Source organism: Petaurus breviceps, unplaced genomic scaffold (genome assembly GCF_028583685.1).
Source record: "Petaurus breviceps papuanus isolate PSGF00001 unplaced genomic scaffold, PetGlider_PUasm1.0 175, whole genome shotgun sequence".
NCBI lineage: Eukaryota > Metazoa > Chordata > Mammalia > Diprotodontia > Petauridae > Petaurus > Petaurus breviceps.
The window spans coordinates 61,087,569-61,300,437 of NW_027185764.1; the positions used below are offsets into that span (position 1 = coordinate 61,087,569).

The window sequence follows — 212,869 nt, forward strand, 5'->3', positions numbered from 1 at the left end:
CCCCCCCCCCCCCCCCCCCCCCCCCCCAGCCTGCCCTCCCTTCCATCATCCCCTCTCTCATCCCCTTCTCCCCTACTCTCCTGGAGGGTGAGATACCCTATTTAGTGTGTATGTCATTCTCTCCCTGAGCCAAATTCAATAAGAATAAGGTTGACCCATTCCCTTTTGCCTTCCTATTCTTCCCCTCCATTGTAACCATTTTCCCTTGCCTCTTCTATATGAGATAGTTTACTCCATTCTGCCTCTCTCCATCTCCTCTCATTATATTCCTCTCACACCTCTTAATTTCATCTTTTAAGTATCATCCCTTCCTATTAAATTGGTCCTGTGCCTTCTGTCTATGTATACCTGTAAACATATATATATACACACACACACATTCACATATGTATTCATACGCCCATATACCCTCCAATATAGACATAATATATTCCCTTCAACTATTTTCATACACTGAGAAAAGTTTCATCAGTTACAATTATCGTTTTTCCATGTAGGAATGTTAATAGTTCAACTTTGATAAGTTCCTTATGATTTCTTTTCCCTGTTTACCTTCTTGTGCTTCTCTTGCTTCTTGTATCTGAATGTCAAATTTTCTATTCAACTCTGGTTTTTTCATTAAGAATGCTTGAAAGTCCTCTTCCACTGAATGACCATAATTTCCCCTGAAACATGATATTTAGTTTTGCTGGGTAGGTGATTCTTGGTTTTAATCCCAGCTCCTCTGCCCTCCAGAATATCATATTCCAAGCCCTTCGATCCCTCAGTGTAGAAGCTTCCAGATCTTGTGTTATCCTGATTATGTTTCCACAATATTCAAGTTGTTTCTTCCTGGCTGCTTGTAATATCCTCTCTTGATCTGGGAATTCTGGAACCTGGCTATAATATTCCTAGGAGTTTTCTTTTTGGGATCTTTTTCAGGAGGTGATCGTGAATACTTTCAACCTCTGTTTTGCCTTCTGGTTCTAAAACAGGGCAATTTTCCTTGAGAATTTCTTGGAGGATGATTTCTAGGTTCTTTCTTTGATCATGGCTTTCAGGTAGTCCAATAATTTTTTTTTAATTATCTCTCCTGGATCTATTTTCCAGGTCAGTGGTTTTTCCAATGAGATATTTCACATTGCCTTCTATTCTTTCATTTGTTTGGATCTATTTAACATCATCTTGATTTCTCATAAAGTCACTAGCTTCCCTTTGCTTCATTCTAAATCTGAGGGAATGATTCTCCTCATTGACCTTTTGAGATTCTTTTTCTATCTGGCAAATTCGTTTTTTTAAGGCATTCTTCTCCTCATTGCCTTTTTGAGCCTCTTTTGCCAATTGAGTTAGTCTGTTTTTTAAGGTGTGATTTTCCTCAGTCAGACTTTCATTTCATAATTTTCTTGCATCGCTCTCATTTCTCTTCCCAATTTTTCCTCCACTTCTCTTATCTGCTTCTTAAGGTCCTCTATTTGGTGCAGGAGTTCTGACTTCACTGTCTTCCTCCTGTTCCATGCTTTGATCCTTTTTGTCTCCAAAATAGGAGTCTAATGTTGCATTCTTCTGTTTGCTTTGCTTCCTTTGCCTGGTCATGTTGCCACTCAATTACTTGTGTTTTGGGCTTTTTGCCACAGTAGGACTCTGCCACCAGACAGGGGAGCTTTCGTCCCAAACGCTGGGGTTTTCTCAGCTGCCAGAGGTATTAGATGGGTGCCCTCTCTGAGGTCTCCACATGCTCTGGCAAGCTGGACACACACCCCAGGACCTCCACCCTAGATTGCAATCCAGATCCAAGCAGGTTAAAGCAATAACGGTTACCCCTCAGACTGGTTGTTTCGTCCCCCTACACTCTGCAGGCCAGGAGCTGAAGCTGCCATGTGGCACCGGCTAGGCCAAGGCGGCTCAGCGGTTTCTTGCCCCAGGGGTAAAAGCCTATGCTCTCCCAACTACTGGTCCCAAAATCCACACTGCACTGACCTCTTACTTTGTTCTTCGCATCTATGTGTTGATAATTCTGGAAACGGCCACAGCTGCTCCTGAGCTGGAGTCCCTTTGGCCAGTGGCTGGTCAGGCCCACCCGGGGGCTAAAACCTCTGGCTCATGCTCAGCTCCAAGAGCGCTGCGCTGGCTGATTTCTGCCAGTCTGCCGGGTTGTCCTTAGCAGAAGGTTAGCTTCTCTCTGTTATTTTGTGCGTTCTGCAGCTCCAAAGTTTGTTCAGAGTCCCCTTTTACATGGATTGGGGAAGGTGGAAGCCAGAGCTGCAGAGGTCCTGCTTCTACTCTGCCATCTTGACTCCACCACCCCTTCCCTATTTTTCTTCTTCCCTCTCTCTCACACTCACAGGTCTTACAAAATACATTGGGATATTCCTTTCTTTTATCTGCCACTTCCAAACTTTTCTTTTGCCACTATCACTAGAACAAACCCTCTTCTTAAAAAAAAAAAAAGATAAGAACTTTCCTCTCTATTCAGATGACAGTTGTCTGCCAACCAGATCATTCTTTATACTTTCTCAAAGAGTTTAGCACCTAGCTCATGGTCTTTCTCTTTTCCCCAGATCCTGTCATTTGTTGGGGGACTTTAAAATTCATGTTGATGATCTCACAAACTCCCTGATGTCATAATTCTTTGATCTCCTTGAATCCCTTGGCTTATTCCTTTATTTTCACATAACTTACATGTGAGAATGGTCACATCCTAGATCTTCCTATTACCCACATGGGGTTTTACTTCTTAATCAAAAACTGACATTTTTCTATCTGACCATAATGCATCATTTCATCTCTCCCTTTGCCTTAATACTTCCTAAACTTATTCTTCATCTTTACCATGAACTCTCTCCAACCCTCAGTACTTTCACAGACCTTAACCTACTTCTCTGACTTGGTTTACCTTCCCAGGCTCATCCCTACAGTCAACCACCCAATGAATGTCTCACTTTCATAAATTGTCACACTCCTTTTCCCCTTGTCCTGTTGCCATTCATTCCTTGACAGATCCCCACTTTGGATTGCTCACATAATCTACCTCCACTTTTTTTATGCTATTAGAAGCTGGAGGAAGTCATAAAGCTGTGTTATAGGGTACGTGGTAAATTCGTTAGCTAACTTCTGTTGGCTTTTTGCTATACAAGCTTCTTCTCAAAAAGGAGATCACCATTTACGTTATTGGGAAAATTGTGACCATTCACCATGAGTTCCCTCTTCTCTTTATTTTCCTTGACATTTTTCACTCTCATCTTTTCCCCTAATTTCTGATAGTGACATGGTCCTTCTTGGCAAGAGCAGCCCTTCTACAACCCTTTAATCCCCTGCCTCCATTTTCTCCTGCAGATTGCCCTCTCAGTTATTTCTTCTTAACTTCTGCCCCTATCCCATGTGCATGCGTGCGTGCGTGACAGAGAGAGACAGAGTTCCTTCTCAAAAACCTTTAAATATGCCTAGGTTACCCTCATTCTGAGAAAATCATTAAACTCTGCCACCCCCATAACCTATCATCCTATATCTCTTTCCTCTCTCATCGAAACTTTTTTTTTAAAGTTGTCTACACTCATTGCTCACAGCTTCTCTCCTTTCACTTCAACCTTTGCTCACAAACTCTTCAGTCACTTGAAATTAGTCTCTTCAAAGTTCCAAATGAGAAGAGGACTTCTGGCTAAGGACTGCCTGAATAGAGGCAGATTGATCAGGTCCTCCACATCTATTCCAGCAAAAACCAAAATGTTGCAACAGGCCAAGGATTGATCAGGAAACCCAAGGGGAAATTAACACAGTAAGAGATTTCTTTCACCCCAGAAATGCTCAGAAAGTTAGCCAGAAGCCCATGGGCAATAGAAAAGGAGTTGCCAATATAGATAGCAAGCCAGCAGCTCCCACGTAATTAGTGATGGACCAAGGACACATGTGGTCTGCAGGCCTTTATCCAGGAGGTACCAAGAACAGGGAGCTCTGGTGAGAAAATCCCAGGGCGATTAGGACCCCATTACATGAGAACATTGGAAGCCCCTGGAGTGGCAGTGACTCATACCAGGACAATCCAGGGATCTGAAGTCCCTAGTACTTTGTCCTGAGATGTCATGACCTTGAAGACATAGCACTCTGGACCTCAGATTCAGGGGGCCTAATTCCAGGTCAGCACAGCAGCACAGGTTGATAGCCTCAATTCAGGAACTAAAGGTTACTTGGAGGTAAAAATGAATTTTCAACCTGGACTACATAGTTACTAAAAGAAATGAAGAGAGAAAGATGAAATTAAATTTTGGGGAAGAAAGAATTGAAAGGAGAATGGAAAGTGGTAAACCTTACCCAAATAATGGACTCCTTGAAAATTAGAATAGACTAAATGGAAGCCAAGGACTTCATGAGACAGCAAAAAATATTAAAACAAAGCCCAAAGATTGAAAAAAAGTAGAAGTAAATATAAGACCTGATGCCAAAAACAGTTGACCTGGAAAACCCGTCAAGGAGAGAGAATTTAAGAATCACTGGACTCCCTGAAAACTTTTATTAAAAAAAAACAACAACAACAACCTGGGTTCAAGAAATAGGTGAAAACTGCTAAGGTTTATTAAGGCAAAGTGAAGAGAGTCTTTACTGTTCATCTTCTCAAGTTAGCCTCCAAAGGAAAAACCCTAGGAATGAACCCCAAAACCTAGAGCTTTCATGTCAAAGAAAAGATACTGACAGTATACAAAAAGAAGCTGTATGTTTTAAAGTGGGGTGCCAGGGGGTAACATAGTGAAGCCAAAATGGGGGACCATCAAAACATTTTAAAATTCACAGAAGAAAGCACAGTCAAACTGGACAATTTTCAGATATACTTTTTTTTTTAAAGTCATATGAAATGGAAAGGAGGCAGAAGGAACCCAAAGTTACCTACCAGTAATCCCTTAAATTACATTTTTAAATACACATCCAAAGCTGAATTTAAAAGTTTTAAGTTTAATTGTTCAAATCTTGGAAATAATTTGAGCACTACCATCCACTTTTTGAAGTAAGAAATAAAACTTCTTTCTACTAGAAGTTTCTCTTATATTTGTTCTACTTCATTAGTTATGGGGTAAAATGATCCCTTATCTGAATGATCTATTTTTTTTTTTAACTTGTGGTTCTGCACCCTGTATAAGTCAAACGCAGTGTTTTCTGGATCTCAAAAGAAAATAAAATTTGTCTCCATGCTTTATTACTTTATACAAGGGAATGCAATGTGTCTTCAGTGATCCTGTTTATTTTCACTCTTTTACATTGTGAAACTTGTCATAGGATTAATTGATCCCCATTCCCATTTTCCCTCTGACCCCCAGAAAATAGTTGATAGGTTCCTGCAACACCAGGTGGCCCATATTGCATGGCTGTTTCTGTGCTTCTTCCTTCCACCCCCCATGAAAGCATGTGTCCTTATGTGATGGCCAAATTCCATCTCGTAAAAAGATGGATATTCTAGCTTCCTTCTTACCTCTAATTGATGCTTTAATTTCTCTTCCCCAAGTTGTCCATTGTGGTCATCTCTAAAATCTAATTCTTAGTCCTCCATTTTTTCTCCAGTGAACTTCAAGCAGAGGGAACAGTGATATGTAAATGTTTATGTAGGCACACCTCTGAAAGATAGAATTATGTGGTTATTTCAGTCACCATCTGAAAGGAAACCTCTAAGTTCTCTCTTCCCCCACCCCAAATTCCTTATTTTCCAAAAGAATTAATATTTCCAAGTGACTTCTTTGATAAATTGGGCACTTAGCTCATCCATTCTCCTTTGGGGATCTTTCCTCTGCTCCCCAATGACATATTCTGTCACATAGGAAGGATAAAGTTGCTTAATGTTACTTTTCATTGTTAATTAAGTATGTATAGCTATGCCAGCTTAGTCATTGTCATACTACTGCTAGTTGTCCTAACATCTGCCCTTTGCTCCAGCTCCTTCCTCTGTTTTCCTAAAAGTTTTTATGTTTTGTTTTGAAGTTAAGGCATTTCCAATAATTTTGTGGTTATTTTTATTTATAATCTATGTTCAGTCACTGTCACTTGTTATTCTTTGTATTATTATGGTATTTTCACATATATTTATAGAATATTAGAACTGTAAGGGCATCTTAAATCATTTAGTTGAACCTCCCTCCTTTTATGGATTAAGACATAACTGTCCAAAATGGTGACTTATCCATTTGGTAACATAGCTGGGCCTGAAATCCAGGTTTCCTAGCCAACTCTTCTTGTTGATACTCAAAAAAAAATCCAGTGAGGTAAGCAAGGAAAGCATTATTGTGTGCATGTGTGTACCCCAACCCCCCCCCCCCCCCCGCCTCTCCCTCCCCACTTTTGTTTACTGTGAGGAAATGGAGGCTTGAAGGAGTTGTGATTTTACCCAAAGTCACATGGCTAGTAAGTGACAGAACCAGAGTTAAATTCCAGGTCTTCCTGTTTCCAGTTCAATACTCCTTCTTAGTAATACCACAGTGCCTCTGGGAATTGGAAGGAATCTGTGGCCCCTATAATCCAGAAATTGTATTTGTCTTTTAAATTTATTTCTCCACTGATTTAAAATCTGGTCTGGGAAGTTAAAATATTATGACTATGAAAATTTGACTTGGATAACTTTTCTTTCCCGACCCCTTGCTCCCCTCCCAATTCAGCTTCCTGTTCCCTTTTACATAAAGTGAATGCTCACATTTAACCTGTAGCATGAACTCTGTGCTGTAAATTTTCAGATTGAGACAACAGATTTATCCAAAATGTGTCTGATTCTTCTGGGGATTGTCAAGTCAGGTTGTAGTTGTTTTAATTTAAGCTTTTTCTTGGTACCAAGACCTGGGTATAGGATGAAGAAACCATAAACCTCTTTCCTTTCTCATTCCTCCCTAACTCTAAGCAACAGTCATAGAACAAATAAATGGTATTAAGCAGAGTGGTTGTTAGAATAGATAATAAGAGACTGTCCCTAGCTAATGGCTAAAAAACATCCTTCGTATTTGTTATTTTTGAATAAAACTGTAAATAAACTAGTTACAAAGTTTCTACTCTTTTCCTTCTCCAAAGATGCTAATTCTCAGAAGCAAGAAGCAGAATGGAAAGAAAAGGCAATAAAAGAGTTGGAAGAATGGTATGCAAGGCAAGATGAACAGCTACAGAAAACAAAAGTAAATAACAGGTAAGTGAAAAGGGGATAAAAGAACAAAGCTTCCAACCTGAAGTAACGTTAAGTGTCACTTATTCAGTTTTCTCTTGAGCCTCGTACTTCTGGTGGCTATATTTTGATGTTCTTTCTTGCTTCCAACTTACCTTGTATATAAGATTATTGAAAGCTTAGGCTTGCATATTTTAATTTCATCATCAAACACACATAACTATTTTAGGGTATTTAGAGTCAGGACCTAAGTTTGAGTCCTAGATGTACTATTTATTTCTCTGTCAACTATGAGCTGAGCAAGTAATTTAACTTTGCCAGGCTACAATTCCTCACCTATTGGAGGGTCTTATACTAAATGGCCTCTGAGTTCTCTTCCATCTCTAAATCTGTGATCCTATGACAAGTACACAGAATAAAGACTTATAACTAAACTATAGTATGAGCGTTACCTCTGTTCCCTACCACTAGCCTTAAGGAGTTCCATGCTATAGAATTGTGTTTTGATTTGGTTACCATGACATTCACTACAATACATCTTAGGTCAGTACATTTTTCTCTAGTCCCTGTCTGGATCATCCTATTCATCTCTTCTGGGGAAATTTTGGCGATGTGGTTTGTGGCATCTTATTTTTTTAATTCCTTAAAAGGGAAGAACACATAGAAACTCTTGACATTTTTGTTCTTTGACTGTAAAAAAGCAGTGGTTATCTTTAATTTCTTCTTCTGTTTCTACCTCGGTTAATCTGACCTTCACCAGAAAATAAATTCTCAAACTGCTTAAACAATAAGACCTACGAAATTAAAAGGAGAGGAAGAAAAGGGAGTATTCTATCCCTTTCATGAAAATAACTTTTCTCCTTTTTCTTTCAAAACATTCATTGGCTAATTCACTTCCTCCTCTTGGGTGGCTTTAGTGGAAAGTTAGGCTGGAAATTTTAATAATTCACAAAATTTTAGGACACCAGCTGATTGAGTCAAATTTGCTTATAATTCAGGAATTTCTTCTATAAACCTGCTTGATAAATGGTCATTCAACTTCTACTGAAATATTTCTAATGAAAGAGGGAGCCCATTACTTGCCTCAGAGTTTCATTATTAGAAATCTTCAATTATCAGCATCCTTAATCATCTTCCTTGTATCTACTATCCATTGGTTCTGTTTCTGTCATCTAGAACAGAGGTGTCAAACTCTAGATGAGGTGACCTGACTAGATCAAAATGGAATTGGGAAATGTTTAACAAAATTAATAAAAAATACAGTGTAACATAGACAATATTACTTTATGGTTTTCTGAGTCACTGTGTTCCCTTCAGGGATTTGTTTCTGTTGGAGTTTGACACCACCGATCTTTTGCCTGTTCCATACAACCCTTAAAAAATTTCTCTTTTCCCTCTTTTATCTTCTCCCCACCCCTAGTCTCCTCTTCTCCAGACAAAAGATCCCCAGGCCTTTGAGTTGTTCTTCATATGGTATGGCTTCGAGGCACTTTGCCATTCCTTTGGGATCTCTGACCCTTTGCAGTATAGCTCCCAGAGTTAAACATGCTTGCACCAGTTAGTCCACATAGACACTAGAGTGCCATTATAAGCTTTTCTTGACCTTCCAGAAGGTTTTGATAGCAATAGCACCTTAGCTTATTTGAGCTAAACGCCCAGAACTTTCATGAGCACTTATGCCTATGTCTTGCCCATTATATGCCTAGGCCATTCATTTTTTTCTTGCAGGCAGTGGGAAAGGGATCTTAAAAAGCAGGTTCAAATCTGTCAAAAAATATTTCAGTACGGACTTGCATTACAGTATAAACTTTTGTTTTATACTGGAACTCTTCTGTGGCTAAGAAAAATATGAATACCCCACGGACATTGAATTAACAAAATTTGAAATTATGCCTATGAGTTTCTCATTCTAAATAAGTGATATGAAGTATTTCAAATTACAGAGATTGGGAACTAACTCATCTTCTGTAATCACGTCACCAAGTTGGCTACAGAGTTAGAAATTTTTCCAACACAGTAACTCTTGAGGACCATCCACTAAGTTATAGTGGGATTGTGATGTGTGTTAGTAGAGGATGGATACGCATGAATGAAATCACATTTCCTTGGAATATTGAGAAACCAACCGCATTGATATAATTTGTGACAGCAGATTTTTTTTTTAACTCAAGGGCTACATGTAGCACTCTGAAGAGTTGAAGGTGGTGTGGGTTTTGTATTGGCTCTCCTTGAACTAAACCAGTTGTTTAATTGACTCTACACCAAGTCTGACTCTTCACTTAGTGTCTTACTCTTAGTATTCCTCTTCTGCAGTCATTCCTTATTGTTCCTTCTCTGGGCTCTGACCTGAGTTGGAAGAGAACTGAGCTGAGTGTCTTGAAGAAAGTTGCTTCTCCAGGGAAACTCTGGGGGAGGCTGGCGGGGGGGTGGGGGTGGGCCTGAAAGGTTTAAACATAAGTAAATACTTTAAAAGCAGGGACTATTTCCCTCTTGTCTTTCTATCTCCATTGCATGTTAAAATAGTAAGAGAGTTTAGTAAATGTTTAGTGTGACTAATCCATGACTAAACTCCCTGTGAAGATGATATGGTAGCCCTCCTCAATTTTAGAATGTCTGGTCATTCTGTAAATACTGAGGCTTTCATTTTTGAATTTATTCATAATGGAGTTCAGAAAAGAGTAAAAGCTTTTTTGTGCGTGCACATAAATACATACACATATATCCTTTGCTTGTCTGTATAATGCGGGTGGTTAGATCTCTAACATTGAGTCTGTGAGATTAGATAACAGGATTTACCTGTTTGAGTAGAAATAACAAATTTTGGTTGAAATGAGCCCATTGATGTTCTTTTCTCTAAAGTTAAAGAGTGGCAGTTTAAATATAGTGGTTTTGTTCTCCACTTGAAAACTCCTTCCTGAAAAATTATCATGTATTTTGCTACCAAGCTGCTGCTTTCACCAAATTACATTTTATTTCTCACTTGTGTTTTTGTTTAAATCTTGATAAAACTTGCCTATTTAAGGCAAAGCAAGAAGGAAGGATTATTTTAATAGCTTCAGTGGCTTTTTAAGAAAATTAAATCATATATATGGATTATGGAAACGAGAGAATTTAAGGATACCAATCCAATTATTACTGTCATTTGAGAGTTATTCTTCATTTTAGCTGGGTAATGATATGTAAGCCTTGTTAAGATGTTTGGGTAGTAAGCATTTTAAAAAGACTATAATGTAGACCCCTGAATATATTATATTGACTAGACCTAGATATTTTAATTTTAAGTTAAAAGATATTTGACCTAAGGAGGTTCCTTTATGGGGACTATATTACATTTAACTCAAAACCGAATGATTGGCAAACTTTTTTGGTATAGGGAGGGGGTGATAGATTAGTTAGCAATAGTATAATTCTAGTCCATGTTATCTTTGAAATAAGAGGTTCGATAACATTTGGGTCTCTTCCCCTCTCATCCCACTTCTTTTCAAGACACTTTTTCTTTTTTGTAACTAGGTGACAGCTAACTTTGTAACCAGGTGACAGTTTACATAGCCATTTACTCTTATAGCTAAGTCAGTTAGTTTAGTGCCCATATTTTTCTTTATATAGCGTATGTAGATCCTCTAACTGACTATTTGAGTGAACTGGTATATTGAAGCATGATAAAATCAGCTATATTATTTGGAAAGGTATGGTAATATGGATAATTTTAAAAGGGACAAAGGTGGAGAGCTGTTTTGTAATACGTTATCAAAAGATATACTGCATTGGGAGTCAGGAAGCAGGATACAAGTTTCTGCTCTGACATTTAATCCTACTGCCCTTTGACAAGTCTTTTAACCTCCAGCCCTTGGTTTACCCATTTGTAAAATAAGAATGATAGTTACTTCTGTCCCTACTTCACAGGGTTGTTGTGAAGTACTTTGCAAATTGTAAAATCATTAATATATAAGCCACTATAAATTTGGCTTTTAATATTTACTTAAGATGTTGCCAAAAGTTTGATTCCCTTAGTCATTTTTAGTGACTAATCAGAATAATCTAGTTGATTAACATAATTCACCATTCACCAATTCCAGTTGGAAGATTTGATCAAAACTTGGGGCACTATTCCACCAAAACCTAAATAGGGTTAGAACAGAGTGGCAAGCTCGATAATTTGTGTGAGGTCTTAATGTAATGCCATTGTCACTAGGCTGATACTGATAATTAGATTTTTCTGCTTTTCAATGTTCTCTCTTTTCTCCTGCCTGCTTGCCTGCCTTTTGGACTTCTTGCTGTCTAGGGTGGCAGATGAAGCTTTCTACAAACAACCCTTCGCTGACGTGATTGGTTATGTGTATGTTGCAAAACTAATTCTTTTGATCTTCTTAACTTTTTTGTCTGTTAGTATTTCTTTTGTGTAAAAATAGTTGTCTTGCTTTTAAGCTATTTCAGATTGATCCTGTCAGTTGCCTTTTAGCAGTTTTGGTAAAAGGCAATATAAATTATGAATATTTTTTATAACTTGGATTTAATCTATAAACTATTGTCTAATTTCTATATCTTTTGAGCTACGAGACAAGGTATTGAAGGAAAATGTTTTTCCTTTCAAAGGTTCTTTGGGGATGGGAGTGGAGGCTAAGATCACCTGGGGTATGTGGCCCTAACACCTGCTTCTGCCTTTTTCCCCCACTTATCCCTCACCCTTGGGAAGGGAGAAAGGTATTTCAGCCTGGGGATGGAGTGGAATTGGGAATGGAAGAAAAGACATGGTCATTCACCGGGAGGGAAAAGAGCCCTGAATTTGGAGCCAGCCTGAACATGGCGATTCAGTTCTGCCACCTGATGATTCTTGTCTCGGTGACTTTGGATGAGTCACTGAAGCTTGTTAAGTTTTGCTCTCTTCATTTATAAAATGGCAATGGTTCTTACACTACTTACTTCCCAGGGTGGTTTTAATTTATCAACTTGGATACTATTTGTAGAGGATCACGGCATTATGAGTTGCTGTTAGTATTGCTTCTGCCTCTTCCTCAAGGAAGAAGATAATTGAATTTGAGAAGTTTCTCAGATAAATGTCATTGTTTTCTATGATCTTACATGAATGAATGTGCTTCCACTTGGTTGTTGCTGAGCTTCCTTTCTCCCGTAGATGATCTCCATTCTCTTGTCCCTACCCTTGCCCAACTCAAAGGATGAGATGGTCACAACTATAAGCAGCAGGCTAATTTTAGGTATTTTTTTTTTTCACCAAAGAAAATCGAGTCTTATGGTTTGTTTGGCTTTAATTGTTGGGCTTTTTCGTTGTGTTTTAAGACTATAAATTTCCCCTTGGTTATCTTAGCATTTTGGGACAACAGTAGAAACAAATAATTGAATTTCTCCCTTCCCCCCATTCTGGAACTTTAAAGAATGGTAATTTTCTATATAATGAGCTTCCTAGATCGATTTGAAACAAGACTTGTGAAATGCTGGATTTACAGGTGGTGTTTGATTTGCCTTTGAAAATATTTCTGACATTGGAAAAAAAAAAAAGGAATGGCAAGGATGGGTTTTGGTTTACTGTGTCCATTATGTAGATAATACAGAACAACTGTGCAGTAAAATGGCACAGTGAAATTAGCAGCATGTTTCCTGAATGTAGCCTGAGTGGTGAGGGCATGTCTAGCTTACTTGTCATCTGCATTAAGCTCATTTTCATTTCCTATATCTGACTTAAACTTTCTCTCCTTGTTTCTTTTCTTCTCTTCACCTTTAAGCACAAACATAAATCATCCTTGCTACAGCCTAGAACAGTTAAGTAAAATTTTCTCACTGCCCCTCAGTGTCTGTCCCATGAAGTAGCAGTGTTGTAGTGAGCTTGGTCTGCAGTGGTGTCTCACATAGTCATTCCTGTGAATAGTGCAAACCTTTCCATGGAATCTCCATCTCCATTGCTTTGGCTTTTCCTTTACTGCTTGTTGGAGTAGATGAATTTGGTTTTCTCTTCTAGATTGTGTCCTGTCTCTTTCCCCACCACTGCTTCCTGGGCTGGAATGAGTACCCCCCCACACCAATCAATTCCTGATTGAAGTAACAGGGGACATTTGCCTAATTTGAAAGAATGCTTCAGGCAGCATCTTGCAGAAAGATAACATTTTCCCTTCTAGGTTGGTTTGCCTTGTGAAGCAAAGACCATTACAGAAGAGCCAGTGTTATCTCTTTTGCTTGCCTTAAAACAGCCTGGTATCAACAGGAGAATGGCTTAAGTCTACAGCTTTTCCAGGCATGGAGGCTCTGACTTAAGTTCCCATTCATACTGGCCTTGTTTGCTACAGTCTTAGGATTTAGTTTGTTATTTTTACAATGGCCTATCAGGTCTGCAGATGTTCTTAAAATTTCCTTGAATTCAGTACAGGTAAGCCCAACCAAATAGACTAAATACCTGCTTGAATACACAAGTGTCAGTCTTTGACTCTCAGTCACAAAATCAGTCCATAGCTGTGACAGTGTAGGACAGGTCAAGATTGAAAGAGAGCAATCCTAAACCAAACACCTGTATTCCAACATTTTACACAGCAGTTCTTGCACTCCATGTGCACAGGGGGTTGATGTGATGTGGCACATCTGTCTTCTGCCATAGGAAAGTACTTCTTACTCTTGGGGGGGAAACAGAATGCCGTTTGACAGGCCTGGCAGATGAGGTGCTTTTGTGGTAAGGCAGAGCTGGCTCACTGGCTGTGTGTCTTACAGTGCAATAACTCGTGTCTCTTTGTTTGCAGGGCAGCTGAAGAAGCTTTTGTAAATGATGTTGAAGAAACTTCTCCTGGCACAGAGTGGGAACGTGTGGCTCGGCTGTGTGACTTTAACCCCAAGTCTAGCAAGCAGGCCAAGGATGTGTCCCGAATGCGCTCGGTCCTCATCTCCCTCAAGCAGGCCCCCCTGGTTCACTGAAGGGAAGCCCAATGAAACACTACGATTGCAATATCTTCATCTTACTCAGCGAAGCTGTTCACAGTCATTGGATTAATTACGTTGGGTTCTTTTGGACCAAACCTCTTGTCTTTAGAGTTGATCATTGTTTGTGATTGCATGTTTTCTTCAACTGTTTTCTCCCTGGCATTTTGAGTGGGAGGGAAGTGAGAACCTCCGGGACAATAGTCTCTTGTGCTTCTTTTGTGCATTGTCATTTTCAACTGTACTGATAATAAAATTCTCTTTGAAATAGCACATGGTATTTTGTTTCCTTTTTCTTTGGGACTTGGTGACCATTTTCGGTATGTTTGTAGAGTGGACTTGTGTTTTGAGTAGAAGTTGGGTTGAAAGCCCTCTGAAATTTCATTTCCCTCCTACCCACTCCAAACCACCTTAAAAGATAGGTTTATATTATAAATATAGGTGTACAAAAGGAGGATTGGATCATGTAGCACCTTCATAACCTCCCCGTGAGCAAGATAGTCCAAGTGCCCTTCTCACTTTACAGCCCAGGCAGCTGAGACTCCGAGAAAGTGGACTTGCCCAGGTTCCTATAACATAACTGGGATTCAAGGCCAAGTGTCTATCTCATACTCTTCCTCTGTAATATATTGCTTCTGTGCCTTGAGCATCATGTATAACTTCAGTTCACAAAAACACCTGAGCAGTTTCTTAAAAAACAAAATTGACTTTCAATAGGCTCCCAGCTCGCTAGGAGGAAGCATAGGAAAGGTGGGATTCTCACTCCTGGAACACACTGAGATTGGTCCTTTTTTATTTAAAGGGCCCTGGATGGATCACATTGATGGGATAACTGGGGTCCCTTGCTTATGCAGAGGCGTTGGTCAGCTAGATGGAAAGGATTTGCTGATTGTTATTGGAAAACTCAACCTTGAATCAATGAAAGTGAAATTAAACGAGGCTGAGTTGATTAGAGGAGCACAGAAGGCCACTTTGGGGTAGTTCTATTAAAGGTGGGAGGAGTTCTATCAAATGACGTTTGTATAGTGCTTAGCATTGCATGATACCCAGCACATAGTAGGCACTAGATATGTGTTTGTTGCTATTCCTTCTGTGTCCTAGCCTTTGCATTGATCTTGACTGTTACCTGTTTGCTCTAGGATATTCGTTATTAGAAATTCTGAAGAAGAATGCACACTGGAGTGAGGAAGATTCCTCCAGCTCATCTTGGCCCTAGCCTCAGGCTTCCCAAAGATTAGAATTTAGAAGGTATATCCAGTTACCACTCCACGGTATGGTAGATCATTAAGAATGGTGAATTCAGGGAAGAAAATAAGCCCTTTTTGGGCTATTTTCTAGAAAAAAGCTGGGCAATTGCATTTATGGGCAACGAGCAAATACTGATTTACTGAGACTGGATCTCACAAGTTGGAGGACTCCCTATAGTAAGGTGGGTTTGGGACCCTATACAGTTGGGATAGAAACTTGTCTTTTTTCCTTTGGGAATCAAGCAGGTTTGGCCTGCCAAGAATTCCTTGCCTGTCCTGATCTGGGGAGAGGGGGAGTGGTCATACTTTCTGAAGGAGCTGACAGTTCTTGATTGGTCGTATAATACTGAGAAGTTGATCAAACCTCAGGTTTCTTATACTTACTATAGATGATGTAGAACTAAGCTCTTGGAAGGAATGCCTGTCTAGAAACACCAATTTATTTGTTACTGTTTAGGCTAGTTTGAATAAAGGGTGAATTACCTTGATGTTAAGCAGATTCCTGGCTTGCTCTAATAGAGATGATGGGGAAAAAAAAAAAGATTGATAGCCAGGCCTTTAGTAATCTGGTTAGGAAATATCAGAATAAGGAAGAGGTTTTAGAGCCTTCAGCTGCTCCGCCTTGGCCCTCATGAATCCCTTTGTACCCTTATTATATAGAATTTAGATTGCCAAGGGCGGGACCAAGCTCCTCAGACTCATTCAGTTTTTAGCATTGGACTAAATGAATGTCAGTGACCTTTTAAAGCTCAGTGACAAGTCTATTGTGTGGAAGGCAAGGTTTGCTAGATAACTCAAAGGAAGTCAACCATCATCCCTAGAGATCCCACTCTGGATGTAGAATCGCTGTGGAAGTGGAAAGTTTGGATGGAGTCACCATGTGGAGGACAGAGACTGCTGTCCAGATAAAATGGAACACTGCCAGTAAGTAGTTTGTGTCCCTTATAAATTAGTCAAAGATATAGTAGGTATGGATTTTGTTGGGTTTATAGAGACTGATAGCAGTTCAGGCAGTTGTTTCATTAGCTTGAGCCCATTCCAGTAGGAAAGGTTCATTGAAAATCCCTTGATTTGCCCAAACCACGAGTGGGAAACCTTTGTCCTCAAGGTCACATATGGCCCTCTAGGTAAGTGGAGCCCTTTGACTGTATCCATTTGTTTTGTGAAATTTGGATTAAGTCAAAGGACCGCAGTTGAGGTCCTAGAGGACCTCATGTGGCCTCGAGGCCACAGGTTCCCTCCCCATCCCTGGCCCAAACCAGTCCCACACTATTAAGATCAGGCAGTGATGCATGCCTGGGCTGATGGTGAGTTTTGTATTCTCACAGCAGCCATAGATTTTGATAGGAAGATTAAGGCCCAGGAATTTGTTATAAATATTTTCCCTAATTTCCTTGTTTTTTTTTTCAATTGTTACTTTTATTATGCAGAAATTATTGGTTTTAATGTAGTCAGGCATATTTGTCATGTCCACGTGTTTCCTTCAAATTAATTGAATCAAAAAATGCTATTTCTTGGCTACAATTGCGAAAACGTTCCATTTTCTTTTTTTTTTTTTTTGGGTAATTTCTTTTGTTTGTCATCCAGCTGTAATTCACTGGGGTGTATAGTTTTGTTCAGTTCTGCAAAGAAGCTTGTTGGCATTTTGTTTCGTATTGCAGTAAATGTGTAAGTTAATTTGAGGAGTTGTCATCTTTATTAATTAGACCCATCCATGAACCTCGATCGTTCTGTTGTTTCACTCCTTTTATATTTAGGTCATTATAGTTTATATATAAATATACAGGTTATAGATTTATAACCCTTATACAGGGTTGGAGGTAGGTTAATTCTCAGATAAGGGAATTGGGTTTTGTTGTAAATGGAGTTTATTTTTATTGTATTATGTTGATCATTATTAACTAATAAATGCAGGTTTAGTGGGGAAGGCCAGATCAATTACTTTTGCTCTAGACCAGGCCTACACAACTTGCAGCCCACCAAAGAATTTGGGGCAGCCCATGAAGAATGTAGAGGACATCTTTGCGGGCCACCTGAAATCCCTTGGCATGCTGCAAAAGACTCACAGGCTGTAAGCTGGAGGTTATGCAGACCTGCTCTAGACCTATGTTCTTCCACTTTTACCATCTTTTGCCACTGATTTGTCTTTTGTTAGATGGCACAGTAGTTAGAGAACTAAATCTGGAGTCAGGAGGATCTGTGTTCAAATCCAACCTCAGTCTTTTATTAGCTTTTGGGACGCTGAACAAGTCACTTAAACTTTGCCTCGGTTTCCTTATGCACAAAGCGGGGATTAACAATGCTGCCTACTTAATAGGGTTACTTAAAGGATAAAATGATGTCATATTTGTAAACTTTGTAAGCCTTAAAGAGCTATATAAATGCTAGTTATTATTGAATTTTTGAATTCCATCTCCTTAATTTCCTTTTTCAGTGTGTTCAGACTCTTCTTCCAAGTATTTTAGTAAGAGCTCTGATTTCACTCCTTTTTTATTTCGATTCTGTTGGACCTTCCTTCCACTCTAGTCAAGAGTTATTGCAGAGGTAGTCTTTTCTTCAGGAGTCGTCTGGCACTCTCGTTGAACCATTTCAGTTGTGTCTGACTCTTCATGACTCCATTTGGGATTTTCTTGGCAAAGACACTGGAGTGGTCACTCTGTTATTCTCATTTTACAGATGAGGAAACTGAAGCAAATAGGATTAAGTGACTTGCTCAGGGTCACACAGCTAATCAGTGTCAGTAAGTAAGGTGAATTTTATGGTAAGATGGATTTTAGTGTGTGAAGTGAATTCTTGTTATTATTTCTTAGAGTTCAGTTTCCCAGGTTCCATAGTCATAACAATCTGTTGTTCCCAGGTATTAGATAGGAGTTATTGCAGTTATGGTTCAAAACTTCTCTACCGCACTTGCACAGCATTTTATAATGATAAATAATATAAATATCTGGGGCGGGTAGGTGGCGCAGTGAATAGAGCACCAGCCCTGGAAGTGATTTCAGTGGGTGACAAGTGACTTTGGGGATATGATTCCAAATTGGTTTCCACAATGATTGGATCAACTTGCAGGTCCAATGTTGGTGCCATAGGCTGTTTTCCACAGCTGCTCTAGCAATTCTTACTTTCTGTTGTAATCATCTTACAAAGCTGCGATATTTCTTCCACAACTCTACCCTTCCTCTTAAACTTCTCTCTCTTCTTTCCTTGTCCCTGCTTGTTTCTCTGTGGAATTTAATGTATTTTTGTGCCAGTTGTGATATGTGTCTGTCTCTGTGACATAGAACCTCAGAGTTCTTTTGATTTGCAGTACTATTCAGTGATTTGGAACATTTTTTACATTGGTTGTTGACAGCTTGGTATTTTTTTTTCTTTTCAGAACTCCTTGTTCATGTGCTTTGATGATTTATCTATTGGAAAATGGCTCTTATTCTTGCATATTTATTTTAATTTTAATTAATTAATTAATTTAGCCTTTTTGGAGGGCAATTGGGGTTAAGTAACTTGCCCAAGGTTACTTGGCTAGTTGTTTTTGTGTGTGTGTGTTAAGTGTCTGAGGCCGGAACTGAACTCGGGTCCTCCTGACTCCGGGGCCGGCGCTTTACTAACTGTGCCACCTAGCTGCCCCTTTTCTTACATATTTGTAACAATTGCCATGTGGAGGCCCGGATGAGGCCTGATCAACATGGCAGCAAGTTGATCCACCAACCTCAAGGGCCATTCCCAGGCCTATCACTGTAGGGCTGAGATCTGACAGACCTGGGTAAGAGACAAATGCAGGTCCCACGGCAGTGGCAGCAGCCACTCCTGTGACTACCAACCCACAGCCTAGAAATTTAAAAAGACTATCTGAACTTCCAGGGACCAGGATGGCAGAGCGAACCCTGGCTGCTCCAATTCCCCCCCTCTGACCCTGAAAACACAGTAATTATTGTCCTAGAGCAAAATTTTAAACAGTGAAGGCTTGGGAACCATAGAGGAAGGGCGTGGCTAAGGCCCCGCCTCAAAATGGGAAAAAAAAACAGACTGCAAAGACAAAGACTCTAGAATCCTATTACAGTGAAATTCAGAAGGAGACAGTATTGACTCCACACCCACAGCTGAAGCCTCAACAGGGAATATGAACTGGTCTCAAGCACATAAAGCTTTCTTAGATGAGCTCAAAAAGAACTTTGAAAACCAAATTAGAGAGGTAGAAGGTAAAATGAATGATTCTTTTAAAACCAAAATTGCAAAAATAGAAAAGCATTACAATGAAGAAAGCTCCTTAAAAAGAAAAATGTGTGAACTTAAAACGAAATCTGAACATAAGGTAAAGGAGCTTCAAAAACTAAATGAGGAAAATAATTTGCTAAAAATTAGAATCAGCCAAATTGAAGCTAATGACTCTATGAGGCACCAAGAATCAGTCAAACAAAACATCAAGAATGAAAAATTAGAAAAAAATGTAAAATATCTCGATAGAAAAATAACTGACCTGGAAAACAGATCCAGGAGAGAGAATCTGAGAATCATAGGCCTCCCAGAAAATCATGATGAAAAAATAAGCCTGGACAATATCTTCCAAGGGCTCATCGAGGAAAACTGCCCTTAGATCCTAGAACCAGAGGGTAAAATAGAAATCGAGAGAATTCACCAGACACCTCCTGAAAGAGATCCTAAATTGAAAAGTCCATGAAATGTCCAAATTCCAGAACTATCAGGTAAAGTAGAAAATACTACAAGCAGCTAGAAAGAAACAATTCAAATATCGTGGAACCACAGTGAGGATCACACAGGATCTGGCAGCACTGAAAGATTGGAGCAACTGGAATATGATTTTTCACAAGGCAAAAGAGCTCAGGTTACAACCAAGGATCACCTATCCAGCAAAACTGAGCATAATCTTCCAGGCAAGAAGATGGTCATTCAATGATATAATGGACTTCCAGACCTTCCTGATAAAAAAGCTAGAGCTCAATGGAAAATTCAACCTCCAATTACAAGACTCAAGAGAGACATAGAAAGGTAAATAGGGAAACACACACACACACACACACACACACACACACACACACACACACATAACTTGTTATTTAATAAGAGCAAACAGTTTACATCCCTAAGTGGGAAGCTGATACCTGTTAATATTGAGAATTCTATACTTATGGCAACATCTAAAAAGGAATATAGATAAATAGAGAATGTAGGTTTAAATTACACAAAATGATTATCAAAAACCTTATTAAGGACTGCAAAGGGACTGCAGTGGAAGAAGAGGAAAGAATGAAGCAGGAAACGGCAAATTATGCCACACAAAGAGGCATAAAAACATTCTAGTAGAGGAAAAGAAGGGAGGGAGATGAATATTATATGAGCTTCTCCCTCATTAGTTCTGATGTAAGGAGGGAATAGCATAATCAGTTAAGTACAGGACACGTGAGAAGAGACATAAAACATCATAATAGAGGGAAAGAGGGGAGGGAGAGGAGCATTGCATGAGACCTATTCTTGTCAATTTTGGTTCGAGGAAGAAATAACATACTATATTAAGTATAAAAATCTATTGTATCCTACAGGCAGTAGGAAGGGGGAAGGGTTAAAAAAGGGAGGGGGGCTGATAAGGAGGGAATGCTGAGGGAGGAGCAGTCAAAAGGAAAACTCCATTTGGGTCTTGAGGTTTCCAAATGTCTCCTCTCTGGTTATGGTCTTGGTTCTGCTCACTTTGCAGAGGGGAAAGGAGAAGGGGAAAAAATAAAAGAATAAACAGGGGAGGGAATAAGATGGAGGGAAAGATACAGATAGTAATTATAACTGTGAATTTGAATGGGATGAACTCTCCCATAAAACAGGATAATAGAATGGATTAAAAACAATAATCCTACAATATGCTGTTAACACAAGAAACATTTAAACGGGGGGAGGGGGCGGGATACACACAGGGTAAAGGTAAAAGGCTGGAGTAAAATATACATGCTTCAGCTAAAGTAAAAAAATGTTCCCCTTATTCTAATATTCTAAATTCTAATGACTTTGTATAAAAAACCTTTTCAAACTTACATAATCAAAGTTGATCTTTTTATCTCCTCCAATCCCTTGTTTGGTCTGTACTCTTTTTCTGTCCATAGTTTTGAAAGGTATCTCCATCCTAAACTTTTAATTTTTAAAAATTATATGGATCTGTGAATGTGTGTGTGTGTGTGTGTGTGTGTGTGTGGTGTGCGCATGCATGCATTGAATCCATTTGGAGCTTATTGTGGTATATGGTATGAGATGTTAGTCTAACTCTTAATTCCTCCAGACTTTTTTTTCAGTTTCCCTAGTAGTTTTTGTTGAATCTTTACCCCAGTAGTTGGAGTCCATCATTTTTTTTAACTATATGATACTGTTCAACCACTAATGGAACCTCTGTACTTACCTGAGGTTTTCTGCCTAGCAACTTTTATGTTTTTCAGCCAGTAGCAGATAGTTTGAACAATTACTACTTTGTAGTATGGTTTAAGATCTGCTACTGTTAGGGTCATTCTTTTGCCCTCTTTTTTTACACAATTTCTCTTGAGATCTTGACTTTTTTTCCCCTCTGGATTGTTATTATTCTGTCTAGGGGGAAAGGAAGGAAATAAGGGCCTACTGTGTGTGAGGCCTTGTGTTAAGCACTTTATAAATCTCTTATTTGATCCTCACAACCACCCTATGAGCTAGGTGCTATTATTATCACCGTTTTACAATGGAGGAAACTGAGTGAGACAACAACTAAGTGATTTGTACAAGGCCACACAACTAGGAAGTGTATGAAGCAGGATTTAAATTCAGATTATCTGATTCCAGTTTTAGTACTTTATATGCTGTACCACTTAGCTGCCCAAAAATCTAAGGGAGGGGAAGAGAACAAACATTTATTCAGCACCTACTGTGTGCCAAGCATTGTGCTGACACTGTGCAAATAAAGTACCCTTTTGTTAGTTTGGTAGATGTGGCACCAAATCTGTTCATTTAAGTAGTATTGGTCATTTTTATTATATTGCCATGGCCAAGCCATAAGAAACCCATGTCTCTCCAATTAATTAATCTGTTTTTGTAAAAAGTGTTTTGTGGTCATGTTCATACACTTATTGCATGTCTTGGTAGTTTATACGTTTGTAATGGGAATGCAAATTTGGAAGATCTTCCCTGCCCCTAGGCTAAAGTGCACCTGAAGCCTAGGGTGGGAGGCTTGTTTTTCAGTAGATACTTTTTGATTGGCCAGTGGGTCAATAAGGTTGTTACATTTTCTGAGCCAGGAGAAGGCTATATAAGCCCTGATGTGTAGCTTTGTTTTGGGGGCTCACTTTGAGAAGTGTTCTGTGATTTGATCTGTATTCTGGGAAGCCATTGTCCAGGGCCCCCCTCGGCTTTGAAAAACCCAGATGTTGATTTGGTATGGATGTAATGGTTGGACAGTTTGGAAATCTGTCTACTTGATCTGTTTCTGTCTTGATAATTCTTCCTGTATGCTTTGAAGTTCGGGGTGCTGACTTTTTTCCCCTGAACAAGGTAAACGATATATGTCTGACTGATTAAAGTAAGCTTGTTAACCCATTTTGAGTTGCTTTCCTTTAACAAAGCAGATCCAAGAACCTGTGGTGGCGGCAAACCCTGAGGACGCTTGGGGTGCTTGCTGCTACAACGTTCTATAGGTATTTTGGGCCAGGTGGCACAATACTAGAGCACAGGGCCGGGAGGCAGGAAAAAGAGTCTTCCTGAGTTCAAATGCAGCCTGAGACCCTTGCTAGCTGTGTGACCCTGGGTAAGTCACTTAACCCCATTGGCCTCAGTTTCCTCATGTGTAAAATGAGCTGGAGAAGGAAATGGCAAACCCCTGCAGGATCTATGCCAAGAAAACCCCAAATGGGGCCACAAAGACCTGGACACAATTAAAACAACTGAACAACAATAAATCTTTTAAACGAAATTTCTTTTTCTGTCTCTTCCTATTGGGTTTTGTTAAGAATATGCAGAGAAGCCTTTTTTCCCCTAGTGCTGGGAGGCCTGCAGGTCTGTGCCAAGGGCGCGGTTCTTGTTCAGCAGGATGGGGTTTGTTAAAGTTGTAAAGAATAAGGCCTACTTCAAGGGGTACCAAGTGAAGTTCCAGAGAAGGCCAGAGGGGAAAACGGATTATTATGCACGGAAACGCCTAGTGATCCAGGATAAGAACAAGTATAACACCCCGAAATACTGCATGATCGTCCGGGTCACCAACAGAGACATCATCTGCCAGATTGCTTATGCCCATATAGAAGGGGATATGATTGTCTGTGCAGCTTACACCCATGAATTACCAAAGTATGGTATGAAGGTTGGCCTGACAAATTATGCTGCCACTTACTGCACAGGCCTGCTGCTGGCCCGCAGGCTTCTTAACAGATTTGGCATGGACAAGATCTATGAAGGTCAGGTGGAAGTGACTGGAGATGAGTACAATGTGGAAAGCATCGATGGTCAGCCCGGTGCTTTTACATGCTACCTGGATGCAGGTCTTGCCAGAACTACCACAGGAAACAAAGTCTTTGGGGCCCTTAAGGGAGCTGTGGATGGTCTATTCCTCACAGTACCAAATGCTTCCCTGGGTATGATTCGGAAAACAAAGGAATTCAATGCTGAAGTACATCATAAACACATCATGGGCCAAAATGTTGCAGATTATATGTTATCTCATGGAAGAAGATGAAGATGCAATTCTCACAGTACATAAAGAACAACATAACTCCTGACATGATGGAGGAAATGTACAAGAAGGCTCATGCTGGTATACGGGAAAATCCAGTGTATGAAAAGAAACCCAAGAGAGAAGTGAAAAAGAAAAGATGGAACCGCCCCAAAATGTCCCTTGCCCAGAAGAAAGATCGGGTTGCTCAGAAGGCGAGTTTCCTCAGAGCTAAGGAGCGGGCAGCTGATAGTTAAAATATCAAAATCTGTAATTTTCTATGAAGATTTTCAGATTAAGACAATAAACTTATTGAACATCAAAAAAAAAAAAGAATATGCAGAGAAGGGCTTTTTGTGGGTTTATCTTACATCCTGTTGCTTTACTGCAGTTTTTATTTATTTATTGTTTCCTTCCATCACATCCTCATACTTTTTTCTGTCTTTACCTCATACCTCCATCTTTACAAAGGAGTTGAAGGAAAAGGAACATGATCAGTGCTGCTAATCAATAACTGAAGTAATCGGCTTCTAGTCTTCTGTTTCTTCTCTCTCCAATGGGCATTACCTCGCTCTAAGTGAGCACTTGAAAAGGCCTTAGCCTAAAAGGGCCGGAGTCTCCCATTGAACCCTGGGCCATCCTACAATCATCCTGATGAATATGTGGTCACTGGACCCAGATGGCTCTGGAGGAGGGAGTGAGACTGGTGACCTTGCCCAGCCCTACCTCACTCAAATCCAAGTCAACTGCCAGTCATGTCATCATTTCCCTGATGCCAGGATCCTCTTTGAAAACGAAGGACAAAAAAACCACAACTCTCCTCTGTCCTCATTTAACTTAGTGATCAGTCACTGGTTGTTACCTTTTCTTTCTCTTCCTATTAATACTCTATTTTCTGATTTACCCTCCAAAGGTGAAATATTTTACTTCTACTCTTTTTATTTTTTTGCCTTTTGTAGGGAAATTGGGGTTAAGTAACTTGCCCAAGGTCACATGGCTAGTTTTGTGTGTGTGTGTGTGTGTGTGTGTGTGTGTGTGTGTAAGTGTCTGAGGCGGGAACTGAACTCGGGTCCTCCTGACTCCAGGGCCAGCGCTTTACTCACTGCGCCACCTAGCTGCCCCTCCTTCTACTCTTCTTCTTGTTTCCCTGTTGAGTTTAGCGTATGTCTGTACCAGATGTATTGGGGGAGGGAGCATTGACCCACCTTCCTTTTTCTGGTTCAGGTAAGAGTAAAGTATCTTAAAATATCCTCTGCCCCAACACTTCCATGTATCTTAAACCACATGCAAACCTGTGCTTGTCTTTCTTAACTTCTTTGACTCTTGAAAACCATGAGATTCTGAAGGGACACTTGCCTCTCTCTTCCTCCCCCTTAATGTAAGCATTTTGTACTTATTTATTCCAGTTGCTCAAATAGATTTAACTTTTTAAGTTCTCTTGTGTTTGTTGATGATAGATTCTCCCCAGACCTGGTCTTCTCATCAGGAATGCTTGAAATTCCTCCCTTTTATTAAAGGCTCATTTTTTCCGCTGTAGAATTTTATATTTAGCTTTTCAGGGAAAGTTCTTTAATTGCAAGCCTCTATCTTTTAGATTTTGGAATTTTGTATTCTAAGATTTTCTCTCTTTTATGAGGGTTGCTTTTATGTGATTCTAACTCTGGTACTTGAACTTGCTTTCCAGAATTCTGAAGGGTTTTCTTTTTTTGGTCTATATTTGTTTTTTTAACTAAGAAGCTTCAGATTTGGGCTTTGATATTCCTGGATGTTTTCGGTTTGGGGTTTTAAAAGATGGAGTGTGGATTCCTTTCTACTTGGGCAGTTTGCTTTTATGAATTCTTAAAATATGGTATTTAAGATTTTTTTTTTGGTCATGATTTTCTTCTTAAATATTGTCTCCTTGATCTATTATCCAGGTTTTCTATTTGTTTTTGATGCTGATACTTTCCATGTTCTAATTTTTCTGTCTTTTGACTTTGTTATATTTCTTGTTATCTCATGGAATCATTGAATTCTATCTCTTCCATTCTGTTTTTAGGGAGTCTACTACTTGGGTAAGCATTTCCACTCTTTGTTCTAAGTAATAATAATGACAATTATTACTATTTTTATTATTACCATTTCAGTGGTGTCTACAATGTACCAGGCCCTGTGCTAAGCAAACACTTTACAAATATTATCTCATTTGGTCCTCACAACATCTCTGCCAGGTAGGTACTATTATCACCAACCTACAGTTGAGGAAACAAACTAAGAGCAGATAAGTGACTTGCTCAGGGTCATACAGTTAGTAAGTGTCTGAGACTGGATTTGAACTCAAGTCTTCTTGACTCCAGGCCCAGCCCTCCATCCACTGTACCACCCAACTTCCCTCAAACTAAGCTCTTTTTCTCCCAATTTTTTTTTTCTCCAGAGCCCTTCTTTTCATTTTATTTTTATTTTAGAAAATCTTTTGCTTTATGTCTTCCAGCCATTCTTACGTCCTTGTGGCCAAACCATTATTTTCTATGATTATTATTAACATGTATTTGTTGAGGGGTTACTCCCTTTTTCTGGGTTTGCCCATCAGGCTTTTCTTAATCCATAACATTTCTTTGTTGTGTTTCCTTCTCTTTACTCTCTAGTCCGTTTCTGGACAGGGGCTTTGTGGCAGGACCTTGTTCTGCACTGTTGCCTTCCTGGATGGAAAGGGTAGGCTCTACTTGGTCCTGCCCACTCTGGGCTCTGACCAAGTCAGCCTCCGCTATTCTGGAAGACTGAGCTGAGGCTTCACCTTCTGCCACATTCCTTGTTTCTTCCTCATCTTTTTGTGTACAGTCTTTAACTCCTTGCACAGTCCCCAGCTGGGAGTTGCTTTTGTCCTCTCCTAGTTCCCTGATAAGCCTTAATTAGCTGTGAGAGGCTGCACTGGTCTCAGGCCTTGGCCTCTGTCCTGTCATTGAGTTAGCCCTGTCTCTTGCTGTGGCTGCCATTGCTCAGAGGCATAAACTGCCCCTTTCTCTGTGCAGTGACCCATGGGGGATGACTTTGTAATGGTCATGTAATTTTGCATTTGAAGATCCCTTTTGTGTTGGCAAAAGTAGCAGGTACTTAACATTTAGTAACTGATCAAGCCTCTGATTGGGGGAACAGAAGCTATGAACTCCTGTCCCCTTGTTACTGATGTAACAGGAAGTTGGTTGAAGGAAGTGAAGTAAGTAATACTGTGTGTATAAGAAAAGCCCCAGAGAGGCACAGTCAGAATTTCCTTGAGACTGAGATCTGGTGGCAGAAAAGCTACAGAAGAATGGAGAACTGAGTCCTGAAAACTTGTGGTGGTGGAGCTTCTTCTGAACAGGAGCCCAGGAGCCCAGGAGCCCAGGTGACTGAAGCATGACTGGGATGCTGAGACTTTGTTTGCTGCTTGGTTGAGCCTTTAATTCCTTGGAGCAGAAATGGTGAAGGAGCTGACATGGACCAGACCCTGTGAACTTCAGTGTGGAGCAGGACCTCCCCAGAGAGCTGGTCAAGGAACAGAGAGCTGTCTGCCATTGAACCCAGGTGACAGTCTGGTGAATCCTGGTAGAATCTGGGACCGTGGAAGGGGATCCAGGGAATCTAGGGAATGTGAGAACAGGCCCCAAGTCAAGATGAAAAGACCTTTCCTTGGGTACTGAGTAATTATGGAATTATAGTTTATTAGTGACCTAAGGGGTGGAGGGTTTTGTGTATGATACTTAGTAATTGATTGCTGAATAAGTGACTGTACTTTGAGTACTTTGACTATTGTTACTGATTAGTGACTGATTGAGTTAATTAAAGACTTTGCCCCAAGAGTGGAAGACTTTGACTGTGTACTTTGATACTACTGATAAGTGACTGATTGAGTTAACTTGAGTGACTATTTTACTTTGAGATTATGTTGTGAATATTATATTGTGATTTTCTGTGACAAATTGTAATATGGTGAATGCTGTATTTTGAATTATAATGTACCTTGATTTTCCATGGATGTTTTGCTTTTGTTATGGAATAAATAGAGTGATCACTATATTGAGTAATCAGAACCTTAAAAAAGCTGTTCACAGTAGCAGTTCTTCTGGAAAGCTTCTGTGCATGGCATTACACTTTGACCCACAGGCTAAGGTTAAGATAGTCTTGCTTCAGGCCATGATTACTGGGAACTTGTGCTTGCACTGAATGCAATACCCTCCTTAGAGACCTTAAGGTCACGGAAGACCTTCCTTCTGTTTTCTCTTTGGCAATCTTGATTGTTTTTCCATCTGGTGCTCTTTTTAGATCTTTATTTGTGTCTGTATGGGAGATCTGGGCCCCTCGGTGATGTTTCATATACTCACCTTATCTGTTTTCATAACATCTTTGTATATGAATATATTCATTCCCAACCAGAAAGCCCTAACTTATGACAAAGATTTTTTTTTAAAATGGAGGGAAAGTAGGTCCACAAAGCTAACTGCCACATCACCCAGATTAAGCAGTGTGTGCTGTGTTCTACACCCATATTCCCCCACTTTAAAAAAGTGGAGGGAAGGAGATGTTTTTTTCATCTCTTCTCGGGGCTAATTCAGTAAAACCATTTTGACACTGCAAGAAGAAATAAGCAGTGAACGGCAGAGGTCAAATAGCATCAGAAAAGCAGGAGGAGTAAGAAAAAAATTATTTTTTGAGGAGGGAAATGGAATGATCAGACGGATGTAAGCTATTATTATAGATACAAACACATTAGCAAGGCCTCTTCCTCCTCATGATCCTTGTTGGGAACACCAGCCTCTCCTTTCTGGGTTTTTGTGATAGCCTCAGACCTCTCCTCATCCTCTGGACCGGCCCATTCATCTCCTGTCCCCTGCAGGTATGCCCTGAGGCTCTCTCCTGGGCCCTGTTCTGTTGGGGACACCATCATGTGGAGGACACCTAGACTTGTTTCCAGTCCCAGTCTCTCTCTCTTGAGCTCCTGTACCAGATCACCAACTGCATACTGGGAATTCTGAGCTGGATGTCCTACAGATCTCCCCAGTGCAACTTATTCAAAAAAAGAACTTGTCTTTCCTTCCAAATCCGACCCTTTTCTGAGCTCTCCCTATGTCTGTTCTGCTCACCCAGATTTACAGCCCTGGGATTACTCCTCACTCTTCCTTACCCTACATATCTAATCATTTGCCAAATCCTGTCAATTTTACCTCCATCTTTTTTCTTCATCTTTTCATCACTCAGCCTCCTCACTTCAGGTCCTAATCAAGTTGTTGATTGTTATTTTTCAGTCATTTTTCATTTGTTTCTTTGTGACCTTTTCGAAAGATTTGTCATAGACTTTTTTGTCTAGAGTCACACAAGTAGCAGATGCCTGAGGCCTGCTCTCAGTTCACTGTGCCATAAGCTGTAGAGACTGGATCTTTGCTGATTCATTTCAGGTATGGATTGGACCAAATGGCCAATAAACTTAAAACTTTTCAGCTCAAAAATTCTAGACAAGTCACAACCTCTATTTGCCTCAGTTAAATGGGCATGATAACAGCATCTACACCACAAAATGGCTGTGAGGATCACAAGACTACATTTGTAAAAGCCTTAGCGTGGTTCCTGATGTTACAGTATCATAGAAGTATCATATAAATGCTTGAATCCCTTCCTTTTCCCCTTTTAGTCCTACAGGGAGGGAGAAAACCTACCATTTTCTGAAACAGCCTCTTCAATTAGAGAGAAAAAGAGTTCTGATTGTGTTGGCCTTCTGGTCCCCACCTAGATGACAAAGTCTAGGAGACAGGGACTTTATTATCTGCATTTACTATCTTCCCCAGGACTAAGCAAAGTGCTCTACACAATAATAAGTGCTGGACTAATTAAGTGAGTGGTATGTATGTTGAATAATCAAAAAAAACCCAGCAAAGGCAAGCAAATTGACATAATACATGAGCCCCTTCAGTTTCACAGTATTGAATACTATTATAATAGTAGTATTGAATAATAATAGTAATTCAATAATACTGAATAATAAAATGATGTAGTTTCAAAATAAATATTTCTGGCCTACTTTATGGTGTTAGGATTTTTAAAATTGATCTTAGACAAAATATCAGAACAAAAATGATGCCTTCGCTTTGACACTTTAAAAAAAACAATATATCAAGAAATACTTCAAAAAATAATTTAGAGAAATAACATTCAAAGAGTACTATATGACACATGTAAAATATGAATCACTATTATACTGGGTTGGAAGACTTTTTGCTTGAGGGAAAAAAAATGAACAAGGAAACAGGAATGAGGCAAGAACTACACATAAAGAACATCATTTATTTAGAATTTTGGTCAGCCCATTAAAACAAAACCGGTCATTTTAAAATAAATTAAATGCATTGTACAGATATTTTTAAATAATGATTTAAGAATAAATTAAAATGATTAGAATTAATGTACATATATGCATGTCAGCACTACTCAGAATCACTTTTGAATTAAGTGTTTCTCATCTGTCAATTATATTTGGCACATAATAAGCATTTAATAAATGCTTGATTGACTAAAAAAGACCTAATCATTTAGTGTGTGCAGCAGCTATAGATTGCTCATGTTTTGCACAAATGGTGTCACTGTTGGGTCTTCATTCCCAGGACAGTCACCATGGAATGTCAAAAAAATGAGACCTAAATGATTTCTCAAGGTACCACTTTGCTAAGATCACCTAAATATATGTTATATTAAATACAAAAAAGCAAGAAGTTTAAAGGTGAGAGATTATCTTCATTTAGTACAGAAAACTTAGAATTGATAGGTTTAGACACATTAAGGTTTTCCTAAACTTGAAATAAACATAATTTGACAAAAGTTTTCACTTACAAAAAATAAGAGAACTTATAAAATGCAAATCCCTCTTTTCATGTATATGTTATACTTAAAAACTGGCCAATTTCCACAAGAGGAAAACATGACAGGATTCATGAATCACAGGTAGGTTTCTGCCCTTCAAATCAATCATTTGTTTCAATCCATATGTTCTGTTTTGATGAAAAACCATCAATAGCCTTAAGTCAAATGCTTCGATTTCACTTAAGTTCATCAGCCTGCATTCCCATCACCCTTCGTTTTGTAATTCTCTAATACATTTATTATTGTGAATGTGTTTGTTCTATTCCCCTATGAGACAGAATTGTGTTTGACCTGAACTTTCTATCTTCCTTGTGCCTTTCGCCAGGCTTTCTGCACACAGGCACTTAGTAATAAATGCTCTATCAACAGAACTCAGAGATTAAACTAATCCAAATTCATGAACCTGCTAATTAAATTTAGTTGTAACATATACACATTGACCTATTTAATTTTTTTAAAGAAAATGTTACTAATCTTTCTGCCTCAAAAGACAGACAGTACTGGAATATTACCTATTTGATATGCTTATTTTCTTAGGCTTTGGAAGAGAGAGCATGAAAAGCCATTTCAAGCCAAGTTGCAAACAACTCTTGCTATGCAGTCCTGGCCCCTGATAAGTAGGCATTCTCAAGCTCTGGGTCCCAGTGGCTATTATTACGATTATTTTTGGCCATTCAAAAAGAAATGAAGACATGGTTGCCACAGCTCTTATTTAACATAGTCATCTAAAATCCCTGACTGAAGTTTCTCAAAGACACTCTCTGTGTATGTAAGTATATATAGGGCTAAGAAAGCAAAATGGTTTCTTAGGCAGCTTTCACAGTTAACTGAGATAGTTAATTCTCAATTATCTGTAGTCACGATTACTTCGACTTGACATTCGGAATGCTTGTGGCCCTGTCTCCTTACTGCCCAGCCAGTGAATACTCAGGGAACGCTGATCAAATAAAATATGATTAGGAAGGTAGATCTACCACACAACAATCATGATGCATTTTAAAACCTTGCCACCGATGTGTGGATTATCTAGTTCACTAAATTATTTACCTCTTGTATAAATATATCTCTGATGTTAATGTGAGATAATGATGTTATCGAAGTAAAGATACCATCATATTCCAAGTGCTACAAAAGTGAGGAGCCCCCAAGCTGACTATTCAGCTTCTCAATAGAAGCAATCTAGTGCGTGGGGGAAGTTATACAAAGGAGTTTGTTTAACAGAATTTTTCATTGATATCTATCCATTTCAACCAATTTCAATGCACAAATCTAAAACCATGGGATAAGACTGATTCTTACTCATATTTAAATCTGGTTTCCAAGTGCTGTGGAAATGTAAATACAATCACACAGATGGATTTAGATCTGATTTTTTTTTTGCCTTTTTTTTTTTTTTTGAGGGGGAGAAGGCAGGGCAATTGGCGTTAAGTGATTTGCCTAAGGTCACAGGGCTAGTAAGTGTTAAGTTTCTGAGGCCGCATTTGAACTCAGGTCCTCCTGACTCCTGGGCAGGGCTCTATTCACTGCACCACCTAGCCGCCAGATCTGATTTCTTTTGTTGCTTTGTTACACTTCAAGTTTCAACTCCTAAAATTGCAGCTTAAATGAGTCATTGAGGGTCATGTTCTCACAAAATTATATAATCTAATGGCTGCATTTCCATTTACTTGCCATAACCCTACCCTGACACAGAGGTAAAGAAGTCCAAAAACTGGGACAGATTAGGCCTGAATCCTCAGGCTCTCTAAGCAGCACCTCTCCTGGTCATGCTCTTCACATAAATAACTCTCACAATCCACAAATCAGCATTTGCCATGTTCCTTACAACTTCATTTCATTTAAAAATACAAATAAACCATTAATAATTGATGGTTTTAAAAACTAGCAAAAGGAAAGTTATTCAAAATAAATTTGTTCTGCTTGACTACACATATTTCTTACAAGAATTTTGTTTTTTCTTTTTTCCTTTTACATGAAGGCAAAGGAGAGAAAATAAATGCCTGTAGTTGAAAAACAAAATGAAAAAATATTAAAAGGCAGATCATGTAGATCTATTTTTTGTTTGTTTTTGTTTTGTTTTGCTTTTTGGAAGGCAGTTGGGGTTAAGTGACTTGCCCAAGGTCACATGGCTGGTAAGTGTGTCCAGTCTGAGGCTGGATTTGAAGTCAAGTCCTCCTGACTCCAGACCCAGTACCACTCACTGCACCACCTAGCCGCCCCCAGATCACGTAGATCTTAAAGAAAAAATTTGTTGATTCAGAATTGCTTAAGACTTAAGCAAGACTGTATTCTGCTAAAGGGTTTGAGGATAGCAGTCCTGAAAAGCAGTGGGTTATCTACATCTGTGCTACAATATCAAGATACGGAACTTTTTCTTAAAAAGACATATTATGGACTATGATGTAAAAATAAGTCCAAACCTATTATGTTGTTTTCTTTGGCACAGAGAGAGGTGACTGGTTTCTAAATATTCTGAGGTCTAGCTCTATAAATAAATGGACAGTAAATGTAGACAAGAAACAAAAGGCTAAACAAAGAAACAAAAGTGCACATTTATATGTCAAAAGTACTTGTAGCTAAAATTATGCATTTAAAATTTTACTTTAAAAAGACAAACAACAGACTAGTACATCTTAAGAACTTTCTTCAATTACATATCTCTAAGTCCATCACTGTACTCGACGTGTAGTATAATCTAACACCATACTTGCAGCACCAAGCAAGGCAGGATCCACCAAGTCTGAAACAACAACGTCTACGGTTTGAACTGAGAACAAGGCTTGTTGTCGGATCACGTCTTTAACAATGTTAATGTAATGACTTGCTAGGACTCCAGAAAGGATCACAAGTGAAGGATTCATTGTGTGAAGGATATTCACAACACCAAGGCCCAAAGCTGTCCCTGCTATAAGAAAACAAAAATAGCAGAGCTAAGGACCATGCAAAGGTAAAATTACAAGTTAATTTGAGAAATAAAGATAAATCTGTCAAGAAACAGTAAAAAAATATGTGAGAAATCCAACTAAGTTGGTCAAAGAACCAAAATTGGCTATTTCTTAAAGACAATACTTGAATTTCATTCCAAAAATATTAATTTATGGGGCATTATTTTGTAGATCTGTCCCAAAAAGATGAATAACCTCTTACCTGTTCTAAGAATACTAGCAGCTTTTGCATTGCCAAGCTTTGCTGCCTGAATGAGATGAAGAGCACCGACAGTTTCTTCTTTTTTCATTGACATTCCTTCCACTAACAGAAGGTCTTCTGTTTTGGGAGAGATGAAAAAGAGGGAGGGAGGGAAGAGAGAGAGAGAATCAAACATATATAGCATTAATAAATCCATATTAATGCTTAAGACTGAACTTGTCATTTTCCCACTTAAACTTTTTTCTCCCTCTATTGACGGCACCACCATCCTCTCAAGTATCACATTCATTTCTGGATCTATCCTTTTCCTCTCCCGTATAATCAGAAGGCAAATAAAGATGAAAAAGGGGGGGGGAGCAGTTCAGTAAAACCAACCAATACATCAACTACATCTGTCAGTTTAGGCAATATTACACACCCACAGTTTCCTACCTCTGTCCTGAAGGGAGAGGAGATGCATTTTCTTAGCTTTTCTCTAAGTCTTAAGTTTGATCATTATAATTATTTATCATTTGGTTTCAATTTATTATTCTTTCTGTTTACATAGTATATATTGGTTTTTACATTTTTATTTATTTTTTAACATTATTGAAATTTTGAGCTCCAAATTCTCTCTCTCACTAGCCCACCCTTTGATAAAGCAAGTAATATGATAACCATTAAACATATGAAGTCAGGTAAAACTGTCTTGATCAGAGTAGCTAAGTCTTTCACAATTGATCACCCTTACAATATTACTGTTACTGTGTACAATGTTCTCCGGGTTTTGCTCACTTTACTTTGTATCAGTTCATATATGTCTTCCCATGTTTTCCTGAAAACATCCCCCTCATCATTTCTTCAAGCACAATAATACTCCATCACATGGTGTATATTGTTGTGTTGCATCTGCTTTTTTTTTTTTTTGCTTTTTGGAGGGCAGTTGGGGTTAAGTGACTTGCCCAAGGTCACACGGCTAGTTTTGTGTTAAGTGTCTGAGGCCGGATTTGAACTCAGGTCCTCCTGACTCCAGGGCTGGTGCTATATTCACTGCGCCACCTAGCTGCCCCTTGCATCTGCTTACTGTAATCTGCATCAATTCATATAAATCTTTCTAGGCTTTTCTGAATTTTTCATATTCATCATTCACATCACAGAATTTATTACAACATTTCACATACCTCAGTTTATTTAGCTGTCTTCCAAATGATGGGCACCTTTATTTCTAATTCTTTGCTAACACAAAAATATGCTGCTACGGATATTTTATTGCATATGGAAACTTTCTGTTTCAGGGATATATATGGCTTATACTTGTAACATTCATCTTTCACTTTTCCCTCTCCCTTACCCCACATACACAGTAAACGGAAAAATCCTGTCATTTCTACTTCCACAATATCTCTTGCATTTGACCTACTCTATTCTATTCCTATTGCAACCATCCCAATCCTGGTAAAACTCTCTCCTGCTCTCAACCAAGTAGAATTTAAGTTCCTTAAGGACAGAGGCTACTGGGTTTTAATCCTAGTGTCTTGAGCACTTAGCAAATACTCAATAAATGCTCGTTCAATTAAACCGATTTGTTGACTAGTTTAGGCCCTGATCTCTTGCCTAGTCTACTACAATAGCTTCCTAACTCATCCCCTTTCCTCTTCTTCCTCAAATTTTTCCCCAGCTTATTGTCTGGCTCTTCTATACCTCTATCATTGATTTCATTGGCATAGGGAATTCCTGGTAAAGAAATTCTCTCTACTATGCAGATCATCATTTGTTTTACTACTTATAATTTAAGAGATTTGCTAGAGGGCACTGAGATGTTGGTTAAGTGACTTGCCCAGGGTCACAGAGGCAGTATGGATTAGAAGCCTGACTTGAACCTGAATCTTGTGGGCTTTCTGTCCACTATACCATACTGCCTCATTCCTTATTGTTACCATGGGGAAAATATGTCCTGCTTTATGAAGCTCTATTTAAAAAACACAGAATTGAGCAGGGAAAGACTTGGATGAATTGATGACGAATAAAGTTAGCAGTGCCAGGAAGATAACATATGCCATGACTACAATGATGTACATTAAAAAACCCATTCTGTAATTATAATGACTAAGCTAGACCTTAGAGACATTGAGGAAATACAACTCTCTTTGAAAAGGTGTGGTACTATGGACATGGAATATTACGTGTACAATAAAACAACTGATCTATGTGTTGATTGATTTTGTTGAATTGGCTTTTTTTCTTTCTTTTCTAATATTTGTTACAAGGGATGGCTTGTTGGATAGAGGGAGGCAGAAGGAGAATATTAAAAAATGAAGGTGATAGAAAAATAAAAGACAGCAATAAAACAAGATTAAAAATACTAAAATATGGTTTCTGAGAAGACAATGTGGCGAAAATCAAGGATTGCCCAGATAACTAGCTATCACATACTCGCTTTTTAAAGTATAGCTTTGGAAATGATTCTAAAAACTGTATCAGTACAAATATAGGTTGGACTTTGTCCCAGATCTGACTTGTATAAAGCCTGAATGCAATCCATAATTATGCTCTTAAGACACAGGTTAGATAGCACTGGTATATCTAGTATCATCTGAAGCAGTAGAAACAACTTCTCTATCAATCTGCATTCATTCTCAGCGGCGTCTAGGTCAGCCTACATCTCTGCTGCTGTTACTGTAGATAAGGGAGACAGATGCCTTCCACTTATGGCTCCTCTATATCCCTGCCCAAAGTTGCTTAGAGGTGGGGAATCTCACTGTAAAACCTGTCACCTTTCCCTCCCACATCTCAGCGGCTTGAGATGGGCATTGAAGTGAGTAGCAGGAAGGGATCCCATGGCATTTCCTCTCTGGGGTGATACTCCAGTTCACAATAGTTAACAAAGATGACCCAGGGGCTTCTAAGTTCACAGGCAACTAGGAAGTCTCAAGTCAAAGAGCAGAAAAGTAGGCAGAAGAATAACAGAGCCTTAGCCAAGGAAGAGTGGAGGAGCGTGCAAGGACCAAGAATGCAGATGAGTATTCAGGGGAAATGTATGAAAATGATATCTAACGTACTGAAATGATTTTTAAGTAGTGACTAGTTAAGTTTAGTTGGTTATACTGATGTTCACAACTGGTGTCTTAATGAAACATTTTCAAAGAAAAATCAAAGGGACAGGTGGAAGTAGTAAATCATGGAACAGAGTGGGCTTCAAACTTGACAACAAAGTGAGCGGCTCCCCCAGTGGAACAAGACAAAGACAAGTGAAATGAGCTTTGTGTGCTGGCTGCGGAAGTCCAGGGAAGCAGAGAGAAGTTCTGGAGGGCACGTACTCTGTCTCTCCAATTCAGTAGTATGGGGGAGGGGGGCTTTTCATCACTCCTAGTGTGGGGGAAAGTTGCCCTAACCTCCAAAGAGTCCAAGATTGGGGCAGGGTGAGACAGGGGCAGCATGAGGGGAGAAAGAAGTTTCTACAAATTTGCACTGTTAAAATATTTTGCCAAGTGTGGTGGAAATCATGTGGCAAGAATTTGCAAACCAGGGTGACAAAATGCTGTAGACTCATAGAAAAGGTGGGAGAGAAGGGCGTGGTGAATGAATATTATTTATTTCACTACTGTCAGGTGTGAAGGCTATTAGAGGGAAGGGAGAGCTGTCAAAACATTTCTCTCACAAAGTATAAATCCTTAGCATTTCAGGGCTCTTGATAAAATGTAGTTTTTTATATTGAATCTGGATGGGATGATCCTGTGGTAGAGTGAGAGAGGTGGGAGAAGGGGCAAATGAGAGTGACCCATCTGTACTGGCCTCCTTGAAGAAAGCCCACAACTAGTTGGTACAGTGGATAGATCACTGGGCCTGGAGTCAGGAAGACCTAAATTCAAATGTGGCCTCAGACACTCCCTAGCTGTGTGACTCTGGGCATGTCACTTAACCTCTGTTTACCTCAGTTTCCTCAACTGTAAAATAAGGATAATAACAGCATTCACCTCCCAGGATTGTTGGGAGGATCAAATGAAATAATATTTGTAAAGACTTAGCATAGTCCCTGGCATACAGAAGGCACTATATAAATGCTAGAAATTATTATTGTTTTGTAATTCTGGGGGCAAAGACGTCAGGAATTATGGGATTGTGGCGGATGTGGCCAGAAAATATGAAGTACTAGGTTCCGCTCCACAAATATGAAACATTTACTTTTAGAAAAAATAAGATTTCTCCCAAATTGGTGTTTTTATGTGGAGTATGTTTTTCATTATATGCCTATTTTTTTCCCTAGAGAGAACATATTTTTAGGGCAAGGTCTATATTGAGGGTGGGCTGTATTAGGACCAATGTGGTAAATCTTATATATAAATTAATGCTAAAGAAAAGAAAATAACAATGTTGTATCTTCCTATTTGACTTATATAATTTGAACAACTTCTCTTTGTACACAAAAGCCTTTATGCTCCTATTCAGCAGAAGCCACCATACCGTCATGCAGTTTCTTGGCTTCTCTCTGTAAGGCCATCCCAGAGGCGTAGGCCTCAATGCACCCGTGATTCCCACATGAACAGTCTGGTCCATCCAAAGACACCACGAGGTGTCCAAGCTCAGCAGCACAAAAAGAACTGCCATGTATCAGCTCATGCTGATGAATGATGCCACCACCGATTCCTACGGAGAGAGACAAAAGCATTCAGACATCAGTGTCATCCTCGGTCCCAGAGATCCTGGAGGGACTTCGGGGGCTCTGGAGCTGTGGCGCTCTCTAGAGCTGATGCTTCTCCAGTCTCTGGGTCTCTGTGTCCTTCCTCACAGGAGGCCATCAGCTATGGGAGACTAGCTGGCAGATCCCTTTTCATCCCTCTAATTTCCTGCTTCTATTCTGCAATGGGGCAGAGAAACTGAATTTGGATTGTGGCTAAAGTAAATAATCTCTAAGCAAAAGGCTGACATTTCCTCCTGTGACTAAAGTGTGTGAACTTTACCACAGAGGTTTTGTAACAACTTCTCTGACTATTCAGAAGCCTTCCTGGTTTTTGCCTAAACCCCCAAAGAGTTAAGACTGCTAGCTGGAGCATAAGTCTCTGTCCAAAAAGAATTGACTTCTGAAGGAATACTCGAAATTTGGTTACTAAATTAGGCTAAGGTCAAACTGTCATTGAAATAAACACATGCACAGGATCCCCGTGCTAGAGTCAGAAGGAACCTCAGAAGATAGCTAATTCAAACTCTTCATTTTGCAGACAGGCAAAAAACATGCATGAAGACAAATCAAGTAACAAACTGAAAAGGCAAAAGAAGTGAGTGAGTAGAGGCATTTATTGTACTAGAAGTGGAGGAACTAGGGAAAACAAAAGGTTCATTGAAATGAAGCAAAGGAAGGAAATGAGAACTTGTGCTGGGAACATGAACCTCAGAAAACTGTTTCAGGGCAAGTGAAGCAGCCTCAGGTATGTGGGAACCACAGGAGACTGAATAAAACTGACTAATGGTAGTAAGAGATGCTTACAAACCACTAACATCAGAAGTGCTTTTGGAGGAAACATGAACATTATAATTTTTTTTTTTTTTTTGCTTTTTGGAGGGGGGAAGGCAGGGCAATTGGGATTAAGTGACTTACCCAAGGTCACACAGCTAGTTTTTGTGTTAAGTGTCTGAGGTCGGATTTGAACTCAGGTCCTCCTGACTCCAAGGCCAGTGCTCTATTCACTGCGCCACCTAGCTACCCCACATTCTAATTTTCTATACAGATATCACGCCCATTGAAAATTAACAAGCTGGCCCTGAGTTGGGAGGACCCGAGTTTGGTTCCAGCCTCAGAACTTAACACCCACACAAAAAAACTAGCCATATAAACTTGGGCAAGTTACTTAACCCCAACTGCCCTCCAAAAGGCCAAAAAAAAAGAAAGAAAAAAAAAGAAAATTAACAAGCTGCCAAATTACTTATAAATCAGAATTTTGTTAGGTAGTATGTCAAGACATTTTATTATTCTTAGATGGACCAAATTTTCATTATTCTATTAAACTGAATGGCTAGACAGATGATGCACTATAAGTAATCACTCAATAAACAAACATTTATTAAGTACCTGCTCTCTGCTAGGCACCGGGGATACAAACACCAAAGTGAGAAAGCTCTCTGCCTTTAAGGAGCTTATTATCTTCTGAGAGAATACAACGTGTTCACAGGTAAGTAAATATGGGATACACAGTAATCTCTTCCACATTGTGACTTTCCCCATTGTGGTTTTCAATATATCAAGAGTCAGCATAAGAAGTTAAATGGAGATTTTGAGGGAGTTTTATGGAAGGCCAGCAGATGACACAGAAAAAGTTTAGAAATTCATAAAATGTTTGTATAGTATTATATAATATCAACATATTTTATCTTTTAATACCATAGTAATTCAGACTTCTCTGGCACAAAGGGAGGCCCAAAATATTTTATGCAGATTTTCCAGATCATGGGGGTGCCACACCCTAACCCCCAGGATGTGGAAGAAATAACTGTATAATACATAATATAATAAAATACACAGTAATAGAGAGAGAATCCTCTGTGGGGAAGTGACCTGGGCCTTGAAGAGGGGCAAGATGAAGAGGAAGGGCACACACAGCAAGAGGGACAGCTGTAAAGGCGAGGTAGAAAACTGGGTATAGGGAAAAGCAGACAGGGGTGTTTGGGTGGAAAGGAAGTCATGTATAATCACTGGAATGACAATCTGGAATCCAATTGTGAAAGACTTTAAATGTTAAAGGAGTTTGTATTTTTTTCTAATAACAACTGGGGTTTAGGACAAAATCAGTTAGGAATCCTGATAAACAGAATGAACTGCATAATATTTTAATATGCATAGTTTTAATGGACATACAAAAATCATCTGGATTGAGTATCCATCTAACTTCTTGTGGGGATTGTGCTGGGGAGTCAAATGAATAGACCAATGACTATTCCTTGAAATGAATGTTAGAATTAAGTGCTATTTTTATAACATTTAGGACAAAACAATTTCTGTAGCAATTCTCTATTCTTTTGATGAAAAACATTCACGGGAAAATACTACTGGATACATATTCACTTTATACTCTTATTTTTCTGGAATATACTTAATGGAGAAAGTGTATCACCAAGAAATGTATTGTAGAAATGGAAAGTAAGTCAGAAAACAAGTTCGACACCACAAAGTGCTCTGCAAGGATTAGCCAGGATTATGTTGGAGGGTGCTGATGATGACGATATAAATAGCACTTAATACTTCAGTATTAGTCAGTGACAGGAGGACCTGGGAACAGCAGTCTGGGCACCCTGTGTGTACCAGGCAGCACCCTAAGAGTTGGGATGCAAAGAAAGGCAGCTCCTGCTTCCACGGAACTAATGATGTAAGAAAACAAGCTATCTTTGGGGTGGATTATGGAGAATCGACAGAGGGAAGACACTGGCATCAAGAAGGCTTGGGAATCAGCCTAAGATGACAAACAGGAGAGACTGTGTTCACTGAGCCACACTCCTCAAGGGACCAAGCTCACTTCTGCTGTCAGACTTCCTGAATAAACTGCTGCACTCACCTCCTACTCTCTTCTCTCACCTGTGCCTGTGATGAGTGTCACAAAGTTCTCCAGTCCTTTCCCTTGACCAAATTTTCTTTCTGCCAAGGCAGCACAATTGCCATCATTGTCTACCCAGACAGGGAGATGCAGAGTATCAGAGATAGGGGTCCTCAGATCCACAGAACTCCATTCCTGAATAAGTTTGGTAGAATGTAGCACAATTCCTTCACGAGGATTCACACGTCCACCTGTGGAAATACCTGACCACAACCAAAAATCAGATAACATTTCTAAGACAAAAGAAAGAATGTTGTTTTCTTAGTGGGAAAATAACTTAACTCACTTAAGCTTCAGTATGGTTAGTACCCACACAGGATTGGCAGTGAAATATGAAGTGGCTATAAAAGTTGTGGATGCTAAACATAGAAATAATGTTGGGTTGTTGGGGAATCATTTAGAGAACCAATCTGGTTTTCCAGTAAGGTAATTGAGGGAATTAGAACAGTGAGTGGTAGTGGGAATTGAATGACCCACACAGACTCCATCTTGTGGCTCAATTTGGCATCTAGCTCAGTTCCCCTTCTATTCAATTAGGGGTCTAGTCCAATTTCTGCCTTGTGAGTAAACTTTATTCAAATGTGGGAACTGCAAGAAAATCTTATTGCATTGTTTGAACCTATCCCTGTGTGACTGCAACGTTGAATCAAGTCTACCTATTACTTAGAGACTCTTAACTAGGTTAGGCTGACCAGAATCCCAGTCAGACCCAAAGACTGATGCAAGAGTTTTCTCACAATCATACATTTCAAGAAATCCTTATGTCTTATCTGAAAACTGGCCTCATACTGGTCAATCAGTTATTGTTTCTATGTTCCTCTGATTGAATACAGACACTTGGAGGAGAGGGACACCTCTTTTTCTGATTTTAAGGAATTTTACATGTTTACTTTTCCCCTCTCAACTTGAAAAGTCCCTAATCTTTCCTTCAATTAGAAATCAGATTACCTAATGTATCTTGGTTAATTGTTTTCTTTTAAGTAACTAGTCTTATTTGATTGTTTCTAAGGCATAAAAATCTCTCTTCCCCACCCCTCCCCCAGTATTTGGGGTCCAGTGCCAAATTTGAAAAGGCTTATTTCAAGTTTGTTGAGCGATTAGCATGTTTACTTAATAAATTTATATGCTCAGAAGCTTGAATCTTTGTTTCCTCAGACACTTCATCTTTCACCCACCATACCAATTCTAGTTTCTATTATTGACAGTTCACAACTTCTACAAACTATTCCCAGAAATAGTTTGCAAGTTTGAAATTTGGAATGTATTTCTCTAAAGAAACATAAATGGTAATTAAGTTCCCAACTAGCCAGCAAAGTCAATTAACCCATATTTGTATTTCCCTTCAAGTTGCATAATACAGTGAAATGAACGCTGAATTTGGAGTCAGACAACATAGACTCGATCCTGTCTGGGTTTCAGAGTCTTCATCTGTAAAATGAGGAGATGGGAGAAGATAGTCTCTAAGGTTCTTTCTAAAGCTACGATGCTGTGATAGACTCCCTCATACTGGTATTGTCCTGTGAAATGTGCCTCTTCCTCTTCCTCTCAAGGTTTCAGATACATTAGGGGTTAGAATGAGTTTTTCTGGGAAGCCTGCAACCTAACTAGTAGCTATAAAAAACTTTTTTTTTTTTTTGCCTTTTGGAGGGCAATTGGGGTTAAGTAACTTGCCCAAGGTTACATGGCTAGTTTTTTTGTGTTAAGTGTTTAAGGCCAAACCTAGCCACCCCTTATAAAAAACATTTTTATGGGGAAAAAATGCATTCCACAGAGTAGCCTCTTTGGTCACATTTGCCTAATATCAGACAAGAAGAAAAACAGTGATCCCTTTCCTTTCTCATTTCTCCCTCCCCTCTCACCTACCCCCCAGTATGAAGGGAGAGAAGTAATTCAAAGAACAGATCTCCTTGCCTGGAATTTTATAGAACTTGGACTGAGGGGAAATCCCATCTGATCTCTAGGCACAATGAAGGCCAATCATTTTTAAGAGGGGTATTCATAAATTGAATATGTAGAATCTAGAGAGTGTCTGTAAATACTGCTGGGAGGGGAATCCCAACATCATGGTGTAGAACAGAGCAAAGTAACTTAACAACAGGTACAGATAGGTGGCAGATACACCCCCCCCACACACACACACACAGTCTTTTCTCTAACAAAGACAACAAAAAACACAGACTGTTCTTTATGTGAAAAAAAAAAAACTAAGACACTGGAAGCAGGCTATTTTGGTACAAAACAGGAGACACTGGAAAGTAATTTAGCATTATTTTTTAAAAATTTTAATGCATTGATACAACAAAACATATTAGAAATTCATAACTATTCATGTATAAACTCATCCTGTTCATAACACTTTATTACCCCCTATGTAATCATTTGATTCTTCATATCTATGTACATATTTTTATTTTTGTCATTGGCAGTGTGTAGCTTTTAAATATTTTGCTTTTGCTTCCTTTGTTTCAAATATTATACATTCACACATATATATGTATCCATATCCAAATTTTTTTATATTATTTTACAAAAGTCCTAGTTCAGTTTTAAGTTTTAATAAGTATGTTTGTCATATATTAAATATAGTTATATTTAATAAGCATTATTACATTCTATCACATTGATATAACAGTTTTAGTCATTCGTGAACTGTTGGGCATTTATTGCATACAATTTTTTTGCAAATGTAAAAGAAGTGCTGATTATATGTAATGCATATTTATGTGTACACACACACCCACACATATATTTATATATATATATATATATATATATATATATATATATGTTAACAGATATCCTTTGTCTTTTTAACACTCGGTGTATATCCTAATACATGGTAGGATCATAACTATGACTTTTGATAAATTCTGCTAGATGGCCTTTTAAAAAGTTTAAATCAACTTGCAATTCTGCCACCTATGTATTTCCCCACAGTATTACCAGTATATACCAAAAATAAAATGTTTGCCATTATCATAGGTATAAGTCAATAACCTGAAGCTGTTTTAATTTGCATTTCTGACCATCAGTGAGGTTGAACATTTTTTGAAATGACTGTTTATAATGGACATCTGCTTATATTTCTAAAAACATGGGTTTTTTCCTTCTCTATTGTGTTAGTGGAGGGAGGCACCTTTCACTCACTACTTCAGTTCTACTAACTTCTTCTTCCAATTCCATGTTGAGTATATATCGATGTCCTGTGGTTCCAGAAATAGATATTAGATGGCTCAAGTGACGTTGGTGGTAGAATAGCAGTTGCTGAGTCCTGTTTGTAAGGTTTTAAGGTTTTTCTCTTTCTTTTTTCTTTTTAACTTCTTTTCCCATTTAGAATCATCTCTACCTTTTTTTGAGGAGGGTAGAAAGGTAAAACTACATCACCACTAGGGTGGCCAGGTAGCACAGTGAGTAAGAGCACCAGCTCCAGTGTCGGGATGACCTGGGGATCAAATCTGGGCTCAGATACTCACCACTACACCCAGAAATAGCTGGCCGTGTAACCTTGAGCAAGTTACTTAACCCTGATTGATTTAAAAAAAAAACTACATCACCATTTCCCATAAAGTTTGGGACATTACTTTTTATAGTATCTATATTCTTAAACAACAATGCCAAAACTGAACATTTCTGTACCACATTCTCCCTACCATGGTTCTACTTCCCAAATTTCTTTAACAGATTGAAAATGAAAAAAACTGTAGTAATTTCTACAATACTGCTGACAAAGCAACACTGATCTAGTTTAAAGATATCCTTACAAGAAACTAAAATCAGTGATCCATTATTTAGTTAAAGGCCCTGACCACTGTGAACCCTTCAAGAACAGGGGGTATGTATATCTGAGCATACAGCACATGCTATGCAAAGAGCTGATATTCGGGAGATTTTTATTTTTTATTATTACAACATGATCTTCAGCAAGTATTGGCTAATGGTGTCTCTTAACATACCAGAAAGAAAAAAGGACTTTGAATGAAAACTTCTAGGTTTGAACCTCAGCTTTCACATTTGTTAGCCATGTAACTGTTGGCAAGTCACAAAATCTTTCTAGGCCTTAGTTTTATCATCTACAAAATAGGCATAATAACAAAGATAGCCTATCTCATAGGATTAATGCAAAGAAAGCACTCTACTAACTATAAGAGATTACATAAATATGAGCTATTTTTCTTTCATATGTTACTTACTTCTGAGAAAAGACACTGTAATAAATGAGGATTAAGGTCCTTGAAATGCAAGATTAAATGGATCATTTAAAGAACTAGGGAAACTAGAGTAAAACATTCCTTGAAGGTCTTAAAATTGAGCAAACCAACCCTCTCTTTTATGTGAATAAGACCTTAAATAATCTGCCTGTTCACAGAGAGCATAAAAGGCTAACAAATCCTCCTTCAGCAAAGTCAGTCCTTTTTCTGCCTTCTATGTACAACATTTTCATCTCCTCAGTCTGTGCCTTCACCATTTTTCTCTAGCCTGAAATGCCCTACTTTTCTCTTCTCTGCTTATTCTTATCCAAATCCTAGTCTATCCTTCAAGGACATCTCCCTTTGTGAGCCATTCTAAGATGACAGCAGACTACCCTAAGTTGCTCCTTTTCTGAATTCCTATTTCATATGCTGTTACAAAGGCAGAGACAGCTCATGGTAGAGAAGACAGAGTTCTGGGCTTGGAGTCAGGAAGACTTGATTTCAAATCTGGCCTCAGACACTTACTAAGAGTGTGAACCTGGGAAAGTCACTTAACTTCTGTTTGCCTCAGTTTCTTCATCTGTAAAATAGGGATAATAACAGCACTTACCTAACAGGCTTGTTGTGAGACTCAAATGAGATAATATTTGTAAAAGTTCTTAGCACAGCAGTGCTATACTATGTTGGGACATAATACATACTATAAAAATGCTTATTCTCATTATGGAACACTTGTCACTTAACACTGCTGATTAACTGAAAAATAAACATCAGAACACAGCATATTGTACAATCTAATAGATTTACTCTGCACTGGTATTGAGGTATTTCAAATTAAAAATATATATTAAACTCACCCACTCCCAAAATTCTGCAATTTAGTTTCACAGCTTCTGCTGCGGCCTCCACACACATCTGCAGAATTAATTTAATTCTTTCTTCATAGGTTTTAGGATTGGACTGAGTATACTTCTTAACTACTTCACCCTAAAAGGGAGAACAAAAGCAGTAAGAAGGGGAACATATTAAAATTATCATAGACCAAGAATGAAAATTGACTACTGATTCAGATGGCTAATCCAAAGATTCAGCATGGGATATAGTGAGGATAGCTCCACAGTAAACAGCACTATATAATCAGTGAGCCCAGTTAAACCTCCTTGTTAAGTCACAATAGTTTATCCAAAATTTTACATAATTTGAAGCAAGTCAACCAGATGCCCCTTCTCATCTTTTCATCTAAATGACAGGCCACCGAGTGCAGTCACCTTCATTCAGTCTTCATCCTCTTTGACAACTCTGAAGCTTGTGATAGTGCAGACTACTCACCCCTGGAATTCTCTCTCTTCTCTTCATTCCACAGAAACATGGCCCTACTGTGTTCTTCCTCCTGTGTCTACTGCTCCTCTTTCTTCTTTCTTCCTTCTTCAAGGCCTTGTCCTTGGCTCTGGTCTATTTTCCCTCTATATTCCTGCCCTCAGCAATTCAATCCTTTGGCTTGCAGTCCCTAGTTCCAATCTGTCTCTTGAGCTCTAGACCTTTATTTCCAGCTGTGTATGCGACATTTCCACCTAGCTGACCCAATGACACTGTGAACACTTTAAAAGATGCCTGCTTTCATTGTTGCGGCAATTCCCTTCAACAGTACAGACTGCAGCCTATCCAGGCCCGCTTTTCCTGTGGGATTCTTGTATGTGTATTTCTGTAAACCTTCCATAGAAGATTTACCAATGATGGAGGCCTTCCTTTTTGTTTTTAAAAATTTTTGACTATCACTGCTATTCACAGTTATCCCATAATTTCACTAGATAAAGGTCAATCTCCTTAAATCACTTCCCATGTGCAAAATAATCATTGCTATTATGCTGCAACCTGCTTATTCAATTTGTTAAACATTTTTTAAGGGCCAATGTGCCAGACACTATGCTTGGCAGTTGGGATTCAAAGACAAAAATGCCTATATTCCTACAGGACTTAATATTCCCTTAAACATGTACAAAGAGAAGCAAACACAAAATTTATACAAAGAAATTTCTTGGGGAAGGAAAGAGCACTAATAACTAGAGAGATCTGGAAAAGCTGTGTATGTAGGAGGCTGTACTTGAGCTGAACCTTAAAGGAAGCTTGCAAGTCCAGAACTTGAGGTGTGGAGATGATCCATCCCAGGGATTGCAGGGCAACAGCAAGGAGGGAGGGCATGGAACACCATGGACTAGAAATGACCGGTTTGACTGGAACACTGACTGTCTGCTTTCCATTGTCTTTAGGTCACCCACAATTTCAGTTCTGAGATTTTGGTCTACCATAGTTCACAGCTATATACCATCACTGGGAGAATGCATTTGTTTTTTAAAGGTTGTTTTTGGCAGCAGTGGGCATATAAATTGTCAATTTCCCAATTCAATCCAACCTATTCTCTTCTCAATTAGAGTCCCCACTCACTGTCGTGAGGGGTGGGGGGGAATGGAATGGAAAATCACTTATTAAGCACTCACCATGTGCCAAGCACTTTGGATACAAACAGAAAAGGAAAAAAGACCTTGCTCTCAATGAGCTCACACTAATTGGAGGAGACATTTAATTAAAGGAGGGTTTCATTCAGGGAAGACAGAAAAGCCAAGTGGTATTTTCTTTCTGCTGTATATATCTGTACTGATTAAATACTTCAGTCAGATATGCATCCAACTATATGTTATGGCCTTTATACATTTTGTTTTTCCAAAAACCAATCTTTTTTTGAATGACCATGGAGCTCACTAAGGAATAGTGTTCCTGTAATATTTGGGGAGTTGGTATGATCAGCATAATGCCATGTGTAAATAGAAGCATCTTTAAAATCCCGCCCCCCCCAGAGAGAATTTCTCTTCTATTTGGACTTTGTACAGGGCATCCTCCATGACAATGGTGAATACTTTTAATCAATATACACATTTCTTTGTTTTATGCCTCAACTGATGTTGATATTCAGTGAGGCAATAAGTAAAAATTGTTTCTAGGGTTATACCTGTCATGATTTCTTGTATAAAGAAGTACTTTTAAAATTTCTTCAATTTATTTTTTTAATGAACAAAAATCTATTTCTTTTCTTCCTATTTAATTCACAACCATACCATTGAAAAATAAAGATAAAAAACAAAACCTTTGCGAAATGTATGCATACTTCCATTCAAGTCAAAGAAATGTCCATGTTGGCCATGTCAAAAAAATACAGGTCTCATTCTGTACCCTGAATCCATCAATTCTCTTTCAGGACTTGGGCAGACTGAGAGAGCATCTGAGTCAATAAATCAGCATTTATTAAGTACCTAGCATATGCTAGGGACTGTGCAGGGCAATGGGGATACAAACATAAAAATTAAACAGTACCTTCCCTGAAGGAGTTTACATTCTATCAGGAAAAATAATACATCTATAAATATATATAAAATAAATGCAAGGTAATTTGGGGGAGAGGCACCAGCATCCGGAGGGATCAAGAAAGGCTTCATGCAGAAAGTGGAGCTTAAGCTAAGGTTTGAAGGAAACTAAGGGACAAAGGTGAGGAAGAGGTACATGACAGAGACATGAAGGGACAGCCTGTGCAAAGCATGGAGCTGAAAGACTAAATGTCACATGAGATGAATAGCAGAAACACTAGTGAACCAGATCATAGAGTGAGGTATAGGAAGTATTGAAAGCATGGTTGGAACAGGTTAAATGTCTTAAGCAAGTCCAGTTGTTTTGTTTTGTTTTTTAAACAGGAACAATTTAATTATTTGCCTTTACATCCAGAACCTGTAAGAAACTTCTACAAACTTGTAAGAGCAAACAATATCCAGAACTGTAAAAGTAAGGCACATTTTACAAAAAAAGGATGAACAAATTTTAAAAGTCAAACATTCAACCTCGTTACTAATCACAATATTACTGAACACCCATTTGGGGCCTCTTCCCAGAGCCCTTCCTTGGTGCTTATTTTTTTCTACCTTTGCCAAATCCTTAAGATTTTTCTTAAATGGAAAAAGAGGTGTTTTGTTTCATAAAGATGGCACTTATGAGAAGGGTCAGGGCAGCCATAAACCAGACATTATCAATGAGTGAAAAAGCCTTTTTTGAACTATTCCTACTAAGTGTCAAGTGCCATGCTCAGCACTGGGGATAACAACTAGAGAAAGACTGGTTCGTGGTCAGGTTCACACCCGGGGGGAAGACAACATATTAGAGAGTTTGGCTGCTGGGCAAAGGGAAAGACTTGGAAGTCCTAAAAGACATAAGAATGCTCCAGAGGGGCAGACTGTGTGGCCCAGCCAGGCATCTTCAGATTGTCAGTAGCTAGGATGACAGTAGGGCATACAAGCAAGGCCAGTGGTCAAGCCAGGAAGTCCTTAGAAAGAAGCATCAGGGCTGATGGTGAGGTTTATTTTAGCAGTGCTTCTTACCTGAAGGAAAAGTTGAGACTCCAATTAACCCAAATCATGTGAGCAGTCAAGCTGTCTGGATTGGTTCTAGGTGATCTGGGGCAAGAGTTGAGCAAATCAAAATTCAGTTGTACCTGACTGAGATGAGGATATCTGCCTTTCTCTTAGTATTAGTATATGTGAACAATTTCTACAGTTGCTGATAGTATGCATTTCTTTTCTGTTTGTATTATTTTAAAAGAAATTTAAAATAGCACACAGAAAAACTGAGAAAGTATATGAAGAAAATGGCCAAAGATAGCCATGGAATACTGCTGCAAGACAAGGAGGGGGAAAGGTAAAGAGAAAATGATTTAAACTAAATTCAATATCTGCAATTGTTAACCGAATCTTCTCACTTTTTTCTAGTTACTTCTCTGGCTAATCTTTCAACTTCAGCACTGCCTTCAATTTTTAAATGACCAGAAACATACTTCCATTCAACGTCCATGTCCACAGTCATATTATCCAGATTAGTGAATTGGTCTTTGTGGACAATATCCTTATTCTAACTTGTTTTCCAGTCATGTTCTCTCCAGTTGTTAATCCATTCATTTATACTTTTGGTGACAAGTTGGTTATCTGTGTACACAATGAATTTCTCTCTCTCTTTTTTTTTTCTTTTTGGAGGGAAATTGGGGTTAAGTAACTTGCCCAAGGTTACATGGCTAGTTTTTTTGGGTGGATGATAAGTGTCCGAGGCCGGAACCGAACTCGGGTCCTCCTAACTCCGGCGCCTGCATTTTACTCACTGTACCACTAGCCGCCCCTACAATGAATTTCTCAATATTTTGGCACTGCCTTCAACTTTTAAATGAGCAGAAACATACTTCCATTCAACGTCCATGTCCAAGTAATATTATCCAGGTTAGTGAATTGGTCTTTGTGAACAACATTCTTATTCTAACTTGTTTTCCAGTCACATTCTCTCCAGTTGTTAATTCATTCATTCATATTTTTGGTGACAAGTTAGTTATCTGTGTACACAATGAGTTTCTGAATATTTTGGGCCTTTGCTTTTTCAACAGCTTTGGCAGCTGCTTCTAATGATACTCTTTGGATGGTCTGTCAGCTACAATGTGTACCAATTATGTTTAGATCATGGGCTGGTCCCCAGTAGATACCAACTTCTTTGTGCCCCTTCTTTCCCATTATTTTTGCAGGGTACCCTTGACATACACAGTGTTAGGGTCTGATCCCTGGTGCAGTCACCCACATCGATTTCCAGAGCCTCTAGTCTGCCAACCACAGTCATAACTCTATGAGTCCTCAGATTTTGTTTCCAAATCATCTTCAGTCTCTCCAAAGGTTTGATGGGGAAAGAAAATGACTCTGACCTTCAGAGAATGTCAGTCCAAGTTTTTATCAACAAACAACAGACACATATCTTGTTCCACTGTAAAACAGTGAAGACAAAGTATACAAGAGTATCCTGTGAAAGCTTGCCTATTCCCTTTTCACATTTCCATTATGGTCCACAGATTTACAGATAGAAGGGACCCTAGTAATCATCCAATTCCAAATGTGCTGATTTTACATATGAAAAAACAGAATCCTGAAGAAGTTAAGTGATTTGACCAAAGTACCATGGATAGTAAATGTCAGAGCTGAGATGTAAATCCAGCTCTCCTTGTTTTCTAATCCAGTAGACTCTCCACTGCATCCTTGATGCATGCATAGTCCATTCTCATAAAGATTTTACAAAGATAAGAAAACAGAGATGTGGGGAAGTTTTTGCTGTTATCTTCTCAGTTATGTTTTGTCTAAAAATACATTCCATGATCTTTTCCATTTTTTTTTTTTTGGAAGAGGGAAGGGAGGGCAATTGGGGTTAAGCGACTTGCCCAAGGTCACACAGCTAGTAAGTGTTAAGTGTCTGAGGCTAGATTTGAATTCAGGTTCTCCTGACTCCAGGGCCAGTGCTCTTTTCACTGTGTCAGCTAGCTGCCCTGATCTTTTCCATTCTTTTGGAAACTTGCCATCTTTTAAGATAGCTCTAGAATCCAAAGCTGAGAGCCTTTAAATTTTATCACTTCTAACATAGATTTGTTCTCTGAATCTTGTCAGGTCTAGTAATCCTTCCCAACTTCATTTTTTTTAAAGCACTATTGTCCCTTTATGATACTGTGCACTGAAGGTCAAATACATTATGATTACTAATGAGTATAGATGACCACAGGAGGGAAAGAAGGAAAAAAGCATTTATTAAATGCTTACAGTATGCAGATACTGTTTGTTCTAAGTTATAAAAAGGCTAGCATATCTGTTCCATATAACATCAATTTATCTTTCCAGATTCATCTAACAAGTACTCTCAGAATGATCTTGTCCAGAAGGTTCTCATTCTAAATTCTCTGCAGGCATATTTTCCCTTAATCACCTAATTAAAATAATAATTATACTATTTTGTGAGACAGTACTGCTTTCAATTTTCCATAATCCTCCTCTCTAATATATTGGAAATGAATTTCTACTCTAAATCAGTGCTGCCCTTCGGAGCTATGTCTCTCTTCACTTCGGCAAGAACAGCAAGTGTTTGCTTTATGAAAAGATGTTTATGCTCTTTTTGTCTTCATTGTGGCAAATGTTTTGCATTTGACTATTATTAAGAAATGGTGATAAAAGTCAGTTTTTACTTTTGTCTCCCTGCTTTTTTTCCAGAGGTGCCAACTTGTTTGAAAAGGTCAGGTTGGAGGTGTCAAAATTGGGTACTGTCTTCTCATCTTTATAATTTCTTCTAATTTGATACTGATTTTGATCAATGCTCTAACCAGATCTGATTATAACTAATTTTGAAATGCTTTCCACATAGGTAATCAATCATTAACTGTGTGATAAGGTAAATAGGAAAATTTAGTTTTATGATGTTGCCCCATGCTTGTCACATCCATTTCCTCCTCATTTGATTTTTGAAGTATTCCTCATTAGGAGACACAAGGCTTCTGGGCATTCTATAACTTTTGGATTCTTTTATTTATCTATCCTGGATATTTCTGGACATAGTTTTTCATCACTTACCTTGATAATTATCTTGACATTGTAGTCAACAAACAGTAAGATAAATGTTGACTTGGCTTGCAAGATCTTAAGTTATTCATAGATTTTTTTTTCTACTTTTTCATCCTCTTTAACCGATACTGATACATAAGGTTTGATTATCTTCATGGTGGTCTGTTAGCTTTTGAACATTTCAAGGTGAAATGACCTAGCATGGGTTCCCTTTCACTTGAGGTCTTCAAGGCTGGATGGCTACATATCAAGAACATTGTAGAAAGGATCTTCTTTCCAGCTACAGGTTGGACTAACTGGCTACTTAAGTCTCTTCCAACTCTGAAATCTGCGATTCTGACTTCCATGAAATGATGATTCTCGTTTCCTCCATGTGAAGGATGAAATAAATTCTTCCAATTCTTTTATTTGCCTAAGGAGAAACCATGAGTCCCGTTTTCACCTAGATGCAAGTTCTTTATGTTTTGGTTTCATTTGCAGGAAAAATACCAAACAGAACATAAGCTATTTGTTGGTTACTTGGCAAATATGATAATTTAAAACACCAAATTTAATTAATGGTTATGGACCATCTTAAAATGGTATGATTCATACCTCATGAGCATCTGCCCCCTCACACTGCAGAAGGAGGAGGAACTGAGGACTGTTTTATATTTTAATCTGTTCGATGGACCATTTTGTTGAGGGAAAAAAATGTTACTTAAGCAACCAACACTGTAGTGATGAAGCTCTACACTTAGTTAGGCTGTCCCTTAGCCAGTAGACATAGGATACAGTCAGGAGAATATCTGGAAAATGTAATTTGACTGAACCAACTAGAACTTGCACTCTGCTGACACAGCCTTTCAGAAGGCAGCTTGCCTCTAAATAAAAATGGGGCATTAGAGTAGAACTTTTGTAGAGGACAACAGGTTGCCATAGTGCAAGTGAAAGATGTTTCTTAATCATCGACTTTAGATAAGAAACTGGAAAACTGCCTCTGAGTCAGGCTAGAGAATAAGAGAGCTAAGAAGTATAGAAGCTCAGGATGAAGATCATATGTATGGACAATAGAGATCAGGCACTGCTGTTACCAAGCAGAAGAATTTGTAACTTATTCATTTGTCATTCCTCTCTAATTCTTAAACTTTCTACCTCTTGTGCTTACAACCTACAAAAACTGTAATTTGGATCTGAGAGGGAAAAAGCAATCCATCTAGTGTCAAGTTAATGATACAAAAAGCAATATCAGATTTGTGGTTTTGTCCTTATTTATTATTTTAAAAACTATACCTATTATTAGTAATTTTTATTAATATTATTACATTAATTCTTACTAATATCTTTAAACTGGTGTTGAATAGTTCTGCTTTATACTTGCCTATTACTGTATTATAAATTAACTTGAAACTTATATTATCTTTGTTTAGATAATATTAAGCTTAAGTCACAAAAAAAAATTTTTTTTATTTTTTTTGGAGGGGAGAAGGCAGGGCAATTGGGGTCAAGTGACTTGCCCAAGGTCACATGGCTAGTTTTGTGTGTGTATGTTAAGTGTCTGAGGCTGGATTTGAACTCAGGTCCTCCTGACTCCAGGACCAGTGCTCCAGGATTCACTGCACCACCTAGCCACCCCAGTGTTCACAAAAAATTCTTAAGCATAGGACTGAACCTGTGATTTCATTGACATAGATAATTCCTGGGTGAGGAAATCATGTCTACCAATGCAGCAGTTAGCCCTTTCTCTGCACCTAGTAGTATTAGAGCTGCCTAGAGCACTGAGAATTTTAGGTGACTCACAGAGGGGTTTGACAGACAGCATATGTCACAGGTAGGACTTGAACTCAAGGTTTTGTGGCTTCTTGAGGCTGACTCTATATACACTATGCCAAAGTGCCTCTAAAAAATCCTTATGCGGGGGTGGCTAGGTGGCACAGTGAATAAAGCCCCAGCCCTGGAGTCAGGAGGACCTGAGTTCAAATCCGGCCTCAGACACTTAACACAAAAAACTAGCTGTGTGACCTTGGGCAAGTCACTTAACCCCACTTGTCCTACCTTTTCCCCTCCAAAAAAAAGCAAAAAAAAAATATCCTTATGCCCTTTATAAGCCAAGTAAAGGCTGACTGTCTGTTCTCATTCTTTTTTGCTAAACTCAATAATTTAATTTATGTGTTAAAAACTGGGACACCCTAGCTGTTTATTGCTCTGAAACATTAAACACTAGCAAAAGGTATAGAGGATATAATTTTCAACCTTAACAACCTAACATTATTTGCTAAGATTATTATTTTGAAATCAAGTATGAATAAGAACATGGACGAGAACATCACACAGGTCAAGACATCACAGATTGGTTGCAATCTACTCTGATGCAGTAGCCACGATGATGAAATTACAGATGTACTGAAGTACTGAAGAATTAATTCTGACCACTTCAAGATTAAATTACCTTCATACTGACTATTGCAACTCGAAGGTTTGTTCCACCTAGATCAACAGCCAAGGCACTCTGGGTTTCAAGTATGTGATCAATGTCTTTAGAGATGTTCTCCTTCACTGGGGGGAAGCAGAACTTCTTTTGTAGTGGTTCTTGGAGATCAATTGATTTGAGAAACTTCAAAATCCTCGGAACAGCATTCCCATCCCCATATATCTTTGAACTGCAACATCCAAACATATTAAATGAAATCAAGCATAGTGCACTACAATGACCATAATTTTTGTGATACAAAATTTATTGTCATATTATATTTTAAAATAATTATGACATCCAAATTTCTATGCTGAATACCTATATATAGCACAGTTCAGTTTTTGGAGAGAAAGCCTAGATTCAATTTAATACTTAGGGGAAAAATAAATACAGAAATGGTCCCATATAAAAATTATCATAAAACAATATTAACAAAATATTAATTTAACATAGACATTTTTCTCACCACAACATAGGAATGCAATATAATCTGTCTTCAGATAGGAAAATAATGATGCTCTCCTATGACTACCCATACTCTGTATAATAAAAGAATGAATAAAAAAATAATCTTTACACACTTGAGAAGGGAACTACATTGGAATAGCTGGGGAAAAAAAACTAACAAATTGGTAAAAATTCTGAATTTTAGAATATTTTTCAGGAGATAAAGTTTCCTTACTACCTTTTAGTACTTATACACTGGCCAGGATGTAGGGTTACATTTTGTGAGCTTTGGGGTCACAGGCTTCAGGCCTTGTTTTGCCCACTTACTCTGTGATATAATCATCGGCAAGCTGTTGAAGTCAGCTCTATCAAACTCAAATAGAAATGGGATCCCTTGGGTAGCATATTGACTCAGAAAACAACAAATTAACTTTTTTGTCAAAAATTTCCTAATTTGATTTTTATCTGATCTGGCAGCACTCCAGAGTTGTTCAGTCTACTTGCCTCTGACACCTCTGACTTAATCAAAGGCTCAGTTTTCTAAGGCATAATGACGTTTGCACTACCTATTGTGTAAGGCTTTTATGAGGATCAAATGAGGCAATCTTTATGAAACTCTTTGGAAACCTTAAAAGCAATGAGCTAAGTACTTCTTAGGATCTCAGGCAAGTTTACAGAACAAATACTTTTATTAAAGGAATTTGTTCTGTGAAGTTTGGATTCAGTCAAATGGCTGCACTTAAGGACCTAGAGGACCACCCCAGGTAGACTCTCTCTACATACCAACTTAAATACTATTTAGCAAGCTCTTTTGTTAAAAAAGCAAAACAAGACAAAATCCAAACTGCTGGAGGATAAAGGTAAACTTTGGCCTGACTCCTATTTAGTCAACTGGAAGTGACTTTAATTGAAGTCAATTGACCTTAATTTGAAATTAAAATTTGAATGACTTTGGGGGAGGGGGGGGGTTAGGTGGTGAAGTGAACAGAGCACTACCCTGGAGTCAGGAGGACCTGAGTTCAAATCTTGCCTCAGACACTTAACACTTACCAGCTGTGTGACCTTGGGCAAGTCACTTAACCCCAACTGCCCTGCCATCCCCTCTCCAAAACAAAAAAAAGGAAAATTTGAATTACTTTAATCAAATTAATTGGATTTAATTTAACTAATATGAATTAGTCAAATTAAAATGAATGCATTTTTATGGAATTAGAACTACAGACAATCTTCCCCTATCCCCAAATGATAAAAATCCAGGTTAAACAATCTGAGACATAAGAAAGAAAGGTTTATTTTTTGGTTTTTTGTTGTTGTTGTTTGTTTTGGTTTTGGGGTTTTTTTCAGATTCACAGATACTTTTTTCATAGAAGAGATACAGTAAATTTGAATTTCGCAAGGTATTTGACAAAAATCTCTTCAAAGGAAGATTTCTGATTAATATAGAAACATGAAATATCTTAAAGGAGCTCAACTTTCGCAACAAACACTCCATGAAAAATTTAAAAGAATATCAAATAGAACAATGATCAAGAAAACTAAAGAAAAACACCAGTAAACTCCTCCATCTAGTCTTGACATGAAGATGGTTGGAAGCTGTAGTGGCAAGCACCCCAGCGTCCCCAGGGTAGCTGCCAACACAGGTTCTTGGATCTACTTTGTCAAAGCAAAGCAACTCAGAACGGGTTAACAAGCTTACTTTAATCAGTCAAATATGTATCATTTACCTAGTTCAGGGGAAAAAGGTCAGCACCCGGAACTTCAGAGTATACAGACAGAATTATCAAGACAGAGAAACAGATCAAGTAGATAGGTTTCCAAAACTGTCCAACCATTACATCCACACCAAATCAACATCTGGGTTTTTCAAAGCGGGGGAGGGGGGACTCTCAACAACCAACGGCTTGCCAGAGTTTCATCTGATCAAATCACAGAACACTTCTCAAAGTGAGCCCCAAAACAAAGCTACACATCAGGGCTTATATAGCCTTCTCCTGGCTCAGAGAATGTAACAACCTTTTGGACTCACTGGCCAATCAAAAAGTATCTACTGAAAAACAAGCCTCCCACCCCAGGCTCTAGGTGCACTTTAGCCTAGGGGCAGGGAAGATCTTTAAATTTACATTCCCATTACAGAAGCCTGTTGGGTACTTGGAGCAAAGATGTACCAAAGGGAAAGAACCTGGTGCAAACTCTTGTAAAGAGAGCTTAAAGCCAGCTGGCTCTATCTACTAGACCATTTAAAACTTAGGTGGGAAACAGAGCCAACCCTCTATCAGACACTGTGCAAAGAGATAAGGGCTATCTATGTGTACATACCTTGTGGCCCACAAAGACAGACTGCAAGAGATGGGGCCCATACAGCACCCATTCAACTCATACCAGGTAGAACTCAAGAACGCCTGAGATAAGCACAATTCCAAAAGCCCAGTTATGGTTTCTTAGGGCTACAATGAGGATGATGGCGACTGCTGGTTGGGAAATTTACAACAAGAAGGAGATAGGAGTTAAAGATGAGACCAGCATCCACACTGGATCATATGGACATAAGGCTGCCAGAGGCTGCAGCACAGGGTGGGAAATATTCCCAGCCATTCCACCAACAATAGTAGTGACAATAGTAGTGGTATGCATACTAGAGAGGGGAAAATGCCAAACAAGGTTGACCATGCTTCCAAGAGTATTGGAGGGAATGGATCCTAGCCCTATAACAAAGCCCCAATCCAGGAACTGAACTTGAAGACATAAGCAAACAGAAGAAACCTTAAGAATAAATAAGAATAAAGGGCAGCTAGGTGGAGCAGTGAATAGAGCACCAGCCCTGGAGTCAGGAGGACCTAAGTTCAAATCCAGCATCAGACACTTAATATGTACTAGCCATGTGACGTTGGCCAAGTCACTTACTCCCAACTACCCCTATTAAAAGCAAAAAAAAAAAAAAAATCTTAAAAAAAAGAATAAGTAAGAATAAGTAAAGAAACCCATGAAGTAGTTCCAGAAAAGAGAGTAACTCCATAACATGTACAAACAGAGCCATAAGGGGGAAAATGGTTTAATCACAAGGACTATAGGAGCATGTGGAAGAAATATAAAGAGATATAAAATTAAATGAAAGTTCTTGAGGAAAGAATAAATTGATTAGAATAGAAGAGAGAAGAGGGTAACCTTATCCAAGCAGTGGATGTCTAAAACATAAAATGGAGCAATAGAACACAATGATTCCATGAGACAATAAGAAATATTAAACAAAGTCAGAAGACTGAAAAGTTAGAAAAAATGTTGTCTGCTATCAAAAGCAACTGATGTGGAAAACGGGTTGAAAAGAAATAATTTAAGAAATTTCACCATCCCCATTGAAAAATAAAACCAAACCAAAAAACCTCAATATCATATTTTAAGAAGTAATAAAAGAAAAATATCCAGATCTATTAGAATCAGGAAGCAAAAGAAAATAGAATACAACATTCACTTTCTGAAAGAAACTGTGAATTAAAAACACCAAAGAATGACGTAGATGAAACCTCAAATTTCTAAGTCAAAAGGGGAAAAAATACCCCAAACAGACAGAAAGAATTCCAGTACTGAAGGACCATAGGCTCCTAAGATCATACAAGACTACACTACAACTATCTGGTAAGGAAAAAATGGAATACAATTTACTAAAAGGTAAAGGAAAAAACCTTAGAACCAAGAACAGTTTATCTTGCAAAAATGAGTATGGTTTAATTTAATATAATATATACTATATTTAACATCAATGAATAGCATAGCATCTATGTGCCTAAAACAAAAGAATCAAGTTACAAGAAGAATTGATAGTAAAGCTACTAAACAGTTAATGGCTTCAACATATCCTTTACAAAACCAATTAAAACTAATAACAAAAACAAAAAAAAGAAGCTAAAGGCCTGATTGGACATAATAGCTCTCTGGCAATTAATTGACTGGTAATTTAAAGGACCATACACATTTCTTAGCTTTGAATGACATATTTACAAAAATTGAATATGTGTAAGGGAATAAAAACCTCATAAATATAGAAAATCAGGAAATAGTAAACATATTCTTCACTAAATACAATACAATAAAAATTATAGTTAATTATTATATTCTTGAAGAAAGATTTCAAACTTAGAAACCAAATCACTTCATCCTAAAGAATATAAGAACTGGCCATTCTAGAAAGCAATTTGGAACTACACCTAGAAAATTCCTAGCAGGAGTGTTGGTCCCTACAACCACAAGATGGAATAATCCTGTCTGGCCAGTAAGAAAATCAGATGGGACATGGAGAATGACTGTGGATTATAGACAGTTGAATAAGGTGACTCCTTCTTTGTATGCTGCTGTTCCAGATACCATCACCTTAATAGAAAGGATCCAGAAATATGATGGGACTTGGTATGCAGTTATTGACTTGGCAAATGCCTTCTTCACCATCCCAATAGACCCTAAACAATGGGACCACTTCGCTTTCACTTGGCAGGGTAGACAATATACTTTCACCCGCTTGCCACAAGGGTACATACATAGCCCCACTATTTGTCACAGGATTGTGGCTGAACAGTTGGATGAAGGTATAGCCTAGGGGTGGAGTAGTATTTAGAACAGAGACTTTGTAATTGATTGAATGATTGGAAAGTCCTGGGGTGGGGTAGGCCTTGGAGATGATTTAATCACACTTAGTAAATGCTGTATTTTGAATGATGTCATGTTTTGATCTTCTCTGTTCTGGGTTTGTTACTGAATAAAATAGAGAGCACCTATGCTGGTATTTTGAACCTGGGAAGTTGCCTTTGCTTGGTATTACATTACAACTATCTATACCCTTTGACCTAGTGACACTATTAAGTAGATAATGGAAAGGTTTTTATGTACAAAAAAATATTTACAGCAACACTTTCTATTAGAGCAAAGAACTGGAAACAAAGTGGGTACCTGTCAATTTGGGGGGAATGGCTGAACAAATTATGGCATATGAATGGAATGAGATATTATTGTGCCATAATAAATGATAAAATGAGAGGGTGGCTAGGTGGTGCAGTGAGTAAAGTGCTGGCCCCAGAGTCAGAAGGACCCGAGTTCGGTTCCGGCCTAACACACTTAACACCCACACAAAAAAACTAGCCGTGGAACCTTGGGCAAGTTACTTAACACCAATTGCCCTCAAAAAGGCAAAAAAAAATCCAATAATAAAATGAGGGATTTAGAGAAACCTGGAGGTCTAATATGATTTGGAGTGAAGAGAAATAAGTAAAACCAGAAGAACAACTTATACAAAGAATATAATAATGTAAATGAAAGCAATTTCAAAATACCTGATAACTCTGATCAGATCAATGACTAATTATGACTGATGATGAAGCATGCATCCCACCTCTTAGCAGAGAAGTGGCAGACTGCAAGTGTAGAATGATACATCTGCCTTCCAGAATGGTCAATATGTGAGTTTGTTTTGCTTGACTACACTTGTTATGAGGAAGGTCTGTAAATTGAAGTGTAAGGAAGAAGACTTCCTGGGGAAGTTGGTGGATAGTAATTATAACCCTTAATTGTATTTATTAATTTCTTGCCTTTTTGTTTTCATTTTTATCTTTCAGTTTCACGATTTCTATTCTTGAGTTTAACAATGAGGGCTGGGGGTTCTTTGTAGCTTTTCCGATGGGTAGTCAATTCTTTTATTGATCAAAGTGTATAGTGATCTCAGTTTCTGCATAAGGGCTACTTTGATTGGCTGCATGTCAAAAGTTTTAGATTTTGTTTTTGTCGTTATCACTTTTTAAAATTAAATTATCTGTTGTTTCTATTATTTGTTCTTTGACCAATCACATTTTATGATGAAATAAGTCATGTTTGAATCTTTTGTCCAATGGCCCTTTATTGATTCTATGACTTTGCTCTGTTGGAGTCAGTAGAGGATGTATTTACTAATTCTGTTCTTCTGTAGGAAATCTGTACCCCAAAGAGATCAAAGGAAAAAAAAGGATCTACATCTGTACAAAAATATTTACAGCAGCTCTTTATGTAGTGGGGCAAAGAACTGGAAATTGAGGAGACACTCATCAATTGCAGAATGTTGCATATGACTACAGTGGAGTATTATTGTGCTACAAGATATGAGGAGAGGGGTGGTTTCAGAAAAATATGTCAACTCCTATAGAAACTGATGCAAAGTGAAGTGATAAGAATCAGATCATTGTGCACTGTAAGAGCGATGTTGCAATGATGTACAGCTGTGAAAGCCTTGGCTACTTTGATCAATACAATGATTCAAGACAATTCCAAAGGACTCATAATGAAAAAATGATATCCACTTGTAGAGAGAGAACTGATGAACTCTGAGTGCAAACTGAAGTATAATTTTCTCACTTTTTTTTTTTTGCTTTGTGATATGGCTAACAGAGAAATATGTTTTGCATGATTTACATGTATAATTGATAACATTTGTTTGTCTTCTCAAGTCAGTGGGATAGAGGGGGTAGAAGTGATAGGAAGGGAGAGAATCTGGAACTCAAAATTTAGAATGAAAAGAATTTTTTAAATATATAGTAATTTTTAAATGAGGTTTTAAAAATCATGCAATATTCCTGACAGACACAACAGAAAAAACTTTGAGGTGTTTATCACTGTAACATATGTCAAACAGAACCCAAATGGAAAAAGTGTATTCTGTGAGATCCTAGGATCCTCCAGATATCATTATGTGCAAATAACATTGTGATGACTTCATCAACTCTTTTAATATTGCAGAGCTTTCTATGTTTTCATAATAATTAGAAAGATTTTGGTTTGACTATCCACAAAAGAAAATTCCTATTTCCTATCCACATAGGAAAATGTCACACAAGAAGAATGCCTATTGTCTTCAATGGCCAACAATAACTTCAGAGGTCTGATGGTGAAACCTGTCTCTCATTAGAGAGGTTCAGAAATGAGGCATACATTTTTACAAATAGCTGGGTTGATTTGTTTTGCTTAACCATATTTATTTGTTATAAAGGAAGGTTCTATTGTTGGATAAAATAGTTGTTGCAAAGTAACAGTGATATAAAAAAGGGCATTGATAAAACTTATTTTAAAAGAATGCCGGGGTGGCTAGGTGTCACAGTGAATAGAGGACCGGCCCTGGAGTCAGGGGGACCTGAGTTCAAATCCAGCCTCAGACACTTAACACAAAAACTACCCGTGTGACCTTGGGCAAGTCACTTAACCCTAATTGCCCTCCAAAAAAAAAAGAATGCCTATTTGTCTAAATTATAGTTGGTTGGCTGGTTGGTTGGTTGATCTTGAAGAGGACCAAAATGACATCACTATATTGAGGTCAAGGTACAGTGTGTCTGACTATGGCTGATTAGACTAATACAAGCTTGGAAGACTCTACAACAGGTCAGGCATAAATAGTCCTTAAGGACATTCATAGTGGAGATGACTCTGAATTTGTGCATCTCACATTTCTTTGGAGCTACTGCAATTCTGCTCAGCACAATGCCTGTCTACACTATAACACACAATTGAATGAAGTCCATCAGTTCATACAGATGTATGGTAAACTAGGCCTAGAACTGAATGGAATAAGAACAGGCTAGATTGATTACACATAGGAAACTAAACAGAACTTTTAATGGCCTTAAGTTTCTCCCTGCAATGAAGGCCCATTTTTCTAAACTCCCATATTCTTCTAATTATACTCTATATGACTCTGAATCCTAGAATATCCAAGTCTCTGATGAACTAAAGTTGCATGTGTCACCCAAAGGTCAATAAGGACATGTTCAGTAGGTGTTCGTAGATGGAATATAACCAGTGAAGAACTGTACAGCAAAAGCAGCATAAGATACAATCAAAAGGATATAGAGCCCAAAGAAGTATACAGGCAGCAATAGCAACAACAGAAAGGAGGTAAGGGTGCTGCAGCTGATGGCTGAGGTGGGGTTAGGGGTCATGGTTGAAGTCAACAAAGCATGTAATGTAAAGTATTCTGAGGAGGTGATCATTGCCAAAACAATTACCAGGCATAATAAAGAAGGGCATGGAGAAAACAGGGGCAGATGCTACAGCAGCTTATCTTGCATGATGACGACGTTGAATGGAGAGTGGTCTTCTATTGACCTGAGATGACTATTTTGTAAGACTTTTAGTGTACATGACACAACTGTGTCCACCTGTGTATAGTAGCCGATTTACTTTTCTTGTTTTTGCTTTGTCCTTTGCCATCTGAGTTATGAGAAATGTGGATTTGTGTTTATACAAATTTTATTTGTATAATTTCACGTTAACTGATTCTCAAAAATAAATTACTTGTGATTATTAAAAAAAAAAAAGGTATAGGACCTAAAAAGGAGGTAGGCTGATCATGTAGCAATAGTGAAGAACAGCAAATGGAAAGAACATTGTGCTCCACTGTTACTCATACATAAAGGTTCCAGGGAAAGCCCCCAGAATGTTGGGTGAACTCAGTATAGGATTTATGGAAAGATAATGACAGGAAGGAAAGGAATCACATAGGATTAAGGCATGGCTGGATTCTGATCTTCATGGTTCGAGCAAATACCCACACTGATAGGACCATAGCTTCACTAAAGTATTGAAGGCTCTTTGGCCTATTATCCTAACCTGTTGAGAGCTTTTTGAATACTGATTCTATCATGTTAACTATTCTTTCAGATCTGAGCCACCTACAAGGGTCACAAGAATGTGCTTTCATCCAAGTCATGGCTAAATGTTGAATAGTATTGAAGATTGGCGCAGTTAGGTGGTACAGTGGATAGAATGCCAGACTGGGAGTCAAGGAGAGTCATCTTCCTGAGTTCAAATCTGGCCTCAGAAAAATAGTAGTTATGGGATCCTGGGCAAATCACTTAATCCTGCTTGCATCAGTTCCTCATTTGTAAAATGAGCTGGAGAAGGAAATGGCAAACCACTCCAGTATTTTTCCCAAGAATACCCCAAATACAAAGAGTCAGACACAAGTGAAAAACAACTGAACAACAACAGTGAAGATCAAAGACCTTCCTTCAAGAGGGTATCTATCCATTAATAATAATTCTTTGGGCCCAGTCACTCAACTAATGCAAATATACCTTGTACATTTGTACATCCACCCATATCTCTACATCTTGCCCAGATGAAAAGCATAATAGACTTTGTGAAGTCCTTAAATACCTGGCTGAAATACAGGTATGCTATTATAGTAATAAGTCTAGTAATCCAATCTGATATGGCCTATTATTTATGAGGTCAAGCTGATTCTTAGCACTTACATTTTAAAAATTCTCACAAACTATTCTTTTAGTTATAAGTTGCAGAATTTCATCAGGAACCAAAATTAAGCTCAGCTCTATTCCATTTTTTTTAAACTGAGGCCTTTATCCATCTTCAATCATGAAGCTCCTTTCCTACCATCCCCAATTTTTCAAAGGTCACCAACAATAGCTCAGTAATCACATCTCTTAATTATTTCAGTACTCTTGGATTCAGTTTGTCTGGACATAATTACTTTAATTCATTGAGGACAACTAGGTGTTCTCTTACTACCTCTCCTTTTTCTAATGTATCTCTTTCTCCTTATCATTCTCATAAGCTTTTCTTTTTCAGCCTTATTCCATGCTACACTAACCCTACCCCAGCTTACTCTTACTGACTAGGGTTAATGCTTGTTATTTCAGTGCGTAGTCTTCTGGAGCAGGTGAACTGAAACTACTTTCTCCAAAGTTAGTAATGATCTCTTAATTATCAAACCTGATGGCCTTTTCCCAGTCTTAATTGTTCTTAATCTCTCTGAAGTCTTTGATTTAATTTACTTTCTTTTACTTTAATTACTCTCTTCTCCTTGATACTCTCTAAGTTTTCATGACGTTGCTCTCTCCTGGTTCTCCCTTTTACCTGTCTGGACCACTCATTCTCGGTTTCCTTTGCTGGACTTTTATCAAGGTCATACCTATTAACTGTGGGTATCCCTCAAGTCTCTATACTAAGCTGTCTTCTCTTTTACCTCTATATTATGTCACTCGGTGATTTTAGCAGCTCCTATGGTTTCAATTATTATCTCTATATAGACGATTCTTTATTTCTCTAGCCTTAACTTTTCTCCTGATTCCCAGTCTCTCTTGTCTCCAACTGCCTGCTGGAAATCTTAAACTGTACGTCCTGTAGACATCCTCTCAAATTTCTCCCTCTTCTTAACTTCTAACATTTCAGAATACCACCATCCTCCCAGCCTCCAGGATTGCAACCTAGGTGTCCTCCTTGACTCCTCACTCTCTCTCACCTCCATATCCAATCTGTTGCCAAATCTTGTCAGTTTTACCTTTGGAACATCTCTTGTACATGCCTGCTTCTTTCCTCTGACAATGCCCCCATTCTTATATAGTTCTTTATCACTTCACACCTGGATTACTGCAATAGTTTTTGGACTGGTTTCCCTGACTCAAGACTGTCCCCACTGTAGTCCATCCTTTACTAAACAGTCAAAAAGATCTTCTAAAAGCACAGATCTGACAATGTTACTCCCTATTCAACAGACTTCAATGTCTCCTTATTATTCCCAGGATCAAATAAAATCCTCTGTCAAGCTTTTAAAGTCCTTCATAATCTGGCCCCTTCCTACCTTCCCAGTCTCCTTACATTACTCCCCTCCTTCTACTCTGTGATCTAGTGACACTGGCTTTCTTGCTGTCCCTCCCACAAGATGTTCCATCTCCCAAATCTACACAATTTCACTTGGCTGTCCCCTCATGCCTCGAACTCTGTCCTTCCTTATCTCTATCCTTCACTTCTTTTAAAGTCTCAGTTAAATGGCCGCCTCCTGACACAAGCCTCTTCCATTATTTCTTAATCTAAGTGTTTTTCCTCTGCTAATTATCTCCAATTTATCCCGTATATATCCTGTTTGCACATAGTTGGCTACATGTGGTCTCCTCCATTAGATTAAGCACTCATTAAAAGCAGGGATTTTCTATTGCCTTTCTTTGTGTCCCCACTGCTTAACATAGTGCCTGGCACATAGTTGGTAAATGCATGCTGAATTGACTAGAAAGGTTTTATTAATAATATATAATACTATATAATGAGACACTCAAGTGTCTTAGGATAGGGCCAAAAACGCCTTGCTCCCTATTTCTCTGGGGAATCCAGGGTGTCAGGCTTAAATTATTTCATTAAAATCTTTTAAATTTGTTATTCTTATGACCAGTGATGATTATTTGTCATAGGTGCCAACAATTCCTGGGCCACTGAATCATCACATAAAAAGTAATATGATCTCTCTTTCCAAAGACATTGCTTCTTTCTGCCACCCAAAACATGGTCTGCTACTTACCAAGGATACTGTTTGCCAAACTGGAGGTGCAGAGCTTGCAGTATTTTATCTTGAGTATCAGCATCCCGAACATGAAGAACATTTTCACCTACATAATAAATAAAGTGACTATATTACAGTGACAGAAAGGAGATAAAATGAATACAATAAAGTAGTTTTATACTGGGCTCCTAATAAACATTAAAGACTCAAACGAACTTAAACTGAAAACTTCTACTAGCAGTGGCAAAGTTTCTAGCTTATATTTTAAAGGAACTCTCAGACTAAGACTTCTAAATATTAAATTATAGAGAGTAGATTGGTTTATCTTCTTCTTTTTTTTTTTTTTTGCTTTTTGGACGGCAGTTGGGGTTAAGTGTCTTGCCCAAAGTCACACGGCTAGTATGTGTTAAGTGTCTGAGGCCGAATTTGAACTCAGGTCCTTCTGACTCTAGGGCCTGTGCTCTATTCACTGCACCACCTAGCCGCCCCTAGATAGTCACCCCTAGATTGGTTTATTATCAAAGAGAAAGCAAACTTTTTTTCCTTTATGTCAAATAAATCTGTAAAAAACCTTTTCATATTTACCTATATTGATGCTTTTTCACTTTTTCACCCACCCACCAAACCATTCATTTGTATTTTATTATAATAAAAGTTTTATCTTTAGAAGATCCTTTTAAAAATGCACGTGTTACCAAGTAGGGGTACTTGAGCACACATCTGTGCAGATCGGTTTATTAGGTGATCATCACCTATCACAAAGTACACTTGTAAAGAATAGGATAAAGGACAGGAAATTTCTGAAGAGTGTGTATGTGTGTTGGGGGAGGTATATAACAGGTATATAGCACAAGCAGAATTTAGTATTGTAATAAAATAAAACATACAAATTAGCTGGACATTGCCTGAGAAGGCACTGATGAGGCACCATAGTAGCTGGGTAGCTAACAGGTACCATGAAGAGACTGAAAGTGGGAATGGTCGAGATAAACTCTACCTACTTAATAATTTTAGTTTTTAAATTTTTATTGCTAGTTTGTTTTGACACATCATATAATACCACCACCAACCCCCTCTCCCCTCAGTTTACTCCTACTGAATGATCTGCAATGTATAAACCTTGAAAATAATAGAGTAAGATAACATAAAGCACTGATTGCAACTGCAAGGTCATGCAACCTGACACTCACAATTTTCCATTTGTTAAAAGAAAGGATGTGTACATGTTTTATGGTAGTATCACTGTTGTCTGCTATTCTTCATCTGACTTTTGTTGTCATTTAAAGCTGTCGTTATTGGAAGACTTAAAGTAATTGTGTATTGTTCTTCTGATTTTGCTTTGTTCACTATTCATCACTTCAGGTGAATCTTCCCATAGTTCTTTGAAGTATTTATATTTTTCATTCCTCATAATATAATAATATTCCATTTCATTCAAATACCACAATTTGTTCAGTCATTCTCAAATCTCTTTAGCCATTCTTCCAACCACTGAGCACTCAGTCTGTTCAAAACTTTTTGCCATTACAAACAGTGTTGCTCTGGATGTTTTCATTAAAACAGATTTCTTCTTATCCTTAACCTCCCTGTTTAAATCTAATAGTGACATCACTGTTTTGTGACCTTTCTTGCATGATTTCAAATTGTTTTACAAAATATTTGGATAATCTACAGCTTAACTAGCAATGAATTAAAATACCTGTTTGTTTCCTCACACTACTGAAATTTTCCATCTTTGCCAATTTGATAAGTATGATGTGATAACATATATCTTTTTATTTTAATATCTCTTGTTATCAGCAATTTCAAACACTTTTGTGATTGATGATAGTATGTATTTCTTCTTGAACAGAGGAAAAAGATCCTTCCATTTTTTAATAAAAGTTTTCTAAAAAATCAATCAGCAAAAATCTCTCCTTCCCATCCACCCCCACCCCACCTAGAAAAAAGGATAAACAAATCCCTGCTGAAAACACATATAATCCAGTAAAACAAGTATCTGCACTGGCCATATCAAAAAAGCTATGTCTCATTTGGCACTCTCTTTCACCTCTCTATCAGGAGCTGGGCAGTATGCTTCTTCATTAGTCCTCTGGAATCATGATTGGTCACTATACTGATCAGAGTTTCTAAATCTTTCAAAGTTGTTTGTCTTTGCAATATTGTCATATAAATTGTTCTCTTCTTGTTCTACTCACTTTACTCTGAATCAGTTCATACAAGTCTTCCTAGTTTCTCTGAAACCATCTCCTTTACAATTTCTTAAAGAAAAATAGTATTCCATCACATTTATATACTGCTATCTTGTTTAGCCATTCCCCAAAATATGGGTTACCCCCTCAGTTTCTAATTCTTTGTCACTGCAAAAAGTTTTCAATACTTTTGTATATCCTTACTGTTGGCTTTATTTAGAATGAATCCAACCCTTAATCTACCTTCTCTCTAAATCTCCCTCTTCCAATTTTTCCCTGTTTTCCCACTGAGTGAAATAGTACCCAACTGCATATGTGGGTGTATACTTACTCCCTTTGACAAATTCGGAAGAGTAAGGTTCAAGTGTCAGCCACTCCCCTCCTTCTTCCTTGTTTTATAGAATTCTATTTGTACACTTCAATTATGAGATAATTAGAGTTTCTCTAACCTTCCTCTTCCTCTCCTTCCCTGGCACATTCTTCTTCCCTTCCCTTTACATTCTTCTTTTAGACATAACAGAAACGCTCACAGGTCTTCTGTCTAATAAGATTTCCTCTATAACTCCTGATGATAGGGTTCAAAAGGGACACATGTATCATCTACCCACATTATAATGTAAGCAATTTCTTGTTTCTTAGTCCCTTATGATTGTTTGGTCATATTTACTTTTTAAGTTTTTCTTGACTCCTATGTTTGAACTTCAAAGTTTCTATGCAACTCTGCTCTTTCCATCAGGAATGCTGGAAGTTTTGGATTTCATTAAAGGTTCATTTCCACCCTGTAGGATCATATTCTGTTTTGCTGGGCAAGTAAGCATATATCCTTTGCCTTCTGGACCTACAGAAGCTTTCCACTCCTTTAAAGTGGTGTCTGCTAAATTTTGTGACCCCCCTCCCCCCAGCTCAATGATAAAATATTAAAAGCAACAAAAATAAAACAATTTAAATAGGATGGTGCCACAATTAAAATTACACAAGACCTAGCGGTGGAGACATTAAAGGACAGCAAATCTTGGAACGCTATATATCAAAGAGCCAAAGAACTGGGACTCCGGCCAAAAATATCATACCCAGCAAAATTAAGCATAGTCCTGAATTTTTAAAAAAATGGACATTTGATCAACTCTCAGACTTTCAAGACTTTGTTAAAAAAAAAACAAACCTGAACTTAATAGAAGATTTGACATACAAGAGCCAAATGAAATATAAGGTACATACCAAAAATTGATTATAAGGGATTCAGTAAGAACAGACCATTTACATTTTATATATGTAAAAAGTATATCTAGGATTCTTATTAATAATTAGGTAGCTTGTAAGAAAGATGGGGTAAATCTGAGTATGATATGAATTTAAAAATTAAAAACATTTAGCAACAGCTGAAAAAGGAATTATTTTGTACAAATGAGATGTAAAAGGAAAAATCAATACAGGGGAATTAGATGGGGGATGAGGGTTGGTAGTTCTGGTAACCTATTTTCACTGGGAACAGATTTAAGAGGGAACAATACATATATATTTAGAAGAGTATAAAAGTCTTCTAAATTCAGAAGAAACAAAATGGTAGGGGGATAGGGAGTGGGGAGAGGACAAGGGAGGGATCTTTAGAGGGGAGGGTTAGGGAATAGGTAAAAGTGGGGTATAGAAGGGTGTTTAGATCTATGGCAATGGGAGGACAGGGGAGGGACCCTTGGAGTGGGATAGGCAAGTAACAGAAGGGCAAGGTAGTGGGTGGAAGTAAAATAGATGAGGCAGGAGGGATAGGAAACAAGAGGTATGCACAAACATAAAAACTAAGATCAGGAGTAGAATTTGTTTGGGAAAGTATATGCTTATATATGTATATGCTTATGTATGTCTCTATAGCTATAGAGAAACATATCAAAACATAATTGTGGCCTTTTAGGGGAGATGGGGAAGGGAAAAAAGAACAAAAAAATACACAGCAGAGAACAAAAGAAAATTTACAAGGAAGCAAAGAAAAGTTGGACATAATATGTATCGTTTATCATAAAAGATTTCTTGAAATGAAAATTTATTGTTACATAGTTTGAATCCTCTCTGATGTTCTGCTATGCACATGACATGCTTTTTTTTCTTTCTTACTTTGTATTTAAGTTCCAATATTTAAGTTTATGTTATATTTTTGTTTCTTTTTTCTATTCTGTATTTGTGTTCTGGTGTTCAAGTCTAAAATAAATTAAAAAAAATTGTTTTATCCTGACTGTGTCTCTTTCTTACTTAAATTCTTTCTTTTTTTTTCCTGGATGCTTGAAGAATTTTTTTCTTGGCTCTGGAAACTCTAGATTTAGGCTATACTGTTCCCAGAAATTTTCATTTGGGAGTTTCTTTCAGGAGTTGACTGGTAGATTTTATTTCTGCTTTGCCCTTTGGTTCTAAGAGATCTGGGCAGTTTTCTTTTAAGAGTGCTTGAAATTTGATTTCTAGGTTCTTTTTTAAAAAAAATAGCTTTCGAGGCAGCTAGGTGGTGCAGTGAGTAAAGCACTGGCCCCAGAGTCAGGAGGTCCTGAGTTTGGTTCCGGCCTCAGACACTTAACACCCACACAAAAAAACTAGCCATGTAACCTTGGGCAAGTTACTTAACCCCAACTGCCCTCCAAAAAATGCAAAAAAAAAATAGCTTTGAAGTAGTATAATTATTCTTAAATTATCTCTCCTTGACATGTTTTCCAGGTTTCTGCTATAAGATATCTTACAATTTTTTTTTCTATTTTTCAATCTTTTGACTTTAATTTTTTTATTGTGATGTCATTAGCTTCTACAATTTGGCTCATTTTAATTTTCAGGGAGTTTGTTTCTTGGGCAAGGTTTTATACTTTTTGGGTCATGTTGTTAATTCCCTTATTAATTCTTTCTTCTATAGCTCTCATTTCTTTTCCAATTCTTTCCTCCTAGAATTCTCATTTCATTTACAAAAAAATACTTTAATTCTTTAAAAAAAAAACCTCTTGCTTCATCTCTTCCAGAGATTATAGTTGAATTTGTACAGGAGCTATATTTTCCTTTGAGGTTTTGCCTTTAGATGTTTTGGAGACATTCTCCTCTTCTAGATTTGTCTTGAGTCTCCCTGTCATCATAACAAATTTTTAGTGATGGGATTCTCTTTATTGTTGTTTGCTGATTCTTCTAGCCTACTTCCTGACTTCAGATTTTATGTTAGAGCCAGGGTCTGCATACTTCTGGAGGAAGTGTCTGGGCTGATCCTGCTGTTGCTTTCTTGGGGTACTGGATGTTATGTTATTCTAGGATCTCAGAGACAGCTCTGGCTGGGGACTTGCCTCATTCCCTGTCTGAGCTCTGGAAGCTCCTGATCTAGTTTGGGGTTTAAACAAACTCTTTGGTCTTTCAGTAGATTTCTGCTGGACTTAGATACTATTGGTCATTTGAAGAGCTCTGCTGGTTGAGTGACAAAGCTGTCACTTTCCTTTGGCCTGGCATTCCTGCCCTGGTTATTCTTCTATTGGCTTCAGAGTAGACTAGAAGTTAGAACTGAGACCCTGCTCCATTCCTGAGGTCCCAGCCATAAAACTATTCCTTGCTTCTGAATTTGCTCCTTACTGGGTACACAGAATAGGTTCTACCACTAATCCTTACCCAGGAACACCACACCTAGGTTCTGGTTCCCTCCTCAGTCTACTTTGAATGTATGATCCAGAACTGAGTTGTGAAAAACAGGGCTGCCAACTGGAACCTGTTTCTACACCCTACTTAACCATAGGCCCCTCTATACAGAATCTGAGGCATCCTCTTGCCCTGGTACGTAGCCTCTCTATGCACTGGAATGCTTATGTCTCATTCCTAGCCAGGCCCTGCCCCCAGTGTTTGAAGACCTCGCTATCTGTCTCCCTATGTCAACCTGGGCTGGGAAAAATGATTCAATGTGATTTTTTCCCTTGAATTTCCTAATCAGGATTTTGTCTACTATATTTTCTAAATCTACTTAAAGAAACTGGAAGGCAAGAGTGGAGTTTACTGCTCTTCCTGCTAGTTCTTGGCTCCTAGACTTTGATCCACAGTGTTTGACATATAGTTGCTGCTTAATAAGTGCTGTTAATTTACTGACAGTTATTCATATTCTTTGAATATTCATTTATTTCATAATGGCTCTTAACAACTTGGAACTTTTAGATTTCATCATCCTTTTTGGATATTAGACTTCAGAACAGATTTTGTACAGAGATTCCTCCCTACCCCTAATCTGTATCTTTCCTTCTTTCCTCCTTCCTTCAAGAAGCATGTATTAAGTCCCTACTATGTATCAGAAACTGTGCTAAATTCTGGGAATATAAAGATAATAACAAAACAGTTTCTACCCTAAGGAAACTTACATTTATCGGGGGAAACAATGAGTACATAGAAATACAAAATGTATATAAAGTAATTTCAGGTGGGGGGGTGGGCAATAGCAACTGTGAGTAGGGGGAAATTCAGGACAGACTTCCTACAGGAGGAAGCACTTGAGTACACTCCAAGAATGAAAGAACAGCTGATGGAAAAGCACAGAGAGAGACATAGTGTTGTATAGAGACAAGAGCAGGCAGGCCAGTTTAGCTACAACACAGAGCATGTGAAGGAAGGTACTCGCTCTGTATCATCCCTCTCCTCCCTCAGGCTGCTGCTCAAGCACCATCTTTCATTTGAAGCCTTTTCTGATTCCCTCAATTGCTAGTGCCCTCCTTCTCAAACTATCTTGAATTTAATTAGTGTATATTTATTTTATATAGCACATGTATGTGCATATACATATGTGTAGGTATATATACATACATAACACATATACATGTATAATACATATACATGTATGTGTATCCTTGTTGTCTCCACCATTAGAAATTAGACTCCTTGAAAGTAGGTATTATTTCATTGTTTTTGTATCCCCAGTGCACAGCATTTGGTCCTCAGCAGGAACTTAATAAATATTTAAAATAAGCCTGAAAAGGTAGGCTGCAGTCAGATGAGAAAGGCTTTAAAAGTCTGAGAAATGTGTACTGTATCCTAGAGGTAAGATTTACTCAATAAATTCTTGAGCAGTAGTAATGTGGTGACACTTACGCTTTAAGAATACCACCTGGGGGGGTGGCTAGGTGGTGCAGTGAATAGAGCACCCACCCTGGAGTCAGGAGGACCTGAGTTCAAATCTGGCCTCAGACACTTGACACACTAGCCATGTGACTTTGGCAAGTCACTTAACCCCAATTGCCCTCCAAAAAGAAAAAAAAGAAGACCACCTTGGCAGCTATGTGCAGAATGCATGGGAAAGAGGAGAAATGGTAAGCAGGTATCCTAATTAGAAGGTTACCATAATAGTCCAAGAAAAGGTAAAAATGGCCTGAATTAGGGTGGTGGTTATGTGGTGAGGTGGTGTATTAGCAAGCACCCTAGCACACCCAGGATGAACTGCTAGCACAGGTTCTTTGATCTGCTTTTCTAAAGGAAAGACACCTTTAAAGGGGTCAACAATCTTATTTTAATTACACATAAGTAGAAAGAGGTGAGTATCTAAGAAAGAATTAGAGTTCCAACTGTCTAAACAGAATAATACAACCACCTACATATACCCCCAGACTAAGAGAGAACCAACATCTGAGTAAGTCAGGGGCTCTTAATGAATGGCTACTCAGAGTCCTGTCCAGGGAATCAAAAGGCCCTTCTCACCAGCAAGCCCCCAAAGCAAAATGCCACCCTCCCAAAATATATAACAAAGACAGCCCCTGACTGGCTCAATGCCAGAAGGCACAATGCCCACATGACTCAGCACAGTTGTAAATTATCAGGGTTCAAAGGAGATCAATCCTTCAGAGTTTACAATTTAGCCTGAGCCTGGGAAACTGAACTCCAAAAAGAAAACAAAGATCCCACCTTGCCTCCACTTACAGGGGGGGATGGAGTGGAGGAGGGTGAAGGATCAAGGAGAGAAAAGGGAAGACAAAGCTCTGGACTATACCCGCACATAAAGATTAGGGAAAGAATAATTATCCTTTTCCTTTTTTCCTTTTTCAGTTGTTGTGCTTTTACTTGGCACATCTATTGTTTTGAGGTGGTACAGGGAGTTGGACTTAATCATGATCATTCACTCTATCATCTTACTCAAAGTACTGACTAAACCATTTTGCTTAGGGAAGAAAGCCTATAAATAAAACAAGTTACTATAAAAAGAGAGCTATAGATATATATCATATTATACATTTTATATATGTAGTGTTACTGAGACTTTGGCTAATATCTATGAACTGGGAACAGAATATACTAAATGTGTCAAGCATCTTATCTCTTGTTTCATTATGAAATTCAGATCTGCCATTGATATTTATAATTGTGGGTAATCTCTATTACTCCTGGGAAATGAAGGACTGAAATTCAAACATACTTTTGCAATTTAATTTCATTCAAGTCTATTGGTATTAAAAATTATAATAAACTGAAATCTCAATTTAAAAATTGACAACACACAGACAAGAAATTAACTTATGAATTTGCTAATAGCCAAATACTAATCATAGACTTTAGGAAATTTTTACTTCACCATGGTATGGATATACTCTAAAATGGAGAAATAATCGACCAACATTTTAAATTACTTCTGTATATACATGGCATTAGACAGTACAACACTGCAAAAAGCAGTTCCATGAAAACTATGTTCCTGGGAGGTCAAAATTCAGAATATAAAAGGCTTAAAATGTTCTTCATGGAGCCCTGAAATGATAATAGATAAAGTAGAGCTAAAGAGTAGAGTGTGGGGCAATGGGGGGCGGGGAGGCTGAAGAGAGAGGAGATGGAGAGAACTAGGTTGCTAAAACTTGATTTTGAAATACTATGATAAGAGTTTAGTTATTCTACACTAATTAGATCATTATGAAATGCTACTGGAAAGGCCAAAGCTATTGAGGATAGATGTAGGAGAAGAGGAGAAGGAGGGTACCCTCATCTCAATCTAATTTACATATAAAGTTCTGTATGGGGTGACTAGGTGGCGCAGTGAATAGAGCACCAGCCCTGGAGTCAGGAGAATCTGAGTTCAAATCCGGCCTCACACACTTAACACAGAAACTAGCCGTGTGACCTTGGGCAAGTCACTTAACCCCAATTGCCCTCCAAAAAAAAAAAAAGCACACACACAAAAAATAAAGTTCTGTATAAAACTGATTTTATAAAAAAGTTAAAGTCGGGATGATTACCTGTTTCTCTTCCAATCTGTCGTGTTCCTAGATTGATTACAGGAGTACCAAATGCTCCCACTTCTCGTACCCCACAACTGCTATTGCCAATCATACATCCTGCATGAGCTACAAGTTGTATGAACTGGTCAAATGGTACATGTTTAACTGCTCGGAAATTGGGGTGATGCTCAACACCCTTCTTCCTCATCACTCGAACCATCTCTTTGCTTCCTATGAAAAACAGTTTCTATTAAAAACTAAACATTCATTCATGAGCTATTTTCATTTACAAGTGTTTTTTACTTAATCCAATCTTACCATGCGAAAGCTACATTTTGTAAATAATAAACTGAGTTATTGATCCTTTCAAGAAAATCAATGCCTTAATAATAATTTTGGGTAACTAACTAATCTAGATCATGTAAGAGTTTAAATGAAAGAAACCTGGATTTTTCAAACAGAAAACAATATAGCAAATACTCTTTTCTAATAACACCTTATATAAGTCCTTAGATTAGTTAAAAATTAATAATGAGAAAGCATGCATTTAATAGCTTCTGGCCCCTAAATTTAGGGTTCATTCTCTGAGGCAATTCTTGAACTCCATGGAAAAAGAGCTTCTCTATCTACTGTGTACCTCCATATTTAAAGATTCAATTCAAGAAAGTGAGTGCCTCTAGATCTGTAGCACACTACCGTATCATAGAATTTCAGAGCTAAAAATGACAGCAGAAATCACCTTGGTTCAACACCCTCATTTTTACAAATGAACTGATGACTAGAATGTAAGTGTCATATTTCATTCTTTCCACTACTCACTACTCTGTCCTTATTTTGATAAGTAATGTTAATGCATGTATTAGAAAATTATGTCATATTTTAAAAGTGATTTGAATTTTTTCATTTTTTTGTACTAAACATATTACTACTGTATAATGTATTAAACATTGGTATAGATACCTCCCAGTGATGAAATATTCAATATAGCTTGGCAACTATTCTACAGTTTATAGTGTTAAGAGAGTTTTCCAGGGTGGCCAGGTGGTGCAGTGATTAAGAGTGCCGGCCCTAGAGTTGGGAGACCTGGGATTGAATCCAGGCTCAGATACTTAGCACCCACCCAGAAACACCTGGCTGTGTAACCTTGAGCAAGTTACTTAACCCCCAATTGCTTAGGGGTGGCCAGGTGGCACAGTGAATAAGAGCACCAGCCCCAGATTGCTTAACCCCTAATTGCTTATAAAAAAAAAGTTTTCCAACACGCTGAGAAGTTGAGTGACTTGTCTAGGGTCACAAAATCAATACATGTCAGAGATTCAACTCAAACCCAGATCTTCCTGACTATAAAGACAGCTGTTTATTCATTATGCCTCACTCAATTCATTCTTGGGGTGGGGGTGGGGTCAACATTTTTCCAATGGAAACATCTCCAATTCAGAATGTCAGTTTAAAATATCAATGAACAAAACATTGAATAGCCAAGGTATGCCTATCTCTATAAGTGAAATACAATTGTATCTTTAAAAGTGTACATAAATAACGAAAAGAAAATAGTTAAAGTACTTTTAAAAATGTTAATAATCTGCATACTTGTCTCACACTAAAATCCAGTGTGAGAAGGGGGGTCTCTAATTTTGTTGTTATTGTTTTTTTTAACAACAAATAATCTACTTTTAATTTCATTTTAACAGTAAAAAAATGATTAAAGGGAAAGGAAGGAGTGTTTAATTGATACTGTGATACCATACATGCCATGTTTCCCAGAGTCTATGAGACTTGAGGGCAATATCAGACTATTCAACTAAACTCAAGAGTAACTTAGAGGTATAGCTGTGTTGCAAAACTCAGATGAGATAATGCATTTAAAACCCTCTGCAAACTTTAAAGGTTAAATGAATGCCAGCTATTCGTATAATAATTATAATTAGTCTATGGTCACCAGGCTCTAGCTTGGTGATGACTTCACCCCCTGAACATTCTATGGCACTCTTGCTGAGCTCAGACAGTGTTTATAGAGCAATACAAAGAGCATGCTGGTAAATTTTTAACAACATGTTCTCTGGGGGGAAATATATATTTCTATGCACACATGCCTAGGTTCGCATAAAAAGTTTATGAATAGCTCTTGTAAGCTCTTTAGAGCTGCCTCCAGCACAACCCTGGGTTTAGCTGACATCAATCTTTAAGAGAATAATTAGATAAATTACAAACCAGAAGGATTTCTCCTTTTTTCCAAGAAAGACAGGATGGATGCTTCTTTGGTTTTATTGGCAAATTAAACAATTACCAATTGCTGTATTTCTTGCATTTTTTCCCTTACTATTTGGCAGGAGACTTTAGTATAATGTGGCTTCTGGTAATAGGAAAGGTAGGAACCAAAGGGTAATGTTTCTTAGTGTTCTCTTTCCTCTTAAACTTAGTTTTCATGAAGTCCTGAAAATACCATGTACCTGGGAATATAATATACAATCCCTATTCTCAATGACTTCAAATAATAAAAGATTATATGAGAAAGAAAATAATGTAGACTAAGCAAGAAGACAGAATTTGGCTATAATATTGCATTTAGAAATTCAATTACCTGCATCAATATTTGGAAACAGAATTAGCGTCCTTTTGTTAAATGAGATAAGTGCATCCAATGTCAATTCAAACATTTTTATAGAATGTTTAATATCAGTAGTCACAGGATGCTGTAATGCTACTATGTAATCTTTTGGTTTCACATCATCACCTGTGTAGAGAGAATCAAATCACAGTATTTTATTCATTGAAAGGTTAGATAAAAAAAAGTTTCTAAAGCAAAAATCAGAATATTTATGCCTTAAAAGTCTAGACTGCCCAATTGCCCTCCAAAAGGCAAAAAAAAAAAAAGTCTAGACTGAAAATTTTCACCTTGATACTTCACGAGCTCCAGTAAGGTACTAAAATTAGAAAAATTAAAATCAAATTGGAAAAAACTGATAAAAATCCAATCACACCAAACCTAAAAATTAATGGCTTCACAGTTTTAAAAAATTCTTTGTACTAGAGTCACAAAAATATAGGTTTAAAAAAGTTGTGTTGTATATCTATTATGATTTCAAACACTACAAAAGTCCTTTGGGATTACAATGGGGGAAAACTTTCATTTCTTATTATACTTGAATACAGTTAATATTCTCAATAAACATAAAAATTATGATAATTATCTTTAGAAAAGTTGGGAAAGCAATCATTAAAAATATCAAACAAATCTTTAATATACTGGAGTTTCATCATAAGGCAAACTGATAGTAATATAAAATTCAAAGTATGATGGGGCTTTTTTAGACCCTACTCAAGGAAATTTATTGTTTGAAATGCCAGAAATATCTTATTCTCTCTGTTTTCTTTCTTTGGTTTTTGTTTGTTTGTTTGCTTTTTTGGAGGGGGGAAGGCAAGGTAATTGGGGTTAAGAGACTTGCCCAAGGTCACACAGCTAATAAGTGTCAAGTGTCAGGCCAAATTTGAACTCAAGTCCTCCTGACTCCAGGGCTCTATTCACTGCATCACCTAGCTGCCCCTTTCTGTTTTCCTTCTAATAAATTCTCTAAATGAGCAATATTATGCCCCAAGGACAATAAGGCTTTAGAGTTCTTTCTTAAAATATTTGTGTTATATTAACCCACTTGAAATAAAATGGGATATTTATAGTATAATTTTGCATTATATTGGTAAATACTGAAAATGAATGATAATGTTACAGAATAAAATATCTTGTTGAATAAACCACTAATTCGTTGCAAATACTGTCAAATTCCAAAGGACAATTAGAAGTTTATAAATTATATAAATAATTTATCTTTATTAAATAATGAGACTTACGCTCATTGTGAGTAGTGATTGTTTCATTCTTTGTACTAGTATCTCTAGTGCCTAGCAGAGGGTCTGATATATAGTAGGTCCTTTTTTTTTTTTTAAAGCAATCAGGGTTAAGTAACTTGCTCAAGGTTACACGGCTAGTTATTTCTGGGTGTGGTGCCAAGTATCTGAGCCCAGACTTGATCCCCAGGTCATCCCGACACTGGAGCCGGTGCTCTTACTCGCTGAGCCACCTAGCCACCCCTATATATAGTAGGTTCTTAATAAATACTTTGTGATTAAGAGTAACCAATATTATTTACATTACATTTAGCTGAAGATCAAATACTGACTTTAGATTGGTACTCTATTAATTTCTAAAGTGGAAAAGACAGGACAAATATATTTGGTGTCTTTTAATCCTTTCTGTAATATATTCTTATATATTTATAATACACTCATATATTACAGAAAGGATTAAAAGACACCAAATAAATTTTATATTAGGAACTAAGTGAAAAGTAAGAAAGACAAAGGTTCAAAGCATAATACCTTCTTTAGTTGAAATTAAGAGCAATCAATTTAATATAGATTAAATAAAAACAATAGTCTACTTGGAATCATTAAGATAGGATGAAACTATTTAAATGAATACTGAAAAACAATGATGAAAAAGATAAAGTAGTATCTTAACTATAATGAAAATGGAATCATAATATGTCTGCTACAATCTGATGTACAAGAATGCTCAAAATGGAATATGAAAAATAGAAAAACCATCTTGAGAATCTGAAATTTATGATTATATTTCCAACACCATGCAAAAGCAGAAAGCTATGCTAAGTTATACTTATCTATCGCTGGGGTTAGTTATCTTATAAAATAGGAAAACTGAAGTCCTTCAGACATTATGGCATGAGTAAAAATATCTCTTTTCTTTAGCACAACCTTTTCTTTGATTGCACAGTCACCCAATGTTTTTCTCATAGTTAATTTCACTTCTTGATTAGATCTGCCCATCAGGAAAGGAATATACTGAACAGATAACCATTGCTGATTATCTTCCCTAGATATGCAGATAACCAGAACAGATAACCATTGCTGATTATCTTCCCTAGATATATTGCAGTAACTTGGTAAATTAGCATTCTGCTTTCTAAGTTATGAAATGGAATTTATAAGTTAACTGCATAATGAAAACCAAACTCAGTTTATTTCAAAGTTTTCCAAAATTTGAAAGTAACTTAAATTATGTTCCTCACATCAAGTTATTTTTCAAAGTAAAAAATAAATATCTGGGAGTGGCCAGGTGGCTCAGTGAATAGGGCACTGGCCCTGGAGTCAGGAGGATCTGAGTTCAAATCTAGCCTCAGACACTTAACACTTACTAGCAGCGTGACCCTGGGCAAGTCACTTAACCCCAACTGCCCTGCCTTCCTCCTCCAAAAAGCAAAAACTAAAACTAACTAAATAAATAAATATCTGAAAAACTTAGGAATCAGGCAGACTATGAGATGAATATTTTTTGTGAGTTGAACTAAAGTTAGGGCCTTTGATGATCTGGCAAATTGTGTTACCATGTAAGGCTTATACTTGAACCAAGAAACCAACCCCAAAACCAAAACTTACCTCCGTATCTTTCACAAATATCGACACAGTTCAGCCACTAAATAAAATCAAAGATACCCAACATTTTCTAATAGAACAAAAACAATCATTATATTGATATTTTGTGTAATACATACCTAACCACATACGAATGATACTCATGTAGTCTTTATTCTTGGCTGAAAGGAGTTTATCATATGAAGGGCAGCCTGCCAAAAGGATGCGATCGTGGTCTTCACACATAGATATCAGATGTTGTTCTGCATTTCTGGTGCAGCACACATGATAATGAGCCAATTTGGTTATAGCATGTCTAATAGAGTCATCTATGGTCCCACTTACTTCTCCACCTTCAATATGAAGAATACGAATATTCATCAAGGCAGCAGAGGTAGCCACAGCCAGTGCATCAAATCTATCACCATGAACAATCATTATGTCAGGTTTCAGACGATTAAGGACATCTGGAAGCTTTACTAATGCAAGACCTACTGACTCCACCATGGCTGCCTCATCTTCACCCCTAACTATGGTGTGTAGCCTTGTATTAATGTCAAAATCATCTTGTTCAATCATACGATATGTGTTTCTAGGTAGGAAAGAAAGAAAGAATACATCAGAATATTTATTTGAATTAAAGCAATAAATACATGAGAAAAGCAATATAATGAAAATCTCCGAGCGGGATAAACACTTATTAAGAAAGCACAATCTCCGAAAATATAGATTTGAACCAAGGAATCAAGAAACAGGATTCCCAAGTCCTACTTGTCTGTAAAAATGCAAATTTCTAGCTGATAGCACTAACATGATTCTCAATGCATAATAGAAATATTTCATCTGGAAAGGATACCATTTTAATAAAAATTTTGGTTTTAAGAAAGAAAAGTGACTATGTAACTCAGGATTTCAATTCAGTGCCATTCAATTCTGTCAGTAGTAGAAATGCTGTTAATTTTCTATCTAATAACTACATCAATTTAATAATTTTTTCAATCCTCCATTATTGAGGCAGGTGGCTAAAAAAATTAGATTACTTAGATTACTCTCTCTGGATGTCTCTTTTCCACCAAATTTCTTCTCTATCCTACCTCAAAGATAGGTAGGAATCTGCTCAGATTTCCTTATTTTATCGTCATTTACCTTGTCCTTCATGCTACCTCATTTCAAAGCTGATTTTTCTCCCTGGGCAAACAGAACTTACTTCACATGAAAAAATTTAACCATTCTCAAATTTCTTCTTGGTTCCAGAAGTATTTTCTCATATAAAAATGTCAATGTTGTGCTTTTGTTAAAATCATTTAAAACAAAATCCTTTGAAAAAGAATTATTGCTATAACCTGTATCTTGCTTTTTAACAATGATGGGAGTGTTTGGAAATTGAGTAACACTAGTTTAATCCCCTAGGGAACATTAAATGACACATCTATGTTATTCAAAGACCATTTAATTTCAAGTATATTTGGCAAAGGACAACTGTACATTTCTGTTTTCAAAGATTTTTCCTAAACTTCTTTCTCCCTTTGTATTTTTTTCAAATTTAGGTCAAAATATGAACCATATCTAATTAATTACTAATTGACATAATTAATAAATGTTAATAAAACTGAATTTTGTTTTATCTAATATATGAATTGGATTAAAAAGCAACTTGCCATATATGTGACATCACCAATTATCATCATTATACAATATTAAGTTAATATTATACCCTGTATTCAAAATAATTCTCACAATACAATTTTCATAAAGATATTAGTATTATTAATAAATGTAACAGTTTTAAAATGTTATTTAATATCCCTGGCTTCAATTTCCTTATCTGTAAAATGAGAGGCTTGGATTTGATGACCTTGGAGGTCCCTCTCAGTTCTATGCATTTGTCACACATCATTAAGTAAACATTGTACCCTGTATTCAAAGCTGAATAATACTTAATTTTCACAATCCAGTTATCATAAGAGACTGTGTCATTAGTAAGTGTGGCACAGTTTTAAGATGTAGTTTAAAACACACTTCCCTCTAATTACATAAAATAACAAGGTATAGTTTCTACCTTACCCATAGTCATCTATTAGGTGAGATCCGAGTACTACCACATCAAGTTCAAAGAATTGAGGCTCTGCCTTAATGCCAAACATGATAGGGGCAAGTTTTGAGTAATCAGCTCGGTTACAAGTGGCAACACAGACCCGGAGCTTTCGGTTGTTCCCATTCTTCTCCATGATTTTTTTTCTTTTTGAGAGATTCTCAAAATAGAGTTCCTAAATTTGCAGAAAATAAACATTAACATTATCTTTCATACATACCAATTTGTTCAATATTTCAACAGAAATATGCTTATCATAAACTTTTTACAAACCTGACAAAGCTTAAATACTGCCTAGAATAATGACTGCCTTGTGGTTTCACAAGCTGCCTTTTTAGGTTACAGAGACAAATAATAAATGTGCTAGCATAATTCACCATTGAAAAAAGAATTACGTCTAAATTGTACTTTAGGGAATAAAGACAAGGTTAAACATTTAGGCTTAGGTTTTTTTTTTTTTAGTTTTTAATATGCCAAAGGAGTATGAGATGGGACCCACAATGTGGGGAGCAGAGACTAAACATAACATATACTGGCAACCCTGGTGCCAGTGATAGAATGGAGAGGCACCTCACTTACCATCCCCAAGATCTACGTACTCACCCTTGCTTGCTGTTCATCCACCCAAAAAAGAATAATGAAAGTCAACATTTACACAGCACTTTAAAGTTTGCAGAAAATGTTATCCACATTATCTCATTTGTTTCTCACAAATATTTTAAGCATAATCATGTTGTTAAAGCTCTTCCAGTAGATAGTTCCAAGTAACTTCTTCCCGTATTTCAAGTCTTCTATCCTGGAATTAACTTCTACCTCCATAAATATATGTAAATACAATCCAATAAGATTAAACACAACTGGCTAAGTGTTCTCTTACACATGTGTGCTCATACATGCATGTAAAAACACACAGTCTCCTAGAGCTTTTTCCCTGCATGTGGTTATGCATCTATTAATATTTAGTCTGAAAAGAAGATTCAACAACGTTCCTCATCATCTTTTACACTAGTCAAGTCTTCACTACATGAAATTCCCACTCTACAGGTGTATCATTTTGGGGATCACTATTTTGGGAGGCAATTTGGTGTGTGGAGCATGATAAACCTGGATTCTAGGACCTTAGTTCAAATCCCATTTCTACAACTAACTATAAAACTTTGGGCATATAACCGAATATCTCTGGGGATCAGTTTTCTAAACTGTAAAATGAAGGGCTGGACTAGATGACCTCTAAGATATGTTACAACTCTAAATCTATGATTTTATGATCCCCATTTTACAGATGAGGAAAATAAGGCTGAGAGATGTCAAGCGTCTTGCCTCTGCTAGTTAAGGTCCGAGGTAGGTTTTGAAGCCAATCCTACCAGGTCCATTATGCTGTCTATTCTACCATACTGCCTCTTATCACATGGTCTTTCCTTTCATTTCTCTCTTCTTTTACTTTGCCTACTATTGCCTATTATTCTTCCTCAAAATGAAAGTTGGATTTTTTATGGTACTATTTACATCCTCCACAATATTTCACATATGGCTCTGGCAAGGCTGACCAAACTGCGGTAGAACAGGCTACCAACTGTGTCTGTCATCCAAGCATCTGTCTAGCTAAGGTCAATAAGTCTTAATACTAAAAGGATTGCTAATAAGAAATTAATTTTTTGTAACCACAATAATTTACAAAGACATAGGTACTAAGGCAAAGAGGGGTACCTGTTAGAAACCTGGAGCAAAGAAATTACAAATCTGTGATTTATGTAATATTTTGAACTTTTTAAAGGAAATGTTATATACAAATATAAATTCTACTTCTATTTCGTTAGCTTTATATTTTTAAGTGTTCCAAGTATAAAATAGATGTGACCTGAATTTTTTTAAACTGCTAGAAGAAAATAAGATCGTGTACTTTTTTTTATAAATATGGGTAAAAGGAGATTTCTTCTCTTTTAATTAATTTACTTTTAGTTTACAACATTCTTCTACAAGCTTTTAAGTTTCAAATTTTCTCCCCCTTCCTCTGTTTACCCCTCCCCTCCACGGCAGCATGCAATCTGATATAGGTTCTACAATACCTTCACATTAAACATTAGTCAAGTCATAAAGAAGGATTATAACCAATGGAATGGACAACTAGAAAGAAGGAACAAAAAACAAAAGAGAGAGAGAGCAAGTAGTTTGCTTCAATCTGCATTCAGACTCCATAATTCTTTCTCTGGATATGGATAGCCCTTTCCATCATGAGTCTAAAGGGAGAATTCTTAACCAAAAAGTGCACAGAGATAATAAAAGATAAAACAGATAATTTTGACTATGTAAAATTAAAAAGTTTTCATTCAAATAAAATCAATGAAGACAGAAAAGAAAAAGAGTGGAATGGGAAAATATTTGCATTAAAATCATCAATAAAAGTCTAATCTTCAAAATATATGTGGTACTGACAAATATACAATACCAAGAACCATTCCTCCAATATATTCCAAATCACTAAATAATATGAGAAATTTAAATTAAAAACAACTCTGAGATTTCACTTCAGGACATGCTGTGGGTCAAAGATACACACAAAACATACCATTAGCAGAGCTGTAAATTACTTCAATTATTCCACAAAACAATTTGCAATTATAAGAAAGTCACTAAAATGTCCACGTCTTTTGATCCAGAAATCTCAGTACTCAGTATACTCCAAGTACATTAAAGACAAAAAGAAATCTATCATTTACACTAGAATATTTATAGAACCCTTTTTATGGTAGCAAAAAACTAGAAACTAATTATCCACTGAGGAATAGTCAAACAAATAGTGGACATGGATGTCATGGCATTTTAATATTCTATAAACAGTTATGAATATAAAACATACAAAGGAAAAACCTGGATGATGAAAAGTAAGCAAAGATGGGAAAACAGGGTATACAACTACACAAACGACATAACCCCACAAAATTGAGTGCTGTATAACAAATGAGTCAGGCAGTGAAGAAAAGATGAGGAAATGTCCCTTCTTCCCTCTTTGCAGAGGTGGGCACCAGGGGTGGTCATTGTGTACACTGGAACAATACCTAAGCTGTTACTTGGTTGATGTGCTGGCTAGTTTTGCTGAAGTAGTTTTTTCCCCTTTTTTTTGTTATTTGTTACAAGGGCTGATTTTCTGGGTAGGGGAAAGTCAGGGTATAAATGTGTAAAAGCTAAAGTAAAAACAAAGATCTTAATAAACTTTTTTTAAAAATATGTCAACAATCAGTATTAGAATGGAATATTACTAAGCAGGAAGAAAAGACGTGATAAATTCAGAGGAACACAGGAAGATCACATGAACTAATGCAAAGTGAAATAAAAGTAACCAACAGAACCACATACATGATGCCTGTAAAGATGCAAATGAAGAAATCACTAAAAGCATTAGGGTTCAAAGCGTGTGTGTGTGTGTGTGTGTGTGTCTCATGGTGTCATCTCAGAAGAATTCAATCAGGCTGTCTCCAAGTTAAGTAAAGGTTGTTCTGCAGCAGCCCTCTAAGGGAAGCGGGAGCAGCAGCAGCTGCATCCTTACTGGGCAAAGCCGGGGCTTCTATACAGGCAAAGTGCCTTCTTAACAGGAAGATGAGGTGGGGGGGGAGAGGAGAATATGCACAAGGGGTGACGACATCAATGTCCTGTGCATGCTATTTCCCATCCTAAAGTCTGATCCCCCTCAAAGGGGGGCTATATTACTATGCATATGAGATGTTAATTAGCCCTAAGATTACTGTCAGACAAGCACGGTGGGCACTGAGCTTGCTCAGAGCATATAATGTCTTGGGAAAGCCCCTTGGTCAGTTATCAGCTAAGTGCTAGAATGTGATTGATTAGTTCAGGTCTTCGGGGGTCTTATCTGGACACAAGTTATTGTCAAAGGCACTAGTTCAGGGGGTCTGGATACAAGTTTGTTGTCAAGGATACCAGTTGTTCAAGGGCATTCCTCATCAAAAGGAAGCTGAATTCTACTTAGATAACAGAAAAACCAATGAAGGTCCCAGGGAAGAAATAATGAAATTACAGAGCAAAGAGGCCATATTTCCTTGCATTCCTCAGACTTAGTTATAGGAACAACATTTACCACACACAAACTAAGCTAAAAGCTGGCCCATGAGGTACTCCTCCCTCTGACTTGGCACCCACTTCTACGCACAAGCATGGCCGACACAGAGACGAAGAAACAGTTCCCAAATGAATCAATGCTATACCCTGCTGAATATCTTTTCCATGTTAAAGTTAATAACTTTTTTGTTGATTGTAAACCTTTTTGTTTACTGTTAGGTGGCTTATAATTTCTTATTTCATTCCAATCTTGAACCTGAACCACCAAACTGGTCTGAGTCAAGCTCAATTACAACACTTGGCAATAGTTAGCATGAATGGATTGGAATGACCTAAATGAAGTAAGGAAAGATGATGTAGAAGAAGAGGAATCCAGAGTGATTAGACATTCTGATAAGGAGCCTTGAATCCTTAGACCTCTGTGATTCTGGAGGTGGTACTTTTGATTATAGCAGCCAGAGGAGGTAGCTATGGCAGAATAAGGTGAAAAGTCCTCCATGGACCTGGATTAGAGAGCAAAGTATTTGCAGACATTCAGCAGCTAGAGAGAAAAGAGTGTGTGCTCTGCATCTTTAAGAACTGTGCCACAGGGGCAGTTAAATGGTATGGTGGAAAAGAATACTAGCCCTGGAATCAGGAGGACTTGAGTTCAAATCTGGCCTTACTAGCTGTATAACCCTGGGTAAGTTACTTAACCCTGATTGCCTCCAAAATTTTTTTAAAAAGAACCATGCCAATACATATAATAAATTCTACAATATGTTTTTTGTTGAACGTGCACAAATTTTGAATGGGGGTTTATGTAATTGTGATCTCTAGGACCAAAAGCTTTGGTAGGCCTGGACCCTCCCTGGAGACTGCAACTTAGGGATTATCTAAGAATTGTGATGAATGAACTACTTAGCACTTTTTATATGGCATTTGGGAGGCAATTAGGAATTGTGCCATATGGACTTCATTGGAAATGTGGTGCAAGACACAGTGTCCTTCCCAATCCTTGAAAGGATTGATGCTCCCCAGGAATCCAGAAACCCTTTTAGAACCAGGGATATGGACAAAAGGAGGAGAGACTGCTTCCTCATTTGCTCCTTTGAACTGTCCCTCTCATTCTCACTGAGACTCCCAAGGGTAGATGAGGGCCTGTGCTGGGGCCCACTCTGCAGGAGCCCTTGGCAGAAATGCCAACTATTCACATCTGGCATCTAGAGCACACATATTGGTCAGAAGAATCTTTACCATCTATTTTGCTTTCTGTTTTTATCTCCTAAGAATAGATGAATGAATGCTCAATGAACATTCCTAGCCTTGATGGCAGCTATGTAAGTTCAAGACACCAATAGGAGTCTGTGGATGTGGAATCTGTAGCATGAGTTAAAATAACTACTTATGAGAAGAAGGCCAGCCTTGGCCTGGCCAGAATCCCTTGTAGTTGCTTGAGCCATACTTGCGGCTGTTCCTTAGCTCATCAATGCAGTAGACTAGCCAGGGACAGTGGAGTCCCAGAACAGGGATGCAGCACTTGCCTAGGAAAGAACTGCCTTCTATTACCCTGGTCCTAGAACCTGGGGGAAGGAGGGTTGCTGGGGGGGGGGGGGGATGGAGAAGGGTGGTCACAGCAGGACAGAGGAGTGCTCGATATCAACAGCTCCCATGGGCCCAACCAGCAGAGCAGCAACAGGGCTGGCACTAATGTGGACATCAGCACAGGGAGGCCCATCTTATCGTTCTGCTTACTATAATCTGGAACTGATAATAGCCCTGGGAATTCCTATCAGGTTGGTACCCAGGAACTGACAACACTTCAAGAAGGGCTTTGAGGACCAAAGGTAGAACTGTTTGGAGATGTCTTGCTTTCTGAAGACAGGAGGAACATCAAACAGTCTGTCCATTCACTGCAGAATGAGATTGCCTGAGCAGAAGCCTCTAAAGAAGAAAATATTTGTTATCTCCTTCCTATCCGTTGTGCTTCCAGGGAAAAGGTCCTAGCTGATGGGCCAGGGAACATTAAGTACTATGTAGGCAGCAGTGTGGAGGGGCCTTATCAGGTCCTGATTATAAAAAGTTAAGGGCTACACTGGATTTTCCGCGTTCTGTTATCCACTGGGACCCAAATCCTCTGTTGCCCACTGTTGCCCATTCTGCTGATGTTCAGGAAACTGCTTGCTGCCACTGGGTCAAACCACTGATATAATTCCCTGTTCACATAAATGCAAAAATCAGCCCATGAAGAATCAAGAGCTTTTTCCTCTGACTTGTCACATGCTTCTGACAACTGAACCAGCATGGTTAACACAGAAGTGGGTAAGCTGTATCCAACTGAATCAATGCTATAATCTTTTCTATGCTGTGGTTAAGTTTCTATATGTGGCTTCTATAATCTTTTCTGTGCTTTTTTTTGACTGTTTGATGGCTTAAATTCGAGCAACCAGAGTAACTCAAATCAGATCTGGTCCTATGCCATTTGCCAACCGTAATCACATTATGGTATTATGATATTACCATACCTAAATTTACCTTAAAATTCCCTTAATGTTCATCATTAAGCTGCTTTCAATTTTTTGCAACTACAAATAATGTTTCTGTGAACATCTCTGATGAATTTATTGATTTTAAATAAAATTTTCAGGATATAGTTTTAGCAATGGAATCAATGGGTCAAAGGGTATAGTTTGGGGTTTTTTTTTTTTTTTTTTTTTGGTAATGTTCAGTACATATTGCCAGATTGCTCCAAAAAATATTACATGGATTTGCAATTCTACTACCAGTGAATAAGGTGTACCTGATTCTCTGTAGCAGCTTGTACCTAATTCTCTGAAACCCTGCCAGCACTCAGTTTCCTTGCTTTTAAAATTATCTTGGGAAATTTGATAGGTATGAAGTGGTACTTCAATGTTGTTTCAATTTGTATTTCATTGATTGTCAAGCATTTTTTCAAACAATTATTACCACTGTTTCCTCCTTTGAAAATTGTTTCTATCCTTTGATTCTGTTATTTTTATTTATATGTATCGAGTTTATTTCAGGTTTTTTATCTGTCATACTTTACCAATCTGTTTGTAAATATCTTACTTGGCTATACTCCTTTGGAAACCTTGTCATCCTATAAGATTTCATCAGCTCTGGAATTCTACCTCATCACCACCTTCTGCCATCCCGATTGGAGAGTAGAGTTGTGAACTCTAATCCATTAAAGAAGACAGCTCAGTTCAGAGATCTTGTTTCTCACCTGGCTGCACCCCTTTGGGGCTATTCTGACTGACTTCTCTGTTAGCAACCAAGGCCTTAGGGCCAAGTACCCTTCCCCCTGCAGGAAGGCCACCCCCCCCTCCCGCCCAGTACCATGCCGCATGAATCTGCTGACCACAGAGTGTTTCGGCAGCAGGTGTTCTAACCACAAAATGTTTCAACAGTTGTTTACAAGAATCCCTCTCCCCGCCCACTTCTTCAAAGAGTATATAAGCCTTGTTTACCAGCAATAAAGAGCTCTCTCTCTTCTTCATCAGACCTTAAAACAAACTCGCATGGTCTCTCTCCTTCTTTCCCACCCATTCCTTTGCAGGCTGGGTCCTCCTCGGCCCCACGATTAACTTGGTCCTGCAGGACGGGACAAGTGGCGCGCAACAGGCACGGACCCTTGCCAGATGGACCAGTGCCTAGCACAACCCCTTCTTTTGCGGTGAGAAAGCCCCCCCCGGCTGTGAGAAGCCTCCATCCTCGGTAAGTTGAATTCGTCCGTCTCATACTCATGGGTAAGAAATTATCTAAGGAACAGGTCTTTATAAAGGACCTTAAATCATTACTCAGGGAAAGGGGAGTAAAAGTTAAGAAAAAAGATTTAGTTAAGTTTTTTTTATTTGTGGATGATGTTTCCCTTGGTTCATTGTAAATGGGCCAGAGATTCACCCTGGCAAGTGGCAGAAAGTTGGCAGGGATCTAAATAGAAAATTGCAAACAGAAGGTCCGGAGGCGATCCCTGTGACTGTCTTCTCTTATTGGGGCCTCATTAGGGATACTGTAGAAGCAGCCCACAGGGACCCAAATAACCAACAATTACTGTCAGTCGGGAGTTCTGCCTCCGCCCCCTGTCCCGAGCAGCCTCCTTGGCCTCCTTGCCCCCCGCCAGTAAAGAGCCCTCTTGGCCCCCGTCGGTGGTAACAGACATGCCCGTAGCCCCGAGACAACCCCTCTATCCCCCCCTTCCCAAGGAGGAGCCACCTACGGCCGACTCCCTTAACTTTCCAATATTTACAAAAAATCCAGCAGTGATATTTTAGACCCTGGGAATGCGGCAACCTTGGAGGATGAGGCAGCTCGTTATAATGACCCTGATGGGCCCCTTGGACCTCTCCTCAACACAAGCCCCCATCGAATTTCTCCTCCTTATGTGGTTCAGACTTGTGCACCTGCCCTTCTTTCGCCTGGCTTATCCCCTGCCACCCTCACAGAAGCTAGAAATCAGCTTTCCACCCAGGTTAATGAACTTCGGGATGTCCTTGACCTCCAGAAGCAGTTTTTTCAGCTTTCTACTAAGCTCTCCTCCTTACAGAAAACGCTGCATAATTCTGTTCTCCTCCCGGCTTCAGGCCCCTCAGTTGCTCCTCCCCCGCCTTCCCGCCAGAAGGGACCCTCTCGTAAAACCAAAGATGTAAGGTTAACCTTTCCTGTAGTAACCCACTCCGATAAGTCCTCCCCCCCTTCCGATGGCCCCTCCACTTCTGCCGTAAAGCCCCCCGCTACTGATGACTCGCAGGGGGAATCGGATAGTGAGGGGGAGAATGAGAATGAAAACAAAAGTGACGATGAGACTCATGCGGCACAAGGCACTCCCCCTGCAGGGTTCTGTAAATTAAATTTTAAGACCTTAAAGGATCTGAACACCGCAGTCAAATCTTACGGACCTAATGCGCCTTTCACACTCAGCCCTTGAGGCCATGTCCTGTGGAGGCCATATGCTCCCCGGAGAATGGGTCCCTGTAGTTCAAGCAGTCCTTTCACGCGGGCAATTCCTAACCTGGAAGGCAGATTTTTTCGATCGCTGCCAGTCCGCTGCCGCTGCTAACTTGAAATCTCCACGTTCGCCTTCTGCGAACTGGACTTATGAGAAACTTAGTGGACAAGGGAAATATGCGGTAGAAGACCTACAGCGGTGTTTCCCTGTGGGGCTTTTGCCCAGACCACCAACGCAGCCCTTGCCGCGTGGCGATCCCTGCCCAACACTGGCTCCCCCTTTGCCCCCCCTTAATAAAATCGTTCAGGGAGGGCAGGAAGATTTTTCTGAATATGTCAGCCACCTATTAGAAGCCACTGAGAGGACCCTGGGGCAGGAGGCTGCTAATGACCAACTTGTTAAGCGCTTAGCTTATGAGAATGCTAATAATGCCTGCTGAGCTGTACTAAGCAGCAAATGGAGAGATAAATCCCTTGATGAGATGGTTCTTGTGCCGCGATATAGACCCCCTTGCTTCCAAAATGTCACATGCCGTGCATTTAGCTATAGGAGTGGCATTCCAAGTAGGCGGGCCTCCTAGACATTGTTTCCGGTGCGGCCAGCCCGGTCATTTTGCTCGCCAATGCCCTGGGGACACCCCACCCTCTGCAGGCCCTCCAAAACAGCTAAATCAACCCTCCACTGTTTGCCCTCGTTGTTGTAAGGGGAAACATTGGGCCAATACCTGTCAGTCCGTCACTGATATGGACGGCCAACCCTTACCCTCCCATCTGGGAAACAGCCGGAGGGGCCTGGGCCCCTCAACCCATTCCCTTTGTACGAGCCTCGGGGAACAGCCCGTCTGCCCAGTACCCCCCCTTTGCCAAGCAACAACAGGGAGCGCAGGGTTGGACCTATGTGCCGCCTCCCCCACAATATTGAATCCAGAAGATGGGGTACAGACCATTCCTACGGGTGTCTTTGGCCCTCCCCCACCGAATTCTTATTTCTTTATTATGGGCCCCTCGTCCTCCACCCTTGCTGGCCTGATGATTCACCCCTCCCTGGTTGATAATGACTATACCGGGGAGATTCAGCTGCTTGCTACCGCCCCCTATGGCCCCGTCTCAATTGATAAGGGACAACGCTTGGCTCAGGCTTTGCCGCTCCCCCTGGATACTGCTTACCCTGCCCTTGCCAAAAGGCACGGAGTATCCCGGCCCGGATCATCCGACCTGTACTGGGTCCAGTCCATCTCTCAGGAACGCCCTACTCTTAAACTCACAATACAGGGTAGGATTTTTGAAGGTATTTTAGATTCTGGGGCCGACTCTACCGTTTTGTCACAAGAAGCCTGGCCCACTGCTTGGCCCTTGCAGACCTCCATAACCTACTTACAAGGCATTGGTCAGTCCAGGAACACCCTCCAAAGCTCCCAATGGTTACCCTGGAAAGATGATGAAGGAAATGCTGGTACTGTCCAGCCGTTTGTGGTCCCTGGACTGCCTGTTAATCTCTGGGGTAGGGACATCCTTTCTCAGATGGGAGTCATTATGTGCAGCCCCAATGTGATTGTGGCTCAGCAGATGCTCTCCCAGGGATTCCTCCCAGGACAAGGTCTTGGAAAAAACAAACAGGGACGTTTGACCCCCGTATGGACTGCCCCTAAGGTGGGTCGTGCAGGCTTGGGCTTCCACAACCATTTTTCGTAAGGGCCACTGGTCCCCCTGCACACCAGGCAGACAAAATCACCTGGAAGGATGACCTTCCCGTCTGGATCGACCAGTGGCCCTTATCCATAACAAAGCTAGCTGCAGCTGTAGAATTAGTGCAGGAACAACTGGCTGCAGGGCACATTGAGCCCTCCACATCACCTTGGAATACCCCCATTTTTGTTATACAAAAGCATTCATGAAGGTAGTGCTTACTGCATCATCTTAGGGCAGTTAATAAAACCATGATCCCTATGGGAGCACTTCAACCGGGGCTCCCCTCCCCTGTAGCCATTCCGAAAGGATTTTCTAAGATCATTATTGATTTAAAGGATTGATTCTTTTCCATCCCCTTACATCCTGATGATTGCAAACATTTTGCCTTTAGCCTCCCTATAGTTAATTGTGTGGGCCCTTCTCCCCATTTCCAATGGAGGGTCCTCCCCCAAGGCATGGCCAACAGCCCTACTCTTTGCCAGAAGTTTGTGGCCCAGACTATAGATCCATTCCGGTTGCGCCACCCGGAGATTTATATTATCCACTATATGGATGACATCCTCCTAGCAGGACCTGATGAGCCGTACCTGTCCAAAATCTGTCAATCGCTCGTTGCGGCTCTACAGTCCCGCGGGCTCTTTATTTCCCCTGAAAAGATCCAAACCCAGCCTCCCCAGTTGTTTTTGGGTTTTGAGCTCCTCACTAATCATGTCTTCTCACAAAAACTCCAATTAAGGGTAGACTGCCTTCACACACTTAATGACTTCCAGAGGCTCCTTGGAGATATCAACTGGCTGAGACCTTATTTGAAACTCACTACAGGAGAGTTAAGGCCCCTGTTTGACATTTTGAAAGGGGATTCTGACCCATCCTCCCCCCGCCACCTTACTCCTGAGGCGCGCAAAGCTCTTATTACGGTTGAGCGCGCCATTTGTGATCAGCACATAGGGTATTATGCACCCCTTCAACCCCTTTGGCTCCTCATATTTCCCACCCCCTTTGCGCCCACGGGATTGCTTTGGCAACGAGAGCCGCTTTTTTGGATCCATTTGCCCGCATCCCCCTCTAAGATTTTACCCACCTATCCCCATTTGGTTGCTACCCTCTTGCGCCTTGGCAGGGGGGCTGCCTTAAAACTTTTTGGTAAAGACCCCGATCATATTGTATCCCCCTATACTGCTGCACAAGTACAGTGGCTCGTTCAGAATGATGATGATTGGGCAATTAGTTCTATTTCCTTTCATGGTACTATTGATAATCATTTTCCTTCAAATAGACTGATTCATTTTCTGCAAAGGACGCCTGTGGTTTTCCCCAAAGGAACAAAAACAACACCAATTCAAGGAGCCCGCTTGGTTTTCACCGACGGCTCTTCCACGGGTGTTGCTGCATTTAGCATTGATGGTCAGGTATCCCGCTTTGATACCCATTTTTTATCTGCACAATTAGTTGAGCTTGTAGCCATTATTAAGGTCTTTGAGCTCTTGCAAGAGCCTTTTAATTTGTATACTGATAGTGCTTATTATATAGCACACTCTGTCCCCCTTCTGGAAACAGTTCCTTTCATTCGCCCTTCGACTAATGCCTCTCCCTTATTTGCAGAACTTCAACGCCTTATTCTTGCCCGAATTGCCCCTTTTTTCATTGGTCACGTCCGGGCCCATTCAGGCCTGCCGGGTCCATTGGCAGAAGGAAATGATAAAGTCGATCAAGCCACTCAACTGGTGTCCATTGCTCTCACCGACTCCCCTCTTTCTGCTGCACAAAAAGCCCATGCCTTGCACCACCTTAATGCACAAACCCTTAGGTTGTGATACTCCATCACTCGTGAACAAGCACGACAAATAGTGCGTCAGTGCAAGGGCTGCCTGACCCTCCTACCTGAACCTCATTTGGGAGTAAATCCCCGGGGGTTAATGCCCGGGGGAATATGGCAAATGGATGTTACCCATTATCCACCTTTTGGTAAATTGAAATATGTTCATGTCTCCATTGACACCTTTAGCGGCTTCCTCTTTGCATCCCTCCAAACAGGCGAAGCTTCTAAACATGTGATTTATCACATTCTTGCCTCCCTAGCGGTCCTCCCACAGCCCCAAACTATCAAAACTGATAATGGACCTGGTTACACTAGCATTGCTTTCCGACAGTTCTGCGCCCAACTGGGGATTAAGCACATCACAGGCATCCCATATAACCCTCAAGGCCAAGGCATAGTTGAAAGAGCTCATCAAACATTAAAAAATATGATCTTAAAATTACAATCAGGGGGGGGATATGTTATACCCCAGAGCAGGGAATTTCAAATTCACCCTCCTAAACCATGCAATGTTTGTTTTGAATTTCCTCACTTATGACGCTAATGGCAAAACCGCTGCCGACCGCCTCTGGCATTCATCCACGGCAAGCACTTATGCACAGGCCATGTGGAAAGATCCACTGTCCAATAAATGGCAAGGCCCTGACCCAGTCCTTATCTGGGGCAAAGGACATGCCTGCGTCTATGATACACAAGCACAAAACGCCAGATGGCTTCCAGAGCGCCTGATAAAACTTCACAACTCGCCCAGGGATCTCCCTGAGAAGTCTTCTAACTGTGCTTTGTTTCAGGAGACGTCATGAACCAGACGAGCCTGCCGGACATCACAATGATCCTTTGCCTGTTTGTCATCTTCGGGGCCATCCCTGGCACTTCGTACCAGCTTCTCAACCATACCTGGCTGGTAATAAATGGGGCAGGTGATACAGTGTGGAGTGAGTCAAAAATAAGTCAAAAAATGAGTCAAAAATAATATCTGAAGACTGGTGGCCTACCCTATACCCTGATCTTTGCAAATTAGCTTTAGGGGCACCAGCCAACTGGGATTTGGAAGGGTATGGCGACCAACAGCAAGCCCCCTTGTCTCCCTCCCCTCCTGGGAGGTGGGGCCTTGACTCATGGGGGGGCTGTGGCTCAGTTAGCCAAAGGAGTATGTTAAGAGCACTTCCCTTTTATGTCTGTCCCGGTTATCATAGAAATCGCGCCCTGAACTACAAGTGCAGAGGCTTGGCAGATTACTATTGCCACAGTTGGGGCTGAGAAACCACTGGGGACACCTACTGGCATCCCTCCTCCTCCTGGGATTTTATTACGGTCAAAGCCAATTATACACATCAGGGCACCGGGACTCCGGGTTGGACAAACATACAAGAGTGCTCAGGGTGGTGCCATCCCCTGCGCATCCAATTTACAGAACCCGGTAAAAAATATACTAACTGGGACCGGGGTGTGTCTTGGGGACTTCGGCTTTACAAAGAACGATATGATGATGGTTTGACTTTTACCATCAAGCTCCGTAAGAGCATCCCTAACCAAAATAAGCCTGTGGTTGTTGGTCCCAATACTGAGCTTCACTCAGGAATTTCTCAGGGGCGCAGAATTAAGCCTAATCCCCTGCCCATTTCCCCTACACCTAGAGCACCAGTAAGTGAACCCTTTCGGCCCACACTTCCCAATGGACCCCCTTCCTCCGCTGAACTTATTCTTTCTTTGGTTAACGCCTCTGTATATGCAATTAGCAAAATGACTAATCATTCCTTAGAAGATTGTTGGGTTTGTTATTCCTCAGCTCCCCCCTTTTATGAAGGAGTTGCCCATTTTGGGAACCTTACCTTTACTAATGACACCTCTTCCCTGCGCTGGGGAACAAAGGATAAACATGGCCTTACCCTCAGTCGCATTTCTGGCCTCAGCCTGTGTCTTTTGGGACCGCTTATGCTCCCTCCCAGGCAACTTGAACAGGTTTGCAATTGTTCCCTTATAGTTAATGCCTCATTTCAATATATTGCAGCACCAAATAATTCCTATCTTGTCTGTTCCTCTGGACTTACCACCTTTGTGATTACGACCTCCTTTTTGAAAAATAAAGATTACTGTGTGGAGGTTTCCCTTCTTACTCACCTCACTGTCCACTACCCAGACGAATTCCTCCGGTTCTGGGAACAAGGCTCCAATTCACATAGTAGAACTAAAAGAGAACCCCTGACCGCACTTACTTTGGCTGTCCTCATAGGTCTTGGGTCCATTGGCACTGGAACTGGGATTGCCTCTTTGGTCAATTCAAATATGCAATATGCTCAACTTAGTGCAACTATTGATAGGGACCTCCAGGAACTCCAAGCAGGCCTTGAAAATCTTAAAGACTCTGTGGCCTCCTTGGCCGAGGTGGTCTTGCAAAATAGGCGAGGCCTAGATCTCCTTTTTTTACAGCAAGGCGGCCTTTGCGCTGCTCTAAAAGAAGAATGCTGTTTCTATACTAACAAGCTTGGCCTTGTAGAAGATAGTTTAAAAAGGGTTAAAGAAAGTTTAGAGAACAGAAAGAAGGAAAGAGATCAGAAGGAATCCTGGTATCAAAACTGGTTCTCTACATCCCCCTGGCTGACTACCTTGCTCCCCACTCTTTTGGGACCCCTCGTGGGGATTCTGTTGCTCCTCTCCTTTGGGCCATGGGCCTTCAACAAACTAACCACTTTTGTTAAATCACAGATTGACTCGGCTCTTAGGAAACCCATTGCTGTTCACTATCATCGGCTTAACTCCGGTGGGTCTTGTGACGACCTTCCTTCTACGACCATCCTCGAAGGCCTTCAATTTTCTACTCTTGCTGGTGCAGATGCTGATCTGTGGTACTCAAGGGTGTGGAAATGTTTTCATAGATCATAAGGTTTTGACCAACGCCGTGAAAGAGCTCATGATGGGAATACAGGGGCCCACGAGCCAGCAACATCAGACCTTGCTGCAGATGCACCCAAAGAAGACAGGGGCTCTGCCATTATAGGTCTTGGCCGGGGACATCAGCCCCATAGCCTAAGATGGGCCTTTCACTGGTCTTTTGTTTAAGTGTTTCCTACCTTTTTAAAAGAAAAAAGGGGGACATGTTAGCAACCAAGGCCTTAGGGCCAAGTACCCTTCCCCCTGCAGGAAGGCCACACCCCTGAGTACCATGCCACTGTGAATCTGCTGACCACAGAGTGTTTCGGCAGCAGGTGTTCTAACCACAAAATGTTTCAACAGTTGTTTACAAGAATCCCTCTCCCTGCCCACTTCTTCAAAGAGTATATAAGCCTTGTTTACCAGCAATAAAGAGCTCTCTCTCTCTTCTTCATCAGACCTTAAAACAAACTCGCTTGGTCTCTCTCCTTCTTTCCCACCCATTCCTTTGCAGGCTGGGTCCTCCTCGGCCCCACAAATAACTTGGTCCCACAGGACGGGACACTTCTCCACCAGTCCACAAGTTGTGTACCTTCTCTTGCCTTCCTCCCTCAACCCCTTTTCGGGGGCCTTTTGTATTGTCTCCTCCATTAAACTGTAAACTCATTGAGGGCAGTGGCTGTCTTTCTCTTTAAGTATTTGTATCCTCAGGGCTTAGCATAGTGCCCAGCACATAGCAGACACTTAATAAATGTTAATTTATTATTATAATTTTTCTTTTAATTATGTTGTTTTTGTTGTACAGAAATTTATCTTAATGTAAGTACATCTAGTCCTTCTTTAATTATTCCCTCCTATTTATTAAATACAAAAAAATTACCTCCCTTACACAAGTGAAATAAGTGCTTCATGGGTTTTTTCCCCATTTTTTTCTGCTAGTTTAAAAAAAAAATGTCTATCATCCAGCTGGAATTCACTGGGGCATAGATATGGTGGGATATGTGAGTCTAAATCCATTCCCTGCTAAACTGCTAACCAATTTTCCCAGTTACATTTATTAAAATAATGGCTTCTTTTTCAATGAGTTTATCAAACACTAATAATCTCCTGCATATTGAATGTCTTTATATTCCACAAGTCTAAATGTCTATTTTTTCTTTTACCCAGTAACACATAATCCTAATGATAATTACTTCGTTATGTATTCTAATGTAAATGTTTGTCAAATAAAGAAAGGATTATCATGGTCTTATATATAACATCATAGTAGACAAATATTTTTACTATGGAAACCTCTATCATGAAGAACTAGAAATAAAATGAATGAAATTCATCTCTCCTTTGGTACTCATTATAGTCTTAGAGAATTGCATAGGGATGCTAAGAGGTTACATGTCTTGCTCATGTCTCATGTCTTGCTCATGGTCTCCTCTCTGCTTGCTCAATATGAACTATTATGTTCTTTTTGAGTTAATAGTAACTGAAGAATGGATTATGGTGACAGATATGACTGTCAGTCTCCATCTATTTATAAAATGAACCAAAAATGGACATTAATTTCAAAGGGTGGGATTTCAATTAGATAACAAAAGAAATGGTAAATTCATTCATTCATCTATTCGTTCAACAAAAATCTGTAAAGGCACTACTATACGGCAAGCATTGTGTTAGCCTCTTGCCCCTTCCTCCAAGGACCTTATAGTTAGTAAAAGATAAAAGATATGCATTCAATTAACTATAGCACAATATTTGTGAAATGTAAAAAGTACAGGAGTGATACAAAGTTCTACAGGCATTCAAATAAAGGAAAAATCAACTTTATTATGTTATTACCAACAAAACTAGAACATCATATAATGATTGTAAAATCCTGCCAATGTAAGCTTAAGCACTGTGGGAGGTTGGGAAATTTTCTTCCCTGGGCATATTTATCTTACAGATAATATTCTAGAGAAAATACAGTCTCACTGAAGACAGAATGATACAGTGAGTAAAGAATTATACTTTTAACCTTAAATCTCCTGGTTACTTGGACCACAGGATTAAGCAGTGTTATAAGGGCTCTTAGAGATCATCTAGAAGAGTTCTTTCATTTTGCAGATAAAAAAAAATTGAAGCCCATAGTAATAAAGTTTGATTTTTTCAAAGATCACATAGGTATGTTCTTTTTACTACCAGCAACAAGGATGGACACAGCAGGTCACTGACACCATCCATTTATGCCAGTGGCTAGAGGCACCCCTCCCCCCATCAACATATGGTAGTGACTAAAGGTGCCACCATTAACTCTAATCATACAACTCTACACCATTAACTCTACTAACAGTCAGTCCCATTACAAATATGAACCAAATATAAAACTCATTCAACAACCAAAGTTTTTTCTACCTACACACTAAGCAGCACAGTGGATAAAGTGCTAGACTTGGCCTGCTTCAGACACTTTCTAGTAGTGTGACCTTGAGCAAGTCACTGGACAGCTCTCTGCCTCAGTTTCCTCAGAAGTAAAATAAGGGCAATAAAAGCACCTATTTCACAGGGTTGCTTTAAGAATCAACTGAGATAAGATATTAAAGTGGTTCTGCAAACCTTAAAGAGCTATATAATTGCTAGTTATTTATTATTATTACACACTTTCTCTTCCAAGGGATCACAAAACCGGGAGTGAAGGTATCAATGTGAAGGATTAACACTTCACTCATAGTCCTTGATGAAGGGAAAAAAACACCACCCTGTCACTTTTTCCTAAGCCACATGTCAGGTCCGGTATGAACCACCTCCCTAGGGTGTTACCTAATCAGAGGCTAACCAGTTCCAAAAAGTCCTTTTCAGCCTCTTCATTATTTCCTTTTCTACCTGGCACCTTTCCCCAGCAGGCCAGGAGGAAAGGACTATCTTTTGTTTGCAGCTGCTGCGCAGTCAACAAACACCTCAGGCCTTGACTACGTTTTCCCAGGTACTCCACCCCCTGGATTGGCAGGTGCTGAAGCAGGGAACCAGGGGCTGGCTGACACGGTGGGCGGGCGAGCAGGAGACCGTTAACTGCACCCCTTCTCTCTTGCCCGCTCTGTCGGGCCGGAAGGAGCCAAGGCTAGACAGGGGCCGGGCCGAGGCCGACGCCACCAGCGGGACAAAGCGAGGGGATGCTGCTTCCCACTCAGTACGCCCCGCTCCTGGATGCCCCGCCCCCCCCCCGGGGGCTCTCACCTCAGCAGCAGACCTGCTCTCTTCCTCTTTGCCCACGGCAGCTTCCCGTTTCGGTGGGCCCCGGATGAGGCCGGGGTTAAACAGCTAGCCCCTGGCGACTGAGACAAAGAAAGACAACCAGGCAGCGACAGAGGCGGGTCAGGCGGCCCCTCGGTTGGCCCTGACAGCTCCGGCCGCCGCTCCCGGCTCTACTAGAAAGGAAAGGAGAATCCCACGCAGGCGCTGACGTCAGCGTAGCGGGGAGGGGAGGGGGGGGAGGAGCTGAAGGAGTAAGGAGGGGCGGGCTGGAGCCGGGCGAGGAGGGAGAAGGTGGAGGGCCACCTTGAGCACGGTGATTGGTGATCTCTCCCGTCAGGCACCGCCTTTCCCCGCCCCTTCCCAACGGTTCTTGGTGAAGGGGTGGCCTTGAGCTTTGTCTTCTCAGCCAGCGTAGTGTTTCCAACTCGGGGGGGTGGGTGTGTGGCAGGAGGCTCGCCCTCCTTCCGACCACAGTGTGACCCAGGACCAGGTTTAAGGAAAGGAGATTATCTTCCACCAAACCAGGCCTTCGTATTTCTATTGGGCTGGAAGCAATTACCATATTTTACAATTTACGTATATTACAACTATATTTGCATATTCAAATAGTGAGACACTGAGGTCCGCTCTTCCTACTAATCCGGATCTCCCCTGCCCCCAGCCTCGACTCGGTTTCGAACCAGGTTCTGGGAACTCTAGCTCTGGCCACGCCCCCGCCCTCTTAGAGACGACTGCCTGCCAGGTTGTCAGGTCGGTCGGTGCCAAATTCCCAAGACAAAAATGACTTTGATACATGGAATAATAGGATGATAACAACCTTCATTTAAAAAATAGTTTCCGTAGCAAAAACACGAGAGTTTTTAAGTAGTGGCCGCAATTAAATGCAATTAATTAATACGATGAAATTAATTGTGATTAAATTCTGACTATTCCAAGAATTTAAAAGTTCCTACTAAAGGAAAAACTTTCAAGATGATATAGTCACTTCTTGTGCATAGATAAGGGGTTGGGTTTTTGTTTGTTTCTTTTAAGTTTCTCTTGTAAACATTGAAATAAAATTTAAAAACTTATACATTTATAGAAAAGCTTTTAAAACAGACTAAATGGTCATTTGTTAAATGAGAGGCCAAAAAAGAGCAAATTTGTATGTTGAAGTTCTGGAATGCAGCACCTCAGGTTTACAACAGCCCATTGAGATTATGAAATTCTACAATAATCAAATCACACTCTATTTCCAAAGTCTGATTCCTGCAGGGAACCCAAACTTGATTCCTTTAAAATATTGGCAAGCTAGCCCCTGGGTCACCTAATCTTCCAGACAGCAGGTCAGGTAAAAACTATCGAGCTGCAGTCTACTTTGTGGTTCAATATTTAGTAAGTACATCCACAATGTACTTAAATTTTAATCAAATATTCATTTAGGTTCTGCTAAATGTCAATTCCATCTCTGAATAATAATGATAAACAGTAAATAACATTTTAAAGTTTGCAGTGCTTTATATGATATCACAACACATAATAGCTGTGTGACCCTAGATCTAACCTCTCAATGCTGCCGGCAACTTTCTAAGCCTCTAAGTTATAGCTGATGATAACAGAATTTGAATTCAGGTATTCCAGACTCAAGTTTGGCACTCTATCCAATATTCCAACTACCTACTTTAATGGATAGAGAACTAGACTCAGAGCCAAGATGTCCGTTCACATCTTGCCTCTCACACACATATCCCAACGTCTTTTGACCTCACTTAATATCTAAATGCTTTGGGCAACTTTCTAGATTGTATTTTTTTTTCTTTTGGAGAGGGGAAGGTGGGGGAAATTGGGGTTAAGTGACTTGCCCAAGGTCACACGGCTAGTGTTAATCGTCTGAGGCCGCATTTGAACTAAGGTCCTCCTGACTGCAGGGCCGGTGGTCTATTCACTGCGCCACCTAGCCGCCCTTTTAATTTTGTTTGTTTGTTTTTTTAATTTTTTTACTTTCTAGAGTGTAAACAGAAGTTGGAGAAACAACCTTCCTCCTCCTCAGCATCGTCTGGCCCTGAGACCCCTCCCTCTGATTGGAGGGGGAAGATGGATACCAGGGAGGGGTCCTCCTAGATTCTCCACTTAGGGAGGGGCCTCTCAGTGCAGCTCCCCTATTTTTCTCACTCCAGCCCCCATTTCAGCTTCTTTTGATGTGGTCTAGCTCTTTAGATTGTGAGTTCCTTGAGGGCAGAGACTATCTTTTGTCTTTCCTTGTATCCCCAACACTTAGCACAGAGTTTAATAAATGCTAATTGACTGACAAACTGAAGCTGCATTGGTAAAGGACTTTTAATCATGGAGTAATTCCCTGTACTAAGGAAATCAGGTTTAGTCTCTATCTCTTATATATGTAAATGTTGTCTCCCTTAATGGAAAGTAAACTCCTGGAGGGGTAGAGAAAATTTTTTGTCTCTATCCCCAGATACAATGCTTCTAAGGTAGTAGGAACTCAATAAGTGCTTGTTGAATTTGGCTTGCAGATAGAAAAATGAAACCGTTATACATTCCCTCCCAGGCCTGAACTCAAGGCAGCAAACATTTATTACCTAAGAGTTAAGGAACTAGGTGACAAAGTGGAGAGAGCACTGACCCTGGAGTCTGGAGGACCTGAGTTTAGCTCCAGCCTCAGACGCTTACTGTGTGACCCTAGGCAAGTCACTTACCTCGATTGCCTCAAAAAAAAAAAAAAGCTAGGAGCTGGGATACAAAAAAAGGAAATGGCCCTTTGCCCTCCAGAAGTTGGAGCTTACAGAGGCAGGCAAAGAGCCAGAAGGAGTATTAGAGAATAATAGCAAAGGAGAACCCCAAATTGTGCTTGGAAAATCACTCTCTCTACATAATTCATATGTAAAAAAGATGACCTTTAAAGATAATACAATTATTATAGCTAAAGGGTGGCAAATGAGTGCTATGTACCTTAGGAAATGAGAAATTAAAAGAAGTTAGGTAAGACTTATATATGCTGACTGATACAGAGTGGTAAGCAAAACCAGAAATACAGGCAATAACTTCAACAATGTAAATGGAAAAAACAAAACAGGACTATGCAATTAGAATGGCCAAGCTTGATCTCAGAGAAGAAATGGGTGAGAAAAAGTGTCTTCCTCTCTTCCTTCTTTGCTGGTGTCAGGAATGATGGTTGTAGAATATTACATATATTGTCAGACACAGTTGATGCATTGGCTGATTTTGCTGAACTGCTGTTTTTCTCTTTTTAATCTCTTTTACAAAGACAGCTTGCTAAGCAGGGTAGAAATGTAATTAGAAAACATGCTATAAAAAGAAAACATAGCAATAAAAATAAGATTTTAAAGTTTGAAAGAAAAAATGCTATCTTTTCTACATTGCCTGTGAAGTTTATCCTTTGATTAAATAGGTTTGTTAGCCTGAGAAATAAATAAGGATGAGTCTAGTAAGGAATAGTTTCAGTTATCAATAATATTATCTAAAGACACAGAAGCCAAGTTCTACACATGGCAATGGGCCATTAACATTTATGCCTATGTTTGCAACAATTCGGTGTGCATTTTATGTTCTTTAGCAATAATACCTTAAAAAAAATAAATGAAGAACCTTACAAGAATCCTGCAAAATAAGCAAGGATTGCAGCTCCCTTCCCTCCAAAACCCCCAAATAAACAAGGAAAAAAAAAAACAAAGGAAGCAAAATCTGCAATGACCAGAAGAGGAAAATGAAAAGAAATCAACACTTAAGTGATTCTCAGAATAAAAAAATATAGCAAAGACTTGTTCACAGGCCCATTGCTCCTATCACCCCCATCCTTTCTTGCAACCCATGGCTGTCCCAGCCAATGGCAGCCCTTTATCCCTGAGATAGCAATTTTTAAGCAACGATTTTTAAAGATGATTCCTTGGCAATGCCCCAGGCTCCTCACAGAGTGAAGGTCTATAAATTAGACTAGCCATAAGGTTCAAGAAGAAGCAAAGGAAAACTGAGGAGGAATTTGGCTCCTCAAGGTGAAGATTAGGGGTGTGAGAAGAGACCAGAAATGTATCTAGAGCCAACTATTGAATGTTGTATAGTAGAACTCAGGTGGCCAGCAGAAGGAATGAGGGGGAAAATGGAGAAAGACCCAAATGCAAAGCCTCCTTGGAAATTCACCTCAGTAGTGTCCTAGGGGTCACACCCCCAACCCTTTCCTGACCATCCCCCCAGGAAAAGGGGACACAGAACTGGAGTGGGAAAGGTGGTAAATAGGCCCAACAATAACAGTGTCTCAAAATTTCAGTGAAGCAGTGTCCAAACTAGTCACTCTCACTTCTTGAGGGAAGTAGATTTCACACAACCCCAGTGGTCTGAGAGAAGAAAAAACAGTCAGCAAGGACTGGGGTCAAGGCACAAACAGTACCAATTCTGAGAAAGGGAAAGACCTGGCAAAAATTTAGAGCAAGGATGCCATAGAAAAATCATGGAGTGATTGTTAAAGATAGATAGGAAATGACTGAGGAGAAATGAATAAACCTTTGAAAAAAGAGCCATCTCAATGAACAAATAATTATTATCAACATAGGAAATTAAATCATTAAGATTAATTCGGGAAGTTACCCTGAAATAACAATGGAGTTACTCCAAGAACCTTCGGAATAGTAAACAAAAAATTGATTGAAAATATAAAAGAAATAAGGACAGAAATTATTAGAAATCAGCAAATTTAATGTTAAAAAAGTAGGGAACCTAGAACAAGACAGTTACTTTTTCTCTGAAAAAGAACATAATTGAAGTGTAAAAATAAAGAATTAAGGAAAATAAATAAAACCATTTTTAAGGAAACTAAAAGAGCATGTGAGCTCCAGAAAATCAGAATATTGAACTTGAAGATAGAATACAAAGATATAATCTAATGAATATTTTTTTCCTGAAGGAAAACACAATGAAAAAGAAAACCTAAATACCATACTTCAAGAAATCATGTGGGAAAATTACCAAGAATTACAGATAAAAAAAATATTACTAACCAGAAAGAAATGTCAAATTAACTTTCAAAGAAACGTCATAGTCAAACCTCTGAATTACAACATTAAACAACTTTTTCAGGCTTTTTATTTAAAGAAAAAAATCTTTCACATTTCTAGGGTGGTGAATCAGAATAGGAAAGTGTTATTCTGTGTTCCTGTGAAATCTAAAGAAAAACTGGAATATAATCACCTGAAAAGCAAATAAGATTGTTTGGTACTCCCAAAATAATGTCCTGCAGAGCTGAAACAAAGAAAATAATTGAATGTTCAGAAAAAGGGAGGAATTTTAATCTTTCTTTAAATGGAAGATATTAGGGTTTTAACATGCAAAATGATCAAACCAAAAAAATCAAAGTCAAATATTTTCAGGTATGAAGGATTAAAATGTTTGTTTTTGTGTAGCTAGGGCTCAGCAAAACTATGAATTTGTGGTGGGGGGAATGTTTTTATTTGTTGTTGGATTAAAATAACCAAATTTTGAGCACTGCCTGAGACATTGAAGAGCATCAGTGGACTAGAGAATCTAAGGAGAAAATATATGAGGAAAATCAGGAGAAAAGTAGGTCGAAGAAGTAAATTAATATTTTAAAGAAAAATAATTTCATTTCATTATTAGTAAATCAATATTATAAGTGGCAGGATGGTATATTATAATGTATGGAGTCTCAACCCACAGTTTAAGAAGTGCTGAAGTGGGGGAGGCCAGGTAGCACCAGCTCCAGTGTCGGGATGACCTGGGGATCGAATCTGGGCTCAGATACTTAGCACCACACCCAGAAATAATAACTGGCTGTGTAACCTTGAGCAAGTTACTTAACCCTGATTGCTTAAAAAAAAAGAAAAGAAGTGCGGAAGGAGTCAAGAGTGGAATAAGTTTTAAGACACTGGTTTAGAGGATGAGGGGTGGAGAGGGTAGAAGAAGGCTGTGTAAGACTGATGAGAAGAGGCATATTTAAAAGGTTTTTAGTTTTCTTCTCTGTGTTTGGAGTGACTTGGGAGACTAAGGAGAGTACATTAATCAATCAAACATTTATTAATCACCTACTATGTACCAGGCACTATGCTAAATGCTGGAGGTACAGAAAGAGGCAAAGTACAGTCTCTACCCTCAAGGAGTTTAAAATCTAATGAGGAAGATAACATGTAAACCAATATATACAAAGCAAGTTATGTACATGACAAATAGGAAATACTCTAAAAAGAGAAAGTACTGGAACTAGGAGGGATTAGGGAAGGCTTCCTAGAAGGTGGGATTTTAGTTGGGACTTGAAGGAAGTCTTGGGAGATGAGTAGTTACAGTGGAGGAGAAAGTGCATTCCATGCATGGGGAATGGCCAGAGAAAATGCCAAGGAAGTTAGATGGAGTATCTTGTTCATGGAATAGCCAGGTGGCCAGTGAGGGCAGATATAAGAGGGAAGAGTAGGGTGTGGGAAAGGACCACTCTGGTGGTATCACAAAGTGACTAACTCAGGAGTGGGGAACCTGTGGCCTCCAGGCCACATGTGGCCCTAGGTTTTGGGTTGGGAAGTGGGATGTGACACTTTAGAAAATCAAAGAGGCATATGGGGCATATTAGGCAATGGACTTGTAGTGAGGAAGACCTGTGTTCAAATTCCACCTTTAATACTAACTGAATAACTATTTTTTCCCCTTTTTTTGCTTTTTGGAGGGCAATTGGGGTTAAGTGACTTGCCCAAGGTCACACAGCTAGTAAGTGTGTCAAGTGTCTGAGGCCAAATTTTAACTCAGGTCCTCCTGATTCCAAGGCTGGTGCTCTATTTACTGTGCCACCTAGTCATCCCCTAACTGAGTAACTCTGAACAAGTTATTTAACCACTCTGTTCCTCAGTTTCCTCATCTGTAAAATAAGAGGGTTGGATCTGATGGCCTTTAAAATCCCTTTCTAGCTTAGAACCTATGATGCTACTATCTTGGTATTAACTCCCATTTGATGGAGAAGGTGACAGAGAGGAAGTAGTTGGACCCTTGTGCAGACATGGCTCAAAAAGAGTTTAATGGGTTCATAAGTTCAAGAGAAGAGTAGCATAACATCAGAAGTGATACTCAATTAGAGAAAAAGTAAATAAAAGGTATGGACCTCCCAGACTCTGGTTACAGACCACTGGACTGCCTCCTTCAATAATTAACATTCCTGGAATTCTAGGAGGGGAAAGGAGTAAGAAAGGAAGTGGAACAAAAACAACTTTTCTTGCAAAGGAACATTACAAATTACTGTCACTGAAATAGTTTAAAAATAGAAGATATAGGGGACCAGGACAGGGAAAATTAGCTTTTTTTTTTTTTAGATCTGGGAAAGAGAAGATTAAAAGAAACAAGAGAGAAAAGGGGTAGAGAATACTAGTAAAAATAAACTCTAGGAATTTGAGATTAAGCAGGGTTATAGGAAGGATGAAGAGTTGAGGTATAGGGAAGAGAGACCAGGATTTGATTTGTGTAAGCAAAAGAAACCAAAGAGACTAAATAACTTACTGGAAAAAGGTTGGAGAAGGAAAAAAAAATTAAGCATGTATGTATGTTTGTGTAATGTAATGGAAGAAAACACAAATTTAATAATTATAAACTCTAAATGGATTAACTCTTCCAAGAAAATGAAAATAATGGATTAAAACAAACAAAATTCAATTAATACTTGTTTTATTCAAGAAATACATTTAAAACATACAAATACATTCAGAATAAAAATGGAGACTTGAGACAAAATATCAGGAGTGAAAAAAGGCAGAAATTGCAATTGTGGTTTCAGAAAAGACAACAATAAAAATCCATAATGTCAACAGAGATAAACTAGAGACTATGTTATGCTTAAAGGTCATAGGATCATGGGCTTAAAGTTGAAAGGGACCTTAAAGGACATTGAATCCAACCTCCTCATTTTACAAATGAGGAAATTGAAGCTGAGAGGTTAAATGATTTGCCCACCACAGACAATAGAAAACATACTTAATATATATGCATCAAATGATAGAGACCTTATAAGGTCTAAATTATTAAAATCTAGAAAAAGTGCAAAAAGACATTAGTCATAATATAATAATATTAGGAGATTCTACTAGTCCTTTCTCAGTACTGGATAAATCTGAAAGACATACATACAAGAAGAGTTGAATAGATTTGTTTGAAAAAATAATTTGACTGACATGGTGATATTTGAATGGAATTATTAAAAATCATACATGTTCTCAGGATACTATAATACTTTTGCAAAAAATTAATCATGTGATAAGGCATAAAGGAAACATAAACCAATGTGAAAAGGCAGAAATAATGATAGCAGAAATATCATATACCATTATTTAATAATTAAATTAATTGTAATTCAATCCATTATTAAATTATTAATTACCTTGTTAGTAATGAATAAAAGATCAAAGTCTAAATGAAGACAAGTAACGGCATCCTGAATGATGAGTGGTCCAAAGAACAAATCATAGGAATTTATAATTGTGTTGAAAATAATGAGGAAACATACCCAAACCTCTAAGGCATAGTTAAAAAGTCCTTAGAGGAACATTTATACCTCAGGAAATATTTGTCTATGTATATATTTGTATGCAAGGCAGAAAAAAAGGATAAATTTACTGAGAATTAAAAAGACTTATAAAATAAAAAAGCTATTAATTAACCTGATCAAGAAGCAAAATTACCAAGATAAAAACTGAACAAAGTGAAATCACAACAAACGAGAAATAAAGAGAATTGTTACTATACAAAACTACATAGTTCAGAAAAACTGAGAATTTAAGTTAATGAGTATTAAAATATAAAATATTCAAATTAATTAGAGATATTAAAAACCCTTCAATTTCAAAGAAAAAAAAGATCAAAGAGATCATAAATGAACTGCCAAAAATGAGAGGGTATGGAGGAGTGAGCTTGGGCAAGAGACACTTACAAGTTAATTCTATCAAACATTTAAAGTGTAATTAATACTACTACAATGTAAAATGTCATTAAATATTACTAAAATAATTTTTAAAAACATTGATAATCCTAGAGAATAAATAATGAAACATATCATCCTCTTCATAAAAGAGCCAAATGTTATACATATTTCTTTGTTACAAGAGAAGATTTACTTTACAGGAGAAAGAAGGCGTTTCCCCCCCTCAGAATGACTGTGATATAAGGCAAAAGACATCTATAAAATATATATCCAAAAAAACATGATATACTATCCACTTTCTTGAGCAGAAAGTCAATTTTCTCTGTTGAAAATTGGAAAAAGAAACTTAAAAAAAACTTCATCCTTATGAGTTGGGATAGGAACTGAAGAAATTTTGTAACATTTAAAAACTCTTTTCCTGCTTCTTTTGAAATAATTTCTTACTTCTTTATTAATTCCATAGAATTTGTAGTTTTTCCAAAAAAATATGTATAAGGGAGTTTTTGCTTTGAAATTGCCTGTTTGTAAGAGAAGTCTGGAGAGACTACATGCTTTCCTGGTATTCACAGGATCTCCATCATATGTGGTAATAATAATACAAACAAATATTTGTATAGAGACTTATACTTTGCCAAAAATATATAACCTCATTTGATAATGCTAGTTAACCTGAAAAATGAGACTTTTCAAGGTATTTATCTCAAGCCCCAGAAGCAGCATGATATTATAAAAGGAGCAATGGACTTGTTGATGGAAGCTCAGCCATTATTCTAGCTCTGTGACCTTGGTCAAGTTCCTTCACTTATTTTGGATCTCATTTTTCTGCATTTATAAAATGAAGGATTTGGTCTGCATGATTTCTAGATCTAATATAATGTTAGGGACCTAAGAACTGAATGGGAGACATTTTCTCTCAGCTTTCTGGATTTTTTCTTAGAGTTTTTTTTTTCTTAAAAAAATTGTTTCAGGATGCTTCTTAGCTATGAACAGCTGTGAATAAAGAATAAAAAAATTTCCAAAGCTATTTCCTTTGCTATATTTTGGAGAAGCCATTTTGCCTAAATGCTGTATTGTAATATTTTTTTAAATAAGAAAATGATACTCATTAAATTTACCTAAAAATGAGAAAAGTGCCATTCTGAAACTAAACTTCTTTAGTAAAAATATTATTTCAGTGTTTTGGGGGCACTATCAGAATCTCAAGGGTTTAAAGAGACTTTAGAGGTGATATTATTTTGTAATCTCTTTTATATCATCTTTGGCATAATCTAGCCTTTGCTTTAGGAAGTCACTCCTTCAAGTTTTCATTGTAGAAACTTATATTGAGCTGAAATAAGTTTCTTAATAACATACTGATGAGGGAGTAATAAGTATTACAGGGGCTCCAATGACCAGAGTCCCTTGTGGGCAGTCTGGAATGAATTCACAGGACCCAAGCAATCTTTCAAGTCAGGATTGTAAAAGTTTATTGCTATGCTTTACAGCGGGCAAGAGTTCTTAGAGAACCTGCAGCCTTAAAGAAGTCATAGGAACAGTTTATAAAGAGTTACAATAGTAAATCATATGTCAATTACGTTAACTAGGTGAGCAAGGGTGGGATTAGGGAGGAGTTAAGGAGTGGTCAGCGCTTAAAGGAATATGCACTTTTATTATCTATTTCGAAGGCATATTGCCCATAATTCACTGGGAAATAGCCCAAGGTGGGGCTGTGTGGAGGTGTAGTTTTAGGCTTGAAACTAAGTCAGCTAGTGTTCAGGGCTGACTGAGAAGTGCCTAGTCTGCCACCCATCAGTGTCATGTTTGACAAGATGGATGTTGGGAACCTAGGCTAACAAGGGATTCAGGATGTGTATAATTGTCTGAGGAGTTAACTTACAGATAGTGAATTGAAGGATTTATAGATGCAGCTGACCATTATACTAGGGGGAGATAACATTTGCCTAAACTAAAAAGTTTATAGATGGTTTAGTGAAGGATTCATAGGTGTAGCTGGTTATTGTACCAAGCAGAGATAAACAGTTCATGAATTGTTGCTGGGCAGAGCGCTGGCAGGGGGAAGGGACAGAGTTAATGCTCTGAGGCTGGGGGTGTGTGGCGATATGTGATTTTACAAACTGGTTTTACAAACTGATGTTATAAACATAGACATCCCAAGCACCCCATTAATACCTCCTTAGGCATGCCCCTTGGGGAAAAAAAAAACAAAATTTTTACTCTCCACATGACAACCTTTCAAATATTACGGATTGTTTTCCTGCCTTCCTTCAGTCATTTTTTTCTGCTTAAAAATCCCTACACTAAGCAGTTTCTACTAAATACCACTGATCTTTTTCCATATGTTTAAAACAAGCTTTTGTTTAGCCACATCTCCCCCATTCCGTACTTGGATAATTTTTTAAACTTAATTATAAGACTTAAAATTCATCTTTACTTAATTTAATAGATTTAGTTTTTGTTTAGCTCAAGGTTTCCCCAACTACCATCACTTTCAGTCTATTTCTCTCTATTGGGATTGGTATAAAATGGGAGAAAGGCATATTTCTACATTTCTTGTAAGATCTGTTCTCACAACTGGATTAGAAGCCCTTTTTCATTTTATGTTTTAGTATTGTTCACCATTCTGAATAGTTCTAGGTGCCTGGTCAATTTATCATCACTGAAGAAAATGCTTGGAACAACTATTCTTGAACTGTGTTAAGACCCTCCCAAATATATAACAAAGTTCTTAAGAGAAATGCATTCGCCTTAATATAAAAATTAAAAAAAAATTTTTACAAATAGTAAGCACTTAATAAGTGTTTCTTGAATTGTTGAGTGAAGCATTGTCTTTTCTATATATGAAATGCCTAGTTAGAATTTTAATTTGTATTTTTATTGCTGATTGAGGAACTATGTTATATTAAAAGAAAGAGAAGTCTTCATATATCTTCTTTTTCTGCTAAGTAAATCTGAAAAATTAGTGCTTAGTCATTTCTGTCTTTTTGGTTTTTTTTAGTAGATTAATTGTCATGGTTATTCCAGAAAAAAAAAAACCCTAGAAAACTCATTTTTCTTTAACAGGCAATAAATAAGTTGGGTCTATTAAATATTATTGTTTTAAGAAAACTACCCATTGAAAGAATTCCAGATATTTGTGGTGAGCCCTTTTGCCATTAAAGAGTGACCTGAGATAAACAGTATTCAAAAGGTACTAACACAAGCCTTAAAGGAAGCTTCCATGATTACTCAATATGGGCAGATCATCCTGTTCTGCCAACTCCAAGGTTTGCCGGAGGTCAATATTGGGTAGATAGCATGGTAAACAAAGGTTATCTCAGTCAGAACTGACAAGCCCTAGCTGATTGACAGCAGTACTTAGGTAAAGAACTAAAAAGCGAACCCCTTATCAGGTGTATGTTTAATTTCCCTACCAGATTTTACCTATGTTAAATCTTTGTTGAAGCCCACTTCTTCTTTGCCTTTCTGATAATATAAAACCATCCTAACTCTTCTCTCTCTCTAACCAATGATATCTCACAAAAACATGGATTTTTAGATTTGGAAGGGACCTTAGCAGCTGTCTGATCCAATCCATAACCAGAACAGAATCTTCACTAAAACAATAGCTTGCAAATAATCATCCAGTCTGTTCCTAAAGATCTCCAATGATAGGGCATTCAACTTTTTGGCAGATCTAATTGTTAGGAAAGTGTTTCCTGACATCAAGCTGAAATTTGCTTTTGGGCAACTTCCAAGCCATTGCTTCTGGTTTTGCCCTCTGGGGTCAAATATGACATGTCTAATATTTATTCCACATGAATATTCCACTTGAAATACTTAAACATGCCTTATCATGTCTATTCTGAGATATCTCTCCTTCTTATCCCCATTTTCTTCAATTAGTTGTCATAGGACATGGGTTTAAGACCCTTTACCAGCTTGGTTACTCTCCTTTGGCCATCCTTAATGTTTTCCAACTTGATAAGTCAAGGTCTTTCCTCAATTGTGACATCCAGAACCAAACATAGTACTCAAGATGTAGTCTGACCAGAAAATAGATAATATCTTCTCCTTGTTCCTGGAGACTATGACTCTCCCAATGCCACCAAGTTCTCAATTGTTTTTATGGCTACTATATACATATTAACATATTGACATATTGAGTTTAGAATCCATGAAAGCTCTCAGATCTTAGCCTAGCTACACATCCCCTATCTTAAACATAAAAACTCAATTTATTGAATTCAAATTCAAGACTTAGATTTTCCCCTAACTTTAATAACCCACTGATGGATTCAGGAGGTTGGGGCACTTTACCTTCTCCCTCTCCACTAATGTGTATGTGTATACATATATACATACATATATATACACACACATATATGCAATATAGTATATTCAGGGAATTTCAGCAGTGGGGAAGGCACTAGCAACTCCTTCATTAGTTTTTACCCTGCTCTAAAATATAAACATTCCCCAAGGTTCAGTTCTTTGCTCCAACATCTAGAAATTTCTGTGAAGGAACCTTATCAATTCCAATGGCTTAGATGATATCTTCACTTGTTAAATTAACTCCATGTCTTTCTCAAGTTCTAGTCCTACATTCTTTAAGTGCCTGCTTGAACATAACCACTTTTAACAATCCTACCTTCAACTGACAGATCCAAAATTGAATTCATCATCTTTCCCTTCTTACTTTCCTATTTTTGTTAATGGTACCATCATTCCACAAGTTAATCACACTTCAAACCCTAAAGCCATTTTTGGCTCCTCCTCCTCCCAAATTCAAGTAGTCACTGAGGTCTATTGACTATTTAAAACATCTCTCTAATCCTCCCTTCTTTCTACTATGCTTGTCATACCAGAATTCAGGGCATTATCATAATATACTGCAATAGTCTCCTAACCCCTTTTGATCCTCCAATTTATTTTGTACAGCAGTGATACTAATTTTCCTAAAACTTTTTTTTAATCTGTTACTTCCCTACTTTAAAACCTCCCATGACCCCTGTTGCCTTTAAGTACAAAATATAAATACCTTAGTTTACCATTCAAAGTGCTACCTAGTCTATTTAATTTCTCTGAATTTTTTGAAATCTCCATTTTTAAAATCCTAAAGGAATTTTACAACATTTATTTGAATTCAGTAAAGCTAATAAAATTCCCGGATTAACAGCATAACCGTTTGGACCACTATTTCCACTCTGACCCCAATGGAAATATTCCAGGACTCTGCACCCAAGAGCCCCAGGAACAGGAGTACCTCTAGACCACTGGCTCTGCTTCCAACCTGCCCTAACGGTTCTTCTCTAGGGGAATGAATCTTACAGGTGTGGTAGCCCCTGCTTCCTCAGAATTCACAACTTCTGAAGACCCCCTAAAGAAAGTTCTCACCAAATTGCCAGGCACCATCAGCTGGTTCAATTTAGAAGCAGATATGCCTTTATTAATAGAAATGACATTGCAGAAGATGCATTGCCATCTCATTGCTGAGGTACCCTAAGGAGTATGGGACCTTTCCATCTGACTTGCAGCTGAAGCCTCCAGTACGTGTTTTCTCCTCCTATTAGAATGAAGACTGTTTTTTTTTCTATAAATTTTCTATTTGTATTTCCAATGCCTTGCGCATAGCAAGCACTTAGTAAGTACCTTTTTATTATTGTTATTATTCCATCAGGCAAGAATGATAAAGGAAATGAGGATGATTAGCTTGGGAAAAGGAAGGCTTCGGGGATGTGATAGATGTGGTCAACTTTCAGAATCTCCTGAAAGGCTTGGTTCAGGAGACATTTCTTTCAGGACCCTGGTCCTCTCACCTGGAATTGTTCTTTCACATCTCAAATATTCCCAGAGCCCTTTATCTGATAGCTCCTTTGGCCTCATCACTTTCTACCATGTAATCTATAAATCTGTGTACACGTTGTATCCCTTACAACAGGGTATTATAAGCTCCTTGAATGGAAGAGCTATGTCATTTTTATGTTACTTACACGTATTCAAACTAAGCACTTAATACGTGTCAAGTTGTTGGATTGAATTATCTTTGACTATTTAAAGAGGGATTAGGTTTATTCTCTGTAGTTCCATAAAACAAAAGTAGGACCAATAGTGGGACAGTACTGGGAGAGAGATTTCAGCTCAGTAGAAGGGAGAGTTTTCTTAGTGATTAGATCTCTCTAAAAGTGAAGAGAAATGAAGTGACATGCCCGGGATAAAACAGTGTAATAATAACTAATATTACTGTTATCCAAGCTTTCACAACTGTAGAGTTGTGTATTCGAGTGAAGGTGTATGTGCAAGAGAATATCTAAGGGGGGCAGCTGGGTGGTTCAGTGAATAGAGCACTGGCACTAGAGTCAGGAGGACCTGAGCTCAAATCCAGCCTCAGACACTTGACACACTTACTAGCTGTATGACCTTGGGCAAGTCACTTAACCCAAATTGCCTTGCCTTCCCCCCTCAAAAAAAAAAAAGAGAGAGAGAATATCTAAGTAGGTCAATTGAGTGCCATTCTACTTACGAACCCACTGTTTCAGATTTGTGTGTAGGGTAGGGGTATGTGGAGGAGGGGTGTGTGGGGGTGTTTTACATTTCACAACCAAAAGTTGAAAGTAAATTCCCCTGATTTCATGGATAATAGTATATTTGCTAGAAATGAGAGATGAATTGTGGAATGTTGGAGAAGGAAGGAAGAAAGTATTTAGCAAAAGCCTACTATGTGCTACCATGATAAGCACTATACCAATAATGTCTCATTTGAGCCTCATGACAACTTGTGAGGCAGGTGCTACTATTATCCCCATTTTACAGTTGAGGAAAATGAGACAAAGAGATGTTAAGTGACTTGTCCAGGGTCACTCAGCTAACAAGTGTCTGAATGCAGGTCTTTCTGACTCTAGGCCTAATACTCTATCAACTGTACTACCTAGCTGTCTCTGAAGGGGAGCTAATCCAACCCCTTCATTTTACAGATGAGGAAAATAAGACTCAGATTTGTCCAAGGTCATACAATTAATATGTAGCAGAGACAGAACTTGAACCAGGGTCTTCTGACTCGAAAATTGGTGTTCTTTCTATTAAGAATGTAGTATTGGGTAGCTAGATGGCACAGTGAATAGAGCACCAGCCCTGAAGTCAGGAGGACCTGAGTTCAAATCTGGCCTCAGACACTTAACACTTACTAGCTGTGTGACCTTGAGCAAGTCACTTAACCCCAATTGCCCTGCCCTCCCCCATTCAAAAAGCAAAAAAAAAAAAAAAAAGAATGTAGTATTGGCTAACTATAGAGACAGCTAGGTAGCACAATGGATAAAGTACTAGATCTTGAGTCAGGAAGACTTGCATACAAATCTGAGCTCTGACACTTGCTAGCTGAGTAACCCTGTCACTTAATATCTGCCTCAGTTTCCTCAATTATAAAATGGTGAAAATAACAGCACTCACCTCCCAGAGTTGCTGTAAGGATCAAATGAGATAATATTTGTAAAACACAGTGCCTGGCATGCAGTAGGCACTTCACTTCACTATACATAAAACTCCATTAATAAATAATTTATGATGTCAAACCAGGGCTATGATGAAGCTTACCTTTGCATTATCTGTGATGATTTTGTTTGCTAAGCAAATGAATACAACTAGCCTGGAAGGAAAACAAATGAATTTTAGAACTCTCCAGATCTATTAAAAAAAAAAGCATATCCCCAAAATTTGATTACATATCACCAGCATATAATTATATAATTTTTTCACAATTTGCCTAAAATTAGTCATTTTCCTTTTGTGCTTTATTACAAGTATCTTTTAATTTTATACCCCATGCCTGTATCATTTCTGTCACTATCACTCTCTTTGAAATGTGGTTGCTTTCACTATATTTCCAGAGAGAATTTAGAGTTCAGAAAGAGAGGTAGGATTTCACAGCCTAAAATTCTACAGGGAAAGTTGACCCCCAAATGGGTGGAACATTCTTGGGTATAAAATTCCAGTAAGGAAGACTGATGTTGTTATGTTAGTATTTAATTTTTTCCAGTTATATGTAAAGACAATTTTTAGCATTCATATTTTCAAGGTTTTGAGTTACAAATTTTTCTCCCTTCCTCTCTCTCCCCCTCCCCTTCCCTCTTCTTAATTTAGGCTGTATATTTGCAATCATGCAAACTGTATTTCCATATTAGTCACAGTTCTGAAAGAAGAAACATACCAAAAGGAAAAAAAAATCACAAAAAATAAAGCAAGTGAAAATAGTATACTTCAATCTCACAGTACAGTATGCTTCAATTTCTAAGATCTCACATAGTACCTAGATAGGATAAACTTTATTGAGGGAAACATCCTGAGTCAATCTATCCTTGACTAGGCTCAGGTGAGACAATTTTTGAGAATCTTGGGACTTATGCCTCCAGAAAGTCCCCTATGATCTCCATGGGAAATCCATTATATAGTGAATGCTCTTCCTTGGGAATTAGCTTTTGAAAACCAATTCTTTTTTCCTGTTGCTTTGAAAGATTATTTTAATCCTCTGTTGTGATTATGATTTTTAGTGATGGTTTTTAATCACTGAATGACAGAATTTGAAAGTTGCAAGGGATCTTGGCAGTAATCTAATATAACCTATAAACCAAAGGAATCCCCACTATATACGTACACATCCAGTGGTCATTCAGCCTCAGTCTGAAGACCTCCCAAGAGCCCCTCCCCTGCCTTGAGGTAATACATTTTAGTTTTGGAAAGCTCTAATTATTAGGAAGTTTCTCCAGATACCAAGTCAAAATTCGACTCAGAGTAAATCCCTACCCTGGCTTTTGTTGATGTAGGTGGTAAGAAATTTTGCCTCATTCTTTTTTGGAGGGGATATCTATGTGTTTCAATTGTTTAATTTTAAATATCTTGGAATACATTTTCCATTTTTTCCTTTTTCTATTTCATGCACATGTTTTCTTGAAATTTATAATAATCCACTATAATGTTTACAGTTTTGATTCCAGGAAAGTCTTTTCTTCCAAATTTATTTTTCAGCTTTGTTTTATGGTATTCTCAGCCCCATAGGGACAATCCTTTCTCTCAATCAGTTCACTGATAACATGGGAATACTAACTATTATGCAAAATGTTTTATGAATGCTATTAGTTGATACATTATAGTAATGTGGTTGTGAGCATGAGCAAGTATTTTTCCCCCCTTTTTTTTGGAGGGCAATGGGGGTTAAGTGACTTGCCTAAGGTCACACAGCTAGTAAGTGCTAAGTGTCTGAGGCTGAATTTGAACTCAGGTCCTCCTGACTCCAGGGCTGGTGCTCTATTTGTTATGCCAACTAGCTGCCCCTGAGCAAGTGTTTTTTACTTACTCATGTGCTTTACATAGTCATTTACAATATGGTATCATGTGAAAATAATCAATATTTTTTCATGTTCTTGAATTTATTTATGTTGCATTGGTATAAATTTGCATATCTGTTTATTATTTATTTATTTACCATGCATTAATTGAATGCAACCTTTATTATTATGCTTTATTGTAGAATAATATTGTGTACCTGCTGACTGAGATATCATCACTGGTTTTGTTGTATATCCTAAATGGAGACTAACCTCTTTAAAAAGATGGGTGCTGAAATGGTTTAAATATTTCATAGTGCTGTTGACATGGAAATTCAGACAGGCCTTCTAATATTAAGAGTGGATGTAGAATAAAAATACAAAGTATTATAAAAAACATTGAAAAGGAATGTGAAGGACTTGGGAGATTGCAGGGTAATGCATAGTAACATAAAGCCAGGTGAGGTTACTCAATGAATGCTGTATGAATGACAAGACCTATGTGACCATTCAAACAATCCCAATATACAGACAGTAGGAAATAGCACTTAAGAGCCAATAGGTAGGCCACCCACTGAGGAAGAAAAGTAACATTAAAAATAAGAGCTCTCTTCTCACAGAGAAAATGAGAGCCAATATTTATGTCTGAAAATGACAATTACCTTGTAGATAATGCTGAACACAGACCTGATATACCAGAGATATTAGAGACTGATTTAGGGATCTTTTTGGAACCTAATCCATACTAGCTCAGAGAATGATCATGAGAAGCTTGGATTAACCAGATGTCACATACATTGTAGCTCTGGCAGACACCAGAATCAGAAAAGAGAAGTAAAATGGTGGAAAGTCTTAAAGGAATACCTCTTGGATGTGAGCAGGATTTAAAGGTCACAATCAGTCAATAAATATTCACTACATGCTAGGCACTGTACTGAGTATGGGTATACAAAGATGAAAGCAATATGCAAAAAGCTATGTACAAACAAGATATATCTATATCTACACAGATATAGATATATCGATAGATGCATATTTATATATATATACACATATAAATATATATATATATATTTATATATGATAAAATGGAGCTAACCAATGAGGGAAAGGCACTAGAATTAAGGGAGATTGGCAAAGTCTTTCTGTAGAAGGCAGAATTTTAGCTGGGACTTGAAGGAGCCTAAGGAAGCCAGGAGGTGAAGATGAGGAGAGAGAAAATTCCAGTTCTATAGAGAAGCCAGTGAAAAAACCATAGAGTATCTTGTGAGAGGAACAGAAAGGAGGATGGTAACACTGGATCACAGAGTAGGTGGAGGGGAGTAATGTGTAAGACAATTGGAAAGGTGGGTATGGGATGGCCAATTATGAAGGACTTTGAATGCCAGCAGCAAGAGACAGAAAGAGGAATTCTATTTAAAATAACTATAAACAATATAAAATATGTGGAAGTCTACCTGCCAAGACAAACCCAGGTACTATATGTACACAATTATAAAACACTTTTCATATAAAGTCAGATCTAAACAATTAGAAAAATATCAGTTGTTCATGGATAGGCCAAGTCAATACAATTAAAATCACAATTGTGCCTAAACTAATTTACTTATTTAGTGCCATACCAATCAAACTGCCAAACATTATTTGATAGAGCTAGAAAAAAAATGACCACAAAATTCATCTGGAAGAACAAAAGGTTAAAAATTTCAAGAGAACTAATGAAAAAAAAAATGCAAAGGAAGGAGGTCAGATCTCGAACTGTATTATAAAGCAGTAATCATGAAAACTATCTGGTATTGGCTAAGAAATAGAGTGGTGGATCAGTGGTATTGATTAGGCACACAAAACTAGTACTTGATAAACCCAAAGCCCCCAGCCTCTGGGATAAAAACTCACTATTTGTCACAAACTGCTGGGAAAACTGGAAAACTATACGGCGCAAACTAGATATAGATCAACATCTTATACTAAATAACAAGATGAGATCAAAATGGTACATGATTTAGACATAAAGGGTGATACCAAGAGCAAATTAGAAGAGCAAGAAAGGGTCTACCTGTCAGATCTATGGAGAAGGGAAAATTTATGGCAAAACAAGAGATAGAGAGAAAATATGAAATAGATAATTTTGATGATATTAAATTTAAAAGTTTTTGTACAAACAAAACCAATGCAACCAAGATTAGAAGGAAAGCAGAAAGCTAGGAAACAATCTTCACAGCAAGTGTCTCTGATAAAGGCCTTATTTCTCAAATATATAGAGAACTGAGTCAAATTTATAAGAATATAATCCATTCCCCAATTGATAAATGGTCAAAGGATAAAAGCCAGTTTTCAGATGAAGAAATTGAAGTTATTTTTAATCATGTGAAGAACTACTTTAAATCACTTTTAATTAGAGAAATGCAAATTCAAACAACTCAGGTACTACTTCACACTTCTCAGATTGGCTAATGTGACAAAAAAAGGAAAATGATGAATGTTGGATAGAATGTGGGAAAATCAGCATACTAATAATCTGTTGGTGGAATTGTGAACTGACCCAACTGTTCTGGAGAGCAATTTGGAACTATGCCCAAAGGGCAACCAAACTGTACATAATTTTTTATCCAGCAATACCATTGCCAGTTCTGTATCCCAAAGAGATGAACTGATGCTGAGTGAAGTGAGCAGAACCAGGAGAACATTGTACACAGCAACAGCAGCATTGTGCGATGATTAACTATGATAGACTTAGCTCTTCTCAGCAATGAAATGATCTAAGATGATTCCAAAAGACTCATGATAGAAAATGTTAACCATATCCAGAGAAAGAACTATGGAGTCTGGATGCAGATCAAAGTATACTATTTTTCACTTTTGTTGTTGTTTTCTTTCTTGTGGTTTTTCCCTTTTGTTCTGATTCTTCTTTCACAACATGACTAATGTGGAAGTACGTTCAACATGATGGTACATATATAACCTATAGCAGATTGCTTGCTGTCTTTGGGAGGGGGAAGGGGAGAGGAGGGAGAAAAATTTGGAACTCAAAACTTAATAAAAATGAATGTTGAAAACTATCTTTACATGTAATTGGGGAAAAAAAAGGAAAAAATCAAGACAGTTGAGGAAACTAGGTAACTTGTCCAAGGTGACACAAGTAGTAATTTGCCTTAATTTTCAACCGTACTCTTCAGACCTCAAAGTGTTCTTTCCTATACTCAAACTACCTTAGAATGCATAGGAGGCAGCAAGGTGGTGGTCTGATGGATAGAACATGTCAATTTAGAGGCAAGAAGGCCAAGATTTGAATCCTGTCTTCTGTATGATACTGAATAGGTCAATTCAATTCAATTTCCTCATCTGGTAAAATGGGGGTAATGAAATTCCCATAAGAGTTGTTGTGGGAATCAAATAAAGAAAAAACAACTAAACTAAAACAAAGCAATCACCTTATTGAAACTTGAGAAGGAAAAGCTGATTATACAAAAGACTTCCTAGTTCACCACCAAGTATGGAATAGATTTGAGAGAGGAAGACCCTTAGAGTTTCTGGCCAGAGCAGAAGACAGTGACTATTTGTATTCAATCTAAGCCATTAAAACCCTAACCAGAGCAACAAAGGCTTGGGTTGGGGCATATTATTGACTATTCCATGAAAGCCAGAGTGATTGGGTTTAAAGGCATAGTCAAGTAGCTCCATTTGAATCAAAATGGACTTTTTAAAAGTCTGTTTTTTCAGAGCTAAACTTCAAGAAACCATAAATGAAAACTGCACAGGACAAAGGGTAAATTGTCCCAGATTTTTGGAAAGTAATAATAAATAAATAGAAAATTTTTTAAAAATCTAGCTTCCAAACCACAAGACATCTTACAAAATTTAAATCATCGGAAGTTATATTCCTTTGAACAGAGCACCCCACCTGTAAAGGTATGACAACTCAAGTGGAGAGAGTGGCCACATGTGGCAAGGGAAAGAGAAGGAGAAGGAGACAAGAATCAAGAAGGAGACAAAGAAAGAGACAAAGACAAATCAAAGAAGGAGACAACATCAAGAGTTGTCATTGGTCTTCTTTAAGAACAAAGAATGAACAACAAACAGGAAAAGCTGATGATTCAGTTCTATTTTTCTTCCTGGTTATAAAGCATGTGAATGTCCTTCAAGACTCTTGCTGAAGGGATGGGGAAAGCAATGATTGCCCTTTACCCACCTTAACCTAGGTCCAGTGGTTCTGCAATAGATTTTTTTTTATTTTTAAGCAACTGGGGTTAAGTAACTTGCTCAAGGTTACACGGCCAGGTGTTTCTGGGTGGGTGCTAAGTGTCTGAGCCCAGATTCGATTCCCAGGTCATCTTGACTCTGGGACCGGTGCTCTTACTCGCTGTGCTACCTGGCCTCCCCTTTCAATAGATTCTTATTGTTAGAATAACATGCATATAGCATTAGGATGTGTTTTAAATTTATGTGATATTTTATCCTCATAAAGGATAACTTTTAAGTTTTGAGAAGGCTTATAAAACTGCTGAAAATTACAGAATTTCCAGAAGTACATCAAATCATCCAAGTTAAAAAAAAATGTTAGAAAAATAGCATTGGGGCAGCTGGGTAGCACAGCAGATAGAGCATCTGCCCCAGGGTCAAGAGGACCTGAATTCATATCCGGCTTCAGACACTTAACACACACTAGCTGTGTAACCTTGGGCAAGTCACTTAACCCTGACTGCCTCAAAAGAAAAAAAAAGAAAAATAACATCAATCAAATATTATTCTCATAGTCACCTGCCTTTGGGTTAGAAAAATTTATCAACCTGCAATTATGCTCTATTGCCACTAGATGGCATTTATCTAAATGTGGAATCATCCTCTAACTTGATTTAAAAAAAGAGCAACCTTTCTTTTAGTAGTAAATAGTAGTATTAACAAAATTTCAGGTAGAGCATTTAGAGGATAGTCTTTACCTATATTTCTAATTACAAAACAAACTTTGTTTGTTTATCAAGAGAAGTCCACTAAGGATTCTACTTTACAATGCCTTGATTGTTGGCCTTTTTTGAGTTACAATATTTTAAGACTTTTAAGAGTATGTTGTTTCATACTCTATGATAGAGACTTTTTATGTACTTAACTGATCATCCAATTAACCTGAATTAGGTTTAGGAGTTTTATTTATCTAAAATAATGATATACATATAGTTCCATGAGAGAAATCAGTCCCAGTCAACTGGTCACTATTTTTTTTTTTTATCACAAGGAGTTTTCCTTTGAGTTTTGTTCAGTCACTAGTCTTATATGAACTTGCTCATCTGGTCATATCTGATTCTAGTTAAAGGTGTGACTGACTGAAAAACAGTAACAAAGAATTAGAGCAGCATTTCCTATGAACCAATGTATTTGGTTGCCTGACCCCATTTCATCCTGCTTTTCTCTTTCTTGTTTGTTTGTTTTTTGTTTTTGCTTTTTGTAGGGCAGTTGAGGTTAAGTGACTTGCCCAAGGTCACATGGCTAGTTTTTTGTGTTAAGTGTCTGAGGCCAGATTTGAACTCAGGTCCTCCTGAGTCCAGGACCAGTGCTCTATTCACTATACTACCTAGCTGCCCCCATCCTGCTTTTCTTACTCTAATTCTGTATTGGGTATTCTGAAGAAATTTTCATTAAGCAGGCTCAAGAGCTGGAAGGAGAAATGTTTAATCTACAATAGAACTACATACATGGAAGATATGTCATAGTTATTAACTGTGTTGTCACCCTTTTGAAACTAAAAATCATTAGGACAATTAGTTGTGTTTGCCATAAACAATTCAATTAATTAGTAAGTAATAAAACTAGCTAGCATTTATGCAGTTTAAGGTTTGCAAAATGCTTTATAAGTATTATCTCATTTTATCCTCATGACAACCTTAGGACGTAGGTACTATTATTATCTTCATTTACAGAGGAGGAAACTGAGGCACAGAGAGGATGTGACTTGTCCAGTTATCAAAGGGGTCAGATATGAATTTAAGTCTTCTTGAATTCAGGTCCAGCATCTTTCCATTGCCATTTAGCCACCTTCAGAATGTGTCCATGTTGTGCTAGGTGGTAGGAAAGATCATCTGTCTCTCATGGAGTCCATTGGCATGTAAACTTTTGAAAGTAGTGATTGTTACATTTTTTGCCTTTGTATCTGCAGTGACCAGCACAGTACCTGGCACACAGTAATGCACTTAATAAATGCATATTAATTGTTTGATTAGTTTTACTGATTAACTAATCGATTAGATTAGTTGAGGTGATAAGAGAAAAAGACATTCAACAATATATAACAAGTTGGTATTTAATATTGTATAGTTTGGTGCTGATTATAAATCCTTAGGAATAGGGATGTTTATGTGGCACAGTGAACAGAGCACTGGCTCTGAAGTCAAGAGGACCTGACTTTAAATCCTGCCTCAGACACTTAACACTTACTAGATGTGTGACCTTGGGCAAGTCACCTAACCCCAATTGTCCTCCCCCCCCCAAAAAAGCAAAATAAATAAATAAATCCTTAGGAGTTCAGAGATAAAAAAAATAACGATATATCATGAAATAGGGAGCATTTTAAAAAGAAAATGAAGTTGAGCAGGTTTCAAATTATCAATAGGATTTAGACAGGTGGAGAGGAAAAGGAAATTTCAAGAAGAGGGAACCAATAAAGTCAAAGACGCAGGTCAGAAGAGCTTAGCTTATAAGAGGAGGGTTTATGCTGAGAAAAAGTGAAACATAGAAATAGGATAGGTAGCATGGGGTGTAGCTATGAAAAGTTTTGAAAGGTGGGGAAGGGATAACATTAGGAGTCCCAGCTGGAGGTTCAGAAACCCTTACCCTGAGTGAAAATTTTAAGTGCTAGTGTTGCTATGACATAAAACCCCAAATGTCATTGAAGAAGATAAATGTGCAAATATGGGGAGACATCTGTGTGTGTGTGGGGGGGCAGGTAATGTGGTTTCTCAGAGACTATCTGCTAAAGTATATAAAACCTTTGGCCTCAGCTAGGTGATCTTGGGGGTAAAAAAAAAACTCTGGAAATCCCCTTGTCATCCCACCTGCCAAATAAGGGAATGTTAATAGAACAGCCAATCAATTTAAAATATTACATGAGGAAGGGGAGGGTTGTGGTTTTCGAGCAGTTTTCAGCTATATAACCCATCTTTGGCAGCCTCCTCTCCCTGGATTTCCCAGTGACTGGACTGCCTGCTTCTCGTGAGATTCTAATAAAACTTTCCACCTTCACTTTGAGAGGTCTCCGAGTAGTCAATTTGGGTTAGGGTCTCTGTATCCCACACAGTTTTGGGGGCTTGTGTCCTGGGATCACATGACTTGGTGGGGAACGACCACCACCCCTATTTGGAGGCAGACACCCGTGGGACACTTTGTTCCTGTGGTCTCCAGAGCAGGGTGGTGTTTCTCCTCTCTGCCGAGCAAAGTGCCCAAAGTGGAGAGACTCAGTGAAGGAGAAAGTGAAAGTGATGGATCCAAAGCTCTGTGTGCAGATGTTGGATTGATTGAGCTCGAAGTCAGGAGAACCTACATGCATGTAGCCCAAAAGTAAGTACTCGGGAATCTGGGGGTCAATTGGTTGGGTCGAGGGAGATCCTCGAGGAAGAGCCTCTCATGTAAATTGTGTGGTGAAATCGACTGCAAACGACCCCAGGGGAAAGGACTCTCCGAGAACGCTATCAGGTGACTGCTGGCAGGAGGGTGACCCCTATTGAGATAATTTGGAATATAGAGGAGGCTAAGGGCGGTCCTCATCAAATTATGGGGAAAACAGAGTCCAAACCCCAAAATCAGGAGCAATGTCAGGAAGTGCCAGCTAATAGTCCTTTGGGAGATAGGTTACAGAATTGGGATGAACTGCCAAAATATAAAGGGAAGGATAAAAAAAATATGATCAAGTGAAACTGGCTTGTATATTTGTTCTTTGTGTTTCTGTGTAAAGTGTCTGTCTGTGTAACTAACAGCCTCTGTGTGTTCTTGGAATGGAGCTTTCTCTTTGTCTCCCCCTCCTTCTTCCATCAAGTGGATTTAAAAAAAAAGAGAAATCCTTGTTTAGGTTATTTGATGGTAAATGCAGGTCTAAGAGTGTAGGAGAACTATCAGGTCAGAATTAGAAAGAAATAAGGTATGTGTGGTTTTAAAGGGGCTTTAATCAAAGTCCAACAGAAGGATGAGTACACAGTAGGAAAAGCAAGAAAGTTTAAGCATGTAGCAAAGAAAGGAACATGAGTAGGAAGTTAAGATAGATATAAGTTATTTGCTATTGAAAAGTGTTAAGATTTTTTTAAAAGTTTGAAAATCTCCTCCTCTTCACTCCACCCTGGCCAAGTGGAGTGAGGAGAAGGAGATAAGAAAGGGACGGAATCTTCTCCCCTCAGATCAAAAAAGCAGGCAGATGAACATTTAACTATTTCCTGCCTCACCTAAAAAAGGAAAGTTTTGTGTATCAGAATGCAACTGAAAGGCAACTGAATACATTCTGGTCATTTTTGAAGAGTGTCACTCCTAATTCAATGCTAAAGATAAAAAGTATTTGGCATTGAGGCAAATTAGAAAAATACATAGATCTGTAAAAGAGACACCTCAGAGGTGAAGCTTTGAGCTCTCCAGTACAGAAGGGGACACCAGGGTCCCGCTCACTCGACTGTCAGAATCAAAGCTCTCACTTTCAAAGATGTTTCTAAGGAGTGGACACATAAGTGAAATTTATGGGAGTAAAAGTTAGAACAGCTAAAAACATTTGAGCAGATTTTGTTAAAGCCTCTCCCACCATATCAGATTAAGGAAAGAGAGTGCTGAAGAATAGTAGGGAATTTGAGCTACCCTCCCCCACTTGAAAAAAGAGGGGGATGCATAGCAGCTATATCGAGGGCCCCACTGGCAACAGCCCTGGGCCCCTGGGTGAAGCCCACACCTCTAGGAATGCAGGTGACCCTCTCTCCTTTCAAACGCCCAGGTCCACAACCAGGCTCTGCAGCTGTGGGGAGAGGAGAAAAGCCTCTGTGCTTGGTTTATGAATCACCACATTCACCATCTATGTGAGATTCCAGAGTGTAACTGATTTCTAGTGATAAAGTTGATCAGTTGTGTGGCACCAAGAAAACTTTAGTTCTGTGTAACTTCAAAAAATTGGAGTTTTAAGGTCACCAGATTGGTAATTCATTTGTTTTTATTTCACAGTTCAAATTTAAGAACATAATAATTGTTATGATATTGTTACTGATAAACAGTTGTATTATCTATGTTGTATGAGAAGCAGTTTCTCTTAAAATCTTGGAGTATTGTAATTTAGGAAATCATAAGCGTCCAAGTCTGTCTTTGTTTAAAAGGAAGTTTCAGTTAAGATTGTTTAAACTTGTAAGATTGTTAACTAAGTTATTTGGCTACTGTTTTAATGCTAAAACCTAAAATTGTTAATTGATTACTATATGTGGAAAGGGGGAGACTGGATGAAAACTTTTTTTTTACTAGTTCTGCTCGTTCAGAACAGTCCTCCTGCATGATGTTGTAAAACTATCAAAGTCCCTAGAAATTATCTCTATTAGGCAAGGTCATTCAGCCTGGAACGGAGTAGTTATGAAGCTCCTAAACAATAGACTTGACCTGCTTAGAAGTAGCAAGTCTATATACAAAAGAGTAAAAAGGATCTCTAACAATTGGCTTTACCAGGACGAGTTCAAAAATTGTGAAAGGAAAGATGTTAAAGGGAATCCTTTATGTATGTGAGTAAAGGTAAATCTTTGTGGTATATTGCAACTCAATGAGAGTAAATTGATGTTAAGGTAAAAAGGTTTTGGGACTATAGTGCATGTGGATGCTTTGTCCAATTAGGTCCCTATTTTTCATCTTTATGGCAATGGAAAGTTAGGCGTAAGGTAAATTATGAAATTTTGCTGTTTTAAGGACACTCTTCCAGAATATTTTTGAGAATAATTGGATACATAATGAATTAGCTTGTGAGGTAGACATTAACTTCTTTGTTTATTTACTCTAGGATTCTAGTACAGAACAATTAGTAATAGAGATCAGAGGGTTGAGAAAATAAATGAAGATTTGGTTAGAAATAGGGATTACAGTGTGAGTTCAGATTAAGCATAGTCCCAGGAAGATAGGGAAGCTTGGGAAGTAGATGCAAATCTATTAGAGCAATAATTTATAATCCTGATGGGAGATTTGATTTTTATGAACAAGAATAAACATAGAAATGAATACATGTTATTTGAGGCTCACTTTAGAGATGTTCCTTAACCAATGTGAGGTTATAATCATATTTTAAACTGATTGTTGGAGCTTGTTATTTGAGATTTGATGGGACTGTTAACTGACTATTCCTCTGAGTCTAACTCCAGGTATGGATATTAAGAAAGGCTATGCAAGCTATCTGAGCTACTGATCCATGATGCCAGACCCTATGAGATACAGGTATGGAAGGCCCATGAAGTATGGGTATGGAAGGTCAGGAGAGCGACTGTTCCTCGTGAGCTGAGGTAGGATTCTCCTGACTCGACCCTCCCAGTGATACCTGACAGACTCTGAGCTTGGCTCAATGCGGATTGCGGCCTGGTATACATTTTGCCTGGAATTGACATTCTGAAGTTGGGGAAAATGGTTCCCTCATTACAGTTTTGTCCCTATTCTTGGTGGAAAGTTTCAATAATCAAAAGTTTTGAAAACACAACAACAAATCTATTAAATACTTGATTCTGGGACATCTCAAGTTACTAGATAGATAAAGCTATTAGGCTTAGGATTTAGTATAGTTATTCTTGCATAAATCAAGGTCCTTTAGTTCTTTGTAATAGTATAAGGACAAATAGATCAAGGGTTTGTGGGAATATTATTCTGTTATTTAGTTAGTATCACACTTGTCTCAGCTTTCTCATCATTAGTCAATGTTTAAAGGAGGATAGTTTTTGTACTTGGTAAAAATTTTAATTGTTTGAATTGTGAGCTTAATGGGAATCCCTTAGTGAAATCCCATCCTCCTAGTGGAGGACTTAATAATGGATTAATGCGAAATATAAAACAAGCATTGATTTTATGTGTGATCATGACAAGTGACCAAGACTCCAATTTTAATTTTGTAAGAATGGTAAGGGTTCTAGAGTGATCATTTAGATTGGTTCCAAGGTTCCTTTTATAGGTAAATGAATGAAAGAAGGTGGAAGAAAGAGAGGCTGGGATGCAGAACTGAAGATGGATGACCCTAAGCAAGGACTTCCATCAGATGGTATACCCCTGCCAGACAACAGTGTGTAAAGAGACTTTTGGACTTTGGAAGGGACAATTGTTTGTTATTGTTTTCTTTTGTATCTCTGTATCTACACTCATAAAGGGAACTGCCACCTTGTCTGTTGTCAGTGCAACAATGGGAATTAGAATTAAGAAAAGTGGAGAAACTTCAAAGGCATTAGACTATCTTTTAGCTGAAGAAGGAGGGGCATGTGGGATGCTCAACTTATCCAATTGTTGCATGAGAATTGACAATAACGGGGCTGTAGTCACATGTCCCTGTACAGATATGGCAGTCACCTTTTAATACATCTTGGTGGTCCTGGTTTGGAGGAAGTTGGTGGAAACAATCCTTGTGGTTTCTGCTTATATCTATCAGTGGGATTATATTGATTCCTGTATGCCTCCCATGTACGATCAAGTTGATCACAAATTTGGTGCAAACTGCCTTTGCCAAAATGATCAGATTGGAGACAAAGACTACTGAGGGAATTAGACTGATGGCTTTAAAAGGGTAAGGTTGGGAACCAATACCTACCACCACAAGGGATGAACCAGAAGGAACCAATGACTTAGAGAAACATTGTGAAAATATGCTCTGATTATTCAAGGAGAAGGAATGTGAAAGAATGCTGAGAAATTTCTAATGAGAAACCACAGTAGGGTATAGAAGAGGAGGGATTGTGTGTATGGGGGGGCAGGTAATGTGGTTTCTCAGAGACTATCTGCTAAAGCATGTGAAGCCTTAGGCCTCATCTAGGTGATCTTGGGGGAAAAAAATTGGAACTCTGAAAATCCCCTTGTCACCCCACCTGCCAAATAAGGGAATGTTAACAGAACAGCCAATCAGTTTTAAAAGATTACATGAGGAAGGGGAGGGTTGCGGTTTTGGAGTGGTTTTCGGCTATATAACCCAGCTTTGGCTTCTATATGGCAGCCTCCTCTCCCTGGATTTTCCAGTGACTGGACTGCCTGCTTCTCGCAAGATTCTAATAAAACTTTCTACCTTCACTTTGAGAGGTCTCCGAGTAGTCAATTTGGGTTAGGGTCTCTGCACCCCACACACATCTGAACTTCCATGACATGAAGTAACTAAAAGTAGAAAAAAGTAACTATTGGACATCATCTATATGTCATTCGTTAACTGTGGATAATCGCATGCAATTCTTTCTATAGGAACTCATTAGTCATTTCCTAAAACATACCATAAACAGATATATAGATATATGTATATCTATACACATATACTTCACACCATGCATAAATTCACTGCTGAAAACTATAGCTCTAAAATGCAGTAACTTCAGTAATGCTTATTTCTGTGTAATATTTACTTCAGTTTGTAATAGTATATCAGTCTATTGAGGGAAAAAACCCCAAAAAATCATACCATAAGTATGTGGTTCATTAACACCCCAAAAGAATACAGTTTACTCAAGAATAATACATTTACCAACAGAACAGCTCTTGTCTTTCTCTGTTAACAGTAAGCTAGGTGTTTACTCTTATTTGATCAAGCAGAATTCTGATTGCAGGTGGGGGTGGTATTAAGAGAGATTGCAATTCAGGAACTTAAAAAACAAATCTGAAAAGATTAAATATCAGAAACAAAGCCGAGGGGGAAAACTGAGAAAAAAAATGAAAAGAAGCCCTGATAAACATTCTGCCATTTGGGAACAAACTCCATTCCTTTAGTTTTTGTTGTATGAAGGAAGAAGGTAAACAAAATTAAGCCACATTGCATAGTGTCTTTAAACCTTTTCTGCAGGGTTTGCAAGGAAACAGGAAAGAGTTCATTTTAAGCACTTATTCTAGGCATGCTGAGTGACAATTAGTTTCAGCACAGTAGTTTAGTAAAGAACAGTGTGTAGAATGCCTACCCTTCCTCCCATTTTAGCCATTAAAAAAAACTCTTGGAGAAGATGGCAGATTTAAAACAAAAGCTTGCCTCCTCCTCTTTATAGTGTCACCTTTTTTTTTTCTGCTTCAGTTTCAGAAACAAAGACTCTAGTGAATCACAGGCTCACTTACATGAGGTCCCCGATAGCCCTTCTCCTTGTAACGATGTACATGAGTTTCCATCCTGTAGCCCCGTCTTTGTGCTCTAAGGTGATCTTTGAATTAATCAGCAGAGCAGTTCTTTGGGTTTAGCTGTCACAGAAGAATAGTCATTGATAGGCACCTGAATGTCATTCTAATCCTTAGGCTCCACCCCTCTGAAAAGAAAGGGGAAAAAAAAAATCTGAATTTGAGCCGTTCCTGAATTCGTGGACTGGAGCTTTAAGCTGGGAGGATACTGCCTGATTGGTGATAGTGACTTTTCTTTCTGCTGTACTTCCTTATTGACATGGTTTTATTCTTCCACTATGAAAACGTGACTCTTCTCCTGAATCACATGAAACAATCCAAAATCAAACCCTCAAATGTCTTTCCCACCGAAGCTCCATATACCAGATAGTTACTACAAGCACAACAAAGTACTAGACACTATGAAAGATGGAACCAACTCAATTCGGTTAAAAAAAACTGTTTATATTTATAGAGTCTATCAGAGAGGCTCTAGATATATGTATATTAGTCTATAGTAAAATATCTGCACACAGAATAGACTGTGTGCAGAGAGACTAGGAAGGGTGCTGGGAGAGATACAAAGGTGTTTTTTTTTTAGGGCAATTGGGGTAAAGTGACCTGCCCAAGGTCACACAGCTAGTTTTTGTGTTAAGTGTCTGAGACCCAGTCTGAACCCAGGTCCTCCTGACTCCAGGGCCGGTGCTCTATTCACTGCACCACCTAGCTGCCCCAGACTTAGATAAGCAGAGATTTCTGAGTCTTTTTTTTTGGAGGACAATTAAGGTTAAGTGACTTGGCCAAGGTCACACGACTAGTTTTTGTGTTAAGTATCTGAGGCCCGATCTGAACCCAGGTCCTCGACTCCAGGGCTGGTGCTGTATTCACTGCGCCACCTAGCCACCCCTGAGATAACAAAGTTTAAATAAGATATAGTCCATACCATCATTCAGATTATAGGATACCACATATAAACAATTAACTGTAATGGATCTAGTTTTGTTCATTTGTGTCTGACTCTCCATGACCCAATTTGGGGTTTTCTTGGCAAAAATACTGGAGTGGTTTGCCATTTCCTTCTCCAGTTCATTTTACAGATGAAAAAACTGAGGCAATCAGGGTGAAGTGACTTGCCCAGGGTCACATAGCTAATAAGTATCTGAGGTTAGATTTGAACTCATCTTAGATGCAGTCCTTCTGACTGCAGACCCAGCACTCTAACCACTGTTCCACCTAGCTGAAATCCTGCTTATAATTAAACCTCTACTCTCCAGAGAATCACAAAGATACCAGTAACCCTGAACAAAGCACAGGAAAGAGACAGTGAAGATTAAGACTTGTAAATCATTTCCCTTTCTTCTGTATGTGAATACTTGGGCACCTCACCAGTCTGAATTGGCCTTATCTATCATACATACACCTTAGTGTCCTCTCAGGGAATAGTGTAGCAAAAAGGATTTTATCTCTGTGTAGAAAGAATTGTCTGTATTCTTCCTTACAACATTATAGTGTTCTGTTTAAATGTGCTTTAGAAATTAAATTCTGGTATAGACTGAGATTATGGTAATTACAAACTCATTTAATTGAAAATTGACAGTCAGTCCAGATTGTAAAAATGTCAGAGAGACAATAGGGATTAGTAATTTGTTGTCATACATTCATGCCAGATTCTTTTTTTTTTTTTTTACTTTTTTTTGCTTTTTAGAAGGGGGAAGGCAGGGCAATTGGGGTTAAATGACTTGCCAAAGGTCACATGGCTAGTATGTGTCAAGTGCCTGAGGCCGAATTTGAACTCAGATGCTCCCGACTCCAGGTCTGTACTCTATTCACTGTGCCACTTAGCCACCCCATCTTGCCAGATTCTTTATGACCCTGTTTGGAGTTTTCTTGGCAGAGATGCTGGAGTGGTTTACCATTTCCTTCTTCTTCTCCTTTTATAGATGAGAAACTGAGGCAAACAGAGTTAAGTGATTTGCCCAGGGTCACACAGCTAGTAAGTGTCTCAGGCCAGATTTGAACTCAGGAAGATGAGTCTTTCTGAGCTCTATACACTGCACCACCTACCTGCCCTATTTAGGCATCCAACTAATCTAAGATTCCTACTGCTCTAACATTCTATGATCTATAATAATCTAGTTATTTTAGAGGGTTGGGGAGAAACTGAATCAGGTTACCAAGAGCATGAACCATAGGAAAATCTAGAAATATCCAAACCAGGGAACTTTTAGCCAATGAAGAAGTAAATCAGTAAAGTAAGGACTCCACAAAATAACTGGGGGGAGGGGGGGAGGGAGGCGGGGAAGAGGTGAAATAGGAAGCATTCTGAACCTCACTCTTAACTGGAATAAGGAGGTTAAAAGAGGAAAATAAAATAAAGAGAGACAGAGAGACATATGTACAGAGAGAGACAGAGACAGAATACTAAATTAAATTCAAGAAACATGAGTTAGGGCAGGATATAGGGGGGAAAGTTTTTAGAAGATTAGGAGGAAACCAATGAATTGCAAGGACCAAATGCTGACTTCAGAGAAGATAAAAAAATTGGCATTTCTCATGTTTAGGAAGTTAGTTAGTCCTTATGGTGGACTCAAAATTTTCTCCCTTTAACTTTTACTCACTGAGTCTAATACCTTCTGCAGTGAAGCAAAACAAGTATGTATAATATTTCTTTCACATGACAACCCATCAAATAATTGAAGACAAAGATCAAGTTCTCCTCTCCCCATTGCAATCCCAAGTATCCTCTTTTCCAGGCTAAACACTTCAAATTCCTCCAACTATCTCTTGTATATTTAATTTCCTGCTCACTCACCATTTAGATCTGTTCATTACTCTAGCCTGTGTGGATTTTTTTTTTAAATAGTACCTCATGAGAAGGATTTTCAAAAAACAAAAACCAAAAAGGTTGGGGAAAAGGAAAGATCTATAATCACAATTCTAAATGTTCTGGACAAAAAGGAAAGCAAGATTTTTGTCTTCTAGTAACCCTAACCTTATATTTGTTTTGGGTGGTTTTTTTGGAGGTGGGGAAGGCAAGCTAATTAGGATTAAGTGACTTGCCCAAAGTCACACAACTAATAATTGTCAAGTGTCTGAGGCCAAATTCGAACTCAGGTCTTCCTGACTCCAGGGCTGGTGTTCTATTCAATGTGCCACCTAACTGCCCCCCTAATCTTATATTTGATTCAATTCAACAAACATGCATTAAGCACAAAGCACAGTATTGGTAATACAAAGATGGAAATGAAAGAGTTTCTGTCCTCAAGAAATTTTTTACTCTGGGCAGAGGGAGGATACAACATGTATGCATGTATGTATGTATGTAAACATATATGACATATTTCCAAACACTTGGAGGGAGTGGTGGTGGTTTGAAAAGGCCTCAAGTAAGAAATGGTATCTGAGCTGTGCTTGAAGGTGAGGAGAAGGGTGATAGAATAAATAAGACTGATAGATAGAATAAGGAAACAAGACACTTATGAATGAGAGTTTAGATTTTAGGTTAGTTTAGCAGAAGAAAGGAGCAAGAAGGGAGAATGAAGTAAATTAACTCTTCTTTGAAAAGGAATCCATAAATGAACTTTTACTCTTTAAGAGAATGGATGGGCTAGAATGGGGTGGGGCAAGGGAAGAATTAATAGACAAAAATAAATAATAGGAAAGAGAATAAGAAAGTAAATTCAATCAACGTGGGATTGAACAGGGTAAGAGTATAAGAGAAGGAAAGTGTGAGAGGACACTGCGACTAAATAAACATAAATAAAATTATTTGCAGGGACAAAGTACTGACTTAAAAAAAGAGGGGAAAAAGGATGAATCCGTACAGAAGAATTATGTGCAAGAAAGCACAGACTTAACAATTATAGCCCTAATATGTGAATGAATTAAATTTTTCACAAAAATGAAAAACTTTCAGAGCTGACAAAAAAAACAAATTTTCTTCATGCAAGAAAAATATCAAAAATAGAAACAATAGAGTGAGAATGAGAATATTTGGAAATGTACTCTGTTTTAGACAATTCCAAAAAAAGCAGGACTTGTAAAAAATTATTTCAATTAAGGCAACAGCAAAAATTCTCATTGTCAAGAAAGAGAAACAAAATAGTTGTATTATTCTTAAGGACTCCACAAACCAAAATCAGGGAAGGATAAAGCATAGGAAGAAAAATAAAAACCAATTTTATTAATGCATATTGAAGCAAATTTTTAAAATTAAAAAGTCAGCAAAGATACCATACATATCTTTGATACTCACTTTGATAGTCACTTTGACCAAGTTGAATTTATACTGGGGATGCAAAGTTAGTTCAACATAAATAAAACAATTAGCTTAATTAATTACATAAGCAATAAAAATCATATAATTATATCAGCAGATGGAGAAAACATTTTCATCAAAATCTAGACCTTATTTATATTTTTAAAAATCTAAAGAGTACCAGCACAGAAAAGTTCTTCTTGAATATGATTAAAATTTTATATCTAATATCAAGATCTAATATTATTTGCAATGGAGAAACACTGAAAGCTTTCCCAATAAGAACTGGGATAAAGCAAGGATAGCCCCTCTATTATTTCACATTGTTCTAGTGAAATATCGAGAGAAAAATTAAATGTATAAACATAACAAAAACAGCAACACTAATACCTAGTATTTATGTAGTGTTTTAAAGTTTTCAAAATTTTGCGTATATATATATAAATGTGCTTGTGTGTATGCACACACATGCTCACACACACACATACACATACATACACATTACTAAAGAATTATCTGGCTCTAACCTTGAGGGAGCTTACTAGTTTATTCTCTGGATTTCTGGAGTGGAGTCTTTTACTGTGATCAAGCTTTTTCACTGAAAGAAAATTGAGTTTTTTCTCACCTCTAAATTTCTCACCAATTTCTGGAACACATCAATCATCTCCCTATTCCTACTCATAGAGGTTGGGTGACATGGCACACAATACCTCCAGGAAATTTACTATTATATTAGCATAAAAATATCTCAACTGAATAATGTACTGGGGGGCCTTCTCTGCAGGGCCCAAAAGGTGTAAACTCCTTCTAACTCCTCTCCCTGTTCTTTCTTCATATCTAAGCTCTCTAGTTTCTTTAAATACACCAAACTTGTTTTCACTACAATAGCCCAGGGCAGAAATACCTAGGCAATCTGGCAGCTTTGTGACAAGTAGGGGTGGAGGAAAGAAGAGAGGATAAAGCTTAATCTTTCTGAACAAACACCTGGAGCTTCCCCATCTTCAAAATCAAATGAACATAGCTACTTTGAATAACTATTCTTACTTTATGATTCTTGTAGCACTATCTTTCACCTGCAGGTCTTTTCCTATTAATCTTTAATATAGGTAATGAAGTGTGGAGTGGCAGAAGGGACACCAGTTGTGGGTCTTGGAAGCAGCAGCAGGAGTGGTCCTGGGAGTGCTCAGTGCCCAGAGAGGGTAAAGGGACTGAACACTTGGTCAGAAGAGATTACAGGACAGCCCCATGCAAGCACTGGGAGAAGGAGTGGGTGCCATATGGCAACTCTATTGCCCATTATCCAGTTCTGAGCCACAGTTCTAGGACAGAGAGGAGTTGTATGCCCAAGGGAGCAGGGGCCCTCCTTGGGAAATGACCATAGCACAGGCCAGGAAGACAGTGACCAGATCTTTCCCCATATCACACCACCTTGGAAGCACCAAAACCTTAGAGGCCCCCAGATCCAGCTGTGAAAAGAGCAGAACATAAAATTCAAATGCTCAGGACAGTCATCTCAATCTCCCCCAGAGCTAAGCAAAGCCTAACTCTAACATAAAGGTCAAAGTCAAGAAATGGGCTGGGGAAATGAGCAAATAACAACAATAAAAAAAAGAGCCTGACTATAAAAAAATTACTATGGTGACAAGGAAGCAATAAAGCCAACTATTCTAACTTTTTTTTGCCTAAGAGGTACTGTGAGTTATCTTTCCATAAAGCAGGAAATTTTTTCTTTGCTTTACTTTATAGTAAGAATGTCAAGGGGTGGCCAGGTGGCTCAGTGAGTAAGAACACCGGCCCCAGAGTTGGGAGACCTGGGATCAAATCCGGGCTCTGATACTTAGCACCACACCCGGAAATAACTGGCCATGTAACCTTGAGCAAGTTACTTAACCCCCATTGCTTTAATTAAAAAAAAGAATGTCAAGATAAAATTCATTTTTTTTTCCAATAGTATGCTCATTCATTACTCCTTGGACCAGGATTTCACATTTAAGTACCAATTGCCAAGTTAAAGTTTATAGGCAATCTAAAAATTGTGTGATTCTTAGCACTATCTGCTCATCTGCATGGGATTATAAATGATCTTAAAATTTTTCTTTGTTTCATAGGTTTTTAGAGACAAAGAATTCCTCACCAAAAGGCCAGTCAACTAGTGATGATCCTCTTTGTACTTAACTAGATTGGTCTTTGGTTCCAGGACTATTACCAAAGCCTTTTTAGTATGGTAGAACCTGTCAGGGTTTATACTTTGCTGGTACAATGTAAAGGATATTTCTTGTTACCTTTGAGTATACAATAAAACAAATCTTCAAATTCCTTTCTTTCCCTTGAGAATCCAGAGTCAATTCTATGTAAAAATGAGGCATTGAAACAAGACTTGAGGGGTAGCTAGGTGAGTAGAGCACCGGCCCTGGAGTCAGGAGAACCTGAGTTCAAATCTGGATTCATGTACTTAGCACAAAAACTAGCCTTGTGACCTTGGGCAAGTCACTTAACTCCAATTGCCCTCCAAAAAAGCAAAAAAAAAAAAAAAGAAACAAGACTTGATGGAGAATCACTTTCACATCAGCTTTTTAAATGTCCCCTCTACCTTCCAGGCATAAACAGAACCAGGGAGATTCATTCTTTAGCACAATTTTCCATAATAAGGATTTCTTCACTGACATAAGATGTTAAAGTTCAGCATTGGAAATTGAACTCTAGAGAGTGATTTGATCACCAAGACCTCAGGATTGCATGCTCTCAAATACCTTTGGGCCATTATAAATATGAGGTACTACATTCCAGAATTTCAATATGTAACTTGCTCTTGGTCTTTTTCTGTCCCTTCCATCCCACTCCCATTAAAAAAAATACAAAGAAAAGAAAAAGAAAGCCCATGTAACAAACATGTATGGTCGAGCAAAACAAATTCCTACCTTGTCCATGTACAAAAATGTATGTCTCATTTTACATCTTGGTTCTTTCTTCTATCAGGATATTAGTCAAAACTCATTAAGTGCCTACCGAGTTCCAGGTACTGTGCTAAGTGCTAGGGATACAGGGAAAAGCAAAAGACAGTCCCTGCTCTTGGGGAGCTCACAGTCTAATGGAGGAGACGACATGCAAATAAGCATGTACAAACAAGACATATTAAAGAGGATACTGAAATGCTCCTTTCAGAAGGCGGGATTTTAGACAGAACTTCAAGGAAGCCAGGAGGCAGAGATGAGGAGAGAGAGAACTCTAAGCATGGCGGACAGCCAGTGAAAATGCCCAGAGCTGGGAGATGGAGCATCTTGTGCTTGTGCAAGGAACCATAAGGAATCACAGAGTCTGTGGAGAAGAGTAAGATATGAAGAATACTGGAAAAGTAGGAAGGGCCAAGATAGGAAGGGCTTCAAAAGTCAGAGTATTTCCATCTGATCCTGAAGGCAACAGGGAGCCCATGGGGAACAATGGGTGATACAGTCTGACCTGTCCTTTAGGAAAATCACTTGAACAGTTGAATGGAGGATGAACTGCAGTGGGGAAAGACTTATGGCAGGAAGGCCAACCTATTGACTATTGTAATAGTCCAGATATAAAGTGGTAAGGGCCTGCACCAGAATGGTAGCAGTGTCAGAGGAGAGAAGGGGGAGAATGTGAGAGATATTACATTATGAATGGTAGTACTTGGCAACAGATTGGATATGGGGATGTGAGAGGGAGTGAGGAGTCAAAGATGACACCTTGGCTGAGAGCTTTGGTGGCTGGGAGGATGGCAGTGCCTCAGTAGTAGGAAGTAGGTAGAATAATCAGCAGTCCTTTGCAACCATGGCTGGTCATTGCATTGATCAGAATTCTTAGAATTCTAAAATTTGTTTGTCTTTGCAATGTTGCCCTTACAAAAACCGTTCTGATTCTGTTCACTTCCCTTTGCATCGGTCCATACTAATCTTCCCAGGTTTCACTGAACCCATCCTTTTTGTCATTTCTTATGGCACCAGATCATTCCACTACATTCACATGCCATAATTTGTTTAGTCATTTTCCAACTGATGGTCAATCCCTTAGTTTTCAGTCCTTTATACATATATAGCAGACTCTATTCTATATATAGTACATATATAGCAGACTCTAGATTTTTAACTAACTCCGCTGATTTCTAGCTTAGTGCTCTTTCTATTGCACCTACGTTGTCTTTTTTTAAAAATGATGCCAAGCACTCAGACAGCCCTGCAAAAATTAAAGCAATTGCCCAATATTGAGAAAGGATTGTACATTTCAGGACTCTCCTCCTTGCATGCACTACTACCTTCTTGTGTCCAGAAATAAGAAGCAAAATTGGAAAGAGTATTGGATTGACTGTCTAAGGCAATACTGCCTACTGTTATTAGGAGACTGGAGAAGATCAAGATTAGGACAAACACCAAAGGATGTAAATTTTTTTTTTAAGCAATTGGGGTTAAGTAACTTGCTCAAGTTTACACGGCCAGTTATTTCTGGGTGTGGTGCTAAGTATTGGAGCCCGGATTCGATCCCCAGGTCATCCTGACACTGGGGCCGGTGCTCTTACTCACTGAGCAACCTGGCCGCCCCTAAGCAATTGGGGTTAAGTAACTTGCTCAAGGTTACATGGCCAGGTGTTTCTGGGTGGGTGCTAAGTGTCTGAGCCCGGATTTGATCCCAGGTCATCCCGACTCTGGGGCCGAGCTTACTTGCTGTGCTATCTGGCTGCCCTTGTAAAATGTTCTTAAAGACATGTTTATCACAAAGTTCCATTTGTTCTAATGAAGGTGCTAAGTGCTATAGTAATTTTGGACATAATTGAAATCTCCTACAGCTTCAGTTGTAGTTTTGAAGGAATGCTTCACAAAGTCCCAAGCAAAATAAGTCCCCATCAGAACAATTCTAAAATGTAGCTATTGTTGCTAGGCAGATCAAGAAATTGAATCATGGGATTGGAGGATGGTGAGACTAATGATTATTATATGGGTAATGTGGGTTAAATGGATGCCATTACTGACAGACTATTGACCTTTGCCTTGGTCTAATCTTTCCTATATAGCTTCTTTCCACCAGAGGCTTCTGATGGTATAGCTAGATAGAGCCCTGGACCCAGAGAAAGGAAGACTAGAGTTCAAATCTGACCCCAGATACTTACCAGCTCTGTGATTCTGGGCAAAGGAGAGGCCCATCAAGTGCAGAATGGCCGAGCAAGTTATGGGATATGAATGTGATGGAATACTATTGTGCTATAGGAAATGATGAAGGGAACAATTTCAGAGAAACCTGAGAAAATTTATATGAATTGATGCAGAGTTAAGTCAGAAGATCCAAGAGATCAATTTATACAATAAAGACAATATTGTAAACATTATTAACTTTGAAAGACTTAGCAAATGTTAACACCATGACCAGCTACAAGTCTCAAAGGACTCATGAAGAAACATGCTGGCCACCTCTAAATAGAGAGCTAATGTACTCAGAGTGGAAAACGAAATATATTTTCTTCTCTCCCTCTCCCCCCCTCTCTCTCTCTCTCTCTCTCTCTCTCTCTCTCTCTCTCTCTCTCTCTTTCTCTCTCTCTGACTAATGCAGGAATTTGTTTCACATGGCTATACATATTTGTAATGGGTTTTATTTTCCTTTTCTTCTCAATAAGTGAGGAAAGGACAATACTGCAAAGGAAGAGAATTCAGAACTGAAAATAAACTAAAATTAGTTTGTTTGTTTGTTTGTTTTTTTAAGTGGTCAGAATAGCATTCTGTGCTCCAGGTCTAAGGTTCCCACTCCCCCTCTCTGCTACTGGACACTGACCTTGTAGGAAACATTGAGTAGAAATATAGAGTTGGGGGAGGTGGAGTAGCAGGAAATGCTTTCTAACTCCAGTATCAAGGATGTATCATCTAGCACCAACTCTGAGGACATTTTGCTAGCTCCTGGGGTAACTGAGGAGGAAGCCTGGTGGGAAGGTTTTGAACCTCAATGCCCAAACTATATAATTTCTTAAACTCCTTAGTTTGGAACATGCCTATAGACTGATTACTGGCTGCTTAGGTTTGGGAGGTGCTTAAGGTATATAGTCTATGAGGTAACTATCTTAAAATATTTTATTTTATTTCTTTTGCTTCTTCAGTCATGAGTAAAACTGTACATAGTCGGGGCATCTAGGCAGCACATTGGATAGAGCACAGTCCCTAGAGTCAGGAGAACCTGAGTTCAAATACAACCTTAGACTGTGTAACCCTGGACAAGTCACTTAATCCCAATTACTTCAACAAAACAAAACTGTATACAGTTCAACCATGCTTGGCTCTATCATGCAATGTTTAAATGATTGGAGTCTAGTGGAATATAAACTAAAGGAAATTTTCCCATGTAGACCACACCACTAAAATAATCAGACACGTCCCGCCACAATGCAAAAGGTACCAAACTAAGGAGAGAGAGGTCACTAACCTGAGAGCCAAAGAACATATAACCTCCAGAGTGATCACAGGACTGCCCAGAACTTGTTCCAGCTGCTGAGTTCAGTATATTGATGCTAGCCTGTGCTGTGTTGGTACAAGCTCATCCTGGAACCCTTAATGAACTCCAACATTTTGATGGACATTCTTATTGTTCAAATGTAGCACCCGGAACTGAGCAGATTTCTCCAGGTATAGTCTGCCCAGCACTGAATAGACGTTTGTTCTGAACACTGTCTATTAATTCAGTTTAGGATCACATTAACATTTTCTGTAGCCATAGCGCACTTTTGATTCTTCATGCACTCACAGTTAACTACAATCTCAAAAGTTTAACCACACTTCTTCCATACAGTTTGTGCACATGGCATTTTGAACCTAAATGCAGGAGTTTACATTAATCCTTGTTCAATTTAATTTTGCTACAACCATTTTATTGGTCTTCCTCAAGGTATTTCTGGATTCCATGACAATGAAAATTTAAAAACCCATCACTGTACATTAAGTGCTATGTTAATTAAAAAAATCCAGAGTTCATGAACCAGTCTGTGACCACGGAGCTTACTCACAGCAAACTACTTCTGATCTGAAAAATGAGCATGCTTCCCTCTCTTCCTACTTAACACCTCCACTTAAGTCATTTTTCTCAAAACCTGCCTTTCCCCCATTTGTACTCTCTATTTGCTTGAATTAGCCAATGCCCAGCATTACCTTGATTGTGTGGTTTCAGAATGGAAATCCAACTTGATGTGCCTTAGTAAAGATCCACTACTCCCTCCTTAAAAAATCCATGACCTTTGGCAGATCTGATGAGCTACCTGGAGAGGAAGGCAATTACAATGCAGGCATTCTAAACTCGGACTAGGAGTGCCGAGGGCAAATGCCCAACAAAGGCTTCTCTCATGAAAGATCCACCCCCTTCCTCCTCTTTCGTGGACAGATGAGTCACACCTAAAACTCTTGTAGCCAAGGCCCAGACAAATATCCTCCTCTCGCCTTACTGCTTCTGTTCTCCCATGCTCCAAGTCCAGAGGTATTTTGTGGTAGGCCCTGAACTTTGCCTCGTGTGAGTTAAAGCACTCAATAATGAATAGCCAATCGATTTCCTTCTAGATTGCAAGATTAGACTAGTATTCTTTTATTATTCCTTTGTCAAGTTCCATAACAGTTATGAAGAACAAGTGTCTACTGGTGATGAAATGGACAGTATCAGGCTGGTAGTCAGGAAGACCCAAGTTTAAATCCAGCCTGAGATATTGACTAGATGTGTGATCCTGGATAAGTCACTTAACCTCTTCCTGCCTCAGTTTCCTCAACTCTAAAATGGGGTTAATAGCAGCACCTCCTTCCCATGGTTGTTGTAAGGATGAAATGAGATAATATTTATAAAGTGCTTAGAACAGTGTCTGATACATAGTAAGCACACTTCTGAATACTAAATAAAATAAATGATAAATTTTAATTAATTAATGTTATATTTATATATTATATAAAATATATTTATATAACTATATATAAAATTATATATTATAAATTAATAAATAAAAATAAATATTTATTTCCTTCCTATATTCAAAGCAGTGTTGGGTGTTGAGGTTGGGGAGACAAGGTTTAGGTAAGATCTGATCCATGTCCCCAAGAAACTTGAAATCTCACTTTAATTGTTCAGTGAATGAGTTATCTTTCCGCCTGATTTATCATCCATAGATTTGATAAGAAGCATCTAAGTTTTCATAAACAGAAACAGAGGCTTATCCCACTCCATTAGAGACCTCCCAGGTATAAAGAATTGTAGGTATCTAATAGAGAACGTTTTGTATTAACTGTCCTTACCATGTTATTTGAGAGTAATAGTAGCTGCCCTCTGGGGACTGTTAACATATGATCTCCAGGTCCATTGAAGGAACCTGAAATAAAACATAGTCCAATATGCCAATTAAATGCATTTATTGTCTGAGAAAAGGCTTGTACAGGAGAGATCCTAAAGGGAGCAGAGAGGTAGAGATTCTTCAGTTGCACAAAGGAGAGAGAAAAGGGAGGGAGATAATAGTTTCTAGAAGCTTTTGGAGGAGGAGTGGGGGTTTAAGGGATAAGACATCTATAAATAGATGAGCCAGGGAGTAAGGTGTTTGGAAGGTCCCAAATCTTTAGCTGCTGCTCAAGGCTGCCTTGAGTTGTTTAAGGCTGGTCCAACCTCCATAGCCATGTCCAAATTTATCTAAAGTTCATTTCTCAAAGGATCACTGGTATGTCAAGCAGCTCTGAGCTTCAGAAATCCTCCTAATTGGATGGTGGTTGTGTAACTCCATTGTCCTGCTCTGGTATAGGTCAGGCATTACAGAGCTCACGTGCACAGAACCCAACCTGCCATTTTGAGCAGAAATTTGGAATGCTGTTATTTCTTCTCTTTCTCCTTTCTTCTTTCTTTTTTGAAAAACTGGGACAATTTACTTTTGTTCCAGGAAGTTTTCATTTTTAATTTCTTGAAATATAGCTCTAAAAAAAATTCTTTTTAAATGCTCATTGTGTTTTAAATGGGACTACATGACTATGCTTTAAAATACAAACCAAATCTCTGTGGCTCACTGTTTAGGTTTTGATGGCTTAGAATAAGTGTAAATAGAAATTGTTTTGACCAGAAACTCTGAAGGTCTTCTCCTCCCTCTTCCTTTCCCCATTTTTGTGGTGACAAATTGAGCCATCTTATCCAGCCCTAAGTCACTGAATAGGCATAGCCTCAGATAAACTGAGACCTGGGAAAGACTTTAATTTAGAAAGGCCAAGGTCACCTACTGCATCTTGGGTCATTAATGTTGTCTTGACTTTTGTCTTGCTGTTGTATTTCTATGCCTCTGGAGGAGAGAGTAAGGCCTACAACTTTAGGCAGCTCTGCCTCACTTAAATCCAATTCACCCACAAGTAAAGACATCACCTTCATGATGTCATTGGTCCTCTTGAAGAATGACCAACAAACAACAGATGAACTATAAGGTCCGTTCTAATTCTTAAAATTCTATGATCTTCAAAGAAAGAAGAAAAGAACCCATATGTACAAAAATATTTATAGAAACCCTTTTAAAAGTGACAAAAAAGTAGACTCTATTGCAGAAGGCTACCAAATTATGGTATATGAATGGAATAGAAGAGTGTTGTGCTATAAGTAATGATGAAATAGATAGTTTCAGAGAAACCTGGAAAGACTGTGAAGTGATACAAATGAAAGAGAGCAGAACTAGAACAATCTATACAATGACAACAGCATTATAAAGAAAAACAACTTGGAAAAACTTTGGAACTCTGATCAGTACAATGATAATCATGGTTCCAGGAGAATCAAAGATAAAGCACACAATTCACCTCTTGCCAGAGAGGTAATGACGTTAAGTGCAGAATGAGACCTCCCTTTTTGGATATGGCCAATGTGGGAATTTGTCATATTTATTTTGAGTTTTTTCTTTTTCTTTTATTATTGTTTAGTTGGGGACAGGGAGAGTGAGAGCAGGAGGGAGAAATAATAAGTTTTTATAATAAAAAAGAAGACAAAAAATATATGATTTTATTAGTCCAGACTTGACACATGATAATTCATGTACAGTTAATATAAAGGTTTCCCAAACATGTCTAACAGTTGTTAAAGTTCTGAAAATAAGCTATCAGAGCCTGATATAGTGATACTTAGTTTTAATATGGAAGAAAATGTTGAATAGGAATACAGAGATCAAATTAGGTCCTGAGAACAGGGGGCAACATACAATTTCTAAAGTTTTTTTTAAATTACAAAATAGAAAATTATCAGCAAACAAACTTTCCAATATATAGAGGTCAGAAAAAAAGGATTCTATATGACATTGTGAATTTATTACATATGACTTTTTACAAAATATATATTAAATGTAGGATGGTCATACAAATATCACTCTTCTTGTCTGTGTCTACTTCTCAATTTTCCTCTGTATTTTTCAAATGTTCCCCCGATGCTTTTTTCTCCTTTTTTAAAAAATTACCATCACTACACCCTAATCTTTTTATCCAACATTTCCTGGTCACCTCCCTCTACCCGCACCTTCCTAATAAAAGTTTTCCTTTGTAACAAATCAGTTCACTCAAGTAAAGCAAATTTGTAGAACACACAATTTCCTAGCAAAGATTCTTTGTGTCCACCCTGTAGAAGTAACATGACCTCTGTTTTGTTTTTGTTTTTGTTTTTTTGCCTTTTGGAGAGGGAAGGCCAGGGGAATTGGGGTTAAGTGACTTGCCCAAGTCACACAAAGTGTTAAGTGTGTGAAGTTGAATTTGAGCTCAGGTCCTCCTGATTCCAGGGCAGGTGCTCTATTCATTGCGCCACTTAGCTGCCCCATGACCTCTGTTTTTTTGACTAGCCACTCAGACAAGTTGAATCTTACCTGAACTCCCCTGTTTCAGATAATAACTAGAAATGTGTTCCAACTAGCATCCTAGACTGAAATGATGAACAGTTCACTTACGTAGATATGCACATGTCTACATCTTTATGTAGATAAAGTCTTCCTGAGTTCTACAACCCATCCTACCTCTCCTTTGTCTAAGATCTGAGGCAATGATTGTCTTTATCACTCACTTTAGCACTTAATTATCTCCTGTTGTGGTTTAACTATTCTGTGTGTGTGGTTCTTGTCTTCCCAACTGGATTATAATCTTCTTAAGGACAGGAACCATGTTTTGGACATCTTTATATCATCAATACCTGGCATAGTTTGGAAAACACAGTAGATGCTCAATGAACGTTGAAAAGGACACTTTCAAATTTCTCTGTGGTTGGAGGGAAGTTGTAAATTTATACAGTTCTGGAAGCCGCTAGACTATCCATCACTGTCACTGTCAGTGGAGAGGATAAGCTTAACATTATTTCAGGAGAAAATAAAGGGTATATTGACAGGCTGCCATTTTGATTGTAAGTGGTGTGGAAAGAAAAATTTCCACACTGACTGAATCCTAACAAATTTGTTCCATGAAGTTTGGATTTAGCCAGATGGTCACATTTGAGGACCTAGAGGGCCACATGTGGTCTCTAGGCCAGACGTTCCCCACCCCTGATCTACACTAACTACTAGGAATACAAATACAAGCAGAAACAAAGTCTCTGCCCTCAAGGAGCTTACAATCTGATGAGGAAGATAGCATATAAAAGGAAGATGAAAAGGGAAAGGAGGGAGACTAAGGTACCAAGGTAGAGTATGGTAGAAATCAAGAGTACAGCTTAGAGAAGGACTGACCTGGGTACGCCCCTTAAATGGAAGTTCTGGGGCAATCCATTCAATCAGAGGGAGAGGCAAGAAGACAGGAAAATACTTCTAATATGTGAATTCTGAAAATGGAGTGAGGAATTTTCATGATGAAGAGGCATGATTGAGGAGATCCAGGGCATTACCTAGAAAGAAGAGTTTCCAGCCAAAATCCTGATAGCTGCTCAAAATCTCCTTTACCAGCTAGTGCTTAATCTCAGATATTTTAGTTTAAGATTTGGAACCCAACTAAAATGCAGATCCCTCATCACTTAGGGCAAGTACCCTAAGCTGTTATCACCATTCATTTATATCTTAATGTAATAAAGAGAAGGTTTTGATATAGAAGAAGAGGGGGAAAGAACAAGTTTTCTCATCTGGAACTGTCCAGAGTTTCAGTGGACTGGAAGAGAATTGAGGTCATAGGGTCCAAAGACAAGGACCCATCCCACCTTGACACAATGGATAAGGGCTGTACCATATTTTGAATCACTGAGGATAGATAATAGGAGAACCTCAGGAGAATTCTACTGCTCTATGACCATGGGTAGATCCTACATACATATCACCAGTACTTCCCAAGAATGGGCTTTAGGCCAATAACTCCAAGAGTGTGAAATTACAAACTGAATAAAATGTGGACAGATGAAGCCCAAATGACTTTAACGACTGATTTCCAAAAGTAGACCTATGTACTAATTAGGTTAGCATTTAACCTGGAGGAGAACCTGGAGATTTAATCACAAAACTTTTGTCCTGTCTATGGATGTATAATCCAATCTATCTGTGAGAACCACTGTGATAACCTGAGTAGAACAGCCTGTCCAGAAACTTAGATATTTGGAAATCACCTCATTCTTTCCAATGCACAAGTGAAGAAGGCAACCCTGTCTTTCTCAACCCCAAGACTTACAAAGGAAAAGTCAGAAATTCTTTTTTTCAAAGGATGCTGTCTCCTCCCCACCCTCACTTGCCCCCCCCCACTTCCTTTCTTCCCCTAGTATCATTTTACTCTTATCTGACATGGATATGACTGTAGTCAAGACAGATTGTGAAGGACAAACCAAGAAGTTGCTATAATGAATGAAAAAAAAATGCCCTTTCAGACTACACATTTTCACCAATATCAATCAGCCTTAATCTTAGGACTTGTAGTCAAGTTAAGAAGTGAAAGTAATGTATACATCTGTGTTCTGACTAGTGATTTGCCATTTCCTTCTTCATTCAATTTACAGATGAGGAAACTGAGGCAAGAAAAGCTAAGTAATTTGCCCAGGGTCACAGAGTCTGAGGTCAGATTTGAACTCAGGAAGATGAGTCTTCCTGACTTTGGGCTGGGTACTCTACTCACTGTACCACCCCACTGCCCCTGCCTATTAGAATGGCCTAATCTAATAAGTTTCTGTGCCTCAAGTGAATTTTTTAAGACAGGTCTTACTATATCATCCTTCTACTCAATATCTGGTCACTGGACCCAAACTCCAGAGGAGAAAGTGAGGCTGGTGACCTCACACGGTCCATCCTCACTTAAATCCAATTCACTTGCAAGTCATGGCATCACCTTCCTGATGCCGTGATCCTCTTACAGAACAAAGGACAAACAACAATAACCTGGTCTGTAAACTCCGATGTCCCTGTTACTTCCAAGATGAAATGAAGTGATTTGGCCAATAAAATCCTTCACATCCTGACCCCTTGCTACATTTCCAATCTCTTTACTCTTTGTTCTTTCCCGTCTATTCTACAATTGAACTATCCTGGTTAACTTGCCAGTAATTTTTGCCCTTTTCTGGATTTTAAAAGTGTCATCAAAAGACAGCCACATCAAAGGTCTCTGGTTTAAACCGTGACTCTTTGTGACCTTGGCCGGTTTATTTAACCTCAATTAGCCTCACTCACTTGAAACTTATGATCCTGTGATCCTAGAAATTGTTGGCATTTCTCATTCCCCTTCTACCATTGGCAGGTCTATGGTTAAGGTCACCTCTCTAAGGCCTGAGGTTCTCTGTATCTGAGTAAGGCAAAGATAAAGGGAAGCAGAGGGTTTAGGTAGATACACGGTAGCCTCGGCAGTCTAGTGCTAACCACTACCCACTTCCACCAAGCTCCCTTCTCCCTTACAAATGTTGCTTATTATCTGGGAAATTATCATATGTATCATATACATCAATATATCATATATATCAAAATATCAAATATTATCATGGCAAAAATCTGTTTTAAACAGGGATGGATCCTGATAGACCTGGAAGACAGCATTACGTTGCCATTGGGGAAAGTGAAGTCTAGAGTAGGGTCTGAAAACTATATGGCCTGCCTGAAATGCCAAATCCTGCCAAGCTTGTTTTTGTACCACCAGGTAAAAATAAAGTTTTACTGTATTTAAAAATGCAAAATTGTATTTAAAAATACAAAAATCATTCTTGGTTGTCTCACTATACAAAAAGAAATGGCTAGGTGGGTGTGGCCCTCTAGTTGTAATTTACCTACCCCTGGTCTGGAGAAAGGGAGTTTTCTCAGAGTTCCACTGGTGCGTAATAATAATGAGATACTGAACTCCCAATTCACCAGACTGGTTTTCTGGGGTTAGTTCTTCCACCCAAACTGGCCAATTTGGGGAAAGAGTCAACAGACTGATCACTGTTCCATGAAGCCTACCAGACTTTCAGGTTTTCAGGGCATGTAGGTCTTATGACATGTGGGGACCTGTACAACCCAAGAAAAATGGAAAGAACCTCAATTCTAGGGAAAAGGTATTATTAAGCACCTCATATGGGCAAGGCACTGTTTTGGGCTTGAGGGGGGAGCCGGTTATGACAAAGTGTAAGACATGATTGAGTATGAATGGGAAGTCTGTTATCAACTGAGGTAAAATTTTTAAAATGAGAATAAATCAGTTTTTAAAGGTGTGACTATGTAATTAATAGCCCCTATTTGTCCGGTGATACCACTCTGTCTTGTTTTTGAATTCAGTCTTTCTGGTTTTCCTTTGATTCATTTTATAGTATTTTCTTTTCTTTTTTCTTTCTCTTTTTTTCTGCAAGGTAATCAGGGTTAAGTGATTTGCCCAGGGTCACACAGCTATTACGTGTCAAGGGTCTGAAGCCAGATTTGGTCAGGTCCTCCCGACTCCAGGGCCAGTACTCTATCTGCTTGATAGAATTTTGCACTCTACATTTTTACTTTTATGTACAGAGGCCTTTTTGACATCAGGAGTTCAGAAGTTCAGTAGACAGTACTGTAATTTTCCACTTTGATGACTTGAACTTGAGATAGATAGGGTTGTCATATTTATTGAAACGGCGGCTAGCTAGATGGTACAGTGTACTAAAGTACCCTGCCTGAAGTCAAATTCAATCTCTGACACATACTAGCTGAGCAAGTCACTTAATCCTATTTGCCTCAGTTTCCTCATTTGTAAAATTAGCTGGAGAAGGAAATGGCAAACCACTTCACTGTTTTTGCCGAGAAAACCCCAGATGGTTTTACAAAGAGTCAGATGGAAGTAAAAAATGACTCAACAACAACTGAACATTTATTGAAATATTGCCTCCCATGTCTCCAAACTGATTATGAAAAAAATCAAATAAAAAATAGTGCTTCACAGGCATCCTCTCCCCAATTCTCATTAACAATTAAAAAAAACCCTCTCAGAACAACTTTGGGTCTCCTCATATAGGTCCAGTGATGAAATGTGTGTCTGTTACTCAAGGACCAGTCTAACTAATCATGGAGAACATCAGAACATAGATTTAGGACTGGAAAAATTCTTATTGGTCATTTAATCCAGACTCCTCATTTTACAGATGATGAAACAAAGGCCCAGAGTTGTAAGGGGATTTACTCACAGTCATACAGGTAGTTAGCATCAGAAATGAGATCCTAACCCAGGTCCCCCAATTCTCTTTCCATGTACTATCCTGTTCATCATCACAAGAGTACATATTAGATGACAAATATTTTTGGCCATAACAACTAGGAAAAAAAAAAAGCTTATCCACTAAAGGGATCAGGAGCACTGATTTGTATCAGTCATAGGAGTACCCACAAAAATGAAATAATTATTCCTTAAATATTGAATTAAGAAAATTGGAAACATCAAATACTTTACCAATGGAGGTTTTTTCCTCATGCTTTCCATATGCTTTACCTTCACTATGGCAAACAAGGGGTTAAATTAAAAGCACAGTGTTTACATCTGATTAAGGTAGATGGAAGGTGATGGAAGAGTTAGTAACCATTCCTTTACCTTGACTCAATTTTCTTTTGTCTCATTTTTTATTCCTTTATCTTTACTTCCTTTCCTAGTCTGGGAATATAGATGTCAGCCCCCAAAAGCATACACCCCCAGAGTGTGATGGAACCAGCTTGCACAGGCTCTTGAGGACCATTGTTCAATTTTTGGTGTGAGCATTTGCAACTTAGAAAGCAGAAAATACTACAAATCGGGGCTTGATTTATTACTTTGTTAATTGTCCAGACTTTAAAAAGTAATGGGAGGGGCAGCCAGGTAGCACAGCGAGTAAGAGCACCGGCCCCAGTGTCAGGATGACCTGGGGGATCAAATCTGGGCTCAAACACTTAGCACCCACCCGGAAACGCCTGGCCGTGTAACCTTGAGCAAGTTACTTAACCCCAATTGCTTAGGGGCAGCCAGGTGGCTCAGTGAGTAAGAGCACCAGCTCTTGTGTTGGGATGACCTGGGGATCAAATCTGGGCTCAGATACTTAGCACCACACCCAGAAATAACTGGCCATGTAACCTTGAGCAAGTTACTTAACCCCGATTGTAATGGGAAAAATGTCAATTACACAGATTTAACCAAAAAGTGTATTGAGAGTATTTTTTCCCCAAAAAGCTAATTGTTGAACATTTACCAATATATCCATGTGTAACTAAGATCTTCTGTATTCATTAATATTACTCATATGGAGCCCATTAAGGGAAGTTTGCTTAGTGGAGGATTGCTTGTAGGAAGGCTTTCACATCTTTTGTTAATTTCTAATTAGGCACTGAATAAAGAGGGTTATGATGCCCTCTCGCTCTAAAAAGGGTATATATACTCTGAGGTTAGAATTTTGCTTTGGGGCTCACTCATTGGAAGAGTGTTCTTGTGATTTAACCAGATGAGACTCTGGGTAGCCATTAAGGAGCCTCCTCCACCCCTTTGAAAAACTCAGATGTTGGTGCTTCCCTCTCTCTGGTAACTATGTATATATTGCCTTGGTCAATTGTATGTATCGCCTTAGTTGGATTTGTCTGTTGATCTGTACTAATTTCTCCGATGGTTAAGAAGTCCTGTCTGTTGGTCTTTATTTCTCTGCTTGTATTTTCTCTCAAGTTCAGGGTGCTGACTTTTCCCCTGAATAGTGAATATAATTAAAAAAGATTGTTGACCTTAAACAGCTATCTGTCCTAGTGAAGCAGACCTAAGAGCCTGTGCTAGCAGCCATCCTGGGGATGCCAGTGTGGTTGCTGCCACACCATGCCACACTTTCAGTCTTTTGAGACACCAGCAGTGATCTCTGGCTACAGCAGCTGCCTGGCCCTTTTCTCTTTCTAGATCAAAGATGCCGTGGTTTTTCAGTCCTTCATTTTTGAAGAGGCCCAATGACATCATGAATGATGTCTTATCTTGCTGTGAATTGGATTTAATTGAGGCAGAGTTGTGTAAAGTCATCAACCTCGCTCTCTCTTTCTGAGTCATTAAAGTCCAGTGACAGGACAACAGTCAGGATGATCAATGATAGCCCAGAATGCAGTGGGTGACCTGGGTGTCTTAGATGTCTGACCGAGCTCTAAGCACTCCACAGCACCGGCTTTAGTGCCCTTCATGACCATTAGAACAAACTGTTCTCATCTTCCCATTCTGCTGGAGAGTCTTTACATCCCCCTAACTCACCAACAGGTCTGAGCTTCCTGTTGCTTCCCCTCAGCCTAGTTTAGCCTGTTGGCCCAGATGGTTTTGTCAGGGTGTGGCCACTGCACTTGCTACAGCTTCTTGGAGCTGATGGGGTACCTGGGGTCTAAATCAATTTGTAACATCAATTGGCAGTCATGAAAGGAGGATGAGCAGCCCTGAAAAGGCTCAGTCAGCTCTCACATCAGAGCTGCTGTCCTCCTTGAACACCCCATACACCAAAGATTAGAGATGGCCAAGTCCTCAACCTCAAACTTGAGTAAAAAGAAAATCCAATGTGTAAACCATACCTTCTCATCAATTCTCTTGAGCTTTGTCCTGTGAATGCTGAAAATTTGTCCGTAAATGATTTAGTTTTCTCCTCTAAACCAGGAAAAGTTGTTAAAGAAAAGGAGACATTAGAGACCTAATTGCCAATTAGTTTTTGCTAAAGATTGCTTCATAATTTTCTTTAATAAGTATGGGCAAGAATCTCAAAGATCAACGAGAGTTGTGAAAAATGATGAATGACCTTATGGGCCTCATGTGCTCATATAATGACCCCTTTCCCACCCTAGTTTAGAGTAAGAAAAAAACCTGGAGGAAAATGATGGGGGAAAGGGAGGAGGAATTCTGGGAGTCCCATTATGCATCAATGCTGTGCATGTAGTAAGTGCTTAGCAAGTGTTTCAAATGCTCAAAGTGCTTTACAACAATTTTCACATTAATTCAAATAAACTATATGTAAGGAAATGCTCCTAGTTATTTGCTCTAGGCAGTGTGGAAACATAGGCACTAAAAAATGTAGATCTAGCCTAATGAGGAATCCATGGGCTCCTCATCTGTGGTCTCTTCATAGATCTCTGACCTACTAATGGTAAAGCAAGGACTCCCCAATGCTCCTGTCCCAACAGTGGGGAGGTGGATGGGTTGTATACTACAAACTGGCTATTACCATCATAAGTGCTTGGTGGTTTAATTTCCTCATTTAGGTATTTTTTTAAAGCAATTGGGGTTAAGTAACTTGCTCAAGGTTACACTGCTAGGTGTTTCTGGGTGGGTAGTAGGTGTCTGAGCCTAGATTCGATCCACAGGTCATCCCAACACTGGAGCTGGTGCTCCCACTTGCTGTGCTACCTGGCCGCCCCTTTTTAGGTATTTTCAAAGTCATAGAAGAACTTTAAAGCAGCCACTGACTCTCCCACCCTTATCTGGCAATTTTTCTAGGGAGACTCTCTCCCTAGTAACAGGTTAAGCTATAGCAGTTGTAGCCAGTGGTGTGTTGGCAAATGTTTAACAACCAGCTCCCTGAAAAAAAAAGTAAGACTTTTTGGTTTAGCCTGCATTGCTGACTTTTTCTCCAACCCTTTCTTTAGTCTAGAGTCTAGACAGTCAACCAAGGGGCAGCTAAGTGGCACAGTGGGTAAAGCATCAGCCCTGGAGTCAGGAGAACCTAAGTTCAAATTCAGCTTCCTGTACTTACTAGCTGTGTGACCCTGTATAAGTCACCTAACCCTGTAGCCTCCAAAAAAAAAAAAGGCAATCAACCAGACAGTATAGCAAGGCCTCATTTGTTGTTCACCAGTTTCTGAAGTGCAAATGTTCATATTGAAATTTTAACAAGGTTTGTTCTGGCTCCAGCACAACCTTGGTCCTAGCCCATTTGGGAAATATATGCAGCTCAATGGTTACTAGGTCTGCCCCACCTCCTGCACCTGGTCCTTGAGCACCACCCAGGTATGAGACCAGGCCCAGACCAGTCTAACTACCTTTCTAAGTAAGGGAAAGTCACAAGAACAACAAGTTTTCATTTATCTCTAAGTCAACCAATTCTTACAGCCTGTTTTGCATAGCCTGCCTGTTCTTCAGTCCCCAAATGTAACGTAGATGTCTTCATGTATTTCCAGGACCCCAAATTGACACAAACTATCCTTCAGAACCCACTGAGCACCAGCTTTTAGTTACATTGGGGAAGTCATGACACCCTTTTACAGAAGGGGAAACTGAGGCACCAAATGTTTCAGTGACTCATCCAAGATCAAACAATCACAAATTTCAAATTCAGGACTTCTGAGTTTGTAAGTGCAAAGCTTTCTACTACATCCCGCTGTGGCAAAGGTTAAAATTATTTTGCTTCTGTGTCTCAGCTTTAAGGAAAGTATTTTCAAAGGAAAAGTCATTGTCATGAGATCAGCAAGCTTACAATGCGTAGTTCCCAACTTTAATTGTAGCCTTTCAAATATGACCTTTGACACAGAGCCAGGCTCCAAGACGGTCCAAGGTTTTGTTCTCCAGGCACAGAACCCCAAGTTACACGTGGGCTCAAAGCAGGTACATCATTGCCTTTTAGGAAGTTACAGTGTTCAGGGATTTAATATTGAGGAGAAATGAGAGCTGTTCTTCCAAGTGCCTTCTGCAGTCTGCTCTGTCTGCCAGCTACAGGAGTCATGGAAAAGAAAACGCCTTATTATTTTCTTCCCAGAAATCTGAATCTATAATAGGAAACCATAGCTGAGACAGCTAGTTGGCACAGTGGGTAGAAGGATGGGCTCAGAATCAGGAAGACCTAAGTTCAAATCCAGCCTTATACACTTGATAGCTGTGTTATCCTGGACAAGTCACTTCACCTCCGTCTGCCTCAGTTTCATCATCTGTAAAATGGGGATAATTATATCACCTACCTCCCAGGATTGTTATGAGAATAAAATAAGATTTGTGAAGCACTTCACAAACCCTAAAGCACTATATAAATGATAATTAGTATTACCATCATCATTTGAAAAGCCAGTCATTTAAATCATTTAATGAGTACCTGTAATGGAACCTTTGTAACTCCTTGTACTTGCCTGCCGGTCCTGTTCACAGATGCCAGATACTCCAGTATTTATAGTACTGAAGAAAAGCCCTGATTTAATGTTAACCCATTTATTGAATCTGCTTAACGTGTTTTAAAACTCGGAGACTGGATATGGGAATCAATACTTTAGTTAAGTATTTAGGCTGCACACCGACCTAATGGCACTTTGGTTTTGTTTGTTTCTATTTGCTACCCACAAGATTCTAAGCCATGAGTTCCTTGTACAAATACTGAGAATCTGTAGCCCCAAATGATAGTATCCTATGATACTATATGCACTAGAGGAAAAAAGAGGAAAGGAAAGAGACAGGGATGGGAGGAAGGAAGGAAAGGAGGGAGGAAAGAAGAGAGGGAGAGGAAGGAAAGAAGAAAGGAAGAAAAGAAAGAGGAGAGAAAGGAAAGAATTGAGAAAGGAGAGAGGAAAAGAAGAAAAGAAGGAAATGGAGGAGAAAGGGAGGAGAGGAGAGAGCAAGGACAGACGGAGGAAAGAATGGAGAGAAGAGGGAAGAAAGGAAAGGAAAGAGGGGAAAAAGGAAGAAAGGAAGGGAGGGAAGAAGAGAGGGAGAGGAGGGAAAGAAGGGAAGGAGGAAGGGAGGGAGGATGGAAAAGAGGAAGGGAAAAGGGAGGGAGAAAGGGAAGAATGGAAGGAAAGGAGGGAGGAAAGAATTTACTGAATATCTACCATGTGCTAAATACTTTACAAATATGTCATTTGATGTTCACGACAATCCTGAGAGGTAGGTGCTATTATTATCACTATTTTCAGATAAGGAAACTGAGGCAGACAAAAGTTAAATGATTTGTGTAGAGTCACATAACTAGTGTGAGGCTGGATCTGAACTCGGGTTTTACTTCAGAGCTCTACCCACTGCACCACCTGGCCTTTATGTAGACAATTCATGTGATAGTTAACTGGGTCTTTTGACAACTCTTGTACTGTTGCACTATTATTTACTGTTTGTATTATTATTTAACATTTTGTGTATTTATGTCTCATCTCTCCCAACTAGGATTCAAACCAGGAGCTGGGACAACATGATATAGTCAAATGAGCACTGTACATAGAGGCAGAAAGGCCTGGGTTCAAATTCTGCCTTAGCCACTAGCTGTCTGCCTCTGGGCAAGTCACAACTGCTGTCAGATTGTTTCATCATCTGAAAAATGAGAGGGTGGTCTCTGTGACTACTAAGATTCCTTCCCGTTCTAAATCAATGATTCTGTAACTTTAATATTTCTTTGTACCCTTCACATATCAAGTGCTCGATAAATATTTCTTTGTCCATTGGCAGGGGGCGGGGGCAGGATAGATAGTCTCAAGTGCCGGGGTCCTCAGGAGAGAAAAGATTCTGACTGGGAGTCAACTATTTTATCAGAACCTCTTAGCAGAAGGGTTTTTTAAGCACAAAAGCTTCATAGTGTCCTTCACTGTTGGTATTCAACTCCCTTGGTTTCTGGGCAAACCTAATTTAATGTTTAATTGGCATGAGCAATGGTACCACACCTCTGGCACACACAGGATGTGAACACTGTAAATGATTTTAAGCATATTTGTCTTCCGGGCAGAAGTCAGAGCAGGTGATGTGAGTTAAATTGCCTTGTTTGTCCTCGGAAATTCTTAAGCAAATTTATTTCCCAAAATTAAAAATTAAAGCTGGTAGATGAAAGGAGCTGGAGGACAGAACTAATTAATTACCTTTGGCAAAAAAAGAAACATGTGAGAGGCAGGAGTGTTTTGAGCAGTCTTATGAAAGACATCAGTGAAATGCAGGAGAGTTCAGGGTAATTGGGGGAAGAGGGGATAGGAGGAAGGGGAAAGAATAAACATTTACTAAGTACCCAAGAGTGGCAGCAAGGTGGTACAATGGATAGAACGTAGGGCCTGGAGTCAGAAAGACCTGAGTTCAAATCCAGCCTCAGACACTTACTAACTGTGTGACCCTGACCAAGAGGTTTGCCTTGATTTACTGGAGAAGGAGATGGCAAATTGCTCCTGCATCTTTTCGAAGAAAATCCCATGGTCATTATGGTCCATGGGGTCCCTAAGAGTCAGAGATGACTGAATGAGAAGTACCTAATACGTACCAGGCATTGTGCTAAACACTTTACAATTATTACCTAATTTAATCACAAAAACCCTGAGAAAGAGGTGCTGTCATGACCCTTATTTTGTAGTTGAAAAATTGAGGCAGATAGACATAGATGTTTAGTGACTTGCCTAGGGTCACACAGAGAGGAAGTGAATCTGCAGTAAGCACTAAATCTGAAGAAGGATTTAAATTCATATCTTCCTAACTTCAGACACTGCCTCTGGTTAAAAACCTGGTTACTGACCGAACAAGTTCCTTTTCATAAGTATTTTGCATGACTATTCTTTCTAAGCATTTACTAGGGATGTATAGTAACTGACACCCATGGGTCAGTATGTCCCCTCCCATCTTTCCCATTTCTGTCTCTTTCCCCATCTTTTACCTCTTTAAAGAAATTTCTCATCAGCCCCTTCCCCTCCCTACACACATACACATATATACATATGCATTAGGACTAACACAATCCTGCCATGTAGCAGGTTCTCAATAAATATTTCTTGCTTGATTAATTTTTCTGTCTGCCTACCTCAGTCTGTGATCCCTTTTCTCTTCCTCCTTTCTTTGCATCCCCCATACTAAGGAAGGACTGATGCTAGCTTCTTCTGAATGACTAAATGAACTGGATTCCCATAGTTTCTCAAAGGGTCCCACTGACCCCTAGTCAGATACCTTCCTGACCCTAAATATCTGAAATGCCTGAGTGAGGAAATTCCTCCACTGTTTTCCCTAGGACTCTCTGAAAATACAAATTTTCCTGGAAAATATTATATTACATTATACAGGGTGTCTCTAAAGTCTGGACACATAGGAAATCTCATTAACTATGCATATTTTTAAGAAATAAAATGAATGAAATTTTCAACAACATTTTATTTAATTAGCATAAATTTTAGCCATATCAATTTCATATGGAATAAAAGCTTTCATTAGCTATTGGGGACTATTTTCCATATTAATGAGTTTGATTTAGTTAAATTCATTAATGAGATGTCCTATGTGTCTCATGTCTTCCTATGAAATCTCATTCATGCTAATTAAATAAAATGTTGAAAATTTCATTCTTTTCATTTCTTAAAAATATGCATAGTTAATGAGATTTCCTATGTGTCTAGACTTTAGCAATACCCTGTATAATGTTATGTGATGTGATGTGATGTGACGTAATGTTATATTATCTATATCACCTTGAAGCTTGGGATTTCTTTTGGTTCTTAAGAAATAAACTTTTTGGAGGATTTTGTTGTGGAATAATTTCTTTTGCTATATTCTATGTCATGAACCCAGCTTATTAGAACCAGAAAGGATTAGAGAGCTCATCTATCTAGACCAGTACCTTTCTTTTGTAGACAAGAAGATAGGTGTATTCAGAGGGAGGTGAAGTAACATACCTGAGGGCTAGAGCCCTACATTCTGACCCAAAGTCTCTCTATGATTTACTACCCGTTACATGTGCAGAAATAAACAATTTTTGTCACAATGTCTGATCACTAACTATTGCATTAAAACAAACGACTCAAGAGTGTTTCATTGTATTGATGACTTTGGGAGAAATGACATAAAACCATAATAATTTCTTAAAATGGAAAATGCAAAATTAATAAAAGTGTTTCCAGTAAGTGACTGAAGGAAGTAAGATTATAGAGCTGAAACAAATGCTTGCCAATTTCCTTGCAAAGTAAAAATTTCCCTAAACAAACAAGTTTATAGGTGTTTGCAAAAGAAACTGTCCATTGCAGCTAAAGTTTTTACTATAAATCAAGAGTCACATACTCTTTTCTTGTTATAGTTGTTTAATTGATGAGTATCCTCATTAGAGAAAAAAAAAGCATTGAGAAAAATACTTGAGGACCATGAGTCAGGAAACCCCGGGTTCTAATACTAGCTCCAATATTTAGTAGCCATGTGACTTTGGGCAAATCACTCCAGCTGTGCACCTCAATTTTCTCATATGTCAAATGAGAATAACCCTCCTCAAAGAGTTAGCATGAGGAGAGAATTTTGAAACCTTGTTCTTTAATAGATCCAAGCAATCCATTCATGCTTTCTCTTCTACATAATTCATACTTTTGTTCTCCCATAATTACTCCATGAGAGAGATTCTGGAGGCTTTGTACTAAGTCTTTTTGAAGCCCACAGGCTGCATGCTTGATATTCAAAGCTCTTCCCAACATGTCCCCCAATCTACCATTTCAAAAGAGATAAAGGTTGTATGAGATAAGAAATGAGTCTGGGGTTAGAATGGGGCATGTCTAAGGACTGTTGTAAGGTCCACAGAAGAGACAGAATATCAAGACTGCTTGTGGAAATAGGAACCAGAAGGGAGAGAATCCCCCTCCCCACCTTCACCTCCCATCATCAGCACTGGTCTTCATGACTGCTTCTCTAATGTTACTAGTCTAGTTCTTACCTTGAGTTACATCACAGATTCACTAGACTTTTGTGGGATGACTTGGGAGCCTGATCTGGGAAGGGAGAAGAAGGGGGGAACATCAATTAGCAGTAGGATGCCTCTCATCACTCATCCCCCAACCTCCATATGTATTCCAAAGGAAGTTATTGACTTAGAGAAACTCTAGTTATGCCACTGAAGTTCAGGGGAGATAAAGATGATTGGATTAGGAACAGATAGTAAGAAGCATCTCAAGCTCAACACATCCCAAATGGAACTCATCTTCTTTCCCCTAAACCAACCCCTTCTCCTATTGTCCTAGTTTTTATTTCTATTTGCTTTAAAAATGATTTCATGATTATTGTGCTAGAAGAAATAACAAGCAGGATGACTTTTTAAAAATCCTGGAAAGATTTACATGGACTGATGCAGAATGAAGTGAACAGAACCAGACCAATATTTGCAGACAGTAACTGCAAGATTATATAATGAACAGCTGTGAATGACTTAAGTTATTCTCAGAAACACAATGATCCAAGACAATCCTAAAGGCTAATGATGAAAAAGGCTTTCTGCCTCCAGAGAAAGAACTGATGGCATCTAAATGCAGACTGAAGCATACGATTTTTTGTTTGAGTTTTCTTCCACAAAATGACTAATATGGAAATGTTTTACATGATTGCACATGTATAGCCTATGTCAAATTGCTTACTGTCTCAGGGAAGGTAAAGAGGAGGGAGAGAAGGATAGAATTTGGAACTCAAAACTTAAAAAAAAACAAACGGTTAAAAAAATTGTTTTTATATGTAATTGGGGAAAAATAATATATATATATATATATATATATATTTTTAAAAAGATCGATTTCACATTTACTATTCCTCACAAAATTTACCTGTGTTCCAGCCAAACCATCCAACTCTATATGGTATTCTATCTCTTACCTCTGCACAGTCCATCACCCATTCCTGGAACGCACTCCCTTCTCTCTTGAAATCTCTGACTTCTTTCAAATGTCACCTCTTAAAGAGACCTTTCCTGATCCCACTAAGTGTAGTGCTCCCTCCTGCTCCAAACTCCAATTACTTCGTTTTTATTTGGATATGTGAGGGGCATTCCACATACAGTGACGAGGAAGGAAGATCTCTTAAATATGAAATTTTGATTCAAAAATGAAGATTTTGGTTCTCAGTGGTAAAAGGAAGCAAAGAAAGAAGAGTTTACCCCTCCCTGTCTAGAATGCTAGGGAGGAAGTTATTCTGACTGCAACAAATGCCTATCCTACCGATCTTGGTTCAGGTTCATTTAGGTTTGAACAGGGGTTTTTTAAATGCAAAAATCATCCCCATATGATATTCATAAATCTATGACAATTCTGGTTCATATCTCTACCCAGAACTTTCTTTCTTTTTTTTTTTTTTTAAAGCAATTGGGATTAAGTAACTTGCTCAAGGTTACAAGGCCAGTTATTTTGCGTGGGTGTTAAGTATCTGAGGCCGGAACCCATCTCCTGACGCTTGTCGGTGCTCTTACTCACTGCGAGACCTGGCCGCCCCTCTACCCAGAAATTTCAAGCTCTAGAAAATCTCATGTCTTATTTCCCATTACAACTCTTTTAATAATAGCATTTCCATAGTACCTTAAAGCTTGCAAAGTCCTCTATGAGCATTGATAATCATTAAAAATCATATTTTAGCCAAAGTCTGAATTAATCAAACAAACTGCTTTGGTTGATTTAAAAATGCCTTTCCCTGTGTTAGCAACTTCAAAGACCAGAGGTGAGATTCCCCTTATTCTTGGGATTTACTTTACATGAGAGCAAAACAGACATCCTGAGGCCATAAAAGGTAAATAGGCCCTGCTCTGGCCATTGTCAATTTGCATTTACAACCAAGGAACTCTTTTTCACATATAGATGGTAACTAATAGAAGTCATAAAGTTTTGTGACGTGGTAATCCTGAATTGGGATGGTTCTGAAATGTATAAAAAGTCTTATGATTCCTCTGTTTATCAATCAGGACTTTAGTCCTACACTCCTTGTGCAAGTACTGCAAATACTATTAAGGGAATAAGGAATAAATAATATAATTTTATATTACTATTTGTCTCCTTTAAGCAGACTTTTTCTAGAGGTCGAAAACGTTATCTTATTCTCAGAACAACCCATTGAGGTCAGTGCTATTATTAGCCACATTTTACAGATGAGGAAACTGAGGCAGACAGGTTAAGTGACTTGCTGAATTCAGATTGTTCAGACTCCAAGTGCAGCTCTCTGTGGACCGCACCATCTAGCTACCTTATTTCCAATTCAATTTCCCATGTACCCCAAAGGAAAACACACACATGTATAAATTCCTTTACTTCAACGAGTTTAAAGATAATAAAATACAATACTAAGACTCCACTTATGTCTTGAGTTCTCACTTTTACTCTTCCCCAGGAAGTCAGAGAATCTAGACTCCTCCCTCCCTGCCCCATCTCCTAGGTCTTCAGCACCTGTAATCAGGTAACCCTAAATGCTTTATTAGGGCAATGCTTCCTGAAGTCAATGTCTCAGGAAGAATGAGGTGGGAATAGTCTTACCTGTTACACCCCAGGTCCTAATGAACTCCTGATTCAGGTAGGCTCTCTCTGTTTCCTCTTCTAGCATCCTAGAGCCCTTGGGCTCTGACGCCTGCCCCCAGTCCTGCCTGCCACCTGAGAGAGGAATAAGGAGTCCACTCCCACATAAGGTAGCCCTCTTATGGAAGATAATGTTTCAGTTGCACATTCTGGCTCCCAGGCAAGGAGAATAATCTCATTTTTAATCTTTTTAAACTTTTTTGAGACTTCTTACACCTTCCTCACCTCTGCCTTCTCTGTGATCCATTGACAGTGGCCTCTTTGATGTTCCTAGCACATGACGTCCGGGCATTTTCACTGGTTGCTCCTCCCTCCTGCCTGACACACTCTGCCTCCTCATCTCGGCCTCTTGGCTTCTCTGGATTCCCATCTACAATTCCACCTTCTACAGGAAGGCTTTCCTGATCCCCTTAATTCCAGTGCCCTCCCTCTGTTGATTGTCTTCAGTTTATACTACACATAATTATTTGTACATAGGTCTTTGTATGTTGTCTCCCCATTAGACCATGAGCTCCTTGAAAGCATAGACTGTCTTTGACCTTTCTTTGTATCCCTAGTGCTTAGCACAGGGCCTGGTCCCTCGAAGGTGCTTAATAAGCATTCATTGACCAGTTGGTTGACTTACAGCACTGCACTTAGAACAACCAGTTCTGAGATATCCTGATACCTTTTAGTTCTGGGCATTTCCTTTCAGTTCTCTGATCTGATGCCCAGATTGTGCATTTCCAGGCAGAAAGTAGACTAAGATGGTCCCTTCATATTTTTCATTTCCTTCTCTGTGCACAGGTCTCTTCTCAGTAATAATAGCATTTCCATAGTACCTTAAAGCTTGCAAATGTAAGTTTTTTGAGGACTTAGGGGGTTTTCTTGAATTGTTTTTTATTTTGCTTTTATACCCAAAGCACCTAGCACAATACCTAGCCTCTATTGGTGTTGCTTAGTCTGACTCTTTGTGACCCCTTTTGGGGGGTTTCTTCACAAAGGTATTGGAGTAGTCTGCTATTTCTCCAGCTCATTTTACAGATGAGGAAACTGAGGCAAACAGGACTAACTGACTTGCCCAGGGTCACACAGCTAGTAAGTGTCTGGCACCTATTATATGTATAAAATATGCTTGCTGATTTGAATTGTGAAAAGGAGAAAAACAGAGCCAGGAGATGAGTTCTAGGAGAAGTCGCAGGAGGAATTCCATCTTCAGCTTCTGTCTTCGCCAGTCCCCAAGTTCAGTCAGTTGTTTTTCATCAATGATGGGAAAAGAAGAGCTGGCCAAGACTGCAGCCAATTCTCTGGTAACTAGTGTCTCTCAAGGGGAACTTTGAGCCTCAGTGGAATGAGAGGACAGAGGAAGATTTCTCCAAAGGTGGGGGGCAGGGCGAGGAGCTGCTGAATCGGGTTTCAGATATATTTCAAGAGATGACAAACATGGGTGTTCTCACTGAGTGAGTATGGCCTTGTTTTGCATCATAACTATGTTCAGGAGATAAAAGATTCCTTCATCCATCGTACTCATTTTGGTCATTATTAAGTCTGCACTCTTAATATCTCCTATACTATTTTATATTTTAACATTTCTATATAATTTATTGTTATATTATTTACATGTCCTGTTATTAAATATTTTAAAGTTTACAAAGCATTTTACATATATTATTTCATTTGATCCTGACAACTGTTTGAGGTAGGTGCAATTATTATCCCCATTTTAGAGTTGAGACAGAATTTGAACTCAGGGCTTCCAGACCCCAAGTCTATTCACAGTGCCATGTAGCTATCACTAATAGTTATGCAAGCCCCATAAACAATTAGCTTAAATAAACATCAATTTCCTCTTCTGCAAAATGCAGGTGTCCCGCTGGATGGCTCACCTCTGAAAGTCCCTTCCTGCTGCAAGTCCAGGCCCCTGTGAGCTGCTTCTGGGAAAGCAGAGGCTCAGGGCTGTCTGCCTGGTTTCAGAATGTGATGGGAGAAAAGATAATGAGGCACGAGATTTCTGTAAGCTGCTGATGAGTGGTCACTCTGTGTGGCCACGCTCTCGTACTCTGTCTCAGGGCCCAGCAGCCTTGCTCGATATGATCAGACAGGTGGTTCAGGGCCAAGGTGTCCCCATAATGCCCTGGCTGGGGGAGGAGGGGGAAGGCAGAGGACCAACCCTGCCCAGCAGGTGGTCACCAAGAGTTCTGATTTGATGGGCCCTTGGGTGGGGCCTTCTGCTGACAATCAGACCTCCAAATCATTGCCTATTGTCCAAAATATAAGGGAAGAGAAGAGAAATTTATTAAATGCCTACTATGTGCCAGTACTGTGCTAAGTGCTTTATAAACATTCTCATTTGATCCTCACAAGACCCTCAGCAGGTAGGTGCTGTTATTGTCCTCATTTTACAGTTGGGGAAACTGAGGCAAGCATTTCACACAGCTAGTAGATGTCTGAGGCTGGATCTGAACTCAGGTATTCCTTACTCAAGGCCCAATGCTTTATCCATGGTGCCATCAATATAATAATAATTAATTAATTAATAATAATAATAATAGCTAACATTTATATAGTGCTTACTATGTGCCAGACACTGTGTTAAGCATTTTACAGTAATTACCTCATTTGATCCTCACGACAACCTGGCAGGCAGGTGCTACTATCTCCATTTTATGGGGCAGACAGAGGTTAGATGACTTGCCCAGGGTCACACAAGAAGGAAGTATCTGGAGCTAGATTTGAACTCAGGTCTTCCTGACTGCAGGCCCAGCACACTATCAACTGCTCCACCTCACTGTCTCCAAGCTACCAACATTATCAATAGTAGCATATTTTGTAATTGTAAAAAATCGGAGACCATATGAGTAAACGCTGATCAGAGAATGGGGGAACAAATGAATTTAGAGAATTCTATGAATTCAGAGAATTATGGAAAGAGCTGTTGAACTGATACAGAGTGAAGTAAGTAGAACCAGGAGAACAATTTACTTGATGACCCTAATAATATAGTCAGTCAATCAGCTAATATTTATTAAGCACCTACTATGTGCCAAGGATTGTGTATCCCACTGAGGATACAAAGAATCAAAACACAGACCCTGCTCCTCGAGGAGCTCACATCTAAGGGGTATAGCGACATGCAAATTACTCTATATGGGATAAATTGGAGATAATTAACTGAGGGGAGGCACTAAACATTAAAGAGGAAAACAATATTGAAATATTTCATAACTCAGATTATTGCAGAAGCAAGCCAAGAGACAAAGATACAAGGGTGTGATTAGATGGAGGAAAGGACCCGAGACAATTTTTTTTTCCCTAGAAAGCTAGAAGACCCTGGATTTTACGTCCTGTTTTCTGACATTTACTAGGCATGTTACTTCAGAGCAATCTGGCCTCCATTTCCTCATCTGTAAAATGGGGATAATAATATTTGTTCTATCTAGGTTTTGATGAGGAAAAAGTCCTTTGCAAACCTTGTAGTGTTGGGTAAATATGAGTTATTATTATTGTTGTTATAGTGTGTGTTCCAGCGGGCGCACATCTACACACATGTGCATATAAGCCAAAAACTTACATAAAGTTGAGCTATTATTATGTTTACAAGCCATATCTTCTGAGTATATTTCTAACATGAATTTTAATACCTAGAGGGTGAATTATATATCTAAGAAACATAATCCCACCCTTTCAAAGAAAAGTTCATGAAAATACAACATACATTCAAGTCACAAGCTCCTTATCCAAAGCCACAGAAAGACACAAGGCCCTTTGTGAGATGTGTTCCTTGCCCTACAAAGTTGATTAAGGGCCAGCTTTGAAGAACTCCTATTGACCCTCCCTTCCTGCCTCCAGGATGCTGTTCAGAGTAAATAGATCTGTTACCACTGGGACATGGGAAGGGTCAGGCTGTTAGGGACAGCCTCATGATCATAAGCACACACCCTGAGCTATTAAGGAAATGATGGTAAGATATAACCAGCTAGACACACAGAGCTGGTCCCACCCCTTACCTACGTGATTTTCCCCATAATTCGATTCAACAAATATTTATTAATAATATTAACTTTCTTTGGGCAAGGTCTCTTCATTCATCTTGAAAGGTCATGGCTGTTGGCTTGTTGCCTCCCTGGGTGCCTGGAGCATCTCAATACAAGGGCATTGGCCTCGTCCTTTACGAATGTGAAACTCCAAACACATGTGATCCAAAGACGGCATAGAGGACAATGTTACCTCGCTTGCGTAGATCTCGCCTGACTCGACTTTCCCTTGAGCAGGCTGTCTGTGGGTGGAAAGGAGCCAACAGGCTTCAGGAGGAAGTTAAAAGAGGACTTACAAGCACCTGCCTTGTCACTTAGCGACTCTACCTCCATTTCCTCATCTCTATAATGGGGAGAATTGAACTTGTTCTGCCTTCCTTAAATACCATTAAGTTATGACATAGCTTTATTAGCAAGTGACTCTGTAGGGAAAAAAGCTGAAATGGAGGAATGGCAATCCTGAACCAGGCTTCTTTTCTTGTCTGACCTCTAAAACTGGAGAACTAGAGCAGGATAGAGCCCAGCCCTGGAATCAAGAAGACCTGAGTTCAACTCTGACCTCAGACGCTTATTAGCTATGTGCCCCTGGGCAAGTCACCTAACCCCAACTGCCTCCTCCCAAAAAACTGAAGACTTCTTCCATTTACTCTGCTTGACAATTAAAACCCCCTCACAATCTGGTTCTAATTTCACTTTTGGTCAATCAACATACAATTATTAAGGGCCTAATGCAGGCTAGCCACTGTGCTAAGCCCTGGGAATATAAAAAGAGGCAAAAGGCTAAAAAGGCCAATCAGCTCTTTCCAGGTGGATTTCCTGCGGTTCCTTACCCACACCCACACCCACACCCACACCCACTCCAGCCAAAACTGGCCTAGTTACTATTGCTGAGACTCAACATTCCACCTCTTACCACATTATGTCTTTGCACAGGCTTTCCCCTCCTTGGAAACAGAGGGTGGCAAAAGAAGCCGAAAGAGCCATTCTAGGAAAGTGGAATGCCCTCCCTCTTTAGTCCCCCGGTTCTCAGACACCATGGCTTTTTCCAAAGCTCAGCTCAAGTGCCCCATCCTGCACATGACTTTTCTCCCTCTCTCCCAAGTTGTTAGTATGGTGTACACATTATATAGTATATGAATTACTTTGTATAAATTTTAAATTGGCTTCTATAAAATATACTTATTGTGTAGTAGGATGGAAGTGCCTTGAGAGCAGGGATTTTGGTTTTGCATTTGGTCCCCAGGATCTAGCACATGTGTTGTGCACATAGCAGGCACTTAATAGTGATTGTTGAATGGAATAAAATGACTGAGCCCAGAATATGAACCTGTCTTGTGACTCCAGACAATATTCTTTCACCTATGCCACAACTGTCTAATACCTTGTAATTTTTTTTTTTTTGCTGTTATTTAATCGTTTGGTCATATCTGACTCTTTGTGACCCATTTTTGGAGGGTTTCTTGGCAAAGATACAGGAGTGATTTGCCATTTCCTCCTCCAGTTCATTTTACAGATGGGGAAACAGAGGCAAACATGGTGAAGTGACTTGCCCAGGGTCACACAGCTGGTAAGTGTCTGAGGCCAGATTTGAATTCAGATCTTCCTGATTCCAGGCCCAGCACTCTATCCATTTCACCATGTTCTGTAAGAGGACCCATGACATCATGAGGGTGATGCCTTGATCTGTGGGTGAGTTGGATATGAGTTTGGGCAGACCCGTGCAAATTCCTCAGCCTCACTCTCTCCTCCAGAGGCACAGAAGTCCAGTGGCAAGACAAAGGTCAAGACCACCAGTGATGACCCAGAATGCAGTGGCCACAAAGGTATCATTCTGGCAGGGGAAGACCCTCAGAGTTTCTGACCAGAACGGAAAACAATTTCTATTTACACTTTCTAAGCCATCAGAATCTAAACCACAAGTCACAAAAGCTTAGGGTGAGGCTATTATTGGCCAGGTAAAAATCTGGGTTTTAACATGGAGTCAAGCAGCTCCATTTAAAATACGGTGAACCTTGTTGAGTAATAGGAAGCCATTCTAGTTTACTGAGTGGGGAGGGGGGTGACAGGTTCAGACCTGGGCTTTAGCAAGATCACTTTGATAGATGACTGGAGGATGAAATAAATACCTTCCATCTGGCAATTGCAGTTATTCAGGTGTGAGGTGTGGTGACAAAAAACCCAGGTCCATAAAGGGACCTGAAATGAACCAGTCTGATACACCAATTAAAAGCATTTATTGTCTGAGAAAAAGCTTGCAGGGGAGAGGAGATTCTACAAGTGAGCAGAGAGGAAGAGAGTTCTCAGCTTCTCAGAGGAAGGCGGGGAAAGCATGACATGTAGTTTCCAGATGCTTTTGGCTGGGGAGCCGGGGTTAAGGGACAGCACGTCTGTAGACACAATAAGCCAAGTACCAGGGTGTTTAGAAAGTCTTGAGCAAGGTCCTGAACCTGTAGCTTCTGCTCAGGGTTGCCCCTGAGCTGATCAAGGCTGGTTCTGTGGTTTCTGGTAGCTATAGGCACCTCCAAATTTGGCTAGAGTCCACTCTCAAAGGATCAGTGGTATGTCAAGCAGTTTGGGGTTTCAGAAGCCGTTTTGAATGGCTAGTATTTGTGTAACTATTGTCTTACTCCCCCGTGAAGAAGGGAAGTTCTAACATATAGTGTAGTCATTTCAGAGTTCAGGTGAGAAGGACACTCCTGCACTAGAGTGGTGACAGGGTCAGATGAGGGAAAGTGGACATGTCCTAGAGATGTTTCACAAGGACGGGTCTGGGTGACTGGCATCTACCAGGTGGTACTCTGGACAGAGAGTGGGAGTGTAAGTGTGTTGGCACAGTAACCTGGCATGAACAGTTTGTAGCCATTTCCCCTCTGATTGGTTTCTTCTCTTGAGGTTCTCCTATCATAAAAAAGTAAGAATTTCATTTCAAAGAAATGTTTCTTGTATTTGTAAAAATAGAAGGTTTGAACTATAATTCCCTGCCCCCCAAATAAGACATTTTGTGTCTGAAATGTCAATATGACCAGCTGGAGGAGATCTATTCCCTAAAGCTCATAGGAAGGACAATGGTCACAGATCCTGCTTTCCTAGAATGGCTCTTTTGGCTTCTTTTGCGCACCCTCTGTTTCGATGCCTATTCAGTCCTGAGCTTTTGGTACCATAAAATGTAACAAGCAGGTATTCTGTTGACCTGAAAATTTTTTTTAAAAATAAAGCTATTTTAGCATTGAGGAGTGTAGGTGTGTGTGTTTATGTGTATGCATGCACACATGTGCGTTTGTGTGTGTGCACATGTGTGTTTGTGTGTATGTGTTCGCGTGTGCATGTACACTCTAACTTCAGTGATCTAATTTGGTCCTGGATGGTTTCTCTGAAGGTAGGACCATGAGCAGCCCAGCCAAACTGTGTCTCTTATGGATGAACTTTGTGGTCTCTCAGCCCTTTTGAGATTTGCTGAATACCCATATGAACTTGGCAATTTCCCTATTTCAATAAATGAAAAGATTATTATTACTCAGGCTGCAGGGATATTGAACTTGTTAAAGTTTAAATTTATATCACAGTGATCTTAACTACCAAAAACCCTATAGACATTTCCATGTACAAAATAGAACAGAAAAAGACAATCAAATGTGAAACTGAGAATCTCTTTTATATATCTTCTATTTTAAGTATATGATAAATTCAGCATAGATTACTTTCTTTCCAAAACTTTTAATTTTATTTTAAACTCCAAATTCTCTATTTCTCTGTGTACTCCACCCCCACTGAGAAGAAAAGAAATATGATACCTATTATAAAGAAGACATCATGTAAAACTTATTTCCATGTTATCCCTATTCCAGAAAAAAAGAAAAAAATAGCATAAATTACTTTCAAAACTGTCTTGCTTGTTTGTTTCCTTCTAAATTTCCTCTGTTCTCTTTAGTGCATTTTTAAAAAAGCTTTAATGACCCTCTTTTCTTTTTTTTTCTTATTAGTCAACTTTATCTGTTCCTTTCCTTTCCCCCTCAAATTGCCCACCCAAAAAAGAAAAAGAAAAACACAATCCTTGTAACAAATAAGCATAGTCAAAATCCACATATTTGCTGTGTCTATAGAAATAATTGTTGAATGAATGAAGAACATGGATTCCTTTCCTATTTCAGGTAGTCAGCTGAGTGTGCTAGAGAGACAAGGAGAGTTGGAAGGCATGATGAAAGGCATGACAGAGAGGGAGAGATACAGAGAGAAACAGAGTCAGATGCAGAGAAAGAGATAGAGATAGAATAGAGGGAGAGAAGAGAAGAAAAGAGAGGAGGAAAGAAAGAAAAACAGAAAGACAGAGAGAGAAAGAGAGAGAGAGAGAGAGAGAGCGCTTTCACATACTACTTTGTTTAAGTCTAATGTATGGGGATACTGGATCTTTTGGGCAATCATGGGCCCCTGGGAGTTACCACTGATGAAAAGCTGTTTGGTTTGTTTGTTTGTTTTTTTCCCAAAGTAGGCCATTAAGATTGTCTCTTTCATAGGGACAGAATCAAAGGAGAAAATAGAATAAGTAGGGGGTGGGATAGGAAGGGAGGGAAATATGGTTAGTCTCATAATATAACTACTATGGAAATGTTTTGCATAACTACACACGTATAACATATGTTGAATTGCTTGTCTTCCCAGTGAGGATGGATGAGGAGGGAAGAAGGGTAAGACTCTGGAACTCAAAAGTTTTAAAAACAAATGATAAAAAAATTGTGGTTTGTTTTTTTTTTACATGCAACTGGGAAGTAAGACATACAGGCACTGGGATATAGAAATCCATCTTGCCCTCTTAGAAGGTTAAGGGGCGGGAATGGCAGAGGATGTGAGAGAACAGATTGGGGGAAGGGGTATTCAGTAGTCTCACTATCTTGGGGTGGGGGTAAGGGAAAGACAGGAAGAAAAATTTGTAACTGAAATGTTGTGGAAATGAATATTGAAAGCGAAAAATAAATAAATTGAGAAAAATAAATTTAAAAAAATTAAAAAAAAAAAGAGAATTGTCTCTTTCGTAGAGGAGCCATCCAGGTACATGGATGGTTTTAGTTCCAGTGGGGATTGCATGTAAGTGAAATGTTTTAAAGTTCTGGAAGCTCTACTTTGTGCTATTTATTATTTAGAGTATTTATGTTTACTACAGTGAATAACAAACTGCTTTTCTTTTTCCTTGGAATTCTCTCTTCAAACAGACAAATTCTCTTAACTTGCTAGATAAAGAATTGCTTTCTTTAAACTTCACCAAGTCAAATGTCTAAGGATGAGAGAAAACCCCTTAATAGCTGCCTTCTTGCTTGTGCTAGACGCATAAACCACCCAAGTAGCCCCTTCACTGCAGGAGAACTAGATTTATCTCCATTTTGCCAGTAAATCAATGATTAGGGAGATCTATCTGAGAATTTTGCTTGTGGCACAAAGGCAGAGAATTTAATCTCATGCCACTAGGCTAGCATGATTAGTTGGAGACATATTTAAGGTTTAAACAACCCCCAGCTTACTGCTGGCACACCAATAAGGTCTTGACAATAGTGTCAGCAGGCACAGAATAGGAGAGAAACAAACCAATTTGGTTCAAGTGAATTACACTTAGTATTATTGGTCCTTTCCAAGTCAATTATCTCTCTTTTTCGAGAAAAATCAAATTTAGCAATCCTAATTGGCATTTTGAAATGCAACTTGTTTGATATTATTCATTTAGGGTGCATGTTCATGGATTAGTGTCATAGTGGCCTTGGAGACTGATAGAGCTTGGTACCTATTTTGCCTATAACACCTCTTGACTGGGTGACCTATGCTAGCCTCTCAAAGACCGAGGCAACTTGCTAAGACTTAATATTACAGAGAAGGTACCTATATGAACTGGTAGAGAGAAATTCCCTACCAGGATGTTCCCTCACCAGAGAAATCACAGATCCTGTTCTTATCTCTATTCCCTTCATGGTGGCCTGACTCCATTCACTTTGGTCAACACTTTTTATTCCTGTCTACAAGGTAGAAACAGAAACTTTTCCAGGGGTTTTAATGCTTGCCATCACTCAATTGGGTTGAATTAGCAAGTTAGTTCCACTAAGGCACAAACTTGTATCTGCCAGCAGGAGCCAGCATAAAGTGGCATGAATATTGAAAACGAAAAATAAATAAATAAATTGAGAAAAATAAATAAAAAAACATTAAAAAAAAAAAGAGAATTGTCTCTTTCATAGAGGAGCCTCCAGGTACACTGATGGTTTTAGTTCAAGTGTAAAGTACCATAATCAATTGGCTTTTGTTTTTGTTTTTGAGGGGGAAGGCAAGGCAATGGTTAAGTGACTTGCCCAAGGTCACACAGTTAGTAAGTGTTAAGTGTCTGAGGCCTGATTTGAACTAAAGTCCTCCTGACTCCAGGGTGATGTGCTATTCACTGTGCCACCTAGCTGCCTGGCCTTCACCCCCAATCAATTGCTGAGAAAGAGAGTAAAGCATAGCGAAGTAGTTCCCACATTGTTTATGTACCTCACCATTAAAGGTTTTTTGACTACACACCCCAACGTAAGCATATTTATAGATTATATAAATGTGTTATTGTACTGATATATTGTGTGCATTATAAAATATACATGAAAATAGAAATTAAATGAGATGAAATAAAGGTTTTAAAATAAGTTTTATTTTATTAATGTTATAAAAATCCTTTCTACTTTTACTTCAAAAAGTGGTGAGAGCATGTGATTGAATATACTTCTTTATTTGTGAACAATTTAGTTTAATGTTTGGTGATGAGGTCATTCAAATTCAGTTTGTGTCAATATTTGCTGTTGATGACTGTCAGAGTTAATAAAAGTACAGGACAAAGCCTAAACGGAAGAAGTGCTTTGTTGGCACTATATCATGACAATTTTTTTTATTCTCATTCACGAATCATGTAAAGGTTTTTGCTGAAATTTGAGTAGTAGATTTCCATCTGCCCTGCTGTCAGTTGGTTATTCTCATATATTTTTAACAAATGGGTTCAAAACCCACTGAAACTCATTTCTTACTAGGTGTGTGACCCTGGGCAAGTCACTTCACCCTGTTTCACTCTGTTTCCTCATCTCTAAAATGAACTGGAGAAGGGAACGGCAAACCACTCCAGTGTCTTTGCCGAGAAAACCCCAAATGGTCTGATGGAGTCAGAGAAACACTGAACAAGTATTCCTGTACCTTGTTAGTCTAGCTAATCAAAAGAGAGTGAGCACTTCCATTGAGTGAAGGTTTTTCTTCATAAAAGAAGCCCTAAAGAGAAGTCCAATTGCGTTTATACTAAGAGATGGCATCTCTCTGAATTGCAAGTAAAAATAAAAATCGGTTGACTAGTGACTCTGTCTCTAAGTTTTTCTTCCGGGTATCACAATAGGACAAAGTTCAATTTTTTTTCAATTATTTTTTATAGTTCTGTAAAAATCCACTTTCAAGCCCTTCCACATCCCCCACTGAGAACAAAAGAAAAACAAGGCCCATTACACACATGTATAGTTGATTAAAACCTACTCCGTGTTGGCCATTTCCAAAAAAGGTATTTGGTCTCATTCTGCATGCTGAGTCCCTCACTCCTCTGTAAGGAGATGGACAGCACATTTCATCCTAAATCCTCTGTGATCCTTTGGTTGTAACTCTGATAAGAGTTCAACACATTAGTATTCTATCACATTTTTAGACCATAACTTGTTCATTCATTACCCACTTTATGGGCACCCCCTCAAATTCCCATTCTTTGCCATCTCAAAAAGAGCTTGAAAGATTTTTGTACTTCCTTAGCTAGAGTTTGTTTTGCTTAATTCTAATCTAATCTAATCCAATCTAATCTAATGTAATCTAATCTAATCACCATCCCTCTCATTCTCCCTGCTCCCTTCTCTCCTTTCCCTCCTATTCCCCTGTTTAATGAAATGTTTTTCTATACTTAACTCTGTGTGTCTGTATTCTTCCTTCTTTTGCCCCAGCCCCCTCCTCCTTTTCTCTATAGACTTCTATTTGTGTTTCTATAGACTTCTGCTTGTGAGATAATTTTACTTAACTTTCCTTGCCCCCTGCCTGCCTCAGTGTATTCCTCTTTCCCCTTCTTCCAATTCTTAAGATAACAGAATCACTCCCAGGCCTTGTTTAATTGGGTACTGAAATGATAGCATATAGGGGACCCATATAGCCTTTTTCCATATTTGAATGTAAGTATTTTATCCTTGTTTAGTTCTTTATCATTGTTCATTTCTATTTACATTTTTATGTTTCTCTTCACTCCTCCTGTGTTTGGATTTCAGAATTTCTCCAAAGGCCTGGTCTTTTCATCAGTAATATTTGGAAGTCCTCTATTTCATTAAAGATCCATTTTTCTCAAGAATTATACTTGGTTTTTCTGGGTAAGTTATTCTTTTTTTTTTTTTTTTGCCTTTTGGAGGGCAATTAGGGTTAAGTAACTTGCCCAAGGTTACATGGCTATTTTTTTTTGTGTGAGTGTTAAGTGTCTGAGGCCAGAACTGAACTCAGGTCCTCCCAACTCCGGGCCAGTGCTGGGTAAGTTATTCTTGACTGTTAGCCCATATTCTTTGCCTTCTGGAATATTTTATTTCAAATTCTGTTCTGCTTTATAGTGGTGGCTATTAAATTTGTGCATGACCTTGTCTGTGGTCCCTTGGCACTGAAATTTTTTCTTTCTGACTGCCTTGCAAACTCTGGATTTTGGCTCTGATGTTCCTGGGAGTTTTCATTTTGGAGTTTCTTTTAGGAGATGACTGGGGGAATTCTTTCTATTTCCATTTTGCTCTCTGGTTCTAAAAGATCTGGGCAGTTTTCTTTGGAAGATTTCTTGAAATAGGGTGTCTAGGCTCTTATATTGGTCATGGTATTTAGGTAGTCAAGAGTTTTACAATTTTTTCTCCTTGATTTGTTTTCCAGGTTTGTTGTTTTTGCTATGAGATATCTCACATTTTCTTCTTTTTTTAATTTTTTGACTCAGTTTGAATATGTTACTGTTTCATGGAGTCATTGGCTTCTATTTGGTCCATTCTAATTTCCACAAAGTTTGCTGCTATAGCACCAACGCAATATTCACAGCACCAAAGGAGACTGTAAATATGCTGGCATAGTGCTCAGTTGCAAAATATAACAGACTCTCCATAGAGAAGCCAGAAGCAATACATTTATTCAGACACCAGAAAACCAAATCCCAACAGGAAACCGAGTCCATCATAGCAACATAGAAGTTAATATACTTCAAAGCTGGAAAGTCTTCAAATTCCCTTAGGCTTATTAAGGGAATATCTTCAAATTACCATTACCATTACAGCTGCTTAGACAAGGTTTTGTACCTTTCAAACTAAGCTTTTTATTCTCTTTCCAATTTTTTCTTTCATAGTTCTCATTTCTTTTTAATTTTTTCCTCAAGCACTCTCATTTCATTTATAAAAACTTTTTTTTTTAACTCTTGCTTCATATTTTCCAGGAATTCTAGTTGAATTTGTACCCAAACTTTGTTTTTCTCTGAGACATTGTTCATCTATGTTTTGTGGTTACTTTCTTCTGGGTTTGTGTCTAGAGCTTCCCTGTCACTGTAATAGCTTTTTATGATGGCATTTTTTCTGTTTGTCCTGTTCCTGACTTCAGACTTGATGCTAGGTATTGGCACTGAACACTTTTGGAAAAAAAAGGTCTGGGCTAATCCTTTTGCTGATTTCTTGGAGTATTGAGTTGTATTATTTCAGAATCTCAGGGATAAGATTTCATACTTTCAGTGCTGCCAAAGTGGTTTAATCCAATGCAATGTCTGGTTGCTGTACCCCTCCTCCAAATCCCCCCCAATCTGCGCTCTGCAAGTTCCTAACCTGGATTTCAGTCTGAGCAACAGTAGATAGTTGCTAGATTCAGTCCCTATCAGCTATCTAGAGAGCTCTTTTTGTTCAGAATGACAGAAATATGGGTTCCACTTTGGTTTCAGATTCTGACCCTAGTTATTCCTCTGTAGCTTGGGCTAGATGCTGGAACTGAGACCCTGTTCTGCTCCTGGGGTCTGAGTCCCTTTGCTGATGCTTGCTTCTGGCCTTTCTCCTTTCTCAGTATTCCACCCAGGGCCTCTCTGTCTGGGTGTTTGTTTTCCCAGTCTATGCAGCTATTTATCAAGTGGTTTTTTTTTCCTGTTTCCTCAAAAATGATCAGATTAATTCTTTGCCTTTTAAAAAGTTGGTCCTATTTATAATTAATTTATTTTGTCCTGTTACTGCCCAAGTCTTGGTTCTTTGTCTCTAACTTAGTTCAGAAATTCAGCTGGCGTGTAATGAGTTAAATTTAGAAATCCAGTTCTGCTAATCACTGTTCTATTCTTGCCTCAAGGAAATCTGGTATCCTTGAGGGATGTGGGTGGACCCCAGGGAGTTGGTCTAGTGTCTTTACACCACCAAGCCATCCTTCAAGGATATCTGGTTTGCTGTCCAAAGACTTCTGGTCCATTACCGTGTTTCCCCGATAATAAGACACTGTCTTATTCTTTATTTTTGACAGAAAAACACCAGAGGGCTTATTTTCAGGGGAGGGCTTAATTTAATGAACATTGACAGCAATTTTAATAAACAGGTAAATGTGAACAAAAAAATGTACCTTTATTCAATAATGATCATGTCATCTTCTTCAACAACATCGTCATAAGTGTCCATACCCTGAATTCCGTCCTGGATGTCTTGCGCCTCCATTTCCTTCAGAAGAAGTGGACCCAATCTGTCATGTCCAGCAATATAGCTCTCTTTAAATGAATATGTCTTGTCCAGGTAACCTGCTCGTAGTGCCTTGGCGACACAGCTGTCAGTAATTTTATCCCATGACTTCTTCACCCAAGTCATGACTTCTTCACCCAAGTCACAACTTCTTGCAGACAGGGCTTCACAAAGTTTCCACGCTGATTTCTTTCCATTCTATTTTCAATGTAGTCATTGACTTCCATGCGCAAATGGTCCTTGAATGGCTTGTTTATTGCAATATCAAGGGTCTGGAGATAGGCAGTCATTCCTGCAGGAATCATTACTTGATCTATTCTTCTCTCTGCAAGGAAGTTCTTCATTTCTTTAGCGCGGTGAGTGCTGGCTGAATCCCAGACTATCAGACCTCTTTGGTTACCTCACATAACAAATGGCAGCATTAAATCAACCCACTTTCTTATAACGGCTTGTGTACACCAGGCTTTTTCGGTTTCAAGAACGTAAATGCCAGATACACGTTCAATCTTATCTTTCTTGCCCTTACTGATGATTAGAGGTGTGGCTTTCTTTCCATCCAAACGAATTGCCAAAACACAGGTGACCTGTGCACTTTCATAACGGTAGCCAGTGGTGGGAATGTAGATTGACGTTGCACCCCTGTGATGAATTGTTGTTTGAGATCCTTGTCCCATAAACACTGCAGTTTCATCCATAGCAATCATATTGCAGGTTTGGTACTTGGAAATGTCGATCCTATCAATAAAGGACTTTAATGCAAGTGCACATTTAATAACTTCAGCATCTTCCAGCTTAAACAGTGTTGTTGATCTTAGGGACAGTTCATACCGTTGAAGGAAACCGTCCAACCAGTGTTGTGATGCTTTGAATCCTTCTGAGACCATTTCAAACTCTGGTACCATTGAAAGGGCAAATGCTTGAATATCAGCCCTGAGCACAACCAAGGCCTTTGCTCTCCTGTCAGCAATCCATTCACCAATGAGGATCTCCAAGTCAGGATATAAGGGCTGCCGACCTGATCCAGACCTGCGCTTTTTCCCTTTTCCCTCATCCACCTGTTGATTGAGGTTATTATAATCTGCTCTCCATTTTCTGACCATTCGAAGATCCAAAAGTTTTTCTTTACAGAAAACTGCAAGATTCTTGCCATGTGACTCCTCTACAGTTGCTTTCTTATACTCAACAGTATAGCTCTTCCTTTTTGTACTCATGTCTGGGGGTCAAAACAGACAGAATAATAAAATTATGACCATCAGTCCTTCTTTTCGCTCCATCATGCCCCCTGAGTTCTTTTTTCCTCTATCATGCCCTTTTTATCCTCCATCATGCCCCCTCACTCCCACTTACATACCGGGTTTTTATGTTGTCCTGCCTCAGCTCTCCTACGTGGCACTGCTCTCAATGGCGCCAGCAAGCAAATCACTGGGGAAGAACAGGATGATGCGCTCACTGCTGCAGCTGTGATTGGATGCAGCTCGGAGTTCGACGTGCGTTTCACGGGGGGGACAGTGCATACAGAGGATACCGTAATGTAGCGTGTAGCGCAGGGGATCACCTTCTATTTTCGGGGGAGGGCTTATTTTAGAGGAATCTTACACAGTAAGGGGAGGGCTTATTTTCAGGATAGGTCTTATTATCGGGGAAACACGGTATCTCTAACCTTGCAGCTGGACTCAAACAATGGACATTTCTTAGTCATGGGGAAAAGGAGGGAGTTGTTGTTAGACTCTCACTCCCAATTTCCTGCAAATCCTATTGGCCTTGGTACCTCAGCTCTGAAACCAATAATATTGATTTTACCATTCATGATATCAAGTTCTTTTAATCTATCAGAATTTGTTCCCTACCTAATAAGTCATGTTCTTTGTTCTATACTCCCCTAAACTATAAAAGAGACCTATTCCCCTCATTTGGGGTCTTAGCTTTGCTGAGGAATTTGAGATACTATTTATGGGTAAATTCATGCTTTACTAAAAAATTGATCACGCTTAAAACTTCATGTCTCAGTTTACCTTAATTTTAACTGGTACAGCTCAATTGGGTGGGGGCAAGTAGAGGGAGGGGCAGATTAATTTTTAAATGCTTATTAATATGAGGCAGCTAAGTGATAGAATACTGAACTTGGAGTCAGGAAAGCATGGATTTAAATCTGCCCTCAGATAGTTACTAGTTCTGTGAACTTGGGCAAGTCCCTTAACCTCAGTTCCCTCATCTGTAAAATGGGGATGATAATAATAGCACCTAGGGAAAGGAATAAGCATTTAAATAATACCTACTATGTGCCAGGCACCATGCTAAGCACTTTATAGACCTCTAAGGTAAGCACTATTATTATTCCCATGTTAAAGTTGAAGAGGAGGCAGCTAGGTGGTACAGTGGACAGAGTACTGGGCCTGGAGTTGACCACACACACACACACAGTTTATATATTGTGGATACCAAACTTTATCAGAGAAATTTGATAGAAAGATTATTTTTAAAATTTGATAGTTTCCTGTCTCATCTTCGATAGACTAATGTTGTCTTGTAGAAGCTATTTAGTTTTGAGTAATCAAAGTTATCTATTTTTATCTTTTGTAATTGCCTCTATCACTTTTTTGATTAAGAATACATCTCTTACCCAAAGCTATGGGAGGTAAACGATCTGTTTCTCTTCTAATTTTTTTATTACATTTTTTAGGAGGGGAGGGGAGAAGGCGGGGCAATCGGGGTTAAGTGACTTGCCCAAGGTCACACAGCTAGTAAGTGTGTCAAGTGTCTGGAACCAGATTTGAACTCAGGTCCTCCTGACTCCAGGGCTGGTGCTCTATTCCCTACACCACCTAGCTTCCCCTTCTTCTAATTTTTTTTAAATAGTATAAGATTTAATATTAAGGTCACATATCCATTTGGAATGTATTGTGGAGTGTAGTATTCTAAACTAATTTCTGCCATATGCTTTCCTTTTTTTCCTAGCAATTTTTGTCAAATAGGGAGTTTTCCCCTAGGTAACTTATGCTTTCCACTTCATCAAACACTGAGTTATTGAGTTCTAGTCTTTCTGACTCTTTCTTGTCTAGTCTATTCCATTAATCTATCTTTCTATTAATTAACCAGTAGTAGATGGCTTTGATGACTGTTGCTTTATGATATAGTTTGAGGTCTAGAAGTACTAATCCCCCTTCCTCCTTACTACTTTTCACCCTTTCTTTTAATATTCTATATTTTTTTCCTTTTCCAAATTTTATCATTTTATCAAGTTCTGTAAAGTATTCCCTTAGTAATTTGATGTCATAGAATTAAAAGTATGAATTAGTTTTGATACTATTGTCATTTTTATTATATTGGCATTGCCTAGCAATGAGCACTGAATATTCCTTCAGCTATTTAGGCTGTCCTTTATATCTTTAAGAAGCACTTTATAATTCCATCTATACAAGTGTTTTTATGTGCTTTGGGATGTTGATCCCCAAATATTGAAATAAGATTTCTCTTTTTACGTTTTGTTATTATTATAAAGGAATGATGTTGATTTTTTGAGGATTTATTTTGTAGCCTGCAACTTTGCTGAGGTTATTGTCTCACTTAGTATCTTTGTTGATTCCCTGGGGCTTTCCAAGTAAACCAACTTATCATCAACAAACAGGAACAGTTTTATCTCCTCTTTATCTGTCTTTATTCCTTTCTCTTATTACTATTGGTAGTATTTCAAGAATTATATCAAATAGTAGTGGAGAGGGTGAGCATCCTTTCTTCACTCCCATATTTATTGGAAGCGATTCTAGTATATCCTCATTGCATATGTTGCTTGTTTTTCGTTTTAGACGAATGCTTTTTATATTAAAAAAAACCAATCCCTTTATGTCTATAGTTTGTAGGTTTTTTTTCCAGCATAAAAATATTGTACTTTGTCAAAGGCTTTTTCTGCATCTATTGAGATGATTATATGTTTTTGGATGCACTGGGTTTTTTACTTTTTTAAAAAATTGAATACTATTTTATTTTTTTCCCAATTACACTTCAAGACAATTTTTTAGCATTCATTTTACAAGATTTTTGAGTGCCAAATTTTTCTCCCTCCTTCCTTCTCTTATCTTCTTCCAAAAATGGTAGGCAATTTGATATAGATTATACATATGCTATCATGTAAAAAAAATCATGTTTCCCTATTAGTCACAGTTTTGAAAGAAGAAAAAAAGAACACTAAAAAGAATAAAGTGGAAAAAATACTTTGATCTGTATTTAGAGTCTATCTGGATGTAGAAAGCATTTTTCTATGTGAGTCCCTTATACTTGTCTTGTATCATTGTGTTGCTGAGAAGAGGTGAGTTAGTTGATCAACAATGTTGCTGATGCTGTGTACAATGTTTTCCTGGTTCTGCTCATTTTACTTTGCATCAGTTCATATAAGCCTTTCCAGGTTTTTCTGAAACCTGACTGTTTATCATTTCTTATTGCATTGGTTTTCCATTACTTTCAGATACCACAGCTTATTCAGCCATTCCCCAAACTGATGGGCATCCCCTCAATTTCCAATATTTTGCCACCATGAAAAGAGCTGCTCTAAAGCTTTTTACACATGTAGGTCCTTTTCTTTTTTGTGTTGGTTTTTAATAATAATTAATTATGTTGATTGTTTTAAAAAATATTTATTTATTTTTAGTTTATAACATTCGGTTCCACAAGCTTTTGAGTTTTACATTTTTCTCTCTCTTCCTCCTTCTCCCCCTCCCCAAGATGGCATGAAATCTGATATAGGCTCTATGTATACACTCACATTAAACATATTGTCACATTAGTCATGTTGCAAAAAAGAATTACAACCAATGGGATGAACCACGAGAAGGAAGAAACAAAACAAAAAATAGAGAGAGCCAATAGTATGCTTTGATCTGCATTCAGACTCCATAATTCTTTCTCTGGATGTGGGTAGCATTTTCCATCCTGAGCCTTTTGGAATTATCTTCAAACCTTGCATTGCCCAGAAGAGCCAAGTTTATCAAAGTTAGTAATCACACAACGTGGCTGTAACTGTGTACAATGTTCTCCTAGTTCTGCTTCCTTCACTCAGAAGCAAAATATGAGTCTTTCCAGGTTTTTCTGAAGTCTGCCTGCTCATCATTTCTTATAGCATAATAATATTGCATTACATTCATATACCACAACCTGTTCAGCCATTCCCCAATTGATGGGCATCCCCTCAATTTCCAATATTTTGTCACCACAAAAAGGGTTGCTATAAATATTTTTGCACATGTAGGTCCTTTTCTCTTTTGCATTGGTTTTTAATAATGATTAATTATGTTGAATAACAAACTACTCTCATGAATACTTCACTAAAGTATCTATAAACATTCCAGCTTAGGCAACCATTATCCCCCCTTGTACAGTGTCCTACTGCCCCCATGAATCCTTCAGTACCCTATCTTTAGGGTGACTCCTTGGCTGCCTCAATGAATCTTTCAGGACCCTATCTCTGGGTTAACTCCTTAGCCTATTATCCACTGAATCTCGGTTAACCTTGGTTCCCAGACATTAATCCTTTCCAGACATCAATCTTGTCAAACATGACATTGATAGGTGGCAGACTGGGCACTTCTCCATCAGCCCCTGACCCACCTAGTTAGCATAATTGGCACAGGTTCTACTATGGATGATTCTATATAAACCTTAATTCTACCCCTTTAAGGTTGCAGGTCCCCTAAGGATCCTTGCCTGTTGTAAGGTCTATAATAAACGTTTACAACTCTGACTCCAATTAGGCTTGAGCTGAATTCTTTCAAGACTGAATCGCAGGCACTCTGGTCTTAGATAAGATCAGAGTTCCTGCTGAACCTATTGGGAGCCATCCCTCATCACCCTTCTCCCTCTTTCCTTCTCTGTCCTCTTTCCTTTCTTCTCTCTCTCCCTCCCCTCCCTTCCATATCCCTCCTCTTTTTCTTTCTTCCTCCCTTCCTCTTGCCCCCACTTTTTCTTCCTTCACTCTTCCTTTCTTTCTCCCTCACTTTCTTCCTTCCTCTCCCCTCCTCCACCACCAAATATGCAAATATTGACTTTTGATAGAGCATGGCTATAAATTTTGGGCTTTTATGCAAATACTTCATAAAGGAAATACAATTTACTTTGGGAAATGCAAAATAAAGTTTCCTACATCTCCAGATGGTTAAGGGACACTAGTTAGTAATGTGGGAATATGTGCTAAAACATTATGAAATCAACTTCTAATTGTTGTAGTAATTCCATGATAATGGTATCAAGTTCAAAGTTGATTCCCTTTACATTTAAGACTAGTAATATGGAGTGTGTGTGTATATACACACACACACACACACACACACACATACACATAATTGGTACTATTGAACCTTTATTTCTTTATTATTATTCTTTTTTAAAGCAATTGGGGTTAAGTAACTTGCTTAAGGTTACACAGCCAGTTATTTCTGGGTGTGGTGCTAAGTATCTGAGCCCGGATTCGATCCTCAGGTCATCCCAACACTGGGGCCAGTGCTCTTACTTGCTGAGCCACCTGGCCACCCCTAAGCAACTGGGGTTAAGTAACTTGCTCAAGGTTATATGGCCAGGTGTTTCTGGGTGGATGCTAAGTGTTTGAGCCCAGATTCGATCCCCCAGGTCATCCTGACACTGGGGCCGGTGCTCTTACTTGCTGTGCTACCTGGCCACCCCGAACCTTTATTTATTTTAACATTCATTTAAACCATTTCTGAGGTCCAAATTCTCTTCCTTCCTCAAGCTCCCTCCCTACCTGAGAAGGTAAGCAATATAACAATTATACATATGAAGTCATGTAAAACATGTTTCCACATTAGCCATGTTACAAAAATAAACACATAAATAGAGCAGAAAACTAAGGAAAGTGAAAAAAGCATGCTTCAATATGAACTCAGTCTCCATCAGTCCTCCCTTTAGGGAAGGATAGTATTTTTCATCATGGATCCACTGGATCATTGTTTTGATCAGAGTAGCAAAGTCTTTCACAGTTGATCATCATTGCAATATTGCTGTTACTGTGTCCAATTTTCTCTTGGTTCTGCTTACTTTGTTTTGCATCAGTTCATGTAAATCTCAGGTTTTTCTGAAACCATCCTGCTCATCATTTATTATAATAGCATCCCTCACAATTTGTTCAGCTGTTCCCCAGTTGATGGAAACCCTCTCAATTTCTAATTCTTTGCCACCACAAAAAAGAGCTGCTATAAATATTTTTGTAGCTATAGGTTCTTTTCTTTTTTATTTCTTTGGGATACAGACCTAGTAGAGGTATTGCAGGCTGAATGAAAGGGTATACACAGTTTTATAACACTTTGGGCAAATTATTCTGTAGAAAGGCTGTACCAGTATACAACTCCACCAACAGTGCATTAGCATACGTGTTTTTCTGTATCTCCTCCAGCATTAATTGCTTCCCTTTTCTGTCATGTAAGTCAATGTGATAGGTTCACGTGAGGTGGTGCCTCACAGTAGCTTTAATTTGTCTTTCTATAATCTAGTAATTTAGAGCATTTTTTCACGTGGCTATTGATTTCTTCTTTTGAAACTGCCTGTTTATATCCCTTGACAATTTATCAATTGTGGAATGGCTCTTATTTTTATAAATTTGGATCAGTTCTCAGTTTGAGAAATGAGACCATTATCAGAGAAATTTGCTGTAAAAATCTCTTCCCTTCCTTCCCTCCCCATATCTTGTTTTCCTTTTGATTTTGACTACATTGGTTTTATTTGTGAAAAATTTTAAATTTCATATAATCAAAATTATCCATTTTACTTCTATGATCCTCTCTGTCTTGTTTGGTCACAAACTCTTTCCTTATTCATTGAACTGGCGGGTAAATTTTTCCATGCTTCCCTAATTTACTTATCATAATTACCCTTTATGTCTAGAACATTCACCCATTTTGGTATATGGTGTTAGACATTACCCAAACTGCAAACTTTCCAGTTTTCCTAGCAATTTTTGTCAAATGATTAATTCTTGCCCCCACATCATGGATCTTTAGGTTTATCAAACAATAGACTGGATAGCTAGGTGTCACGGTGCCTAAGAGCATAGAGCCTAGTATCAGGAAGATATCATCTAGCCTCAGATACTTTCTAGCTGTGTGACCCTCGGCAAGTCACTTAACCTTGTTTACCTCAGTTTCCTCATCAGTAAAATGAGCTGGAGAAGGAAATGGCAAATCATTCCAGTGCCTTTGCCAAGAAAACGTCAAGTAGAGTCACAAAGAGTGGGACAGAATTGAAAATGACTGAACAGATTACTACAGTCATTTACTGCTGTGTATTGGTCACCTATTCTATTCCACTGATCCATCTCAGCCGGTGCCAGATTGTTTTGGTTACCACTTTGTAACATAGTTTGAGACCTAGTACTGCTCAGCTGCTTTCCTTCATACTTATTTTTTTCCATCCCTTCCCTTGATATTCTTGTACTTTTGTACTTCTAGATGGATTTTTATTATTGTTATTATTATATTATCAGTTTTTTGCTCTATAAAATAATTCTTTGGTAGTTAGAATGGTACAGCACTCTTGCCCTGGAACTGTGACTTAGGAGTATAGTCAATGGAGTTGCCAAATAGTGTCTGGTCCTGTGCCCAGTGCTAACACAGGGGTCCCCTGTAATCTCTTTCTGACCAGTTGCCAGATCCCCTTATCTCTCTGGCTTGAGAGCTCCCAAAGCTGCTGCTGCCAATGCTTCCAAAGTCCCATAGCTGATATTGCTGCCACATGGGCTCTGGGTCAGCCCCTACTCCAAAGTCAGAGAACTCTTCTGATCTCCTAGGTTATATTGAGCTGGAAAAAATGTCTCACCCCAACTTTTTGTTGGCTCTGCCACTCCAGAATTTGATTTGAGGCTATTTTTTTAAAGTTGTTTGGAAGGGAATATTGGGAAGAGCTTGGTTATAGGACTTCCTCTACTCTGCCATCTTTGCCCCTCCCCCAGAAATCAGTACTATTGAATATTAAACCAATACATCCCACAAGAAGGTTCTAAATTACAGAATATAATTATTAAATGCCTGAGTGGTGGTGAAACCTCAGTGTTAGAGAGTGTGGGAAATTATTCAAGATGGCTGTAGAAAATATCAGACAACTTTGAACTCACCTGAAACCACAGCATCTTATAATAGTGTCAGTCTAGGATTTGCTTTTGTAATAGGTTTTGCTTTTCTCTTCTGGTGTGGGTGTGAGTGGTAGGAGCTAGCCTGAGAACAATTCTCAACACTGACATTCAACTCCGAGTCCTGAATAGCTCCCAACTGGCATCCAAATCTCAATAGCTCCACACAAATAGACCACAGAGAGCTCAAGCTCCCTTGAAAAAAACTGCCAACTGTTATAACCTCAAGTCAGGAAGACTTCAGTTCAAATCTGAACCCATGGGCAGTAATTGTGTGATTGGCCAAATTACCTGTCTTAGGTTCTTCACCTGCAAAACGGGAATAACAACAGCACCTATGTTACAGGGGTGTAAGGATCAAATCTGGTACATAGTAGGCTCTTAATAAATGCTCTTATTCCCTTCTCAACAGGCTTTAAACATTAATGTAGCAATTATCCCTTTAAAAATATGTTTCTATATCTAGGTAAAACCATAGTTGAATTTGTTGCCTTAATCCTGATATAAGGACCTACATGCTAAATTCCTGATTCATTTTTACTTCAAGAAAAAGACAAATGTCTACTTTTATCATGAAATTGTTTACTACAATGCCTTTCAGGTTTTTGCTTTAGTTTCCAACACAAGTAGAGCTAAATTCAGCGGTCAATTATAGTAATCTGTGTTGATCAGGTCTCTGGTAATAACTACATCTTCCTTTTATCATGGAGTAGAAATCTAAATGCCTTTTGAATTACCAAACTACTTAATTTTATGTTATACCTTCTCAAATCCTTTTTGGAAGATGGGCTATAAATATAAAATAAATAGATTATATGCAATTCAGTTTAAAATTGGACATAAAAATCAATGGACCACAACCATTTATCAACTACCTGTTCCGACCAAGCAAAAGGCAGTGCTGGCTTCTGAGTCAGGAAGATCTGCTTCTCACAGACTCTGAGGCAAATGATTTAAGCCTTTCAGAGCCCAAGGCAACTCTCTAAGGACATCAAATTTAGAGCAGGATATAAATTTAACCTGCATCTGGAGGAGTTTCCTTACCAGCGATTCCATATACCAATGGAGTCTTAGGTTGGTCCACTAGCCAAATTAAATGTAGAAGCACTAGGGATACATATGAAAGTGAGTTCGCATTTTACTGGGGCACTGGGAGAGATTCAATACATTTTAAACAAAACGAATATTAAGTCATTTGGAGAATAGGGACAGTAACAAATGAGGTAAATAAGAAAAGCCTTGGAAAGGAGGTGGTGTTCAAGAAGAAGGAAGCCAGGGGCTCTAAGCAGCCTGTACAACTGGAAATTGATTGGCTATAGTAGGTGAGGGGGGGGGAGAGTTGGGGATGAATCCTATGTTGGAAACCTGTGGGCAACTTTCAAGAGAAATAAGGAAGAAAGGAGGTAGAGTATGTTAGGGGTGGGGTAGCGGAAGAGGAAGATGAATGCAGTTTTGAACAGGCTGAGTTCTGCCTCAGTTTCCTCAACTGTAAAATGAGGTTACTAGTGCCTACCTCCTAGGGTTGTTGTGGGGATCAAATGAATTACTTCATTCTGAAGTGCTTACCAAAATATGTGGTACACAGTAGACACTTGATAGCTATTTATTTCCTTTCCCTTCTCTCTTACTTTGGACCAAGTCTTGTCTATTATAACTCAAAATTTGCTAATTTTGAGATGACAGGAATGTAGCTGTTATATTCTGACCCATACGTATAATTGATGGCAATTAGAAATTTAAGTGTGTTAATTTGAATTGAGCTTTGGAGTATAATAAGGTGATCTGACTGGAAGGGAGATTAACTGTATGGGTACTGTGTTGGCAGGAGCCGAGGTTGATTCCATTAATTGCACTAAGACGGCTTTGTGGCACACTGGATGGTTTGAACTTTGAGTTGGAAGGATGTAAATTAAAATTCTGCCTCAGACTGGGTGACTCCAGGTATTACCTCTGCTTCCCTGCAAAATGAGAATTAAACAGCACCTTACAGGGTTAGTGTGAGGAGCAAATGAAAACATGCAAATTGCTTTACAAATATTAAGCACCTTATAAATACTACTATAATTTGCTGTAGGGAGTTAGGTTTAGCACCCAGAAATTTTGATAGATTCTGTACCCCAGTTCTCAAGATTGCCTCTCTCCATGAAGCCTTCTCAAGTTCCTAAAGCCAGAAGTGATTTCTCTTTCCTCAGAATACTTTGTACCTCTGGTATACAATTATATTTTAGTTATGTACACCTTAACTAAGATCACAACGAATGTATCCTCTGGAGCTAGCACCCCTTTCCACAGACCCATATAAATACAGAATGTGTACAGAATGGTCAGGTAGAAAAGAATGAGATAAGAACACTGGTGGGATGGGGCTGATATGAAGGACTATTATCCATTCACCACAATCCAATGAACCTTTTTTCTTCAGTTTCTAGATATGTAAAATAGGGATAATAAAATTTATACCTCTTACTTCTCAGGGTTATTGTGAGGGCAGTGCTTTGTAAACTATAAAGCATCATATAAATGTGAGCAATGCTTAATAAAGAAGGCAATCATTTTAGAATAATTTTAAGCCATTACTAAAAATAGCTACTAAGGAATAGTGCTGGACTTTGGAATAAGAAAATAACTCCTTTATTAAAACTTTATTTCTTGATCAAGGTTCAAAATCTTGATTCTGCAGTTTACTGGTTATATGACATGAGGAGAATCATAATCTTTCAGAACCTAAGTATTCTCATTTGGAAAATGAGTGGTTGAATTTCTAAGGTCCCTTCTATTTAAGAAATTGTAATTCTGAGGGTGTAAAATCCCAAAACTCATGGACTATCATATGATCTATTAATTAGGTTACAAGAACATTCACATTTTAAAAACCAAATAAACCACAAGAACATTATTCTCTGCTGCAAAGAAGAAATCACATTGTTTTGAAAAAAAAAAATTTTGGAAGCTGATACTTTTATAATCAGATCCATTAAGGAAGTTTAATGGGGAAGGTAAGATTGTATAAAAGCTGTAAATGAAGGAAAAAAAAGTGACAAGGAAGGAGGATCCATTTTCTGATTGTATTTTAGGACATCTATCAGAGGGTTTACTTAGGTTAAGATTCCCATTCCTCCCCTGGATTAATTGTGACCCAAGGTAGGCAGAGTATTTAGGGCCTAGCTATGCTCTGCAGAATCTCTAAGCTTCGCCACCCCCCCCCCCCATATCAAAAGAGGAGAAAATTAAGCTCGACTCACTTTATCCCAACTCTTCTTGTATAGCCATTCTATATTGCTTTAGATGACCATAAACTGCTTCTGAACCAATTTATATAATCAAGAAAATAAACATGTAAGTGGATAAAAGTATGTCTTGGGGAGAAGCTGGGAGGTGTCAAGAAACCAGCCCGAAAAAAGAATTCCATGCATAGTTAGGGCAAAATAGAAGAAAATTACCCCCCCCCCCCCTTGAGTTACTGAGGAAACAAAATGAAAAAAAAAATCAGAGAACAAACAGGACTTCTGCATGATGAAACATTGGTGACTGACATCCCCAAGTGTTTTCCTGTGCCGTCTCTGTGGGCAGCACATAAAACAGAAACATGGACACAAGTCTAGATAATCAGCAATGTGGTGCACCAGGCTGTCTAAAAGAGGCCTGAGAAGAACTTATATTTTAAGACTTTTTTGTTGATGCTTTTCAGCCACATTTTATGTATTGTTCTAAAAAGAAGCATATATTGTACAGGGTGTCCCTAAAATCATAGTGTGGTTGAAAGGTTCATTAACTGCCTTATAAAAGCCTTAATGGCTTAAAACTGCACTAAGATTTTTGGGATACCCTGTTTTTTGTACTTTACTGCTCAATTCAGTGAGTGAAGAAGTATTCTGCGCACCCTCCAAACACTCAGACATCATTTATACAAACAAAGTTTGGGGGCTCCGAGTGTAATCTGCTTACATACCCAAAAACAAAACCAGGAAGAATGACAAGAAATTCTAAGTATACGTCATACATTTATTACTGAACAACCCTCTCAACTCCAAAATAGGGCACAGGGATTAAAAATAAAAATTCATTGCACTACTTAGTAAAGCATTACTAGTAACTTTCATAAAAAATGTACAAATTTTGTTAAAAATTTATCAAGCCTTCAAATGATTTGGTTACAGGTATTTATAATACATTTAAAACTACATTAAATGATACAATAGAGTACGATGAGGAAAGACTCAACAAATATGATTTCCAACAAAAAAACTCATAAGCTTTCATAATCATTAGCAAATTTGAAACAAACAGCAAAATGAGGTAACTGAATGTACCAAAAGGAAAATGAAAACAGTTTTAATGGTGGCCCAAAGATATCTCCATCAAAAACGTTTTCCTAAAATGAAACTGAGTTGGTAGATCCCATCCAAACTATTTACAAGAGGCCTAAATTTTAAGAGTTTTAATAAATCACAGTTAAGAGATCGTATAAAACCTAAACATACTTACACATTTCCCCCATTTTGCTTGAAAAACTTTCAGTAAGAAAATGAGATTTTGATATCTGGAGGCCTTGACATCTCTCTTTCAAAAATAATCAAATAAAGTTGACAATTCATGCAACAACACAGCAGAGCTAAGATGGTAAAGCCAATCATTTTCATTTTTGGAAGGAAAGAGGGGAAAGGAAATAAACATAAATACTGTACTGGATTCTGGTGTTGTGAATTTCCACTGCTGGGTGTGGAGTCAGACACATAAGTGTGCATTAATCCAAAGGCAGTAACAGCTGAGCATGAAACCTCTTCCCTTTTGTCAGCCATTAACAGGGCAGGAGGTTCAATGTAGCTAGTCTGAGATGATTCAGAACACACGCATGTGTGCTTTAAATACACACTAACCATACGGAATAAATCTGCACACATCTCCAAGAGTCCCATGCAAATAATATTTTTTAAAATTTCAGATTAGCTACAAGAGTACAACAATTAAATTCAGTATTTTACCAAATTAGTCCTTATTGCCCCCTAAATTGTCAACTGCTTCACTGGAAAAAGGGACATTATGACAAGAATTCTTAAGTTTAAGGGGAAAAAAAAACCTACTTTATCTACATATTAGTACAATGTGCCTTGTTAATTATGTATTCTATCTAAATTAGAAAAAGTGCTTTATTTGCATGCTTCAATAAAGTGAATACTGAGTGTAATTGTGTTACTGTTAGTTCTGTACAGATAAAAAGATTTTTTTGCAGCTATATAAAAGAGTATGTATAAGATGTGTGGCATATGCAATTTTAAACATGATTTCCTTATTTTAAAAAAATAAAGGTTAACTATACATGAGTTAATTGGTTTGTGGTTGGTTGTGTCAATAATTCCACTCTACCACATTTTTGGGGAGGGTTCTGTAACAGTTTAAAAAATAGTATGCTGTATATTTTTAATCGTTGTTTTATTTCATTAGTGCTCTTACGATCTGACAAATATGGGCAGACTAAAAAGTTTTATAATTCTATCTTTTTTTTAACTAAGTAGGAGTCAACAGTGTCTGAAAAATGGGTAAAATTGTGCTTGTTTTACGTTACTCAACTTCATGTTGCGATTAGTCTGTAGAGCCTTCGATAGAGGGCAAAGCAGCATGGTGGTAGCAATAACACTGTCTGAAAAAAAAATAACTGACACTAAAGCTGAATGGCATCTGAAGCATCCAAAGTTATGACACAAGGAACTTAAAGCTGGGACAAGACTGCTAATTAAGTGTGCTGCTCAGGTATTGCAACCAAAGTGACAATGTTAAACCCAAGGTAAGAAGCAGAGGGATTCAAGAAATGTAACTCTTTTCAATCTAATTCTATTACTGAAAAACAACCTAAAGCAATCTGAGATATGGTAAGTGAATCAGTTTATTCAAAACCGCAACTATAACATTATTCAGGTCAATTGAGGGGAGGTTAACTCCTTTTTCACAGCATTATGTTCTAATCCAAGAACGGAATCCTCTTTTATACTGCTAACATCCTGGACACTGATTGTATTACACTTTACTCATTCATGCAAGGAAAAAAAAAAAACACCACCACCACATCCCCAACCCCAGGTCTGACTAAGAAAAAAAAGTAGGGGTCTCATCAGGGAGTTCATCCATACCACACAAGTTCAAAGGAAAACAGTGGGAAATGGTATTCTCCAAAAGAGAATTAGACAGACTATGTTCAGAATCAGAATTTTAGTTAAAATACTTTATAGGAAGAGAAATGTCATTTCCTCAAAATTTAATTTTGCTTGCGCTATTCAATAAGGAATATGTGCCAGGAATCTAGGTTTCAACCGGTTAACACAAACTAAGATTCTGGTGAAGGACAATGCCAAATTTCAGGAGGTGGGACTGTATGGGACTGGGAAATATCCTTAGTGACAAATAAAAATCTAACCATTTAAAAAAGTCACAGGTACATTATTTAACAAGCTCTCTGGAAATGTTAAGGAGACGGGAACATAATCAACATTTAAATTACTGATTGAACATGTTAATATTGCTAACTGATTATGTGTGATATTGCACCCTTCTAAAAGGAAACAGCAAGCCTGACATTTTAAAATTCACTTTCATAAAAGACTCTAAAAATCAGGTCCTGGAACACCTTTTCTATAAGTGGCCAGAGCTGAGACCACCAAAAAGCAAAAGTATTTAATAGCAACCTGAAGAACAAGATGGTCTTTGTGTCATTAGTTATATTGGGAGGGCACTGGGGGGAGAGAATACTAAATGCTTATAATTGATGCACCCTTAGCATTCAGTGTGCACAGCAAACACAAGGAAAGAAACCAGTGTACAGTACTAGTACTGCTTAAATAACACACAAGATTATACAATGCAGCATAATTAACACTACACACATTCTCAGTACATGCTGGTATATAGGATCTCACACATACAATACGCTACCATACCCTCACACAAATACTTGCACACTTGCAGACATACATGTATATATTACCATCAGACTCATACATTTCATTCATTTCCACTCACAGTTTCTGAAGGCTCTATATAAGGTAGATTGCTATATTGTTTGGAGCTACCACTCTTTATAAAAGCACATGCTAAGATCACGTCCACAGTAATCTTGCAGCAACACTCGGAATGATCACACAAAAACCAGGGAATGTTAGTGCACACACAAAATTAAGCTAAAGAAAAAGTCTTTGGAGTTCCAATCACACTGTTAGTATAACAATCCCATAATTGTGAGGACTAATTGTAAGATTTATAATTAATTAAATCACACAGTGCAAAGAAAGGTCAGTTGACCTTTTTGGTAAGGGGAAGGCTGGAAGCCACACAGGTAAATTCAATGGAGAGTCCATATATACATGTGATGAGGAACACCCAAACTAAATTTGTGCTCTTAGATTGGTCATTCTGAATCACGATGCACTTCTGATGCGTCAGCTCGACAAATTGGGCAGGTACGATTTGCCTGTAAGATAAAGACTTGATTGAGTTATAATTTAGAAACATATTTATTCAAAGAAACACATTTCTTTCCATTATAATATTTATTTTTCAAATGAAGATAGTTAAAAAGATACTTTAAGTAATTCAGCTTGGGAGAATCAGTAAAGAACATGCTTGGAATAAAAATTAGGTTTGAAATCTTGACACATATTAGCTAACTGATGGTAGGGAGGTCACTTAACTCCTACGTGCCTCAGTTTTCTCATACATAAACCAGAAAAAAATAGTATTGGCTCTTGTAAACTTGTAAAGCAAAATATAAAAGGTGAATAATTGTTAGATTAGGTTGGGAACATTTGGCATTTAGCTTCACTTCACCCATGAACATAGTTAAATATATAATCTTTAGGTGGTATGGAATAAAATCAATCTTTTAAAAAACAATAAAAGGCAGTATTTAGCTTTTGATCAAAAGGTCTTTTAGGCCAACAGTTACACAAATTGACTGAAAACAGAAAGGCATAATGAAAAAGACCACCTAGATATATCTAGGTCTTGCATATGACATGTTTGCAAACTGTTTTATATGCATTATGCTCAGATAGTCCTGTGTTTAAATTCTGACTCTGCTACTTTCTATCCCTATGACTTTTGACAAGTCACTTCCCCATTCTGGTACTGTTTCCTAGTTGGACTAGAGGAACTCTAAGGATCCTTCCTCCTTTAAACCTGTAATTCTTTATTATTTAAGGTTTCGACATAAATTTTTAAAGTAAAGTAATACCTTCCTACCTGGCCAACTTTTTCAGATTTTCATGGGTAAAATAAACAACTATCCAAGTAAAACAAAAGCACTGTGAAATTTAAAATCAGAAGAAAACCGACAGATTGCTTCTTTTTATTTTTTGCCTTTTGGAGGGTTGTTAATTGGGGTTAAGTAACTTGTCCAAGGTTACATGGCTACTTTTGTGTGTGTGTGTGTGTGTGTGTGTGTGTGTGTGTGTTAAGTGTCTGAGGCTAGAACTGAACTCAGGTCGTCCTGACTCCAGGGCAGGCACTTTACTCACTGCTTCACCTAGCCGCCCTGACAAATTGCTTCTTAATGTAGAAATTCATGTCAGTAAGATGCCACAAGGATAGAAGAGAGCACTCTATGAGAATTTTGAGAATTATGAGAGCACTCTATGTGAATTTTATTTCTAATTTACCACCCTTATTCTCTCCCCTTAAGTGGCTGTAACTATACAGAACTGGATTATGTATTTTTAATTTTACTTACGGAATAGAATTTTATGTGGTTATATTCTCCATTTTATAAAAAATAGCAACAAAATAACTCCCTACAACTCTAGCCTAACTGAAATCATCTTTTCTTTCTTCATGGCCTGTGATTTTTTTTTTTTGAACGGTTTATCTCTCAACTTTGGCTTAAATTTAGGAATAATCAAAAGTGGACTTACTTCAGGGCAATTTTTTGGTGAAATATGGCAGAGTGACATCTAGTGGCAATCTGGAAATTTTGTATGGAACAGTTTCTATTTGGGCAAAGCAGCTGATTATATTTGGATCACATAATCTGTACACCATTCATTTCAGCTTTCTCTTTTGTGCATGGGTGAAGTTATCCATAGGGTGGTGGTTTTATACATTTCTCCTAATGGAACTGTTGTCATTCTCAAGTAATAATAACACATAAAGCTGGTGACCTTTCCTTTGGATCCATGGACTACACTAATTTATTCAGTAAGTATTTATCAAAATGTAGATAATGAGCATCATATTGCTTGCCTTCTCAATGGATGGGAGAGGGACTGGGGGGCGGGGGGAATATGGAATTCAAAAGTAAAAAAAAATCTTCCTGGGAAAATGTTTATGTGTAATTTACTAAAGAAGACTCCTGGAGGAAGGGCTGGTGCAAAACAAAAGATGAACAAAGATGGATTTTAAGGAACTTACCACCTAGTAATGAAGAGAATTTTTAGATCCATGTAATTCACAGGCACACAACTTAAATTTATTGGGTGATCTGGGGTTTACTGAGATTGATAAGTTTTACTGAAGAGATTACTTGGGGCAAAAATATCTTCAAAAAAGCAAGAACCATTCCCCAAAACAGCTTTGTTACCAAATATATTAGCAAATCAAGTAACCAATAAACTTAAAACTTATTAGATACTTATCAAGTATCAGGTAATATGCCAAGTCTTGGGAATACAAAGAAAAAAAATCAAGAGTTCCCCTGCCTACAAGGTTACATGGAGGGAGAGGGATAAGGAGGAAGTCCACAAAATAATATAGAAGGCCAAATCCAATTAACTTTATTTTAAAATGTAAAGTCATTCTTAGCTTCTTGGGCTTTATCAATAGAGACAGAGGATGTTCCAGATTTGGCCCTGGGCTGTAGTTTGCTATTACCTGGTTCTAAGGAGTAAGTATCACAGGAGGTTTAGCCTCAGGGTAGCCTTGATCAGGAATGTGGGTAAAAAATATGCTAATATGGGCTTCAACTCAAAAGGTATTTATGCTGAAGTAATATTTTTCCTTAGACTCTTTATGAATGAATCAAACTTAGAATTTCAATAAAGTCCATTCATTTAATGCTAACTCACGGAGACGGCTGCATTTTGCTTTTTTTTTTTAAGTACCTAAGAATACTTAGAAGTTTTATATATATATATGTTTTGCCTTTTGGAGGGCAATTGGGATTAAGTAACTTGCCCAAGGTTACATGGCTAGTATTTTTGTATGGGTGTTAAGTGTCTCAGGCCGGAACCGAACTCCGGTCCTCCCGACTCCAGGGCCGGTGCTTTACTCACTGTGCCACCTAGCTGCCCAGAAGTTATATTTTTACTCACTCTGGCCATTGCAATACTCATTTTTAACATTTCATAAACCATAATACAGTTCAAGTCTTTCAAATCACTTCCTACTGAGGAATTTTCTTCCTAAGCACTAAGAATTTTCATGTATGTATAACTTCTACCTTGTCAGCGTTTTAAACATTGAAATATCTTTACTATTCTTTAGTAATGACAGGGCTTAAGGTCATATTTTGTTGATTTTGACCTTCCATCCACATATTTAATAATTTTTCCATCATTTCATCTTTGGCAAGTCAAATCATTAGCACCTGAAACATATAACCAAGCAAAGTTTCATTTGCTTCAAATGAACATATCTAATTTTTTTTTGAGAGGTAGTGTGGATAGAAAGGTTTGTCTTTGGTTGAAAATCAAATGAGATAATATCTGTAAAATATTAAATGCCTGGCACATAGTAGGTGCTGTATATATGCTATTCCCTTCCTCTTTTACAAGGTAAAACACCATTATTAGCCTTTTTGGCTTTGATAGAATAGTCCACAAAATAAAGAATACTCATACTTGGGGAAAAAAAATCAGAAATCATTTCTAGATCCCCAAACTTATTAGATTAGACAGATATGACTGGACCAAAGTTGGCACTTAAAAAATGCTTGACTTTGTTTTTGGTCAGGCCTATGTACAAAAAAAATTATGACATATAAAAAAGATTTTTTTTTTTTACTATATTATGCACTAGCTCTACAGTAATTTCCTCCAAGGAGGAAACTACTCCAATACATCAACAGACTTAAGTGAAGATAACAGTATATCAGGATACAACCCCCTCACCCTCACCATGTGTGTGTGTGCGTGTGCTTTCTTTAAAAAAGGGACACAAAAGAACCAGTATTACAAACAATGGGGAATTAAAGGGATGAATCCATTTGTACACTATATTACCAAGAAGACAAGTCATATAAATGATTCACAGACTTGTGAACAAACAAGATTCCAACCCTGACCTTTTTTCTTGCTTCAGTAATTCTGTAACATATATAAAAACATATTTAACTTAAACTATATTATGCTAGCCTGCTTGAATGGAAAAGAACTTGAATGTACCTTTACTTCACTTCCTTTTAAACAGAAATATAAAATCATTTTAGGTGGTTCTGTTTCAATATGGAGTCACAATATTATAATTTCTTATATTTAAATTTATTCAGCAATAAGATTATTGTGAATATAGCAAAAGCCTAGACTACTTTATAAACTTATGTCTGATAATAGTAAGATGAAGAGGTAGAAGGGATAGAAAGGGGAAAAAGGGAGATGAAAAGAATAAGATATGAGAAAGAGAATGTTTTTGATTCCTTCAATATAGAAAATCACCCTTTGAGGGCCAGAGGCAGCTGGCATAGCAGAAAAGGCAACAGGCTGGGAATGAGAAAAAGCTGGATTCTAGTTTTGGTGCCACTATTCTAATAAGCATTAAATAGCTATGACAGGCAGGAAAGCAAAGACAAAATGAAAGAATGTCCCTACCCTCAAAGCTCACACTGAACTGAGGGGAAAGACAGGAACATTAACAAGACAATCAAGAAGGGCTACCACATTACTTGAGCCTGGATGTAAACTAGGAATTCTAACACTCAGAGGTGAGGAAGTAGTTTTTTAGGCATGTGGCAAAGAGGTGGGATAAAATGATAACTTTAGGTAACAGACAGTAGCCCAATTTCTTTCCTTAGTTGTTAAATTCAGATAACGGCACCTACTTTGTTTACAGGATTTTTGTGAAGTTTTTAGAGTAAGGAAAGTAAAAGCACTCTGCAACCTGTAAAATGAAGTCCCAATGTAAAGGATTATTAGATCTAAGACCTTTCTGGTATACAAGAAAGAAGACAATTAAGAGCAATACACTTGATTTGGCTTAAAAAGGAAATGCTTATTGAATTGGAATTGATTTCCCCATTCTTCCAAGCCCTTAATGCTTCCTGGACACAGAATTCTACTAGAGATTGATGATGATGTGAAAGGCAGTGCTGACTAGTGGATAGAGAGTTGCCTGGGTTCTAGTCCTGCTTTTTGTACATAAGAATGTATGATCTTCAACAAGTGTAATGGGAATGTAAATTTTAAATATCTTCCCTGCCCCTAGGCTAAAGTGCACCTGGAGCCTGGGGTGGGAGGCTTGTTTTTCAGTACATACTTTTTGATCAGGCAGTGGGTCAAGAGGGTGGTTACATTCTCTGACCCTGGAGAAGGCTATATAATCCCTGATGTAAGGCTTTGCTTTGGGGCTCACTTTGAGAAGTGTTCTGTGATTTGATCAGATGAAACTCTGGGAAGCCATTGTTGAGAGCCCCCCGGGCTTTGAAAAACCCAGATGTTGATTTGGTATGGATGTAATGGTTGGACAGTTTGGAAACCTGTCTACTTGACAATTCTGTCTGTATACTCTGAAGTTCGGGGTGCTGACCTTTTTCCCCTGAACTAGGTAAACGATACATATTTGACTGATTAAAGTAAGCTTGTTAACCCATTTTGAGTTGCTTTCCTTTATCAAAGCAGATCCAAGAACCTGTGTTGGCAGCCACCCTGAGGACGCTTGGGGTGCTTGCTACTACAACAAGTCACTTACCCTCTCAATGTCTCAGCAATTCTCTAAGACTTAATGGAAAAAAACAAAAGAAAACTGCAGAGCTACACTGGTAGAGGGGGTCTCCTCACCTTTATCCTTTATGTCAATGAAATCATAGGCTGAGATTAAAAAAAATTTCATATTTGTATAGCACTTTAATCTTTACAATATGCTGCTCACACAACGCGGTGGGGGGGAGGAAGGAGAGAGGGAGAGAGAGACAGAGAGAGCGGATATGTCATATAAAATCTCCCCCAAATACCAAGCATAAATAGGGACATAGTAACAATGCATCTCATTCTTAGTGAATTCAAGTCATGGGGCCCAGAAAAACCCTATTCTAAGGTATGATATTAGGATTCTCTGAAAGATTGTGGAGAGAGGACAAAAAAAAAAGAGATAAAGATTGTGAAGAATGGGGGAATGTACTATAGGACTGGAGAAGGGTAAAATAATCTCAATTTTTAAAAAAGAGACAATAGTGAATTTGCAAACCAGAGCCAGTGAACTTGACTACAAATCCTGAAAAAATTCTAGAACATATATATTACTTAAAAGATAGTTAGAAATCTCTAGAAATGCTAGTACTGAGCAAAGAGGGAATACGCTTTCATCAAAAAACATGGCAGTGTAACCTCATGTCCCTTTTTAACAGAGTTTAGCAAAACAAAACACTTCTTTAAAGGCTCTTTTTCTTTTTGGAGGGCAATTGGGGTTAAGTGACTTTCCCAAGGTCACATGGCTAGTTAAGTGTCCAAGGCCAAATCTGAACTCAGGTCCTCCTGACTCCAAGGCTGGTGCTCTATTCACTGCGCCACCTAGTCACCCCCCCCTAAAAGCTTTTTTTCAACAAAGTGTTTCCCATTTATACATCACAATCATTCAAGATTGCTTCCAAACTACTAACAACAGAAACAACCCTATTTCAATGATCCTCGGATCATTAACATCAGATGAGACACAAAACAATGAGACAAATGCTTGCCAAGGATACATGCCACTGGGAGGGCATGGAGAGTAGATCCAGCTCTAAGTCTAGGTCGAATAAAGATTCTTGTAGGGATGGTGAATTCTTTCAGATGGGCTATTTGCAGATAACATTTCAATGATTGCATCAAAACCCAAAACATTTCAGAGCCCCCTAGAAAAGATCTATAATCATTCAAAGGAGTTTGGTCTATCCACTCAGGAAGAAGGTCTATTGCTTAGATTTCCATATGCATTTGGATGGACACCCTATAAAGTATGTCTAACAGCTGAACAAGAATAAAAGATGTCATCAGGGAGCTATGGAAGATGGACTAGTCATGTGGCAAGAATGATGGATGAAAAGGTGAACAGTCACACTGCTCCACTAGTACCTTCATGATATTGGGAGAAAGTGAGGAATGCCTCCAGCACAATTGAGTGGATCTCTTATGGTAAACTTTTGGGAGGACATGGACAAGTGGCAAAGGATGGACAAGCATGGATAGGTTATAATCTGCAATGTAAAGGGAACTCCTGAGTCAAAGAAATCAGATCCATTTGAGTACTACATTAGTAAATCAGAGAGTGCTACACATTTGGCCTAGGTTTTTAGCAAAGCATTCAACAAAGTTTAATGTGCTTCTTCTGAACAAAATGGATAGATCTGGACTGGATGATGGTATAACTGGGTAGCTCTGGAATTGGTTGAAGAACAGTAAAATCTTTAAGGGTTAAATGTATAATTATAATAAGGTCTTCAACGGAGTTGCTCCAGGGATTTGTGCTTGTTAACAATGACTGGAATAAAGGCATAGATGATTTGCTTATTACATTTGCACATGACAACCTGGGATAGCCAATCTGACAGATGATAATTAGGATTTAGAAGTATCTTAATAGACTAGAACAGGGGTGGCCTCAAGGCTAAATGTGGCCCTCTAGGTCCTCAAATGTAGCCCTTTGACTGAATCCAAACTTCACAGAACAAATCCCCTTAATAAAAGGAGTTGTTCCATAAAACATGGCCTCAGTCAAAAGGTTGAACCCAAGGACCTAAAAGGTCATATGTGACCTTATGGCCACAGATTCCCCACCCCTGGACTAGAAAGCTGAGTCATACACAATAAGATGAAATATAATAAGGGTAAATAAAAACCTTATACTTAAGTTTACAAAAAAATTCCACAAATATAAGGAGGGGGAGATATAGCTAGAAAGATAGCAGTTCATCTATAAATGACTGGATGATTTTAGTATACTACAAATTCAACATGACTCAACAGTGAAAAATGACAGTCTAAAAAGCTAATCAGATGCCATGTTGCATTAAGAGAGGTATAGCAAATAAGATTAAGGAAATTACTGTTGCATTGTACTCTGCCCTGGCCAGACAACATATGAAGTGTTGTGCTCAGTTATGAACAGACCATATCATATGAACAGTCCATATCATATGAAAATCAGTTTAAGAAAGCTGGGGTTGTTTTTCTAAGTCAGAAGATAAGCCTCATGATGGGAAATGATATCCATTTCCTAGTATGTGAAGGGCTGAAATGTGGAAGAAGGATTATTCATGTTCTGTTTGGCCCCTGTGACAGGAAAGAGTGTTTTCTTTCTTCCCACCTACAACATGAGGAGGCTTTATCTAAGAGAAAACAAAGCTATTCTAGGGAACTGACTGACTTCAGCTTCCTTCTCTAGCCTTTATACCAGCAAGCCTAGAACCCGATTGGCCCTGGCTTCCCTGCTGCAGCTTCCTGGTCATCCAGAGGCAAAATAAGTACTAGCCACATGGGATCTGCCTCTCAGACTTCATGGGTGTCAAAGACCATGGGAACTACCACACACTGAAGACTTAACAGACGAGATGTGTTTTCAGAGGGTGGCAAGGAAAGGTCACATCTAGAGAAACTAAGAAGCTATAAAACTTCTGTTAAATGTTTAGTGACTTGGGGGGGGTGTCTCATACTATTCCAATGTCAAATCTGAATTAAGAAGATGGTGGCAATAGATTCAAGCCTACAACTGCCCTTTAAAGTAGATCCATGAACAACAGAAGAATGACATTTAGGCTTGATTTAATGAAAATATTTCTAATATTTTTACCCGAAAAGTGGAATGGGCTGCCTTTGGAGGGTGCAGGTTTCCCTCATTGAAATTCTTCAAGTACAGCTTAGGTGACTCAACTGTCAGAGATGTCACAGAGGGAATTCTTGTAAAGGCATAGGTTGGGATAAATCATTGGTCAGCATATTATGGCCTGCACCTGTTTTTATATGGCCCTTGACCCAAGAATGTTTTTTTAAATTTTATATAAAAATCATTTTTAGTTATGGGATGTATAACAGGCTATAGGTTAAATCTGGCCCTCAGGCCTAGTTTGCTGTCCCCAAATTAGATGGTTGCAGGGGCTCTTTCCAACTCAGATTCTATGACAGCTATTTAAGAAGTATATTTTTCAGTTACTGTTAAATTGCTTATACTTTTGGAATGAGTCTTTGTATTATTTTGGAATGTTCCTTATGTGCCTCTTCCAAAAGCATGTCCCTCATACCTCTACCACATAATACTCTCCATCAAAAACAAACCTCAACATAAGAGCTTTGGGGAACCTGTTACATTTATGGTGAGGAGAAAACAAAAGCATATGTCAAAGTTTATCTAACAGAAACTTCTACTTTACCTTAAGCCATTTGTCAACACACTTGGCATGGAACTCATGGTTACAGGGTAAGACTCTAAGCAGCTGCCTTGACTCAAAATCACACATGCATACTACGCACCTAAGGAGAAAACAAAGCAATGGAATAATGCTATCAAAGTAAAACATATTTTAGGGTTTTTTTGTTCTGTTTTATCTGGAAACATCTTAGAAATTGTCATATACTATACATCAAAATTCTGTAACATTTCCTCCTAAATTATAAGCTTAAATTGAAATTATTAATATACAATTATCATGAAATTAACATTTAAAACTGAACAAACTTTAAGAAATCTTGTTTTATTCTATGCTTAGAGGCGTTTTTTAATTTAAAAAATAATAAAGGTGTTTTCTGAGCAAATATAAAATAATTCCTACTTTAATACCCCAACAGTGCTTCTTCAAATAGATTATTGCAGTAAAAAAGTATATTATCAATCTTTTATACGATCTGTGAAACTTTTAGAGTTAACGTAAAGATATGAAATATGAAATAAATGAAAAAAAGCATATGGTTTCCTAATATCAATGTAGAATCCAAACTAAAAAGATAAAAACACGTTCTTAACATAGACTTAACCAACAGTTAAACACTTACAAGGTCTGTTCTGACTGGTGGTTGTTCGGATTAAACCGGTAAGATGGAAGCTGTTCAATATCTGCTTTTGTTAATCCACGTGGCTTAGCCTCTCCCAGTCGTTCTGCCAGATTTAGTAATGCCTGTAAGTATGGACAAGGTATTTAATTCATTTGAAAATTCTACTTATGATTTTGGTATCATTCACTTTTGTGTCTTCTCCATCAAATATACTTCATCATCAGGACAGTTTAATAGTGTGGTTGGAATGGTGTGAGGAAGAAAATTCAGCTAGATAAATACTTGATTTAAACAAAACCCTACCACTCAAAGTACAGTCAAAATTCACCTCACCCCCACCACAATTCATCTGCATAACTTTGCTGCCTTTTATTTATTCATCTGCATAATCAACTTTGCACTCTGGGTTAAGTGACTTGCCCAAGGTCACACAGTTAACACAAAACAGTGTTCAGGTTGGTCCGAGGCCCAACCTGAACACAGATCCTCCCGACTCTAGGGCTTGTGCTCTGTCCATTTTGCCACCTGTCCCACTTTGTTTTTTGTTACATTTATCTCTTCAAATTCTTCTGAAGCAGGGTTCCATGGACAGTGACTTAGGCAGACAACCAAAAAGGGAAAAAGGTGGTTCTCCTGGTTGTCCTAAAAAATTTTGGGATGAATGGGAGAGGCTCTAGGGGCTGGAAATATTGGGAAATTACTATGAAGTAAAAAGCAAAAGGCATTATTAATAATACTTTTTACGAGTTCCAATGCTGACTTCTCTTCCTTTCCTGCTTAGCACAACTTAATGTGCACCGCTGACATTGTTGATGCTAGGGAAGGGAAAGCCAAGAAGAGGTAAACAAGAATTTCTGACTCAAAGATAGTTCTTTACAACTAGAGTTCTTGGTGAGTACTAAAAAGTTAACTACTACAAATGGCTTTAATACTGATGAAAAAGAATGATCAACATAATGATTATGTCTCTTTCTTTGCAACAGGGAAATTTATCAGAAAAAAAATTTTTATATTTACTTCTGTAATGCGAATGTAAATTTTAAAGATCTTCCCTGCCCCTAGGCTAAAGTGCACCTGAAGTCTGGGGAGGGAGGCTTGTTTTTCAGTAGATACTTCTTGATTGGCCAGTGGGTCAATAAGGTTGTTACATTCTCTGAGCCAGGAGAAGGCTATATAAGCCCTGATGTGTAGCTTTGTTTTTGGGACTCACTTTGAGAAGTGTTTTGTGATTTGATCTGAATTCTGGGAAGCCGTTGTTGAGAGTCCCCCGGCTTTGAAAAACCCAGAATGTGGAAACCCAGATGTTGACTGGGTATGGATGTAATGGTTGGACAGTTTGGAAATCTGTCTACTTGATGTTTCTGTCTTGATAATTATGCCTGTATATTTTGAGGTTCAGGGTGCTGACCTTTTTGCCCTGAACAAGGTAAATGATATATGGTCTGACTGATTAAAGTAAGCTTGTTAACCCATTTTGAGTTGCTTTCCTTTAACAAAGCAGATCCAAGAACCTGTGTGAGCAGGCACCTTGGGGACACTGGGGTGCTTGCTGCTACAACTTCCTGGAAAGCCTCAAGCAATACAGAAATCCAAGCTGAAGCAACAATGGATGGGAAAGTACAAAAGGAAAAATGAAACTAGAAAAAGACTAACACAAGAGAACACAACAACCAGGGAAACTGCATAACACTATCCAAGATCTGGTCGTACCTATGGAAGCTGCAAATAACAAAATTAATGAAATCAAGGAAAGATCAATAAAAATAAAACTGAAGGAAAAAACCTAGGAAAGGAATAGAACTGAAAAGACAAGTAATGTATGTATTAAAACAAAACAACAGAGATTTGGAAGAAACAGTAGCAAGTACAAAAATTAATTAGGATGCCAGAAGATAATGAAAAAAGAAGACACACACTGAATCTAAGAAATTATAAAAAAAAAATTTCAGGGTATTACATAAGGCAATATGCTACAAATAAAGTGGCAAAAATACATATGGCACAAGCAAGGAGAATCCTAACTTGAATTCTCTAAAGCAAATAATCATAAAACTCGAAAAAAAACCTCCAACATTCATATTTAAAGAAAAGTAATACCAGTTTACAAAAACAACAGAGTATACACTCAATAGTCTTTGAATGAACTGAACAACCATAGGTTGGAAATGTTAAACAGCTACTTAAACATTTAGTTAGGCAGCATTTTAAAGTGGACCCAATAAAGAGATGACTGGTTATTTCCAAAGAATGTCCCATATGCATTTATGTAGCTTAAACTTCTGAAAAGCAAGATAGCAAATATATTTGAAATAAACATATTTATCACAATATAAGTGTTTTTCCATTTTGGATTGCATCTGGAATAATAAAATTATTTTATGTAAATAAATAGAATCAATTAATCAATCCTAGTTAAAGAGGAAATATAACTTAGGAGAGAGTACTGAGCTTGAAATCAGGCAATCATGTTCAAAACCTGCCCCAACTAAGTACTAGCTGTGTAACCCTGCATAGGTGACTTGACCTCTGTGAGCCTCAGTTTTCTCATTTATAAAATTGTAATAACGGAACTAACCTTCACAGGGTTGATATGAGGATCAAATGAAATATAATTTAAGTGCTTTGAAAACCTTAAAAGCACTATATAAATTTTTACTATTATTATAAGAAAAAACATTTCTTTTCTTTATAAAAGAGCATTTAGAATATGCTTGTTTATTACTATTCCCAAAGCTGATTTAAAAATTATTTACTAACCTCATAATTTTCTACTTCGCCATCTTCTACATCCAATTCAAAGCTGAAGGCTGGACCTATTGCAGGTGGAACTGGAAGCATTGATCTACAAGAAAGACAACGAACACTAAATTTTACTATTTAACACAATTAAAAGCTCAGTGAATACTGGGAGTGGAGGGGAATTAGAGGACTGTTTTTTTTTTTAATTCTAATTTTTTTGTATTTTGCTTTTGGGAGGAGCGATTGGGGTTAAGTGACTTGCCCAAGGTCACATGGCTAGTAAGTATTAAATGTCTGAAGCCACATTTGAACTCAGTTCCTCCTGACTCCAGGGCCAGTGCACTATTCACTGTGCCACCTAGCCTCCCCTTGAGGACGGTTTTGCTGTGTTTGAGAAAGGCTGAAGTCCATGAAGGTCTGCTTTCTAGAAAAGGCTGACCACAAATGGCAAATTAAATAAAGAGAACAATGTATTTTGATGGGCGTGCAGCTTGGGCAAAAAAATGATAAAGGAAAGCAAACTTAAGTGGAAAAAGGCATGTGAGATTAGGTGTGGTGGAAGAGAAGAATAGACAGAATTATCCCTGAAGGATATTGCCAGAACATTTGATATGAAGGGCACCAAAGTAAGAGATTGCAGGGACAAAGTGGAGCAAAACCATTTTAGTTATAGGGGTTAAAATAAGATGTCAAGGGTGGTGGCCAGAAAGAAAGATTTGGTAGTCTAGGGTTTATATCTCATATTTCTCTAATTTAATAACTTTATAAATAGTTTAACAGCCATTGTCACTTAGGTAGTTTTAATTTGTCAAGTCCCTATCAAGAATTTGGCATGAGACCAGACATCTATTTTTACAGACATGGAATTCCAATGCTCAATTCACTTCTAAGAGCAGCTCTAGGCATTTATAGGAGATACTTTATTCCAAATTTTTCTGTCATTTTAAATGTGTTGGATATTTATAGCTCATACATCATAGTGGTTTGGAAAGAAAAAATATTTGTGCCACCATTAAATACATAGCTCTACTACTATTTCATGGAGAAAAATAAAAATGATATGATTACCTTCAAAGAACTGGACATTTTAAAAACCAAGTAGTCTTCCAGCTCTAAAATGCTGATTTTGAGGTGTGGTTAACTAATTTTACTAATTTGCTAGATCAAAGAAAACTCTTTAAATGGTTACACAATACACTGTCAAGGAGGGTTCCTTTCATTAAACTAATAATTTGTTTTCACATCTTTTCTTCTAAAACTACTACAACATGAGGTATTAGACATAAAAAATCCAACCTCCAAAGAGAATTTACAAGTGTACAAAAAAGATTTCAAAGGAGAATGGCTCTTTCAGTGACAAAAGAATATATTTACAAAAGATATCAAACTTGGGGCGGCCAGGTAGCACAGTGAGTAAGAGCACCGGCTCCAGTGTTGGGATGACCTGGAGATCGAATCCGGGGCTCAGACACTTAGCACCCACCCAGAAACACCTGGCTGGGTAACCTTGAGCAAGTTACTTAACCCCAATTGCTTAGGGGCGGCCAGGGGGCTCAGCGAGTAAGAGCACTGGCTCCAGTGTCGGGATGACCTGGATAAAATCCAGGCTCAGATACTCAGCACCACACCCAGAAATAACTGGCCGTGTAACCTTGAGCAAGTTACTTAACCCCAATTGTTTAAAAAAAAAAAAAAGATATCAAACTGGTGGAAAATTGAAATATATTGGGAATTTAAGAATCCTTTAGAAGGGACTCCTCTAAGTCTCAAAGCAGAGACGGAGGCTATTCTTTTTCCTAAAAGAAGCAAGAACAATAGAGTAACCAGAAGCAGTGATAGGTATAGTTTTAACAAAAACAAAACCTCTCATTTTGAAACTTTTCTTCTATTGTCTCTCATCTTCTTTGACACCTGCTGGCTCATATACTTATTTCTCTGGTACACATCTAGTCCTCACAGAAGGATGTATATTCTTTGATGATAGAAAAAAATTTATTTTTGTTTTCAGTACTTTGTACAAAATAGGTACTTCAAAAATGTTCTTGAAATGGAATTATTCTTATATCTTGCTATCTTTTTTTTTTGCTTTGTACTTCTTGAAAATAAAGAAAAACATTCTGAATATGAAATGCCCCTAAAATACACATCAACATTATTTTGTTTATATTAAGTTTTACAGGCACAGTGTGTGTGTGTGCATGTGTTTATCTAGGTAGAACTATTATAAAAGCAATAAATGTCTAATAACTAGGGAAAAACATTAAAATAGCTGAGACAGAACTTACAGTACATATGGTAGAAGGCTGGGATGATAAGGGGGAGGTGGTATTGGCTGCTGGGATCGATATCTACTACGCCCTGTAAGTCTTCGAGGCATGAAAGGAGGATAAGGCTGTAAGAAAAAAACCCCCACAAAACTGTTATTTGCCTGCGCACTTGGCTAATCTGTCACTTTAATGTAATATTCATTAAAAAAAAACAACTTTAAAATGTTTTCCTGGGGGAAAGACAGGCTGGTGATTTTATTGCTATAGGAAACTCTTGAGAAGGAAATGACCTCTACCAATGAAAATCTGCATAGAGTTGCTGGGGTTTAAGTGACTTGCCCATGATCACACAGGTGGCACTGAAATTTAGGTTGTCCTGGGGCTGACTCCAAAGATGATCTATCCATTATGCAATTAGGCTTTCATTGGTATTCATTTTCTGAAAGCTAAATATTACCTCTCAAGCAAATTTTTGCAAATCAAATCCACTTTTCCCACAGACTTTCATTCTAGCCTTTGGAAAAACAATTGGCTCAATATGTAAAAAATCTGACTTTCCTGAAAAAGAACTTTAATAAGGATAAGAGTACAATCTTACCCTTGGGTTCAAAAGTTACCTTCACCACATAGGGTGGAAGGGCTAGAGAAGAGTTCAACTGTAGAAGACTGCAAACTTCCTATGAGTCAATGGTGTGAGAGAGCAGCCAAAATAATTT

General features: G+C 38.4%; 3 protein-coding genes and 1 pseudogene across 16 annotated transcripts in view; 2 read left to right on the forward strand and 2 right to left on the reverse strand.

Moving 5' to 3' along the window:
• The window catches only part of CLTA (clathrin light chain A), a 34,993-nt gene extending 20,706 nt beyond the window's left edge, over nt 1-14,287 (forward strand). Inside the window, exons 4-5 of the mRNA XM_069085233.1 lie at nt 7,012-7,123; nt 13,840-14,287. Of these exons, the coding sequence (XP_068941334.1) occupies nt 7,012-7,123; nt 13,840-14,011 (284 nt within the window). The 3' untranslated portion in view covers nt 14,012-14,287. The remainder of the gene's footprint in view (nt 1-7,011; nt 7,124-13,839) is intronic.
• An 8,945-nt stretch (nt 14,288-23,232) lies between these two features.
• LOC138159162 (large ribosomal subunit protein uL18-like) lies at nt 23,233-24,258 on the forward strand (annotated as a pseudogene).
• Nucleotides 24,259-30,188: 5,930 nt separating this feature from the next.
• Nucleotides 30,189-145,904, reverse strand: GNE (glucosamine (UDP-N-acetyl)-2-epimerase/N-acetylmannosamine kinase). 2 transcript variants are annotated; one of them, XM_069085234.1, is made up of 13 exons: nt 145,729-145,904; nt 134,293-134,477; nt 84,182-84,384; nt 82,258-82,709; nt 79,272-79,424; nt 76,709-76,921; nt 67,336-67,423; nt 55,551-55,761; nt 46,535-46,664; nt 41,469-41,690; nt 38,369-38,551; nt 33,929-34,045; nt 30,189-33,686 (listed from the first exon to the last, which is right to left on the reverse strand). In XM_069085234.1, exons 2-13 carry the CDS (start codon nt 134,341-134,343, stop codon nt 33,451-33,453), a joined length of 2,259 nt encoding a protein of 752 aa, XP_068941335.1. In that variant the 5' UTR covers nt 134,344-134,477; nt 145,729-145,904; the 3' UTR covers nt 30,189-33,450. The 2 variants fall into 2 exon arrangements, with proteins under 2 accessions (XP_068941335.1, XP_068941336.1); XM_069085235.1 differs by lacking the exons at nt 134,293-134,477; nt 145,729-145,904 and adding an exon at nt 102,814-103,047.
• A 48,071-nt stretch (nt 145,905-193,975) lies between these two features.
• RNF38 (ring finger protein 38) overlaps nt 193,976-212,869 on the reverse strand; it is a 220,708-nt gene continuing 201,814 nt past the window's right edge. For all 13 annotated transcript variants that reach the window (XM_069085236.1, XM_069085248.1, XM_069085247.1 and 10 more), the window contains 5 exons: nt 212,172-212,278; nt 209,905-209,989; nt 207,148-207,269; nt 206,529-206,628; nt 193,976-197,453 (listed from right to left, as the gene is read on the reverse strand). In XM_069085236.1, coding sequence (XP_068941337.1) covers nt 197,391-197,453; nt 206,529-206,628; nt 207,148-207,269; nt 209,905-209,989; nt 212,172-212,278 — 477 coding nt within the window. In that variant the 3' untranslated portion in view covers nt 193,976-197,390. The remainder of the gene's footprint in view (nt 197,454-206,528; nt 206,629-207,147; nt 207,270-209,904; nt 209,990-212,171; nt 212,279-212,869) is intronic.

What these genes read in the sequence shown, in the direction of transcription:
- GNE (XM_069085234.1), bottom strand. Translation starts at nt 134,343, where the DNA reads ATGGAAACTCATGTACATCGTTACAAGGAGAAGGGCTATCGGGGACCT. An exon ending in GTTTCCAAATATTGATGCAG is followed by an intron (nt 76,922 to 79,271) that starts GTAATTGAATTT and finishes TGTTTTTCATAG; the next exon opens with GAAGCAAAGAGATGGTTCGA. An exon ending in TGCTAGTATTCTTAGAACAG is followed by an intron (nt 33,687 to 33,928) that starts GTAAGAGGTTAT and finishes GTTTTCTTATAG; the next exon opens with CAGGGACAGCTTTGGGCCTT.